The 241,084-nt window shown below is 41.0% G+C and overlaps 10 protein-coding genes and 2 long non-coding RNA genes across 25 annotated transcripts; 10 read left to right on the top strand and 2 right to left on the bottom strand.

Moving 5' to 3' along the window:
- Positions 1–31,772: 31,772 nt before the first annotated feature.
- On the bottom strand, positions 31,773–35,611 carry cdk9 (cyclin-dependent kinase 9 (CDC2-related kinase)). Its single transcript, XM_040000749.1, has 8 exons — positions 35,478–35,611; positions 35,226–35,339; positions 33,716–33,797; positions 33,537–33,627; positions 33,287–33,453; positions 33,026–33,197; positions 32,748–32,896; positions 31,773–32,661 (listed from the first exon to the last, which is right to left on the bottom strand). The coding sequence occupies exons 1-8, from the start codon at positions 35,516–35,518 to the stop codon at positions 32,296–32,298; spliced, it is 1,182 nt and encodes a 393-aa protein (XP_039856683.1). The 5' UTR covers positions 35,519–35,611; the 3' UTR covers positions 31,773–32,295.
- A 4,155-nt stretch (positions 35,612–39,766) lies between these two features.
- On the top strand, positions 39,767–55,438 carry LOC120747408 (folylpolyglutamate synthase, mitochondrial-like). 2 transcript variants are annotated; one of them, XM_040053240.1, is made up of 15 exons: positions 39,767–39,941; positions 44,654–44,782; positions 44,884–44,937; positions 46,169–46,233; positions 46,697–46,811; positions 47,469–47,546; positions 47,720–47,781; positions 49,099–49,201; positions 49,278–49,355; positions 49,434–49,581; positions 52,849–52,935; positions 53,015–53,165; positions 53,299–53,374; positions 53,474–53,540; positions 54,244–55,438. In XM_040053240.1, the coding sequence occupies exons 1-15, from the start codon at positions 39,792–39,794 to the stop codon at positions 54,618–54,620; spliced, it is 1,740 nt and encodes a 579-aa protein (XP_039909174.1). In that variant the 5' UTR covers positions 39,767–39,791; the 3' UTR covers positions 54,621–55,438. The 2 variants fall into 2 exon arrangements, with proteins under 2 accessions (XP_039909174.1, XP_039909175.1); XM_040053241.1 differs by having other exon boundaries at positions 52,852–52,935.
- A 2,459-nt stretch (positions 55,439–57,897) lies between these two features.
- On the top strand, positions 57,898–65,406 carry LOC120747409 (folylpolyglutamate synthase, mitochondrial-like). The gene is made up of 15 exons (XM_040053242.1): positions 57,898–58,012; positions 58,518–58,637; positions 58,745–58,798; positions 59,343–59,407; positions 59,892–60,006; positions 62,370–62,447; positions 62,727–62,788; positions 63,201–63,303; positions 63,385–63,462; positions 63,543–63,690; positions 63,814–63,897; positions 63,979–64,129; positions 64,311–64,386; positions 64,494–64,554; positions 64,812–65,406. Exons 1-15 carry the CDS (start codon positions 57,998–58,000, stop codon positions 65,189–65,191), a joined length of 1,590 nt encoding a protein of 529 aa, XP_039909176.1. The 5' UTR covers positions 57,898–57,997; the 3' UTR covers positions 65,192–65,406.
- A 3,116-nt stretch (positions 65,407–68,522) lies between these two features.
- Positions 68,523–71,967, top strand: naif1 (nuclear apoptosis inducing factor 1). Its single transcript, XM_040053246.1, has 3 exons — positions 68,523–69,139; positions 70,072–70,119; positions 70,547–71,967. Exons 1-3 carry the CDS (start codon positions 68,695–68,697, stop codon positions 71,113–71,115), a joined length of 1,062 nt encoding a protein of 353 aa, XP_039909180.1. The 5' UTR covers positions 68,523–68,694; the 3' UTR covers positions 71,116–71,967.
- Positions 71,968–73,762: 1,795 nt separating this feature from the next.
- Positions 73,763–98,359, top strand: LOC120747410 (protein FAM102A-like). 2 transcript variants are annotated; one of them, XM_040053245.1, is made up of 13 exons: positions 73,763–73,959; positions 74,237–74,493; positions 87,186–87,296; positions 87,697–87,817; positions 88,114–88,143; positions 89,675–89,791; positions 89,925–89,971; positions 90,049–90,209; positions 90,320–90,421; positions 90,712–90,925; positions 91,471–91,589; positions 92,916–92,985; positions 93,063–98,359. In XM_040053245.1, the coding sequence occupies exons 4-13, from the start codon at positions 87,755–87,757 to the stop codon at positions 93,106–93,108; spliced, it is 969 nt and encodes a 322-aa protein (XP_039909179.1). In that variant the 5' UTR covers positions 73,763–73,959; positions 74,237–74,493; positions 87,186–87,296; positions 87,697–87,754; the 3' UTR covers positions 93,109–98,359. The 2 variants fall into 2 exon arrangements, with proteins under 2 accessions (XP_039909179.1, XP_039909177.1); XM_040053243.1 differs by lacking the exon at positions 87,186–87,296.
- A 2,050-nt stretch (positions 98,360–100,409) lies between these two features.
- Positions 100,410–110,976, top strand: dpm2 (dolichyl-phosphate mannosyltransferase subunit 2, regulatory). Of its 2 annotated transcripts, none has more exons than XM_040053247.1 (4): positions 100,410–100,532; positions 108,591–108,680; positions 109,503–109,605; positions 109,688–110,976. In XM_040053247.1, exons 1-4 carry the CDS (start codon positions 100,530–100,532, stop codon positions 109,741–109,743), a joined length of 252 nt encoding a protein of 83 aa, XP_039909181.1. In that variant the 5' UTR covers positions 100,410–100,529; the 3' UTR covers positions 109,744–110,976. The 2 variants fall into 2 exon arrangements, with proteins under 2 accessions (XP_039909181.1, XP_039909182.1); XM_040053248.1 differs by lacking the exon at positions 100,410–100,532 and adding an exon at positions 102,126–102,167.
- Positions 110,977–114,316: 3,340 nt separating this feature from the next.
- On the top strand, positions 114,317–185,606 carry pip5kl1 (phosphatidylinositol-4-phosphate 5-kinase-like 1). Of its 9 annotated transcripts, none has more exons than XM_040000272.1 (12): positions 114,317–116,763; positions 120,942–120,983; positions 122,811–123,195; positions 135,327–135,530; positions 165,322–165,372; positions 165,457–165,611; positions 169,315–169,439; positions 172,681–172,715; positions 172,809–172,864; positions 173,214–173,326; positions 173,507–173,669; positions 182,899–185,606. In XM_040000272.1, the coding sequence occupies exons 4-12, from the start codon at positions 135,327–135,329 to the stop codon at positions 183,338–183,340; spliced, it is 1,344 nt and encodes a 447-aa protein (XP_039856206.1). In that variant the 5' UTR covers positions 114,317–116,763; positions 120,942–120,983; positions 122,811–123,195; the 3' UTR covers positions 183,341–185,606. The 9 variants fall into 9 exon arrangements, with proteins under 9 accessions (XP_039856206.1, XP_039856205.1, XP_039856204.1 ...); XM_040000271.1 differs by having other exon boundaries at positions 114,317–115,532; positions 116,697–116,763; positions 120,942–123,195; XM_040000270.1 differs by having other exon boundaries at positions 114,317–120,983.
- Positions 139,220–148,675, top strand: LOC120714187. Its single transcript, XR_005691365.1, has 2 exons — positions 139,220–140,435; positions 148,232–148,675. It is a non-coding gene; the product is annotated as an uncharacterized LOC120714187 (long non-coding RNA).
- LOC120714186 lies at positions 159,207–161,707 on the top strand. Of its 3 annotated transcripts, none has more exons than XR_005691362.1 (4): positions 159,207–160,325; positions 160,663–160,907; positions 161,024–161,132; positions 161,252–161,704. XR_005691362.1 is itself a non-coding variant. In XM_040000275.1 (3 exons), the coding sequence occupies exons 1-3, from the start codon at positions 160,157–160,159 to the stop codon at positions 161,474–161,476; spliced, it is 864 nt and encodes a 287-aa protein (XP_039856209.1). In that variant the 5' UTR covers positions 159,207–160,156; the 3' UTR covers positions 161,477–161,707. The 3 variants fall into 3 exon arrangements, 1 of the variants encoding a protein (XP_039856209.1); XR_005691364.1 differs by having other exon boundaries at positions 160,663–160,895; XM_040000275.1 differs by having other exon boundaries at positions 160,663–161,132; positions 161,252–161,707.
- Positions 185,607–202,090: 16,484 nt separating the features above from the next.
- On the top strand, positions 202,091–204,812 carry LOC120714516 (E3 SUMO-protein ligase ZBED1-like). The gene is made up of 3 exons (XM_040000778.1): positions 202,091–203,443; positions 203,620–203,872; positions 204,036–204,812. The coding sequence occupies exons 1-3, from the start codon at positions 202,326–202,328 to the stop codon at positions 204,450–204,452; spliced, it is 1,788 nt and encodes a 595-aa protein (XP_039856712.1). The 5' UTR covers positions 202,091–202,325; the 3' UTR covers positions 204,453–204,812.
- A 17,507-nt stretch (positions 204,813–222,319) lies between these two features.
- LOC120714512 lies at positions 222,320–225,550 on the top strand. The gene is made up of 4 exons (XM_040000773.1): positions 222,320–222,713; positions 223,412–223,466; positions 223,683–223,736; positions 224,204–225,550. The coding sequence occupies exons 1-4, from the start codon at positions 222,471–222,473 to the stop codon at positions 224,587–224,589; spliced, it is 738 nt and encodes a 245-aa protein (XP_039856707.1). The 5' UTR covers positions 222,320–222,470; the 3' UTR covers positions 224,590–225,550.
- Positions 225,551–236,837: 11,287 nt separating this feature from the next.
- Positions 236,838–237,394, bottom strand: LOC120714254. The gene is made up of 2 exons (XR_005691387.1): positions 237,064–237,394; positions 236,838–236,973 (listed from the first exon to the last, which is right to left on the bottom strand). It is a non-coding gene; the product is annotated as an uncharacterized LOC120714254 (long non-coding RNA).
- Between the last annotated feature and the right edge of the window lie 3,690 nt (positions 237,395–241,084).

A 241,084-nucleotide genomic window follows, 5' to 3' on the forward strand; every position in this document is an offset into this window, starting at 1 on the left:
TCTTTATACTGACGTGTTTTCATTGTGCTGACATTCTCTCTGCTGCAGTACAAACCATCATTTCTCTGTTGATTCTTGAGTATTTGGAGTTCTTTCAGAAGAACTAATAATAATAATAATAATTCAGTCATTCGACTCACATGTGACAAGTGTGTGATTGGGCTAAAGAGCTAGCTCTGGCTGCCTGAGACTGAGGGGTAAGTAGGGGAGAAACGCTTGTGGTTCTCAGACAAACATGGCTGATTACCCACAGGAATGGGATTTCAAAGGCCTGAGCTGAGGCCATTACAGAAGCAATTAAAGTGGGATGCGCTGGAGGCCTACGCGGGCTTTAGCTGCACTCCAGTGTTGCAGCCTAATGAGGCCTAATCTGGTGAGCTGGTCTAATTAAAAGGGAGGGTTGTTTTTTCCTGTGGGCTCCAGGCAGCCAGCAGTTTGTGGTCTCCATAGTTGTCTGAAACAAAATAAAAAAATAAAATACAAGAGCGAAGATTTACATTGTTTTCAGCCATAAAAACGTTCGGATTCCTCTTTTCTGTGTCCCTTCAAATTAAAACTTTTTTTACATGCTCTCTGATCCTTCCAGGCTCTCGGCTCTGATTGCTTTCTGGCATGAAAAGTGCCTTTAAATTAGCCTTTTTAAATCTTTTTGGCATGGAAACTACAAGATCATCTCTTCCACGCTAATTTTGGGATCTCTCGTCCCCCTTTTTTTCCCCCTGTATTGTTTTATGCAGCTTTCTGTGGAGCTAAATTAAAGGCTGGAAGTGAGGCACACAGAACGGGCAGAGGCACACATGAGTAGCCAGCTGCGACTCCTCAAATTAACGGGGCCCGGAGAAGTCGGCAGCTCCCTCTCACAGGGTTAGTCCAATTAGCTTCACATTCACAGCAACAATGAGGCTTTTAATGGTGGTGATTCAGAGAGCTCTTTCATAATGATGGAGGGCGAGTGCATTCCTCTGGTTTTTCACTCATGACTCTGCTGTAAGCCCGGAGTCTCACCAGTTTCTCCCAATTCAACCTCAGTCCTGTTTAAGCTAGTCAGGCTGTAGCTTCTTATCACAAAAAATACAAAATACAGCCTGTGCGATTGTGTTTTTTTTCTCTCATCCTTTTTCAGTTATGTATGTTCCCAATAAAGATGGCTAATGTTTCAAATAACAAGGTCAGTGTGTGAACAAATAATCCACTTGAGCCAAAAGCTCAGGCTTTAATTTAATAAACACACAGTTTATTAAATTTTTTTCTCCTCTTGGATCTTAATGATGTCAGTGAGAGGAACACACAAGTCCCACCCACTTTCAATTACAAGGGAGGCTGGCTTTATGTGGAGGTGAAAAAGCTTATTTTGGACAGGCTCAAAAAAAAGAGGTCGTAGAGGCGAAATAAAAGTTTCTAACAAGAGAAGCCTCTTTTTCTTATGTCAAAACTGAATTTAAGATTTAGTGGTATCTTCATATTTTATCCAGACTCCAACCTTTCGGGCTGAAGATAAAGCCGCAGTTCCTAAGTGACTCGGTCCCCATAGACTATGATGTTAAAATGTTTAGCTTTAACTAGGAATAAACATGTTTACAGCCTACTATATATGGAGGATAAACATGTTTATAAGACACCTGTTTAAACAATACGAAGCATTAACATTTGCAAATAACAGGGAGGGGATCTTTTTAATATGGTCCTCACAGGCAGAAAGAAGTCCCACCCACTTTTATGTTACGAGTGGTAGCCAATAAGAAGAAAGTTGGCTTAAAAGGAGAGGGGGGAGGGAGCTAAAACAGTAATGCAAAGTTGTTCTCGTACAGTAACGTGTGCGCCCAGTATTGTGTATATAGAGACAAGAGGAAAGAAAGCAGTTCATTAAGTTTACAGATGGGAATCAGCACTTTCAAGTCTGAGTCAGAAAACGGTGGAGTGCCCACTCCAGGTTAAAGTTAAGGACTTCAAGTATCTCACGGTATTTTTCTCGAACGAGGGGAGCACTGAACGGGAGACTGACAGAAGGATTGGTGTGACATGGGAGCATGATTTCAGTGGTGAAGAGTGTAAAAGGGAATCTGTTTCATTACATTCCCGCTGCCAACATGAACATGAGCTTTGTGTCATTACCAGAAGAATGACATCACAATAAAAGCAACCAAAATGAGGCCTGGGAGGTTGGTCATTCAGGAGGGGTTTAGAGTAGAGCCCCTACAGCTCCACATTGAAACCAGGACCAGGTGAAGTGTTTCAGGGACTTCCAGCTGAGAGAATTCTCCAGGGCAGACCCAGAAGACAATAAGGAGATTACATCTCTCAGCTGGCCTGGAAACACCTTAGTGTCCTCGGAGCGAGTGGATGGATGAATGGATGGTATTTATTATAAAAATTCATGTTAGTATTAAATCATTTATTGATTCAGCTTTGATTGTGTGACAGTGACTGGTGGAAAAGTGAATTATTTTGATACAAAGATATGCTGTATATCAAAGATGTCAGTTTCCTTAAACATGCATTCTTTTCTGGAAAATAAAGACTCATACATCAGGGTACTTTTTGTTGGTTACACCTCCGTTCTCAATATTGTCATCCCACACAAACTCACTCACAAGCTGGCAACACTCGACCTGCACCCCACCCTATGTGAACGGCTACAGGACTTTTTGACTGGCAGGCCCCAGTCCGTCAGGATCAGCAACAGGACTTCAGCCATCATTGTAAACACTAGCGTCCCACAAGGTTGCGTCCTCAGCCCCATCCTCTACACCCTGTACACCCACAACTGTGTCGCCTCCAACAAAGACAACATCATTTTGAAGTTCGCGGACGACACTGCAGTGATCGGTCGCATCACTGGAGGGAAGTGGCTTATAGGAGAGAGGTGGCCGGTCTGGTGTCATGGTGTGAGGACAACAACCTCACCCTCAACACTGACAAGACAAAGGAGATGATAGTGGACATGAGGAAGAAGAGGAGGCCTCACCCACCGCTGTCTATCCAGGGCCTTGACGTGGAGAGGGTGAGCAGCTTTAGGTACCTGGGCATCTACATCACGGAGGACCTCACCTGGTCACTGAACACCACACAGCTGGTCAAGAAGGCCCAGCAGCGGCTGTAATTCCTGAGGAGGCTGAGGAAATTTGGTATGTCGGCCAAGATCCTCGGCAGGTTCTACAGCTGCATTGTGGAGAGCACCCTGACCAGCTGCATCTCTGCATGGTACGGCAGCACTACTGCTATGGACCACAAACGCCTGCAGAGAGTGATAACAACTGCGGAGAAGATCATCAGAACTCCGCTGGCCTCTCTGCAGAGTATCTACCATCGCAGAGTCCAGAGGAGAGCTGCCTCCATCCTCAAAGACCCCACGCACCCCCAACACGGACTGTTCACACTTCTGCCCTCGAGACGAAGGCTCAAAAGTGTGAAATCCAGAACGTCCAGACTCACTAACTCCTTCTTCCCCATCAGACTCTTGAACAGCTGACCCATTTTGAACAGTAATAATAATTTTTTTTTTTGCACATCTGGTCATCTTACATATTAAGCCAGCATATTAAGCTATAGCTCTTTTGCACACATCAGTTTCAAACCTCCATATTTTGTCTCCTTTTCTGTCTTCAGCTATTTATTTGTACTATTTGCATTTATATGTTCCATTTCTATTGTATATATTAATCGGCATCTGTGGGTGGACAGCAAAGAAAGAATTTCATTGCACAAAGAAATGCCTTTTCTCTTGTGACACATGACAATAAACACTTTGAATCTTTTGAATCTTGAATCTTTCAGTGGCCAGCAGGGAGCAACTCCCTTGAAGGCTGTGCAAAAATGACCTTCCTCCTCTCTTGATCTATGACTTCAGTGAACACTGATGTGTCCATGGTCTCAGTTGTTAGTTTCAATAATCCGTGATGAACCAGGATATGTTCAAGGGCTGGTTTCAGAACACCAAGATGGCGACAAAGAAGCCTGCAGATTGAAGCTTCTCAGAAGGACTTCACTGTGTTGTGGTGGCTTCGTTCATCTTTTATATGCAGTCTGTGAGAAGAGTCCAAGAATAAAAACAGGAGAGGTGGATGCAGAGCAGGTTCCTTTTAATTCCTCCAAATCTCACTCTCCAGCATGCTTCTAGTGTTATTCAGCAGCACATTTTTCTTACTGGGGCTAATCTGGGTGGTGGGCAGAAGTAGGCGTAGCGCTGATTACTGCGGTGCCTCACTGGCAATCCTGTATCTGTGGACAAAGATCCCATTGTTTCTCCATTTTCCCCAAGAAATCTGCCCAGGAGATACATGAAACGTGGCCATATGTTGAGAATAGAAACATTTAACTTTAAAATAAAGTTAAAATGTAAACTAAAACACGGCCTGATCAAATCTAATTCTGCTCGGTGCAAAGAAATCACCAAAACTTTGTGTTTTGTTTAATCAACAAAAAAACAAAAAAAACAACACAATTTCTGCCAAAGCCTTTGGTGATTTGTGCCCATAATATGATGAAGTGTCTGTTCCCTAAAGTGTAACAGAAGCATAAGGAGAGGAGGATTAAAGAAACATAAAATCGCTTCACAGTACTGGAACATGCTTCGTTCTTCATGTGTGGTGTAATACGAGGACAAATGTAAGTCATACCCTCTGAAAACTTTCATTCTCCTCGTCTCACATCTTTGCAGTGCTGCTAATTGGTTCTTGAATTCGTCTGGCTAATTAGCGAGATGCAGATGAGGCTTGATTGGCTCGAGGCCGGCATGGAACTCGCACTATGGAGGGAGGTTGGGAGACCCCCCTCTTTCCTTATCAAGATATGGAGATAATTGCAATTAAACTCATTTGCATGCATTAATGAATTTGTCTTATGCTTTTCAAGATCACAGACGTGGAGTAAATAATTGATTTCCTATCAGCACAGACAGGCTGAGCACATCAGGCTGCCTTCATCACAACCGTGTGAAGTCACCAAACTGAAAGCTGCCCGTGCTGTTACACGACTCTCCTCCTAGGCTTTATATTCACCCACACGGAGTTTATTCATATTCACTATAAACACAGAAATATGAAAAGGAGACATATTAAAAGGCTGGATTAACATAAATACATGAAATCGGTGTCCAGTCCTGTGGTGTAACAAGCCTATCGTATAGCTCAGTGAGCCACTTCAAGATGAAATATTAGAGAAACTTGTTGAATAATTTCATAAGTTGTAGGATGAATTTCCACAGCAGGAACTTTTTCTGTGGAAAAGAAACTGTTTGAAGGACTCAAGGTCTCAATAAAGTGATGGTAGTTGTTTGAAGGAGAACTGAAGTCAAAATTAGGACCTACTCATCTGGCACTAAACTAAACATTTTTATATCTTCTTCTATCATAAACAGTCTTGGTCTCTGCCAGCTCTTCTCTTTTAATATTGTTAACACTTAAGGTTTTCATTATTAGGGGTGTGGTCTCTTTGACTGGCAGGTGGATGGTGCTGTTGCCTTTCCACAGCACCTGTTGTCACTTTGATTTCCACCAAAGGTGACACTGATCTTCTGGATGACGGATATCATTGAAATTTAACTGACTTTGTATTGTACCCATGATGATGATAATTATTATTATTATTAGCAGTGTAGAATAACAACATGCCAAACTTTACTCCAACCAAGAGAGACATTAAAGAAAATCATCCTAGAGACTTTGAAGTTATCACAGCATACATGTTTACTCACACACTGAAATACTCAATCTTTTTTTATTGGCAATAAAACTAATACTGGACTGTAAAATAAAACTGGAATATTGTCAGATTGACCCTTTAAGACCTGATCAGTAATGGGAGATAATGTGAACAATGATTATGTTGAAATGAGGGCTCATGTCAAAGTCTGGAATCCATTAAAGTCAGTCGCACAAGGAAGAAAAGGTTCAAAGACACGAGTGTCTTTGACAAGGTCCTATAATTACAACCAGAAGACTGCAGCTCCAAACTTAAATGGCACTTCGTCTTGCTAAGGTCAGTGTCCCATTTTGAAGATTTAAAGATAATGGATTTAAAGGTTCCTTCTTTGCTCACCTTTTCACAGAGTTTGGCAGTTTTTGGTAAATCTGGCTGATGAATAAACAAACAGTGTTGACAATAATCTCACAGTGAGCTCCAGAAGTTAACTCACAAACCGTTGAGCTGTCTGAATCATCCGCTGAGAGTCCATTCAAGCACCAACAAGCAAGCAGTGATGGTTAATAAATAAGGAAATGAAGATAATTTGATGTTTGAACATTCAATTTAGAGCATGAACACCTGTTCTAAACTGAATCAGGTGAGTGCTGACAGACTGTAACAGAAGTGAAGAGCATCAGTGTTTTGGTGCCATATGCGGAACTTCCTGCATCAGTGAGAAGTGCCACCCTCAGGAGGTTTCCACACATATTGTACACAGAGTTTAGAGCCATGTGATGAGTACACCAAACATGGACTCAGCAGTAGGTCTCCACTGATGTCACAGCCACTCAAGCTAATTGTATCTTTGCCACTAAAGCAGAGTGACACTGTGGATTCGCTGGTTAGTCAGTCAGAAATGTCTCAAGGAAACTGAACGGATCACCGTGAAGTTCAACGCTGCTTGAGCTCTTAGCATCCACCAGGTCAACAGCGACTCACCTAGGGTGTGTGGTCAGATTAAAGTCTATCCCTCTTTTGTAGACTTTTAATGTATTTGAAACAACCAAAAACAAAACTTAACATAAAATCTGAAAGCAACTAAACACTGAGGTACCACTGATGGTTAAAACATGAAATCCACACCTTCCTGTCTCGTGTTTCTCTACCGAGGATGAATGGTTCAATCCCTGCTACCTGGAGTTCATTGAGGATGCAAAGCAGAACAAGGAGTGTCAGTTGATGCCAAAATGTTGGAGTTGTATCTAAAATAGTTTGGGTGCTCCGGTTTTACAGCTTTTGTCGATGTTTTTTTGAAAGTACTTTGAAAGTAATGGCGAACAAAGTGATGCTAAAACAATTATGAAAGGATGCAAAACAACCACAAAAAGATATGTTGGCTACAGAAGACGATAAATGACCACTAAGGGGTGCAAAACATCTTCAACAGAGTTATAAAAAAAACACTACAAAGGGATGCAAAATGAGCACACACAAATACTAACTAACTAACTAACTAACTAGAGCAGGAAAGAGAGACATAATGCAACCACAAAATCAAAGAGATGTGCTGGAAACAAAAGATACTGACTGTGAAGGGATGCAAAACACCCACAAAAAACACAAAATAAGCACAAAGGAAGGGAAAGCAAAAATCAGGAGACACAACAGAAGTAGAATTGGATGGAAACTACATAGGGACTCAAAATGAGGGTTAAAATGTTCTCAGGAAAAGTTGATGCTGAGGGTCCTCTATGGGCAGAGGCAGACCTCTAAGATAATCCAACCACATCGTGAGGTTGGTCATTAATGCGTTGCAAATGGTTTGGATTACTCGATATGGATATTTGGTGTTCAGGATACCGTGAGTCCATGAACTTGTGAGTTTTTAAAGACTTGAAGACATCCTGCACTTGAATCATGATGATAAATTTACAGCCACAGCTCTAACAGTTGGTATGATATGAAATGGATATGATGTGAATTTGAGTCTGAAGCAGACATGTTTTGGTAGGTGACAGAGGGAGGGGGGATGGGACCGTAATTCCATCCAATCAGAGTACTTTGAATAATTAAACTGATCAACTTAATTAGCTCAATTAAGTTGATTTGACCACAGAACATTGCCATATGGTGCAAGGAAACAAAAGAGGGGGGAACTAATTAAAAGTAAAATAATGAGGATTTTAATTAACTGGTTCCCCAGACGTCAGCAAGCAGGGATGTGGAGTTGTAATTAAAAAGTCCTGTAGTGCTGGCAACATCCTCTCCCTCCCTGTTTTAATAACGGCAAGGGCTCCATCCATCTAATTAAATCTGTAAATGAATTAGTAACATTGAGGGTCCCTGCTTGAGTTTTACACCCAACCTCCCAGAGCAAACCTTCCAGATACTTCTCATAATAAAAAGGAAGGAAATGAGGATAAATAGAGGCTTCCCCTGGACAAAAAAAGGAAAGAGAAGCAAGTTCAAACATTACACTTAAGTATAATGTGTGCGCATGGCTTCTTCTGACTTAAACCCAAACACATAAAGCTTGGAGTGAGGCAGCGGGCTCAGGTGACCTTGTGTAAAGGAGATATTGATAGCTAAACACCATATGCAGATTACGATCAAGAGCCTGATAACATAGAAAAATATACGGCTGTACCATCTGCTGCAGCCACGTCGTATAGGTACTCTTTAAAATGTGACCTTCAGGCAGATCTCGAACTTAAAGAAACACTTGAAAAGAGAAAGAAGCCTTACTGAAATGTAAAGTAAACCAGAAATTATTAGAAGTGACAGGAATGAGTGACGACTTCTCTTCTCGGGAGGAGACAATATATCACCCTACCTTCCTCTGAAGAAAGTCCTAACACCTTATGTAGTGTTATGTGCAAATACGAACAGGTTAGATTTAGCTGAGAGAAGTGCTTCATTACATAGAGTCGTCATGAACAGCATGGATGGTCTACTGAACAGGAATAAGGAGAGAAAACATCGCGGTCCAAGAGGTCATGAAGCCAGAGTGTCTCACAGAAGTAACTGTTAAAATACAAAGGGGCAATAAACATCCACAATGTAATTCAAAATAACTACATATGGATGCAAAACAACCATAACTGGATTCAAAATTATTGCCAAGGGATGCAAAAGGACAAAATAAAGATTAAAATAAATCAAAAAGTCCCCAAACTGACCTCAAAGAGATGCAAAACAACCACAGGGAGATATCGGATATGTACAAAAAGATCACATTGACAACGAAAAGACTCAAAATGATTACAAAGAGATGCAAAATGATTCTGAAGGGATGCAAAACAAATGCAAAGCAATCTACAAAAGACTACGATTGGAAGAAAAGCTTAAATAAACAAAACATAACAACAACAAAACAAACAAGCACAATACAACTTCAACAGGACAAGAGGCAATAATAAAGGGACACAGCATTACCTTAAAGAGATTCAACAAAAAAATCTGTAACAGACTTCAAATGGAAGCAAAATGACACCAGACAGCTGTACTGCAAACCCAGATTAAACTCAGACTTACTGATGTATGTCAAGCTTAAAACCCGAGTTTTCAGTCACAAAAGTCGTCCTTTTCATACCTGGCTAAACCACCATGGTAACTTATGCTGGGGCATCTCCTGGTTGGGAGCAGGTAATGCTCCAAATTCAGTTTGAAATCAGCTGGAAGTGCCATCATCATCATCTGATAACATCTCTGATTGGAGTAGATGGTGTTCATAGGGATCGTCCTGTGTGAAAACAGAGTAACCACAAAAGGGCACAAAATGACTACAAAGAGTTTCAAAATAACCACGAAAATACTTAAAATCCAAAGAACTTCAAAAGTTATAACATTTCATAAAATAAAGCAAAAAGAGCACAAGTGACACAAAAATGTGTTACATGTGATGGAAAGCAAAAGAAAACGTCCACAAAACAAACCACAAAACAAAGAAATTTAAAAATAAAGCACAAAATGATGAAAAAATGAGAACAAACAAGCACAAAATACCTTCAAAAACGCACAGAACACAAAAATATGCACAAAGAAAATGATAAAAGATGCAAAACAAGAATAAAAGTTTAAAAAAAAGAGACAAAACCCACATAATAAGAGAAAAAGCCCAAAGAAAGATGACAAAACAACCACAAAACAGGGTTTCCTGTTTCACATCATTCTGTTTTCAATCAAACCAAAAGTTGTCAACGTCGTCTCTAACGTTGATGAATAGGTTTGAAAAGCTTTAAACTAGTTTAGCAGCTTGAGTTATGGCTGCTGTCAGCTGCAGTCAGAACACTAATCTAATCTGGACTTATTATAGAGATCTGCCGGAGATGACGAAGACGAGCTACACAGCGACAACCAGAGGAGGACGGCATCTGTCCTTCAACAATCAGCCCGTCACATTTGCGTCTTCATCAGTCTTCGGCACCCACTGTATGTTCTTCGCTTTGTTTACGACTGCATGTGCCTCCCTCCTTGGAGGGGCGGAGGCGAGGTGCCAAGCCGGTCCTCAGTAGGCCCACCAGGAGTACAGGCTTTCATTAGCACTCTGTAATTAGGAACAGATGCAATTTGCAGCACGGCACTCGGCTCTCACAGTGACTCAGAAACCTGCACACATGGAGGCAAACTTAGAGGTAACGTACCTCCTCCACTTACACAGACCTGTGCCCTGTTTCACCTCCAGCAACCTCACAGGTCAAAGTGTGCAGATGACCTGCAGGAGGACATCGTCCCATCTGTTTGAAGTCTGTTTCTTTATAAAATACAGTTATTTAAACCTACAATAACCCATGTTTTACAGTTTTTCTGAGCCCTTTAGTGTCTTTAGCTCAGTGTTTTGGACTTTTTGGCTCATTTATGGCTTGGCTCAATTTCATCACCCTCATCAACACAGATGTCATTAAAGAACAACGGAAAAATAAAACAGGTCAAAAAGGAGAGCATAAACTGGTCACAAAGTATAAAAGACAGGAGCAGCCTCAGTTGAAACATATTGAAACCTCAGCATTCTCATTTTGGGGTTTATTGTCAGCCAGATGTGACCACATTTGGACAAGAGACGATTGCTGCTTGCCGCACAACTAAGGATTTTACATTGCCACATTGCATCACGCTCCATTACCTCCAACCCTCAACTAAATCTAGTGACCATTTGTAGTGAGCGGTAAAAGGATCACAGAGACCAGAAGCATTATTTGTAACAGTTACAAACATGTAACATGGGAACAGGTTCTCTTTATTTCTTGATGATGACTTAAAACTCTGGTAACAGTTTCAATGTTCAAACATTGCCACAAATGTCAATGTGCGAAAAAAGGAAAATTGACTAACAGACCATTTATTAAAGAAAACATATACTGAGAAGTATATTTGATATATGAAGCTAAAATTTCCTTTTTTTTACAACCGGAAATGTAAAGATTGGTGGATTTGAGATAGAATGATCTTAATACAGTTTAATCTGATCCATGTTTAAGCCCCTCATGAATTTTTCCTTACCACCTAGTGGCCAGAAAAATGGCTAATGTAGCTTGAATATATGCAGCTATTCATAGTATAGATATACATGAAAAAACATGAATATCAAAAAATATGAATATCAGACATTCGTGAATATTATTAGCTTATTAAAATAGTATATTCAATGATTTTAAAGTTTTAAAAAATGAGGCCAGTGCATGTACATGTGATCCCTGTCAGATAGAGGTTCAGCATACTGCTCTAAACAGTCAGTTTATGTCATTTTTTTAAAATCCCTGGGACCATATGATGTCAGCAAGAGGGGGATGTTCCTAATAAGCCCCACCCACTTCTGAAGCCATTCAGAAGCAAGTTGGCTTAAATGGGAGGATGCATTTTGACCTGTGAAGGATTAATTTGAACAGTGAGTTATGCAAAGCTACTGAAATAGAGTCCATGAATAAAAATATGTATCTAGAAATGAACACAAGAGCTCCCGTTTAAGATGGCAGAAGCTCTTTGTTATAGCCTGTTCATTACATACTGTTATGAAGCACTTAAAAGGAAAAAGGTCAAATCAGAAGTCCCTGTGAACCATTTAAAGCCTGAGATTTGCAGTAGCGACTGTACTTTGCACATAATTATCCACAGAAGCTCCATGAACCAGTGTTTCCCTCTTAAACTTTTCTTTAATTAACTTTTTCTTCTTTTTCCAGTGGGTCATTGCTGGAGCCTGCACCAACACGCCTGCAACTCTACACCTCTGTCCTCCCACTGCCCCCACAGCCTGCACTACACTTCCCAGTTCCCCTCAAATCTCTGGTCCAGATACAATATCTCTAATATCCCTAATTGCCTCATTAAACTGACACACAAGCCAGGACCACGGCTGAGGCAAGGACCCTAATTAGACACCTAAACACGAAGCCAAGGGCGTTTTAACGGAGGGGCACTTTGGGGAATGTTTTAATGAGGACACGGTGCTGAGAATAGCTTTAGAGTCATTTGTTGACGCAGGAGCTGCACCCGGTGGCCGGCACTCCCTAACCTTGTTCACACACACTTACACGCACACATCGACGATAAAGACAAAATAGACCAGGCTAGAACCCCGCTGGTGCCCCCTGTAGGTGGCACTGCTTCTTACACATGAAAACATCAAAGGGCTTTTTTTCTTTTTTTGGTTTTTAGTGGGTGTGAAGTCATAAAGGTTCATCCTCTGAGAAGCCTGAATGTTTAAAGATTCACTCCACTCACTGTTTCAGTGTTAACTTTTAATTAAGTTCGGTAAATGGACGGATGCCTCCTCACACCGACGCATCCGTTTCATTTCCATATACAGTTTCATGTGTAAATGTTAGCATGTTATATTTAGCCAAGGGCAGCGCCTCATTATAGACTCACAGAGCCATCACAGGCAAGCAACATGGCTGTACTACTGAGCAGATGTAAAGAGCAAAAACACAAAATCCAAGTGTTCAAGAGGCCAAAACTTAACTTCTCTTCTTGACATGAAACACAAAATAACAAAAAATAACTGCTGAAAGATCAAAAAGCAATCCAAAATAACTGCACATGGGTTCAAAACAATCACAACTTAAAATGATTGTGAGTTGATGCAAAATGACAACAAAACAATTTAAAAATTAATACAAACAGATGTAAATAAAGCACAGAGAAAGGCAAGAGTACTATGAAGGGATGCAAAACAACTGCAAAGTGGTAGAAATACCAAAATGTAATTCAGAACATCTTCAAGAAAGCCAAAAAAGGAAGCAAAATGAGTAGTAGCAGGCACGAAACTATAAAAGGACGGAAAACAATAACAAAGGCATACAATAAAACAGCCAAAATAACTACAAAAAGAACTAAAAATTGCCACAGAGACATGCAAAATAAACACAGAGATTCAAAACAACATCAAGTGATCTACAAAAGACTACAAAGGGAAGCAAAATGAGCACAAGTGAACAAAACATAACAACAGGATGGACAACACAAACTAAGGTAAACAAAACAGCTGTAAAATAATTACATATAGATGTAAAACAACTCATGATAACAACAAAATTACGCAAAATAAATTTACCGCCAATGAAAGTATACAAAATGAATGTCAGTAGATGCAAAACTATCGAAATGGTCACAAACGTGGCCACAAAGCTCTCCAAGAAGTCTACAATAGACTAATAAAGGGACACAAAATGAGCACATACAAATGAAAACTGACTATAACAGGACGGGAAGCAGAAACAAAGAGGCACGTTAGAACCATAAAAGGATGAGGAACTACATATGTAGTATGTAGTATGTGCTATATAGCACGTATATAGCTATTGTTTTTAATTATTTTTAAATTTTCTAATATAGCTCTAATTCATTTTTCTCGCTGGCTCTTGTGCTACTGTAACAATGTGGGATTAATGAAGTCTATGTGTTACAGTGGCAGAAAATTACTACAAAGAGATGTAAAATATTTTTAAAGGACTACAAAGGGAGGCAAAATAGAAACAAAATAATTACGAAAGGATGGAAAGTAAAAGGACTGGGTTACACAATGTTTTTCATCCATTAAACATTATATTTGTTACCAATAAATTAGTTTTGGGTGTTGAAATTCCCTCCAAATTCTTTAGGCAAAACAAAGTGGCCATCAAAGGAAATTCTAGTTTTTAGCACCAGAGGTTGCCTCAGTTTGATCAGAACAATTTCAATGCCGAATTTTTGTGCCATAATAAGGTGTATCTTTTAAGTGAGGCCTAGCAGACAACTAGTAGCCACACCTCTAACTATAACCCCTAACAAAAGTCAAAACGATGCTTTGAACAAAGTGGAGTTGTTCCGAAAGGGGAAATTAGCTGAGACCAAAACCATTCTTTGCAGGAGGCTTTAAACATGTTTATTTCTGCTGTAAAATGGGACGTTTTAAAAACGGGGTCTGTGGGGATGGACTCACTTTTGGAAGCAACCTTAACTGGACACTAGAGGAATTGCAATTATGAACTTGCAGGATTAATTTTTCAGCTCTGGAAGTTGAAACTTGGTGAAAACTGATTTAAAAATGTCACATTAATTTCCCAGAGACTTACCCCAGCCCTTACTCTAAAGCTAAACTCCATTAAACTAGGTCTTCATGATTAAATGTAATGATTTACATCATAGGGACTCACTTCCTGACCTCAGAAGCAAGGACAGGTCTCCTTAATGAGACTGTTTAAACAGCAAATTTAAAATTTCCCTGTAACTTCGGCTAATGTCAGAAGGTAAAATGTAGTTTTAATGAAAACCTCTCATGTCACTGTAGCTCTTCCTGCCCTGCACAGCTGCTCCATACATCTCTGCTGTGCCTAACGAAGGAGCCAGCGGGCTAAAGAGCAGATAATAAGGCGATAATAAGGAGGTCATTATTTCCATTTCCCTCCTTGGCACCAGCCACCTCTGTCCTTATCTGCTCCGGCAGTGTCGGCAGCCTCTCAGACAGAGTCCAGGTCTCGGCTCGGGATACCTCAGAGACGCGTTCAGTGCGACTGCAGCCGAGCAGAGGGAACAAAGAGCCCATTCACAGGAGGAAAACAGGAAACAGCCATGCATCATGCTTCCTCGCAGACTGTGTTTTTCTGCAACACATTCCCACTCACTGAATCTCAGTTTTCCCACACAGATCAGCTCATATACCAGGTGGAGTTTACTCACAGTTTATTTAAAACCCAGCTTAAATGTTTATGAATTATTAGATTAAGCTCTCATGCTGTTTCCAGAAAGCAAACACTGCAATAAATTTTCTTCTTGTTTAAACCAAAACCAAATTAGTGAAGATCAACATCCTGCTTTGATTTCTATGTGTCAACCTGTAGCCATGTGAGCTGGCCTGACTCTTAATTCATAAATAAAGCCATTAAAAATGAGCAAACCTGCAGGATCCAAAGAGGCACGTTTCATATTTCCCCAGGATGAGGCCGCCATCTGTTGAGTAAATAAACCTCTGCGCTGGGTGTGAGGTAATGCAATTTAATTTGATGTAATGTGATAGTCATCTGTAGGAAATTGCTTGTGAGCATCAAAAGCCACCGAGGCATTATGAGAGAAAGCAGCTGGGTGACCAGATGAGTCTGCAGCTCAGGAGCAGGGTTCAGTTTCTGTAACATTTCCTGTCCAAGTTCTTCACCCATCAGCATGGTGTGAAATAATCACGGCTTGAAAATACTGAGATGGAATTCAAGCGTCCTTCTGTTGACTTTATCCAACAATTCAGGAGTCAGTCTGTTTGAAATGCAATGACTTTACTGACAAGAGGGACACTGGATAGCCTACATACTCACAAATCAGATCTTTCTGTAGAAATTTACCATCAAGGAAGAGCTAACTAGAAGTTCATGCTATTGCTTGGGCCACAATCTAGAAATGTTATTCTATATATGTTTTGTTAATACAAGCAATTCATTTATGTAGTACTTCAAAGAGATACAGAGTGCTTAAAAATTTAGACAAAATTCACTAAATTAAGTCAAGTTAATAAATGTGTAAACCACAGACTGTATATAAAGGATGGACATAGCTACCCATCGCCATATTGGTGTCTTGAAATGTGGTGTTTTGGATGTGATAAGAGAGAGATGGATCTGACTATGAAATTTTATCAAACCACATGCTTATTGGCTTATAACTTGTCAATCAAAGGTTACTAGCCAATGAATGTACCATGGATAATTCTCTATTCTGAATCTTAGAATGACCAAACTTGACTAGCTTTTCCACAGGACTAAATTAAACACAGTAAAAGAATAGAGTCAAGTTATCAAAATTACACCAGAAGCATTGCACAAGCACAAATACCTGACCTGCTTCTGACCACAATAAACAGTTTGCTCCTGACCATGGTGGTCACAAGCATTTATTAGCAGGCCTAGTTATTGGGCAGGTATTACTAAATATATGGTTTGTGGGGTCACTCCTCAGACTGGGCAGGATTCACTAAAAACAAATGAACAAACACAGACTAAACACAAAAAGATAAAAATAACTTAACTGGCTCAGTTTGTTAACAAGGCTGACTGATGTTGGCTAATGAGTGTTTGCAGACATTCCTTGGAGAGAACTGGAGAGGAAGTCGGGAAGTTTTGGTTTTGCTCTTGTGGGTTTTATGAATATAAAATGCAGCTTCCTCTTTTAAACTTATGAATCATGTACAGGATCATTCATCATTATTACAGCCGAAGACAGCTGAATAACTCATTGAGTGCTGCAGTTGCTGTTTTTGTTTTCAGTTCCTCTAGAGTCACAGCCTGGAGTAAGTGCTGTGGCTCTAAATAGAGCCAATAAAGTTTTGCTCACGTACCAAAGCAACATAAATGAGAAAAGCATACCTAAATGTTGCTGTGTCCACACTGGTTGCATTTTTTCTCAGCCCACTGCTGAGACAGGCTTAATTGACTCTCAATACCAAGACCTTCCAAAGCCTCCCCCTCCTTTCAGCGCTGACATTAAATTTAACGTGTTTATTATTAGGATTAAATGGGCCCCGTGTTGGCTCGGCCTGTGGGTTTGTGCAGCTTTCATCCTGAAGGCCACTGAGAACATTTAAGCCCACATATGTGAGCAGCTGGGAGTTTGGTTTGGCTGCGCTTGTAACACTTGTGTTAGCAGTAAGCAGCAGTAAGCTGTTTGCAGAGACGGCTGCAGGAAGACTCGTCTCATAGAGGCACAAGGAAGAGAACCTATTGGTCTATCAGGAGCTAAATCAGTCACTGACTTTGACATGGACGTGATCTCCTCCACCTCTCAGTAATCTTATTTTTGTCACCCAGATGCCTGCACCTCTGAAATGTGCCAAGGAAGAAGTGCAGTTGCTGGTTAGTAAAAACTAAACTGAGAAGATTCTTAAATATTTAAATGAATTAAATGGTAATTTTTGCCTTCCAGTTATATTTTCTTTGTGAAAATTATAGATACTATAATTTATCCTAGAGGTCAAGTCTTATAAGAGTTCTTCCCTTATAAACTTTTAAGCCAAGCAGGCGAAAAGCCCATAAAGGAGGTGGTTGTTAACCTAGCAGTAACCCTAAAGGGGTCAAAAATATGGCCAAACTTCTTTTGTTCTGCTCTAAGGACAAAAGAAAAGGTCAAAACATAGACTGTATTTCAAAGATGGGTGTAACTACCACCAAGCTATTTATTTGTTTTCTGCATTTCGGTTGTCCTGTTTTTTGGAGCCGCAGTAACCACATTTAGATGAGAGGATGGAGCGCTCACATAAACTCCACAGGTGCATCACACAGGCACAGATACGTGCCAGTTAATGTATCCAAATAAAACCCTAGAACTTCACCCAGCCTGGAGGTTTGAAGTTCTTGGATGGTCTGTTGGTAAAATTAATTTCAGACTTTCTAAAAAAAAATTTTTTTGAGCCACCATCTGATGACCTTCGGTGTGACTGCAGGGGTTTTTATATTGGGGTTTCATACAGTGTCATTTTGTCAGGCCCTGCTTGTGCATGTAATTAATATCAGCCACTGATCACAAATACAGCTGCTTTTCTGAAGAAAGCAGTCAGGTTGTAATGATTACATTCACACATGGATAAGACTTGTCTCAGAAGTGCTCATTTACACCCTGACTGGTTGTGTATCCAGAGAGAACATCCAGATATAGATTTAAAAAAAATGTTTTCCAGCTTTAACGGGTGAATGTGCCCCTTAATCACTAAAGAGGAAAACATTTAGACCACTGAAGACTGATACGGACCTCCTGTTGTATCTGCCCTCACCCTGCACTGATCGACTGAAAGTGAAGAAAAGAAGTTTACTTTTCCACTTTGGCAACAAGTAAATGTTGATGTACAAACAAGACTTTTTGTTTTGTGGCCTCTGGTCTTTTCCCTGAGGGGCAAACATGTGCACGCTGAATGTTAAAAAGCTTTTCCAAATCCTGGCAAAAGGGTCTAAAAACACCAGCAATAAAGGGCAGTTGTCCTGTTGGCAGGCACAGCTGGCCACCGAGAGGGCACTCTTTACTGACTTGGCTGATAGAAATCTGCACTGACATTTCCCTCTCCTTTCTATCTGAAAGAGGCCAGGACTGACATTACAGCTAAATGTTTCAAAGGCCCCAGTCAAATTGCTCTTTTTTGATATGCAGTCAAGGCCAGCGCCCTCGAGACCCGCAGCGTGGGGAATCATATAAAAAGAAGAGATGACAAGGAGTATCTAAGATGGAGACACTTTTCAACAAAAGCAGGGGAGGAGTGACCAGACCTCTGTGAACTTTATGAACCCAAATAAATACTAATATAAACCTGTGATGGCTTTGAAAGACAAACACTTTTGTTTCTGCTTTCTACTTACATTTTCGTATTGTCCCATACATTCTGAAGAACTCTGACACACAACCATATCAGGTGTTTTTGATTTATCTGTTTAAATATAGACATCAGCACCACAAAGATGGATAACATATCCAGTTCAGTGGCTGTAGTGACCTCTGTAAAGTCCAAACTTTAAGCTGTAATAAAACCTAAACAAGCGTGTACAGCAGGCTGTAAACATCTTTATTTCTGCTGTAAAGTTTGACACGTTAATATGTGATTATGAAGGACTCACTCGCTTTTGGAATCTCTAGGGGCCAATAGAGGAACTGGACTTTTGTTGTTTCCAATGTAGTTAGTACTAAAGCATTTTGAAGCTGCCATTCAGTTGTTCTTACTTCTGTTTCGGGTGTAACGATACAGAATTCAATTTGCATTGACCAGAGACGACCATGAAATCACTGCTGATGGATCCTAAACTAAACTTCTCTCAACTTTCAGGTGAGTAACTGAAGCAACTAGTGAAGAGTGAAGAATAACCTTTATTGACATATGTCACTTCCTGTGTGAATGTTTCTTTATTCCCTATGGGTGACGCTTAGCCATGACGGGAAGGAACAACTTTTTGAAACAAAATGGATCTGGGACGGGCAGCCATTGGAAAGAGAATAGAATGCTTTTGGTCATGGTCCAAACCCTACCCTGCCAGGACCCTGTCAGAGCATCTTGTTCAGGTGTATCTCGTGTTCTTGTTATTTTACTTTTGACATGAAGTGGTTTGGCTGGTCAGTAGGAGCAGGAACATCATCCTTTAACCCAAGGGTGGGGGAACTCCAGGCTTCAAGGGCCGGTGTCCTGCAGGTTTTAGATACCAACCTGGGTCAACATGCCTGAATCAAATGATTGGTTCATTATCTAGCCTCTGGAGAACTTTAAGACGTCTTAAGGAAATAATTTAGCCATTTAAATCAGCTGCATCGGATCAAGGACACATCTAAAACCTGGAGGACACCGGCCTTTGAGGCCTGGAGTTCCCCATCCCTGCTTTAGCTCATCCATGTGCGTGCGTCTGTGCTACGATGCTGGTTCAACTTGACATGAAGTACCTCTACCTGGATGTCCAGTGTCCCAGCAGGACACTGGACATCATAATCCTGTAGGAGTTCGAGTTTGATGACTATCTAAGGCTCTGAGGATTTTATTTAACAGCTGTGGACCTCTGATAAATGCACTCTCCTAAAAACTGTGTGTTCCTGTTTAAGAAAAGATGGTGGTTTGGGTTGAAATGAGACTGTTCAGAGCAGAGAAATGAAGAGTTTGTAGTGACAGGCTTGTCTGACAAATAGCAGAACCTGATATGCTGCTAAAGGACACCTTGGCAGCTTTGGCAAAACAATATTATTGGATGGGGATGATAACAGGCTGGTTATGTAGATCCTGTCTCAGCAGATACTCGACATTATGAGTGTGGGATTTGGATCTGAAGCAAAAGACATCAGGCTGTGCCTTTTGTCTGGGCTCTTTGACTTTCAGACAAGAAGTGCCACCTCCTGCAGACTCTCTGGCTTTGAGGCTGCCTGATCTCTTGAGCCCAGAGGCTGTGCCAGCTGTTTGCTAATCCACCTGGATGTTTGATCACATCTAAAGCATGGCAGGGATATTTAAGCTGCTGTTTCTAACCTATCCCATGACATCCACACTGACGTGCTGTCTGCGGTCAGCTGCTCCACACTGCTCTCTGCTGGTCGGTGATTATTAAGGCGATCCAGTCTGTTCACACTGAGAGGACCCTTAAAAATCACGTTGCATCCTCCTGACTATTAGCATATTATCATATTATGAAAGTGTTACATCATCATACCATCCAGTGAGAGATGATGCACAGTTTTTACACCACAGAAAGACCTTAAGTCCAAGTCTGTGAGCACTCTGTGAATTAACACACATTTCCCACTTCCCTTTCATCCTTTTCAGATCTCCCACTTTAAAACCCATAAATCATAATCTTTCTCCACCTTGCTGACAGATTGCGTCATGCACTACTGCTCCATCTTTTCATTTGCTCTGCTTCTCCCAAATGTTCTTCTTTTTGACCCAAACACCTCTGGATCTCTCTGTCCATAACACTCTTTTTCTCCCCTCCATGCTTCCTCTGTCCATGTTCTCTCACCGGTCTTATTATTTTCCTTTTATTGGTCAGCTCTGTGTTCTTCTTCGCAGCTCTGCCTAAAAGGCTGACATCCCAGAGTCGCCTCTTCACTGTTCATGTCAGGACTGGTGTTTTGCAGGTACCATTTAATGAAGCTGGCAGTTGAGGACCTGTGAAGCGTCTCTCTCTCAAACTAGAGACTCAAACTCGGATGTACTTGTCCTCTTATTCCTTCTTCTTTCTCTATTCTGGTCAGAGCCGGCATGCACTGCTCTGTGAAGGGAGTACACACCATTTGTATGAAATCTTCAGGTGTTTTGGCAGCTGGATAGCCATCATCTGCCAGAACAAGACGGCGGGATTGGTGAAGATGCAGCAGCGTCTTTGAGGATTGTGTAGAAGAGCCACCTTACTCTTTGCATGACTTTTACGAGTGAAAAGATGTTTGTTCTGCAAAACAGGAGTATACTTAAGTGTTTCCTCCACGTTTCAATCCATAAACATGATAAGGTGGATATGTGGAGTGGGCTGGTTGGCTGTGCTGTCATATCTTATTTACAATATAGAAAACATATCAGATGTTTAACCGACACATTTTACAATTTCATTTTGAACTTGATCATAGCAATGAGTCTCAACAAGGATAACAGTAGACTGAAAAAGGAAAGCAAAGAAGTCAAGAAACATTTTGCAACTAACAGAGTGACCGGGCATAAAAAGTAGCATCTTAGACAGTTTCTCATAAGTAAAGATGGGTAACTGGTAAAGTGTGCAAAAAAAACTGCACCTACATGTTATGAAACAACTTCAAAATAATGATCCTGATCTAAGTAGATATTATCCATCGATCCATCCTCCCTCTACCACTTATCCAGGCAGTAGCCTAAGCAGAGAAGCCCAGACCTCAGTCTTCCCCGCCACTTCCACCAACTCATCTGGGGTCTGTCCCAGGGCCTCCTCCCAGCAGGCCATGCCCAAAACACCTCACACAGAAGGTGTCCTAATCAGATGCCTGAACCACCTCAGCTGGCTCATTTAATGTGAAGGGGTAGCGGCTCTACTCTAAACCCCATCAAATGACTGAACTTCTCACCCTCTCTCTCAGGCTGAGCCAAACCACCTTTCAGAGGAAGCACATTTCCACTGCTTGTGTCCAAGACCTCATTCTCATTCTTATTTCTCTTTATCCAGAGCTCATGAGCACAGGTGAGCGTGGGAATATAGACCAGGACAGCATCCACACTACTCTGTACAATGCACCAACCCCTGTATCAATCTCACCCTCCCCTCACTCATAAACAAGACGCCGAAGTTCTTTAGCTCCCTCACTTGGGGCAGCAATTCGTCTCTGATGCGGTACACAATATCACAAGATTTTGAGAATCTGGAGAAATCTTAGTGCACAAGGCATAAAGCCAAAAATCAACATTGGATCCCAGTGATCTTCATGCCCTCAGGCAGCACTCTTTTAAAAACAGAAATGATCCTGAAATTGAAATCACTGAATAGGTTCAGAAACACTGCTTGCTCATAGGGGGTCATATGATTGTTGGGTTTTTCTCTGTATCTATGAAGCGCCTTGAGGCGACTTTTGTTGTGATTTGGCGCTATATAAATAAAATTGAAATTGAAATTGAAACACTTCAAGGCATCATTGTGAACACAGCTCACTGTACTGTCCGCAGTGAAGGTCAAAGCTCTGTTGTCCAAAGAAGACGCCGTTTGTGAAAGTGATCTAGAAACAGTTTTTCTTCTAACTCTTGCTAAACCTCTTATTTCCTGTTTTTCATTAATGCCTGAAAACTAAACTTCATTGTAACACTTAGACGAGCAAACACACTGATCATTTTATTGGAAATGAAAGAATGTGGACAAGTTTTCACTGTTTAAAAGAAAAAACAAAACAGAAAAACAGAGGAAAATCTGGAGTGTTTGATTGGGACCTGCAGGAGCATTTGGATCTGTAAGTGGTTAATGACGCAAGACTTAACAAGCAAATCGCTTATCCAGATTTTATGCAGGAAACAAAGCACCCTAAAAATCCATGCACACAAATATGTTGACACCGTGGATGTGTGGTGTGGTCACCGGTGTAGAAACAGGTTTGTGGTTGTCCAGGTGCTCCTCTGTCCTCAGGGGGGGAAATGCATCATTAAAGTTATTGAATAAAAAGAGAAAAACAGAGTTTCTCCTTTTATAACACCAATTGCTTTGAGCAGTGTAACACACACAGCGCACGCCGGGATTTTGACAGCTCCTGTGTGTGTGCCCTTTGATTGATGAGCCCGATTCCAAATGTTTTTTCATCCAAATCAGTGGGAGTTTAAGTGCCTTGTGCATGTTAATATCAAACAAAACATTAGCCCGAGCGGCAGTCCCGGTGTGAACTCCCTCTCTGCTGATTTCATCACTCATCTCTGCGAGGCGCCACATGACTTCAGGACACGCTGGGACGAAGGGAAGAAAGAAAGGCAGTCAGCAGTAGAGGTCGGTAATTTTGCACACATGCTGTTTGGAGATTTCTGCAACTGTCTGTGGAAGCTGTCAGCCTGCACGTGTGACCTAGGTGAAAGGGTAACCAATCGAGTCCATCCAAGAAGAACCAAGGAGCAGAAAGGTTTACAAATTTGGCAAATGGGAGGTCAGTTATAACCTTACAAATTAAAGACAAAAGTCATAAAGATGCCCAGCAGCCACAGATGTGAAGGTCACAGAGCTCTCAGATGACTGACAAGCTGGCAATTAAACAGAAGACAAAGGACCTTTGCATTACAACAATAACGATGTCCGCTGCTAACCCTATAGCACCAAGTGCATCACATACATACATAATGTCATTTATTGCGAATAAGGTGCAAAAAAAGTCAAACTCTCCTACATCAAAGAAAACAATGACTTTCACTTCTCTCACTGCTTCTCTTCTGTTTTGCCCTCTGTGAAACGGAGGATCTGTCGGCTATAGCTGTGGGAAACTGAAGCACTCCACTGGACTCTGTGCAGTCCAGTCACAAACTAACTAAACCCTGATGAACAATGATTCAGTAGCTTGTAGAACCACCTTCAGCAGCAATAACTGCATTTTTCTCATCAATCTCTTATATGACTGGTGCCTCTTCTTTACACTGATGCTTCAGCTCCTTGAGGTTTATGGATATTTGTTTCTGCATAGCTCTCTTAAGATCCCACTCCCACTACAGCATTTCAAGCAACTCAAGATCTGGACTCTGACTGGACCATTGCAGCAGCTCCATTCTTTTCTTTTTCTTGCTTGGGTTCCCAGTCCTTTGGCTACAAGAAGAAAGCCCAAGTCATCAGGCCTCCACCGTGCTGACTGTTGGTATGAAGTGTTATGTTTGGACAAATATCTCCACTTTGATTTTGTCTGTTTTTTCTATCCAAAGGCCATGGTTCCAGAGGTCTTCTGATTCATTCAGATTCAAATTTGCAAACCTGAGCTGTTCTCCCTTCTAAACAAGCCATATTTCAGTCTTTTTCCAACTGTATTCTCATGAACTTCAACATTTAACATGCTGGCTGAGGCCTGCAGAGTCTGAGCTGTAGCTCTTGGGTTTTTTGTGCTGTCTCAGAGCATTGTACAGTCTGAGCTTGAAGTGAATTTGCTGAGAAGATTGTGGTATTGTATGAGGTAACATAAAGGCTGGATCTTTGTGATCTAAGAAATTCCAAACTATTAAAGCATCAAGATGCACAGAGCAGATGACAAAGGCAGGAAGTCAGACATGATAATGTAAAAAAATCTGGCCAATTTTCAAAATAAGAAATCCCGTAAAGACCTAGTGACACATATCCGGTGTTTTCCCAGATAACAAGGGAACAGTTACTCCTTTCCCTGCTTCACATGAATTAATGACAACTTCAAACCCCAGTAAGATTTAAATGGTGAGTTTATTTAAAGTTCACACCTTGTATAGTTGTACACATGTTTGTTTCTGCTGATTTGTCCTCAGACTCCCATGACGGGAGGCTGGATTCACTTTTAGATCCATCCATGAGTGGCCAATAGAGGAACTGCATTTTTTTTTCTTTCTTTCAAAAGTCTTTTTATTAGACAAAGGTTTCAGTGCAATGTATAATACAAAGTACTACCAGATTGTCTGGGGGGAATTGTGCTGACATAGTCTGCACATAGTGTCTGATCTGTAATGTAAAAATGTAGCAGCAATGCAAAATTTGTTCGATAACTAAGAAAAAATTGCAAATTGTCCTACTACATATAAGTCTGCAAAAGATTTTAGACCCTTTCTGTGCCAGATGTGAAAAACACTGTCATTGAAGGAACAAATGGGTGGTTTTCTGCAATTGGGCTTTGAAGTTAGAAAGCCTGGAGACCAAGACTCTTCCTAAACTGAGACCAGATTCTGAGAGACTGCTGGACTACTCTATTATTACTACTGGCAAGGCCAGAGGGAATGATGAGCCTAAAGTTGCGGGTAGAGAAATTTTCCTGCTCGAATAAGATTCCATGGTGACCCAAACTGGTGATGCCGGGTCAAGGTGGTAGTGTCTCGAATACAACATACACATGATATTGGCGGCCCAATAGTAATATTGGAAATTAGGGTGGACTGAACCTCCCACCGACTTGGGTCTTTGAAGAATAGCTTTTTTCAATTTTGGATGTTTACATTTCAAATAAATGAAGTGATTAAGGAATCCAGAGATTTAAAAAAAAAAAAAGATTTGGGAATCAGGATGGGAAGGCATTGAAATACATATAGGGATTTTGGAAGTAGCATCATTGCTACTTTCACTTACATGACTGTAAATGGAAGTAAAACTCCAATTTAATCCCAGACAGCACTCAGAGACTTGCTGCACCAGTATTTTTTGCACAGTTTGTATTTAACACCATGTGTTTGATAGAATTTAGATACCACAAATATCATTCTTTGCAGTCGAGGTTTTGTGTTAAAAACTCCTCTGAGGTCAGCTTTGAAGAGGCAGCCTCTTGTCTTTTACCAGAAAAACATCCAGCCACTCAGTGTGGATAAGCAACTGGGAGCTGCCATTAACTCCCCACAGCTCCACGAAAGAAAAGCCGCATCTGAAATCCGTCTCTGAGTAGAAGCAGAGGGCTGGAGAGCTACTAATGGCTTGATGTGGCCCCCTTGCTGTGTTCATTTCAGAGCAACCCAAGCTCATCCTATCCCTACTGGGCAGATAATGCAATTACACCCTCGCATCTGCAGGGGGCTCCCTCTGCCTCCATCTCCACCTCTCCTCTGTCACTGAGTGTGTGCGGTGTGTGTGAGCAGAGAGGTAGGAGCTGCGACTGGTAGGTCTCATGCTCGAGATTTAAGTTAATCAATCATCGTGCCGCCTTAATGACACCCTGCTGCTTCCCTAATGTCTTCTGGCAGAGGCAGCCCGCCGCTGGCATGGAGCTCATGCCGGCACACATATGGTCGCCTCGAGTGAGTGACAGGACCCCTTTCATGTGTGCTGCCCTGCACGCCGGATGCCATCAGCCACATACAGCCGCAGGACTGAAATGGTGTTAGAGGAAGGGGGGCAAAGGAAAGAGAAGGAAGAAAGCAATGAAAACAGTGGAAGAGTACACGGAGGCCTCCCTGAATTTGAAATGTGAAAGTGAAACTCACAGCTTCTATGCTGTGAAACCAACACTTGAAGTAGGCTGGAATGAAATTAGAGAACCGGAATATTTCCAAGCTTTTACAGACAGGAAACAATCAAATCAAGAAAGAGAAAGTTCAATTAGAGTTAAACACATGAGCCAGAAAGCTGAAAAAGAAAAATCAGGAGGAGCTTTCTGATGAATGTCTTAAAGCAGCTCCAGAAACCATTACATGAACATGTTTCCCAAAACAATGATGAAACGTACGAGTTTATTGGACCACCTTTAGCTTTGATTCATTTAAATAACCTCATCCAATATCAACAGTGATTTCCATCTAGAGTCGCATTAAGTTGTCACTAAGATCCTGCATCGATGATGGGAGAGTCACACCGTTGTGTAAAATTTTCTCCAGCACAGACTCTCAGTGGGGTTTGCGTCTGGACTCCATGGTGGCCAGTCCAAGTGTGAAAATGATATCTCGTGCTCCCTCAACCACTCTTTCACAATCCAAGCCTAATGAATCCTGGAATTGTCTTCATGTCCCTGCCATCAGGGAAGAAAAACAATCCACTGATGGGAAAATCTGGTCACTCACTGATCTGATCAACTGAAGCAAACCCAGATCCCAACACTGCCCCCCCCCAAGGGATCTCAGAACTTTGTTGCAGGTGGCTGATGGCTTGTGCTGTAAGCCACCACTTCAGTTCACAGATGGTCATTCACTCCTTAATCCATTTGCCTTCTCAATCCAGAATGTGAACACTGGCATCATTTACCCTTTAGCTCCAGAAAGCTGATTCTGTTCTTCAGGACAATGATTGACTTCTTCACTAAAGAAGTTTCTTGGATGAGTTGGGAAACGTTTCTTCCACTGAAAACGTCCAGATCAACAGAATTAACTTTCTGGGATTTCCTTAGCTGGATGATTGAGCCCGTTACCTGTTAGGTTCAGGTGTAAGGCCGGTCTTGTCCTGTTGAGGTGGCTGTTCTGTGTTGTGCCATTTGTGTAGCGGCTTGTGTAGTGGTTTCGCCAATGCACTCCTCACCGCACTGCACTATGTTGTTCAGCTTCTGTTTTGATGTTTTGTCTTTCAGATAAATCAGAATCACCTAAAGACAATGATCTGAATGACTGAGAGCCACACCCTTAGTTGTTTTCTGTGTTTGATGGAGCAAATAAATTGAACCTTTTATTCTGGGACCCAAGACTTTAAAAGTTTTTTCTTCCTTTTCTTTTAGAGCATTGTCTGTGTTCTTTTCTCCTTTTTAAAATTAGGTTGCCAGTATTGTTTATATTTGTGTTTTTTAATGTGTTGTACTTTATTCAAGTCTTGCATTTTAGGTCATCTTTGATCTGGGGTTGTGTGTGTTTGGGTTAGTGTTCAGCCTGCTATTGATATAACTTGCTGTTTTTTCATTTTGTTCCTTCCACCTCGGTGTGTTGTGTTTTGTCTGTCACTGTTCCCCGTTTTCCTCTGAATTCCCTTTGCTAGGTTAATCTTATTTCCTGTTTTATTTTGGTGGCGGTTTGTTCTCCTGTATCTTGTGTAGTTTAACTTCCCCTTGTTCACTTTCTAGATTTTTTTCAGCTGTGTTTAGTTCCCCAACTATTTCATCTTTCCTCGTTACCTCTGGTGCATTTATCTTTTCAGTCTTCCTTTGTCCCTTGTTGTGTTGTCTGCACACCCATGTGCCTCCTCTCTGTGTTTTTTGGGGACTTTGTAATTCCTTCAAATGTTCAAAGATGGTGTTGCCACATCCAGACCGCTCCGCACAGACTGTGCTCTTTTTTAGGTTTTCAAATTTATTTATTGTTTGTTTCATATTTCAGAGTCAGCTTTTTCCACAGTCAACAAGCCTTTCAGGACACATTTCACTGTGTGTTGTACTTGCATGATAATGCATAAAGAATCTTGGAAAGCTTGGTTTAAATTCTCTCTTGTTTCCTACAGCCTGCATTTGAGTCTCGCAAAGTAATCACAGGCTTTTCTGACAGAATGGACCCAGCGAATGCACACAAAGTTATGCAAACAGACATTCTGAAAATGAACAAAGTAGGACAAGGCTATAAATATACACATGAGGTAATCAAGGGAAGTCTTGATAAATTCTATACAGTAAGTACTAAAAGAGAATACAAACAGCACCGAAAACACAGAATACGAATAAAAAACATGAACCCAGATTTACACAATAACAACACTTAAAAAACAAAAACTTTGAAGAATGAATAGAAATCAAAATATACACAAATCCAAAACTTTAATAAAAAACAACAACAACAACAACAAAACAAAAAAAACCACGACAACTTGGATGGCTCATCTTTTATTTTGTAGTTATGGTTTGACTTTCAGCATTATGAGCCTTTCATCTTGTTTACATTGTAGTTCTAGTTACTGCTTTTGTTTATATTTTATATTTTGTTTATTAGTCCCCCCAGAGTTTCCCCCTATTTGGTTCATTCATGTTTCTCTGTTCCCTGCTTTCAGTTATTCATTTTCTCCTTTACTTTGGTAATTATGTGTCTCTGGTCTGTTTAGTTTTGCTTCCTACCCGGTAAGCCTTTATTGTCTACATCCTGATTATCCTTCTGTGTGTATAAATAGTCCCGTCTCCTGCCAAACTTTGTCTTAGTCAGTTGTACTCACCAGCTTTCTTCCATGTTTATTCTTTGTACTGAGTTTATGGTTTCCCTCTTGGCTTTTTTCTTTGTTTTGCTTTTGGATTGAGCAAATAAAAGGTAGATTTTGGTTACTCAGTCTGTATTTGGCTTATTATTCAACAAGCCATCTTTGAGATTCAATCCAGAATTCTTTGATCATGATGTCTCTGCTGCTACTTATATCTAACCTGTGCAGTGAACCTCTGAACATGAGATTAAATACAATTAAAATAAACTTAACCGTTAAATTTAATCTTTCCAGTTTATCAAATATTGAAAGTAAGGTGTTTTCTTCCTCTCTTTCTCTGATATTACCACACATTAATCTTTTTTGTCACTCTTTGAGTGGGCAGTTTGTGTACTTGCTGATATGTTTTAGCTTTTTCAAACATTGCATTTGAAATTATCTGCCACTTATAAAAAGTTACTGAGCTAGCCCCATATTGAAGTACCGTGTTGGTCTGGACACATCAGCACATGAATGGGATGATAAGGGTTAAAGTGTGTAGGCATGACTGCACGATGACTCACCTGCCTCTGTCTCGTCACCTGGAAGGACTGCCGGGCTGCAGTGCTATTAAGAATGAACTTGGTTGACATCATTTTGTATTAAATTGCCCGTCAGATTTAATCACACATTAAATGAAGGTGCCGGAAGACCATATGGGATCATTTCGGCAACAACTTTAACACCTGAGAGCGTATATACGGGGCAGTGTGACTAGATAAGTGAACAGAGGTGAGACTGAGGAGAGCAATTAAAAAGGAAATGTGGAACCGGAAGTGTGATAAAAGCAGGAAGTGAACCTTACAAGGGTGTAAAGTGAGCCAGCGTGGGCATGTGGTGGTCTGTACCACCCTGTTAAGTCACCTGTTTTACTCTAAATGGGACCACATTTTACAAAATAAGAATCATGTTTTATTCAGTAAGACTTAGCCGGGACAGTGTTTACTGAGGTCAGATAATTTCCTTAATAGACAATCAGATTTTGGCTGAAACCAGAGTACTCGCCCCCTGCTGGCTGTTAGAGAATGGAGCTTCTTCTGGGATTTTGCAGAAGATAAAACAGGAGAAGGGTTTTCTTAATGCATATGATGATGAGCTCCTGACCTGGAGACTGTGAGAAAACAGAGCATGCATCAGTATTTCCACATTAAATGAACTCCACAGAGCACAGCCACACCAAAAAACAGCAGCACTGTCACATAGAGGATTCCATGTGAGGTGACATTTATCCCAGTCTGACATGGCAGTTGCCCCTAAACACCTCCTGAACCCAGAATATCATCACATCAGTGTGAAGAGCCTTTGGAAACAGTTCACAGTCAGTTCTGATGAGGCCTAAACCTGGCACAACTCAGACCATCCACCTCTCATCCATACAGATCATCACCATCAGCAGCAGCGGCAGGAGCAGAGCCGGGAGTCCATTTGCATGCAGCCGGTTGCAGGAGTCGGAGGCCCATCTGTCCACTGGAGCGCTTTCTAATTTATGTTAGTTGTTGTTGTCAGCGTTGTCTTCACACCCTCCTCTTCAGGAGAAGTGACGGGGAATGAGCTCTGGAACTAAAAGAGCAATCCATCATCTGTAAAGCTCTGCTCTGACAGCACACACAGACTGCTGTTAGGCTGAGGGGAGGGAAACTACCAGCCCAGAGTGGGTTCACACAAACACACACAGCAGATACATGCATATTAATAAACCCTTCCTCTGTTGGCCTCATGTAGAACATCCATAAAACAAATCAACCACAGTTTCAGATGAATTTTTTTTAGTTAAGATATAAGAATATACATTTAGCACTTCTTAAATTATATTTCATTTTCAAATTAAATTACAAAATATATATTATATAAATTATTATATTATAAAATTATGTTATATAAACCCACTTTCTGCCACCAGGCTTCTGACTCGCTGGACTGAAGTAGGTCACTGAAGTGAAGAAGACGTGTCTTATTTTATATTTTGCTTGGAAAATGGGGAATTGATGCAACGATTTATTGTAGCCTGTTTGTACAATTCTTGTTAGCTTGAAAGTGAATGAGCACCTTTATTCTTTGACACGGCCTGATCTCTGGGGCAGCTTCTGTAATTTCTTTAAGTAGTATCAGGAATAGCTCCCCAGCCTTCTTTAAGGATATTCAAAGCTCTCAAAGCTTGGACATTTCTGCCTTTTCTTCTGTTCTCTGTCAGGATCGTTTCACGCTGCTTCAGTAACGCTGAGACTCGTCTCTGGTGCGTTTTTACACTGACAGTGTGTGTCGGATCACTGTCATGCTGAAGAATGAAGCTGTTGTCAATCAGACGCTTTCCAGATGGTTCTGCAATATCTGTTGGTACTTTTCTGCATTTATAATTCAGAAACACAAATTATGTTTTTCCTGTGACAGGCTGCTATTATCCAAGTACCTAAAGATTTTGTAACTTTAGGGTTTCTTATAAGTTTGGACAAAAAACAGGTTCATCCCTCGAGTTAAGATGCCCGGCTTGGTGAAAGAGCAACCAATGAAAGAAGTTTAGAAAGCCGGGACAACTATTGCAAGAGCACTTTTGAGGAAAGTTTCATTAAAGTCTAACTGAACAAAAAATATAAAGAAATGACTTGAGACTTTTGCACACAACTTTTTAAATTTCCAGAAAGCTTATTAATCTAAGAGAAAATCATGTAATAAAGGAGATCTCCACATAAATGTGTTGTTTCCCTGAAAAAGTTAATATATTTTTAAAAATAATGAAATAGTAATGATCCTGGATCCATGTAACACACTATCAGTTTCAAACCTGGTTGACAACATTAGTTATTTATAAAAAATAAAAACCTCCTGGTCCGGACCAAAAACCAGATGTGGTATTCTGTGAGTGTGTATAAAACAGAAGACAACATCTGGTTTTTCATCCAGACTAAAACAGCTACAGCTGTTAAACAGAAACATTTTTATTTTTATTTTTTTTAATAAAGGTCAGGAATCAGATAGTGTTTAAAATGTTTTATTGACCCCAAATTTCACATTACAGGCACAGGCCCAGCCCACAGTTCAAAAACACTTTTGTTCAGCGATGCTGGAGTATAAAACGTTATGTACATGTGCTGTATAAAGATATACAGCAATATGATGCTGCCCCCTGCTGGAGGTACTGCAGTCTTTCAGTCACTTCACATCCTGAAGGTAAAGTCAGGCCGCACATGTGTCGGACCACATGCTGCCAGGTACATTTAAGGAAGACGAGAAAAAAAAAAGAAAAAAACCCAACAACTTTATTTTAGGTATGCACGTCCCTTTGTGTCAGAAGAATAAGTGTCCTTGTAAGTGTGTCTTAAATAAAACTTTAACACTGTCTTCATAAATAACTCTGTAACACAGAGAAATGAGTAGCTGTAAGAAAAAAGAAGTTTTGCCTCAAACATGCAGTGAAGACAAGGAGAAAACGTTTGCTCCCAGTTAATCCACAGACGTCTGGAAGGAAAATTGGACTGCCAAGCGTCAAGAACCTGGTTTAAAACACGCGGTCGAACTCTGTCTGGCTCGTGGTCGCCGGATTCCGGTTCTGATTGGGCTGCTGCTGGGGCATGTGTCCTCTCCGCCGAGGCGGGGCCAGGTACTCAAACATGGATGTGTTGTGGGTGGAGAGCATGTTCTTGAGGTCTGACGGCATCGGGTCTGACCAGAAGAAGTCGTGATTGAGGGCATCGTCACTGTCGATTCGCTGTGCCGGGTCCAGGACCAGCAGCTTGTCGATGAGGTCCAGGGCGTACGGGTCTTTGACGTAAGCTTTGAGGCGGTCCTTCACCTTCCTTTTCTGACCTTTGGGCAGCTCCATCTTCTGGTACAGCTCATACTTCTTGTCTACACCGGGCCACACCTGATGGGAGAACCGAGTGTTAGTTAAGTTAACACAGAGCTGAGAAACAGAACAAACAGAGTCTGAGAGGAAGAACGAAGGCTCACCTCTGCCGTGATGGAGCCGCAGAGCTGGCTGATGAGGGTCAACTGGTGCTGCTCCGTGTTCCCCTGCATGATTGGACTCCGTGTCCACATCTCGGCCATGATGCAGCCGGCGCCCCACAGGTCGATTGGAGGCCCGTAGTCTCGCTCCCCTGCAAAAACAAAGATGACACAGAAATTAAAAAACTGCACCAGGAGTACATTTGAAATTTACTTGTACTACTTTTTCCTGATTATACCTGTGACTATGTTTGAGTAGAAGTCTTTTGTTTCTTTCTTACCCAACAGCAGCTCTGGAGGTCGGTACCACAGCGTCACCACGCGGTTAGTGTAGCGGTTCCCCTGGCTGTTCTTGGCCAGGCTGAAGGCTCGAGCCAAACCAAAGTCGGCCAGCTTCAGGACGCCGTCTCTGGTTATGAGCACATTGGCTGCCTTCATGTCTCTGTGAAGGATCTGAGCAAAGAACAACAGATCCCCATGAATATTCTGACAGTGGAATTTCCTTTGGTTTAAAGTACCCACTGTGTCTCTGAGAGTCTAACCTTGTTCCTGTGGATGTAGTACAGCCCATTGAGCAGCATCTGCATCACCTTCTTGATCTCTGCCAGCGTGAACTTCACGTTGGCGTTGCTCAGCAGCCCAGCCAGGTCATGCTCACAGAAGTCAAACACCAAGTAGATGCTGCCTTTGTACCTGTTAAACTGAGTAGCTGAAAAGGAGAACAGCAAATTAAAAACAACCCCCAACAAACTGAAATAAATCCACACAAAGATGCACTCGTGTCACACGAACCTTTGGTCCTGCAGATCTCGATCAGATTGACAACGTTCTCGTGTTTGAGCAGTTGAAGGATTTTGATCTCTCTCAGAGCTGTGATTGGGAACTAAAGGGGAGGAAAACCAGTTATATTTCATCCACACCAACTTTCAGGACACTGGATTTTAAATGACGCCAATGCTCTGGTTTCTTACCCCTTCTTTCTCGTTTTCCATCAGCACTTTCTTCAGTGCAACTTTCTTCCCTGTCTGCCGGTGCTTCGCTTTGAACACCTCCCTGTACAAAAGACAAATTTTAGAACAGTCGGCTTTTTAAACTACTCAACTCAAACGGTATATAGCCTAATGTATAGTAGGCTAGAGAAACAACACTGCTGGCATTTGTGTGGTAGACATGATCTCAGTCCACTTCAGACAAAGACTGCTTCATCCCAAAGACAAAGGTGAACAACATCAGGAGTACTTAGACCTTTACAGACTAAACACTAGGGGTGGTTTTTGATTATCGATTTTACGATTAAAATAAATTCTGTTTTCTGCGTTATTTGCTTCCTTATTATGCACAAGTCTACCGTTATGTGCAGCGCTGTCAGCCGCTGTGTTTTTTGCTTGTTTGGTTTTTTTTATTCAACTGACTTCCAAAAAGAAAGCCTCATTTCTGCTGTTTAATACTGAAGAAATTTAAACTTTTTAAAATTATGCAAAATGCTTAGCTGTTTCTCTAACTAAACCTCTGTAACTTTGCTCTGCTTCACTTCAGCAGCATCAGGTAATGTTCATATGTTGATTCATGGTTTTCTGTTTTTGTTCTACTGCAGAATATTTTAAGGTGGTTATCTGCTATAAAAAGACAGGCCAGGAAAATCTCCTTCATGTGTTTCTGTGTTTTATGCTCTGTTACTTTGACACAAAGTCATCTGCTGTGATGGTTACACCTCTGATAAAGTCTCACAGGTGTCAGCTTTCTTTTTATAGATATAAAAATATGTACATGTACTGATAAATAATCAGAATTATAATATTTCTGACTGTCTGAGACAAAATTTCCCAGACTCAAATGGAATCGAATCGTGGATCTAATCAAATAGACCCTGTGCACGAGAAAATGCTAACTTCCTGTTTTAAGACCGGGCTTAGGGTTGTACATTTCCGGTAGTAGCATATGCTAAGGTGCAATGAAACCGATTCTAGAAATCAGTGACGATACTCAGCCCTAGAATAAACACCCACTTCACAGAAGCATGGCACAGCATGGGAGAATCAGCTCATCGGGACAGAGGTCAAGCTGCCTCTCTTCCACATCAGGGGAGAAGAGATGTCACTCATTGAGAATACAACGCAAAGCCTTTTTTGGTGCTCTATGAGTGAGCCTGGTTTTCAGCATGTGGCTCATTTAGCCAGTCACAAATTATTCCGGTGCCATATCTTGGTGCCCTGTTGTTTCAATTGATCGTAGAAGACCATAGCCCATGAAAGCTTTGCAACTTTACAAACCAAATACCTTTTTAAAAACATGTCGAAACAGCCTTCCTTAATAAGCAGCCGGACTAATACAGGAAGGAAACTTCCGTTGTTTACCTGCTCTTCATTCACTCCGTGCGGCTAGCAGTTAGCACAGCTAGCCTTAACACAGCTGGCGTTTATACGGAATTCGCAAAGCAGCTAAAGATTCATTAAGACAACCAGCCTGCTTTGTACTACTCACCCAAAGGTTCCTTGTCCTATCTTGGCCATTTTCTCATACTTGGAGAACTCGTCACAGAAAGGGAACTCCACTCCGTCGTAGTACTTCGACATGATGGCGGCCTCCCGGTCGGGCCTGGACAAAAGGAAAATTCACGAGACTTTATAGTGGTAACATCAAACAAGGCTTACACAGAACGTGCCTCAAATGTATCTGAAACAAACTAAAGCAAACCCGTTTGTTAAATTGAAAAATAAATAGATTTAATCTTACTTTTCAGCCCCGGTGGCATTGCTCGTCTTATCCCGCTGCATCCTGTCCGTGTCCGCGACGTAGTTACGTATGGAGCGTCTGCGCAGTGCGCACGGCGTCACCTCTAGAGCTCAGCGACGCCCCGCATGCTGATGTGGGGGCGGGCTTGGCAAAAAGTAAAAATAACCCCAAAAGAAGCGACAATAAAGAAAAACAAATGAAAAATAAGCAGTAAAAGAATAATAAATATTAAGAAAATAAATAAAAAATAAAAAAAACAATCTCGTAAGGCCGGGTTCGTCTGTAGCGTCTCATTCAGAAAGGTCAATTCTGTCGGGGTGGGGGGCATAGAGGAGTGGAGGGGGCATAGAGGAGTGGAGTGGCCTCTCCGAAACTGTTATCATGCCATAATGCATGCCCTCATACAGGGTGGAAATTCCAGTTCTCCTGATCCTCCTGAGTGCATCAAACATGAAACCATGTCACAAAAATAATATATTTGTAAGCTTTGAAACTTGCACAGTGGTTTATTTTCATAACTGTAAACAAAGGAACTCACTGTTAGCCTATTTACTTCCGCCAACATGTATTTATTCATAATGTTATAACTTTTACTTAGAAGCTGTAGTGATTGCCGTTTCCATTCGTTAAAATTAAACATGTTGTCGATCTGTTAATTCACCATTAAATGCTGTGCTTCTGTGTGGCGGTTGTATTAATACATTATTATTATTATTATTACAGGGTAGCCACATACCCTCAGCATGCTGATGGAGGTCTCTGCACATTAAAACCATCAGACCTCTCTGTTTTCAGCCGGTTTCAAGTGCTTTTCCTGATTTCCTGCGAGCTCCCTGCCACCCCCTCAGCAGCCATTTTCTTGCCTCTGCAGTTATTTTAAAGCATGCATCGAAACTAAACTTGACTGGGAAATAAAAGAGCTATTATCATTATTCAAATCTATCTGAAAGAAAAGAAACAACAAGCTAATTTATGATTCACGTGTTTTTTTTTTATACTTAAAACAGCAACAACAAACACTGAAGTTTGTCTGTGAAGGTTCTCAGTCATCTAGGTCATTGTAGTCTAAGGAGCTTGGAATTAAAAGCATCTAAATTTCTTTAAGTTTTCTTGAAGACGTTTCACCTCTCATCTGAGAACCTTCTTCAGTTCTAAGAGCAACTGGTGGAGAGTCCCAGATTTCAAGCCCTATGGGAGTGTACCCAAGAGGGTCATGGACCCCTATTGATTCTCTACCTAATCACATGAGCCAAGGTGTGAAAACGGGTGTGGTCACAATCAGCCAAGGTTTCGGGTGAGCTCATTTTGAAACCTAGCCCCATCCTATCAAGTGATTTCCTGAGGTCAAATGGCTGTATGTGAGTGGGCGTTAAGGCATCTGGGAAGGGATCTCAAAACTGGATTACAGATGGCAGACAGTTGGTGTCGTAAACCACCGCCTCTGTTCAAAGATGGTCGCTCACAGTGGACATAGATGGCTTCTTTCACTCCTCTTTCAAACCATCTGTCCTCTCTGTCCAAAACGTGAACATTGGCATCCTCAAGTGACCTTTGTCCTTTAGATGCAAATGGACAGCCGTGTCTTGTCCCGTGGAGGTGGCTCTTCTTTGTTGTGCAATGCGTTTATGAAGTGGCTGTTTGGTCTCTCCAATGTAGAGGTCTAAGCACTCCTCACTACATTGTACAGTCTATACTACATTATTAAATTTGTGTTTAGGAGTTTTGTCTTTGGGATCAACCAGTTTTTGTCTGAGTGTGTGTTGAAATTTATGTTTTTATCCACAAATCAAAACCAACAAAGTAGAATCCTTCACTGTTCACATCAACTCTGTGGATAAAAACAAAGTTCACCAGGGAAGACACAAAAGACAACAGTTTGCCATTTCTGGACTGCACTGTGCACATTGAGGAGAATGGAAACCTCAACATGTTTGTTCTAAAACATTTGTTTTAGAACAAAAATGGAAGCCACCTTCTTCCCCTTCTCCCACCACCAGTCATCAGATTTGAAAAACTAAATAATTCGTTTTTTTAGTCTTCACTGTCAGATCAGTCATTTAGGTCAGAATCTTAGTATATTTCTGTCTCACCTCGCAGGGGAAACAGCATCATGTATATATTTTCATATATTGTAGTCCCAAACTCCTGAATTTTATTACAAAACGATGGCATATGTACATAAGACTTATACAGCAGTATTATATATAATCTGTATGGTGTCCAATAAAAGCAATGCGCAATCTTAAAGTGAAGAAATTGTATCCCTTGCATCATGGGAAAGTATTTGAATGTTTCTAAATATCCTTTCCCACTCTTTTATTATCCCATTTCAAACTTAAATGACAGTCCCAGGTCTTCTTGAGAGCTAAAAGCTTCATTACCCAGTTTCTGAATCGCCAGAGAAATACACAAAGTACTTTATCAAAGAGACTGTGCATGGGTGATAATGGAGGCAAATGAGGCTGTTAAGTGCACAGTCGTTAAGTGCAGGCCGTACTGAAGCAGAGCTGGAGGTTAACTGCATAATAATAAACAGGATTTTAGGTTCTCCCGACCCCACCCACCATCAACCAGCCTCTGCAGTATGTAAACAAGATTATTTTGTAATCCCATCACACCTCCCAAATAAGAAAGGGGGATCCTTAGGAGTGATGTAATGACTGGTACCTATTTTTAAGATGTTAACAATCTCAGCCACTGATGAGTTTAGTGCTGCCCAGCAAAAAGAAAATGTGTGTAGTAATGGATCAGTGTTTGTGCTTCTAACAAGATCCAAAACAAATGCTTTACCCCAAAATGATCTAAAGTTGTTTTTAAAGCTTTTATGACCTGAAAGTTACTTCTAGCAGACACATTTTAACAGAGACAAATTATTCAAAGGATCCCCACTGAAAACGTGTTTTTGACCTTTCGATTCCTTTTTAAAGAAAGGCGGTGAATAACTGTTCACCAGGGTTTAGCCCTAAATTTAAGGGTAAATTCTTAGAAAACAGACATAACTGTAAACGTTTGATCAAAACTATGATTTACCACCACATGGGGGCGCACTCCGCACCAAACCGGACTGTTTGATAAATTAATAAACGTGAAAATACAAACCAAGACATTCTGACGACCGCAAAGCTGCAAAAATGCTCATGTAAATTAATAAATAATGATTATGTGTTATAATGTAAACATATCTCAAATTAATTTAAGGGGAAAATAACTCCAGTGTGTTTTTCAGAAGGTTAAATTTGTTCAGCCATCCATGGTTGGTTTACTGTTAGAATACCTGCACTTATGTTTTCGTCTTCATTATTTACAGGAAAGTATTTGAAAGCCTCCGATTCTGATTCTGAACAAACCTTAGAGAAGTAATAAAAGGTAATAATTCTGCTATCTTGGATTAAAGCTGCACATATTATTCCAGAGATAAACAGTTTGCATTCAAATTAAAGCTCAGTCCTGAGAATTCATGGCGTCAAAGGTAAATCTCATTCAGGATTGTGAAGTTTTCCTCTTTCACTTTATAGGAGGGAAGGGAAGAAATGTGCTCTTAAACCCCTAACCTTAATCTTCCACATAATGCTTTTCAGTTATAGGTTAGATTTCCCCGCAGGACATTTCTGTTTCTGGTAAAGTTCTGCTAAAGTTTGGACATTTAGTGGCACAAAAATCTGTTATTAGGGGCGATCGTGGCTCAAGAGTTGGCAGTTCATCTTGTAATCGGAAGGTTGCCGGTTCGAGCCCCGGCTTGGACAGTCTCGGTCGTTGTGTCCTTGGGCAAGACACTTCACCCGTTGCCTACTGGTGGTGGTCAGAGGGCCCGGTGGCGCCAGTGTCCGGCAGCCTCGCCTCTGTCAGTGCGCCCCAGGGTGGCTGTGGCTACAATGTAGCTTGCCATCACCAGTGTGTGAATGGGTGGATGACTAAAGCGCTTTGGGGTCCTTAGGGACTAGTAAAGCGCTATTTAAATACAGGCCATTTACCATTTATTGCTGTTTTCAGTGAGTCTCAGGTCCCGACAAATTATGGAGCTGGGATGGCTATTATTATTCTTTTTTATATTGGAGACACTGAAAAACATCCACCAACTTTCACTGTTGCAGGATTGTTTTAGATACTGATCTAATCTCAGGTTCTGAAAATGTATTGTTTTTTTATTGTTCGATCTTTGTCGGAGTATTTGTGTGTTTTATTTCTTTGCGTTTTCATGTTTTTTTAAAAAAATAATAAATGAGTAAAAATGACGGGGCGTGTTCTGACGTCATTACGCTTGAAAAACGAGCCTTCCATATTTGGTGTCGCCTTCCTGGGACACCTCCACGCTTCATGATGCTGTGCATGTCGCGCATGCTACGGCGGGGCTCGGCCTTCGCCGCGCGGCTTGCACGGCGGGATCGGGCACTCAGTTTGGCGGGTCTTTCGTGCCGGCACTACAGCACCGAGACGGCTCCTCACATCCCGGGAATGGAGTACCAGGTATGCTGCGTGACCGCCGCCGTTCGTGCTCCAGCCGGCTAACGAGCTAGCTAACTGAGCAGCGAGACTGTTTCCCAAAGTTTGGAGGTAGTTTTCGGGCTGATTGGAGTTTGATGGAATCATGGCTGACAGGCTGCCCAGTCTCGGCTGTTACACGCTTGCTTGGACAGCTATTAACAGCTCGCGTATGTCAGTAGTGTGTCAGTGGCTAAAAGTCTGCGCTGGCACGTGCTGTGGTATTTCTGTGTAGCCATGTTATTTCTGTTAGTTTGACTCGTGCCATGCTCACCTCACTTTTTCCTGGATGAACTCAGGTATTTTTGATGTTTCCTGTAATATTAATGGGAATTTTCCGCAGTTTCAGAACTGGGTCTGTCAGAGCCGTCCGCAGTCTACTTTATGCAAAATTGGGGAGGCAAGACCCTTTTATCTCCTCGTGCTACTGCTTTCACGAGCATTTGGCACATAAAATTTTACACATGGCGTCCATCATGGGTTTCCTGCGGCCAGATATTAAAGAGACTCAATGAATGAGTTCATTGTCACTGCAACAAAATTACCTTTAAGGATTTTCTGAGTCTGTTTCAACTGTAGACTGTATGTGAAAGATGGAAGTAGTTGTCCATTGACCTCTTGGTGTTGTTATGAAACTCGGCAGGCTCAGGGTGGATCAGACTGCCTGCTCTTTGGTTTATGATCGACGAGGCGCATATCCTGTTTTAGGCTCCACTGTGACTGTAATAATGAGCATAATTCATAAAATAAACACGTTTTCTTCTGTAAGACTTTAGACTCCTGATTGGCCCAGTAAACTGATCAGGAATGTGTTCACTGCCGTCACAAATCAATTAATGCTGGTTTATACACAACCAGAGGAGTCGGCACCTGGTGGTGATCAAACAAGGTTTAAGGCACTTCTGTATTGGTCTCACTTTCTAGATTGATTTTAGACACGATCTGTCATAATTCTACAGAAATAATTGCTTAAAAATCGATTTTTATTAAGCAAATAAACTTAAATATACTTTTTGTAGTTGCCCTCTGGAGGTTTAAATAATTTGGACAGTTCAGATGTTTCCAGATGTGTGCTGCTATAAATTAAAACCCTCTATAAATTTTTTTACAAAAGAATTTAACAGAATATGAAGAAATGGCTGCTATGACTTCATATCTTTTTTTTTTTTTCTGCCTAAATGAGTGGACCAAACCACTCTGATTCATACAAGGGTGGAGTTCATTTTAAGTAATTAAGTGTTTTGTTTTCCATCTGTCACCTTTGACCCAGAAGCCTGTAACCACTGAGATTACACCCATGCCTGCAGCTAAACAAAAGATTTCTCTTTACATTTCTGATCCACTGCTGGGCTCGGCTCCCTGGGATTCACACCTATTTTTTGTTTTGTTTTTTGTTTTTTCAGAAAACAACAACACACCTGAGTTATAGGAGACACCACCTGGTGGTGGTATGGAAGGGTGTCTGGTAGCTGTTTTTTGAAAGGCTCGAATGCTGTTAACTGTCTCCTGTGGCAGTTTTGAAACATTCACACGTTCTTCTTCATCTGTCTTTACCTCTTGTTGCTTTAAGCTGTCAGAACTCCTCCACACCTACTTTTCACAACGCCTGTGCTTTGGACTCTGGCCAGGAGAACAGTTCATTTGCATGCAGAAGTGAAAAAGAAATGTGGCGTCTGTGAGACAGGGAAATGACACGGAGTGAAAGCTTTTCGAAGAAAGCAATGGTTGGAGTCATAAACGTGTTTGTGTTGGTGGTGGATGGGAGCATACCTAGGGCTGGGCTATATCATACCGTTCACGGTAATACCGATGTAATGTTGGGCAACGATAGGAAAATGAAATATCGCGATAGAACATAGGTAAAACGCGCGTGCGCAGTGCCTTTGTTTACATAAGCACATGGCAGCGACGCAGAATGAGAAGAGCGAAAGTGGATCGTTGAATGAAACGGATGAACCAGAATTGGTTTGTAAAAATGCTGCAACTTCAGTGGTGTGGAACTGGTTTGGCTTTCGTCCCAGATACACAACAAAGCACTATTTTTGGTAGAGCATGCCAGCGGGGCGTCGTTATTGCCGTATTTATTTTTTTTTTTTTGGAAAATATGGCACACTTAAAATCAATCCTTTGATTTTTCTCAAACTCAGTGCCCCTTATAATCCCGTGTGCCTTATGCATGAATTCTGGTTGTGTTTACTGACCTCGAAACGATTTTATGTCGTACACGGCGCTCGAAAATCTGTCAAATGTTTCAGTATGACTTTGCTTGATGGATTGTCGGAGCATTACGGCTATTGTAGGCAGGAGCCTCGCGGAGTGATACGTACCGTGCTTCAACATAATATTATGTTGAAGCAGCAATATTACATAATATTACATAATATTACATAATATTGTGTGTGTTTTTAAGTTTTTTAGATATTGTACATGGTTATGCTGAGGATATGTCGGCCAGTTTCCACTGGAAATGCCTTTTGGTTAAACTGTCAGCAAGGAATTTGCATTTGCACTGTTAATTTTTTTTTATATAACTTTAATGCACTTTAAAAAAGCTGCTTGTTTAAGTGAAAATACATTGATGGTTGTTTTCTTTTGTTTTCTTTTGCACTAATAAAGTTCAGGAGTTGTAAAGCATTTTGTCTAGTGTCAATTATATCGTCAGTTATATCGTTATCGCAAATTTTCAAATGTATGTTGTGATAAATATTTTTGGTCATATCGCCCTGCTCTGAGCATACCTGCTACAAAAGGTGATCAAACGTTATCAAACTGGAGCCAGTGATCTAACCATGGATATAGACAGGACAGCATAAGAGCAATCGTGAGCTGTAAGACTTCATTCTGCTTAATTTCCAGCATTTCTGCTATTTCTGTGTCTGATTTATATTTATTGGTTTTAAAGTGGAAGGCGTGAGATGTCAGATGCTGTGAATCACTGTCTTTTAAAAGTACTGGCTTTTATCTTATTTTTATTTTTAATTGAGTGTTTGAACTCTCATACAGAGGAATTGGGTAAATGGGATTGCGGATACATGCTGAAGTTTCGCCGTGTTTATATGACGTTTCAGTTGTAAATTGAGAAATCTGTGGTTGTTTTTATTTGCATATCTCAATAACAGTTCATCCGATCTGCCTTAAACTTGGCTGTTTAGTTTTCAGGGTCTCGGCAAACTCGGCGCTGAGATTGAAGTCATTGAGCTCTCATAATCTAAGGAGCTTGGAAAGAAAGTTCTGATGGCTTTATTTTTATTTTTTTATCATTAGGGTGGCTGCTGCCTGCTCCACTCTGTGTGTAGGGGGAGGGACTCACCTGTTAGGACTCAAACTGACATTAATCCATTCCTGAAATTTTAACTCCCAAAGTTTAACTGATAAGATTTGGATACTGAAGCTGTCATTAATTCTGCTTACAGGTCTGACTATTTCATAGATTCCTGCATTGATTCCTGATCAAAGCAAACATTTATCTCTAAAGGCAAAGAGATTTGAAATGATGTCAGAACACTCTCCAGCTCTGATTAAAGGAATGAGTTGTTAGACATGTGAATCTGATGGAGTGGACAGTTTGAAGCTGACTCTTCATTCCCATCCCATCTTCTAAATCCAGTCAGATCACAGCTCAGAAAATATCGTCACGTTGAATATTTGCTTTTGTAACAAATTATTTATGAACAGAATTCTTGTCATTGCTCCCGTGAGTCTCATGGGCTTTTTTTGGGTTTTTTAAAACAAACTCAGTCTGGTCTGAGTAATCAGAATCAGACTGAGCTTTCCAGATTTTCATGAGCCTGCCAGTTGTTTAGCTAGATTAAATTGATTTCAAAGAACTTGAGAACAGGAATAACTGCTGGCTGCTTGAATAATCACTTATAAAAGAAAGCTTATATTGACCTGCTGCAGCTTCTTCTGGTGCAAACAGTTGTTACATGAACGTACCTGAAAGTACAGCTGGACCCTGGTTCAACTTTAGTTGATATCACTTCAACACAAAACGTAAACATTTTGCACATAAACTGAATGAGAAGAAACAGCAGCTCTGACTTTAACTTCAGTTCATTTTGAATATGTGAGATATTTTTCGTTTTCATATATGAGACTGCTGAAACCTGTAAGATGGATCTGGCATGAGAAGAGGCTTAACATGTTGCCCAGATGAAGACGGGTGGCTGATGTAATATAGAATAAATAATACTGTGGCCATGTTTTGATTCTTGTAATTTCCATGTTCACGAGTCCACTTGGGCCAGAGTGATGCAAATTTCATCATCAGACATCAACCATGTGGACTTATTTGTGAAGAAGCAGCTTTACACTGCGCCAGCTACTGCCAGTGTCCACGGTGAAGCATGAGCTAAGCATTAGACCCCGCCCACACCCCCACATGCCGCAGGTATCTCTGTTACAGAGTGACAGAAGAGCTGCTGTTGTGCTGCTCATCAGTGGTTAGCTGGTCTCAGCCGGTTTGCTTCACAGGTGTTGTTGGGCTGGTGGTTACACCTCTGACTCTCACTGACCGTCTCAGCATGAAAGATTTCTTGGCTCTGCTCGTGTGAAAGTGTCATTTTTACCTTCTGACATGTGCAGAGGAAACAAAGCATCTGTCACTCTCTAAGTCAGACTGATCCTCATCCTTTCATTCAGAAACTCTTTCCTGCAGATTATTGATTCCATCCTCAAACATTTTTCTTTCACCTCAGGACGCCATTTGCACTCTGAACACGCTGCAGACAAATGCCAGCGCCTTGGAGCAGGTACGACGAGAGCGCAGCAACCCTCAGCTGCAGCTGAACGCCATGAGAGGCTTCCTGGAGCGAGCCGGCCTCACGGTGAGCCAATCAGGGCGGAGAAAACATTTAGAATTACAAACAGTGTCATAGTAGATATGGCCTTCAGTGTTATCTGACGTGTGTGTCTGTGTGTGTCAAAGGTGGACGAACTCGACCATCTCAATATCATTCACGTGACTGGAACAAAGGGCAAGGTGAGCTGATGTGTGTTACATAACTGTATGAAGATGAGTATTTCTTTAGCGCTATGTTTTATTGTTCTTGTATATCAGTCTCCCTCAATACTCAATCATATCTTGAAATCAGATTTAGGTCTGAGATAAAGAGGCAGCCTTGTACAAACACACCCTGTAATTGGACTTATCTTAAAAATAACTCTATAAAATATGTATAACAGTGGGGGGAAATAACCCTCAAGGGGGAAAAAAAGACAAATTTAAATGGATGAAGTAAGATCCAGGAGCTCAATAATATAAAATGCTATGGAAAAAAAAAAAAAATAGAATTTATGCATAAAGATCATGTCGCTATTTATCAGTTATGGAAAAAATGGAACAACTTACAATGTTAAACTTTAAAAATAAATGCAATAAAATATATGTAAATACAATAATAAAGTCATGTAAATGGGGGGGAAAGTGCAATAAAAAATAATTTAATATGATTAAGTTGCAAAAATTATTTAAGAATTATTTTTCCCCTGTAAAACATAATGGGTACAGTCAGACAAAAGGATGTAGCAAAAAGTATACAAGTTATAATTTATGTATGCAATTTTTTTTTTATTTTATTTTTTTTATTTTGAATTTGTTCATTTTTTTTAATGGTTTAAACAGGTTTAATTTAATTAGTATAAAACTAAGTAAAAAGTTTGATTTTTAGCAGGAAAACATAGTAAAAGTGATGAGTTTGTAACATTTTGATATTTCCTGACTCACAGAGATGGTGAGGGACACAATTTCATACATTTCCTGGATTGCTTTCTCCGTTCAGTTAAATTTGCTCAGTCATTCAGATGTTTCTGTTGTTTTTGGTACGTTTCCTGACTCTAAAACTCTGAATTCATGAGCATAAGCAGGCCTCATCTGTCTGCACACACCAACAGGATGTGATGCCAAAGGTTTACTGACAGTGCGAGTCCCATCAAGCCCTGCAGATCTTTGTCGGGCTTGTAGTGATGTGTGGGACTCTGTTTAACCTCGCTGTCGTCTGTCCCGTCAGCGCCGAGCTCTCGTTATGCAACTTGAGAGCAGAAGGTCAAACAAACATGTTGGCAAATGTGTATTCATTAACCAGCTTGGTCGAGGGTGCTTTCAGACTTCACTTTTTATTTATAAATTTATTTATTTATTTTAGAGGACATTTTCAACAAAGTGCTGTTCTGTCCCGATGGAAAAACCCAGTGATGACTGTTTTGTCTTTCAGGGCTCGACATGCGCGTTCACTGAGCAGATTTTAAGAAATTATGGCTTCCGCACAGGATTTTACAGGTAAACTCAAATCTAACTTTTATTCTTATTTTTTGACTTGAAGCATCCACCATGTAAGATTAAAGATGTGTTGCAGCTTTTTGGGATGTACACACAAGATTTAATAAGAAATAAAATCCATAATCAGCCATGAAGGATCACTGCCCTTTCCCTCCCAAACTGCAGAGCTGGTCCAGATCGTAAAGTGTGAACAACATCCACATGTTTTTTTTTTTTTTTTGGTTTTTTTTTTTTTGGTTTTTTTTGTTTTTGTTTTTTTGGAGAGACATACACACCTCTCCAAAAAAAAAAAAAACAAAAAGAGAAAATGGAAAGGAAAATGAAGTTGGTGACCATTTGTGAGCTCCTCTGAAGCTCTTTAAAATGTGATCATATTGATGATGCGGGGGGGTGCAGGTGTGTAATGTAGGTTCGACTGGTTGTGTTGAAGTGTTTGTGTCTGAAGCTGCGCGTTTGTGTGCAGCTCTCCACATCTGGTGCAGGTCAGGGAGAGGATTCGGATCAACGGACAGCCAATCGGGAAAGACCTCTTCACTAAATATTTCTGGCAGGTTTACGGGCGACTCGATGAAACAAAGGTGGGTCTGAAAACGGGAGCGCAGACAGTCACTGACCATAGTGTGTGTGTGTGTGTGTGTGTGTGTGTGTGTGTGTGTATAATCTGTGTCACAGGTTGTAATTGAGTTGGTTTTAAAATGAGGCTCCTCGCGTCAGGATGAGCGTGAGCCTCATGTGACGGGCAGCACGTGTCGGTCACGTTACCGCCCCTCAGTTCAACCCTTTAATGCACGCAGCTGCAGGTTTCCCACAGAATCAGAAAAGCAGTTTTATTTATTTCATTTAATTTTGTCCTTTTAATTTTTGCTTTTTTAAAAACTCCTAGTTCTTATTTCAGATAAGTGTTTTTCTCCATCTGCTGGTCCCTGCCAAGGTTATTATAGATGATGATGATGATGATGATGATTATTATTCATTCTGATTATTATAGGTTGTGTTCTGTGTTAAATAGCCAAGATTTTCCATAATACGACCTGTCTCCCCATGTGATGTCTGTGCTGTGTATGTAAGGTCGGGGGGGGGGGGGGGGGGGTCCCATTTCGCTGCAGGGCAACTTGCATGTGACAAAGGCTTTCTTGACTTGACTTGAAGATTAGAATTATGGATCAGAAAGTTCATTATTTTATCTTTTGGCTGTAATCAGGCAGTCTTGGTCTTTCTCTCTTCGATCCCCTCAGGATGCCCACGGAGGGACGATGCCGGCGTATTTCCGCTTCCTCACAATCTTGGCCTTCCATGTCTTCCTCCAAGAGAAGGTAACTCCAGAGACAGCCAATAAACACACTTAAAAAAAATTATTCCTCACTTAAGTGGTATTAATGTGCCTTAAATACAGACACCTGTGCAGTTTCCTTTGTCAGTGAAGTTTAAAGCTCAGATTTACTCCTGGTGTTTTCTTTGGATCTAAACAGCTCTTGTCTTTGCTCAGGTGGATTTAGCTGTGATTGAAGTTGGTATAGGCGGCGCGTACGACTGCACCAACATCATAAGGTGAGATTCTTCATTGAAACTTGAGTTTCAGTGAAACTCATACAAGAGTATAATACAGGCCACAGGGAGTTTTTGTTTCTAGCACAAACTGAGCACTTGTAAAATGGGCCCACTGCCAGGCTCATGGTGAATAAACATTAGCATGTGGTGCTATGGCTCTGATTGTGCACACTGGTGTGTACCTTTTGATAGAAAGGAATATGTGTGATACAGCGGTCCCTCGTTTATCGCGGGAGTTACGTTCTAAAAATAACCTGTGACAGGTAAAATCCAAGTAGTCAGCTTTATGTTTTACAATTATTATATATGTTTAAAGGCTGTAACACGCCTCACTACATACTTTATACACTGTTCTCAGACAGGCATCAACATTTTCACACGTTTCTCTCTTCTTTAAACTCTCTTAAAGTTCAAACCTTTGTAGAAAAATAAGGCCAGTATTATAAAACTAAAACGTTTCATCGACATAGTTGTGTTTGTTGGGGAGAAAACGTGCAAACATACAGTGCAGCACTTTGGGGTCACACTTCTAGCGATCGAAGATTTATGTAAATTTGACAAGCTGAACACATTCTGTACTGTACAGGAGACACGGCACGAGATTGACAATGGTCCACAAAAATCCGCAAAACAGCGAGGCTGCGAAAGGTGAACCGCGTTATAGCGAGGGACCACTGTATTTTGGATTTATGAAAGGTGGACATGGCTGCATTATCATGGTCTCATCTCTGCTTTGCAAAGTCCCTTTTTGAGATCTGTGTGGCTCTAACCAGAATCCCTGAGCACCGTGGTTGTGCTGTTTATGCCTTTTGGATTTTAATGCAGTTATCTAACAAAGAACATGGCTACCATGGAGTTAATTATGTCATCAGAAAATGAATGCCAAAATATTCCACCATCAGGAAGCCTCTGCAGCACACACATCTCTTGGTTTAACTATAGGAGTGTGTGCAGTCATGCAGGTAATATGCTTCTGACAAGAAATGCAAACGTGCAGCATTTTGTGCACTTGGTTTATTAGAACTGAACAACAGTGCAGTGAGCCTGAAGGTGAAATTAACACGTGATCGTGTGCAGTTTGAGTCCTAATCTAAAGGCAGTGAGTGCCACAGACCTTAAAGAGACTTGGAGCAAAAATTGGGGGCAAAAAGTAGACTAGTCTTCATTTATATGGTTAGACTTCTTTTTCATGTGTTTATTATTAGCATTACTTTTACAATTCGTCTTTCATGAGGTAGAATAAAAAACACTTTATAGTCGCTTGAAAAACTTTGAGGCGCTTTTAACCAGCGTTTCTCGCCCTGTGCGGTTCCACAGGAGGCCGTGGGTGTGTGGCATCTCCTCTCTGGGCATAGATCACACTCAGATTCTCGGAGACACCGTCGAGAAGATCGCCTGGCAGAAAGGAGGCATCTTCAAGGTGTGTCTGTGGTTCAGCTTGAACCCGTTATTTCTTTTTAGTTCCTGTTTGTAACTCTGCATTATTGTGTTTGCAGCCTGGAGTCCCCGCCTTCACCGTCAGACAGCCAGAGGGCGCCACGCCCGTGCTCAAGGAGCGGGCCAAAGAGATCGGAGTAGGAGTCCACTTTCAGTCACATCACATACAAATGAAGCTTCAGTTTTATCTAACATGCTCTAACCTGTTGTCGCAGTGCCCACTGTGGGTGTGTCCACAGCTGGAGGACTACCAGGCAGAATGCGGACCTTTGCACCTGGGCCTTGCAGGGCAGCACCAGCGCTCCAACGCCTCCCTCGCCCTCCAGCTGAGTCACACCTGGCTTCAGAGGAGGTGCCTACCAGGTGTGATTAACGTTTATACATAAATCCTAAATATCCCAAATGTACATAAATTGAATACTGCCTGAGCCTCGAAACCATGTAGCTGAACCGTGATTTTCTTTTTTTTTTTTCTTCTTTTTTTTTTTTAAATTTTTTAAATGTAAAATCGGTGAGAGGAGTTGGTCTACATTGATGTCTGCTGCCTCACAGTAAACAGATCGTGCTGCTGTCACTCACTGAAGAGAGCACAAACAAAGAGCAGTGCTTCTGTGGCTGAGAGTAGCTAATGTCTGTTGTGCTTTCAAAAAAGTTGCTAAAGAAGTCAGAAAAATCTAAATAAAACTGACAAGGGTGAAGGGGGAACTTGAGGTTCACAGGGTGAGGACAGGTTTGCATGATGAGATCCACAGTATATAACTTACAGGGCTCGGATGTAAAGATCCTGCCTAAATCCCTGCCTGTATTTTAGCTCCATCTATCTATGACACTGCGTCCATCATGCTTCAGAGGAGATGGTGTGTTCAGGTTCACATGCAGTGTTATGTACCCACCACACACAGCGTTTGGAAGTGGGTCAAAAAATTCCTGCTTCCATGTGTTTGCTGTGCTCCCTTCATGGCTTGTTGCAAACGGGACTTTCTTTAGGGGTGTGAGTGAAGGGGTTAAGTGACGAGTGTTAATAGAAACCTGGCAGCTCAGTGCGCACTCGCAGAGCAGATACTGCACATGGAGCGGACATTCCCGGACTCTCTCATCATTGCTCTTGGGGACTTTAACAAAGCCAATCTGAGCCATGAGCTTCCCAAATACAAGCAGTATATTAAATGCCTGACCAGAGAGGAGAGGACATTAGACCACTGTTACAGCACGATCAGCGGGGCCTATCGCGCGGTGCCCCGCGCTTCACTCGGACTTTCTGACCACGTCATGATCCACCTGATCCCCGCGTACAGACAGAGGCTGAAGCTCTCCAAACCTGTCGTGAGGACTAAAAAACTGTGGAGCAACGAGGCTGTGGAGGAGCTTCGCACGTGTTTGGAGACCACAGACTGGGACACAATGAAGGCTGCTTCTAACAGCTTGGACGAGTTTACGGACACTGTCACCTCCTATATCCACTTCTGTGAGGACAGCATTGTGCCATCACGCACCAGGTTGAGTTATAACAATGACAAACCCTGGTTTACTCCTAAACTCAAAAAGCTGTGGCTGGAAAAGAGAAAGGCGTTCAGAAGCGGAGACAGGGACTGCTACAGAGAGGCCAAGTACAGGTTCACTAAAGAAGTGGACGTTGCTAAACATCAGCACTCTGAGAAGATGCAGCAGCAGATCTCAGAGAATGACTCGGCCTCTGTGTGGAAAGGTTTTAGGAATATCACCAACTACAAGCCTAAAACCCCCCACTCCACTGACGACTTGCTCTTGGCCAACACCCTTAACGACTTTTACTGCCGTTTTGACGAGCCATCAGGCAGCCTTCACACCTCCAACGGCCCCAACAATAGAGACACTTTGGACACTCATTCCCCCACCTCTCCCCCCTCCATAGAGCCATCACCACCATCAAACACTTCACCTACAACACCCCCCTCCTCACCCCACACAAAAGAGGATTTCACACCACCTCCTCCCACCACAACTCTTCATATTCATGAAGCAGATGTGAGGAAGCAGTTTAAGAGTCTGAATGCTCGAAAAGCTCCCGGCCCCAGACGGTGTGTCTCCTGCCACCCTCAGACACTGTGCAAACAAGCTGGCCCCAGTGTTTTCTGGCATTTTCAACTCCTCACTGCAGGCATGTCATGTGCCTGCCTGCTTCAAGTCCTCTACCATAATCCCTATCCACAAGAAACCTAGGATCACTGGACTAAATGACTACAGACCCGTGGCTCTGACATCTGTGGTCATGAAGTCATTTGAGCGCCTGGTTCTCTCCTATCTCAAGACCCTCACGGCCCCCCTCCTGGACCCCCTGCAGTTTGCATACAGAGCCAACAGGTCTGTAGATGACGCCATCAACATGGCCCTACACTTCATCCTGCAGCATCTGGACTCCCCAGGAACCTACGCCAGGATCCTGTTTGTGGACTTCAGCTCTGCCTTCAACACCATCCTTCCAGACCATCTCCGAGGCAAGCTTTCCCAGATGAATGTGCCTGATCCCATCTGCCGGTGGATCACTGACTTCCTGACGGACAGGAAGCAGCACGTGAGGCTGGGAAAGAATGTCTCGGACTCCCGGACCATCAGCACCGGCTCCCCTCAGGGCTGTGTTCTTTCTCCTCTGCTCTTCTCTCTGTACACCAACTGCTGCACCTCCACCCACCAGTCTGTCAAGCTAATCAAGTTTGCAGATGACACCACCGTTATTGGACTCATCTCGGACGGGGATGAGTCTGCCTACAGGAGGGAGGTTGAACGTCTGGTGTCCTGGTGCAGCCACAACAACCTGGTGCTGAATGCCCAGAAGACAGTGGAGATTATTGTGGACTTCAGGAAGCACACAGCTCCACTCCCCCCCCATCATCCTGACTGACACCCCCATCACCTCTGTGGACTCATTCCGCTTCCTGGGTACCACCATCACCCAGGACCTGAAGTGGGAGCCCACCATCACCTCCGTCATTAAGAAAGCCCAGCAGAGGATGTACTTCCTGAGGCAGCTGAAGAAATTCAACCTGCCAACACGGACAATGATGCAATTCTACACTGCAATCATCGAGTCCATCCTCACCTCCTCCATCACCGTGTGGTACGCTGGAGCCACTATCAGGGACAAACAGACTGCAGCGTGTTGTGCGCTCTGCTGAGAAGGTGATTGGCTGCAGACTCCCATCTCTGCAGGACCTGTACACCTCCAGGACACTGGGGCGTGCAGCTCGGATCTCAGCTGACCCTTCTCACCCTGGACACAGTCTGTTTGACCTGCTCCCCTCAGGCAGGAGGCTCCGGTCCATTCGCACCAGAACCTCTCGCCATAAGAACAGTTTCTTCCCCTCTGCTGTTGGACACATGAACAATAACCGTATGACTGTTCCCACCACTAACACATGACCCTACGCTGTGTTCACTGCATCATTCCATGTTTGCACTGATCACCACCTGCACTCATGTATATATCTATCTACGTAGCACTTTAATTCTTATTCTTATTTTTATTTTTTTCATGTCTATTTAAGCGTAATTTATGACAGTATGTTTGCACTGAAGCACCGCAGCAATTTCCTAATGTTGTAAACCTGCTCAACATTTGGCAATAAAACCCTTTCTGATTCTGTCCTCTCTCAGCAGATCACAGCTTTCCCGTCACCACTGTTGAAAACAACGGTACACTTCAGGCGCCTGCGTTCAGTCCCAGCCCCATCATGGTTAAAGGTGAGTCCTGCTGAGCCAGTCAGCTGCCATTACAACCAGATTGTCATTCAGTGAGGTAACTGTGTGTGTTTGCTCTCAGGGCTGGCAGATGCTAAGTGGCCCGGCAGGACCCAGACCCTGAAGCATGAAGAGGTGACTTACTTCCTGGATGGAGCTCACACCATGCGCAGCATGCAGGCCTGCGTTCAGTGGTTCAGAGAGACTGCAGCTGAGCACGAGAGGAGCGCCAGGTGAGCAAGACTTGTTAAACTGTGTGTCAAAGACCACCTCAGACAGCCACGCTCTCTTTAAATCCTAGAAGTGTTTCTACAGGAAGGTTTGTACTTCACATGCTGATTTGATGCCTCGACATGTTTGTTTTAGTGGAGCTGTGGCCAGAGTGCTGCTGTTCAACGCGACAGGAGAGAGAGACTCTGCTGCCATGCTGAAACTGCTGGTGGTGAGTACAGCTACTTTAATACGCACACATTCATGTAGAGAGGAACTGACCCCTATAAATAATTCTTCTGCCCCTTGTTTCTTTTTTTTTTTCTCTCAGACGTGTCACTTTGACTTTGCTGTCTTTTGCCCAAACATCACTGAAGCCATTGCTTCCTGTAACGCAGGTGAGTACTCTGAATGGGATGGAGTTTCTGAAAGGAGAATAAAGAAACTTCTCTCTCTCGATAGAGATACGTTCAGTCATTTTGTTCATAAGCAGCTTGAAACCACTCTGTTCAGGAAAGGGCTTCAAGGTTACTCCTAGTTGGCTTTCAAGGGGGAAAGTGTTAATGTTCACCTGCACAGTGGGAGTGAAACCTAACATGGCGCGTTCAGGAGTGACAGCCTGTGCATGCAGTTTGTTAATGATAAACATAATGATCGAGCATCAAGGTGTCCAAAAGAACACCAGGACTCACTAATCCGACTCTCGATCAGACCTCACATGTCTAGAACAGTCGGGTGAAAACGGGAGCTGATCTGGTGGTGCTGTTAGATCAGGTAGTGGGACATGATGCTGGACAGGCCTGGTGTAATCACATGGTATAGTGAGGATGCACTAGGAGTGTCTCAGTCCAGGAAACTGACTGGGACATAGGTGTGGAACATGGTCCACTCTATTGCCAGATGCCAGCGATAAAAGAAGCTGTTGAGGATAGTCTTAGTTGGCTTGTTGGACTCCGGAGGCTGCTGACAGCTAACGAGGGCCAAAAACAAAACTCAGGTGCAGGAAGTGTTCAGTAAGGTCATGGAGCAAGAATTTAGTCTTAACCTCTTCCTGCAGAGTTCTATACACAGGATTTATCGGACTTGTTGTTTCCTTCTCAGACCAGCAGAACTTCAACGTGTCAGTGGAGAACATGCTGACTCGCTGCTTGGACAACGAGAGGAGCTGGCGCCTTCATAACCGGCTGGGTGATGACGAAGGCACCCAGCTGCTGATCCAGGACAGTCTTCCTCGTTTACCTGAGCACAGAGGGGACACCTTGGTGTTCCCGTGCATCCTCAGCGCCCTCCAGTGGATCACGCAAGGCAGGGACTCTGTGCTGGCCGACCCGGCCAAGTCGACATTGCCGGTTAAACAGAGTGTCACGGCCAAAGCCGCTCCCCTCCGTGAGGCCGCCGAGATCCACGTCCTCATCACCGGAAGCCTCCACCTGGTGGGAGGAGCACTCAAACACCTGGACCCAGCTTCCTCTAAGTGACCATTTGCACATGTTTACACTACTGTGGGAAACTTACCTGGACAGAGGAAGGTTTTTCATGCTTTTAACATTTCAGACTTGGGGATTTGTTTCTCTGAGAGCTAATTATGAGGACTGAGGCAGCTCCAGCTTCACCCTGAGCCTTACAGCGCAGACGCTCCAGAGTGTCTTCAGTCTTACTTGAAGCCAGATGTGTTTACATGAGCTGTAGACGCTACAAACAGCTGAGCTGGTCAAACGGAATGATTTAAACTGCATTAATTGTTTCTGACCCTGTTGGGAATGTTTAATTATCACATTTCAGAGATCTTTAAAAATTGAGAAATATTTGCACATTTTCCTTTGTGTCACTTTGGTTGCACAGTGTGCTTCGTACATGTGGCCTCCTTTGTAAATGTGTGAATCCACCAGATTTATACATTTACAAAGGAGGCCACGAGTTTAAAATCAGTGTTGCGTTTCTACGTCTTATTTAAATGGGCCTTAATTTAACTTCATGGTCAGACTGTGACACATGCAGTTGGTGTATTTAAAGCTAAAAGGTTAAGACCTTCAGCCATATCCGTTCAGACTCTGACTTTTATGAGCACAAAATGAACATCGCTCTTTTAAGTTTCACCTGAAATTCACTTCTGTGGAAGCTCTACGATGGAATCCGCTCACATCTTTAAAAACTGAGCCGGTTAGTTTATGGAGACGTTGTGCCAACCATGGTTTAAAACTTTAGTGTCCTTCTTGGTCCTGCTGATGGGAAATGTTTTACAGACACAGTCCACGTCTCCGCAGTGTGATCCACAATAAAAATGGTTACAAAACAACACCTGTGAGCTGTCTCCTATTATTAATACAGACACACAATTAACTGATCTGAAATCAGCAGGTAGCTCATTCCAAAGAACAGGACCACTTGATACCGTATGCAAGGTTTGTGAATATACAACCTGTACATCAGTGATGTGCAGTGACTTTAACAGAAAAGTTAAGAGAGTAAGCCCCCCCCCACTACAGTTTAACAGGATGAACTAGACCATCTTGCTGCACTGAGCAGAAACATCTTTACCTTCACTGAAGAATTAGCGCAATTCTTAGAATTGGAGTACTAGAGGGTTTTGTTGTTTTTCTTTTTTCAAACACCATTCTGTCAGTCTGCCCCAGGGCAGCTGTGGCTACAACTGTAGCTGCCTCCACCAGTGTGTGAATGGGTGGATGACTGGGTGTGCAAAGCGCTTTGGGGTCCTTAGGGGGGACTAGTAAAAGCGCTATACAAATACAGGTCATTTACCATTTACTGAAAGAAAGAAATCACCATGAAAACACACACGTGTGTGTATATATGTATGTGTATATATGTATGTGTGTATGTGTATATATTATGACGCATTTGAAAAATGTCATAAAACCATATTCAACAAGAAGAAATGGGAGTGACACCAATTTTTTTTTTTTTTTTTTTTTTTTTTTTTTTGAGCATGCAATCAACTGAAACAAGCTTTTTACAGCTGATCAAAAGTTTAGGACCACACTTCCAAAAAAAAAACCCATAACCCCCCGCCCCCCCAAAAAACAGAAATCAAAGTTCCAAACATGAACTCAGGAATGAGTTGTCCATTTTTGTAAACTTATGCCATCCATCCCCAAAGGTTCTCGATTGGATTTAGATCAGGGGAACATGTAGGATGGTCCAAAAGAGTGATGTTATTCAGACTCAGAAGGGTAAATTAAATCAAACAGAAATAAATTACTAAAAACAACAAAGAAACTTCTTGGGGAGGTTTTTTTTCCCCCCCCAGGATTCATCCAGTTTGTCGGGTTAGAAATATGCCACATAGAGTAGAGATCTGTCAGTCACTATATGCCTCCACACCTTAAACACTATAACACACACATTCTTTACTGTGAAGTGAAGATATGTGTTTAAAAAAAAATGTCCTGGTGAAAGTCAACTTCTTTTCTCAACTAAAAGTGAAAAAGTACCGGCTCTGAAATGTACTCAAAGTAATTAAGTAAAAAGTAGCTGTTTAAAGGACAATGCTATCAGATATTATTATGCAAAGCTAACTGAACCTCATGCTGTATTAATGTAATAATAAAATAATATTAATGCATGGAAGTATAAGTGGGGTTCAGAAGGTGGAGGAACCCCAAGTTCAGTTGTAGTAGCTCAGTGTGGGGACAAGAATTGCTGCTCAATCATTTCTACTGTGAGCTCCAGCAGATGGTCTTAGTGCACAGCCTGTGATCACAGTTAAATTCAAAAATATTTCACAAGCTATCTGGGCTGATGTCCTTCCCCTACACTCACAGCATACAGTTAAATTCAGTGAGTGAATCTCATCATCAGCTTAAGTTTGAATTCATCTCTGCTGTGTAACCGAACTCTGACCAGGAGCTCAGAGCTTTATGCGAATCCATCACAATAGTGCAAACTACTGTTTATCCAGCACTAAACTGCACAGCATTTTCACACAACCTTTGAATAAAACAAAGCTGTAGATCTCAGCTTGTTTTGCAGGACGTTTTACAAAATGAAACGGTATAAAACTTCACCCCATACAGACCCGATATCTGATTTAATAATTAGGACTAACATGCAATCTTTAAATTTGCAGATTATCAAATGTCACTGAGCAGCCCTTACCTTTAAATCTAACCCATCTTCTTCCTCTCCTGTCCTGTCTTTCTTACGTCTTTCTCCATCTCTGAGGGAAGCTCTCATTTTGTGAAATCCAGCAGCTGGACCTTTACCTCGCAGACACGGTGTGACTAACAGTTTGTGTGCTTGCTGATTTTTGTTGAGCTGATAGAAACGTTTAAAATTACCTGCCGCTAGAAAACGTTACTCCCTTTATGATTGCTCCTCTTCAACGCTGTACTGCAAACACAGCTTATCAACATGCACCAAAAGTGCCGTTCAGGATCATCCCAACCTAATTCAAACCCCGAGTTTATGGTGCTATGATAATGCATAAGTGATGTGGGTTTTTTTTGCCTCTTTCATCTTTTTGAATGTGAGACGCCTCGCTGATGGATAAACTAATAAATGTATCTATTTGTTATTGTTACCTTCTTTTAACCTCACATCAGTTTGAAGACTCACAATAAAAACTTCCCTCAAATGAAGCTAAAGTAATGAGCCTGATTTGAAAATGTAAAGAGTAAAAATAAAAGGTTGACAAAAAAATAAATCCTCAAGTAGAGATACCTGAAAATATTCTTACATCCTTTTACTACATGCCTCGGGCAAAAATGATGCTTTTCTAAGGTGATAAATATCTGAAAGCCCCAAAGACAGAGGCGGGGTTTTAAAGCGGACGGATAAGTGCATACCTGCTGTAACAGAAACTGACACAACGGTGTCAGACTGAAGCAGAGCTGCCATGGATACAGAAACGGTAAGCTGAGGTTTTCTTCTGTTTTAGTGTTTTATAGCAGCTGTTCTATTATTGTGACTGTGGAGCTGCTGCTTCAAGGCAAAGGCTGGTGCTGTCCAGGGGTTTTTGTTATTGGAGAGGGACACGGCTCTCCAAAAGTCTGAAATCTGTGGGGGAATTCTGCACTGGCAAGTATTCTGGAACCTCCAGAGAAGAAAATCTTGTTTTAAAAAAATATATCATTATTTTTTTTTTTTCTTTTTTCACAATTTTGCTTTTTCAACTTGCTGATCATGAAGCATGAATCATTCCTTGGTTCTCTTTTTGGAAAGGTTCCCTTTCCCCTCCTATAATCTAGTAGGAAAACAGAGACTCTTTCACTTTCTATCACCGTTTGATTTACATTTCAATCAGACTGTCCTGACATCCTGATTCTCATCATTTCATGCAGACATTTTTCTGTACAGATGACACATTTTTGTTACTTTTGAACTTTTCTGTCCTTCCTTTTGTACGTTTACCACAGGACGCCATCTCCACCCTAAACACGTTGCAGCCCTATGCTACCGCCCTGAAGGAGCTAAAGAGCAAATGTCACCTGCAGCTAAAGACCATGAGAGGCTTCCTGGAACGAGCGGGCCTCACGGTGAGCCAATCAAAGCAGCAGTGACATTAGAGATTACACACAGTTACAGTAATTATCACCTTCAGTCTTAACTGAACTAGATGTCTGTGCTTGTATGCATATCAAAGGTGGATGAACTTGACCATCTCAATATCATTCATGTGACCGGAACAAAGGGCAAGGTGAGCTGACATTTAGGTGTTCTTTATATCAGAAAGGCCCGTTCTGTGGATTAATTAGAATTAAGTTCAGTTCAATTTGATTTATATAACACCAAATCACACCACAGGGGGCTTTATACTGCAAGGTAAAACCCTACAATAATACAGAGAAACCCCAACAATCAGACAACCCTCTTTGAGGAAGCACTGGGCAACAGTGGGAAGGAAAAACTCCCTTTCAACAGGAAGAAACGTCCGGCAGAACCAGGTTCAGGGAGGAGCAGCCATCTGCCTCAACCGGTTGGGGGTGAGGGGAGGAAGACAGGACAAAGGGCACACATAAGAATGGCCTCATGTTAACACACAGAAATCTCACATTTGTCTTACACAAAAAATAAATAAACAAATAAATAAAAATCTCTGAAACAAATAATGTGCTGTGTGAAAATCAGAATATAAAACCTATGTGAGATGAGTGTGTGGTATATAAGATCCTGGCTTTAATTAAATTATGTATAACACACATTTACATCATGAATCCAGATGATGACTGTTTGTCTTTCAGGGCTCGACGTGTGCGTTCACTGAGCAGATTTTAAGAAATTATGGCTTCCGCACAGGATTTTTCAGGTAAACCATGGTGTTTACTGAATCAGGTGTTTACTGAATCAGGTGGTTACTGAATCAGGTGGTTACTGAATCAGGTGGTTACTGAATCAGGTGGTTACTGAATCAGGTGGTTACTGAATCAGGTGGTTACTGAATCAGGTGGTTACTGCAGTGTTATTGCATAAAAACGTGGTTTGTTTCAGATTTCTGTGCAGTCCTTGGAAAGGTTTAAATAAGCTATAAAACACAAATACACACCCATGCTCAGCTATAAAGTCTTTTGTTATTTCTACATTTGAATGTAACAGCTGTCCAGATGTTGGGGTTGTGCTCTTCTCTCGAGTAGTCTGAACAGTAAAATGGGTTGTTTAGTTTTTGTAATCAGATTACTCTGATATTACTCTGATATTTTGAGCAGTTTGAACATAAACACACACACACAGGAGGAATTAGATGGAGAGACTGACAGGTAATAACAGGCTTCAATTATTTTTCTTGGGTGCAGCTCTCCACATTTGGTCCAAGTCACAGAGAGGATTCGGATCAACGGGCAGCCAATCGGAAAAGAGCTCTTCACCACATACTTCTGGCAGATATATAGACGGCTCGAGGAAACTAAGGTAGGTGTGAAAAGAGAAAAACAGAAAACTAAAATGCCACTTGACACTGCCCCATCCACTGGACCAGATGTGACACACCCTATGGTGATCTGGTTCTGGTAATAACCTGCCAACCCGAGAACCCGAGTCGTGTCATAGAAATAATATCTCTAAAACTGGGCAAATTGCACCAAACCTTTCTAAATTGAAGAGGGAAATGATGTAACTTAACTTTTGGGGATGAACTGACCTTCTAATGTGGATTCAAAGCTGTTAAAGGTACTTTCTCTAATTACCCTCCACAAATTTTCACCAGAGCTTTGACCACCAGGGGGCAGGCTTGTATCATTGGGTTTGTTGAAAAGTTTTCAGTCATGTTCTGCTGTTTTGTTTTGTTTTGTTTTGTTTTGTGGGGTTTTTTTTTTCACTTTTTAATTTGTCTTTACTCCTTTAGGGCAGTGGTTCTAAAACTTTTCACAATGAGTACCACCTCATAAAATATATGGCTCCTGAAGTACCACCCTTATGACCAACATTAAAGTGCAGTAGTATAGGCCTGTTTAACACTACATACAGTTTACACAGACAATTTTATTTCTTATATGAATGTTATTTATTTTAACTGTCATAAATAAGATGTGACGAGTGATAATAATAACAACAACTGTACTGCATTAAAACATGGTGGGATATCCAATCTTTAAGTGATGACCTGATGAACCCTGCTTCTGGGTCCAAACTACTCTGCTTTTATTAAGGCTGTTGTGTTTTTAACATGTTTTAATGCTTTGTATTGTGTTCTTTAATCTGAACAAGCCCCTAAAAAAAGTCAGTGATCACTGTCGGCCTCTCTCTGGTTTTAGCATCACTATTCATTTTAAAGCTCAGTTTTTAAAACCTTACAATGTAACTACAGCCCAGCCCATGCAGCAGTATATTAACGACTAACCTTACATTGCAGTTGTTCTCCTGACTGAAGTTCGATCCGTTTACAGCATCCTCACATGCAATTGCATTTGTCCCTAACCATCAGGAACCCTCACGTTAAAAGTTAGCGTTCAGCCCCCAGCTTCACTGTGTTCATATTATGCTAACCATAGCTGTGTAGCTAGCTACCACGTAGCACATCATTATATACCAGCTAGCCCAACTTCAGTAACCCTACAAATGTCACAGCTGTTTAGTTTTCTGTCTTCATTTATGTCGGAAGTGATAGCAAAACTGTACGTTTTAATTTTCGCCGTATGATGACCCTCCTCCGGGATCCCACCACACAAGGGAAATACACCGCTCTCAAGCCACTGCTGCTACGGCGCTACTCCCTCTCCAATGCAGGCCGAGAAACTCCTCTCTCTCTCAGACCTTGGTGATGGTACCGCTCTCGAGCTCATGGAGAGCACGCTGTCCTTGCTAGGAATGGATGACAGCGGATTCCTCGTCACTCACGTCTTCCTCCGACAGATGCCGGTGCTGCTGCGGTCCGCGAAGGATTACTGCTCACTCGCAGAAGAAGCGGATTGCATCCAGGCAGTAGTTCCTGACTCATTGACGGCATCTCCCACACCCCCACACCAATTCTCCTGGGGGCCTCCGAAAGGCTGCTCTTCATAGAGGACTCACACTCTGGGAGGCGTTTTCTGGTTGACTCCGGCTCCCAGAAGAGCCTCGGGAACTGTCGTGTCGTCTTTGCATACCGCTTTAGGGCAATTTCTTCGCGGGGTTTTGTCTTTTCCCAGGCTTGATTTGCCTTTTTTAGTAAAGGTTACAATGACTCTTTCCGCCATCTTGTGGTATAACTCGGTGTTGCTTCAAAATACAGTTTTTATTTCTTTAACATAATACAGACATGCTTTAGATATGGAAATTAGACCAGCCCCTTCTTCACTTCTGTTACTTCTGGAAGATTTAAAACTATATTAAACTCTGGAATTTAAGATAAGAAACTTTAAATGATGTTAAGATCTACCTAAAAGTGAGCAGGATAGAAAATGTCATCAGAGGGACAGCGTAGGATATATTGGACAAAGGATGATTAAATGGACCTGCCAGGCAGGAGGAGAAGAGGAAGACCACTGGGAAGATTCATGGGTGAAGTGAAGGAGGACATGAAGAGGAAGATGCTGGGATAGGGTGAGATAGAGGCAGATGACCCATTGTGGTGAACCATGAAAAAATCAGCTGAAAAGAGAAGTAGAAGAAGCCATCACTTTTAATAAATTTGAGACCATATTTGAAAGGTAACATCTTAAAATTAATTCAATTAAAACCCTCAGACTTATGACCTGATGTGATCATTTAGAAAAAATTAGATAAAATATATCATCTTTGGTGTATAAACAAGCAGATTGAAGAGTCATAATGTTTTTTCCCTTTAACCTCCTCAGGACGCTCACGGAGGGACGATGCCGACATATTTTGGTATCCTCACCATCTTGGCCTTCCATATCTTCCTTCAGGAGAAGGTACATTGTCAAAAGCAGCCAGAAAATGTTTATATGGAATTTATTCCTGACACATGTTATGTATGCATGTATCTGCCTTACAGGCAGTGGTGCAGTTAACATTAGATTTCAAAAGTGTCTTCAGAAATGAGCCCCTCTGGATGTGTATAAGAAAAGCTTGTGTGTAATTCTCAGAGCTCAGATTTACTTGAACGATAAGTCCTGTTTATTTCACCAACAGATGGTTCTTATTTACTATAAACACTCCTTGGATCTAAATGGCTCTTTCTCTTTGCTCAGGTGGATTTAGCTGTGATTGAAGTTGGTATCGGCGGAGCGTACGACAACACCAACATAATACGGTGAGATGTAAACTTAGCAGAGCATAAGTCTTTGGCATAACATGCAAAATATCACAAACAATGGAAAAGCTTCCAAATCAAAACATAAACTAAAATGGTACCAAGTGGACACATTTAAAAAGCCTTTGTCATAAGAGTCACTGGAGTCTGTCTTCTTACACTTTTTGCTGAAATACAAAATTATTTTTAATGTTCTCAAAATTACGTCTGTTTAAAAATTGTTTTTTACACTAATTACATTTCTCATTTATATAGGATTCGATTTTTCTTATTGTTGTGTGGGTGGGATGGGGGGGGGGGTGTAGTTGATTTTTCCATCTTGCCATCTTGTGGTACTTCTTGCTGTTTATGTCTGCTGCCATGCTCAGTGTACAGCCTCGGTCGTCACTATGACCCCTGCGTGTTTCAACAGGAGGCCGTGGGTGTGTGGCATCTCCTTCCTGGACATAGACCACACTGATATTCTGGGAGACACCATCAAACAGATTGCCTGGCACAAAGCGGGCATCTACAAGGTCTGTTCACATTAGGAGTGAGTAACTGTTTCAGTCTGAATGCGTGATTCTTTTAGTAATGCTGCATTTTTGTGTTTGCAGCCTGGAGTCCCCGCCTTCACCATCAGACAGCCAGAGGACGCCATGCCCGTGCTCGAGGAGCGGGCCAAAGAGATCGGAGTAGGAGTCCACTTTCAGTCACATCACACAGGAAAGTGAAGCTTCAGCTTTCTATAACTCTCTCTAACCTGTTGTTGCAGTGTCCACTGTGGGTGTGTCCACAGCTGGAGGACTACCAGGCAGAATGTGGACCTTTGCACCTGGGCCTTGCAGGGCAGCACCAGCGCTCCAACGCCTCCCTCGCGCTCCAGCTGAGTCACACCTGGCTTCAGATGAGGGGTCTACCAGGTTGGGCTGATGTTTAAACATATATCCAGAAATAAATAAATAAATGATTAGTACAAAATAATGCAAATAATAGCTGCAAGCTTTGGTTAGTGTACCTTCAATGTACCTGTCCTCTCTGAACAGATAATCACTTCCCCTGTAGCACTGTTAACAATGGCGGGATGCTTCAGGCAACTGCGTTCAGTCCCAGCCCCGTGATGGTGAAAGGTGAGTCCCGCAGAGCCAATGAGATAACAACAGGACCCACCCAAGGCCAGCTGATGTAACAGTGAATGCGTTTGCTCTCAGGGTTGGCAGATACCGAGTGGCCCGGCAGGAGCCAGACCCTAAAACATGGAGCGGTCACCTACTTCCTGGATGGAGCTCACACCCTGCACAGCATCCAGGCCTGTTCTGAATGGTTTAGAGAGACTGCAGCTGAGCACGAGAGGAACGCCAGGTAAGCTAAAAAAAAGAAAAGAAAAAAAAGATGTGCTAGAATTTTTAATTTAAACATTTAGTCCGGTCTCTGTTGTTAACAAAATGGACCAGAGTGTGTGTTCCAATTGTAGGTGGATCTACAGAAATATTTTTACATCAAATGCTATGTGATGTGACACTTTGATGTGTTTGTGTTTCAGTGGCCCTGTGGCCAGAGTTTTACTGTTCAACGTTACAGGAGAGAGAGACGCAGCTGCTTTCCTTAAACTCCTGGTGGTGAGTAGTTCTTCGAACCTGAATGCATTTGTAGGTATGTTGGCAAGGACGTGACAGTACGTATAGAGTTGAAAACTTTTTTTTTTGCATGTCTTGTTTCTTTGCAGCCGTGCCACTTTGACTTTGCTGTGTTCTGCCCATGCATTGCCGAAGTCAGCACCTCCAGTAGTGAGTTTGCTGAACCTGTTTGCACCTGTACAGATCGTTCTATATAAAATCAGTCTGGACACAGTATCGGTGTCCAGAAGTGTGCAGTTGTAATCTAATCTTATCTGAAGCACATTTTTATAGTTTACTTGTGTGGAGTTTGTGTTGGAGTCTGTGTTTCCAGATGCAGATTATGCAAGAAGAGACGATTTTATCCAGTGAATAATTCTGAGTCAAAAACTTTGAACTTGTTCTTTCACCTTCTTCTTCCCCCTCAGTTCAGGAGAAGAAGTTGGACATGTCTGTGGAGGAAATGCTGACTCGCTGCTGGGACAATGAGAGGATCTGGCGCCTCCATAACCACCTAGATGACAATGGAGATAATCCATTGCTGATTGAGGACAGGCTTCCTAATTTACCTGAGCACAGAGGGGACACCTTGGTGTTCCCGTGTATCTTTAGCGCCCTCCAGTGGATCACACAAGGCAGGGACTCTGTGCTGGCCGATCAGGCCAAGATGACGCTGCTGGTTAAACCGAGTGTCACAGCCAAAGCTGCTCCTCTCCGCGAAGCTAGTGAGATCCACGTCCTCATCACTGGAAGCCTTTACCTGGTGGGAGGAGCTCTCAAACACCTGGACACAGCTTCTTCCAAGTGAACAGAAGTGTTTTTTATTTGCACAACTGGGAGGGATTTGCTTCTAGGGAAGAGGGTTGGGTGTGGTGTTAGTTTTTCTAGACTTATTTTCCTGAATCTGATTATTTTCTCTGTATGGTATGAAGGTAACTTTTGCGTATATTTTTGTAACAGTGGCCAAAACTCAAGTTTCTAAGTGTGACTGGATTGCAAATAAATGATCTTTTAAAATGTAAAGTTTTTGATCACAGACTGGGTAATGTTGCCTTCAACACTTTTCTCTTATTTGCATCACTAAATGCATCGGCTTCCTCGTTGGTTCCAAGTCACAGAGTTTTGCAAGCTGGAGTCTATGGGTCATTTTGACCTTGAATCCCAGTATTTGATCAGAGTAAACATGAAACTGGACTATATGCTGTGATACACGAATGTAAGATGACATTCTGCTGATCGGCAAACATTTTCATTCACCCATCCAAATGATTGAATTCAGGTGTTCCAATTACTTCCATGACCACAGGTGTATAAATTCAAGCACCAAGGCATGCAGACTGCATGTTCTCTGCAGTGATGAGTCAAGCTTCTCTTTTTGGAAATCCGATGGGTGAACCTGAAATGCTGAGCTGGTTCAAAAAGTGTTTACAGTATGAACTCGAACATTTAAGAAAGGACAGAGCTTCATCTCCATCAAGGAGTTGTACCTCAGCCTCCTATTTGCAAGGTCTTTAAACACTCCACTATACTAGATACCATGCTGTGCTTGTGGTTAACTTCCTGAAATTAGACAATTCTGCTCTACATCTGAACCACAGTGGACTCTCAAACACATACTCACATTAAACGTTTGTGCAAAACAGTCATATGAATGCTTAGTTCTGAAACTCTTCTTAACTCACTCTAAACTGAACCTCATTAAATATTAAACCCTGTTTGTCGGCAGCGCTGAAGACAGAAAAGTGTAAAAGGACCCCGAGTAACAACTGGGTAACAATGGATCAAATCTGGGTGCTGGGTTACTGGCAAAAATGCACAACACAAACACACATGCTTCCAAAAACACACACACTAGAAAAGAATCTGAAATAATCAACTGATTAAAAAAACAAGTGGTTCAAAAGTACAAAACACTAAAAAACAAATCAACACAGGGAACAAACCTAAAGCAAAAAATGCAATGGGAAAATTAAAAGGTACCAAACAGGTGCAAAAAAAGAAGAAAGAAAACATGGTGTTCCACACATGATGTGGGGTAATACTGAGGTGGTACATTAAAAGTAGTGATGGGGGAAAACAAAAAGGTTGAAGCTTCTAAACCAAAGCAACCACGACAAAACGGCACAATATAGAACAAGGTAAAAGAAAAAACAAAAACAAAACAGAAATCAAGTCCTGAAGGTAAGTCCAAACTTTTCATGTAGTGTAGAAACAAATAGTTTTCTTTACCCTGAGACATAAAAGCAGCTTCAGAGCTCAGCCCTGCACTCTGAAGCTAGCTCCACATATCCAGGATCTATTTTCTTGGTCCAGGTTTTCTTATCCTAACATCAGCAGCCACGTGAAGTTCGTCACGAATGGGATAAGTCAACCCAGGGTTTGTTAACCTCACTGCAAGAGTGCTGACATGAAAGAGATGATGCTGGCAGCATCTGACCAATCAGAAACAAGGACAGAGGCTCATTTTACAAAGGAAACTGTAATACCAGGACAGTGTGGGACACTGATTTATTTATTACGACAGTCAAATTTGATGTGTAACAGTGCTACACTGTGGTCAGAGAGGGTATTAAATTCTTACTGAAGAGAATTACCATTGATGATCAGTGGGAAAGATTGAAACAGTTGAAGTGCCTGGAAGTATCCACATGATGAGGGTTCAATCTCTGCATGGGAAGACAGTTATTCAGATGTGTTAACCACTAGACCCACAAACAAAAAACAAACTGTTCCAGTTAAAGTTCCAGCTAATTCTGGTTACTTAACCCCAAATATCTGGGGTTTTTTGGTCATTTTTCAGCACATCACTAAATCTTTGTGATCTTCTTTCCACCTTAAACACTGAAAATGTTGAGTGTGACCTTGAAGAGCACAGAGCTGACAGAACTTTTGTTTCCTTCTGGTGGGGAGCTTTATCTTCACCATCTTTTATCCACCATCCCATCCCAATCTACCATTTTTGGTCAATTTGTGTCAGTTTCATGATAATTGTGAAATTATTATTTTTTGCTTCTTGTCTTCCTTTTTTCTTAATGCACCTTGTCTTCTACCTTTTTTTGTATTTGCACTTTGTTTTCTTGCTTTATTTAGTCTTTTATGCCCCATTGACAGATGGTTTTTCCTTTTGCTTTCAATCACCTTTCTATGTTAGGGTATTGGTGACATAAACATGAAACAGAGAGAAACATGGAGCACCAGACTCTGTTAGCTTTTTCCTCCTTTATTCTTATAGGGCAAACTGTTTCTGTTGTGTAGCTGTCATTGCGGTTATCACACATGGAAAACATTCTTTGTTCAAACGCAGATCGAAACAAGGTTGTTGGGTAGCTCATGAACCAGCTCAGTTTTCAGTGGTTTCTTTCAGAGTCTTAAGAACAGATTTTGTTCCGAGGAACAGGAAGCAGAGTCCCATTGAACAGACTGAGTGAGCTTAACATGTCAGAGGTATTTAATAATAATAATAATAATAATAATAATAATAATAACTGATTGCATTTATATAGCGCTTTTGGAGACCCTCAAAGCACTTTTACAATTCCACTATTCATTCACTCTCACATTCACACACTGGTGGAGGCAAGCTACAGTTGTAGCCACAGCTGCCCTTCTTTTAACAAAGAAGAGAATAAAAAATGTGAGTTTCACCTACAACAATCAGAAGGAAAGAAGGATCCTCTTCCAGAGGGGAGAAAAACCATCATCGAGAAAACATAACTCTGACCGACCACAAGCAAGACACTTGCCTTTCACTATTAAATCCCTCATTCAAGACACTGAAAATTATTCACGGTGTCATGGTGTCTTGGAAATTTGTAAATAATGAGAGGTTACAATAATTATAATATTGATTATTAGTAGTATTCAGTTTAAAGACGTCTTTAGAATTGTTACCTTTTAGCAGCAGTATTAAAACCATGCTGTTGATGAAGCAGTCATATCCCAGCTGACATGTTCCCCTTACGTTTTCTTTTTTACGCTTTAAACGTTGTTTTCACTCAAGTGTAACTTGGAAAAAAAGCGAGATAACGGTAACATTTCTTTTTTTTAACTTCGTCTTTTTGTTTGGCTTGTTGAGTTGATTGGCTTTTGTTTGGTCCAATAGTAAGAGAGAATGTCGCATTACCGCGAGATCCTCAACCAATGGAAGCGTCGGTGGGCGGGGCTACGTCCTCCATCTAACGTAAGCGTCGTTAGTAGGAAGAAGAAGCCGATTCTGGAAGCCATTACGTTGCGCACATTACCGGAGTAAATCCTACTATTTTTGCGTACAATACGCACAATTACCTGCCGTAAAGACGCTTTTCTGCACTTATGGCATCGGTGGCCAAAAAGAGAAAAATGAATTTCTCGGAGAGGGAGGTGGAAATTATAGTGGAAGAAATAGAGAAACAAAAGCACACACTGGTTAACCACTTCAATGCCGGAGTCACACACATGGCTAAGAATAACGCGTGGATGGACATCCTGAAAAAGGTGAACCAGGTCACCACCTGTCCGCGCGAGCTGCCCGAGGTGAAGAAGAAGTGGTCCGACATGAAGACAGAGGTCCGGCGGAAGGTGGCCCAAGCGCGGGCTGCCATCGAGGGGACGTCCGCGGACTGCACTCCAGTTCCCGTCATCCTCACCGCCATGCAGCAGCGGATCTGTAACTTGCTGGGAGAGGCCACCATCATCAGCCTACCTGCCGGAGACTCGGATGCGGAGATCACCTTACCTGTGACCGTCAACGCCGCCGCAACCGTCACTCTGACGGAGGGTGAGTGCCGCACGGTGAAGTACGGAAAGTGAAGCGTGCCGAAAATAACTGTGCGTGTAACACTGTAAAAAAAAAATGAAGTGTGAAGTTTAAGTATTTTCTGAAATAACTGAAAACTCAGACAGAAAAAGTGAATGAAAGTGTTATTAAATGTCACAGTAAACATTATAGTTTAGTTACATTTATGTTTATACCTGAACAATAAATGTAAAGTTAAAAATTGGTCTGTAGGTTAAATGTTTACAAGTATGGTTTAATATTGCATTCTAATCCAAAATACTACATGAAATGCAAAATAACTAAAACTACGTAATAACGACACAGGCTTAATATTTTATGTATTTTTAAATGTATTATTACATGTAAACAAAAAGCTAATAGCTTATTAAATTTACATTTAAAAGTTAATAGGTTAATGAAATATTTTTAATTAAATCTGTGAGGACCATACTAAAAAGTAGGAATTACATTCCAACTGCATTCAACCACAAATGTACTAAATTCTAAATATTAAATTTAAATTATTATCTATTATTATAAGATACTTTTAAACATAATATATAGTGTATAATGTATGATTATAAAATCATTTAAATATAAATGCAAAATGTTAAATCTAAATATTAAAGACACAGACTGGATACTACCATAGTTAGCTATTGAAAGCCAAGAGGGCAACATTTGACACCAAAAATTTAAAAATAATGTAGTAAATGTTAAATCCTAATATTACATTTTAATATTTTAATTAAATACTAATTTGGATTATAAATATGAAATCTGATCATATGACTATGATAATAAATTACAAAAATGTAACCCTAAATGTAACATTTAAATTTAGAGTTACATTTTTAAAATAAAAAATACATATTAAAGATTTGCTGATAGTTTCATTGAGGTTTTAGCTTCTTCCTCTGTTTGTCTTTCAGCTCTTCCAGCCGGTGCCGGGACAATCTGTGATGACTCAAAGCTGAATGGTACGTTTCATTTCTTTGCAAATGTTCAAACTTTAGCCGTGACACTTGCAGAGCCATCAGAGTTTCTAATCACAACTCTACTGGACTGTCTGGTGTTGAACTGCTGTGCTTTAAAAGGTGCATTTTGTAATTATCCTACAGATTTAATCACTACCAGGGGTCGACATTTTAACTTTTAGCTCTCTTACCATTAAATACCATTTTTTCTTTTTGCCTGGTTAAAGGAATAAAGGTTACACTGATTCACTGCGCCATCTTCTGCTGCTTATTGGTATTACATGACAGTACAGCCAAGCCCTAATTCAGCTTCAGTCTATATTTCTTCAGCACAATAGAAAGATGTTTCAGACATGAAATCAGAGCAGTTGTTTCTTCACGTTCTCTGTGAGGCTTTTAATAAACATCTGAAACTGATTCCTGCTTCCAGCTGAGACGACGTACCACACTCTGGAGGATGGTGGCGTGGTGGAGTACTGCACCACCACTGAGGGCGACTCTGCCCCGACTGTGGTGGCCGCGGTCGAGGCTCCCATGGAGATGCTGGCCTCGTCTTCCGTTTCCCCGCCGCCACCTCAGAGTCAGGCCAAACCGCAGGAGCTGAAGAGCCGCATTGCTCTGAACTCCGCCCGCCTGCTGCAGGAGCAGCGAGTCACCAACGTGCACATCCGCCAGATCGCCCAGCACCTGGAGGGCCAGAACGAGCTGCTGCAGATGATGCGGCGCTCCCAGGAGGCTCAGGCCTTTGCCCAGGAGAGGCAAGCTCAGGCACTGGAGGGCACGCAGGCCGCCCTGCTCGCGTTGGTGCAGATGCTCCGACCGGCTCTCAAAGACCTGAGGAAGTTTCTGCAGAGCGGGTCTGAGGCTGCGAACGCCAGCAGCTCTGTGGCGACACCGGCAACTGGAGCAACCATTGATGGAGCGGCAACGGAGGAGCAGAGCAGGCCCAAAACACCTCCGCCTCCTACTCCTACACAACAGGCTGAGGAGGCGCAATAGACTCTGTGCGTGGTTGTGTGTGTGTGTGTGTGTACGTGTGTGTGTGTGTACGTGTGTGAACCATGATTACACTTATGCCTTATGAAGAACATGTACAGAACCAATGGAGAACTGTTATTTTTATTTTTTGCCACGAGTTGATGTTATTTAATACCCTGAATCTGGTTTTCTGATCTTTTTTTATGCAAATATTTCATCAGCCTGATGGAAAATTAACGGGTTGGTTTTTTTAGACCGTGGTGAGCCGGGTTTGTGTGTGAGCTGCACTTTAACCAGCATGTGTTCAGACCGGAATAAAGTGAAAAAGAGGCCAAACTCTTTATTTCCTGTCACATCTCTCCTGTCCCAGGGGCAGATGTTCATGTTAAACATGGTAAAAGAAGTCAGTGAGTGAACGAATGATCCCCATGAGTCAAAAGTTTTAAACACTTAGTTTCACACAGTTTTTTCTACTCTTGGATCTGTATCATGTCATAGAGAGCAGGCTTTCTATAAAATACTTGAAACACGTCCAAAGTTCCACTCTTCTCTTGGTATCGTCTTCTTGTGCATCTCTAAATTGTTTTCGGAGCTTCCATCCGCTGTGATGCTGTTATGTTCCTCCCGTACTCTGCTCTGCAGTGTGTGATGGATCTTTTCCAGTGTATCCAAATGTTTCAGGGAGGCGATTGTGATGGCGTGCACCACCGTTCATTTCCTCTGATTGTTCACTATCAGATGCCTCAGAGGACTTCACAGCAGACCTCAGCAATGATGATCTCACCCTGGGGATGATTTCATGGTGCAAAACTTGTTGAATGTTCAATAAAATGACGTGCTCTTGAAGGCGTGCCTTCAGGCTGGAAAACTGGATTCTGGGTGTATGATTCGATATATACTAAATAAAGTTAACTATGAAACATAAATCATGAAAGCCTACTCTAAAAAGCCAACAGTTGGAAAGATGGAGATGGAAATATGCAGAGCAGGTTGTTTTTTCTGCTGGCTGTAGTGCTTGCAACCAGCCAGCAGAGGTCAGTGTAAGTCAGAGTTTCATTACAGGTGTGTGAGCACAGCAGTGACGTTTGAGGTCCTGAGAGGGTGAGAGGAAGGAAATCCGTTTGTTAATATCAGTATCAGATTAAATTTCACAAATGAGGACACTTCAGTACTGCAGGGTGTACTGGAGTTTAATTTGATGTTTTCATTTAAAAACCCTTAACAAATCAGTTATTCCTGAAATAATTAAAGTATTATTACTTCACAGTTCATCATTTCTACTTCAGGTTGTTTGCTGAACCTCTTTTTCCTTTTCCAGTCATGTGACCTGTCCCTAACAAAGAACGGTATCTAAAAAAGCTCAGTAAAGCACCTTTCACTATGAGTATTCCTGAGTTCAGAGCAAACATTGGCAATAGCTCCTTGACCCTGTTGGCTGCTGTCACCATAAGATGAGATTCATTGATGTTAGTTGCTGATATTTATCAGTCTTTAATCAATTTTTTTAAGAAGGCATCTTCATTTCCTGAAGCAAAGAGAGCACGAGGCAAACTTATCACCACAGTTTTGTATTTAGTTTAATTAGTTTCTCTGTTAGTCTTAGTATTATTCCATGGAGGGCATATGTCAGAGGGAAGATTTAGGAAAGTTTGTACAGGTATTACAATAAAAACAGTTTTTAAAAGCAGTGACTCACAGTCTTGCATCTCAGTAAACACGTCTATCAATGTCTCATCAGGGAAGTTTTTATCAAACTACTGATGTACTAAAACTAACAGTATTTCCTCTGTAGCTCTATTTTATTTCAGATCAGTTAGTTTACATTTTTCAAAAGTGTAGTTTTTATTTTTATTTTAGTCAAAATATTTTTTCACATCTGGTTTTAATAACCTTGCTTATTACATAGCCAGATGGACGATGTTTTCTGCGTTAAATCTGGTCAACGAGTTGTTAAGTTTGATAAAACTTTAAATCTTTATATGTCTAAATGTACTTTTCTAAATCAAACCTAGCTGTTTATTAAAAATGCAAACACATTTTCCTTTAAATATAACACTTATGACAAATACAAAAAAATGGGAGATGGGCTCTGAACCAGTTGCATGTGACACCCCTAACAATGCAAGCTTTGTCCCTGATGTAATTTAAACAGGTGAGTTTTTAATAAATTCACCCCTCTACAGATGTTATGATCATAAGTTCCTACAGACTGAAATAGTTTGTGTATCAGGCTGTAAAAATGTTTATTCCTACTGTAATGCGACACATTTTAACATGGGAGTCTACGGAGGAGCAACTCACTCACTCAAGTAGGACATTAGAGGAACTGCAGGGTGTTTTTTTTGGTGTTTTACATGTTTATAGAGTCAGGTCTGTCCACAGTTAAAGCGATTAGATCTAACAGAATTTTAGGATTTATTCTTTTATTTAGGATTAGAGATCTTTTGGAAATTTCTTTCTAGAATTTTGAGGAAAAAATCTGAATTCTGACTGTGCTTTTATACTATATATTTTTTCTATTTTTCTAAACATTTAAAATAAATAAGTAAAATTAAAATTCAAAAGAGCCCCCATTCCCTTCCAGTGGCCTTCCTCTTCATGTTTGTTTTTAATGCAGTTCTTGGCCCCTCCTCCTCTTCACATGCGCCTCTGCCCAGACTTTGCGGACGGTCCCTGACTTCCCAGTGAGGCGTTCAGGGAGCCGCTCAGACTCACCGCCTGTCGAAGTGTGAGCAGCAGGAGGGGAAAGTTGGTGTGTTGGAAGAAACCACCCAGACCCCAGTCCTCTGCAGCGGTGTCCAGCTGTGCTGTTGTGGGCTTTTTATTTTTTTAACCATGCATGTGGAGCAGCTGATCGTCGGAGCGGTAAGCTTGTGTGTGTGCGGAGTGGTGTGGGTGTTTGCGTGGCAGCTGTTTTCACCGCGAGAGTCTGATAATGTTAGAGAAAAGGCACAAAAATAAAAAGTCCACGCATCTGAAAGTGTTTAAAATCACATAGTCGTCAGTTAGGAGTGCGTTAAGTTGTATTTAAGGGATATTTTTGTGTTGTGGAGAAGGAAAAAAAATCATTAAACTTGATATTTCCAGTTCTAAAAACCTGCAAATGAAAGCGAGAGACTTTCTTCTTCTCTTTCTGTTTCAGAAATGATTAACCTTAAAGCAAAGAAGGTTGTTCCTCCTCCTCTTTAAAGCCCGAGTGTTTGTTGTTGTTCATTCATCTTCAACTATGAGCACCCTCCAGCAGCTGGGCACCATGGCCTTCCTCATGAAGAAGAAGAAGTTCAAGTTTCAGGTGCACTTCACTCTGGAGGAGCTGACAGCGGTGCCTTTTGTGAACGGAGTGCTTTTCTGTAAGATCCGCCTGATTGATGGTGGGGACTTTGCCATCTTATCGTCCAGGTATGTAGGACACCTTCCTCGTTGTAAACCACTGAAAGCTGCACTGCATGAACTGACTGCTGTAAATGTAATCCCTCTTCGAGTCTGAGTGGATGTCTCCGCTCTGCCTCTGTTTCTGCCGGGTTTTCCACCTCAGATGAGCCTTAACAGACCTTAAACTGGCAGCCATGTGTTACTTCACCCTTGGCTGTGCTGGGAAAGTCTCCCAACTCCACCTTTCACTACACTCACACTGGGATTTACCCAGAAGTAACACACCCTTTGGTCCTTTTGGCTCATCTCTGGGGTGGTGCAGTGGTGTGTTGTTAGTTTGCTGAAGGGCTCCTGGGCAAAGGGGACTGAGGAGCGATAACATCAGAGGCTGGAAAATGATGCCAGTGTAGTGGATTCCTATAACGGCCACTTCAGGTTCCAAAAATGAGTCACTCCCCCATAGACTATATATTTAAACGATGGCTGTAAATAAATTCTCCTCCCGCACATTTGTTATTAAGTTGGAAATCTTTACATTTTTTTTTATTTCTGCCCCCAACATCTGTCACAGCAGATGGTTGGTTCTGCCGGAGGTTTCTTCCTGTTAAATAGGATTTTTTCCTTCCCACTGTCGATATGTGCTTTGTCATAGGGAGTTGTTTGATTGTTGGGGTTTTCTCTGTATTATTATAGGTAGGGTCTTTACCTTACAGTATAAAGCATCTTGTGGTGACTGTTGTCGTGATTTGGCACGATATAAATCAAACTGAATTAAATTGCTGTAAATTTGGACATTTTAACATGGGAGTGTATGGGGACTGATTCACCGCTGGAGCCAGCCTCAGGTGGGCATTAGAGGAGTTGGAGTTTGTGGGTCTTCCAGGTTTACATCAGTTTTGAGCAGCTGAGGTTGCTATTGAAAGATTTGAGATAGTTGAGTAGAACATTTCACCTCATGTTTACATATAAAAGGTGAGACTGTATAGTGGACAGGTGATAGCAGAAAAGCTTGTCTGTCCAACAGCCTGGCAACCTGAAATGATCCAAACTGGTTTGGTCAGGAATTAAATCCGCCAAAAACTCTCCATCAAACCACACCCCTTCTTTATTATTCTGCTTCTCTGTGTGGGTTAAACAAATGAAATAAAACACTGTAGTGGATACACAATGTGTTGTATCCAAGATGTAGCCTCTGGGGCTGAAAAAGTGAGACAGTCTCTGTAGACTCCTGTGTTACAGTGTCCAGCAGAAATAAACATGATACAAAAACTGATTTGGCCTCTGTGGATAATTTCCCCCTTCATAAAAACTCTATGAGGGTGAATCATTTTCTAACTCTTCTGATTGGATACTGAAAGTGGAAAAAAAAGATTAGAGGTCAGGGGCAGTAAAAGCACAGGTTTAATCCAGTCTTGATTTATAGCAGAGCTGGAAAAGACAGAAGAAGACAGTGACATGCTAAAAATACACCGAGTTGAGGGGGAGATGGACAGAATGAAATAAAGAAACACAGAGGAAAGACTTTAACACTGAGACTTTGAACCTTTGACCTGGAAACAGAGAGTGAGCATCAAGAGGTTCAGACAGATATCTGGGCCAGGTGGATAAAAACCCTTTAAAGTGATCTGTAAAATCTGCAGGCCAGTGCTGCAGTGAACTGAGAGAACGCCGAGTCAGCATGTTTACTGCATGCAAATAACTGTTACTCTGAGTTCCAGGTATTCATGTATGACAGTTACCTAACTTCCCTGTGAATGTAAATGGGTGGTGCATTAAGACTGCAAGACAAACAACAGAGCAACAGGGCAGAAATGTTATTGTACAAATATATTCATACAAATATTTGGATTGGAGGCTTTTATTTTAAAGCACTGTTTGACTGTAGTTTCAAAAGTCAGACTTTCCTTTTGAGTCCCTGATTGTATGTATGGGCAAAAAACCAATTTATTCTGAACTTACAGAATGAAATAATCAGAACCTGCAATGAAGCGTGCACTAGTGTTAGTTTTTTTGAGGTTTTCGTAGCACATCTTCCCGCTGTAGCCCTTATCAAACCACTATCAGGACCCAGCCTATGAGGTGACGGAAAACATGTCAGATAAACAATAATAATCTGACATATTCTGTTCCTGCTGCCAAAAGCCCAAAGAAAGAGGGCTTGTTTATCCTACCACATATAAATGTCATGCATATATACTGTGCATCAGTAACACATTAATGTAGGTCAGTAAAATCAAAACACTGCAAACAGTAAACAAAGGAGCATACGTGGCCTAAGTATGTAGCATTATTAACATGGATATCTTATCTTTGGGTTAATTTAAGCATGTAAATAGACTGCATTGGTCTGGCCCTTGATGTGTATCCTGCAAACATGGCAGAATCAGCGATGTTATCACTGACGTCAAAACTGGTCATAATGTGATGGTAAAAGCTGCACGGCTGCTGCCGGTGTTTCCATGCAGAATAGAGGTCAAGAAATGAATGTCAATCAATCCTTTCAACAGCCAAAACAAATGGAAATGTCTTTGTTCTTGAAATCAAATTCACTGGCATCCACAAGCTTGTATTGCCGGACTTTTACGCTACTTACTTATACCAGCGTGTAAGCTTTGAATCATTGTGTTTTTCATGGGAAACTTACTTATCTGGCCTTTCGCAGCCATCACCTCTCAGCCTTCGTCAGTGACATAAACACCATGATGCCCCCGGGGTCAGTGTCTTTATCGGCAAGCTCAGGAGGAAAGGTCAGAGTCTCCAGAGAAAGAGGTCAAGAGTTTCTTACTCTTCACTCAGTGGTGGAGAGTGTTTTGTTTGTTTCATTTCATTCTAACTGATAAAAGGACAGCACAACAACATTCCTGTACATAATTTTGCATTTGACTCGACTAGGAGAGAGATCTTATTAACTGCTTGACCAACTTAGAGTAATAGAGTGACTCGGCCCTGTCCTGGTGAGGTGAGGTAGACACCGGACAGGCCAGTAAAGCCATTAAATGTACACCTAACACCTGCCCACTAAAAGAAAATGGTGAAGAAAATGACTGCTCTTGGAGTCCTGCCACGGGATTCTTGCATGCATTTTCACCTTAAAGTTTTTTCATGATAACCTTTGGGTGTAACAAATACGTAAAAATTGCATATAAAAAGTAGTAGATGTGGATCTGAGCCTAACCCTGAGCAGGTGAAGGCCAACCTGGTGCGTGCGAGGAGCTCAAGGAAGCCTCCAACATTCATTTCCAAAGAATAGGCTGAGTAATATCAACCACCGTCCAACAATCACATAATCCACTCATCATGAATCAGAGTAGCCATGAATGGGCCATTTTATCGCACATTTGTACATGTGTGGAGCGTATTTGTATTTTGGCATTATATCAAGTCCATTGCTCACCAAGTAAATACCTCTGGAGGTGTACTTGAAGGAGGGAGAGCGTCAGTCCAGTCCGATCCGTGCTTTTGTCCTTTTGTGAGGCATGTTTTTGCTCGCATAACTTTTCTTTCTTTCTGTGTTTGCTGGTTTTTGAATGCATCCTCTCTCACAGAGGTGTGCCTCTGTGCTCAGAAGCTAAAAATCCTACACTGTTATTGATTCTTTGAACTCCTTACCAATTATACAGGGACGTCTTGTACTTGAAGGCCATTAGGGATGCACTGTGCGTGATAATCAGTTACTCTTTGTTCTTTGTTCTTTGACTGGAAATTAAACGGTTATCTGTTTGTGCTGTTTATCAGCTGCCAAGAACCAAGTCAAGCTCACATTTAAAGAAATTCCTCTCTTGTACTTTAAACAATGGAAAACAGGCGTCACCCGAGACTTCAGCCAGTGTTGCACAATCGACAAACAACTGATTTATTGAAGACCTCCAGCTCCACAGCACAACAAGTGGCTGATTTTATCAGCAGGGTCCTTCAGTGTTGTTCAGGCATTCCTCTGTAGCCTACAAGGTTAATACTCCAACACCGAGACATACCTTTATATTCACAGATTTGTTTTTCATACAATCTGCAAAGGCACCAAATCTTTTGGCACTTTCAGCTTCACTGAGATAAAACAGCCATGCTGTCTACTGCTGATAAGAAAGTGAATTAGACCTCTTTATCTTTTGAGGCCTGTTATGCACCTGACCACATATTCATTTTTTTACACTGCAGCAGCCTCCAAATATCTCCACACCATTGACCTGGAGTGGTACTCCCAATACACTGTATTTCATTTAAAATGCCCTAAAGTATCTTTAAGATTTGCCGCTATGTGAATAGACCTAAATTGAATTGAACTGAATTGAATTGTTGCCTAAAAGCTGGTAGGCACTTCCTCAGCATGAAAGCCAAAAGCATGGTGAATGCTTAAAAAAAGCATAGTTATACCTAGAAGCACCATGAAAGCTCCTAAATATAACTACAGACTGTATATAAGAACAGCACCTGCTGATTTGTGGACTTAAGGTTTGAAGTTTCTGTGACATCCATAGAGATGAATTAGGATGTTTACTGTAGTTATTAGCTATTAGCAGGTAATCCTACTTTGGTTCAGCAAGCTGCATGTGTAAACTTTCCATAAAGTTTCTGTCACCCTGAGCACAGATTTATCAAAGGGGAAGATTATCTATAGAGACTAAACTATTTTATTTTATATCAGGATGCAAACATGCTGATTTCTGCTGTAAATTTGGACATTTAAACTTTGGAGTCTATGTGGACTGACTCACTTTTGGAGTAAGCCTCAAGTGGACATTAGAGGAACTGCAGATTTTGCCACTTCTGTGTTGGCTGCCTTTTGTTATAACTATTTTATCATGTCTCGTTTGCTTTATCTATACAAACAGATAAATGTAAAGTGAGGTGTTTCATGTTGGATTCATCTATTGACAGGATTAGTTCCAGGTCTTTTCAGGTCACTTGGCAAAAAGTTCCCACTCCCTTTCAACATGTAAATTAATCAGAACGTTTTTTTGTATGTATTTTGTATAGTATTTTTTTCTCTCTTATTTTCATTTCTAAATGTACCTGTATATTGTTCAAACGTTGAAATAAAAATTACCAAAAAATTACCAAAAAGTCATGACTTGGACAGACAAACTTTCTTCTGTTTCCAGTCTTTAGCTAAGCTCAGTGCTTGCTGGTTAGAGCCTTGCCTTTTGCATATAAACATGAGGATAAATGGTTTATCTAGAAAAGTGACCAAGTGGAAGTTCATGTGTCGTTGGTTGTCTTGGAATGGGATTACAGTGCGATCAACCCAAGTAAAGAAGACCAAAATGCTGACAAAACAGAGAAGGGCTAGCAGAAAGGTAAACAAGAAAACGCTTCTCTTAAACATGTCACATGAAAACATATCAGCTTCTTTAAGGCTCAGTTTGATATGAATTTAATTAATTAATAAATCTTGAATTTATTGTCCCACAGCTACTTTTTAGCCTGTTGTGTCCAGCATACAGTGCTGTGAGGAAACCTCAGGAGGCACGGTTTCTAGTAGAAGTACTCCTTAAAAAAGGGAAGTGTGAGCTGTCTGGTCTGCTGTCTGGCTTCACTAGAAATAGTCGTTTTTCTGTTTGACTGCTCAGCGTCAGGTGTGTTTCAAACTGCTGGAATACAACAAACTTTAAAGTTCCTACAAATACGGCTGGAATTGGGAAGTTTGTTTAAATAGAGACATACACGGAAACATGTAATGGTAAAAAAAAAATGTACTGGAAAAAGGAACTAAACTCAGTGAGTTTAGCATTCTGGGGCCAAGCTTAGTCATTTATCATGACTGCTGTTCGTAGATGATATATGCGTTGTGTGCTGTAAAACAGGTACCTTTTATAATTAACATGGTTTTTGAAGGATGTGGTTAACAAACCTCTGCCTTTAGATTGTTTCTTCAGTTCCTCTTTTCTGTTTTAAGATCTGGAAGTCTCTTTAGATTCTCAGAAAACCCAGAGTACTCCCTGCATCACTGCACTGATACCATAAGATGTATAATCAGGTTGTGCCAATCTCGCACTTGTGCACGGCCTGTTAAACAGTGAAAATGCATGAAATACCGCGGGCCTGGATGAGGCTTTGTTTAATGTTTTATAGAGCACTGTAAATACACCCATGTGTTGGTTTATTACTTTCAGAGCAGAAATATGGCTGAAACCATGCATCAAGTTCATCACATGGGATTTTTCTTTAAAATTATTATTCCTGTAAGTGTTCTCAGAATATTCCTGGTTGACTGTCTGTTGGTTGGTTTGTTTGGAGATAATGATAGCTGTTATGGAGAAAAATGTCTAGTTTGATTACTAGAAAAGGTGGGACATAGACTACTGTCTACATCCCACCTTAGGACACACCTGCATTGTTCCCTTGATCTGCTGACATTGGCTTCCAATGTCTTACAAACCCATATTATGAGGCTAGAGAGGTGGTGCTGGTATTTGCAAGGATATAGTTTAATAGCCAAGAAACATCTAGACTTTTTGTTTGGTTTTTGCACTTCCCTTTCCGGATGATGATGATGGAAACCTGCACGTGGAAAAAATACGTTGATAACTCATTAATTTCCAGCTCCATATTCTTGTGATGGAATGTGTCAGAGTAGCTATGCATGATTCACAATTCGTAATAAGACCATGTTTGTTCTTAGGCTGACGCTCAGTTTATCTGCTGTCTAAAATCTGCTCTCTAGCTCCTCCCTCTTTAAGACAATTTTTATCCATCCATCCATCCATCTTTTCAGCTACTTGACCATTTCCTGCCAGTTATCTGAATTCGGGTCACAGGTATGGCAGCCTAAGCAGAGCCAAACAGCAGCCCAAACTTCACCCTGGCTACCTTCTCCAGCTAATTTAGATGAAGACCAAGTTGTTTCCAAGCCAGACAAATATAATCTCTGCAGTGAGTCCTGGGTCTGCCCCAATGCCTCCTCCTCAAAAGACACCCGCATCACCTCAACTGGCTTCTTTCAATGTGGAGAAGCAGTGGCTTTGCTCTGAACCCCTTTCTAATGACTAAACTCTTCACTCTGTCTCCAAGTGAGAGTCCTACCACACTTTGTGTATACAAGAGTTTCTTTCTCATTCCTTAAGTCAGTACCCAGAACTCGTATGCATGGGTAAGGGTAGGAATGTTGATTGACCGATAAAGCTGCAGCTTTGCTCTTATACTGAGCTCTCTCTTCACCACAACAGCCCCTATCCATCATCAAGTTCACACTCTACTCTCCTGTTACTGTGAAAAAGACCTCAACGTACTTAAACTCTTCCACCTGGGGTAGTAACTCATTCCGGACTTGGACTAGGCACTCTACCTTATCCCTGAGAACAATAGTCTTGGTCTTGGAGGTGCTAAATCTAAACCCCCGATGAAGTCAACAGAACCACATCATCTGTAAAGAGCACAGATGAAATCCTGAGGCCACCAAAGTGGACACTCTCCAACACCGGGCTAAACTTGGATATTCACCTAGATACACCTAGATAATCAGTGACACAGGAAGGTGGTGGTGGTAGCCTGACTGCCTCCCGGAAAAAGAAAAAAAAATGAACAGAAGGTGGGTGTGGCCTGGGGTGACCATATTAGGGATTATCCTCTCACTGTGACATCATACATGACCAACGGACCAAAACTGAGGTTTTGGCTCACAGGGATTACTTTTACGTACACTGAACTCACGATTAAAAACTTCATTAACATGAAAATAGATAGTGTGCTGAAGCAGTGTCACGATAGTTCGAATCCACTGACTGGTTAGGGGCCTCTTTGTGGTAGTGGTACTCTGGCCTCCCACAGTCCAAACACATGCTTGTAAGGTTAACTGGTGGTTCTGAATGTTTGTCTCTCTCTGTGTTAGTCTTTTGATGGATTAGTCACCTGCTGAAGTCTACCCTGCCTCTTAAACCATACCAGCTGGGATTACTGAATAGGATGGATGGATGACATGAACATCCACCAGTGGAACAGCATATGTGTGACAGAAAAAAAGGGAAGGGAGAATAGATGTGTTTTAAAACCCCATCCATTGTTTACCTCAGTGCTGGGATGGGCTCCACAGGTTAATACCGGCTCACTTTGTTACTCTACCCTTTTTGTTGTGCTTTACATTCCCTAACACAAAGTTGAGGTACAGACTTGCACATTTGGGAGCAGCTCAATATATCACCGCCTGTGTCTATCCCACTTTAAAGCTGCCACCACCCTCGACATACATCTGCTAACCACAGCCTGCTGTTATATAACAACTTATACATCACACTCTGCCAGGTCATGCAAACACACTCCCAAACACACACATACACAACCTGTCACGCTGTCTTTAAATGATTAAAAAAAAAGTTATGGCAGGGCAGAAGGTCAGGGTTTGTGTGTGTGTGTGTGTGTGTGTGTGTTGCGCTCATTTGTAACTCAGCCTCATTCCTCAGATTCTTTCTCCAGAAAACAACGACAGAGAGTAATCAGGGAGAGCTGGTTAAGTAAAGGTTTTGAACCCAAACACAGTTGTAGCAGCACTTCCTGCAGTTTGTAACCAAACAAGCTGCAGTGGAGACAAGGCCTTACCGGGCTATCTGTAATGCCTCATTTGCCTCATTGTACACAGAAACTGTCTCATAGTAAAAACCACACAAAGAAATGATTTACATGCAGCACAACAGTTAGAGTAAAATCTAGATTTATATACTTATCCATGTGTATTTCACCACTGACATCAAATCTTTTTTTTTTTTGAGGTAGACCTAGTGAACACACATAGAAACTCAAACCAATGTCACAAATTTGATGTCAAAAATCAAGAAAAACAAAATATATGCAATTAATCCTACTCATAGCCTCTCATTCAGACATGACAAATGCACTGAAGATGTGAGAGAGATTTTAGTGCATTTTTGTATTTTCACTTGAGCCATAAATACTTTATTTGTTTTTATATGATAAGTGTCAGAGCAGCCATAGATTTGTCCTTAAATGTGTCAATGACTCTGTAATTATGAATTTTGTGCAGGGTGTGGAGAGTGGCCTGGTCCCCGATGAATCTGTTAACGTCTTTCCTCAAATAAACATGGCTAAAACTTAGACATGTTGACTGATTGCTTCCAGTCTCTGCACTAAGTGTGATTCAAGATGACTTTAAAGCATCAAAAGGACTGCAGCGTAATTTTGATTTGAATTCAGATGCTGCATGGATGCAGATATAATGCACTGAAATGTGTCATTCTAAGTGTTTGTATTTTCTGAACTTACTTAGATTTTGTTGCTCCACTCTCCATAGTTGTCACAAAGTGACCATGTGACCTGTGCTTGTATCTACCTGTCGTACAAAGGTGCATTTGTGAGGGCGGACGGGCTGTAAGAATAGAAGCTGCAGAACCAGTCTGACCGTTTCCTGCCTCCGTCAGGCAGCCGGCCGCCTCCGAGAGTTTCATGAGTTGCACATTTCAGGTCACCCTTCAGATAAGTGAAGTAGGAAAAGTTCCAGCGATAAAGCTAACGTGGGAAAAGAATGCCTCAGATACTGAGTCATGTACTTATCATGGATTGCATTAAAGCAAACAAAAAAGTAAAAGTTATGTAACACAGTGTGTGTTTCTCTCTGGGGCTGTTACTCAGAATTATTAGCAAGAAAATAGAGGACAGAAACGGCATAAAATACCAAAGAAATTAGTAATGACATGTCCCAGCATGCAGTGTTATCTGTTTTTCATTTCCTGTTTGTCTAAAGTTGGAGTGACGTTTTAAACAGTTTAGCTTTTGTATCACACGTAGTCGATGTATAGGGATTTTAAACCTCAGCAGGCCTTAATAATAGATAAAATGCTACTGTGCGTCTCTTAGCTACATTTTTTTCATGTATAAAACTCTTATCATTACCAATATCTGAACAATAACATAACTTAAAAAGATAAGACTGTTTCCAGCTCCCTCCGTTTGCGCTAAAGGCCAACAAACTGATTCTAAGACTTAAAAATCTAAAGGGTACAAGGATTTTGATGCAAGTCAGTGCAGTTAGATTATTTTTTGCCTCTGCTCACGGCCACAGGGGATACATGAACCAAACAATCAAGATGTGATTGAAGTGCAAACCTTTATTTCTAAGGGTTCAACACAAGTATTAACTGACAGAGGATCAAAATTAGTGTGGAACCCATGGATGTCATGAAATGCTGTGTTTCCTCACTTCAGATGCTCTGCCAGGCCTTTATTGTGGCCACCTTCCGTTGCTGCTTGTTTGTGTCTCTCTGTAGTTTTGCATATAATAACTGAAAACTGCTCTGTTAGACTGAGATCAGGCGACTGGCTTGTTCCTTGTCTGTGCCTTGAGAATCTCTAGAGTTGCTTTTGCAGTTTTTGTGTTTGTTAGCAGTCTAGCCTGCACAGTTTTCATGATATGATTTTCCAATTTTGTGTGATGGTAGATACCAATAACAGCTCAAAAGCTGGGTCAAGGTCACATCAAATATGTCAATAAATCAGTAAAAACTCAACATGAGTACTTTGGTTGGCTTGACACTGACTTTCATTGTTAGCGCCCAAGGTCAAAGATGACCATAAAAAACAATTTCACTAGCCGGGCCCACGTCCTCATTTTAGGTTTGACAGCGTTTTAGTAGGTAAAGGTGAATGCTTGGACATGAATAGAGCTGCGGTTTGGGGAAGGCCTCGAAGGGGACTGGCGATGGCTCCCGGGCCTGACAGATCCTCATGTACTAAATAGGAGTGAAGAAGTTAAAGAATTGAGAACAAGGAGGGAGGGAGGGCGGGGCACATAAACGAGAATGAACAGCTTGCGGAACTGGGGGAACCTATATAGATGACAACAATGAGCGCGTTTGGAGGCGTGGTCCCGCTCCTGAAATTCCGATACATAATCTCCAATTCAGTTATAGCACTTGCCTTTCGGGTGTACCTATGCTCTTGTTTGCACTGTGAAGCTCTATGTGGAGAGTTTTGCAGAGTCTTAGTATTAATTCATCCTGCTGCTTCATCAGTAAAACCAGTGACCTGGGTCCACTGGCATAACGCTCCCTCCACCATGTTTGACAGATGATGTGGTGTACTTCAGATCATAATCATGTTTTTCTCCTTTTCCAAACTTTTCAAGTTAATCTTGGTTTCATCAATATAATAAAATAAAAAAATATATTTTCCAGATCCATTATGACTCGTTTAGATTTTTTCCACCAGAGTCTAATCTGATTGTCCTGTTCTTGAGTGTAACCAGTGGTTTGCACCTTCTGGTAAACCTTGTGCATTTCCATACTAACCAGGCTAGCTAGCTGATAACTCCACCCCCTCCAAATATGGCCACTTCTGTATTGTGGCTAAAAGGTTACATTTGTGGTGGCTATGTCCATCTTTGAAACAACTCAGAGAGCTGCAATTCAGATATGTTAGAGATGTGTGTTGGTGTACATAAAATATAGGGAAGGATCGGCTGGAGCTGCATGGTTTGCATGTTCCAAAGGGCAAAATTACAGGACTATCTGTTCTCAGCAGTGCAGCCGGCTGAGTCTGCATATGTGTATGTTGTGTAAGTGGACAAATCATGCGGCGTTTCCTTTGACATGAGCGATGCAGGGAGAGATAACAGCAGAGTTTAACTTTCAGGTTGAGACAAGCCCGGCATGCAGACGGATGGACTGCGTGCAGAAAAGTGAGCTCAATTCATTGACTGCTTTAGTGTTAGTTTACACTGCTGCAGATTCTTCCTCTTTGTAGGTTGACAGCGTGTCTGCACAGGAGGGGCAGTGTGGGCAGCAGTGGCTTCACTTCACAGGTGCAAAGCTAAACTACTGTAGTTAAACACAAAAAATAGAGGTGGGCTTTGTTTTTGTAGACTCTCAGACATGCAGCTGCAGCAAAAGTGCATTTCTGTCCCAGCAGGTTCATTCTACAATAATGTGTCCCCTTAAGCCTAATTTTTGGAAACCATGTAAAGGTCCCCAAGCTGTAAAATGTACATATTTGCACTGTTAATTAACCAGATCAACGGTGGCCCTTCCAGGTTATCCATGTGAGAATCATATCACTAAACCCTATGTCATGCACTCACCAAACCCTGCAGCACAGATATCGAAGACTGTCTTTTCTTACAGGATTTCTTTGTGTTGCATCAGAGTTTGTACAGTTTGTCCAACCCTGTTTTCGCCCCTTCGCTTTGGCTTATATTTTAAGTTATTTATGACACCTATAGTGCTGTTCGACTGGAAAGCGTGAGGGCAAGAAATAAAAACAATATGCAGATAAACACCAAATCTGTTTCCAATCAGAGCAAGTGGAAACCCCCTCAGCAGAGTCTGACGTGCCACGTCCCGGGATGAGATCATCTGGGCCATCAGCTGCTCGGTCTCGAGGACGTTCTCTAGAAAAACAGCCAAAGAAAACAGTCCGTGTCGTCCTATTGATCCTGAAGATAATAACACTTCTAATATAAACACATTTGCTCTTTCACATGCTCAGCCTCCAGCATATTTCCCCAGCTGTTACAATACCCACAGTTCACTTTGTGCTAATGGGCCAATAAATCCGCTGCAGCCTTGTTTGTTTTCCCCTGCATGATGAAGGCTGGGGTTACATTATTCTGTCTGACAAACCGAATAATGCTGGAATGCTTTTTAATCAGAGTAAAGCATCACATTAGTTAAACCTCTGGGATATCGATTTGGAGGGTGGAATGGTTTTACATGTGGGGGCCACTGATGCTTTTTCCCTCCTCATCTTTTCTGGCTGTTTTTCACTCGTTTTGCATTCAGTGAGCATCAGTGTCACTGCTGGTAGCACGAGGCGATACCTGGACTCTACAGAGGTTTCACAGGTAGTCCAGCTCCTCCAGGAAGGCACAGCAATACATGCCACTGCCACAGGTTTGCTGTGTTTCCCACAGTCTCTAACACTTTGATTTTATCTGTAGATTTGATCCTCAGAACCATTCAAATGAAGGTCTCCAAAGATAAAATCATAAAGATGATAATATTTGAGCTGCTTTTTAATAGATGTGTGGTAAAGCGAGGACCCAAAAACAGGGCTGGCTGATACATAGGCCATAAACAAAGTCCAAGCAGGTGAAGTGAAGCACAACTATGTGTATATTAAGAAGTCCAATTAAAGCCTTAATTCTCTGCAGTTTGGCTTGTGGGGGGGGGATTGAGGTAAAGGTGCAAACATTTATAGTATAAATTCCAGGATTTACTCTTTATACCTGTTTACACTGTAAACTGTGTGACAGTCTAACTACAGTAGGTACATCTGTGTGTGTGTTTGCAGGGAGGAGGTGCAGCAAAACTCCGTCCGATGGAGGAAGAAGTTCTCCTTTGTGTGCAAGATGAGCGCCAATCCGATCAGTGGAGTGTTGGACCCCTGCATCTGCAGAGTGTCTGTACGCAAGGTAAACTACAACTCCCATGCTCTTCTGGGACATAGAGTGCCTGATTACCTCAACACAAAGCCAAACAATTTTTTTTAGATTATTGCAGAAAATTAGCTCTGTGGGAACATTTAGCTGACACTAAATTTTTAAATGAACTGCTTCATCAAGCTTTTCAGGCGAGCAGCATCCTCCTTAATTCAAAGGTGACGCCTGCACCTGTCCCACTTTCAGCTCCATACTGGAACCATGTGACGCGTTATGAGATGGTCAGCAGGGTGAATCACCAGTGTTTCTGTGTTTCTGTGTCTCTACAGGAGCTCAAAGGAGGAAAGGCCTTCTCAAAGGTGAGTTTATAACCTGTTTATGTCCTAAAACTGTTGGATGAACTGTTGGACTCATAAACGTTATAGTGCACAGATTTACTGTGCATTAAACACAGTAAAGTCTTCATCTCACAGAGACATGTGACGGGACAGTCAGAGGGTGATGACCATGAGCAGTAGCCAGTAAAACACTGTGTTTACTGTCTGCTCATGTAGGTTACAGTCAGCTGTTTGAGCTACAGTAGCTGCGATGAATGACGGGAATATTGTCACCTCACTGCAGAGCCATTTTATATCCGCATGTTGATTGCAGGGCTCCCTCTATGCTGAGTAATATGTGTGTTTATCTGTTTGGGGTCCTTTACTCCCTCTTTACATGGTTTAATGTTTCCCTGGGGTTGTTTTATGGGTCTTCGCCATTATTTCTTGCCTTTATTTGATTCTTTCGTGCAGTTTTGGTTTTGATTCAGTTACACTTTGAAGTGTTTTGGCAGCTTTGAGGTTATTTGGTGTTGTTTTGGATGGTTTTCTGTCTCCTTGAGGTGGTTTTATGCACATTTGAGGTTTTCTTGTACTTCTTTTGGGTTGTTTGGTGTCTCTTTGGGGTCATTGTTTGCCTCTTTGGTGGTTTAATGGTCTATTTGGGGTAGTTTGTGTGTCTATGTTTTGTGCCTCCTTAAGGTTCCTTTGTGTACCTTTGGGTTCATTTAGTGGCTCTGAAAGGTTTAGTGTTTCCTTTGGGTTGTTTTATGCCTCTTTGGGTTTTTTTATGTACTTTTAAGTCTTTTAATTACTTTTTGGATGTTGTTGTGCATCTTTAGGGTTGTTTTGTGCATCTCTGTAGCTTCATGCACCTCTTAAACGACAAGCAAGGGTTTTTATTTGATTACTGTTGGTTTGCATCCAGTTTTTTTGCACCTCATAGTTGTTTTACATATTTTTGTTTTGCTCTTCTTTGTAATTATTCAGTTCCTCCTTTACTGATTGAAACCTCTTTGTAGTTTTGGGCTTTTGTGTCTCTTTTTGTTTGTTTCCTGTGACAAACTGTGGGAAAGACAGACCAATCAGATAAAAGCATGCTTGTAGGCTGAGTGAAGGAACAACTATTTATTTGGTCTGGGACAAATATTGATGATATTTTCAGATTCAGTCCAAGCAGAAATTAGACTGTGCGGCAGCACTTTTGCTGTTTGTGTAAACTCACACACATGCAATCCACCACCACGAGCTGTGGCCCGTCCAGTAGGAAGTAGAGCTGAGTGGGCAGAAAACAGTGAGTGAGGAGGTTAAAGGAGGTCATTGACTTGCACATTAAGTCACTCTCTCCTATTTTCCTTCATTGACTTCCTTACATGAGGGCATGGATTGTCAGCGGCAGACAAAAACAAATATTTTTAACCAAGTGGTAGAAGAAGAAGAAGTCCTGCTGCTTCAGATCTGTGAGGGGAACAAATTAAAAGCCCATGAGCCACACCTGATGGAGACCGTGGTCGTTACAACATGGCTTTTTCATTTTCTGTTGCTTTCTGTCTGTCTGTCTGTCTGTCTCCAGCTGGGTTTTGCTGATCTCAACATTTCCGAGTTTGCTGGTTCAGGCTCGACTGTCCGCTGCTGCATCCTGGAGGGCTATGACACCAAAAACACTCGGCAAGACAACTCTATTCTCAAGGCAGGAAAACACACACACACACACACACACACACACACACACACACACACACACACACACACACACACACACACACACACTGACCTGATTAGTGCTCAGGTCTAGTAACACATCTGTTTTGTTTTTTTTATAGGTAACAATTGGGATGACCCTTCTGTCGGGGGATCCCTGCTTTAAAACGTGAGCTCCTTCAATTTGTCTGAGCAACACATGTAACAATTAAAGCTTTCTTTGTAACACATAAATTATATTTCCAGGCCTCCCAGTACGGCCAAATCCATTTCTATCGGGGATGAGGACCCCAACCTGCAGCTGGACTGTAAGGGGGAGAGCACTGACGCCACTTTGCAGCCACCAGGGGGCATCGTGGAGGGACCTCGGTCCTTCAAACCCCGACAGTCATCAGTGCGCAGCTCAGGTAAGTCGTTGGTGTAGATGTACCTTGATTAATGTAGCGTATTTTTAGGGATCCTAAGGATGTTTTCACGGTTCGAGGTGTTAATGCCGGAGCTATGTTTGTGTGTGCAGGGCTGCCCGAGGAGGGAGGGAATGTCTCCAGTCCGGACGAAGTCTTTCAGATCGGTCATTTTCGCAGCTCCAGCTACGCCAGCCAGCACAGCAAGATATCAGGTCAGAGAGCTTTAACTTCCTCGTGCTGCAGGAAACGTGCAAAACATGAAGGAAATAAACACAAATAAACATCTGTTTCCATTCTATCCTTTCTATCTCATCCACCCTGTTCACTTTACTTATTTTTTTGTTCCTCTCCTCATCCCCTTCCTCTCATTTTTATTCCTTTCCGCTTCCCATTCCTTTCCTCTTTCTTCTCTTCCTATCAATCTTCCTTTCCTTTCCTTTCCTTTCCTTTCCTTTCCTTTCCTTTCCTTTCCTTTCCACTTCCTTTCCTTTCCTTTCCTCAGGTTACAGCACCGGTCACTCTCGCTGCTCCAGCTTGAACGATCTCAACCACCACAGGAACACCTCCCCCAGCAGCGGCACCTCCTGCGGGCTCGGCCACCCCTCTCAGCCGCTTCCCTCCACCCCCACTGAGCCGCACCGCCAAGCGACCCCCACCAAGCCAGAGAGACCTCCTCCTCCCTCTGCTGTGGCCATCTTGTCCAACAGATCCTCCAGGTAGATAGACTCACACACAGCTGCACCTCAGAGGAAACCCACCTGCCGCTGCATGTTCTCAGCCTCGCTGATGTCATGGCGAGGCATGTCAGGACTCCGTGGCGTCGATAAAAGGCCGGAGATGATTCTCAGGCATGTGTGAACCTACATGCCTGAGATTCTCTGGAAGAGTGTGAAGCATTTGGCTGGAATTCTCACACGCCGATACATCTGCTACTCGGAGACCTGCAGTTTTCAGCTTCATCTTGCTTGCACACATTTGCATATATCAGTTAAAAGGTTAACAAGGAACCAACCAGCTCCTAGCAGCCAAACCCTTTCCCCTCCCCACTGATTAAAAATATTAATATGTTGATTTTATTTTTTTATTAGTAAGATATCAGTAGATGATTCATGAAGGTGAAACGACAGGTGGGGCAGGTGTCACTACAGAAGAATTGCAACCCACAGAGCTCCAGAATGAATTTGTCAGCGCTTCACTGTGAAGCTGTGTTTGTGTTTCAGACGTGACTTTTTCTCTGGTTTGTGTTCGGTCCAACAAACAGGAGGAAGAAGGAACCCGTGGAGAAGCAGCCCAGCTGTGTGGACGACACCCGCATCGATGCAGACGCTATCGTGGACACGATCGTAAAGAGCCAGGACTTTGACAGCAGCAACAACGAAGGTCGGCCAGAGTCCCGATTATTTGGACTTAGTTTCAGCCACAGGACAAATATCAAAGGCAGTATCAGCTTCTGGCTCTGAAACGTGTCAAACTTGCATTAAATCCTCCTGTTGGCCACCAGAGGGCGACTCCTGCAGCAGCATAAAGATGTCAGATAGCACAGAACTCATCACTTTCCTGATGAAGTCCTGATGAGAATCAGGTTGAACTGGCTTCAATATGATGCTCATTTTATAATTTGATGTCCTCATGAACGTCCAGGATGACAATTAATCTGTCTGCTGCAAAGCTCACAGGATGATTTTGGTTAAGAAGTGTCTGAGACTTTTACACTTTCCATTGTTACAGTGTACACCTGTAGTTGAGTCAGAGCAAAGTTGGGTTAACCGCTCATCGTACGAGAAACACCAAAGTTTGGAACTAGCTCAAGGCTTGCTCCTCCAAAGGGTTTGGAGGAGTTGGTTCACCTGCACAAGTGAGCCACACTAAGGGTGGAAAAGACCCAGAGTTTGATTTAAACTGACTAAACAGCGCAGGTGTGAAAACAGACTTTAACCTCTTATAAAGAAAGTGGAAATAATTCCAGTTTTGAACCCAGTTTAACATAAACGGATGTTTTTTTGAAGACTAACGAGTGGCCAATCAGATTTAACTCAGAAATCAGTGTTGAGGGACCAGCAGCACGAGGACTGATGGCAGTGATGGTATGTGTGGGCTCAGTTTCACTTCACAGCAAATAAATTCTTTGTGTATTGTGACCTCAGTCTTCTTGAGTACTCATTACTGGACGTTCCACACTCTAGGATATCGCCCCCTGGTGACTATACACAGCTACGACATCTAGATACCCGTTCACATGAATCAAAACTTGTAAAAAAAAACGTAAAAAGTAGAAAAAAGTAGAGTATTGTTTTGGAAAAAACCCTTTAACTTTAGCCTTTGTGTCATTGTGGGCAAAGGTGTGGAAATATTTACTGATACGGGGATGAGTTTTACTGTAATATCGTTTTGGAACTTTTTAAGTCTTGTTTTATTAAAATGAAGTTTCCACCTTCATTTTAATAAAAACATGCAAACTAAACCCAACAGATTGAGTAAAACTAAACTGAAACAAGAAAACTCACTCTGGAAACCAGGTGTGACTAAAAGGAATTTAAAAAAGCTCAAAATTTAAGTTATAACACGTCTGAACTCCACACAGACACGATGGTCCCTGTAGCAAAATAATGGGCTACTGTATGTCCATCTTTTATATGCAGTCTGTGGTTTTGGGACAACATGTGAGCGTCACCACAGTAACATCTCCTCTGGGCTCATTTTTTTCAGACAGCAACTTGAGACTGTTTATCAGCAAAGACGGGACCACAGCCCTCAGCGGGACGCATCTCGCCAACAGGTATCATCTCACTCGCCGTATCTTTCTCTCGACGATCATCTTTCATAAAAACTCACCTGTTTCTGTTCTTTTCCCAGAGTAACTCCTGGCATCTTTGAGCCGGTGGTCATCGAGACTCACTGATACCCACGCTCCTCTCGCCTCATTGCCGTCTCTCTGACGTCCGATTGTCTCTGTGCGTGCAAACATGTGCACAAAACTTCATGTGTGATCACCGTGGTGCAGATGTTGAGCCTTCTAGTGTTTTTAATCAGGTGGTGGGACGGGTGTAACACACGGGTACAGTGTTTTCTCAGACAGTAGACTGATTTTAACCTGTTTTTAACCTCTAACAAAGGTCATCATTTCTAATTTTACTGGTTTTAAGCACTTTTAAAACTGCTCCAGCCTGCTTCTGTGTGTCGCGTTATGTTACAGCTCTTTTGGTTAGACTGTGCCCTCTGTTTTAAAGTAAAACTCTTCCTCGTGGAGTAGCCTGTCTTTTAGCGGCGGAAGCCTCTATTTTGCGTTTTCTGCAGGAAGTGTTGATCAGGTTTAAATGTGATGTTGAAGAGCCTGATGAGTACCAGGGGGAAGCATGCACAGAAATCAGTAATTCATGCTCTCAAAGAAACTAAGTTAAGGGTCTAAATCTACAATTTAACCTGTAAACCCAGCAGTCAAACTGTAACAAAAGTGGCAGTGAGGCAGATATAAAATAACTAAAAGCAGATCCAGAAAACAGCTTCCAAATGACAACAGTCGGACGTAAAACATGAAATGAGATCCAAGCAACCCCAAAGAGATTTGAAATAAAACATAAAGAGGAATAAAATGACCATACTAAGCAAAAATTCAAAAATTAATAACAACGCTAAAGGGTCTGAAACTGCTATAATCAGCTGCACAGTTACATAAAACAGCCTGAGAGACACAAAGACGTATCCTGATTCCTACGTCAGGCTTGTGCTCAGAGGCGCGTTTTCTCATAATCCGTCCATGAGTGCAGTGCAGCAGCAAGGGAGACCTAACATATACGAGGCCATGGAAAATCTCAAAGTGAGCCACTTGCATTCAGACAGAATTCACCTGTTAAATAATAATCAGTGACGCTGACATTCAAGAAAACCTGTTTATGTTTTCTTCACTAACCTGGGAGCATCAATTACTCATTTGTGTGTTCAGGTTAGTTTTTAATTTTTCCTTCTGTGACTTCAGGACTTTTTCAGTTTTTCACTCTGTTGTTCGGCTTTTCTTCTTTTCACTACACTGGGTGTGTTTCAGACGAGTCCCCGAGGACGTCTGCAAAAGTTGCTGACTCTGTGACATAATCAGTCACTGAACACTGGTACCAGTGAGAAGCACACCCAGTCAACCTCTGACCAGGGCTTCGTGCACACATTACTTGAACAACACCTTGGGAACCACTGCATTCTGGGAACTGTAGTGCGACACTGAAACAAGGGTGCTTCTGTCAGCTGGTTGGGACTTTAGAGTTTCTGAGAAAATACAGGACAGAAGATAAAGTCAGACTGTGAAAGCTTCCCTTTAACCAGTGGACAGATTTATGGTTTAGTGTTAGGTTGTATTTTAGCCACATGCTAAATAGATATATTTTCAACTTTCAGATAAAGTGTCATACTTGAAAGGACGTATTAGGGCTATTGGAGATGTGGAAAAAGTATGAGGCTGCGTGAGGTTTGTCAGGGGTAAAATTCAGAGGTAAAAACTGACAAATGTATGAGACCAAACTGAAAAATTTACAGGACAAAAATGGCAAATTTGAGAAAGAAAAAGAAGGATAGATTAACAACAAACTGTCCAATTTACAAGAATTAATCTGGGAAATTTTGGAGAAAAAGCAGGCAAAAACTAGAGCAATCTTGTCAAATGTGATAGGATAAACGGGCAGATTTATGGGGAAAAAATTAACAAACTTCTGACAGATTTAAAGAGAAACACATATCAAATTTATTGAGAAAAGCAAAAAAATGGTGATCTTTAGTCAAGGATACATTTTGCTCCATTTTTCAAGGTTAAGTTTGAAAAATTCACCAACAGCATCACATATTAATATAAAAGCAAATCGATCTACACGTTTGTTTTGATGGAAACGCTCCCCGAGCGCTTGTCCTGCAGGTTTTTCCTCTGAATTTTACACCCCTTACGTTTTTGTCCCTTCAGTGCTTTCAATACGTCCCATTTCATTTCTGTGTGAGAAGAAATCGATGCTAACTTAACCCTGGATAGATTTGGTAGAGTAAATTTGAAGGAAGTCATGAACAACATGTAGAGGCAGTAAACAGGAGCTGAAGCATCACTTTCACCCCTGTTATGACGCTATCTCGTCAATATTTCTGCCTTTGGATTTGATGAGGACCCAAAAGTCCCCGAGAGACGCTCTTCGTTCAGGCGGAGCAAAAATCAGCCTGGAACTGAAACTAAAGCTTTTATCCTTTTATTTTATTTTAATGTTATTTGATCACTGTGTTTTTACTTATTTACATTGTTTTGCACATGTGAACTCTCCGAGGCGAATTAGAAACCACTAAAAGGAAACAGAGGTGGCACAGTTGTCCGAAACAACGTGAAATCTTCTGTTTTTAAATTTCTTATTTCATCTCTGTTGGCTTAATGCCCACAGAGCCTTTGTTCATATGGCTGGCCATATGTAACCATCCATCCTCTGCACTTACTAAGTACTTATTAACTTTTTAAATTCCAATGATCTCATAAACCTGTCATAAATGTGAGGTTTTGTGGGGGCTTTACTTCCTTTCTCAGCCACATTTTATTTCCAACGTTGGCCTTTCTCTGATATTAAGTACACACAAATAGGCTGAATCCAGAATGTGTGCATTTTAAGGCAGGAGATCTTTATTGAGGGCCTGCTCTGCTCCACTGCTCCACACTTTTAATGGTACTAGCCCCTCAGTTCATCCACTCTCTAAGCGAAATAGTTTAAGCACCTGTCTCTTTATAAGAACCCTCTTGTTATAAGCCAACTTTCCAATGACTGGTCAGCTTCTGGAAGCCTGCAGAGGAGCAAATCAGGGTTTCTGAGCTGTATTGTCTATTTCATGCAAAACTGACATCAGCACATCATGAGAGCAGAATGTTTTTTGCTCACAGGAACTACTCTTATCAGTGTTTACCTCATTTTTGTAAAATATGTAACGTTATAATATTATATATTTAACAGAAAGTAAGAAATAAACCCTTTTTAACAACAAGTGACATCACAACAAGCTAAGAAATTGACGTTAGCAGGCAAAATGACTATAATCACAATATTAGCATTGCCTATTTTTGCATCCATCCATTTAGGTGCTCATTCACCTTTGGAACCATAATCAATGTCGTTTTACTTGCTCATTGCCTGCCATCGTTCTGGCTTCACACTGACAAACAAAGCAGTGTTTTTACCAAAAAGATTAACTTCAGTCAGAACTCTGCATTTTGTAGCTTTGGGCAGTTTAGGTTTTGTGCATGTGCTGCAACAAGGAAAATAAAATTCCTTTTTCCTCATTGCTTTTGCAAGGCTTGTGCAGACTTAGCGTGTTGAGCTAGCAGTGATACTGTGGGCTGGTGTTGGCTGTAGTGAGGTCAGTCCCACAGCTGCAGCAGCACAAAGCCTCTGTTGTGCGAGTACTGACAGTATACAATAGATCTTCACCCCCCCACGGGACTCATTTGTGCATTTGTGATTATGTTCATGCTGCAAGATGTGCATGCGGGCCATGCATCTCTGACTGATATGAAAGGATGTACTGTATAATAGACAGTTTTTTAAGCTTTCTGGTGCATCAAGTCATGCAAGTTGTAAGCAAGTACTGGATACTTGGGACATCTAGAGTTTTGTTAGGTTCACTACTCCTCAAAAGTTTAGGATTGCTTAGAAAAGTCCTTCTTTGCTGAAAATAAAGTAGATTTCTTTTTTATTTAATATAACATTAAATTCATGTTAACTATTTTAAATAAAAATTTGTGATTAATGAAACTGTTAATTATAAATCCTCCGATGCTGTGTTAACCATTGGAAGTTTATCATATTAAAAAGCCTGCTAATCATTATATAAAGTCGTTAGGCTCTGGATGTTATCCACAGCTTTCATAATTTGTAGAATATGGAAGCTTGTTTCTGCCACTGAAAGAATAAGTTCTTTTCTCAGATGTTTGAGCTAGGAACTTAGATTTTTTTAGATAATAACCTGAAATTTTCACTTAATCTGGCAAAAACTGTTTTTGTTTTTGTGTTTATTTTCAATAATGGGACAGGCAGAGCTACAAGCAGACATTTTCATGCAGCCATGCGTACTACTCCCTCCACAGAACACAGTAACTGGCTGTCACCAGAAAAGAAAGAGGTTCACAACTGACAAAGTCCATAAGGTGTTCAGATTGCAGCTTCATTAGACGGTAACCATAACAGTCAGACTGGGTTTATTAATGAAGGGAGTAGTACACACTGTTGCATTAGGTAACAGTCTGTCATAGATACATGTATGTATGATACATTAATTTTTTGAAGCACTTTTCTAAGTGATCCCTAACTTTAACCTGTACTATTTAATAATTATGCACCTACCTTTATCGCCATATTTTCCATTAACAGTCCATGTTTGTCATTGTTGTGTGTATGTATGTATGAAATGTGTGATGTGGTAACCATATAGTCTATTTTCCTTTTATTTCCAGACCAGCAGGCTGGTCTGCAGCACAGATCTGTGTGTAAAAGCTTATACTTTATGGTAAGATGTGACTAAACAGTAATTATTTACAGTGCAGCCTGGAGTTACTGGGGAAAGTGTGCAGTAAAGGGATCTGTCTGCTACTGTGATTTCTTCTAGAAATACTTACTCTTTCTTTGTACTTGACCATATGTAACCTTGTGATCTTATTAAGTAATTTCTGCGTGTGGTGAAATGTTTTTTATTATTATTATTATCATTTCTGATGATTTGAAATGAAATTGTTGGGGCCAGGGTTATGTTGCAGTGGTAGCTGTGGTACTGATTTAACAAGATGGGGTTTGGTAAAGAGAATATACTGTATACTTCACAAAACATTTTCCACCATATTTTAAAATGTATTTATATTAAAGGTAAAATCACTAAATGTGTAGAAATATAATAAATGCATATAAAATATCTAATATAAGCATTAATGTTGGGTGAAAATAATTTTGTTGAATAAATTGGTGCATTTCTGGGTTTTTGAGAATAAAAAATCAAATACTTTCTAACTCCGTGCACACATATTTTTACTCCTTGTGTTAAAATATTGGGAAATGTTCCAAGAATAACTACAATGTTAATAAATGTTAATAACTACATGTGAACGGAGGAGTTGTGATGAACATGAAAACCAAATAAACTGTCAAAGTCTGGATTTATCTTCTTTCTTTAACTGCCTCATCTCTTTGTTTGCACATGTCACATGATACTACACCTTAACACAAGTGTTATTATATACAGTCACGCCGGAAAAGTTTGTAAGTACATGCAATGAAAATATGGAGACAAACAAAAGTTGAAACGATGCCTTCAGGAGACGGTGGTATATTTGATCAAGAAGAGGGAAACCTGACTTTCTGATCATCATCAAAACTATTATCGTTTTAAGTGAAATTATTCTATAGAAAAGAATAACTACACCTCTGGTATCAGAAGTCACTTCTTCTTTAGTAGAAATTACTTTTTGGCGTTTTGCATGATTGTCCACCAGTCTCTGATGCTAACCTGCCAAAATCTTTCATCCACTTTTCAAAAAAAAAAGGAAAAATTATCTTTACTTCTAGATCTGTGCTTTGAATAAGGCCTTATTATCCAGGGTGCCACAAACTCACCGTACATATCAACCCTGCAGCCAGGGAGCTGTGGACCTGATTGGAGCTGATTGGACCTTCTTGATTTGCACTTGGACTCTCTTTTCTCACCTACTGACCTCCTTTTATGCCATTCACTAGGTAGGTTTAGGCCCTGAGAATTGTTTGGTTTAGGCACGACAGCACCAAAGGACACCTTTTGCATACCTGAAACACACAAGCAGCAATGCCAAAACGCTGTTATCTGATGCTCCAGGAATGAAAGGAATCTGGTTCTCATTCCTTTCTTTTTTTGAGTCCTCCTTTGGTGGATTTGTCGTACTAAGGATCATTGGTACTGTTGAAAAGTCCAGTTCTAATTCAACTTTGAACTTTCAGATGGATGGCCTCACATTATCCTGTGTCACTGTTTACAGAATTCACAGAGTGGTTCTTCCTCTTAAAAGCTGTCTTTGCTCTGCAATAAAACATGTCAGCTGTTACTGTGATGATCCATCAGGACATCAAAGGCCTGGTCTTGACTTCTAGATTTACTGTCAAACTCCAGATATGGAACAAGAAGGGGGAAAAATCATCTTATAAAAAGTATCTCGAAGAAAATCAGGGGCACTTCAACTTAATGAAATATGTAAATGACCTGAAACCAAACAGCTTGAATTTTCTGAAGGACAATGAGAATTTCATTTGCCCCTTACTATTTTCCACTTCAGTGCAGGTATAAAATGATTATCTAATTATTTTGCTTTTATTCACATTAAAATAAAGCAAAAAATGATTTTTATGTCTGTCAACAGTATTTTATGGTTTGTGGGGTGATTATAAAATATTTTTTAAGATTCTGAATACAATGTGTCAACGTCAATTTTTTCGTTTGTTTTGTTTTTATGTTTATTTGCCTCAAACATGCATATGTGATGCTGTGATCTATGAAGCTGCAGTAGCAGGTAAACCACGAAGGGGCTTTACAAGGACATGGTCAAGATCATCCAACAAAAACTATTTTTCATGCTGGGAAAAAGACAAAAGAGAATTGAAGAACCTTGGGTTGACAGGAAGCAGCTGAATTTAACCTGGACAAGATCAACATAAGTCAAACAGTACAGTTGCCTACAATACCACCTTGGATACTCCCTGATCCAGTAGTATGTTTCACACTATTAAACAAAAAGAATAAGGATAGGGGTTTTATCCTTATTCTATATTATTTGCATACAGTGCAAGAATATATTACTCAGCATTACAGTTCTGTCTGAATCTACACAGATCGGTGATATCTCGACTTAGATTCGGACACACTGGTTTGAATAGCACCTTGCTTTTATTAATAGGGAAACACTGCACAGGGGAGTGTGATTGCAGTAGAGAACATGTTCTATTGGATTGTTAGAAATTTGATGCTGAAAGAAGACAACTGATGAAAAAGCTTGACGATATAAAAGTGAAACTGGACTTGGTTGATTTATTTCGCAAGAACTGTAAAAGTGAAAGTTATCAAGCCATATTTTGGTCTTTAAGGAAGACTCATTTGTTTCGGAGAATTTGAATGTTTTTATGTTGGGGGGTCATTTCGGTCCACACTCCATACCAGTTGGTGACGGTAGTGCGGTACTGCTGTAAGAAGAACCACGAGAGGGCATCAGAGACCATTAGATGAATTGTATCAACCGGATTACTCAACAGGAAGAAGAGCACCAGGATACGTCAGCAAATAACAACATTACCTGTGTGTGGGTGAGAAATGGTAAGAAAGCTGCTGTGATTACTTTTAAACAGCTGATAAACGAGCAGAGACAAATTAATACTTTAATGAAATTTTATCAGTTTAAGCGTAATTAGCTTCAGAGCTAATCTTTGCTGTTTGGCTGTGACATTTGTTTCTTTTAGCTTCATGCTAGCAGTTAGCTTCATGGTTGGGGATTATAAATTAACCGACCTGGTAACATTTTTCAGCGCCGAATTTACTGGCAGTGTTTTTTTATTCGTATGCTGCATGTTTATGAAGTTAGGAGATCAAATATCTTTGATAATTATCAAATTGACTAAAACGGTGAAGGTTTGAATGAAGTTTGGTGCGGCTGCGCAGTGCAGTTGCAGCTTAAAGGGGATTCCCAAGATTGTCTCCTTTTAATGCATCTTATTGTGGAAATGGGGGAACACCTGGTGGCTGCAGATGCTTCTGTTGGTTTAGTTGTCAGAGTCGCCGTGCTGCGGTGCAGGTAGCGTTGTAGCTCGAGCTGTTAGTTTAATTGGCAGGTGCTGATGGAGTTAGTGTGATGATGCAAAATGCATACACGCGTCAATATTATCCTAAGACAACAATTAAGTTATTTAAATTTAAACAAATAAATAAACCATGAAGTCTTCCGTCTGGTCTCCTAGCTCTGTCTTTCTTTCTAAACACCCTCGAGTTTACCTGCGTAGATCCTGTTCACCTGTCAGCTGTTTAGCGCCTGCTGATTCAGGAAACACGCCCCCGTTATCTGGTGAAAGTCACAGTTTAACGTGGGCAATACAACGTGACGTCATCACAATATTGTGCACAAAATAAGTAAATGTAGTTTGTTTTTTCAGCGCAGAGCTGCTGGAACTTCTTCCCCCTCAGAGTGACCGATCTGGATGACAGATGACAAACAGGATTTAAACGGATGGAGCGATGGACATATCGCAAACCCGTTGCTTTAATAAGAATTTGGGCTGTTTGGATATGGAATAAATAGAATTAATGACCCACACTGTTTGGATTAGTACCCGTGTACGTCAGTAATATAGCTGCCACTGATCTGCTGAAACGACTAAAAATCATTGTGGTGGAATTAAGGCTCGGCGGGACCACATATCGCACTTATGAGCCGTTTATTTAGATCACACCACAACGCACACCAACCCCTGAGTCCCCGGCTGTATCCCAATTCAGGGTCTGCAGCCTTAAAGTACGCAGCCTCAACGGTCCTCAAGGGCCGCGTACTCAAAGACCGCTAAGGCCGGAAGTGTGAGGCAGGCACGTGCAGAGGAGGGGGGGGGGCTAAAGGGGCTTGAGCACCCGCCCCTTTCCTGATGGGTGCCCAAAGTGCCCTTTTGTTGAGGCAACTTTTTAAAAAAAATTATTTTATTTTTTTATGTGTGTGTGCGTGCGTGCGGAGTCCTGTCTGTGCCCCTCAACAATAATATTTAACTATTAATCACAGTTTTGCTAAATAAAAGGATCTGGCTTGCATCAGTCACATGATCACATTTAACCAATGATCGCCCTTGACGGCAGAACGCGCTGGTTACGAGCCGAGAACGAGCTCACAAAGAGCACGCGCATTTTTTCCGGTCCGGAGCTGTAGGAGAAACACAAGTTAACTCAGAGACACGGACTGATGCGACAAAACCAGTAAGTAGGTGTACAGCGTGCACTGTAGTGTATAGCACACAGGAGTATTAGCTTATTACGTACACGTTGGTAAGTTGTCTTGTGGCAACTGACGAACTGAAACAAACGAGCGTGCTGTGTGTGCAACAGCGCGACAAACATTACCTGTCCTTTTATTAACTGCACAAGTAGTGCTGGTCATAGCTGCTGGCTACCTGTGTAAGGCTGTCATGGGTCTGTAGTTCTGTCCACCGTTTTAGGGAACATATTTAGTTTTAAAGCAAGTTACCGGGCTTTTCCTGCCTTTCTGGAGGGATTATATTTCAGTAAAAAACGATCTAATATGCATGTCCACATAATTATGCATTATTATAATTATAATATATTAAAAACACACGCTGTATTTTAAAGAACATACATTAAGAAGCAGATTATATTAGATTTATATTTTAAATAAGACAAAATTTGGATTTTACAGCAGTAAAATTATTGTATCTCTACAGTTTAAAAATGTAATAAGCTTTGCCCCTGCACAGAGTGGATAGTGAAACAAATGGAATCATCATAAATACATTATTTCATATTTATTACTTCCCCCTCCTCATTGCTTTATTATTGTAGCTCTAGTAATAAATAATAATGTAAGGATTCTGGATCAGCACCATGATGCCCACAGTATATACAATATTCTGAAGGTCTAAAATGTCCCTGTGTGTGCGTGCATGTGTGTGTTTTATTTAGATGGATTTTAAAAAAAAATATTACTCATGATATAACATTGTCCAGACATGGCTGGTAAGGACATGAGGAGGAAACAGTAGGAGCTGTGTGAGGCTACTAAAGTCAGTGCTATGACATTTTTCTGTCATCATTTTATTATAGATTAAGTGCAAGAGTTGTTAGGTGTGGATAATTAGATTATAGTTTATTGCAATACCAAGTTGTGCCTTGTTCTCACATAGCAAGTGGAGAGTGATATATGAAATGATGGGATGGAAGGAAGAAGAGAAGCAAAGAGTGATTCACAGGCAGAGCCTAATTTACAGGGAGTGCAGAATTATTAGGCAAATGAGTATTTTGTCCACATCATCCTCTTCATGCATGTTGTCTTACTCCAAGCTGTATAGGCTCGAAAGCCTACTACCAACTAAGCATATTAGGTGATGTGCATCTCTGTTATGAGAAGGGGTGTGGTCTAATGACATCAACACCCTATATCAGGTGTGCATAATTATTAGGCAACGTCCTTTCCTTTGGCAAAATGGGTCAAAAGGAGGACTTGACAGGCTCAGAAAAGTCAAAAATAGTGAGATATCTTGCAGAGGGATGCAGCAGTCTCAAAATTGCAAAGCTTCTGAAGCGTGATCATCGAACAATCAAGCGTTTCATTCAAAATAGTCAACAGGGTCGCAAGAAGCGTGTGGAAAAACCAAGGAGCAAAATAACTGCCCATGAACTGAGAAAAGTCAAGCGTGCAGCTGCCAAGATGCCACTTGCCACCAGTTTGGCCATATTTCAGAGCTGCAACATCACTGGAGTGCCCAAAAGCACAAGGTGTGCAATACTCAGAGACATGTCCAAGGTAAGAAAGGCTGAAAGACGACCACCACTGAACAAGACACACAAGCTGAAACGTCAAGACTGGGCCAAGAAATATCTCAAGACTGGTTTTTCTAAGGTTCTATGGACTGATGAAATGAGAGTGAGTCTTGATGGGCCAGATGGATGGGCCCGTGGCTGGATTGGTAAAGGGCAGAGAGCTCCAGTCCGACTCAGACGCCAGCAAGGTGGAGGTGGAGTACTGGTTTGGGCTGGTATCATCAAAGATGAGCTTGTGGGGCCTTTTCGGGTTGAGGATGGAGTCAAGCTCAACTCCCAGTCCTACTGCCAGTTTCTGGAAGACACCTTCTTCAAGCAGTGGTACAGGAAGAAGTCTGCATCCTTCAAGAAAAACATGATTGTCATGCAGGACAATGCTCCATCACACGCGTCCAAGTACTCCACAGCGTGGCTGGCAAGAAAGGGTATAAAAGAAGAAAAACTAATGACATGGCCACCTTGTTCACCTGATCTGAACCCCATTGAGAACCTGTGGTCCATCATCAAATGTGAGATTTACAAGGAGGGAAAACAGTACACCTCTCTGAACAGTGTCTGGGAGGCTGTGGTTGCTGCTGCACGCAATGTTGATGGTGAACAGATCAAAACACTGACAGAATCCATGGATGGCAGGCTTTTGAGTGTCCTTGCAAAGAAAGGTGGCTATATTGGTCGCTGATTTGTTTTTGAATGTCAGAAATGTATATTTGTGAATGTGGAGATGTTATATTGGTTTCACTTGTAAAAATAAATAATTGAAATGGGTATATATTTGTTTTTTGTTAAGTTGCCTAATAATTATGCACAGTAATAGTCACCTGCACACACAGATATCCCCCTAAAATAGCTAAAACTAAAAACAAACTAAAAACTACTTTCAAAAACATTCAGCTTTGATATTAATGAGTTTTTTGGGTTCATTGAGAACATGGTTGTTGTTCAATAATAAAATGATTCCTCAAAAATACAACTTGCCTAATAATTCTGCACTCCCTGTATTTCTCACAGTTTTTTGTTGCCTTATGGTTCCAAGCGCTGTCAGCAATCTTTGCATTTTGTTATTATCTCATGACACTTGTTTAATCAGCTACCATCTCTCCTATGGACTTTTTAATGTCTACAGTCTCAGATCAACACAGCCCTGCCCTTCCCATATTAGATTCTTGATGAATGTGTGTTGTTGTTATTCAGCCTGGTTCAATGTGCCCCTTTTTAACTTTGAGCACCCGCCCCTTTAAACCTCTCTGCACGGCCCTGGTGTGAGGCTTGTGAAATGGGACGGTCTAGCCTCCGTCGCGCTGCCCAGGTTGCCTAGCAACCATGATAGCTGGAAACGTGTGGTTGACAGAAATGAAGGAGAACATAGTTTGTTCGTTTGTTTGTTTCTACATGAGCTTTGTGTGATTTAATAAGTATCTGAGGCTGAGACCACAGGACTGTAAAACATGATTGTTGGGCTTCATATCTGTACTGAACAGTCATATAAGATTAGCCAGTAAATAACAAATAGTTAATGTTGTTCATGAGACTGAAGTCAGTGTAAATATGATATGGCCAATATTATAGTTATTATACTAATCATTATCAGTTATTACAGCAGTGAGTTTGAACTCTCAAATCAAATCACTTCTATTGTCACATCACATGTGCAGGTACACTGGTACAGCACATGTGAGTGAACTCTGTGTCAAATACTGAGCTTCAGTACACATTCAAGTTATTTATGTCCTATCGCCTTAAATCTTCACTCAAAGACACTCAAGTATCTTTGACAGTGTATATATAGATGTATTATACATAAGAGACAAATGTTGTTCCTTCAGTATGTTGGCATTACTAAATGTGGCTCAATGCTTACATATATGTGTAAAAAGCAAATGTACGAGCTGTGATAACTGTTTCTGATTAAATGAAGAGTAGACTGATATATTAAATAGTCCTTTATTGGGTGAGAAAATCAGACCCTGTCATAACTGCTTTAAGTCATACAGAATAGATATCAGAGCCTTATACAGGCTGACTTCTGCTAAATGGGTCAAACTGGGCAGAAAGTATACAAACGCATAACATCCTTATAGAATATGATGTAACACTATAGATCAACTTACCTCAGAATATATAAAGCATATAAACAATTACAGCAATATGATGCAACAAACACAGCAGTGCTACTAATCCAAAATACTCAAAGCTTCATAGAACTGAAACAAACATTTATTTTTAGCTCCATTCTGCTGCTGATACTTACTTTAGGTTTCTGAACATTACACTTGTTGCTGCCTTTCATAGTGTGTAACTTGAAGGCCCTGAGTACTTTCTCCCACACTGAAAACACTGGAATGATAAAATTATTTGAATATTACCTAATAAGACTGATTCAGGACAGACAATTAGTTATTTAAACTTTCCTAGCAGTCCTTCACAAACAGGGAACAGTCTGTCTATTCTCTCCATCTGTCAGCTGCTGCTGGCTCTTCCTCCTCCTCTTCCTCACACACTGCTGAGTTTGTCCTGGTGGATCATCAGGGGTGCAAAGCCTCACAGATGATGTGCAGCAGTGGGTCCCTCAGTCTGTTGTCACTCTGGACACTTGCAGTTGTCACACATGGAAATCAAATGTTTGATAAGCTGCAGGATTCAAACACAAGTGTAACTTATAAATACATGTTCATACTTTTATTACACAATCAGAGAGAAAGAAACAGAGAGAGAGTGCAGGACAGACAGACCGGTGAGAGTCTCAGGTGTACACACTGCTACAAACAGGAGGATTTAGTGTTTGTGTTATTACGAGTGCTAAACAAGAAGAGTTCCCAGATGGTGCAGTGGACACATGTGTGACTGCTGTGATTAAAGCATCTTTCTTTCAGCTTAACGAGTGAACCGTCAGCTCGTTCAAACACACGTTAAAGTCCGTTTGGCTCGACACCACCGAACAGAGGCAGCAATATAACATAGCTAACATTAACAGTGCAGTGAATCCTGCTTGTGCCGTGATATTCAGGACTGCAAACCGAGCAGCATCACTGACTTTCAGCTTGTTGTGTTTGTGGATATATGACTGACTTTAATTATCCACAAAATCATCACAATCTCTGTAAGATTAAGGTCGACTATTGTATTATTATATTTTAAAGGCTTTAAAAGCAAGTAAAAGCTGAAAGTACAAACATCGCTAATGGCAAATAACTTTGCCGACATGTGGCCAACAGTAATGTTTTAATGTTCCTCATTATTAAACATTTGCACATAAATAAGTGACATAATATTCAGTACTTACTTTTCACAGTTTACTCTTCGGCCGCTCCGCTTCTGCCGTCTGCGGCAAAATTGTCCACACCGACTGCCGCGCTATGAATTGTGGGATATATGGGACCACAAAGTCTACACTGCCACAGCCTTAAAATTCAGGGAAATGAAGGACGCATTTGAGGGCCGCATTTCGAGCAGCCTTTGAATTGGGACAGCCTTCGGCGCGCCACTGTGACGTAATCGGCCTTAAAATGCAGCCTTTAAGGCTGCAGACCCTGAATTGGGATACAGCCCCCGTGTTTTAACTCGGCGGGCGTGATTAAGGATGCAGTGCAGGTGCGTCCGCCCTCCCTGCACGGCACCGCAGACCACGCCCCACCACAGTCATCCTCTCAAGATGCAAGTATCTTCAGAAAACTCACCGAACTCACAGCTGAATTATAAAGCACTTAGCAGCTTATCAGTCAGGTAAGAAACAGGACGTAGGTTTAAGTGTGTGTTTTTGAGCTGGTGCTCAGCATCCATCGCTCCTCCTTTAAATCCTGTTTGTCATCTTTAACCCAGATTAGTCACTAGGAGGCGAAAGTGGAGGTCAGCTGAGCTGATCGGTGGTGTCCTGAGAAAATGTCAGCTTGCTATTTATGTTAAAGAAAGACAGGGGTACGAGACCAGGCAGAAGACTTTATGATTTATTTATTTTTTATCCAAATAATTTATTTGTTGTCTGAAGATAATTTTGATGTGTGTATGCATTTGCACAAGCTGCAGATGGAGACTTTTTTTCCCCAAGGTCTTTAATCTTGTCAAGCTGCAGACACACTGACAGACAGAGGATCCAAAATCTGGAACACGGAGAGTAGAACATGTAAACAAATCTAACCAGTTAACCTGGAGCACTGGGGTTAGTTGCAGGTATAGTTGCAATGGTGAATTTAGATGATGAGTTGGTTTAGAGGTTGATTTAGTTGCAGATGAATGATGAAGTTGAAGTTGCTGTAGTGTCAGTGGTTGTTTTAGCTGCAAAGGTTGTCATGTTTAGTTGCAATTGACCTTGTAGATGGAGCCGTTGTTTTCGTGACCTCGTACTGGAGATCTTTTGATTTGAGATCTATTGAATCAACGTCTTGTTGAGTTTTCATTTATTTGTTGATTGTTGCTCGTTATTTTGACTACATGACTTCCTTTGAAATGCGGGTTTATAAAAGTGCCTGTAAATAAAGATAACTATTTATATTGATCCAAATTTTTTTTACTAAAAGTTTACCTGCAAGTTTTGTTGTTATTTACTCTTGTTGCTGTTTGACATTTATTTAAAAAAGGTAGAATCACAGTTTATTGGTCAGGATGTGATCTAAAGTCTTAATGAGTATTTTTAATTTGGCTAAAACTGACAATTACAAAGCTAATGTTTGCCAGGGGAGGATGGTGCCATGAAGTGTGCTCAATATCCAAGTAACAACAAGGAGGATCTCCTTTCCAGTTGCTTTATGGGAAATTTACTGTCTCACCTCTGACGACAGCTTCAAACGACCACCAGTGCCATGCTTAACACCGACGTCCTCGTGCTCAGTTTTTCTGTGGATGTGTTTTCAGGCTACTGGAGTGGATCAAGCGGCTGGCATGAGTCTTGTTGTCTTCAGCCTCGTGCTGTTCACGTACTACTCTGTCTGGGTCATCATCCTGGTAAGTTCTCTTCAGTTCACTGAAATCACATCAGTCACATGGACATATGGAAGCTGGTGTTTTTTTGGGGGGGTTAAATTGTTGTTTTAACTGTGATTGATGTTAACTAGCCTGTGGCACAACAAAGCAAATTACCGAGCTGGCACTACATAAACTACACCGGCACATGCTACAAGTCAAGCACCCAGCTCATGTAACTGATTATGTCACCCCAGTCTTTTTATTTATTAGAGACTTCCGTGTATTCTTTGAATTAATTTAGTCCAGGTTCCAGCCAAAAGCTTTTATCTGGCGAGTTTGTTGGTTTGTGCATTGTGGAAGCTGTGAGATACAGTCTGTTAGAACAATCTCATTGTAGAGTTTATGTAATGTCCTGACTTTGCCGTGTTCCTCTCACCATCCTTTTCTTTGTTTAACATGGCTCCAGCCCAGATGTAGTATAAAGGTCACCAGAGGAAACAGGAGAGACTGAAAAAGAACTTCGAATAACAAGCACATTAAACTAAAGTACACCAGTCTGTTGCCTTTGATAGCATTGTGATTCACTTCCATCCTATTCCACCTTCCCCTTTTTTTTGATTTGCTTTTTCCATTCACATAAAAAATACTGAACTAGATCTCCGTCTTGAGGGAATGGAGGAAAAAAAAATCCTGTCCAGAAACTAACCAGATTTTTTTTCATAGAGTAGCCTTGTATCTGCCTTTTAGTGCACCATTCCTCGTGTTGCTTTTTGTAGTCTAGGTGTGGAACTGCGTCATGTGACTCGCAGACAGTAATTTTGACACCACACATTAACATGGTTGTTTTGGTCGTTTTTCCAGCCTTTCGTGGACAGCGATCACTTCCTGCACAAGTATTTTCTTCCTCGGGAGTACTCAGTCATTCTGCCTGGAATCGCAGCAGTAATACTGCTCATCTGTATAGGTCGGTCCACCATGAGAACTGCAGGCCAAGTTATCTGCTTATCTAATTCAATGAACGCTAATGCCTGTTATCCTCTCTGCAGGAGCCTTCACTGTTGTCATCATGTGGAAGAATCGCAAGCCAAAAAACGTGGACTAATGTCGTAAAACATCAGCTTCTTGCACCTTACAACTAAAATCCAGCCCTATTTTGTAATAAATACTCCTCATCATCACTTTTACAAGTATTTTTGTTCAGAGGAAAGTTTGCCGGTCTTAATTCTGCATTTTAAAAAATCAGCTTTGGTGGCCCCAAGTGGCATCATTGAATGCACTGAAAGAAACTCATTGAAGAAGGGAAGAAAATGCGACCTAATCTTCAGCTAATTCACAGTTATACTCATTGTATAACACTCATAGTTCTTTGTGTTATTGAGAAGCTTTTGTACTAACAACTTCTCTCAAGACCATTTGGAAGTTTCTCGCCATTTTTAAGGTATTGCTGCGTGGACAAATGAGACAAGAAATTATGTTTGGAGGGAAAAAGGCACTAAAACTGCATCATGACTGTGAAGCAAGTTGGAGGGTGGAGCCACCTTGAGGTCCTGGACACCTTTACACTCAGTGAGAGATCAATGATTATAAAACTTTACAAAGACATTTTCAAGTGAACATCAAAGCAGGAGTTCATGAGCAAAAGCTTTTGAGAGGTGGGGTGATGCAACCCAGCAATAACTCAAAGACGCCACTGAATAAAGTCCAAGGATGTTGTGGTAGGACCTGAAAGGGGCTGTTTGGTAGGAGGAATTATTCAGAAATCCTCTTCATCATTGTGCAAGTCTCATACGAAGTTACAGGAAATGCCAAAGTCCTTATAGAAGCAATTCTGACCCCTCAGCAGCTCCCCCGAAACACCTTCGAGCACTTACTTGGGCAAAAATTGAAATAAAGTTTAAAAAGACGACCCTCTAATCTGTTGATTTGTATTTCTGTGCACAGTTTTCCATTGTTTTTGTCATGTTCCTGAACACAGTTTTTCATCTGTCTACTAGTATATGTATTTGTACATACAAAATTATTATTTTCACTTAGAAGTTGGAAAAGTCTGCATGTGGAGGCTGGAGCAGTAGGTGGTGGAGCTGCTCACACACACTCAAGTTTGAGTCCCACATGTCACAGATTTTACAATGAATTTTAAATATTTGAATGATTTAAATGCATTAATTATCATTTGAAACCACTTGGTTTCAGTTAGAAAAAAGGTCACCGCGTCCATTTCTTTGAGGTTAATTTACATTTGCCACGAGACCGTGCTGCTCTGTCGTAATGAGAAACGTGATGGAGGATGTTGCTAAACAAGTAGTTACTGTGTTTAATAAAAATGTGAACAACACAGCTGTTTTTTTTTCTGTTGTGTGATCAGTTTTGTCAGGTTGTGTTTGTTTACAATTCTGGATCAGATTGAAATCAAGGCACATTTTATGCAGAAATCCTGATCATCTCAGAGACTGCTTAGAAAGTATGGACGTAGCCAGCAGGACCCCCTGGTGTGTTAAGCTCCGCCCTGAAACCTCATGCTGAATGTTTTCACATGTCAGATATATCAGATGTAACGGGACACACACCTTCCAAAAAGTTCAGCTTTTGTTTTGTCAGTCTAAAGATTATTTGCCCAGAAGTCTTGGGGATCATCAAGATGCTTTTTGGCAAACTTGAAGATGAGCCTTTGTGATCCTTTTGGTCAGCAGTGGTTTTCTTGAACCCAGTTTTGCATTGTTGAATCATGAACTCTGATCTTACTGAGACACGTGAAGCCTGCAGTTCTTTAATGTTGTTTTAAGTTCTTTAGTGACCTTCTGGATGGGTTGTTGATGTGCTCTTGGAGTAATTTCAGTCGGCTAGTCATTTCTGGGAAGCTTCCCCTATTCCCAGGAATGTCTTTGTAACCCTTTACAGACTGATAGATGATTCAGCAGGTCTGCGAGTAATCAGGCCTGAGTGTGTTCAGTAAAACTGAACTCGACTTTCCAAAAAATGTGATTAATAACAGTTAATTCATGATTCAACAAGAGGAGCACTTACTTTTTCACAGAGAACCACGTAGGTTTGGATACATCTTCTTGGTTAATCAATGAAATCATCATTTAAAAACTGCATGTTCTATTTACTTGTATAATATTAAAATTCGGATAATGACCTGAAACATGTATGTGTGACAAATATGCAAAACACTAGGAAATCAGGAAAGGGACTAAACACTTTCTCCCACTACTGTAGTTGGAGGGTCAAAAGCACAAAAAACTTCCTTGCAACTGCAAAGGAAGTTTTTTGGTTTTTTTTGCTGAAGGCAGCATTGCGGTTTGGATTGGGTCGAAGCAGCGTGGTGAAAATTCCCAAGCTGATGCTACCTACGTGCCGCTCTTATCCATCAGCACCACATCTTACAGGTTTAAGACCTGCTCGTTCAACAATATGTAACCGCCATGCTTTTGCTACCATTCATTTGTTTTGCTCTTCCCACTATCTTTTTCTTTGTTTACTTCCTGTGTTGCTGTACAGTTTTACCCGTGCTGACGTGTCATTAGGGATCCATCACCTTTATTTAAAGGGCAACAATACATTTGGTAAATTGCGCAAACCAAACACAGTGGGCACTGTTTCATAATCATTTTAAACATCTTACAAACAGAGTCAAGACTCTTTGGAGCTGATTTCAAACTTAAGACTTGATTTTTATCTTTTATTGTGTTGCACTCCTCTCTTCCCCAAATCACATTAACTCTACTGGAAAAGATAACATGGTTTTAACCCAACGAGTATAAAAGTCACCAGAGGAAACAGGAAGGACTACATATCAGCGTATTTAAATCGAAATACCAGCTTGCTGTCTTTGTTAGTGTTGTGATTCACTCCATCCTGTTCCACTGAACATTGTTTTAATGTCCTTTTCCCATTAACATGAAAAAATACTGAAGACTTCTCTCATGAAAGGATGTTTAAAAAATTTCTTTTTAGAATCTGAGAAATTTTTAGCCTTAGAGGAAATTCAGATGTATCCGCTCGTTTGTTCTGCAGTCCTCGTGTTATTTTTGTAGTATTAGGCATCACACGTGAAATCCTGAGTCACAGGAAATCCACTCTTCTAACACCACATACAAAGTTGCTTATTTTGGTCCTTTTATAGCCTTTTATTTCCTCCCTTGGAATTTACTCATCCACATGTGGCAGAGCACAAACAAATACACATTTTGATATAAGACCAGACTGCCAGAATTTCAGGATATGTTATAGTTTGGTCAGATTGTGTTTGCAGATAACTGATTTCGATTAAAGATTTTTTGACGATGCAGAAATCCTGACAAAACAGACTGTTTAGAAAGAATGGGCCTAACCACCTTGACCCACCTGTGTGTGAAGAGCGGTCCTGAAGCCTCATGCTGAAATATCTGGCCAATTCACTTGACTGAGGTACTAAAAGAATTTGCATCTTAACAGACCCGCTAATGGTCTTTCCAGAAATCTGGTCATCTTTCACTTTTCAGAAAGAATGCAAGTTTATGAGACTTCGGGTTGAGCTGTCACACCTGGGGGCGGCCTCAGTAACTGAAAACTGAATCCAAGGCCAAAGTCCAACATCTGAAGTTCCTTTGATCTCAGAAGTGAGTCAGGCTCCACAGACTCCAATGTTGAAATAAACTTTAATCATTCTCTGACTCATTCATCTGGATGGCAGAATTAGGAATGTCTGCAACACCTCATCTACTACCCAGACATTAAACTGGGTTTTTTCACTGTGTGTGATGTTTTTGAATCTTTGTGGTGTTTTTAAAGGATTTTCCAAATAATATGATGGTGTTTGTGACACAGACCAGAAGAAGTTTGTGCTTCAGTACTGATGAGTGAAATTATTAGTTTGATTAGTTTAGCCCTTCTTGGCTGATTTGTTTCAGCGCTCAGACGGTTTATGAATGCAGCTTCAGCGGTCCCCAACCTCTTTTGCAACACGGACCGGTTTATGTCTGACAATATTTTCACGGACTGGCCTTTAAGGTGTTGCGGAGAAATACAACAAAATAAAACCAGTACCGGTACAAAAAAAGAAGATTTATTCATAACGCACGGGAAAAGACCAAGGGAAACAGAGTTAATGATAAAAACAATAAAAAAATAAAAATAAAACAATAAAAACCCTGAAAACCTTGAATTTCACACCAGAGCCTCAACTCTCATGGCCCGGTACCGGTGGTCCATGGCCCGGGGGTTGCGGATCGCTGGTCTATACCATATGTATACATGGATATAACTATCCACATGAGGCAACTTCTGGCTTCAGAAAACCGTACAGATGGCGAAGGTTCGTAGCATAAACCTATTCGCTGGAACGTTCAACACAATTCTACTACACAGCAAAAGCAAGACACAAGTCACCAAAGTTCTTTGTGTTTCTCATGCATGAGGGAGAGAACCAGACGAGCGCCGTTCCTTCGCTTGACCTTGGTCGCTCTTGTCCGCTCCCTTGTAACACTGCTCTTTTATTGAGGTTACATGAATATGCATAGGCTCATTAACATAGTTACACATGTGAACAAAGAGTACCGTCTGTGTGCGTGTGTGTAGGGGTGGGGGGGTCCCAAAAAAACTTCCCTAAACCTGCTGGTCTGGAAGTCCAGCAGTTCATCTAAACAAAAGGCACTTAGACTAAAACAGATATAGATGTGTTTGCCATACCAGCAAGAGAAGATACGACCTCTCTCATGTCATGACCCCAGGATGTGAGTGTGTATGCCAGAACGTTCTGGAATGCACACAAAGTCTTTGCAGACTACTAAGGATCAGACCCCTATTCGATTATAAACTCTAAGCATATATGAGTAAATATTTCTAAGCATAAATGACAATCAACCATATAAACCTGACAGATGGTCTCACATTTGACTCTAGAATAATCTGTGGTCGACTCAGTGACTGTGAGGTGCCAAGGTGTTTGGTTTTCGCCAAATGTAGCTGCTGAGTTAAAACACAGACAAATAAATGAAACCTCAGTTTTGATCACCCCTAGAAAATCAGCTCTGTAGTTCTGGAAGGAGGAAGGGAAAGAAGCTCTTTAGGTAAAGTCAGATCAGCTGTGTGGTTACAAAAGAGTGTCACACAATCCTTGGAGAAGAGAAGGTCATGGTTCAGCTCATGGCATGCCAAAACATAAAAACATACATCTACATGTCTGCTAGTCCTCATTGACCTTCTGAACCATTAGAGATCCAATTTAATGGATCTTTCTTTAAAGGTGATCAACTTAACTAATAAACTACTGCCATATATGTGTCTGGGAATAAAAAGGCCAGACAGAGGAAAGAGATCTCTTGTCCATCCTTTCATGTTTACAGGCTATTTTCAAATTTGTGTACGAGCTGCATAAACAATCCTAAAGCTGACTAGGCTTTCCATTGGAAACCCTTCTACACAAGCCAGACCTGTTCCCTATTTTTCAAATTTCGCTGTCATGAACTTTAACCTTTGACATGTTACCTGAGTCCTTTAGAGTATGAGGTGTACCCTTATGAAAGTGCTCACACCTGCTTATAATTGAGTAACCAACACATTTGATTATCAGCACTTGGCTCCTGCTTATTTCCTTTGGAAGCAGTAAGGGTGAGTAAGGTAATGCATCAGTTCTTTATCTGTTTTTGTTATCTTTGACGCACGTCGATGATTCAGATTTTTTATAAATATAGCCGTGACATAGACAATACAATTTTCAGGGGAAAAAAATTCCAAACATTTTGATTTGTGTGTTTGATTTTGTAGTTTCATTTTGCTCTTATCAGTCTGACATATGATTCAGCCCATGGCTTTCCCCTCCTTTCCCTTTTTGTTGGTTATGCTTTTTTATACAGAAGCTGACAAGGAAAATGATTCACAAACTTTTCAAGACACCACTGGAAAAGGCCAGTAAGTTAAAAATTTAGTAAATTTAGTAAATTGTTTTAAATTCATGCCAGCATTTCACCTGCGTCCTGCTGACATGCTAAGGGCTTATGCACAGGAAATAGAGCAGATTTACAACAGTATAAAAGAAACACTTTTTTTCCTCCCACTTATTCACAGCTCAGGTGTGGAATTTCCACTGTGCTACATTTATCCAAAACATTTCTAAAATATAAGTTTTGGTTGACAATTTAAAAAAAAATTGCATTTGACAAAAAATTAAGTTATGTGGGATTATTCTGAAGTGGTTCAGGCTTTACAGGGTTAAGCTGGGATTTAGGCTCCAGTTACATCAGGTTTACATCTTTCTTTTTCCAAGACACAGCCAAAAAGTTTACAACATAACAGGTTACTGCAGGCACATCACACCACAAACATAACTAAACTAAACTTCCTACCAAAACATGATCTGGCATCTTGACATCCATCAGGAAAACAAAAAAGTCACAACCTGTACTCTCCTTCAAGATAGCATCTCAACCTGAAGGGTGTCACCTCAGTTAGAGATCCAGCTTTTAAAAACCATGCAATATAGGCCCTATGCATGATTCAGCTGTGATGGTTATGCAAATAATAAGTAAGGAGTGTAAGTGAGAAAGATTGAACTGGCCCAGGAACCAACATGACCCGGATTCCGGTGCTCCTGCTTGATGAGATTTCGTCATACAAATTCCCTAAGCCATGATTATTCATTATTAGAAAGGATGAGGTCGGAAAAAATAATGACAACAATCGTGAAAATGTTTCTTAAGATGTGATTTTGGAGAACTTGTCTCCTCTGGAAAGTCATCCTAAAGTCGAGGACAGAAGCACAGTTCTTTACAATAAAGCTTGAACCCAGCAAAGGGTTGAACGTTTTAAAGTCAGTTCTAAAATGTAAAAGGAGTCACGGGAGAGAAACCAAGATTGTAGGACGTGAACATTTTTAACCAGTTGGACTCTCAGATTATATCAGATAGGAGGAGAGTTGCAGTAATCGTGCCTGTAGATGAAATGAAAGCAGGACTGCATGGCCTTGTCCCACTGCTCAGCATCCTGCTGCTGGATCAATGTGAACACTGTCAGAATGAGTAAACACACAGAGAAAAGTAACCACAGTTATGTAAGCACTTATATCTGTCCTTGCAGGGACAAAGATCAACGAGCTCACCACACAGGGCTCAGGTGGTAGAGCAGATCAGCTACTGATTGGAAGGTTGGTGGTTCAATACTTGGCTTCCCCAGTCTGCATGCCAAATATCCTTGGGCAAGATTCTAGCCCCATGTTGCCCTCCGATGCATTCATCGGAGTGTGAATGTGTTTGAATGTTGGTTAGTTTGCACTTGAGTTTAGAAGCGCTTGTATGAGTGTGTGTGAGTGGGTGAATGAGGCATGTTGTATACAGCGCTTTGAGTACTCCGGGAGAGTAGAAAAGCGCTATAGAAGAATCAGTCCATTACACTCAGACATCTGAATGTGAGTGCACAGTAATCTCAGCACGTTCCATTTGTTTGGCAGTTCTGAAGGCTCGTCCTTTAAAACTAACATCACAGGCTTATTGTGTTGTGATTGGCTGCGCTTTGAGAGTCACCACCATTGCTAAGCAGTCATTACATTCATGCACATTACTTGCATGCTGTGTGGTCAAATGTTTCCTGCTGTTGGGGTATTTCTATTTGCTGTGATCAGTGTCAGGGTTGTTATTTAAAAAATAAATTCTTACACAGAACAATTTTCTGAAAAGTCATGCACCACGTTACTTAATTACACCTAGGAGAAAGACATTTTTTATACTCCTCCTACACAACTTTCAAATTACTCTGTAAAATGACCTGAAACTGATAATCACCATTTAATATAAACCTGAAGCTACAGCCCTACATAGCAACCCAAATATCTGTCCTAATGAGGCATTAGGACAGGGGCACATAAGATCATCCTCTTAATATTTAGGTATAAACACAAAGCCGACAGCACAAAGCAAACATGAAAACTGATGAGCCTGATTGATGAGACTGAAGTTCAGGGCGTGGCTGCTGGGCTGGGTGTTAAAGTTTTTCATGCCCAAACTGTATGAATTGGTACTTAAAATTCAGCTGAGGGAGCACAGTGACTGTTCTGGGCAGGCCCGGACCCTCCAAGCTCGGACTAACTCCCCATAATTTGCAGTGTAGAGCGCTAAGCTGGCTACTACTGGTGATCTGCCTGTAGGCTGAAACCAGGTTGTGGTTACTGCTGGGAACTGTCGTCTATGACTCATGACATGTAACAATGAATTGTGGCCGGTGGTTTTATCAGATCTGACAGATGCGTTAAGTGTCAGCTTACAAGCATATTTCCTGTGGGTAGATTTCCTTGGAGATTGTATCATTGCTTGGCTTTTGTTAGAAAAGGATTTTCCACTTCAGTAAATCGTTCAATTCCAGTGATTAATATAACCTTCTATTTGGTCTAGACATCATAATGTGGCTCCATTATGTTCCACCACTGTTAGCAGTTGGCAACACGGTGGCAGGTGCACCTTTCTTAAGAGTAAAGCAATGCACACAAACTGAAATCAGCCATAAAAAACTGAGTATGGAAACCAGATATTCAGGGATTTATTGTTTAAAAAAAACTTTGGTAAGGGATGACAGCACAACCAGCACTGATACAGACATGAAAGAACAACGGCTCCTTTATACTCATGGGGATAATCTTTGTTTGATCAGTTGTCAGGCGTTTTCTTTTCACAGTCATGCAGGGATTTGCCTGATAATGAAGAAAGTCCATCAGACCTTCAGCAAATAGTTTGTTTTTCTTTCATCTCAAGAAAGTTACACATGTCTGTGTCCTCTGGAAAAGCTGGAGGAGGTGGCCAGAGAGAAGTTTAGAAGATAATATGTATTGTGTAGACTGAGTTTTCAGCTATTGACATATCAATTAACTTCGCTCATCACCACTCTATTAGAAGAAATATAAAATGCATTAAAATGAATGTTAAATGTAAAGAAATATTGTACAGCTCTACAAAGATTTACACCCCCACCTTTTTATTGTAACTGGCTGGAAATGGCTAACTGCCTCGATCCATACTCACTGAAAACGCTAAATCCAGATGAACAGAATCAACTTTTTGGGAAGCACTAACTGTGATTAGGTTAAAGGTGGATGCTCGTTAAATCCACTATCCAGGTTAAGTGGCAGTGTACCATCTTTAGTCTGTTATAAATATGTTACTCTTGATTCTCATTGTACTGTCTCTCTGAGGTACAGTGAGGTTATTGTGAGGAGATTTGACCTCCTGGCAAATCACTGCCCTCACTATAATAAAGCAGAATTTTTCCCATGCTTCTTCTCAGCTGACTAAATCAAATGAAGTAACAATAGCAGTCACTGTGCCAACAGCCGATCTAAAAGCTTGACTGCTGTGGCTAAAGTACAGTATTATCCTCCAGGAAGCCATGTAGTGGTGAATTGGCCAGGCATTTAATTAGTATAGATTTTGATATTACTTTCATTTTTATGTTACTAAAAGACAAAAGTGTGATGGGTGCAAAGTGCAAACTAAAGGACAGAAACTAATCACTGCTGCCAGTATGACATTGGCTATTTGCAGACATCTGCATAGACAGTGAAGGTTCAGTAAGGAATTTGTCTGTCAAACCCAAACAAGCAGCCAGAGCCTGCACCGTCGCAGCAATTGTTTCTAACCATTCCAGTTTCTGCATTGTATCATTGCTTGGCTTTTGTTAGAAAAGGATTTTCCACTTCAGTAAATTGTCCAATTCCAGTGATTAATATAACCTTCTATTTGGTCTAGACATCATAATGTGGCTCCATTATGTTCCACCACTGTTAGCAGTTGGCAGCACGGTGGCACAGTGGTTAGGACCGTTGCCTCACTGCAAGTTTGGCTCCACTACCTGGTCAGGGTCTTTCTGTGTGGAGTTTACATGTTCTCCCTGTGCCTGCGTGGGTTCTCTCTGGGTACTCCGCCTTCCTCTCACAGACATGCAGTTAGTGGAGTTTGACTAACTGGTGTTTCTAAATTGCTGTGGGTGTGAGTGTGAATGGTTGTCTTTCTCTCTGTGTTAGCCCTGCGTCAGGCTGGTGACCTGTCCAGGGTGTACCCTGCCTCTCACCCAAAGGTAGCAGGGGTACCCTGATAAGCATAAATGGAAGAGAATGGATGGACTGTTATCAGTGTTGGAGTTGTTAAACAAATAAAGGGATGATAAAGGACTTTAATATCACCATCCATTCCCATTTTATTATGGTGTATCCATATAAATGGCCCATCCTGTACAATGAGATTCAGAGGAACTGCTACCAGGTTCAGAGATGTAGAAAAAAGGGGGATAAGGTCATGTGCACCTTTCTTAAGAATAAAGCAATGCACACAAACTGAAATCAGCCATACAAAACTGAGTATGGAAACCAGATATTCAGGGATTTATTGTTTAAAAAAAACTTTGGTAAGGGATGACAGCACAACCATCACTGATACAGACATGAAAGAACAACGGCTCCTTTATACTCATGGGGATAATCTTTGTTTGATCAGTTGTCAGGCGTTTTCTTTTCACAGTCATGCAGGGATTTGCCTGATAATGAAGAAAGTCCATCAGACCTTCAGCAAATAGTTTGTTTTTCTTTCATCTCAAGAAAGTTACACTAACATACCAACAGTACAGAGAGGAGAAATGAGATGAAACACAATTTTCCCTCCTTTTGATTTGAATTAATTCCTCATAGCATAAAATCTAAAACCATCAGTGCTTGCACACCTGGGGGTTTAAGCACCCTAAACTGGAAAGTGAAATGACCTTCCTGATGGTCACAAACTGTACAGAGATTTAAATGTTTACACATGTTACTTTTTTTTTGCTTCATCTTTACAATTATGATAGGGAGGTATCCAGTCAGGTGCATGTCAGGTTGTTCATTCATGAGGCTGTTTGGTGTGAGACAGATTCATCAGGCCTCACAGATGCCTCATACATGACGCACAGTGTGACTAATGAAATTTCCCATATTCTCAAAAATCTGTCAAACTGCTTAAACACTGAACTTTTTTTGTGATTACATTTGGATGGGCTTTTGTAAACAAACCATCAGCTGAAGTATTGTTAGCTATAAATGTAGAACATGTATCACCAAACATTGTGCACACACCTCCTTTCCCACCTAAGAACATAATAGAGAAAGAGTTAAAACACTTCTCCTTGAATCACTCAGACAAGCTTTTTCTGTATCTGTGATGTTTGTCATGTGGATGTTTTGTCAAAAGGTCAAGTTGGCCGGAGCAAAGAGGCAGACCCAAAAGCTGACTCATCAGAAAGAATATTTCACAAGAAAAGCAAGGGGTTTATTTTTTGGGGTTTTTTTTGTTTTTTTTTATCTTTTCACAGGAGACTTGACCACAGGGGCTGGAGGGCAAACTAGAGACACTGGTGAGTTCACTGAAAAATGTTTTCCTTACTTTGTTCTGCAGAGTTGAGAGGCAATTAAATAGGGGGTGAAATATCTTCATTTCATTTGTACTAAGCTCGTATTTAGTATGTAGTTGTGTGGTTCACCATCTGCTTCTGTGGGAGGAGTGAAGCACCACAGTGCGGTGGCTTAACAAATGAGCAGGCACATTTGTACTTTTGGATTTGGAGTGACACAGAATGTGGTACCTAAAGAGTTAAATCTGAGGAGCCCACAAAGATACCTGAAGCTATAACAGCTCTTGCTAACTTGGATGATGAACATTGGCGTTTGTCATTCCCCACCATCCTGCAACAACACTGTCCGAGTGACTGATTTGTCAGGATTTTGTTTCCAGTCCACTGATTGCACATGTAGTTTATCATGTGTTGTCAGTCTCCTCCCAGGTGTCATGAATAACGACACTTCTCAGATAGTTGGGTATTAACAGACAGCAAAATAACATCAAAAACTTTGAATTTGTTTCTTTGTAATTCAGAATGGATTTAATCACTGCGACTCTTTTTGGAGAGAGAGATTTACCGTCTAACGTGATTACAAATTCATGACAATGTTTTTCAAACATGAAGTGTAGTTTTGATCTTCTTTTGCTGTTGGTTCAGTGAATTTTGGTCAGAGAGTGATGAAACCTGCAGCTTCAGAATCTGTGAGATGTCAGCTTTCAGCACTTGACGGTGTGTCCAGGTCTTTAATCGTTTGCTGTTTTAGCTGTTTGATGGTTGTAGAAATAGTTTTGTGAGCTTTAACCTGAGATGCTGGCGTGTCTGGCAAAATGCATTTATATTTAAAAATAGATTCAGGATTTAATGAATTGATATCGCCTTGTTCAAACTAAAATTGTTTTGAATCTGGAAATTGATTTTTTAAACCCAAAGCTTGCAGTTTGTTTTTATTCCCGTCATCGCTCTTTGTACAAGAAAGTTACACTCACATACTAAAAGTACAGAAGATTCTTTGTAACACAAGTAAGTGTAACATAACTGCAACTCTAATGTGTGTGATGTGATTGTTACTGTTTCAATGAAAAATGTAATGTGATTACAGTTACACACAGTATATGGCTGTTAATACAAGTACCCACACAGCGAGCCTGAATATTCACCAGATGATTGCATTAAAAAAAAGAATGAAGGTCTCAAACAGCACAGAGTCCAAGGTCAGCTTGTGGCTCCTGTTACCAGGAGTGTGGCTCTAAAGCTACAGCCACCTGGATCAGACTAGTCAAAGTGGCAATAAGCCTTTAATTTAGTTTATAGATGCTTGTTATAGAAAAATAATCCGTGTGCAATTTTATATCTATTTTTATCTCTAAACAATTCATATTGTTTAGAAACACGTTTATATGTGCTGTATAGCTGGACATGAGACTCTGCGGGCACTGCCTCACTTTTGAGACGCTGTTTAAAGAAATGCAGTTTTGGTTATATTGTCCAGTCCCATTAGTCACTCCTTTGCTGTCAGATTAGAGAAAAAAAAATCTTTCCCTGAGTGAGATTGGGTGATTTAAGCCACACATAATTTGAGCCTATGACGCTTTTTTAAAATCAGATATAATAAATGTGTTGAACATCAGCTCGCCACAGCCATTTCAGCTCACTGAACTTCATATTTTTTCTACAAGTTGGGACAGCATTTCTCCAATCCATGGATGCTTTGTTGATAAAATGGGTTATGAAACATTTTGTCCTCTGTTCTCTGTTCACAATCACTCCCTCTTCTTCAGTTAAAGCTGTAATACGCAGCTATTTTAATTAGAATTGGATAAATGGCACTCTTTTATTCCCCAGCCCAACATCTCCAAGCTTGTTCTGGCAGTTTGTCATGCGGGCGAGTGGCTACGATCTCCGAGGAAAAAGTGCATTCCCAAGGACACATTCCCTAGAATGCGTTCCCAAGGATGCATTGTCAAGGACGCCGTGAGCAGAGCTCTGGAGATGTGAAGCCCGGCAGCAGGGGAATGGAGGAAGCTGCACAGAGTCAGGAGGAAGAGGTGCAAGCTCAAGGCTAACATAACCGGCAAAACCAATAAGATGAAGAGCTGCTGGGTTTCCTCCTGACTGAACTGTGGCTCAGTAACAGCTTATCAGATTCATTTAAACTGGATACATCCTCTCTGAGCGGATCAAGAATCCTGGCTACACACGAGAGGACTCTGAGCCCACAGACCATTAGGTTGGTACACTTACTACTCTGTTATTAACCAGTATTGTTCAAAATTGTTTGGTATTTGGCTTTTTGCAAAGGTGTTGGCTCACTAATTGTTGATCCAAAGTCAAATCAGTCTATTTCAGAGGATTTTTAACTGCTAGACAGACATCAGAGTGGCAGACAGAAATACTGGAAAACTTGCAGATTATACCTGCAGGAGCTTTCAAGGCTTCCACTCTTCTGCAAAGGCTTCCTACAGGATTTTTGTGTCTGTGGTAATGTTGTCCATTCATCCAGATGAGCATTTGTAAGTTCAGACACTGATTGCACGCTTGCACACTCCCTTCTGGTATGATCAAAGTGTTTGATGGGGTTGAGATCAGGGCTCTGTGCAAACCAGTCAAGTTCTGCCACATCTAACTCTGCCAGTCATGCCTGTTTGGACCTTTCTTTGTGCAGAAATCATTTTTTCAACCAGTTTCCACAAAGCTGAAAGTTCCAAAATGTCTTGCTGAGCATGATTTACAGGTGCGGTCTAATGCTTTTGTCTATAGCGTGCCTCTTCTTCATTCGGCCGGTAATAAAACATCTAACACTTTCTTCTACTGCATTTTATGAACAGGGTTTGATACAGGAATGACATTTTTCCTTCACCGCTCTGACTCAGTATCCTAAAGTTTCGATTGTTCATTGTGAAAATTCAACTAATGAGTTGCAGTTTTTCCCCTCGAAGTGAAGGAGAACTGGTTCTGTTTGTTTCCAGTCTACAGTTTTCAAGTATAATTTTCAAATGTTGTGCGATAGTAAATATCAATAACGAACTCGAGCTGATTTAATTTGGTTGAAAATCAGTTCATAGTTAAGATCAAGGTCACAGGAAATGTGCAAGTCAGTATTCAAATATCAGATATCAGTAAATCTGTAATATGACCTTCATTGTAAGCACCCAAAGTCAATATAATTGAGTATAACATCATATGAAAGAGCATGGTGAGAGCTACGACATCACAATGACACCACAAGTTTCACAATCTGCAGGATCTAGGACTGAGCAGCTCCCTCTGCAGCTGGATCCTTAGCTTCCTGTCTGACAGACGCCAAGTGGTCAGACTGGGCAGCATCACCTCATCCCCCGTCACACTGAACACTGGTGCTCCACAGGGGTGTGTACTGAGCCCTCTCCTATGCTCACTCTACACCTACGACTGCACAGCCACTAACAACTCCAACATCATTGTGAAGTTTGCGGACGACACTACAGTGGTGGGTCTTATCACCAACGGTGATGAGACGGCTTACAGGGAGGAGGTCAGCGCCCTGACCCACTGGTGTCAAGACAACCATCTCACCCTCAACGTCGCAAAGACAAAGGAGTTGATAGTGGACTTCCGGAGGTGCAGAGAAGTACACACCCCCATCACCATCAGCGGCGCTGCTGTGGAGAGAGTGAGCAGCTTCCGGTTCCTTGGCGTACATCTGGCTGAGGATCTTACGTGGTCAGTACACACAAACAAAACAGTGAAGAAGGCGCAGCAGCGCCTCTTCTTTCTCAGGAGACTGAAAAGATTCGGCATGAGTCCCGGCATCCTCAGGACCTTCTATCACTGTGCCATTGAGAGCATCCTCACTGGATGCATCACCACCTGGTATGGCAACAGCACCGCCTACAACTGCAAAGCTCTCCAGAGAGTAGTGCGGTGCTCTGAACGGATAATTGGAGGTGAGCTTCCCTCCCTCCAAGACATCTACAGGAAGCGGTGCCTGAGGAAAGCGGGGAGGATCATCAAGGACTCCAGTCACCCCAGCCATAAACTGTTCAGACTACTTCCATCAGGAAGGAGGTTCTGCAGCATCCGGTCCCGTACCAGCAGACTGAGAGACAGCTTTTTCCATCAGGCCATCAGACTGCTGAACACTTCATAGACACCTCAGCTTCACTACTGGAACTTTAACATTATGCACTCCATACTGTACAGTAACGCCACTGTTTTGCACATGTCTCACTCTGTATATTTTATTTTATATATTTTATTTATTGTTTACTCTATTTAATTTGTAAAATATGTGTACACACACACACACACACACACACACGTAGAAAAATATTTAGTATACACATCCAGAAATGCATATACTATTATATATTGTACATATATTTATTAGTTTCAGATGTAGCCATTCTTGTATTTTGCTTGTTTACATTATTGTATTTTGCACAACTCTGTTGCTTGTGAAGCTCGCACACAAGAATTTCACTCACATGTGCTGTACCAATGTACCTGCACATGTGATGTGACAATAAAAGTGATTTGATTTGATTTGATTTGATCTCACACACACGATATGTAGTATCTTACAATACTGGACATTAGGAGACTTTTTTACAGCTTGTAGAAGCCAACAATTCAGTCCGTTCTGCTCCAGTTATCTTGGTAAAGGCCATTATTTTCTGGTATTTGTTCTCTTAATGTCTTTGTATTATCTGAGATCCCACTCTCAGTGAGACAAAACGGGTAAAAGCCCACATCCGAGACTTATTTGTTTTTTCGCGCCCTGAAATCTGAGGCAACGTTTGAACGTGAATATCTCAAAGACTTTTAAAGAAAAGGCTGAAAATTTCACTTGTCTTTCTTACCATCAAAATAAATCAGAATCTATAATTTGGGACAGAAAAAAGACCACTTACTTTCATGTTAATACTTTTATCATGAAATCCTTTGTCACAAAAATGACGAAAGACCCATTTTATTCAACATTCACTGCATCCTTGAACCTCCTCCAAGGTCAACTTCTTTTCCTCCTACCTGGCAACACCATCTTCATCATCCTTTGTCCAATATATCCACTCTCTCTCCTCTATACATGTCCAAATCATCACATCCTTCCTTCTCTAACTTTGTCTCCAAATTGTTCATCTGAGCTGTCACCCTGATATTTAACTTGCATCCAAATTAGACTACTATAATTCCCTCTACTTGGGCCTCCCATCTTCCTCTATCCACCGCCTCCAGTTTTAGCCAACCTACATTGGCTTCCTGTTGAATATCGCATCAATTTCAAAATTCTCTTGCTTATTTTAAACAATTTGGCTCCCAGCTATCTATGCAAACTCCTCCATTTGTATATCCCTAATAAGGCACTTAGATCTTCTAATCAAATGCTCCTGATGCAACCGAGGTCTTGTCTGAAGTTCAGAGGTGGTCAGGCCTTTGCTGCCGTAGCTCCCAGACTCTGGAATAACCTTTTGATTCAAACTAATATGCTATTTCGTGGCTAGTTATGTGTTGTTGTTTTTTTTTTTTTACTCATATTGTTCATATTGTTTCCTGCCCTCCTTTTACCTGTTTCTTTTATGCTGTCTTATGCTATTTCTCTGACCGACTGTGAAGCACTTTGGTCAGCTTTGTTGTATTATTATGTGCTATAGAAATACATTTTGATTTGATTTGATCCTAAAGAATTTGCAAAAAAAGAAAAAAAATGGAGAAAAAGCAAATTAAAATCCAATAACTCTGGTGTCTCCAAGTGAAAATCTACGTTGAAGGTATTGTATATGTTTGTATATCGTCTGAGAGGAGTTGGGGTTTCTTGTCTGTGGAGTGTTGGGTGTGTTTTCAGATGGATGAAGACTCGAGTCCAGTTGGCTGGAAAACCTCCAGCAGTGAGTCAGCAGAGTTTGCGCTGCAGTTGCATTCCCACTTTGCCAACAAACCTTTTATTTCTGCACCTCTGCTTGCCTCATATTGACTGCAGTATCAGAGCTGCAGCTGCCGGCAGTCGTGTCTGCCTCAGACAGTCAGTGCCAGTGTGGGTGTGACCGCTGGGTGAGCCGGGCTATGCTCCGATGACATCACACGGTCATTCTGCAGGCTGACATGTGACACACATGCACTCAGTGAGTGACACACACTGGGAGAGACACGGACATGCCGACCATCAGCTGCTGTACAGAGGCAAGTGAAACGCTTTGAATCTGATTGCTTCCATAATGCGTGCAGTCACTGCTAGAGATCAACTGTGTGAGGGGTTTCACCCAAGCTGCTGATGTGTAGTCACCTCCCCGGGCTGCTGTGTGCAGTTATTAGACACTGTCAGCTTTGTTTTTGTTACAATCATCAGATTCTCATTTAAAGATGAAATGTCCTCAATTCATTTTGAGTTGGCTGTCTGCTCACAGCCGTATAGTGACCAAATCAGTTGTTGCAACTTTGCTGTCCATAAAAACAGCATCAACTTCTGTTTGTTTGGAGGTTTCACCATCACACTGTGACTGCTTTTGACTGCAAAGATGCCTCTGTGGCCATTAAGTGCCATAAATGTTGACCATGCATTGACCGCGTTAATGGCTTCCATCATGACATTAGTGAGCGGTTACTTCCCCATCACATTAGTCAGCTAATCAATCCACGGCCGGATTTACTGGGGTTGGGATTGTATTCTGAAAATTGCATAAATCAACAAATGTAAGATAATGTGCACGCAGGATTATGGGCGTCAGTGTGAAGGTTGTTGTTTCGGTCTTTGGTTTGAATGAAGTTAAGTTCTTAATGTCATGGTCCTGGATGACTGGGTCTGTGACCCAGTGTTTTGTGTTGTTTATTATTAATAATCTTCTCTTTTGTGTTATTTAGAGTTCTTAGTCTATTGGTTTCTCTCTGTGTTCCATGTTTGCGCTGTAACCCCTTGTCAAGTCCGCGTCTGTATTATATTTCCTGTTTTACTTTGACAGTCTGCATCTTATGTTAATATTTCTAGTTTTGCTTCCCTTGTCTCGTCCTGCCTAATTACTCTCAGCTGTGCTCTCCTCCTGTGTCTCATTCCCCTCGTTATCCCTCAGTGTAGCCCCGTGTTTCTCTTCATCAGTGTCACGATCTCCCTCATATATGTCTGTGTGTTCTGTTTGCCAAGCCTGCCAAGTTTAATTTAGTTTTTTCCCAGTGTTCAGCAATAAAGCTAACATTTTGAGTTTTAGCTTGGCCTCTGCATTTGAGTCTGAATTTTGGGACCTTTCATGCCTCCCTGCACACAAACCATGGCACTTAACAGGGTTGTGCTTTATTTTGGCCACATGTTAACTAGGCACGCTTTCATAACTGGAAGATGTTCCCTCTCATATTGGCGTCACAGATTTTCTGCAAAAATAAATAAAACTTTTTTTAATAGACTAATTATTTATTAGAAGGGTTGGAAGAAAGGTTAGACGCTAACTGTACCAAAACCCTAATCCTTGATCATTGCCAGTGTCATGGTAGATGTTAGGAGTTTAAAACCCTGCAACACAAGAATTCATACAGGAAAACAGGGAAAAGCCCAAACTAAGCTGTGCCCTGCTTCTCTGCAGGTTTTAGACTTTTTAAAGCCATCCAGTGGGGTGGACTGGGTCTTTCAGTGAGCGAGTTCAGGCCCTAGGGCCACGTATTTGACTCACCTGTCTTAGCAGTGGGACATGATTCTGTGCTAATAAGCAAACTCTGTGGTAAGTGCACCTGACCAGTTTGGACTGACAAGAGGGTAGAAAAAAATGCAAATCAGAGTTCAGTGAGTGTATTAGTCGGCAGGTAGGCATCTATTATGATGGGTTTATTCTTGTTGTTGCACCAAAGAAATCTTAAAATATCCACTAAAATCTTGGCCTGATCAGTAACACTGCATACTTACACTGTTCATATGAAAGATAATCAAAACATTTTAATGTTGATAATTAGAGCAGGGCGATATGACCAAAAATATTTATCACGATATACATTTGAAAATTTGTGATAACGATATAACTGACGATATAATTGACACTAGACAAAATACTTTACAACTCCTCTACTTTATTGGTGCAAAAAAAAAAAAACCCATCAATGTATTTTCACTTACACAAGCAGCTTTTTAAGTGCATTAAAGTTATATAAAAAAATTTGCAGTGCAAATGCAAATTCCTTGCTGACAGTTTAACCAAAAGGCATTTCCAGTGTAAACTGGCCGACAGATCCTCAGCATAACCATGTATAATATCCACAAAACTTAAAAAGAGGTTATACACACACAATACGGTAATATTATGTTGAAGCACAGTACGTATCCCTCCGCGAGGCTCCTGCCTACGATAGCAGTAACGCTCCGACAATCCATCAAGCGGTGCGGCTTCGTAGCTTAGCAAAGTCGTACTGAAACATTTGACAGATTTTCGAGCGCCGTGTACATAAAATCATTTCGAGGTCAGTAAACACAACCAGAATTCATGCATAAGGCACACGGGATTATAAGGGGCACTGTCGATTTTCAGAAAAATCAAAGGATTGATTTTAAGTGTGCCGTATTTAACAAACAATACGGTAATAATGACGGTCCGCTAGCATGCTCTACCAAAAATAGTGCTTTGTTGTGTATCTGATGGACGAAAGCTAAACCAGTTCCACACCACTGAAGTTGCAGCATTTTTACAAACCAATTCTGGTTCATCCGTTTCATTCAACGATCCGCTTTCGCTCTTCTCATTCTGCGTCGTAGCCATGTGCGTATGTAAACATAGGCACTGCGCATGCGCCTTTTACCCATATTCTATCGCGATATTTCATTTTCTTATCATTGCCCAACATTACACCGGTATTACCGTGAACGGTATGATATAGCCCAGCCCTATTGATAATGATGGTTTTCACACATTTTTATATCCTGACTCATCTCCATCAGTTTAGCTGTTTTCATTGTCATGCTGTGCATTACTCTGCAAAACATCACAAGACCAGGGAAATTACAACTGACTCAAATCCTATGCTAGTGTTACATTTTTTTTATTTGTTTCCTGGGTTCCCACACAACCTTCCACCTATCATCTTTACCACAGCAATGGGCCTGGAAGCCTGGAATGGGTGGACTTCAAAAATCACCAAAACGTGTATTAGTTAGTATTTTTTTTTATTGAAAAAGATTCTATGTACCATAAATGTTTTATGGTACATAAAAAAAACAACAGCTGGGGTCAAAAAAAATGATCTGACGGTTAAAATCTTTTCTATACTTGGGTTTATAAAAAGGGCAGTATGTTTGCCATATCCAATCTCTGTCTGTAACGTTATTATTTTATTTAATATTTAATTCCTTTCATTTGTTTTATATTTTTTTGGCCTGTAATTGGCATGCAATTCTGGGTTTTATCCTTTCTATTGTTATCATATTGCTGATGTTTTGCTCACTTGCGTTGCTTTGACACACTTTTATTTTCATTGGTGAAAGTGAAACTCTCTGGAAGGGAAAGCTACTATGAATTCCACTGGAACCCGTGTTTGTCACAAACAGCAGCCACCAACGTACGGAGCAAGTCCTAGCATGATCTAATAATAATTTATGGCAGGCTGGTGTGCACATCAGCTGCTGTGCTACTGAATTCACATGAGAAAGCCAGCGGGTGTTTAACAGTCTTACAGTCTTAGTTGGATGTGGTGTGCCGACAGCTGGCAAGCATCAGAGAGTTGGCAGAAAGGCAAGAGAGCAGGTAAGTCTTTCCTGTGACATGTTACAGGTAATTGGGTTCAGAGCTGGTAAGTACAGCTATAAATTTCTTCAAGCAACAGGTAGACAAGTTTCCAGATAAGCAAGTTTCCAGATGAACCTTCTCCTTCTGTGGAAGTTTGGAGCAGCTAGCTTGGAGACGTGAAAGCACACTGCGTTACCACAAAAGCGGCAGGTAACAGAGGTGGCCTAATTCTCACCATATAATGGTGCAGAGAACTGCTGTACTCTACACTTGATTACCAGATAGAGCGCAGGTGTTGGAAGGACTGTTTCAATGGAGAAATTCCAGGCAGGGGGTGGAGCAGGAGATAGAAGCCATCACTGCATCTCCGCCTGAGGCTCCAAAGCAAGGAAAAGGTTAAGAAACAAAAGAAAAGACTTCCAGCCACCTGCCTCGTAAATCAAATAATGCACTCCCTGTTAGGTGTGGCTGTGTGCAGACAGGAATAGGACCCAAGGTGCAGACTCCGGAGACAGAACTTAAACCAAAACAGCTTTAATGCTGAACTCAAACATAACATAACTGAGAAAAAAGGTCAAAAATAAACTAACACCGGCGGATTGACAAAACACACAGCAAAATAAACGGTAGATCGCAACACAGACACAGAGAAACACAGGGCTTAAATACACAGAGGGAGCAATCAGGGAATGGGTAACAGGAGGGAAACACAGCTGGGGCAAATCAGGCCTAACGAGACAAGGGGAAGCAAAACCAGACACATTAACATCAGACATGGACTTTCAAAGTAAAACAGGAAACACATAACACAAACTGAACAAAGACACAGACTCGCACGCACTGCAACAGAGGGAACAGAGACGTGGGACCAGGGCAGACACAGACACTGACTGGACACGGGGATATAGCCACTAAGGACACACAGAGACGCAAACTAGACAAGGGGATACAGCTGACAGGGGAGACAGAGCAGCTAGAGAAGACAGAGACATAAACTATAAGACAGAACTCAAAGAAACCAAAGACTAGAAAGTATAAATAATATCATAAACTCAAAAACCCTGGGTCAACGACCCAGGCATCCTAACACTCCCTCTCTACTAGCTTTCCTCTTTGGTGTAGATTCACACTTCCTACAAGTTTATCCAGATCCAAGTTTTAGGCTTCACTGGAGTTTTTGAAATCGCTCTAGGTCTAATTAATCTCCTCGGACCAGTTTGCCTTGGGAGACTTTACCTGGGTTATACAGTTCATCAGTTTGGGGGGTTTGTGGTGGCTTATCAGTTATTTAGAGTTTACACTTGATTGTAATGGATGTTTGAAGGCTTCCAGTCTTGCTGTAATCAAGACTGAAACTTAGTTAATGGTTCTTTTAATTAATTGAATAGAGCACTGTTTCAGTTACAGTTAAATAAAGGTATAAAGGTTAGATTTCAGGAGGTCGAATGTAAAGTAACAGTTTATTGCCGGCACATCCAGCTGCCAGTAATTATTGTGCTTTAACTTCCAGAAGTTGCTCAAAAAAAATGGATCGCCCGTGATTTATCTCCCAAGAGATAGAGACCAGCTCTACCAGCTCTGCAGCTTTAATGAGCTCAACACATAAACCAGTTCTCCACGTGATGCGCTAAATACTTTTTATAATGTTAGAAAACCCAGTCTACCCAACAGACAAAGTCTCTCCAGCATGTCCTGGGTCGGGCCTGAGGACTCATACCAAGACACTTAGAAGGCACCCTGATCAAACCACCTTAAGTCTTGCGTTTTGATGTGGAGGAGGAACTGCTCTGGTCTTATCTCTGAAGCTGAGCCCATCCTGCCTTCAGGGGAGGCTCATGTCTAGCACACGTACCTCACCCTCATGCTTTCAGTCTGTACCCACAGCACAGATGTGGAATGTAGATCAACCAGTAAATCTAAAGCTTTGCTTCAACGCTCAGCTCTCCACCACAGCAGAACGGGTTCGGCAGATGCTGCATCAATCAGTCACTCTTCCACTCAATCCTTCCCCGGACTGTGAACAAGACCTCTTGTGTCTCGTGCTGCTGTTCTGCAGCCTCGATGAGCCTCGATAAGGTTTCAAAATAAGAGCGGCAGATTGTCCGCAAGTAAAATCACAAGACGTCGTTGTCCTCTTAAACAGATTAAAGATACGTTCTAAACTTATTTGCAGAATACAGCTGTTAACATACCTGGGTGACTAACAGACATGGGCAGTAATGTGTAATCCGATTACTTTTTTCAAGTAATGAGTAAAGTAAGAGATTACTAAAGCAAAAAAGTAATTACATTACTGTTAGTTTCCCCTAAGCAGGCGCCGTTACTACGTTATTAAGTCGTGATTTTGTTTGTGAGAGTGTCTCATGACAATGACATACGAGTGTGCAACATCCATGGCAACAACAGATGTGTGTAGATCAACAACGGACAAATGGAGTGCTGGAGAGAGTGCAACCATGCAGTGTTTAAAGCGTGGAAGGTCAGACATTACTTTGAGTTTGATTCCGTAAAAAGTGACAAAAAGATTAGTGTAGGGGGCGCTTTGAGTGTACTGGGTATCAGGCCCATTGTTATGGGTCATCTGGTCCCTGTAGTTAGAGCCTGGTTTGCAGTCCCAGCAGTAAATCCGATTCGTTGAGGGTGGGCGTTGGACTCCAGCAGGCCTGTCCTGTCGCTGTACTTTATTATGTATTTGTTTACAGAAAGTTAAAGCAAAAAAAAACAAAAAACAGGAAACTTAATGAAGCAGGACACCTGTCCATTTTTACACCCTGTGAAATAGTTATATGTCAGTTTCAGCATTATAAGAGCCAAGTAAGGTTGAATGATGAATAGATTTGCAACGTTCTATAAACATCAGTTGCAACTTTACCAGATGATGTTCTACTAATCAATTATGTGCCAGTTATTAAACATTATTAAATATAATTTACTGCAATTTATTTTATTTTTTTTACCAGTTATTTACAATGGTTATTACAGTTTGTCACCATTGTTAAAGACGTGCTGAAGCCGAACACTCAGACCATCAAACAGCATCAGGAGAGGCTGTGATCAGACAGGAAGCTTTTGTTTCTCAGTCAAAGTGAAGAACAGAGAGAGGAGCTCAAAAGGTCCAAGGAGCGCAGCGTCATGCATGTTGCTATGGACGCGTCCAATGGCATGGCAGGCTAATTTACAAAAGGAAGGTAACGCTGTGACGCGAGTGCTGAGGCACTGTTTTCCCTATAAAGCACCAGCTGATAAAAATGGTAATCTCAGACGGGTTTAAATTGCAGGATAAAGACTCTGTAATAACAGATCTTAATGTTGTTTCTAAAATGAAGGTTTTATTACTGATGAAGTGACTCTGTTTATTTGAAGCCAAATACAAGTATTTTTTTTTATTTGTTTCTTTAGTTTCTTTGCAACACTGAGACTGCTCAGACTGACACCTCCTCACATGTAATCACATCATCAGGACCCACTGTGCTTCATTGGTCACTGAGCAGATATGAAGTTTTCCAGGAGTGAATTATAACCCAAACCACCATCTTCATAAAATAAAACCAAGTGGTTTTAGTGTCTATTTTCATTCATGAGTCACTTTATTAGATACACCTGTTCAGCTGAATGTTAATGCAAATATATAATCAGTCAATCACATGGCAGCAACTCATCATATAAAAAATGGTGAAGATGAACTGCTGACGTTCAAATTGAGCATCAGAATGGGGAAGAAATGTGATTTAAAGGTTTTTGGATATTGTTGGTCAGCTGGTCTGAGTATTTCAGAAACAGCTGAGATCTCTAGGGTTACAGAAAATGGTCAGAAAGAAAAATAGAAAGCCTTGTTGATGTTAGAGATCAGCTGAGAATGGCCACACAGCATGCAGAAGAGCTTCTCTGAAAGCAAAGTAGCACTGCAGATGGGCTACAACAGGAGAAGACCACCCAATGCACCATTTCGTTTAGCTAAAAACAGGAAACTAGGACTACAATTCCCATTATGCTTATCAAACTGGACAACTAAAGCCTGGAAGAACTTATGAGTCTCAGTTTGTGCTGTGACATTTGGATAGTAGGGTCAAAATTTGGTGGAAACAACAACAAGAAAGGGCGGAGCCATCCTGCCTCTATCAAAAAAGCTGCTGCTGACTATGTCCACCAGTCAACCTTTCTACCTATCTTTTGGCGGTTGTTTCCAGCAGGATAAGGTAGTTTTTTCTACTCTCAACGGTCTTTCTTGCTACAAGTACCTCATTCACTCAGTCACACATTTATACAAGTGCTTTTTATGCCTAAACGCTGATGAACGCATCATTCACCATCAAAAACTATCAGTTACTATTTATTCCATAGGAGTCTTTTTGTTTCTCTGGCTTAGTACTGAGTGGCTCGGGTGTGTAGAGCTCACAGGGTCAAACATTTACTGTAAAACACATGACATGACCACGCAATTAAAATGTTTTTCTGTGGCATTCAGAGGAGCAGCATTATGGCATTATCCACAGCACAGCCCATGAAGCTTTTATCCCTTTGTGTTGGTTTCCATGGTTACTCTGTTAAAGACTCAACTGACAGTCAGCTGTCTTTTGTGTTAGTCACTGGCCTCTCTGGCCTCCACTCACACTCTGATTTCTTTTCTCCTCTGCGTCCACAGTGGAGCAGTCACATTTTTTCCTCATCGGGCTGTTTTTCTCTATCTCAGATGGAGATGTCGACAGCCGGTCCAGGGATGTTGAGTCACCAGCAGCGCTCCATGAAGAGAAGGCGGTGGGGAGGTCTGAGGCAGCAGTGGAAACTTCTGGGCCTGTTTGAGATTGACCAACAGCATGAGTTCTACAGCCTGACCTGCATGATGAAGGAGGGCTTGGCTGCAGCCATCCAGAACACCATCGATGACCCACCCGCAGTGAGTAGCTGTCAGGAAACAGTGCAGCCACTTACACATGGCGGCTTCACACAAAGCCGCCTACTTTGTAGTGAAGTGGAGGCAGTTAGCAAAATAAGCTGAAAGGTGTCACTACCACATATACTAACAGTTACCATGGAGTAGTTGTGGGTGTTTTGAAAGGAGCCCATTTAAGTCGTGGACACATGAATTTTACCTGTCATAAGTTTATGTTTTTGAAAGTAGAGATCATAAAAAAAGAGGGTTTGAGCTGACTGATAAATGGAAAATACTACATTCTCAAACAACTTCAGTAGTCCTTTTATCCTCTAAGTGGGACATTCAATTATAAACTCATTAGGAAAGTGATACTGGGGTCATAAATCAAGTGACTTCAATACAATCAGACTTTAAAAAAAAAACTTGGGGTCTCTCCCCATTAAAAATAATACACTCTTACGTACTAAAACATTAGCTTTACTTTTGTATATGAAAGATGAACAATCAAGCCTTTATGGCTGTTGTCATGTTGGGCTTTAGGAGCCCAAAGTAACCAAAATTAGATGGTGTGTGGAGTGTAACCATATGGCTACATCACACAGACAAAGATACCTGTTAACTGGTGCTGAGTAAAATCCAAATAAAGATAAATTTTGCCTTATTATTTGTTGGATAAGACAAAGTGGTCCAGTTCTAGGATTTCAATTAAGTAAGGTGAAGCCTAGCAGCTACAGTCACCTTTGTCACATCCACCTCTCAGTCAAAGAGGCTGCACCTCTAAAATTGTAAACTTAATATAATTCTTAATAGCATTTGGACTGGTGGGTTGTTGTACAGTTCTTATAAGGGAAAAAATGAGCTACAGGGACCAAAATCGTTCTTTATAACAGGTTGTAACATCTTTATTTCTGCTCTAAAGCTGCAAAGGTTTATATTTTAACAGTTTTTCTTTTTGAAGCCTCTAGTGGACATCAGAGGAACTGCAGTTTGTGGTACATCCATATTAGCTCAGATTTCTGCTTGGTTTTGTGTTAGTAGCAGTAGTAGCAGAGTCAGTGAATCCTTGACAGTATATTACTTTTGTTTACCTTCCATGAATTAAAAAATAAAAGCAGATTACCAAACTGAAAATTCTCTTGTTATATTGCATTAATAAGGCCTGATTATCCTTGTTGTCTTGTCTTGTCTGTTTAGTTTCATGTGAATGAGCAATAACCTACCCTCCAACCACCAAAAAAACCTTATTATCCATTTATAATATGCAGTTCTTCCAAAAAAAAATGTGCTGCTTGTGTAAATGTATTGTATTACAAGTTGGTATTACATTAAAGTACCACTGAGCTGTGACATTGGACTGCTGACACAATCTTCAGAGTGCCAACAAAAAGTCATGAGAGAGTGAATGAAAGCTGTTGCATAATATTTCTACATCATCAACTATAATGTGTCACATGGCGTAATCAGACTACAAAGGTCGTCTGTAATGGCATCTACAGCGACACCACAGCTGTGAAGGCATTGATTATTGGATTACTGCACAGAACCTGTGAGCTGCAAAAATCACAGCTTCACGCTCATTCCAAAGTGAGAAATGAGGGCTGAGGAATTTCACTGTGCAGATTCACACAAAGAACTAGTTCAGAAAAAAATAATGAACAGTTTAAAGAAAATATTTATGTGTAGCTCAGTGGGTGGTGCAATGGTGTAATGGTGTTCTTGGTAATAGCCGAAACAAGGCCAGGCATTGTTGTTAATGTAGGGACACCAGAGCTACAGTGACTGAACAGCTTGTCTAAACCGAGAGACAGATGAAACCACTCACGAAAATATAAAATATAATATGATGAATGCTTACATAGCTGAGAAATATAAATGAATATTTTGTTGAAGTTTAGCTGATTAACATGGGCTAAAAACGGTTAGACTTTGAATATAAAAGGTCATTTTTGTAATTACCCTCTGCAAACCTGTACTATAACTTCTACCACAGGAGGGCAGTATTGTAAAACCGAGATCTGAAATCTAAGAAAATGTAATATTGTTGAGACTGAGGTGATGAAATGTTACCTGAAAGCAAGAGGGTTAATGGTTTGACTGTCCTGCTTGGTACATGTGTTCTTTTGGTTTTCCAGCTTATCAAAGAATTGCTCAATAATTCACAGAAAGTTCAAGAAAATCTAAAACTTGTTTCCACTCTGAGGTTGAGTGAGAGAAGCTGACACTTACACTGACACTTACATAGTGTGTGACCAATTCTGGGAAAAGGCAGATTTTGGAAACAAGCAAAAGGTTAAATACAAGGGAGGTTTAAATAAGTAGAAGAAAGAGGATCTAACTGATTCTAAATAAGCAGAAAGAAAGACAGGGAGTGTGGATGATGAAATCCTCTTTTCTCTGATTCTTAGAATGACCAAAGTTTTAAAAATGAATCATGTTTTAATCAGTTTGACTCGAAATGAATGAGTCAGACCGTAAAGTTGTAAGAAAGTGTTTACAGAGGTCAGGGCTGATGGTTCCTTGGACTTTTATAGGACAGGAAGTCGTTTTTTGAATTTGTGCCTGGTGGCCTTCAAAAAGAATGCAAGCTTAAAGCATTTCTGCATTTCCTTTACTTTCAGACCTAGAAGCTAGGTCCATCCTTTATATTGTTTATAATTCCAGTGAGTATTTCCTCACTGACACACTCAAACTGAGACTGGCAGAGTGGATGCTGTCATGAGTCACTGGGCCTTCTTACTGTATGAAGTCATGTTGCTTGTTTCTTTGCATTTTGTTGATCAATTTAGTCATTCTGAAAGGTTCTTTACTATGTGTACACACTACATTTTCCAATGGCTACCTTTTATTAAATGCACTGGAAGGTCAGTTTCCTAAATAATAATTCAACAGAGTTCGTTTTTCATGTGCTGCAGTTTGAGGCCACAGAGAAACGCTTACAAATTATAAAGTAATATTTTCCTATGTTCCTGCTCCCTCACTCAACAATCCTTTTTTTCTTTTTTTCATTCCCTTCATGTTGAAGTCAAAGTCATGGTTGCAATACTATCATCAGCATATAGCTGATTAGATTATATCACTTTTGAAAAAAAAAAAAAAAACTTCAGACATTACTTAAAAAGTAAAAACTCGATTAAAAATTTTATGTAATAATAAGAGGCGTTGTAAATAAGTAATCTCTAAAATCTAATTAAATTAAAATCAAAAATGTTTTTTTTTTTTAATTTTTAAAAGGGTTTTAGTATGCGACAGAATAAATAATAGTCATGGACATGAATATAGTAAACTCAAGCTCTTTTAATTTCTGGGGGGAAACTAAATAAAAAGCATTTAAACTGCATTTCAATTCAAAACAGAGAAACAAAAATAATATCCCTGGCCAAAGTTGGGCAGACTTAAAAATAAAGTCCTGTTTTAAGTACCTTAACCTCCTAGGACCTGGCGTCCACATATGTGGACATCACATTTTGGGTTATTTAGACCAAAATACTCAATTTGGGCCTGATATCCACTTACGAGGACACTATGCTGCTACTGTTCTATCAAAATTTTAAATGAATATCCTCATATGTGGCTCTTATTTTTCTTTAAAAAAAAAAAAAAGGCAAAAAAAAATAAATCTGGTAATTCTTTTTTTTTTACATTCATCAAGCCCCAATCAGCCCAAATATCAAAAAGAAATTAAAAATGCATGCCGTGGAAGAGTTCGGGTCTTAGGAGGTTAAGTACATTTTCAAAATGGCATTGTCTTTAAATAATAATAATAAAAATATCATCATAAAGTGCAGTTTTTCTTCTTTAAAAGACTAAGGCAGAAACATAAACGTTTATTTAACTCTCTGAGTAACCTTAGCCAAAAATTATTTTGTACATTAGGGCTAAAACAATGTGATCATCGAACGTTTTAGTGCAAAAAATAACAAACCCATTGGACTCACAATACCTGCATGCTTATTTATTGGCCATCTCTTTCAGCCAGTTACTTAGACAAACTAGCCTGTTCGCATAGATAGAAGTGGCAGGACTCATCAAATACTTGCAGGCCAGGACAGACAGTTGCTGGTGGGTCCCTGCTCGACCCTGTTACACAGGGCTTCATCATCTGAATCAGGGTCCGAGGACAATGAAGAGAATCAGAATCAGAATACTTTATTGATCCCTGGGGGAAATTATTTAAGAGAAGAGGCTCTTTGTCTTTGCTGGCTCCTTTGTGGTGGCATCTTTACACTGTTCCTGCAGCAGGGCCTCAAGGCTGGTCCAAACCTCTTCTCACTCTCCCCTTGCAAGACACAAATCCTTAAAGTGTGTATCAAGCACAGTAGCTATCTTGAACAACTGATGGTTGAGTGTAGCTACACGTTGGGATAGGTCCTTTGTGAAGGCAGTCTTAAATTTCACCATGTAGTTTGAGTCATCATCAGAGACCTCCATGGTGTGATGCAGGAGGCAGAAAGCAGGTAAAACCACTGAACATGAGACATATGTTTCACCTCCACGAAGCTCAGTCACAAACCTGTAGTAGACTGTTCAAGAAAGTAATTATTAACCTACACAATAAATGAACTATAAAGCTTTTTGAAGAAACAGTAACAATAAGTTAAAAAATTGTTTTATTTACCTGTGTAACGCTAAGTTATTTAAGGACTAGTTTATGTCAATGGATGAATTTACTGACTGACGCGCAGAAGAAATAGTTCTTTATGGAGCCTAGATGGCGTGAATGATGAGACCAAAAACTGCAATGTCTTGTACCAAAAATATATTGAATAAATAGGGGAAAGGGGAAATGGAACAAAATAATTAACACAACACACAACGTAAATGTCCACAATTAAATAATAAATCAATGCTGTGATTTTTCTGTGCAAGAGTCCTTTTGCTAAGAGTCCTTTTTTTTTGGTCCTTTTCTTTTTAAAGTTCACTTTTAAGGTATTCCTCCTTAGGGTCCAGCTTCATACAATGGGGAAATATGTCCGTAATCCAAAGACGGCTAAGTGGGGGGAAAAGAGGGGAAAACAAAGGATGGTCCTACCGGCTCGCCACTTCAATATGAAGAAGATCAATTCAAAGGGGGAAAAAAAAAACCTGACCTGTAGGTCAGAAAAATGTCCATTAGCACATCTAATTCAGTTTACCGGTAAACAAGTATATTCTTCTGCAAGTCTAGGTAACAATGCAAATCATAAATTATCATCAATCAATGTACAACAGTTAAATCATTAATCATTTTGGCTACGTAGCTTAATCTATACATTCCAGTAGCGTTCGCTACAAACAATACAAAAACAACAATAAAGAAAAACAACTGTCTAACAGACAGCATAGCCGAATTCAAGGCAACACATAACAATAATCATTCAATCGCACTTTGTTTCAAAGTAAGCCCATAAAAATGCTTAAGTACCGTATTTTCACGACCATAAGGCGCACTGTGCTAAAAGGCGCAGTCTCAGTTATGTGTGCCCTTACTGTATTTAACACACACATAAGGCGCACTGGATCATAGGGCGCATACAAGTACCGTATGCGTATTTAAAAATAAAGCGGGAGCAAACCTGAATTTGGTACCTTACTCACATTTCTATTGCCGGTAATCGTCATCATCAACAACACACAAGCATACAAGTGTGCATATTTAAAAATAAAGCAGGAGCAAAACTGAGTTTGGTACTCACATTTTTATTACCAATAATCGTCATCATCAACAACACACAAGCATACAAGTGTGCGTATTTAAAAATAAAGCAGGAGCAAAACAAAGTTTGGTACTCACATTTTTATCATCAATCAAACCCATCGAAGTCCTCATCCTCTGTGTCTGAATTGAACAGCTGCGCTAAATCTCCATCAAACATGCCAGGTTCACTGTCTTCACCGTCAGAGTCACTTTCCGTGCCGTGCGGCTCCTCGGAAACGATGCCGGCTTTTGCGAAAGCTCGAACAACAGTGCCAGCAGACATGTTAGCCCAAGCATCTACAATCCATTGGCAAATTGTGGCGTAACTCGCCCGGCGCTGCCTTCCACTCTTAGTGAAACTGTGGTCTCCACCGGTCATCCATCGCTCCCAGGCCGCTCGCAGCCTTACTTTGAACGGGCGGTTCACACCGATGTCCAGCGGTTGGAGTTCCTTTGTCAGGCCTCCCGGAATGACAGCAAGCTCACAGTTCATTTGCTTCACAAGTTTTTTCACATCGGCTGTGAGATGGGCACGCATAGAGTCACAGATCAACAGCGATGGTGATGCGTGGAAAAAAACCACCTAGTCTCCTTACATACACCTCCCTCAGCCAGTCTTTCATCATTTCCTCATCCATCCAGCCCTTTTCATTTGCCTTAATGATGATTTCTGCTGGAAACTTCTCTTTAGGCAAAGTCTTTCGCTTAAAAATCACCATAGGCGGCAGTTTCTGTCCATTAGCATGGCAGCCAAGCACAACAGTAAAAGAAGACTTTTCATACCCCGTTGTGCGTATCGCTACCGTGCTGGTCCCCTGCTTCTCCACATTGTGACTCACCGGGATGTCAAAAGTGAGCGGGACCTCGTCCATGTTTGTGATGTGGCTGGGCTGGATGTTTTTGTCGCCGATGTGTTTGCTGCAGTAGGAGCGGAAGATGGCCAGCTTTTCCTTATAATCCGCTGGAAGTTGCTGCGCTACCGTAGTCCTGGTCCGGATGGAAAAATGGCACCGTTTCATAAAATGAAAGCACCAAGACGGACCTCCTTGGAAATGTTCAATGTTCATCTCTTCAGCTAGTGAAACTGCTTTTAGCCGAATGGTGACCGTCGAAACGCTTCTCCCACTCGCTCTTTGCTCGATGATCCACCGCTCGAGTCTTTCCTCCAACTCGAGCCACCTCGCCTTATGTCCGCGGAAACTCAGCTGCGTTTTCTTGACCTGCCGGAGCTTGTTTTCCAGCTTCCTCCATTTGCGAACCATCGATTCGTTAATCTTAAATTCTCTCGCCGCTGCTCGATTTCCATGTTCCTCCGCGTAGCTGATGGCCTTCAGTTTAAACTGTGCTTCGTAAGCATGTCTCTTTGCCATTTTCAGGGTTGTTAAAACAACGATGTCCTGTATAATGCACATACCTGTTCTTTTATACAGGTATGTGCGATTGTCCCGGTATATACGATCAACGCCCACACTTCACCCTTTAACGTTCTCATGGTGTTCTCTACTACGTCCTCCTTACAACACATAGGGCGCACCGCGCTATAGGGCGCGCTGCACTTTTTGAAGAAACTCTAAGACTTTTAAGTGCGCCTTATGGTCGTGAAAATACGGTAAACAAAGTGTTCAAAAACAGCGTTTTTTGAACCGAAGTTCTGCTCGCGGTGGGAACGCTGCCGCACAGTCATTTTTTAATCGCGAAAACGATCGGCTGGTTACTGACAACCAAAGGTTGAAAGATATTAAGGACACTTACCGCTGAGTTTAAAGTTTAAAGATGAATTGAGGAGAGAAAACGCTTTGTTTTCCAATACCGCTCTAAATGCCATAAGCTCACAGCCACAGCAGGAGTCGAACCCGGAAGTATCCCTCCACAGCCGGTTTTCAGAGTTGCCGCGACGTGAAAGGAGCCAATCAGAAGAGGGACCTCAAATCAGCTGACGTGGGTCATGTGACAGGGAGTAGTTGATATGGGTTACAGGTTCCCCCCTCGATCTCATGTACGTCCCTGTACATGATGGTTGGGTCCGGATAACAGGTTGTTCAGTGGCAGTAAGCAGATGGTCCTCTTCATCCTCCATTGCATGAGTAAAGGCAGTGGTTAAGCCATGGACTAGTGCCTGAATACTCTTCAAGATGGGCTGACCAAGCTTAGAGTATTGTAACCGGTCCGGAGGTTTCCTGGTCCGAGTTGATGTTCTCAGAGGTTCTAGTTCAGAGCTGGAGGTGTCAGAGTTAGATGGTAGATCAGCAGCAGAGGACATACTGGACTCAGTCGGCAATTCAACATTGGTAGGTTCAGCAGAGGACAGTCTGTCCTCTGATTCCACAGTATCAGGAGCTTCCTCCTCGACAGAGGTTTCTGAGTCAGGGGTCTCGCTCTCTGCTGGCTCAACAGGAGGCAAAGGGAGCATAGCAGGTTCACAGAATGACGTATCAGATGGTAAAGTTTCAATGGCTGGAACGGCGGATGACGGTTTTGGCAGATTGTGGACAGTGGTGAATTGCAAAGGCTCTGAGACAGGATCAAACCATTGATGCAGTATCATTTCATCCTCATCGTCTGACTGAGGTTGTGCACAGTCCTCATCAGAAAGGTTGAATGACTGCTTCCTGGTTGGTTTTACAGTTGTTCGGTTGGTTCTAGTGGAATGCGGCAAAAATCCACATGGTAATAGGAGATCTCTATGTAGAGTACGAATCGGTTTGGATTTGTTCTCTGGTCGGACAGTGTACACTGGAAGATTTTCTGATCTTTTTACCACCACATAGATGTCTGGTTCCCATTTGTCTGCAATTTTGTGTTTGCCTCGGAGTTTCACGTTACGTACCAGCACCCTGTCACCAACGTCCAGTTCAGAGGGGGTGATATGTTGGTCGAAACGGCTCTTGTTTCTTTCCATGAGCTTCTCCGCATTGCCAATGGCAATTTTGTAGCTCTTTTTTAGATTTGACTTCAGGTTCTGCACATATTGCGAATGAGTGGGTTGATTGCCATCCACAGGCAGTCCAAAGACCAGGTCAATCGGGAGGGGAGGTTGTCGACCAAACATGAGCTCATAGGGTGAGTAGCCAGTAACATCACTCCGGGTGCAGTTGTATGCGTGGACCAAGGGCTTAACAAATTCTTTCCAGTGAGTTTTCTCTTCTGTGGTGAGTGTTCCGAGCATATTCAGGAGTGTTCTGTTAAAGCGCTCGACTGGATTTCCTCGTGGATGGTATGGTGTAGTTCTTATTTTGTGAATTCCAGCCATTTTGCAGAGTTCTTTTATTGTGCGTGACTCAAAGTCTGGTCCTTGATCACTATGGAGCTTTTCTGGGATACCATAATGAACCAGAAAATTGTCCCAGAGACATTTGGCGACAGTCTTTGCTTTTTGGTTTGGAGTGGGGACAGCGACAGCGTACTTGGTAAAGTGATCTGTTATTACCAGGATGTCTTTGGTTCTGCTCCTGTCGGGTTCCAGTGATAAAAAGTCCATGCAAACCAGTTCCAGAGGTCGATAACTTCGAATGTTCACCAGGGGTGCCGCTCTTTCAGGTAAGGCTTTTCGTTTGGTACATCTCTCACATGTCTTCACTTTATTCCACACATCATTGGCCATTTTCGGCCAGTAGAATCTTCGACGCACGAGGTCAAGAGTACGTTCGATGCCCAAATGACCCATTTTGTCATGCAGTTCTGACAGTACTTCAGCCCGAAATTTCTGAGGTAACACTAACTGGTGATAGAGCTGGTCCCCAACTTGCCTCCTCCTCACGAGAATGGCGTTTTGGAGCTCCAAACGATGTTGGTCTCGGAGTAGAAGGGGCAGTTCTGGGAGTTCATCCCGCAAGACGGGAGGTGGGCTTTCCCCAGTCTCTAGCAGCAATATGACATGCCTCAGGGTCTGGTCTTCCCTCTGTCTCTCAGCGATTTCAGCATTCGTCAGCTGAGGAACAACAGGAGGTGCAAACTGAGTGTCGTTGACGAAGCTGTCAGGCAAACTGTCGGCATGGGCAGTTAGTGACTGGATGAGTGCGGTGGTGGACATCTTTTCAGCCATACTATTAACGAGCTGCCGGTCACAAAGGGCCTTGACTGTGTGTTGATCGATGGAAATTGAGGAAGACTGATCCAGATGATGTTGGGCAAATCGGAGAATTCTCTCCCTCTCCTTTTGGGACATCTGGTCATTGGAGAGTTCTCCATGTGGCCTGCGAGAGAGAGCATCAGCATCTGGATTTTGCCTACCAGATCTATACATGATTTTGAATGAAAATGTGGAAAGAGCAGAGAGCCAACGGTAACTGGTCGCATCTAATTTAGCAGAGGTAAGTAGATAGGTGAGTGGGTTGCTGTCAGTAATGACAGTGAAGTTGGTGCCGTAGAGGTAGTCATGAAACTTCTCCGTCACAGCCCACTTGAGAGCCAGAAATTCCAGTTTGTGAGCTGGATATTTTGACTCACTCCTCGACAGACCACGACTTGCATAGGCAATCACCTGGTTTTGTCCTTGTTGCTCCTGGTACAGAATAGCTCCTAGCCCGGTAGAACTAGCATCTGTATGGAGAAGGTAAGGCTTCTGGGGATCGGCGAAAACAAGTACCGGTGCTGTCGTGAGTTTTTTGATAATGGTGTCAAAGGCTTGTTGACATGCAGGAGTCCAGCGACTGGCAAGTGGTTCCTTAGGATCCAAATATTGCTCTCGCTTGAAGGTGGCTCTGAGTTTCCGCTGTGATGGAGGATATCCAGCAGTAAGGTCATGCAAAGGTTTAACGATGTTGGAGTAGCCTTGGATGAACCTACGGTAATATCCTGCGAAACCCAGGAAAGAGCGAAGTTCTTTAAGATTCTTTGGAACCGGCCAGGACTTAAGTGTCTCGATTTTATCTGGATCTGTCTGTACACCATCCTTTGACACAACATGCCCCAGGTATTTAACGGATTTCTGGAAAAACATGCACTTTTCAACTGAGAGCTTGAGTCCAAATTCCTTCAAACGGTGAAGGACTTTCAGTAGTCTCCTCTCATGCTCTTCAAGTGTTGGTGCAAAAATAATCAAGTCGTCAATGAAGACCAAGACTTCTTTCAAGTTCATCTCTCCCATGCACTTTTCCATTAGTCGCTGGAAGGTACTGGGTGCGTTTGTGACTCCCTGGGGCATTCTGTTGAACTCATAGAATCCAAGTGGACATACAAATGCTGTTTTGCTCTTGTCTTCCTCCTCCATTTCAATCTGATAATAACCAGATTTAAGGTCAAGGACTGAAAACCATTCTGATCCAGAGAGAGCTGTAAAAGTATCCTCCAACTTTGGCAATGCATATGCATCTTTGATGGTCTGCAGATTTAGTTTCCGGTAATCAATGCAGAGCCGCACACTCCCATTCTTCTTTCGCACCACGACAATGGGTGATGCAAAAGGTGACTCTGACTCTCTGATGACCCCAGAGTCAACCAGCTCCTTCAGGTGTTGGCGCACAGCATCCAAATCTTGAGGATGGATTGGTCTTGGGCGCTGTTTGAAGGGAGTAGGGTCAGAGAGCTTGATCTGATGTTTCACTTTGTCGGTTTTCCCGAAGTCAAGGTCGTGTTTTGCAAAGACATCATGGAGGGCGTTTAACTTCTCAGTAATACGACTCTTGCATTCCGGTGTTAAACAAACTACAGTTGGAGAACTTGAGGAGCGATCCCCCATATTTTGCAGAGCTCCTCCTACTGCTTCGAACTGAGGAGGGTAGACAGCTGGCCAAGGAGAATCTCATGAAGAAGCACCTAACTGCATCCAAGCCTCGTGCCGCTGTTCATTCCCAGAGCACATGTGCTTGTAGCCATTCAGACACCAAGGCTATTAATGAGCTGAAGCAACAGATGCAGAAACTGCAGAGTCAAATGGCTGCTCTTCTCTCACAGAAATCTCAATTCTCCAAGCCAGCACCACCTCAACTCAGACCAGCACAACCAAGACCCAGCAGCAGTGCAACCAGTTCCCGGCCTAGAGCAGGCTACTGCTTTAAATGTGGAGAGGATGGGCACATGTCAGCGGGATGCGCCAACCCTCCGAACCCGACACTGGTTCTGAAAAAGAAGAAACAACTTGAAAAAAGACAGCAGACTTGGGACAGCAATAACAAATCGTCAAACTAGAGGCAGTCTCTGTGGAGGGACAGACGGAGGCTGCAATCAACCCATGTCCCAGTTACAAGCAGGATGGACGTTCCATCACATTGCCTAAAGGACTCATTGGAACCAGAAGCACAGCACAGGTCACGATTGGAGGAACTGTATTCAACTGCCTGTTAGACACTGGGTCTCAGGTAACCACCATCTCTCACTCCTTCCACCATGATTATCTTTCTGACCATGAGATACAACCTCTGAAAAATCTACTGGAGATAGAAGGAGCAAATGGCCAAGCTGTTCCATACCTTGGTTATGTGGAGCTGAATGTCACTTTCCCTCCCGACTTCTTGGGTTCCACCACAGCTGTTGACACACTTGCCCTGGTAGTTCCTGATGTCCAATCAGCTCAACAGCCGTCAATACTGATTGGTACAAACACTCTGGACTTGGCATATGAGAGAGCATTCTCAGACCAACAACCCTCCATTCCAGCCCCACATGGATACAGAACGGTGCTGAAAATCCTTGAGCAACGATACAGACTGGCCAACAGTAACCATCATGGAATCATCAAGCTGCACACTGACGGACCACAGACCATCCCAGCTGGAAAAACTGTTGCCTTGGAGGGTTTAATTTGCGGACGCTGCCTCCAGGCCGAGAAGGCTGTGTTGGTGGAACATCCAACTTCGTCGCCTCTGCCAGGTGGCTTAATGGTCCCGTCTTGTGTCATGGATTTCCCTTCTCACCAGCCATACCACTTACCTGTGGTAATCTGCAACCAGTCTGATCATGATGTAACCCTCCCAGCCAAAGCCATCATTGCGGAGATCAGTGCCATTCAGTCTATTCAGTGTCAGGAGAGGAGTCATGACAGTATGCCTCCTAACCCTGTGACTCCTGGGTTCAACTTCAACTTTGGTAACTCCCCCTTAACACTTTTAAGGTATTCCTCCTTAGGGTCCAGCTTCATACAATGGGGAAATATGTCCGTAATCCAAAGACGGCTAAGTGGGGGAAAAGAGGGGAAAACAAAGGATGGTCCTACCGGCTCACCACTTCAATATGAAGAAGATCAATTCAAAGGGGGAAAAAAAAACCCTGACCTGTAGGTCAGAAAAATGTCCATTAGCACATCTAATTCAGTTTACCGGTAAACAAGTATATTCTTCTTCAAGTCTAGGTAACAATGCAAATCATAAATTATCATCAATCAATGTACAACAGTTAAATCATTAATCGTTTTGGCTACGTAGCTTAATCTATACATTCCAGTAGCGTTCGCTACAAACAATACAAAAACAACAATAAAGAAAAACAACTGTCTAACAGACAGCATAGCCGAATTCAAGGCAACACATAACAATAATCATTCAATCGCACTTTGTTTCAAAGTAAGCCCATAAAAATGCTTAAGTAAATAAAGTGTTCAAAAACAGCGGTTTTTGAACCGAAGTTCTGCTCGCGGTGGGAACGCCGCCGCACAGTCATTTTTTAATCGCGAAAACGATCGGCTGGTTACTGACAACCAAAGGTTGAAAGATATTAAGGACACTTACCGCTGAGTTTAAAGTTTAAAGATGAATTGAGGAGAGAAAACGCTTTGTTTTCCAATACCGCTCTAAATGCCATAAGCTCACAGCCACAGCAGGAGTCGAACCCGGAAGTATCCCTCCACAGCCGGTTTTCAGAGTTGCCGCGACGTGAAAGGAGCCAATCAGAAGAGGGACCTCAAATCAGCTGACGTGGGTCATGTGACAGGGAGTAGTTGATATGGGTTACACCTGCATGGCTCAAGGACAGTTGCCAGCTTTGGAGTTTTACCAGCTCTGATGGAGTTAAAATGACTAGCTTGTGCTTTTGTTTGTCTAGCACAGCAAAAACAGCCTCTTGATTCTTTAGTAGATGTGAAACCATATCCGGCGTTGAATTCCACTGTGTGGAAACATCCTGTATGAGTGGCTTTTTCTGTTGCCCAGGCTTGTTTGCTCATGTGTAGTTCCTCCATACTAGCAGGGCTGTCTGTAAGGCATCTAAAACAGAAATAAAGAATTTTACTGGAAATAGTCTTTCGGCACAGCATTTCGAAAGTTGGATCACCTGACGCTAACTGTAGCACATTTTCTCACCCCCTATCTTCTACCACTGATAGTGGTCTACAGTCCAGAGCAATTAATTTTGCAAGAGAATCTGTAAGTTTGTCCGATGTTGACTTACTAATTTTGGTCCTGAAGCCAGTCATTTCATCAAGTTTGGGCTACCGACACCTTTTGTTACTACAAATTTGTTTAGGACAAATTAGCTGCTAACTACCACCAACAGCTTTCACAATTTCTGTGCTCGCTGCATCATGTTTTGCATTTAGATGCTGCCATAAGGTTGAAGTGCTTCGGTGGTATGCAAACTCCTTTTTGCACAATTTGCACAAAACCTCGCTTTTATCAAATCTTCCATCGGGTAGTCTTTTGAAATGAAATTTGCCTCTGATCAGTCCTAGCAACGCACTTTCTTCTGATTCTTTGTAGATCTGATTTGTGCATCAGTGTAACTGGTATAGCAGGAGATCATACAATGACAAACTTTCCCTTTTGCTTGGAATGCAAAGTGTGATTAGATGCATTATTATTTTTAACGTGCTATTTTTTTCAATTAATTAATCGCAAACAAAGCATTAAATTCCCACCCCCATTAAAAAGCCTTTCCTTGACCCACCTGTCTTAGGTAATTATAGACGAATCTTAAAATTTGTAATTGTAGTTGTAAAACAGCAGGCTGGTCATCTGCAGAGGAATGGCTGTTCTAGACAAATGTATTAAAATTACAAAAATAAAAGAAACAATAAAATAAGTAAATTTGTCTAATGTACATAGTCATACCAAAGACAAAAACAAGTTCCCAGTGATGATTTCACAAAACCATTTGTACGTCTTTTGAAGTCAATTGAAATCAACTGAATGAGCTTCAAATCCTTCTTTAATGTCTTCTTTCCAAGCTCAGTACGAACTGATGGAACGGGGAATGTCCTGAGACCGCAGTCTATGAATAAAATGTTTGTGTAACATGTACTCTGATGAATAAGAGGGCATTGAAGTTATTTTACTCAGCCCTGAAAATCTTATCTTAATGACCTTACTGTATCACCCCATTAGAGCACTTTGCTCCCAGACTGCAGGCTTACTTGTGCAATATGAATACATTTAATTGAATTGAACTGAGTTTACAGGTTGCAGAGCAACCATGTTACAGATGTGTTTAGTTAGTCTTCATCTGTTATTGTGTTTTATTTTTAGCTCACTTTCAGTATTTCAAGTCATTTCATGGAAACAGTAGACACAGAAACATATGATCTCTGAAATTATAGAAATTTCCATCTACAGTCAACAATTCTTTAGCAGTTCCTGTAAGTTCCAGTCTTTGTGGGTCATGGTTTCTGCTAGCTGTCCTCTTACAGGGAGTGCAGAATTATTAGGCAAGTTGTATTTTTGAGGAATAATGTTATTATTGAACAACAACCATGTTCTCAATGAACCCAAAAAACTCATTAATATCAAAGCTGAATGTTTTTGGAAGTAGTTTTTAGTTTGTTTTTAGTTTTAGCTATTTTAGGGGGATATCTGTGTGTGCAGGTGACTATTACTGTGCATAATTATTAGGCAACTTAACAAAAAACAAATATATACCCATTTCAATTATTTATTTTTACCAGTGACACCAATATAACATCTCCACATTCACAAATATACATTTCTGACATTCAAAAACAAAACAAAAACAAATCAGCGACCAATATAGCCACCTTTCTTTGCAAGGACACTCAAAAGCCTGCCATCCATGGATTCTGTCAGTGTTTTGATCTGTTCACCATCAACATTGCGTGCAGCAGCAACCACAGCCTCCCAGACACTGTTCAGAGAGGTGTACTGTTTTCCCTCCTTGTAAATCTCACATTTGATGATGGACCACAGGTTCTCAATGGGGTTCAGATCAGGTGAACAAGGTGGCCATGTCATTAGTTTTTCTTCTTTTATACCCTTTCTTGCCAGCCACGCTGTGGAGTACTTGGACGCGTGTGATGGAGCATTGTCCTGCATGAAAATCATGTTTTTCTTGAAGGATGCAGACTTCTTCCTGTACCACTGCTTGAAGAAGGTGTCTTCCAGAAACTGGCAGTAGGACTGGGAGTTGAGCTTGACTCCGTCCTCAACCCGAAAAGGCCCCACAAGCTCATCTTTGATGATACCAGCCCAAACCAGTACTCCACCTCCACCTTGCTGGCGTCTGAGTCGGACTGGAGCTCTCTGCCCTTTACCAATCCAGCCACGGGCCCATCCATCTGGCCCATCAAGACTCACTCTCATTTCATCAGTCCATAAAACCTTAGAAAAACCAGTCTTGAGATATTTCTTGGCCCAGTCTTGACGTTTCAGCTTGTGTGTCTTGTTCAGTGGTGGTCGTATTTCAGCCTTTCTTACCTTGGCCATGTCTCTGAGTATTGCACACCTTGTGCTTTTGGGCACTGATGTTGCAGCTCTGAAATATGGCCAAACTGGTGGCAAGTGGCATCTTGGCAGCTGCACGCTTGACTTTTCTCAGTTCATGGGCAAGTATTTTGCTTCTTGGTTTTTCCACACACTTCTTGCGACCCTGTTGACTATTTTGAATGAAACGCTTGATTGTTCGATGATCACGCTTCAGAAGCTTTGCAATTTTGAGACTGCTGCATCCCTCTGCAAGATATCTCACTATTTTTGACTTTTCTGAGCCTGTCAAGTCCTTCTTTTGACCCATTTTGCCAAAGGAAAGGAAGTTGCCTAATAATTATGCACACCTGATATAGGGTGTTGATGTCATTAGACCACATCCCTTCTCATTACAGAGATGCACATCACCTAATATGCTTAATTGGTAGTAGGCTTTCGAGCCTATATAGCTTGGAGTAAGACAACATGCATGAAGAGGATGATGTGGACAAAATACTCATTTGCCTAATAATTCTGCACTCCCTGTATGTTAGTCAATGACTCAAAGAAGGAAAGGACCTTCCCACCGTATCCGATTAGCTTACAGTAGGTGCCTACTCATCTCAGTTGTAGTGCCTCACCAAAATAAGTCTGTCCATCTAATGATGTTTTCGGTTGCGGTTGATTTAACACAGCAACCGCAAACTGGTCTCCCAGTTAGGAGCCCGGTTTGAGTACAGGGAGTGCAGAATTATAATCTGACAGAGCCAGATTAGTCAAGATTTTGCGTATGAGGAAAAGGATTTTCTGTGCACCACAAACTGAAAGAATGTCCTGCAATTTGAGCACTTTGGGCCAGACAGGGTAGATTGGAGTTAGTAGGACTGACTGAAAAACTAAGTGAATGACTTTTAAGTGTGCGGTTGTACGTCAATATATGGTTCTACAAAAATGTTTGAATAAACATGGTAAACATGGTGTTTAGCAGTGTTGGGGAGTAGCAGAATACATGTACCAGCATTAAGTATTTAAAATACAAAATATGAGTAACTGTATTCCGTTACAGTTACCGTTTAAAAAGGTGGCATTCAGGATACAGTTACTTTGTTGAAGCCGGTGGAAACCCAAACAAAACACGCATTAAGAGGCTCTAATGTCTGTGTCTCAATCTCGCAGCTCATGTCACCTCTACTTGCAGCCCGCATAATGACATGAAGAAATTTTTTTAAAAATGATTGTTCAAAAAATTATTTAATATGAAGGCAATAGGCAGTGTTACAGGCATAGCCCTAAAGAATGTAGCCTCATGGGCAGTGTAGCCCAGTTGTAAGTAAGCTATTAAGACTCGACTGTACACTGTGTTTGTGTTTTCCTCCGAAACAATAAGTTCCCTTGGAGCAGCCTTTCAACGCCTCTCTCTGTCTCTCGCTAGCAAAGTTGACCCAGACAACAAAGTAAAGCTAGTTTTCGGCTACGAGCCCGACACGGAACCCGACTACGGTGTACATTTTAGGACATCCAATTGAATTTAGGATTCATTTTAAACTCCTTTTATTGGTTTTTAAACCCTTAAATGATCTGGCACCTGCATATTTGTCTGATTTGCTGAAGCCCTATGTCCCCACTCGTTCGCTCCGGTCAACTGAGCAGCTGTTGCTCCCAGTCCCCAAATCATGGCTGACACTGAGAGGAGACTAAGCGTTCTCTATTGTGGCTCCAAAGCTTTGGAATAATCTTCCTCTTCACAAATGGCAATCAACATGAGTGCTGGTTTTTAAATCCAGATTAAAAACGCATTTTTATTCGCTGGCCTTTGACTCAGTGGTTAACTCACTTGTATTAGCCAGAGGTCCCTTTACTACAGTTCGGAGCCGCGGACCTGTTTTATATACGCGCGGAATATTTTTACGAGATTGCTGCAAAAAGTGCAGCCTTACCTAATATCCACCCTACTGTTACTCATTCTATATTAAGATTTAAAAATGTAGTTGGTATTGGTATGGCGAGTAACCTTCTGTAATAGTAATAAATCACACAGCAATAGTACATTCATGTAGTTGTAAAAAACACAATAATATAATAGGTAATCCAAAGTATTCAGAATACGTTACTCTCATTGAGTAACGTAACGGAATACGTTAAAAAATACATTTTGGGACATGTATCCTGTAATCTGTAGTGGAGTACATTTTAAAAGTAACCTTCCCAACACTGGTGTTTAGAAGCCACAGTCATGACTTGTGGTCATATCTGTTGGTTGAGAAAATACACTTTAAGTGGGAATTGCTATATTTAAAGTGTAGGAGTGGGAACTACTGAGTGTATTTCTCCAATCCAATCTTTTGAAGCTAATTTATACAATAAAATAAAAGCTACTCCAAAAAGTCTTACACACAAGCCTAAATGCTTTGATGTCTAAATGGTCAGAAAAATGTAATAGATCATGCAACCTAAATACCTACAATTCTTTCTATGACTATGGTGGTGCAAACCCATTAAAGGATTTAAAAACATACAGGAAAGCCTTAAAATCAATCCTAAATGGGTTGAGCTCAAATAAAAGCAGGTATAACACTCTCAAAATTATTAAAATATAAGGTTTGACCTTAGAAATAAGCTTTAGTTGGTAAAAAAAAAAACATGATTTTACAACAGAATGAATCTGTTAAATTCAAGAATGGAAAATGTGAACATAAATATCAGAATATTTACATGATGATATTCATGTAAATGTAATAACTTTCATCACTGGATACCCTGCACTCATACTGAATTTCAGTATGTTTTTTAAAGCAGCAGGGCAGGCTGGTCAGACTGACGGTTTATGGAAAGAAGGACTGTGACTGTGAGAGTAACTAGGATATTAAAAAAGGAATAAATGGAAAATGTGAAATGAGAAGAGTAAAACTTGTCCTGTTCCTCATAGTTTTGAATTTCCAGTGAATATATTTGAGTTTGGACTTCTGTGAGGGTTTTATTATGACTCTGAATGTTTAAAGTTTTGAACTTCTGGTTTCTGGGTTCCTATGGTGATTGATGTTGATTATGTATGGAAGCCCGTTTCCGCCACTAAAAAAAAAAAAAAAGGATCCATAACTCAAAATTTCGAGTTATTATCTTGAAATTTCGAGTTATTTTCTCGAAATTTCGAGTTATTTTCTCGAAATTTTGACATATTAACTCAAAATTTTGAGAAAAGCAACTCGAAATTTCGAGTTAGCGCTGCCAATCAGTAATCTACGTGAATGACGTCATTTCCATGTTACCCGGAAGCTGAAGCCCTCAGCTACAAATGCTACAGCTAAGCTACCGGTATTACATCCAGTCGTGAATGCACAGATTGCTGAGTGTTTTCAGCCTGGCTTCACAAATGATGAAATCCCTGTGTTATTAGCTGAATCACATGGTGTTACTATCAGCAAACATACTTTAATTTGTTGGGATCCGTTTTTGAGTGCGCGGTCCTGCGCCATATGCTTCCGGGTAACAAGAAAGCGACCTCATTCACGTATATTTTTGATTGGCAGAGCTAACTCGAAATTTTGAGAAAAGTAACTCGAAATTTCGAGTTATGGATACTAGCTTTTTTTTTTTTTTTAGTGGCGGAAACGGGCTTCCATAATTATGAGTGCTTTATTTCCAGTGAAATTTTTGAGACTTTGATTCCTATTTTTACTTTATGATTAGTCTAATGGTGAGTATTATTTTTGTTTCCTGTCTTTTTTTCTATTAAACTGTAAAAAAAAAAATCCTAAAAAAACAGTAATATTCCAGCAGCTGGGGCGCCAAAATAACACCGTAAAATAACAGAAAATAACTTTCTCATGAAAATACAGTTATTTTCAGTAATGACAATGCAGTTTGTTGCCCTAATTTTACATGGGATTTTGCCTTTTTCAAGTGCTATTACACATTAAATTAGGGACATTTTAATGTGATTAAACAATGAAATTACCTATAAACAAGGTCAATGAATGCAGCAATATGAATAATACTACTTAAATGTACAGAAATATGCAGTTAACAGTTGGTTTAAATGATAATGGATTTCATTTATATAGTGCTTTTTGAGACCCTCAAAGCACTTTACAATCCATTCACTCTCACATTGGTGGAGGCAGCTACAGTTGTAGCCACAGCTGCCCTGGGGCAGACTGACAGAAGCGAGGCTGTCATATCGTGCCATCGGCCCCTCTGGCCATCACCAGTAGGCAGTAGGTGAAATGTCTTGCCCAAGGACACAACGACCGAGACTGTCCGAGCCGGGGCTCGAACCGGCAACCTTCTGATTACAAGACGAACTGCCAACTCTTGAGCCACAATTGCCCTAAATAACATTACTTGATGTAAAAAAAGTTTATTAGAATCATTTTATATATTTTTCCATAGTATTACATTTGAATTTAACAGTTCAATCTGTCAAATAACGGACCAACATTTGTGAAATTATGATACATTTGTGAATGTATTTTAACAATCTAAATATGCATATGTACAGACAAATATATTTAAAAAACAAGAAAATTATGTTTTATTACATTTACAGTGATTTTATGTTATTTTACATTTGAAATCTAAAATCACAGTCTATTTATGTGAATTTAAGGATATTCTAGAAAAACTGTACAAAACTGTAAAATACAGCGTAAAATACTTTTATTTTACTTTTTTTTTTACGGTGTAGATGGATTCTTTGTTTCTTCAATGTATTCTGGTGTGTCAACATCTCTTCCTCCCTCTGTCTCATCTTTCTGTGAAAGTGCTAACTCTTACTTTCACCACTTCAAATTCAAGCTTGATTTAGACTTCTGCAAGAAATCTACATCCTAACTTATGACATAAACTGAACCCCTCTTAACCCTCCATGCCTTTCAGTCATTGTAAGCTATGTTGACCCGAGGTGTAATTATATTTCTCGGGAGCTGCCGTTACATGGAAGCCTATGTTGTGGGGTTAAAAGCCGTTCCTTGCTACATCTTAAGTTATGACGAACTGGAGGCCACTGCCTGATGAAGCCCACAGACCACATTGTCCATGAAAAGCAGAGATGAGATTCTGTAGCCACCAAAGTAGAACCCTTCCTCCACTTGGCTCTGCTTGTAAATTATGTCCATAAAAATTATTGACAGTCAGTGACAAAGGAAAGCCCTGGTGGTGTCCACCACCCACTGGGAGCAAGTCCAATTTATTACTGGCAATGTGACCAAGCTCTAGCAACAGTTTTACACTGTTGAAAGGGCCAGACACCCATTACTGCTAAAGCACCTTCCACAGGATACCCCGAGGGACACGATCAAGTCCAAAAAAACACATACAGACTAGCTGGACAAACTCCCAAGCATACTTGAACATTCTCAAGAGGATGAAGAGCAGGTCCAGTGTTCCTCAACCAGGACCAAAACCACATTATTTCTTCTGCATCCAAGCTTTGACCAATACACAAACTCTCCTTTCCAGTAGCCTGGAACAGACTTTCCCTGAGCAGACTCTTGTGTCCCCCTTTTTAACGATGGGCTAATCCAGAGGTGCATCCCCAGATCGCTGAGCAATGCTGCAGAGGAATGGCAACCAAGTCAGCCCTATAACATCCAGGGGTTTAAGAAGTTCAGGGCAAATCTTGATTGCATTTTTTCTGGTAGTGTTAGTGTTTCTGCTTTATTTCATGAGACATTTTTTGAGCCTTTCGTTTCTGTTTTTACTTTATGATTACCCAGCCCTGTTGCACCCCTTATCCACCCCTGTTGCTTGTCACGTGCTTCATGATGTTGTGATGTGGACATTTACGTGCTCTTTGTGCAGAGGAGGTGTTTTGTTTTCTGTTCTGACTAGAGGTCTCTTTTTTTCCCCCTCCTCATCTTGCCCATTTTTGGATTTCTGTTTGTCGTTTTGTGCTTTGTCACCTAAAAAAAAACACGGTCCATTGTTTGTTCTACATTCTGCTCCCCAAATTTTCAGAAATAAGTGAGATCAGGGAAGTGAAGAGTCTGCTGCTAATGTGTTACCCAAGTACACTTTTATATACTGATCGACAAGACTGGAGAGAACACATTTTGACTGGCTCAGGTTAGAGTAATGGTTGAAGTTGGGTGCATGACCAATGACTATTTAGATCGCTTAGAGTGTTTTTGTGAAACTGCAAGTCGATGACTTTCAGATGAAGTGTTGTACATTTATTTTTCATTTACAGGTTTATCTTAAAGGTTTTTCCATTTGGTTGTTCGGTAATGTCCGTAAAAAGTATGAATGTTACTGAACTCTTACCTAGGATGAGTAGCCAATGAGCTGCAGATGCTCCACGGGCAAAGTTACAAAACTTTATGATCACACATTGTGTATGTTTGATGTGGAACATTCGCCCTGTTATTCATTTCTTTTTAGGCCAGAACAAGTCCAGTAAGTAAAATACACACAAATCAAGCTCTGACAGTGATGACAGGAGTTTTGCACACAAAGAAAATCTCATCAAAGCAAAAATATTAATCCAGAGGTGCTGGAGGGTTGTCCTGGTTTGTAGACACAAACCAGGTGTGGAATACTGCCTCCAGTACATATTTGGCACAAAAATGTAAAAACACTGGTCCAGCCTGCTGAATATAAAGTGCTCTTTTTTTCAGATTTTGAAAGGCTTGTGTTTAGTTTTGTTTTTGGTTTTGTGGTGAGTGCCTGCCTCATACTCTTAAAGCCTGTAAGTGAGATCTAAAATGGTAGGTTAAAGAAATGGCAGTGATTTTCCTTCCTCGTGTGAAAGTGTGTAAATAACACACCCAAAACTCAACAAGACCTTAAACCACAGAGAGCTCTGCAGTGCCTGCTGTGATGCAGCCATTTGCTGCTGCTTCACCCTAATCCTGTTTAAACACAGTATGCTGGCTCAGCAGGTAGAAGTGTGGCAGCTCTGTTTGTGTTTCATCCACAGGGTCTCATGACAGCATTTTGTTTTTGTAGCCCTTTGGTACACACAAGTCTCACAGGATACAGGTGTAAATGTGAGCTAAAACAGGCCAGTGTTTAGTTATTGTCATTGGTGATCTGCTGGTGGTATTACAAGAATTTGTAATACAGACATTCTAAATAAACACAAAACTAGTAGATTTTCCTTTCAAATAGACTCGCTAAAACAAACAGGCTAGTAGGGGGACAGACAGCAGGGTTTGTGGTGCATAGTCCATTTAAAGCTGTGTTAGTACGATTAATTGCATCCTGACAATAACTGAATGAGATTATCGAAGGAGTACAAATACCAAGGCTCTTGTCAATGTTAGTGTATGCAATAAGAATTTTCCTTCAACCACAGTTTGACAGCTCCGAGCTGTTCCCAGACCGAGAAGGGTCTGGCTGCAGCCACTGTGGAGCTCCACACTAACCGGAAACACGTGACCTCCACACTAACCGGAAACACGTGACCTCCACAGTAGCCGGAAGCACGTGACCTCCACAGTACGAGCCGTCATACCTACGCATGGATACCGTGGAAGTCTTGCAAGTTGATCGCAAAGGTTGGTTAAGTCTTTCTTAAATAAATTTGCCGTTAGTGATTTCATAATTCTAGGAATCGTCTAGTTTTCTTACAATGATCATGTTGCCACTTTTTTTGCGTTACAACAACATTCCTCCTTATTTTAATGTTTTTTCATCGTGCTCCATGGCAGAGAAACACACAGATATGCTTTTTCCTGGGCCTGGTTTCAGTAAGAGAGCTGGATTAACGGCTTCTGTGGGCGAGAAGAAGCAAAAAACACATTTTGCATTAGAGTATGATTTATTGTTGGCGTCAGAGATGCGAAATAACGAATACTTCAATACTGTACTTAAGTAGAATTTTCTGGTATCTTTACTTTACTGCTGTACTTTTTTGTGCCTACTGTATACTTCTTTATACTTCTACTTCTCACATTTTAGCACGCGTATCTGTACTTTGTAATCCGTACATTTGTAAATCAGCCCCCCGCACGCGTGCTTTGGACGCAAGATTACTTCAATATTTTGTACATAAATTATATTTTAGACCCTGTACTTCTTACTTCCACTTGACTAAAAAGTCGAGTCGGTGCTTTTTAAACAGAGGTATCTAAACTGTAGTAAGGAACGTGTGTACTTGTGACACCTTTGGTTAGCGTCAACACTGTAAATTTCGTCACAAACAGATTTAGATATTTATCAATACTTCTATTCGTCATTCTATTCTGTACAGCTTTTTTTATTGCCCAGATTTTAGTTAGCCCCTGTTCAATTGACTGTTATATGTCAATAGAAACATGTCTCACAAATTAAAGTGTCTTGTAAAATATTTGTGTTTTTTTTCAAGAATTTTCTTCCCAAATCTATTACATGCCAACTGTAAATTGTTATTTCTGCTAAAACCTTAACTTAAATGTATATATGGTGTTTATCTGTTTCTCTCTCTGTTTTAGATGCACATATCAATCTGGAATTCGGGCTTAAAGCCAGAATTGCAGGAATGCAACACGTGTTGCAGAGGACTCTTTCACTGCCCTCTGTGCCCCACTTTCAGCCCTACTGTCAGGGCAAAGATTGAGGAGCATCTAAGTGTGCATATAAAAAATGCTTTGCCTTTCAAAGGTATGTTTGTATTAAATATACTTTATAGTTATAAATATGCACTTTTTTAAGCACTTCTGCAGTATCTTTGTTGACTTAAAAGTTGCTGTTGATATTGTACAGTTCAGTGCATTCATCTGCAACAAAAATAGTGTTTTTATAAAATATATTTTTATTTACTTTTCACCACTTTCCTAGACATAACTTTTGTGATCCATACCATTTTGCTTTCATTATTGAGGTTGGCTTGGATGTTTTTGTTAACATGTACAATCTGATTGTTAGACAAATTGATTGCATTCTATACAACTACATTTAAATTACATCTGTTTGTTTGTTTGTTTTTTTTCTCTTACAGATAAAATGATATGCCGGTGCAGGCTGCCTTGTAGGACAACAGGACACTTTCACCGCCCTGTCTGTAAGATTACAATCATACGGCGTGGGGATATGGCAAGGCATTTATTGTCTTGTCAGCATTCTTCAATGCCAAGTCAGCCACCATTATCAGGACTGCTCCCCGCTGAACTCTCCGAGGAGACCCGCATTCCTCCGGCAGTACTCTTCGAGGAGCCCCGTCTCCCCCCCAAGGTTTTGTCTTCGGTTTCTGAGTCTTTGTTAGAACATTCATATGCTCTACCCTCTGTGTTCAATAAAACTGCAGCTGATGGAAAGTCCATGAAAATGACATGCTCTCACTGTGGCCTTACTCTTCGTAGCTCTGGCAAGCTATTTGCACACTGGAGAGAGGAAGCCAAAGCTGTGCTTGAAGGACAACACGTGCCCATTTTCAGACTGAAAAAGCACAAGTTCCAGGAAGTCAGTCAGGTCAGTATTCACTTTAAACAGTAGTGTAATTACATGGTTAGTGACATTTGAATAACTGTTAAAAAACTGTTCTGCAACAGAGAAATAACTATGTTTTCATCCCCATTTGCCTGACACAGGAGCCAGCAGTTGTTGAAGATCTGCGTCCTGCTGTGCACTGGGTTGTCCAAAATAAGGCACTTTTCCGTGGACACGTAACAATGCCCAAATATCTGTCCTTAAATCAAGGGGACCAGCAGAGGGTCTTAAGAGACATGTCAGAGGAAGAAGACACTGGAGCAAGGGACTTGTTCCTCTTTGTTTTTCAGTTTGCAGAGGACATGGAGCTGATGAGCAGGGGCTAAGGGTCAGTGCTATGTTTGACATGTAATGGACAAATGAAGGCACTGGCTGTGTTTGTTTGTTTGTTTAATATGTTGTTGTTTTTTTGTTTTGTTTTTGCATAGTACAAAATTCCAATTAAACTTATTTCAAAATGTTGTTCACTTTATTCTGTGTCCATACTTATAATAAAGGATTACAGTGTAACAGCATTAAATGTAAATGTAACAGCATTTTTTTTTAACTTGTAATTTCAAAATAAAAAGCTTATTGTTGATATTAACAGTAAAGAATTGTAATCAATAATATTTTTATACATTTTAAACATTAACACTCTGGGCTCTATCCTGGCCATTTGTGGACACTTCACTTATTCTTTTTTTTGACTACTGCACTGCAGTGGACCAAAACAATGACACGGGTTTGATCTTAAGGATCTAATAGTTGTGTGTGTTGTGCATGACATTGCCACACAAATATGTATTTGCAAGATAGAGTAGAATAAATTATGACGCATGAAATATTACATAGGCTGCAGTGAATTTCTGTTGATACAGACTATTGAGCTTTGAGTTTCCCAGTCAAACTTAGCTTTGAAGCACCTGCTAAAAACACTTTTACTCTTGTACATTTCATAACAAGACACCATAGCCAAAATATTAACAAAATATATATTATTAAAAAATTCAAAGCTGCAGCACATACAGCAACAAACACCGTTTGGAGGTGCAGAAAGTGCTGCTGCTGTAAGTCAGCCTAACAGCTTCCAGATCAATTATTTTTCTGGAAAGATGGTAGGAAGGCCATCACTGCTCATTTCTACAGTCTCCCAGATCTTGGAATACAATCCCTTTGTACCATGAAACCACTTCGCAGTACTAGGATTCCACTAAAACCTATAAAGAGAGTGATCCTGGAAGAAATGGGGCACACACTAGTGACCTCAACAATTGCAAGACAGCCTTTTCCCCGATGCTCAGATGGGGAAAAAAAGGAAATTTCATGAAAACATTAGGACTTTATCACCGTTTTATCTGAAAAGTTAATGGTAATATATAACCTAACTGGCTATAAAGAGTAAAAAATTTAGATACAATTTTGATTTTGATGAAAAGGACTGGTGCTATTTTAAAGAGTCACGTCGGTAAAAGTAGAAAAATGTTTTAAGAAATATACATTTTATAGCATTTTGTGAACATACACAAAAAGTGGCCATTTTTGGCAACAAACAAGCTGAGAGAGAGTTTTATATTTTTGGCTCTCCTTGAACAAAAATAATAGTGCATAATAATCAATGTCGATGTTAATCAATTAGATGTCCCAGACTCTACTATTAATAATACAGCAGTCCCTCGTTTATCGCTGGTGTTACGTTCTAAAAATAACCCGCGGTAGGTGAAATCCATGAAGTAGCCAACTTTATTTTTTACAATTATTATAGAAGTTAAGACTGTAAAACCCCTCACTACATGCTTTATACACTTTTCTCAGACAGGCATGAACATTTTCACACTTTTCTCTTTTGTTTAAACACTCTTAGAGTTCAAACCTTCTTAGAAACATAAGTCCAGTATTATGGAATGAAACCTAAAGGTGCATTTGAGGGTGCAAAACGTTTCGTCGGCATTGTTGTGTTTGTTTGGGAGAAAACTTACAAACATACAGTACAGCACTTCAGAGTTACACTGCTAGCGATCGAAGATTTATGTAAATTCGACAAGCTAAACGCATTCTGTACTGTACAGCAGGAGTCCCCAACCTTTTTGCGCCACAGACCACTTTAATGTCAGACAATATTTTCAGGGAACGAGCTTTAAGGTGTCGCGGATAAATACAACAAAAGAATAAAAAAAAGAAACTGTGGTATTTTGTAAATATAATAATAAATGTGACTTGAGCTGTGCGCCAACAACAATGACAGTGACATCCTCCTCTCTGCTTTTTAATGCTCTCTGGTCGCTATGGTAACGCGTAAATAGTTCTTTCAAAATAAGACACACAACTACAACCATACATTTCACACTGGAGGATCAACTCTCGCGGAACGGTACCAAAAGACTCACGGACCGGGGCCGGTCCGTGGGCCTATTAGGGACCGCTCCTGTACAGGAGACACTGGACTAGATTGATTGACAATGGTCTACAGCAATCAGAACGCACAACGCGATGTACTGTAAAAAAAAAAAATTAATCAGCGAAACAGCAAGTGTCACTTTTGGCCACGAACAATTTAGGGGATGGTGAATTTTTTTGAACAAACCCAGAGTGTTAAAAAAAACCCACTTAAAACCATTTTTTTCTCAGCAGCATCAATAGTAACAAAAACGCAATTTAGTTTTCGCTGTCACAGTCGATTTAACCAAAGTTACGTGTTTACGGCAAGTGTGGAGGTCACATGTTTCCGGTTACTGTGGAGGTCACGTGTTTCCGGTTACTGTGGAGGTCACGTGTTTACGGCCACTGTGGAGCTCCACAGTGGCTGCAGCCAGATGCTCTTGCCCAGACCTGATCAGAGGATGCTGGCTCACGGCATGACTGCCATGAAAGCAGCCTGCAGAACCTGAGGTGGGGGGCTGTTTAAATGATAGTCAGCATGTCCAAAAACCAACACATACAAATGTAACATAAATAAATAAAAATAGTAATAATGATATCTAAGCCACTTGAATATTTTAACTTTAAGCTAATATATACTAACTAACTTATATTTTATCCATCTTTAACAGTTGCCATACAAAGAAGGATTATAAAAGTAAAAAGAAGAATCTAAATACTGACTGCACGAGTCTGAAATCACAGTTTTGTTAGGGCCTTATCATTACTACTGTACACCAGTGTTGGTCCCCAAAAAAGTAATCCCGTTACTTTACTGATTACTTATTTTCAAAAGTAATTAATTACTTAGTTACTTTTTAAAAACACAAATTACAACCTGAATAGGTGATAAAGCGATAGATCTTTCAGCCCAATTCTACTTTTTCTACATAATCCATCAAAATGTAAACAAAACAAAATGTAATCAAATGGAAAAGTCTCTTTTTAAAACTTGTTTTATTAGTTTTAATCTTTTAACTTTATGCATCAAACAAAAATTTAATTATATGCAACATTCTCTGACTGGAAGAAATTTGTTTAATATTTAAACCTATTTTCTGCACATTCCAGCAAATAATTTTTTTTTTTTTTTGTGTTTACACTCAGTCTTTCAAATAGGTGCAAGTAAAACACAGCAGAAAATAGATAAAATCAAAGACTATCAGTCCTTTTGCTCTATTTTCACCTGTAAAGCAGGAGTGGGGTAGGCGGAGGTTCACCCTGGTGCAGGTGTGCCGCGGCGGTCAGTGGAAGAATCCGCGAGTTTCTCTGTGAATTTCCCATTACGTCGTTGCGCACTCGGTGCTTGCTCGGAAGTTTAGGGGTTTTTTCGCTGTAAAAAGAAGTTTTCTTCCCACGCACAACGGACACTAATGTTTTTGTCACTTTTTATGGAATCAAACTTAAAATAAGGTCAGTGCTTCCACACTTTAAACGCTGCACGCTCATACTCTCTCCCGCACTCGATATATTATCCATTGTTGATCTGCAGCTGTTGTCACGAACCTCGCACTTGCTTAGGTCACTGTCGTGAGACATTCTCGCAAAAAACTCACGGTTTTAGTAACGCAGTAACGCAGCGTTCCTATGGGAAAGTAACGGGAATCTAATTACCGTTTTTACAATAGTAATCCCTTACTTTACTCGTTACTTGAAAAAAGTAATCGGATTACAGTGCCCATCTCTGCTGTACACACATAACTTTTAATAAGTCTATTTTGTCAGTTGTCCTGTTTTTCTGTGTGACTTGCTTTTGTTTCTTTTTATGCTTTAGAATGAACTGACAGATGAAGATTTCAGGTTGGAGGTCACTCAGATCCATAAGGTAGGATCCTCTGTGTTTCTCTGACAGCACTCAGATGTATTACTGTGCAGAAGGCTTCCCTGTTTGATTTCTGTTTGTGTGTAGGACTTCACAATGAAGACGTTTGCAGGGCCTGTGTTTGCCACGCTGCGTGGATCTTTAGGAATGACTGAGCAGGAGTATCAGCAGTATCTCTGCTCTGAAAATTGCTACCTCCAGTTCATCAGCAACTCCAAGAGCAAAGCAGACTTCTTCCTCACGTGAGTTACAACAAATTGGCTGATCATCTGCCAAAATGTACAAGTCTGATAAAGACAGATAAATCTAGCAGGGCCTGCAATAATGAACCCGAGTAATAAACTTTACACACAGATGTGCCCAGTTAAGTAAATGCTGCTTAAAGGGGACTGATTATGCTTTTCATCAGTCAGTTATTTAAGTTTTCCAATTACTTTTGAGTCTATGAAATTGTAGTAAAAATGCTTTAGTTCCGCACATTTTTACCTTTTTGGAAATAAGTGTTTCAGTGCTTAAGTATGAAAGCTGAAAGTCTGCATTTGAACTGCATCGGTGTTGTTCTGTTTGAAATTCACTGTGGTGATGTCTCTGTCCAAATATTTATGGACCTAACTGTATATAAGCAGCAGTCTAAGAGTAGCTGTGTATCATAATCATCATCATCATCATCATAGTTTATTTATATAGCACTTTAAAAACACACAAGGCTGACCAAAGTGCTGAACAACAGAAATATAAGAGACACAATAAGAATAATAAATATAATAAAATAATAAACATAGTAATAACAATAAAATATAATTAAATTCAAGTCAGTTAACCACTGAGCCAAAGGCCAGGATTTAAAAATCTGGATTTAAAAACCAGCACTGATGTCGATTGCCATTTGTGAAGAGGAAGATTATTCCAAAGCTTTGGAGCCACAATAGAGAATGCTCGGTCTCCTCAGTTTCAGCCGTGATTTGGGGACTGAGAGCAACAGCTGCTCAGCTGACCGAAGCGAACGAGTGGGGAGATAGGGCTTCAGCAAATAAGACTAATATGCAGATGCCAGACCATTTAAGGATTTAAAAACTAATAGAAGGAGTTTAAAATAAATCCTAAATTCAATTGGAAGCCAGTGCAGGGAGGCCAGAACTGGAGTAATGTGCTCAAATTTCCTTCTACCAGTTTAAATCCGTGCCGCAGCATTCTGTGCTAGTTGCAGGCAGCATGGATAACAGTCTCCAAATCACACTTTGAAAGAAAAGGTTTGACCTTCAACAGATGCCTGAGATGATAGAATGATGATTTCACCACCCATTCATGTGTAATTGAGCTCTTCAGGTGAGGGGCCAGAGCAGCAAGGTCGACATCAGGGGTATCAGAGGTACAATTCGGGCTGAACAGAATTGCTTCCGTTTTACGTTCATTAAAATTTAAAAAGTTTAGAGCCATCCATGACTTAACATCACTAAGGCAATCAAGCAGGAGTCTAATTGGGGAGCTATCAGAATGACTGAAAGGAAAATAAAGCTGGCAATCATCAGCATATAGATGAAATGAGACTTTGTGTTTTCGAAAGATCGCTCCCAGTGGCAGGAGATACAACGAAAACAGTTATGGCCCAAGAATAGATCCCTGTGGTACACCCCACGACAGAGGGGCCACAGAGGACGATGACGAGCCCAACTTAACACAGAAGCTCCTGTTTGAGAGATATGATTTTATTCACAGGAGAGCCAAGCCAGAAATGCCCACACAATGCTGGAATTAAGAGATCAGCAGGTCGTGGTCCACTGTGTTGAATGCAGCAGTCATATCCAGTAATATAAGCACTGCATGTTTACCACAGTCCATCGCTACCAGAGTGTCGTTCATAACCTTTATGAGAGCTGTCTCTGTGTTGTGAAATGGCTTAAAGAAAAATGTCAAACATTTGAGAGTTATTTAGATAATCCATCAGCTGAGCGTGAACAATCTTTTCCAAGATCTTACTCAGAAAAGGAAGTTTAGAGATGGGTCTGAAGTTTGACATAACTGAAATATCTGAGCCTGGCTTCTTAAGGGATGAATAACTGCATGCTTAAACTCGCTTGGTACTTGATCTGACAAGAGGCTGGTATTAATTATGTTCAGAATATGTGGTCCAACAGTAGGAAACACCTTTTTGAGAAAACGGGGATGAACAACATCATTCGGAGAACCACGCGGTTTAGCATTTAACACAACCTCCTCTAGTTAAGGTAGAACAATTGGTTGGAAAGCAATACACAAATTTGAACAGGGAACATCCACAGCCGGGTCACCAGAAGATAAAGTGGAGGGTCTGAAACTGGCAACCTTATCCACAAAGAAATTAAGAAACTTATTACACATAACCTCAGAAGACTGCAAAAGAACATGATCCTCTGTATTCAATACATAATTTATGGTATTATACAAAGCACGAGGGTTATGTGAATTAACAGCAATAAGGTGAGAAAAAAAGGAGTTTTTGGCGGTCTTTACTGCCCTCTGGTAAGCTTTCCAGCTCATCTTAAGAGCTTCCAGAGAGATGTACAGCCATTATTATCATATTAACAATATGATAATACCGTAAATAATAGTGCAAATGTTCTTGTTGGTTACAGACTCTCGCATCACCTTCATAACTTGTATTTGGATTTCATTATTTTAAATTATATAAGCAAAGTTAGATGAATTAGATTGTTAAAATTCTTATTCTTTTCAAATTCTGATAGATGTTCAACTCAACTCAAAAAAACATTGTGATAATATCATATTGTTTTTTGAGTCCACGTGTGTCACTGACAGTGTTGGTCAAGTTACTTGAAAAAAGTAATCAGTAACTAATTACTGATTACTTCCCCAAAAAAGTAATCCCGTTACTTTACTGATTACTTATTTTCAAAGGTAATTAATTACTTAATTACTTAGTTACTTTTTAAAAACACGATTTACAACCTGAATAGGTGATAAAGCGATAGATCTTTCAGCCCAATTCTACTTTTTCTGCATAATCCATCATACAAAATCAAATGGAAAAGTCTCTTTTAAAAACTTGTTTTATTAGTTTTAATCTTTTAACTTTATGCATCAAGCAAAAATGTAATTATATGCAACATTCTCTGACTGGAAGAAAATTGTTTAATATTTAAACTTATTTTCTGCACATTCCAGCACATAAAATAAATTTTTTGTGTGTTTACACTCACTCTTTCAAATAGGTGCAAGTAAAACACAGCTGAAAATAAATAACATCAAAGACTAGCGGTCCTGTTGCTCTATTTTCACCTGTAAAGCAGGAGTGGGGTAGGCGGAGGTTCACCCTGGTGCAGGTGTGCCGCAGCGGTCAGTGGAAGAATCCGCGAGTTTCTCTGTGAGTTTCCCATTACGTCGTTGTGCACTCGGTGCTTGCTCGGAAGTATAGGGGTTTTTTCGCTGTAAAAAGAAGTTTTCTTCCCACGCACAACGGACGCTAATGTTTTTGTCACTTTTTATGGAATCAAACTTAAAGTAAGGTCAGTACTTCCACGCTTTAAACGCTGCACGCTCATACTCTCTCCCGCACTCGATATATTATCCACTGTTGATCTGCACACAGCTGTTGTCACGAACCTCGCACTTGCTTAGGTCACTGTCATGAGACATTCTCGCAAAAAAATCACAGTTTTAGTAACGCAGTAACGCAGCGTTCCTATGGGAAAGTAACGGTAATCTAATTACCGTTTTTGTAATAGTAATCCCTTACTTTACTTGTTACTTGAAAAAAGTAATCGGATTACAGTAACACGTTACAAGTAACGCATTACTGTAATCCGATTTACTTGCATCTATTTGAAAGAGTGAGTGTAAACACACAAAAAAAATTATTTTGTGTTCTGTTACAAGTAATGTGTTACTGCCCATCTCTGGTCACTGATAAGAGAGAGATATACTGACACCGTGTTTTTCAACTTTTAGGAATGATAAACGCTTCTTCTTAAAGACTCAGAACAAAAGGGAAATTAAGTTCCTTCTGGGCAACCTGAAGATCTACATGGAGCACCTGAGGAAATACCCACATTCACTGCTGGTCAAGTTTTTAGGTACCACACACACAGACTGAGAAATATCTCTGTACATCACTCAGGCACACAGGTACAATTCCCAGCGCCCGGTCAAACCTCCACATTAGACTGGATGCTTCTGTTCACAGTGTTACAGTATAGTGGGCACATTTTAAGAGTCCAAGAGTCCAGAGTCTGGCTGGCTCAGATGCTGGCAGTTCTCACTGCAGTCTACCGGTAGCGTCTCCTTTTAGGCCAGGATAGACGAATGTCACCGAGCAGTGACTAAGTTTGTGGTAAAAGGCTTGCCCCCGATTTTCGGTAAGTGAATGTGTTTAATTGTAGGCAGGGACATTACTGGATATTCTTGTATAATTGCTACAGAATAATTTATGTTATACTTTGTTATTGCTACAGAAGAATATTTATTTTATTATTTTACATTTACAATTTTTTTCCTGTGACACCCCATTGAAGAGCCGTAGGCTGTGGATCTCTTAAGATCTCACTGTTGGGTTTGTAAGGCCATGTTACTCCTAAATTTCTATCTTGTTCAAAGAGAAGATATAAAACAAAGTTCTAAGCTATTCGACCTTAGTGTTCTCCTTTTTTTAAAAAGAATCGATAAGAGAATCGATAAAGAATCGAATCGTTAAACAGAATCGAAAATGGAATCGGAATTGTGAAAATCTTATCAATACTCATCCCTATATGTCATGACCTAATATTTTTAATACAGTGTATAATTCTTTCTTATGAATTGAATTTTTAGTTCTGCAAATATTTAGTGAGTCATTTACACTCCACTGAATAAAATAAATAGCAGTGGTTATTGGGCTTCTCTTATTTTTGCTGTTTTTTGGTTGTGGGACCTGAGTTGATAAAAAAAAAAATGGTTTGAGTTTATAGCTCTGTGTGTGTGTGTGTGTGTGTGTGTGTGTGTGTGTGTGTGTGTGTGTGTGTGTTGGGGGGGGGCGGTTTGGGATCAAAAATAAACCTGCCCCGGGGCCTACCACAGCACTTTCACACCTGTGCCATGATACACAAATAATAAAATGCCACCTTGGATGACATTTACCCTGCACCCGTCCTTTGTATATCTTGGCACAGGCATAATATCTCTGTGGTAGTCCTATCAGAGCAGAAAACACTTGCAGCACACCTACAGCTTTCTGATGAATGATCCCTTTTTTTCAGTGCAATGTTAAACAAACTCTGCAGGGGAAATTCCACCAAAAGCCTTTTACCTTCACAATGACACATTTTTCTTTGTTGCAGTTCGATTTTTACCTCATTGAAATTGCAGCAACAATTAAACAACAGAAATTAGCTCCCTATTATAAATATACCAAACAGTGGGCGAGTGAAAAGCAGAGGCCCGTGCTATGCAGAAGGCGTGTGTAGGAAGTCACTTCAGGTTTAAACTTGGCTGGTTTCGATCACTGGTTCCCGTCTTATCTTGCTGCTGATGCATGGCTAACGTGCTCTGGAGCAGATTACATTCGAGACAACAGATCAGCACGAACAAAACCAAAACCAACCCAGCAACTCCACAGAAAGTGGTGTGGCGTATTGCAAGGGGCGTAAAATCCCTTCAGCATGCAGACAGTAAGAAGGTGTGAAGTCTGTCTGTAGTGAATGAAAATGAGTACAAATATGAATTAGTAGAATCAACTTTATTGATTTTTCCCCTGTTAGCTTCAATTTGAAAAGTACTTTATTACTGAACATTGTGATTACTGGAACTGTCAGCTTAAACAGCTGTGATTTTTGCTGCCCTTCTTTTCTGGTTAAAAAAAGGTTTATTAATATAGAAGTTTGTTTTCCAGTGTTATGGAGCAAAGCTCTTAAAGTTTACACAAAGTCCTGTGAATCCTTTTCCTTTCACTCGTACTGTGCTGCTTTGTCTGCAGTAGCTGTCACTTTCAGCGTATCATGTGTTTGACCTCTTCTGATTTTTCTAATATTAGTTTTATCCTCTTTTGTCCATGTATCTGATTGCACACGTGTTAAAAATTTGTATCTTATCTTAGGTTTGTGATTAATTGGCTTCATAAATACGATATTTATCATCTGTTGAGCCCACTAGTTTCCATTATTGTGCTGCTTTTAACTTGTATTAACAAAAGAGGTCAGCTAGCTTCTTATTGTTTTAGGATCTCATGAGAAATGAAAGGAACTTCGTTTTTGGGTAGGACCTCTTTGTTCATAATTTTAAATATCAAGCACTTTTCTATGCAAACATAGCCAGTAAGAAGTGCCTGGAAAATAACATAATGAAAGCAATTTCAAAATAAAAGAGAAAGTGATTAAAAATGGAACTTAAAAAAAAAACAACCAATTTTTGTAACTAGTGAAAACACCAAAACTGAGAGAAATGTCTGCCTTCAATGATCGACCTAGACTGAACGCTCAGAGGGGAAATGTATGGAGCCCTGAAAGGCGAATGAGAAGAACAATCCATGTGTTATTACTCGTGTAACATTGGCTCTTTTTACTTGTATGAGTAACTTAAACTTTGATAATACTGCAGTACAGAACTTCAGTGAATAATTGAAGAACAGATTATGACAAACACATTTTTATGAACAATCCCTCGGATGAATGCGACTTGTCACCAATTCCATGCACCAACACAAAACATGGAAAACAAGGACAGTGCCCTCGGATTGGCAGACTAAGGTGGTGAACCAAGGGATCATAAACCTCAGCCTCCATAGGGAAGCTACACCACTGTCCTGGTTTGTCTAAGTATCACAAGTATTGGATGTTATCGTACGTGTATTTCTGGTGGACTCTCTTTCTGTTTTACCTAGAGTTGTGATTTGCATCTCATGGTGGTTTTGTCTTTATCTCCTGTTACTTCTGGCTCTCTTCCACTGCATGTCTTTCCTCCTCTCACCCCACCCGGTCACCACAGATGGCCGCCCCTCCCTGAGCCTGGTTCTGCTGGAGGTTTCTTCCTGTTAAAATGATGTTTTTTGTTCCCACTGTCGCCAAACTGCTTGCTCATAGGGGAGCAAGGATAATCCATATGATTGTTGGGTTTTTCTCTGTATGTATTATTGTAGGGTCTACCTTACAAAATAAAGCACCTTGTTGTGATTTGGGGCTGTATAAATAAAACTGAATTAAACTGAATTGAACAGGTGACAGTGAGTTCTCATTTGCAATAATCCTTAGAGTAGGTTTTAGAGTAAGAGGTTTTATGTTGCAAATCCCACATCCTGCTTAAAATAAATCCCACTTAAAATAAATGTCTCAATTGGCTTGTTTTTAGGTGTTCACAGGATCCAAATCCCACAAAGACGAAAGGTACAGATACATTTTACGCCTGTTCAGTTCTGTTGAGAATTACAATGTGAAACAAAGGATTATAAAGTACTTTTTCCCATTTATCTGTTCCAGAAGTTCTTCATTGTCATGCAAAGTGTGTTTTATCCAGATGATCGCATCAACGCCAGGTAAGCTTGGAAGGATGTCCTTTACAAGCATCCATATGCGACAAGTTGAAGTTGACTATTGCTCAGGAACTGCAAACCTTCCGATCTCTTACAAACAGACTAGCACGTGCTTGCATGGCTTTGGATGCTGATGCGACAGGTGCTGTCCGTGACTCTCTTGTGACTTTTTTTTCACGCTTGCACTTTTTAGACATTTACTTTGTAGTGCCTTCTATGCATTATATACCAGGGATTGGGTTCACCTATACCAGGTGAACCTTGTTCCTGGAACTTTTGGGTCACGTTTCGATGGTCCAAGCCTCTAGCAGAACCTTGAAAACATCCAGTTATGCCTTTTTTGTGTTGTCAGGTATGACATTAAGGGCTGTGAGGTGAGTCGCTGGACAGAGCCTGCACCAGAGGGAAGCCACATCATCGTGGTTCTCAAAGACCTCAACTTCGAGGGCCAGTTCATCACTCTGGGTAAGAGCATTTATGTATTCTGGGTATAAGTTCAAAAGGTAGCATTATTGCACCTTCTTCCAGGCCTGTCACTGCAGTATCTCACTGCAAATGTCATGTCCATGTGCCGGAGTAACAATTAAATACCAGTTTTTGTGTCAGTATTGTGTTTTTCGAGCTGTGCGTTGTTTAATTGTTTAGGCCAGCAGCGTTCCTGGCTCCTGCGACAGGTGGAAATTGACACACACTTCCTTCGCCAGCTCAACGTGTTGGACTACAGCCTTCTCCTGGCTCATCAGCCCCTACACCATGACGAGCGCCACCAGGGCCTCTCCTTTGCTACGCTCATCGTAAGAGCAAAAAAGTACGTTTTAGTACCCTGGTTTTCATTTTTGTTGCATTTAGAGAGTTCTGATTGCGTATTAATTTTGGGAGGATTCCAGCAATTTTAAAACACTGAAAAGTGATGAACTGCTTCAATTCTTCATGATTCAACAAGGTGTTAGAAACATTCCTCTGAGACTTTGGTCCATATTGACATCACACATCACACAGTTGCTGCAGCTTCAATCCAAATGTCACAGCAGAAATCAAACTTCATCGAACCACGCAACGTTTTTCTATCCAAGCATGAAACCTGGTGTGCTCTCCTGCTGCTGCATCTGCTTCAAGATTCAACATGTGTGTTCAGAGAGGGGTTTTTTTTTTTTGTTTATTTGGGTTTTTGTTTTTGTTTTTTGTTGCCTTCCTATCAGGTCAAAGCAGTCTGGCAATTCTCTTTTGTCAGCCTCATTAACAGGACATGTTTATCCAGAGAACTGCCTGGCACTTGATATTTTCTCTCTCTTCTCAGACTATTCTCTGTAAACTCTAGATATGGTTGTACGGGAAAATCTCAGCAGCTAAGCAGTTTCTGAAACTCTCAGATCAGCCGGTCTGGCACTAATGGCACTGCCTCATTCAAATTCCCTATCCTGATGCTCGGTTTAATCTTCAAAAGGTTTACGTGCCTAAATGCACAGAATTTCTGCCATGTGAGTCGCAAATTAAACATTTTTTAAACATGGCTGTTAAAATGTTGGGTAACGCCTCGTGAGAATTGCACTGCATCACTGTTTTAGGAAACCTGAGACTTCTGTCTCAGCCAGTGCTCTTTGAACTAACAACCACAGAAAGTACAGAGAGCCTCACCAGCAGACTGGGTTTGGTTTGTTTCTTTGCTGACATTACAATAAATATAGATAAATCTCTTAACACCAGATTTATCCATACAATAACAAATACCTGCAGTCATGACAACATGCAAGCATGGAGAAAGTGAAAGCACAGCATGACATCATTATGATCTTTAAGGTGTATGAAACAAAAGCTCCAAATGAACACGAAAACAATCAAACGTGTTTTAAAATCCAGCTGCTGTATTAACAAGGTTAACTCAGCAGATGGAGCACTACAGACAAAATAAGAGAAAACAATCAGAAACAACTCGCTGGCCGAATGTTTTTTTTCATTCCTAAAATAAAAGTGGAACATCGGGAGCATCAGACACCTCGTCCTAAGCCAGAAATTGTAATTTCCATTAGTGTGTGACGCATGCTGCTTCATCACTCACTCACATCCAGAGCAGTGGGCTGGGCTCCCAGACTACGCTTCCTGCATAGGGTCCTGTTGCAGGATTCCTGCACTTAAGTTTGTTTTTTTTTCACTCTGCTTTAAATTAGAAGAAAACTGAGTCATTACTGGTTTTGCTCAGTTACAGACTGTAGACACAGCTTCAGACGAATATAAAATTCAGACACTGAGTCATGGCTGCTTTTTTGTTTTTGGCCCACGATATGCTTGATATCTGGCTTCAATTCAAGCACAAGCCCTGAATCACAGAATAATATAATGCATGTGGAGCTCAAATATTTACACTGAATATTTTGTATTTGAATTGCATGCAAACCATTTAGCTACCCCTTGATATGTATCTAACTGTTATATTTCATTTATTTGGGTTTATTAGAGTTGTTATTTGCATATTTAGGTTTCTCAAATCAATGTGCGTGCCTAATAAGAATTATAATAAATATTTTGATGTCCATTAGTAGAAATGGGCCTTCATGGTCAGTGTCTGAGGTCTTCTTCCCCAAGCTATAAAGCCTGCTTCATTTAGCCCTGTAAAGTCTGACTGATATGCCTCTAAGCTCTTTGTTGCTTTTCTCTTGAACATATGTTTGCATGATGATATAGAGCCAATGGTCTAACTAATAATTAAACTTTTTGTAATTAAAATAAACAAGGGTTAGTTAGATTTAATTCCTGGTTGAATTTATAACTTTACTCGCTTAGAAAGAAATTAACAGATTCTAACTTTTATGGTACTTTAATTTTAATGGAGAGAGACAGGATATCAAAAATACCAAAAAGCCAGAAAAAAAACCTATTACATAAACATTATACATTGATTTGCATGTCATTGAGTGGCTCATCCAAATTTCAATTCGTCATGTTCCTAAAGCACCCCTGTCATTCCAACCTCTCCAACACTGTGATAAAGACCAAAGAGCTGACAAAGGGAGTCAGGGACAAGACTGTAGACATGCTTAAGGCTGGAAGGGGGGAAAGGGCCATCAGCAAGAAGCTTGGTGCCGAGGTGATGAGTGTTGATCCAATTATACGGTAATGGAAGAAATATGAAATGACCATCAGTGGCCCTGGGTCTGGAATGTCATGCAAGATTTTGCCTCATGAAGGGAAGATGATCTTTAAAAGGTGGTGGATGACCCAAAACCTAATGACAGGAACTTGTTAATGATCAGGTGACCACCTACACTAAATGCCTTACCTCTGTGCTTGTCAACAAGGGTTTCTGCACTACTTCTGTGGTGAATCTTTGTAGACCTTGCAACGTAACTGAGATTAATAGCTGACACCATTACCAGGATTCATGCTTTTCTGTGATGTTTTATGTGTTAATTACTTTGTGGTTGTGTCCCACAGCTTCATCTGTCCTTATACTAAAGTGATGATTCTTATTCTCTCACTGATAAAATTAAAAGCTGCAATGAAAAAGTAGCCTGAAATCCACAGCAGCAATCGACAGTACTGAAAAGCAGTTATATTTCCACAGCAATGCACGTCAGCTTTAGTGTATGTTAAGTGACAGGATTACAGAGGCCTCTGTGTTTTTGATGTACCTGTGGTCTGTAAGTCCTCAGTGGTGGACTCTGCTCTTCAGGTGATTTGTTTGCATTTATAAAATGTTTTTTAGTGACTTAGCAATCAAAAATATAATCATTCTACCTAAAATACATTAGAAACATGACGTTTTGGTTTACCATGTGAGTGGTAAACCAAATGCCTTACCACCCCCAACCCTAAATCCAAATCAATATTAAAAAGCATTTTTAGTAACTAATTAGGTATGTAATCTCTGCACACCAGCCCGAACAGTAGTTTCTAAATCTGTTGGAAACTCCGTCATCAGTCTCTCCTGACATTTTTTCCAAAGCTGGTAGGGTTTGGTGTGTTTTACCGCAGCTGTTTAAGCCCTGACTACAAAGCACCATAAAAGATTTGATAAAGCCAACTTTTAGTGAAGGTGAATATCAAGACCTCAACTATAAAAACATAAATTAGCATAGCTTCCAAAGAAACCGTGAATGCATAAATGTCTTACAGTTAAATCAAAACCAACAGGTCATTAGCAGCTCATTTGCAGTTAAAGTTAGAGCTAGGGTTAGGTTCACAGTTTTTTCTTTTCAGTTTCTGAAATTGGCACCAGTGCCCAATTTTTGAATTATAAATAGCTGCAAGTGCACATTCAGGACTGTGTGTCTCATTTAGACACTCAGACACTGAGCCATGTGCTAATTGCACACATTTCTGCATCTCTGCCATTCAAAGACACTGTGTATATAGTTTATTGTGTGAATGCCGTGAGGCCCGGGTTCAAATCCTGCTTATGGCAACAATTTTTTCAGTTAACAGTTCAACCTTTTTAACTCTTTTCAACATAAATTTCAGCTTCTTCACCCCTTTGTAGCACAAATTCCAGATTCTTCAGCTGTTTTCAGCAAAAACCTCAGCTTCTTTACCTCTTTTCAGCACAAAGTTCTGCTTCTTTACACCTTTTCAGAAGAAACTTTTGCTTCTTTACCTCTTTTCAGCAGAAGTTTCAGCTTCTTGGCCTGTTTTCAGTAGAATTTTCAGTATCTTCATCTCTTTTTAGCAGAACGTTCAATAGGTTCACCTCTTTTCAGCAGACAGTTCAGCTTTTCCCACCTCTTTTCAGCACAAATCTAAGCCTCTTCTGCTCTTTTCAGCAGAATTTTCAGTTTCTCCATCTCTTTTTTGCTGAACATTCAGCTTTTTCACCTCTTTTCAGCACAAATTTCAGTTTCTTCACTGCTGTTGAGCACAAAGTTCTGCTTCTTCACCTCTTTTCAGCACAATTCAGCTTCTTCTGCACAGTGCACATTTTTTCTCTCATCATATCGTTGCTTGGGAGTAGAACTGGTTTGGCTTAGTGGGATGAGCAGCCGCTGTGAGACCCGGTGGCGAAGGTTCGAATCCTACCTGTGGCGGTTGCCGCACATCTTCCCTGCTTGCATGCACACTGCTTTCTTATCACTCTGCAGTATACCCTTTCAAATACAGCCATCTTCAGCAAGCACTTCAGCTTCTACACCTCTGTTCAGCAGATAATTCTGCTTCTTCAGCTGTTTAGCAGATTCCACTACATGGCATTCACACTTTCGCAGGAAATGCAACTGTTTCTAGTTTTATGTAATATTCAGTACTGAACTTAAAACTTTTCAAGGAATCAATTTATCATTCAGTGTTTTCATAAAAGCCTTATTTTTACACAAACGAGGTTTAAGGCCTGGAGAAGTTTGAAGCTTTTTGTCCTCCACAATGGAAAATGGCTAAAAATAAAAAGCCACTTTAGCCACCTCCTAATTTTATTAATTCTGTGCTCAGCTTTGAGTCTCTAACATCATTAAAACATAGCCGCTACTGCTCATTTTACATTTTTCGCTTGTGTTTTCACTCTTTCCCAACATGCTCAAATCTCTAGATTCATATATGTCCAAATTCCTTTGGAAAAATAAGCCCCCACGTATAAGCTTAAAAACACTACAAAAGACCAAGGATAAAGGAGGACCAGAACTGCCTAACTTTCAGCACTACTTCTTAGCCAACAGGCTTCAGTTTATCTCAGGATGGCTAAAACATACCCTCTTAGATGAACCTTGGCTAGATGTAGAACAAGCACTTTGCAATAATCTAGAGATCTCAGATCTACCATTTATCAGCTCAAACATCCAACGACATGAATGCTTCAAAAGCGTCAACATTGGCTCTTCTCTGACAGCATGGTGGGAGTTTCTGAAGTTGACAGAGTCTTCATTAATCCCATGCAAACGTACACCTATCTGGAACAACCCTGACATATTACAAAACAATAATATGATAAACTTTTCAGATTGGAGTGGTAAAAGAATCAAATATGTAGAACATATACTAGAAGGAACAGAATTTATTTCATTTGACAGACTAGTTACACAATATGGGATCAACAAGAAAAGATTTTTAGAATATCAACAAATTAAATCCTAATAAACTACAAACAGCACCAAGTGTGGTTCAATTTCTTACTCTTAAAACCCCCAAATTACTATCCAAAATATACAGAATGCTTTCTAAAACAGATGAATCAATATCACTTCCTATTGCAAAATGGGAAGCGGATTTATCAGTTAACTTAGACCAAAACTTCTGGTCTCAGATTTGCTTAAAAACCTTTCATCTAATCAGAAATCCCAGTCTTCAATTAATTCAATATGCACTATACAGCTCATCGGATATTCAAGATGGGCTTTACGTCTACCACGAACTGCTCACACTGCCAAACCAATTCACCGGACAGTTATATCCACGCTCTTTGGTTCTGTCCACCAGTTCAGAAGTTTTGGCGCAAGATATGTGAAGACTTATCAAAGTGTCTGAAATGTAACATTCCAAACTTAGTGTGTTTGTTGGGCAGCTTAGATAATGTCACTTCAGAAAAGAATATAGCCCATATGGTTTTCACTGCCCTATGCATAGCCAAGAAAACAGTCCTCATGAACTGGAAAAATAAAAATAATCTTGATTCTAACCAATATAGAAATTATCTATTAGATTACATTAGTCTTGATACAGCCTCTGCCACCACATCAGATCAATTGCTCTGGGCTCCTTTGATCAGCTCCATCACCTAGTGGGGGTGGGGGGTCATAGTTTGGTCCCGCCTTCACTGTTGTGATTGGTGTGGGGGTAGGGACAGGCTTAGGGTGTCGGGGGGTTCCCCAGGAGCATCTTCCATGGGGGGCTCAACCCGGGGTAGCGGTCATGGCCAATTAGGGGCTCTGTTGGCTCTTAGGTGACGGTTTCCTCGTGGCTGCGTGCAGCGGGGCTAGGGGAGGGTCTGTGCTGACGGACGTGGGTTACTGACCTGGTAGCCTGGCTGCCCCTGGGTGGGTCCGGAAGAGGCGTGAGGTTCTGGGGGCGCTCCGGCTCTGGACTGGGGCCCTGGCCGGGCTTTGGGGACTTGGGTCCTGGTTGGTGTGTTGCCGGGGTAGTGGGCGGGTGGGTGCATGGGGGCCCGGCCCTGGCGCAGGGTGCCGCCGGTGCGTCGAGCCACCTGGGGGGCTCTTCAACTGGTGGGGGGGGGGGGGGGGTCACATCTCGCAGGCGCTTTCCTCTCTTCAGGAACTCTCTCTGCAGGAGGGGGAGATACAGGAGAGTTGGAGGAAGATCTCAGCCTGGGCGTCTATCGTCTTGATGACTGGATGATGGGGTGGGTGCAGTTTTCTCTGTGGTGGGGTTGGGTGGACTGTCCCGGGCTCTGTGGGGCCAGGCGACGCTCCTGCACTGGGCCCCGGTCTGGATGGGCCTGGGCCCACTTTCCCTGGCGGGTCGCGGAGTATGGGGGTGCCTACTGGGGTCAGCGGGGGAGCTGGCCCCAGGGAGGGGTCACTTGCCCCTCCCTTCCTTCCCTCCCCATCTCCAGCTGCCTCCCTCTTCCCGCTCCACCACAACCACTGACACATGCAGGGCCTTGGAGTAGGGGTGTGTCACCAGGGTGCAGAGGAGGCATCCCCCCCCCTCTGTCCCCTTCTGGCTGCCTCTGCCTCAATTTTATCCCACAACTCAGACATTCACATTACTCACACTCTCATTACACATACATATAGGATCTTGGGGGTGGGCACGCTACACGGAATCCAAATTACCATCAGGGTGTACACCTCACCCCTGGCGTCGTTGCCCACCTCTCAATTTTAAATACACGTAGACATTGAGGGTTAGCAGGAGGGACTATGCGCTTACCTGCTGCTCTCTGGCAGGTAGCTCCATGCCCTCCTGGGTTTTAAACGCACCTTAGAACACACATGCATCAACACTACAATGAGCGGGTGGAGGGAGGTTTGGAGTCTTCTCTCACCCCCGTTCTCTGCGGCCTGCTGGAGCGGGGGGGCTAGGAGAAGGAGTTGGCCGTCCAACTGGGGTCTGGAATGTGGGGCCTCCCTGCTGCTGCGGAGTCGGGGCGGTCTGCTTCTCCCCACCGCAGGGAAAAGGGTAACACTACCTGGGTCTGGGTGCAGTTCCCCCCTCCAGGGGCAAGGGTACCTAGACTCGGTTCGTAGAGTACGCTTGGGGAGTGTGATCGTGTGTGCAGCGTCTCTTTATGTTTGTCTCCACGTTGGTTGAGTGTGGAGTAAGTGCATATGAGAGCATGAGGGTGGGAATGGATGTTTTTATCTGTGTGTGCCTGTATGTCTGTGTCTATATGTCAGGTTGGGTATCAGACGCCACCTCTCTGGGGACATCTCAGGCCCTCCAAGGTTTGGAGGCCTATCTCCCCCCACCACTTCCCCTGCCGGTGGCGGACCCCCTCAGACATCGGTGCGTTGGTGGTTCTTTGTGTCCGGGGATGGGCGTCCGGGTACACACCGGCTCACTCCTTGGTGGCTGCTTATCGGGGCCTGGAGCCTGGGGCTCGCTTGGGCCACTTCGGAGGTGGGGTGCCCCCGGCCTCTCGGCCTGGGGCTCGGTCACTCAGGCACAGCTGGCTGCCGTCGGAGCTCACGGGCACGTCACTGCAACCCCCCCTGGCTTCTGCTCCGCGGCTGCTGAGTGAGCCCTCATCTGGGACTCTCCTCAGTTCTTACTGGGACAGTGGCGCGGTTGCCCCTCTGTTGGTCTTCCTTGGTCTCTTGTGTTCTGAGGGCCTCTGGATGTCTGGAGTTTTGATCTCCTCCATACCTGCTTCATGCCCTGGAGGACGGGGCTGTGGCCCCCCCACACCCTCTAGCAGATCATTACGTGAAGGAACCTTTTAAAAAAACAAGCGCGTCCATGCTCACAAGTGTACACACGGGTGATCACACCCACAAACTACACCCTTTTTGGCTCCTACCTCAAAGCACACTGTGTTCTGTTGATCTTATGTGCTGCGCAATAATGTTTAATATTTAGTATTTACTGTCATATTCCCATTTATCATTGTGATGTTGTTTATTCTATTACTCTTGTTCTCTTCTGCTTGTTTTCTTTTTTCTTTCTCAACAGGTGATCCAGGTGATCGATATATGTATTTTTTTTCCTGCTTATTCTGTTGGTTTTTGTTTTTTGCCCTTCTCCCCCGTCCCTCTTCTCAGCTGTTTTTCTTTCCCTCTTTCTTTCTCCCCTTCTTTCCCCCAGTCAAGTCTGTCCCGTATTCAGCAAGTGAAAATAAAATAAACAATAAAAGGTGAATCAAATGGACCATTACGACAAGGCTGGGATGGTCAATTTGGTAAAGTAAATCCGTTGGGCATCTTTCTTCGCCTTTAGACAATAATTCTGATGGCAAAAGAGCCAAACGGGACAGGCAAAAAAAAAAAAAAAACATGCTCAAATTTAATTCGGTTCCCTGTCTCTCTGTGCACCTTGCCATTTTGTGTGAAAATCCCATTAGATCAGGATTTCTGACTCAGACTATCCTGTCTGGCACCACCAACCACACCAAGTTCCAAGTCAATTTAATAAGCCCTTTTTTCCATTCTGATGTTCAGCCAGCAGTCGTTTCAACCATGTCCACATGCCTTAGTGCATTCTTCTATAGGAGTGGTGGATGAAATATTTGCCTTTACCATCTTGACACCCATTAGGCCAGCAATAACCAGTGTGGAATTTTAGGGTTGCTCTGGGTTGCTTTTATTTAGGCACATTTCTCAGAAACCAAAAGATATTACCTTTCAGATTTTTGACTATATATTCTCTTAACATATTTTCTTTTTAACTGTTTCAAATATGAATAAATATTATAAAAAATGGTAGACTGTAACCTAACCCAAGCCCCAGGCTTAACCCTAAATGAGTCATCAGTTACCTGGTGTTCAGAAATTAATGCATGAGTATAATGGCGTGAGAATTCAATGTGTATATTCAGTCTGGATTCACTTGGTGCCCTAAACTCTGTTGCAATCTGTCTAGACCGGACTGAAAGGATTACAAAAGGGTCAATTAGGGTGTCCGTTTCAGTGACTCATTCTCATCTGTATGGCTTTTCTTTTCAGGTCTGTGAATCCAGGCTCCAGTCCAATCCATATGAATGCAGCCACAGTTCCCGGAGCAGTCGTGGACGAGGACCCTGCCCTGTCCTTATCTGAAACAGACAGCGGCTTAAAGACACCACACTCTCAAGCTGCATCAAGGAGCAGCTCTCCTCGAACATGTGCAAAGGATGCTGGGCCAGCGAGCACCAAGGCTGAGCTGCAAGACTTCCAAGCCCAAAACCGACGTTTGCTGCCAAACTTAAAGAATCCTCTTCACATCATTGATGGCCCCGAGCAGCGCTACTTTGTCGGCATCATTGACATTTTCACAGTTTACAGTTTTAAGAAGAGGCTGGAGCATTTGTGGAAGAGGTTGAGGCACCCCGGTCGGTCCTTCTCAACCGTCAGTCCACAGACTTACTGCCTCAGGCTGTGTCAGTGGGTGCAAGACCACACCAAGTAGAGCCTGAACAAGAGGTGGAAACTCATTTCCACTTCTCACCTGCAAGTCCAAATAACCAAAGTTCAAACGCATGGCGTAAAGCACGTTTCCTCTCCAACCTTCTCATCATAAGAACTTCAGACATTAAATGTGGGCCTCACCTCTGAGCCTTTAGCAGATACCAAAATGATTTTTGCACACACATAAATTAGATTTTGTAGAAAATGGATGGATGGCTGATTACGAAACAATGCAATGAAACAGGCTGTACGCAAATAGGAATTTCATTATTTATTTGAACATTTTTTTGGATTGGATTACTTCTTTATACTTCCTTAACCTGCCAAATAGTTTTAAGACAAGTATGCGTTTCAGCCCACTGTGTTCAAATTTTAGAATTATATTCTGGATTTGACGCTTCAAGCTGAATGTTTGGGGTATCTTAGCTTGCTATGACCATGAATCTGAGCCGAAAACTCTGTACTTGGGCCCACCCTAAAGCATAAGCTGCTTTATTCTACATTTTGACTGAGTGGGACCATAAGTTACAGACTAAACACCAAGTTGTGTTCAAAATGGCTTAAATTGAGTGACTCTGACCACAAACACATCAAGAAAGTGATTAGAGAAGTCGTGAATCCAAAACAACACAGGGTTATTTTCTGATTTCTCTTCTATACATTCATACTTCTTTTTGCAACCAGAGGGTTTTAAAAGTAATGCAGGTGTAATGCCTTTAATACACAGAGACTGTGATGTCCTCTATCCAGCTGTTATTGTTTCTATCCACTTCTTCTTCTGTTACTGCTAATGCTACCTCAGAAAGACTAATTTAAATACATGGGTGCATTAAAGGGTTAAATAAATACTTGTTTTGTGTTTTGCAAACCAGTGAGTTTGTGAAGCAAATATATTTGCAGCACAGGGAGCCTCATTCCTCAAGATCACATACATGTTCTAGCATCATGGAATAAAGCTGACTTGCAATCTTTTTTCTTTTTAATATATTTTCATTCTCATTGACTTCTGTAATGTACAGGGTGGACCTACAGCCATGGACCTTCTGTTTTTCCCCATCTACAGGGTGGGCCATTTATATTATATATAATAAAATGGGCCGCCTTCTAAATGGCCACCATGGTCACCACCCATCTTTTTTTTGTGATCAACATTTTATTGATTTAAAACGGGGTTGGGGGGGGTAGGTACAGACATATACAGCACAACTGTAAACTGCAGTAGCAAAGCAAACATTAGCAAACAAGGCATAGGGACAGCAAAGAAAAGACACAAAAACACAAAGTTAAAACCAATTATTGCCTCTTCCAGGAGATAACTCTGGATGAGAAGATTTTCCAAGCGTCAACAGTCGTGGGTCGAGCTTTATTTAATTTTGCTGTGGTATGTTCAAAACCAATAACACGGATAAGACATCGTCTCCAGAATGATTCCATACAAATGTCAGGACAGAACCATTGCTTTGTAATAGTCTTCTTTGCGGATGTGAATCCAGCGAACAACATTTTGCATTGCATTTGTTTTAAGGAGATTTCAGGGTCACCACCCATCTTGAGGAGTTTGCCCCCTCACATATATTAATGTGCCACAAACAGGACTTTAATATCACCAACCATTCCCATTTTATTATATATAATATAAATGGTTCACCCTGTAGATGGGGGAAAAACAGAAGGTCCATGGCTGTAGGTTCATGTCATCTTACCCTTAGATTTGAAAAAAACATTTGAGAGAAACAAATTAAAAACAGGTAATTGAATTTTCTCTATAAATTATATTGTTCATGAGTGTGCTTGCATTTCTCAGCAAAACATTTTTTTTCTCCTAACTCAGCTACGCCTATGCAGGGCCAACCCAAATACGCAGGGCAAAGCTGCTCTGCAATCAAAGTCCACTCGAAAATCATTCCCCATGTGCCTTGAAAACCTCTGTACTGACGTCTTTGAGTAAACTGAATCCAAATTTCCATTTTGGAACAACGACACCCGAATAAATGAAAGCATAGGGTGATGTTAGAGAGCTAATAGTAAAAGAGCTTAGTGTAACTTCCAGAAAACCACTGCTGTTATTAACATCCATTAAATTAACTGCAGTTAATAATCTGGTGTTTCCAACCAATGCCAATGACTTGAACAAACCATTGTTTGATAAAGTGGAAGTAAAAGTGCTGCAGGAATCTGATAAACTGACTGGAAGTTTCTGGCACTGAAAGCAAAGTGAAAATGCCTTAAAAATAAATAGATGGAGGAAAAAAAGTAATAAAAAGATTAAAAAAAAATAGTTAAATAATTTAATAGATGGGTTTATTAAACCCTTGTGGGGATAGGTTAATTGGAAAATCCAAATTGCCATTCAGTGTGAATGTGCGAGTGAATGTGAGCGCGAATGGTTGTCTGTCCCTGAGTGTTGGCCCTGCGACAGACTGGTGACCTGTCCAGGGTGTACCCCGCCTCTCGCCCTATGACAGCTGGGATAGGCTCCAGCGCCCCCCGCGACCCTGAAAAGGAGAAGCGTAAGCGAATGGATGAATGATGGGTTTATTAAACAGCTAAATTAATTGAAAGTGCAGCAAGCAGTAAAAAAATGAGGCAAATTAATATTTTATGTAATCACCTTGTAATCACCTTGACACCTATTTAGGGCTCTGTGCTTTTAATCTTCTCTTGGCTGCACATTCTCTTTGTATGGCTCTGTTTGCATTTAGTGTTGTGATGTTGAATACATTCGTGATTCTTTCTCTGACAATACAAAGATCTCACAAATGCATGAAGGATTTAATGTGTGCAAATAAAATTAAATAAAAATGAAGACATGGGCAGCAGTAATTCACCCAATGCAAACATACAAAACAAAAAACAATAATTTCCTTTCCCACAGAAAGAAGTAAAGTGTGCCCACTGAGTAGATGGGGAAGAGCAAAAAAAATAAATACAGGAAGAAGAAACTTGACTGGATCACAATTTCACCATAAATTAACTGTTCCGGAGTTCAACTGTAACCAGATCAAGACCACCTACTCCGAAGGCTTTCAATGTGGTTGTTTTAGTCCACACCCAAGTTTGATTAGCATGTTGGTATCTGCACAAACTAACTGCACCATGGGACAAAATGGTTGAGAGTTTGAAGTAAACAGTGCAATGCCTCATTAAAGGTGGAGAAACACCACCCTTACTTCAAAATGCTTCTCACCAAAGTCACTGACAAAAAAAACCCCTAAACAGTTATTTTGGCTACGTTCTTTCTGTGCATCTTTGCCAAAGTAAACCAGCTTCTGTTTCTGACCATGTAGCGTTGCAGAGCAGTCACAGACTCAGGGGTTTAAAATGTGGCCGTATCTATTGAGAGGTCACCTGCGAGTTTGCGAAATCCTGGGTGACACTTTATAATATGACCCGACAGTAAGGGCATTATTCCCCTATAATTAAACAGACTTTAGTTATCTTATTTTGATTATTTATGCGTTTTATTTGAATTTCAATGTAGGTTGTGCCTAAATATTTTACAGGGAAGGAAATACAAGGTATAGCGTGAGTTATTTGAAGTACAGGGTGGGCCATTTATATGGATACACCGTAATAACATGGGAATGGTTGGTGATATTAAAGTCCTGATTGTGGCACATTAGTATATGTGAGGGGGCAAACTCCTCAAGATGGGTGGTGACCATGGTGGCCATTTAGAAGTCGGCCATCTTGGATACAACTTTTGTTTTTTCAAAAGGAAGAGGGCCATGTGACACATCAAACTTATTGGTAATGTCACAAGAAAAACAATGGTGTGCTTAGTTTCAATGTAAATGCGCCCGACGTCAGGGGTGAGCCATGGCTTCCAGTGGAGTTCCTCCTCCAGCTGGACAAAGGCTGCTTGGCGTTGCTCCTGAAGTTCGATGTCTGCTGGGTCCATAATATGGTCGTGATCTTCTGTCAAGTGAAGGCTGTGTGCAGGCAGGAAAAAGACCCAAAATGCAGACTCACGGAAACAAAAGGTGAACTTAAATAAGGCTTTAATGCTGGACGGCAAAACAGAAAACTGGCTGAACTAGCATACAAAATAAACTAACGCGGCGGGCTGGCAGGCTGGCAGACAGACAGACAGACAGAACACACAGTACAATATGATGGTCCGTGTCACCCCAACAGATATTTAGCGAGGAAAATTTAAAAACAAACAGCAATTAATTAATTAAAAAAACAATTTAAGATTGGGAATGTTTTGTGTTTTATTTTGGTTTTTCTAAAAATAATTACCATGATACCAATTACACTACTTAAAATTACTTAAGCTGTACTTAAATGTAATCAAGGTTTAATTATTGCTTTGTTTCCTGTAAAATCCGGTTTAATAAATCTGGAGCTGAGGATTTCCACTATGGCTGAGCCAGGTGGTGAAGAATGAGCCAAGATCCAAGGACACCAATCACAGCACACAACTGATAAGTCCTTAGCCGACAAGCATACCTAGAATAACTTGAATTCTGCCTGTTATTATGACCATAATTTACAAATTAACTTGATATTTCATGGGGAAATATTAAGTTATGGGTCATGGGTGAAGGTCATGGGGAAGATTATAGATATAGATTATAGATTAATGGAGCTGAGGGCCATTTTCTCATAGACCTCTATACAGCTAGGAGTGTATCTCTAGCTGGAGGAGTCTACCAGTCTTTGCCTTCACTTACCAGACTTGGAGACTACGTCAGTTTTTTCTGCATGTGTGGAATGATACAATGGAAGTTTCTTTCTGTTTTTGAAAGGAAAAATAGAAAAATCCAGAATCAGAAGCTGTCCTTGCAAAATTCCTGTTTAGTCTATGTGATGCTGTCTGACAAACTGTTGTAACAGCAGTCTGGCGAGGAAGGAGCGGCTAGCAGGTCCGGCGGGCATGAGGTGTGGAGGTTAGCCGGATAACTCAAAGCCAGTCAGTTGAATCAAACAACAGACCTTTATTAGCTGTCAGCAAAATAAGACCACACTAGCCAGGTCTCCACGGCTCTACTCGGTCCATACATACAGTGGGGCAAAAAAGTATTTAGTCAGCCACCGATTGTGCAAGTTCCCCCACCTAAAATGATGACAGAGGTCAGTAATTTGCACCAGAGGTACACGTCAACTGTGAGAGACAGAATGTGAAAAAAAAATCCATGAATTCACATGGTAGGATTTGTAAAGAATTTATTCGTAAATCAGGGTGGAAAATAAGTATTTGGTCACCTCAAACAAGGACAATCTCTGGCTCTCACAGACCTGTAACGTCTTCTGTAAGAAGCTTTTCTGTCCCCCACTCGTTACCTGTATGAATGGCACCTGTTTGAACTCATCATCTGTATAAAAGACACCTGTCCACAGCCTCAAACAGTCAGACTCCAAACTCCGCCATGGCCAAGACCAAAGAGCTTTCGAAGGACACCAAGAAAAGTATTGTAGACCTGCACCAGACTGGGAAGAGTGAATCTACAATAGGCAAGCAGCTTTGTGTGAAAAAATCAACTGTGGGAGCAATCATCAGAAAATGGAAGACATACAAGACCACTGATAATCTCCCTCGATCTGGGGCTCCACGCAAGATCTCATCCCGTGGGGTCAAAATGATCATGAGAACGGTGAGCAAAGATCCCAGAACCACACGGGGGGACCTGGTGAATGACCTGCAGAGAGCTGGGACCAAAGTAACAAAGGTCACCATCAGTAACACACTACAACGGCAGGGAATCAAATCCCGCAGTGCCAGACGTGTTCCGCTGCTGAAGCCAGTGCATGTCCAGGCCCGTCTGAAGTTTGCCAGAGAGCACATGGATGATACAGCAGAGGATTGGGAGAATGTCATGTGGTCAGATGAAACCAAAGTAGAACTTTTTGGTATAAACTCAACTCGTCGTGTTTGGAGGAAGAAGAATACTGAGTTGCATCCCAAGAACACCATACCTACTGTGAAGCATGGGGGTGGAAACATCATGCTATGGGGCTGTTTTTCTGCCAAGGGGACAGGACGACTGATCCGTGTTAAGGACAGAATGAATGGGGCCATGTATCGTGAGATTTTGAGCCAAAACCTCCTTCCATCAGTGAGAACTTTGAAGATGAAACGAGGCTGGGTCTTCCAACATGACAATGATCCAAAACACACCGCCTGGGCAACAAAGGAGTGGCTCCGTAAGAAGCATTTGAAAGTCCTGGAGTGGCCTAGCCAGTCTCCAGACCTCAACCCCATAGAAAATCTGTGGCGGGAGTTGAAAGTCCGTGTTGCTCGGCGACAGCCCCAAAACATCACTGCTCTCGAGAAGATCTGCATGGAGGAATGGGCCAAAATACCAGCTACTGTGTGTGCAAACCTGGTAAAGACCTATAGTAAACGTTTGACCTCTGTTATTGCCAACAAAGGTTATGTTACAAAGTATTGAGTTGTATTTTTGTTATTGACCAAATACTTATTTTCCACCCTGATTTACGAATAAATTCTTTACAAATCCTACCATGTGGATTCATGGATTTTTATTTCACATTCTGTCTCTCACAGTTGAAGTGTACCTCTGGTGCAAATTACTGACCTCTGTCATCATTTTAAGTGGGGGAACTTGCACAATCGGTGGCTGACTAAATACTTTTTTGCCCCACTGTACATGTGCAGAGATCGGTAGTCGCCGGCACCAGGCTGTTAAAACGGTAAGGTTTCTCCAGAACAGACACACGAGCAGCATGTAATGGCTGCCGCTATACTGATTTTTATTGATTTAAACCTTTCTGTGTGTGATGACACAGTTTGATTGCACTCGTGTTGTGATCCATGTTAGGCTGGTTGGCTTTGTTGTCATGTCCTCTGATTTCTGTGTTTCCCTTTTATTGTTTTTATGTTCAGTATTTCAGGTTTGGATGTTGTCATGTTTTAGTATTATTTGACTTCCTGTTGTAGTTTGACCATTTGTTTTCTCATGTGTTATGTTCGCTTTTACTTCCTTTCTTCTTTCATCTCCTATGCTTACAGTTTTTGTAGTTTGTGTTTTTGCCTTTTTTTTTGTTTGGCTCTGGAATTTGGCTTATCAGCATTTCAATAAACCTTTTTTTGTTTTTCTTTGTTGTTGTTGTTTTTTTATTCTTATTTTGGTCTGTATGTAAGTGTAGCTCTTTATGATACCTTTACACTTGCGCTTAAAAGTCTCACTTTCTGGATTACAGAGATTGTAATTGGTTCTGTGGGGTTTTGTTTTGTTTTTGTTTTTTTGTTTGTTTTTTGTCATAGTCTCTGAAACTATTTTGGGTTCAGCAGTGCAATTTTAAAATCTCATAGCTAACATTAATTCACTAACAATAATACAGTTTACATGCCTGAGCATATCAAATTAAAATGGACCTACTAATTACGTCAAGCCAACAAATGCACCATCAGCAACTTCAGGAACTCTTTTTTTTTTTCTCACCTTTTCGTACAATTTTCAAAGGTTCAAAGCGTTTATTGTCATATGTACAAAGAATAAAAAGGCCCGGTTAGGTTAATGTACAATTTTGTACAACATCAGCTGATTGCACATACATTTTGAAATCAGAACATATTGCACTGATTACTGTGAAATCAGCACAATATGTGCAATTTTTTGGTGATTCATTATTAATCACGTCTATGCAAACAAAAGCACCGTCAGCAGCTTCAGGAACTCATTATTTCCTCCCCTTTTTGTTCAGTATGTAGATGATTTTGTATGACATCAGCTGTTTGCACAATATGTGCAGTTAGCTGATGTCTACATATTGGGTGATTTGGACACTGCGTCATTTTCAAAAAAGGTTCCATTGTTCTTTCCATTGTTCTTATGGGGTGGCTGTAGCTCAGGTGGCAGAGCAGGTCAGCCACTAACCAGAAGGTCGGTGGTTTGATCCCAGGCTGCCTCCTGGCTGCATGCCAAATATCCTTGGGCAAGATACTAACCCCATGTTTGCCTACTGGTGGTGGTCAGAGGGCCCGGTGGCGCCAGTGTCCGGCAGCCTCGCCTCTGTCAGTGCGCCCCAGGGCAGCTGTGGCTACAATATAGCTTGCTGTCACCAGTGTGTGAATGTGTGTATGAATGACTGAATGTAGTGTAAAGCACTTTGGGGTCCTTAGGGACTGAGTAAAGCGCTATACAAATGCAGGCCATTTACCATTTTTCACATCAGAATCGCATCCTCGAGCAGATGATTTGATGTCTCATTTAAAGGCCACCGTGCTCAGCGGACTTTAAATGAGCGACTAGTGTGCTAATCTCAACACTGACAGTGAGATTATGCAACTTGATTTATTTTTTGTTCATGACTTTAAAGGAGGCTGTGCTGTCATAGCTGTAAACTGTCAACTGCATGATGTGATGTGAATAAAACTCTTAGCAGCGGTGAGATCCCACTCCTAAATCCCCTGTGCCGTTTTGAATACATAACAGGTCTTTCTACTTTGAAAAAATAATTGCAGGCAATATCTTTATTATTGCTTTCATTTATTTACTAATTTTAGTTTTTGCAAAAACAGAGCATAATGGCAACCCAACACATGGAAATACAATAAAGAAAACGACACAATAAAACAAAGAGGACTGATGTCATTTGAGTTTCTTTGAAGAGTTGTGAGGATCATTGGTGTTTGAGTTTTGCTCCCTCGTCTGCCTTCACATACATATAAACTTTAGTGACAGCATATTCTTAATCCACGGGGTTTAATAAGATGCACAAGCAACGCTATTGAGAACTATAGGCATGCTGTGTGGTTTAGTGGTCTTAGCAGAGGCGGACCCACCCACAGGTTTAAGGTGTAGCTGTAGCACAACCTCACATAAGTGAATTAGATATGAATGCAAATAATCGCGTACCTACTGCCCTGCGCATCGCTAAGAAAACTATCCTAATGAACTAGAAATCAAAAAAGTTTGTGTATTACTCATTATAAAAATTTTCTTCCAAAATAACATTAGTTTGGAAAAAATGTCAGCCTCTTAAAAAAAAACCCTACTGGATCAATCGCAATGATTTGTATGGATATATAAGATAATATAGCATTGTTTGTATTATTTGTAGTTTTCCTGTGCATCTGTTGAGTAGTATTCAGTTTAGTAACAATTTTGTTTTCCATTCTGGTCTCATTTCTGTTAGCCTCTCTGCTTTCACTTGTGTTTGTCTTCCTGTTTAATATTGGCAATTACTGCTGCCTGTGTCTCACATGAAGTTTCACTTCCTTTGTTTCATTTTTGTCCTCCCACCTTTGTTGCCCGTACAACTGAGTCAGTTGTCATTCCTCTTGGTCATGTGCTCCCTTCCTTTCTCTTTTGGTTTTGAAAAGTTCATCTCCATCTCTCGCTCTCTCTCTACTGTAGCTTTCTCCTTATAAAAACATTTTTATTAAGCTTGGCATGTTTTGAGATAAAAAACCCTCCTAAATTTGCATAATAAAAATTATTTCCTTTCAGTTATTGATTCATTTTCTTTCATTTTATTGAAATTTAGGATTCGATCACAACACCTCTGTTCTGTAACTGAGGGTTAGTGGGGAGTGTTATGGTCTAGTTTCATGTACTTTATATACATCAGTACATAAGTTCACATGCCTGTTTAAAAACAATAAAAGTTCCTCTCAGTAACTGAGAGCTGTCTCACTGTGTTTTAATGAAGCCTTGTCTTCATTTTTGATGACCTAGGCAAGAGTAAACCAAGCTAAAAGTATTTATTAAAGTGTCTCGGATGTAATTTGGTTTTTTTTTTGTTTGTAAAAAAAGAGTAGGTCTCAATAAATGTTGTGATATTTTCTGTAATATTTTTAAGCCAGCAGTTTTTATTGCCTAAACTTAACTAAACAACAAGTTTTGTTATTAGCAACATATTTAAAAATAATTTAAATCATATGTAGAAAAACAGACAGGTTTGAGTCAAACTTCAAGACAAAAATACCTTTCAACCAGTGTATTTGAGAGTGGACTGGTCAGCATTCATGTTCAGAACAGAATAGCTCTTTAATGTCATTGTAAATGTACAAAGAAATTAAGGCCGCACCACGCCAACTGTGCATGGAATAAAATATAAAAAGTAAGACAGCAAGAATAAATAAACAACAGGAGAAGTATACAATCAAGAGAAAGGCACACATTGAAGAGCAAAATGCTTGGAAGTGGTGCAAAAGGACTTGGTCTGAGTGCAGAGTCCATGTACGAGTGGCCTGACTGATGAGGGTTACTCAGACCATGGCTCAGATTGGTGAGGTGGTGGACAGGGGTGGGGTGTGGAGGTATAGTGTTTGTTAACAGTCAGAATGGCCCAGGGGAAAAAGCTGTTAGTGAGTATGGAGGTGTGCGACCTGAGGCACCAACCAGAGGGCAGTGGGTGCTATGTTGGCAGTAATTTTAATAAACGAGAGTGCAATCGAGAGAAACGTGCCCTACAATGAGTTGTTTATTGAGTTATTTATTCCTGCCTTTACAATTTTTGTCACTCGTGTTGTGACATTTGTCTGTCCCTCACAATTTATGAAAAAATTCTGGAGGCACCCCTGTTCTCAGTAGTTGCCCCCGTGTACCAAACACCCAGGGATACAAACTAATGCTCAATTCAGTATTATTTATACAGAATTACAACTGCATTCACGTCTAGGTGCTCTGTAACCCACATAGCAAAATTGGTAAGGCCCAGATCTGGCCCACACAATGTGCTTACACATGGCCCACATACCGGAAAGAATGACGGCCCTTTGGTGGCCCAGATCTGGTTTGCCAGATGTGGCCCACACATGGGCCAGCACATGTTCCAGTTGCAGAAGCACTGCTGGCCCTGTGCTGGCCCAGAACAGTTTCAGCTCTGGCCCCAGATGTCAGCCTAATGTGTACTTTAATCAAGCCATGTAATAACAACATGTGCTGGAACATAATAGTACAAAGTAACATGATGAAACTCTGTTCAGACATTAAATGGACTGATTCTTATATAGCGCTTTTCTACTCTCCCGGATTACTCAAAGTTAGGGATGAGTATTGATAAGATTTTCACGATTCCGATTCCATTTTCGATTCTGTTTAACGATTCGATTTTTTATCGATTCTTCTTTTTTTTTTTTAAAAAAGCAGAACACTAAGGTCAATTAGCTTAGAACTTTGTTTTATGTCTTCTCTTTGAACAAGATAGAAATTTAGGAGTAACATGGCCTTACAAACCCAACAGTGAGATCTTAAGAGATCCAGCCTACGGCTCTTCAATGGGGTGTCACAGGGTCCCCAGGAAAAAAAATTGTAAATGTAAAATAATAAAATAAATATTCTTCTGTAGCAATAACAAAGTATAACATAAATTATTCAGTAGCAATTACACAAGAATATCCAGTAATGTCCCTGCCTACAATTAAACACATTCACTTACTGAAAATCGGGGCATCTGCTGTGGCAAATAGGTGCAAGGCAAGCCTTTGACCACAAACTTAGTCACTGCTCGGTGACATTCGTCTATCCTGGCCTGAAGGGAGACGCTACCGGTAGACTGCAGCGAGAACTGCCAGCATCTGAGCCAGCCAGACTCTGTCTGTCTCTCTCATCATGGTCACCTAAATGCATAGTAATGGCAGGTTTTGTAATAAGGCAGATCGCACTAACATAATATGCACTGTTAGTTGATTATTTACCTGCCGCTTTAACGGGAGAGGACGTGCAAACGTTACCGCTGCTGCTGGGTTGAGATTCACGAGTCCGGAGCAGAATTAAAAACACGACATTCATTTAAGGTTATTGTGTGTTTTGTGAGCAAATGCTTTTGCATATTCATAATGTTTCCTCCCTTAAATGAAATATCTACTTTGCAAGTTGCCCTGTTGTCATCCGTTCTTGACTTTTGAGCGTTTGAGCCGCCATGTTTCCTGCCAGGTAAATGACGCTCCACAACGTGGTGACGTCATTCGGGGCGACTGGAATCAATAAGGGAATCGTTTGTAAAAATGGCAAACAATTCCAAGGAATCGAAACAGTGGGAACCGGTTCTCAACAAGAACCGGTTTTCGATACCCATCCCTACTCAAAGTGCTCTATACAACATGCCACATCCACCCACTTTCTTTACACTGAGTGCTTCCTAACTACATTCATACACATTCACAATCTTGACACACAGACTGGAGGAGCGAGGGATCGAGCCACTAACCGTCCAATCAGTAAGTGACCTGCTCTACCTCCTGAGCTACAGCCACCTGGTAGTAAACATGAGTAGACTAGGTTTTAGATAAAATGTACACTCACAAACCTGTCAAACCTGCATTTGAAATGTTGGCTACTATAGCAGTATAGTATTGCAACATGGCATTTGGGTGTTCTAACTAAAATAGGAAAACAAGAACATAAATAGTGCCATTATTGCCAGACCTTGCCCACATCTGGTTGACATACACCCTGCCATGCCAGAAATCAGCCAGCAGTGTCGATTAAACATTGTGACTACATGACAATCTGATAACCAGCTTAATTTAGTTAAACTGCTTCAGTAAGCTGTATTTGAAACCATATTTTTCACTTCTCTTCAAAGCTTTTCCCGCATCTCTTCTCCTCACAGTCATTATTATTCATCACGATGTCTGAGGGATTTCCCTCTGATGTTGTCACAGTGATTCTGCTCTTTTCTTCCACAGAGGAATAGGGTGTTCATTTTGTTTCTGCCAAAGTAAGTTAAAAGCAGTAAAAGAATTTCTTATTCTTATTATGAAAAAAACTCAATTATATTTAGATGCAAGTGATAACACATGTTTAAAAAGGGACATCTAAAAAAGTCCTATAGGACAAGGCAAAGAAAAACTGAATTTCTAGAAATGCAAATCACTAAAAGCTTCTACGTCAAGAGCCTCTACAAACACATTTTTTGTTTACAATTCATGCCATAAAAAAAAAAAAGATTAATCCCACAGCATGTGTTCCCGTGGATGACGCTGTTCAGGAGACGTTAAAGATAAGAAAAGATAAAGCTTTATTAGTCCCACATGTGGAAAATTTATTTGGTCATGGCAGAAAGTAGACAGTACAAAGTTAAGAGCAGCAAAATTAAGAAAAAAACAACAGAATAGAAGAAGTTATAACAGAATATCACGCTAAATGAGAAATTGCACTTGGTAATATTGCACATCAGGGAGATAAATATGGTCTCTCTGTAACTGTGACTTAGAAACAAGCAGGTGTGCATTTTTAAACAAAACTCACTCGTGTGGAGCTGCAGGGGCTTCCTATAATTCTCTTAATATAGTGCAGGTGAATATTGGGTTATATATCTGATAAAACACTGAGGGGAGGACGTGCAAAAATTACAAGGCTTGTTTGAGGTTTCTCAGCCATAAGCAGATAGACCATTCACTGCACTGTCTGGAAAGCCTTGGGTACTGCCAGTCATGTCTGTATTACCTCATCATAATCTGAACACTAACAAACAAATCAGTATAATATACTGCAGTGTCTCTCGCCAATGGCAGCAACCTCCCTTGACAGGAATAATGCATTCTCATCACAATTCTTGATGTTGCTGCAGCTGTTCTTATTTAAAAAGACCAGAGTCTAAGTTTGGAGGGTGGAGATGGTGGTGGTGGTGGTGGAGTATGTCCAGGAAACTTTTGTATTTCTTCCCCTCACATTCATTATTATTCATCACAGTGTCAGAGGGATTTTCCTAACTCACCAATCCTTTTCCCCCCACAGAGGATTACTGTTGTAATTTTTTCAATCAAAATGTGGAAAAAGAAATAAAAGAAGGTCCTAATTGCAGGATAAAGTATCTCTTATTATTACCATAAAATGATTAAATTATCTTTAGAGACAGTTTTGCTTCCGTTCACATTTGACTTTCACTTCAGTCTGTGGTTGTTTTAAAAATACTTTTGAGTGATTAGCACACAAAAGATTGCACAGATGATTGCACAAAGGATGACTCCAGAAATTCCATCTCTATGCAAGTGTTTTTGCTGACATCAAAGTACTGAAGCTATTGTTTGCTGTCCTAGCCAAAGAGGGCTTGGCCTTACTGTGACATGACAGTTTCTAGCATAACCGTTAGGGAGTGTTAGGAATACCTTCCCTTTTCTGTTGAGTATCTGATTAAAAATAAAAAGGAAGAAAAACAAGCTCAGATAAAATCCCAATCTGCTACGCTGCCAGCAACAGACAGAGCACACAGCAGGGGATGAAGTCAGTCACCAACAGAGCCACATAAACCAGAGCTGGTGGAAAGGAAACTCATCTAGTAGCTCAGTGGTGGTGACCCATGCTAACTTTAGACACCTTGTAAGCTTAGCAGCTAAACCCATGCAACACCACAAGAGTCTTGCAGTGCAAGGCCAAGTACGAACCCTGAGTAAATATATGCAAACACTGTATGATAGCTCATCTACAGGCCTGCACTGCCCACCAAACCCTTCTCAAAGACCTTCAAGGCACCACACTATGCAACAAGAGCTTTCGCAAAGCCAAATACTATCTGCACTACTGCAAACTGAGATAAACAGCACAGGGTAAACACACACAATGCTGTGACAACATCCTACAAAACTCAGTGTCACCTGATTAGCTTACTGAGCTCTCAGTTTTGCCCATCTAGCAGAGGGGAGATGTAGCTAGAATCAGAATTAAGTTTATTCTCAGTTTATACACAAATGAGGATTCATCTTATTGGCGTGGTGCACAATGTATTTAAATATATATAATATATACATATCTAAGTAAATATTAATATAAATGCAGTACAAGAATAATGTCTAACAACCCACAGATATTAGGATATTAGAGTTTGGTCCACTACCAGGATAACCACCAATCACAACAAGAACAAAGCTTTATGGGAAAGGCTGAGCCAGCAAAAGAAGAGAAGAAAGTACCTCTAAAACCAAAATCACAATGTTTGAGTACAACTTATTGCAAACAAAAAGCACATATGAAATGTCATTGTGATATGACAGTTTTTTAGTTGGCTGGGAGTATCTTCTCTTTTTTTCTTTTGGTTGGTGGTAGGAAGAAAAATACAAGTTCTGTTAAATCCACTGTCTGCTACTCTGCTACTTTCCCAGCAGCAAACAGCACAGCGAGGCAGTTCGGGAATAAGAGAGAGACAGAGCTGCAGAGCTGGAAGAGAGTCAATTCTGGACAAGTTGACCATGTCTTGAAAATCATCCTGCTGACTATGAACAATTAACCGTGTGGAAGAAAGACGGTTCCAAATAAGTGCTGATATTACTGCACTTTTCCAAAAGAAAACATTTAAGTTCATGAGCCACATCAACCAAGCAAACAATTATTTCTGAAACCACAAATCAAAAAAACTTCATAGCACCTTATATGAATTAATATTGCAGTTTGTGTGCACTGTGTTTGAGATTGAGTTTAAAAACACTTTAAAGACGGTCCTATTTTTCCTGTTTTTGACTGCAAAGTCAAAGGATATCATCACACAGTTTTCTCTGTTGGAATCCGGGAAGTGGACTGGGTTTCTTTTTTTTATGTTCAGTTTCAAATAGAAAAAGAAATCTGTTTCCTCGCTGACAGACATAACAACACTGCTTAAACAGAGAAACATGCATAGCTGGAATTCGTCATTCTAAAATCACTGGGCCAAAGAGAAAACTCGAGAGGGAATAATCATCCAACTATGCTGTTCTCCTGTGGTTTTAACAAAGACATCCTCATAAGAAATACGCAGAATTAACAAGCAAACAATAACCACTTCAGCGCAGAAAATGGACCACCAGTGATGGTGCTGGATGAGGAACTGGTGCAATCTGGAGCAGACTGAGTAAATAAAATCCTGAAATAGGAAATGCTCTGATGTAACAGTTTTACACAAAAAACCATTTGATTAAAAGCTGGCTGGCTTGATGTAGACGTAGGCATCCATTCATTATTTGGACTCCTGTTACTCCAGGTCTGTGGCTGGGACTGAAAAATTTATACTATGCTAATATATACTTAGGATGGCATTTTACCTTCGTTTAATTCTGTGATATCTCCCACATAGACCTGTGTTTGTGTCCATATAAAGATCTCACAGCAGAGCTGGGTGCAGTACTTGTTTTTCTTGCATTAGAATCGGTACTCAAATATGCATTAGTCTCTGTTTTCCAGACTGACCACATTCTCACTTATGTAAACTATGATGAAGTCAAGCTATGTCTGTGACGATGTTGAATTGCACATGAATGTAAGCAGGAGGATGGGTAAAGGTTTGAGACGGTGGTAATCAGTCCAAGTCTATACATTCAGAGCAGCAGAGGTTGACAGGACTTCTCCATTAGCTATTCTATTTAAAAATTCATGAACTATCACAAACATACATCTGTACCTTTATGCTTTGAAAATACATACAGCTGATACTTCATTAGGTAACATGGTGCTGTGCTTTTGGCACAGATTCAACAACATGCTGGAAACACGCCACAGATGGTAGCATCATACAGTTGCCGCACAGCTCCCCTTCCACTGCGTTCCAGCAGTGCTTTATTGGATTAAGCTCTAGTGACATTGGAGGCCGTTTGACATAGGACTCATTGTCATATTCAAGAAATCAGCTTCAGATGGTTTCAGCTTTGTGACATGCTGCAATATCCTGGGAACAGCGATTAGAAGATGGGTAAACTGTGGTCATAAAGGGATGTATGTGGTTAGCAACAATACTCAGCTAGGCTCTGGTGTTTACATGATGCTCAACTGGTACTAAAGGGCCCAAAGTGTACCAGAAAATATCCCCTACACATTACACCTCCAGCAGCCTGAGCTGTTGATCCAAGGCAGGATGGATCTATACTTTCGTGTTGTTTACACCAAATTCTGACCTGGCAATCCAAGACTGTTGCAGCAGAAGTTGAGTCATATGAGACCAGGCCTTGTTTATTTCAGTTTTGGTGAGCTTGTGTGAACTGAATGGCACCTGCTAAGGTAGCCCATCATCTTCAACAAATGTTGGTTATAAATAATACTCGTGTTTCTTTCTGTTTCCTTTCTATCTGCTCAAAGTAGTGTGGCAGAGAAATGCTGCTCAGTGCTCACTATTTCCCCTTTTTAATGCCATTCTCTGTAAACCCTAGAGATGGTAATATGGGAAAATCCCACCAAATCAGCAGTTTCTGTAACTGTTCCAGCCAAGTCATTTATGTCTGCATTTAATCATTAATTATTATAAATGTATTGCTGTCTTCCACAGAATGTCTTTTGTCCTATCTTCCTCCTCTCCCACCAGCTGGTCACGTCAGATGGTTCTGAGCCTGGTTCTGCTGAAGGTTTATTTTTCCCACTGTCGCCAAAGCGCTTGCTCGTAGGGGATCATATGAATGTTGGTGTTTTCTCTGTTGTGTTCTTCTAGGGTCTAACTTACAACACAAAGCAGCTTGAGGCTTTTGTTGTGATTTGGCAGTGTATAAATAAAAATTAATTAAATTTAAAGTCACCTTGACCCTTTCTACATGATATCCATGTATATCTACATGAGATTTGTTCACGAGCAGTAGAAAAGGTGTAGTTAATCCAGAGTCAGATCTGAAGTTTGTATGATGCATTTAAAAATGAGCTTTACAATGACGGTGCAAATGTAGACAGATGTTGGCATAACATCCAACTTTAACTGCTAAATTAACGCCTAACTTTTCTGGGTACCTGTGTTAACAAACTAGCCACACCAGTGACATTGTATACACGGTGTCTGTTAGTTTGGAGTTTGTTAAAAATATTTAAGCTCGCAGCTACCATTAGATTGGAGTGAAAACAAAGTTGTGAAAAGTAGCAGGGTCTCATCGTAGCAGGGTGTGGCAGGTTTCACACCTGATCTGCATCTCCTCATCACCTGCTGGGGTTTAAGGACCATGACATTCCATCACTCCCTGTCAGATTTGTATGGTGCTATCCAAGCTTGTCTTCATTTTCTTCTTACCTCAAGACTAACCTCGAACTGCCGTCTTTCCTCATACTGTAGTTCCCTCCTATTCAAATCAAATCAAATCAAATCAAATCACTTTTATTGTCACATCACATGTGCAGGCACACTGGCACAGCACATGCGAGTGAAATTCTTGTGTGCGAGCCCCACAAGCAACAGAGATGTGCAAACACAACAACACAAACGAGCAAAATACAAGAATGGCCGACCTGAAACTAATAAATATATGTACAATATATAATAGTGTATGCATTTCTGACATTTGTGCCTGAACCTGGGGGAAAGCAGCAACACACTATACATAACAGTCACTAAATCAACAATAAACTTGGACTTGACTACACTAACATAAAAAAACAAACAAACAAACCAGAAAGTAAATAAGAATGTGTTTGCATAATAAATGCCAGTGTGCCCTGCTCATCCTAAGACCCGAACTCTTCCACGGCATGCATTTTTAATTTCTCTTTGATATTTGGTCACATTGGGGCCCGGTGAATGTAAAAACAAAGAATTACCAGATATTTTTTTTCCTTATCTTTGTTTTTAAGAAAAATAAGAGCCATATATGAGGATATTCGTTTAAAATTTCAATAGAACAGTAGCAGTATAATGTCCTCGTAAGTGGATATCAAGCCATTATGGAGCAAAATTGAGTATTTTGGTCTAAATAACCCAAAATGTGATGTCCATTTATGTGGACGCCAGGTCCTAGGAGGTTGAAATGATAGAGGGACCAGGCAGCTCTCACGTGAAAGGTAGGTTGCTCTAAAGTTTAGGAGGCACCACTGAAAAGGCTCCCCTCTGCTTTTAAGCTGGGATGTAGGAACACTCAATAGCAGTTGGTTCATACACCTCGTGTACATGTTTTTACTAGGGGTGTCAAATTATCGCGTTAATTGCGATTAATTAATTACAATGCTATTTAGCGCGTTATGTTTTTTAATCTCGTTAATCTAATTTTTAATCTCTTGACGTCATTGATTTTGTATGAGAGTTGCTATGTTATAAAATCCGTTTTTATGTGCTGGGCTCCTTGTGCTTGACTTGTTGGGGGTGGAGTCACGTCGTGAGGTCAAGGTGAGAAGTGGTGATTAGCTTACAGTGTGGATATGGAGGCGCATCTGAGAGTTGTTGGCCCAATGAACGGGAAATTTGTATTTCATAAACGCCCCGACGGCACCATTGACAAAGGTAAAGTGGTCTGCCTAGAGTGTAAGAAGGAGTTTGCTTACCACCGAAGCAGCTCAAGTTTGGCCTATCACCTCAACGCAAAGCACCCAGCCGCGAGTGCAGCAACAGCTAGCAGTGAAGACGTTAGCAATATAGCAAGCCAGAGCAAAGCTTTTCGCCAAACAAAACTAGAGAATACCCCTCGTATGAGCAAGTCTGCGACCGACAGGCTGACTAATGTTATTGCCAAGTGGATAGCGATGAACTGTAGGCCGATAAATATAGTAGAGGACGAAGGATTGACAGAGGTGTTGCAAATTGCGTCCAATGACCCGTCATACAAGCCGCCGTGCAGGACTACAGTAACGACCAAAATCAGCAAAATGTACGACGGCGAAAAGAAAAACAAACTTGAGATTTTGGCGGAGGATTCTCCCAACTGTGTTGCTATAACCGGAGATCACTGGACCTCAGCTGGCAACCACAGCTATTTTGGGGTGACTGGACACTTTATTGATAGTGAGTGGAACCTCAACTCATTTGCACTGACCGTCATGAGAACAGAAATCAGGCACTTTGCTGATAAATGCGCCGAACAGTTCCTCAAGGTAGCAAATGACTGGGGTATTGAAAACAAGATATCCACCATTGGCACAGACAGCGCAGCAAACATGCTGGCTGCTATGAGAGCACTTCCATATGAGCACATCGCCTGCAATGCTCACATTCTCCAGAGGACCATCACGGTATGTCTCGATAGCAGTGGTTTTGTCGGTGTACTGGCAAAGTGCCGCAAGATTGTTGGTCATTTTAAACAAAGCCCTGCGAGTACCACAGAACTTAACCAACAACAAGTAGCACTCGGAAAGAAGAGCGATCAACTTATACAGGATGTACCCACCAGGTGGAACTCGACTCTCGCAATGGTCTCACGCCTCCTATGTAACCGAGAGGCTGTCCAGGCTACGTTGGACCAACAGAACCACAGGTTGGTCTTGCCAACCGAAGCTGAGTGGGCGAAACTGCAGAGGCTGGAGCTCCTGCTTGAACCATGCAAGTAAGTTCAAATAAACACCTTCCCATTTTAATTATATAAACTACTGTTACATGTGTAAAATCAAAATTAATGAACATAACAAGGAACTTTTAAGGACAATTAAATTGGGAATCAGTTACACTTTGATTTAAATGAATCCAGCTAGGTTTATTTAGCAAACCTCTCCACCTCTGCAGGTATGTGACAGAGCTGCTGGGTGGTGAGGCCTACGTCTCTTGCTCTGTAGTGCTGCCTGCTTTTCGCCATCTGTACCGTGTCATGGACATTACTGATGATGATCCTGCCTACGTGGTGAAGTTCAAGAATGCCTTCCAGAAGGATCTGGCAGCACGACGAGCTAATGGCAACGAGATATGGTTCGAGGTGGCCACAGCATTGGATCCACGGTTTAAGGATTTGAAATGTCTTCCAAGAGAAAAGAGGGAACAGGTAGGACAATAAGGTTAAGCTGGACTAATGAGTCCAATTCATTATCAAATCAAACTTTTATTTATTATATGGAACACAAAGTTCTTTACAAGATTAAATAAAATAAAATAAAAAAGCACTTAGTTTTAATCACAATCATTCATTCATTCATTCATTCATTCAGGTGTGGACCATTCTGGAGAATATGCTCCAGGCAGCAGAGCCCAGAAGAGCAGATAGTCTCCAGCCCTCCACAGAGGATGATGGACCAGCTCAGAAGAAGAGGAGGAGCGAACTCCTTCTGGGGTCTGACTCTGACTCAGAAGATGGAATTGAGTCTGGAGAGCTGCAGCGCTACAGAGCAGAACCCAGCATCAGTATTGATGACTGTCCCCTGCAGTGGTGGTATGCTCACTCAGGAGTCTATGAAAAGCTGTCAGTCCTAGCACAAAAGTACCTGGCCTCCCCAGCTACCTCTGTACCCTGTGAGAGACTCTTTAGCCTTGCAGGCCACATAGTGCAAAAGAAAAGGGCAGCCTTGCTTCCAGAAAATGTTACCAGGCTGGTGTGTCTTAGCGACTGGCTGAGGAAGAAGAAATGAGACACATGTGGTCAGCATAGCTGCTGTGTCATTTGTAGCCTACTAGAATAGATTGCTTGATGTTCAGCACTTTTTTTTGTGATGGAAGAATACTTTGATGTGCTAACTTGCAGCACTGCAATGTCAGTTTTATTTTTCATTATCTGAAGCAGAGGAATTTCAGTGCTGTATTGCTCAGAAAAGAGCAACTCTGATGTGCTAACTTGCAGCACTTAATTTATTTGATTTTATTTGTATTTATTTTTCCACTTATTTTACAAAAGAATACAACAGTATGTAAATGGTTGCATCTGTTTAACGTTTGTTAAACAATAAATGACTTTATAAAGTCACTTTCTTTGTTATATATCAGTCTTTTGGTCTGCCACAATAAGTTGAGGGCTTTCCTCAGCTATTTTTAGGTGAGATTAAAAAAGAGATTAATTAGATCAATTAATTAAAAATCATAATTAATTAATCTCTATTTTTTTTTAATCTCTTGACAGCACTAGTTTTTACATGTTTTGGAGTTTTTACGTGTTTTTACGTGTTTTGGAGTTTGTACATGCTTCAGAGTTCGTACGTGATTTGAAGTTTGTATGCGCTTTGTCTCTAGGGGCCACCGTAAATATACTTTTATTGCTATGCAAGGATCTAGAGATTTCAGACCTACCATTTATTAGCTCAAACATCAAAAGACATGAATGCTTTAAAAGTATCAACATCAGCTTCTCTCTGACAGCATGGTGGGAGTTTCTAAAATTGACGGAGTTTTCATTAATCCCATGCAAACGTACACCTATCTGGAATAACCCTGACATATTACAAAACAATAATATGATTAATTTCCCAGAATGGAGTTGTAAAGGAATTAAATACTTAGAACATATATTAGAGGGAACAGAATTTATTCCATTTGACAGACTAGTTGCACAATATGGGATCAACAAGAAAAGATTTTTAGAATATCAACAAATTAAATCCATAGTAAAAAAGAAATTTAACCTCAGTCAAGTTGAATTACAAACACCACCAAGTGCGGCACATTTCCTTACTCTTAAATCCCCCAAATTATTATCTAAAATATACAGAACACTTTCTAAATTAGATGAATCAATATCCCTTCCTATTGCAAAGTGGGAAGCAGATTTATCAGTCAGCTTAGACCAAAACTTCTGGTCTCAGGTATGCTTAAAAACCTTTAAATTGATTAAAAATCCCAGTCTGCAATTAATACAATACAAAATACTACATAGAGTGCACTATACAGGTCATCGGATGTTCAAGATGGGCTTTACATCTTCCAACAACTGCTCACACTGTCAAGGCAATACACCAGACAATTACATTCACGCTCTTTGGTTCTGTCCACCAGTGCAGAAGTTTTGGCGCGAGATGTGTGAAGACTTATCAAAGTGTCTGAAATGTAACATTCCAACTTCCCCCTTAGTGTGTTTGTTGGGCAGCTTAGATAATGTCACTTCAGAAAAGAATATAGCCCATATGGTTTTCACTGCCCTATGCATAGCCAAGAAAACTGTCCTCATGAACTGGAAAAATAAAAACAATCTTAATTCTAACCAATATAGAAATTATCTATTAGATTACATTAGTCTTGATACAGCCTCTGCCACCACATCAGATCAATTGCTCTGGGCTCCTTTGATCAGCTCCATCACCTAGTGGGGGTGGGGGGTCATAGTTTGGTCCTGCCTTCACTGTTGTGATTGGTGTGGGGGTAGGGACAGGCTTAGGGCGTCGGGGGGTTCCCCGGAGGCATCTTCCTTGGGGGGCTCAACCCGGGGTAGCGGTCATGTCCGGTTGGGGGCTCTTTTGGCTCTCGGGTGACTGTTTCCTCGTGGCTGCGTGTAGCGGGGCTAGGGGAGGGTCTGTGCTGACGGACGTGGGTTACTGACCTGGTAGCCTGTCTGCCCCTGGGTGGGTCCGGGATGGGCGTGAGGTTCTGGGGCCCTATGCGCTTACCTGCTGCTCTCTGGCAGGTAGCTCCATGCCCTCCTGGGTTTTAATTGCACCTTAGAACACACATGCATCAACACTACAATGAGCAGGTGGAGGGAGGTTTGGAGTCTTCTCTCACCCCCATTCTCTGCGGCCTGCTGGAGCGGGGGGGCTAGGAGGAGTTGGCCGTCCGACTGCGGTCTGGAGTGTGGGGCCTCCCTGCTGCTGCGGAGTCGGGGCGGTCTGCCTCTCCCCACCGCAGGGAAAAGGGTAACACCACCTGGGTCTGGGTGCAGTTCCCCCCTCCAGGGGCAAGGGTACCTAGACCCGGTTCGTAGAGTACGCTTGGGGAGTGTGATCTTGTGTACAGCGTCTCTTTATGTCTGTCTCCACGTTGGCTGAGTGTGGAGTAAGTGCATATGAGAGCATGAGGGTGGGAATGGATGTTTGTGTCTGTGTGTGCCTGTATGTCTGTGTCTATATGTCAGGTTGGGTATCAGACGCCACCTCTCTGGGGACATCTCAGGCCCTCCAAGGTTTGGAGGCCTATCTCCACCCACCACCACTTCCCCTGCCAGTGGCGGACTCCCTCAGGTGTCAGTGCATTGGTGGTTCTTTGTGTCTGGGGGTGGGCGTCCGGGTACACACCGGCTCACTCCTTGGCGGCCGCTTATCGGGGCCTGGAGCCTGGGGCTCGCTCGGGCCACTTCGGAGGTGGGGTGCCCCCGGCCTCTCGGCCTGGGGCTCGGTCACTCAGGCACAGCTGGCTGCCGGCGGAGCTCACGGGCGCGTCACTGCAACTCCCCCTGGCTTCTGCTCCGCGGCTGCTGAGTGAGCCCTCATCTGGGACTCTCCTCAGCTCTTACTGGGACAGTGGCGCGGCTGCCCCTCTGTTGGTCTTCCTTGGTCTCTTGTGTTCTGGGGGCCTCTGGATGTCTGGAGTTTTGATCTCCTCCATACCTGCTTCATGCCCTGGAGGACGGGGCTGTGGCTCCCCACACTCCCTAGCAGATCGTTACATGGAGAAACCTTTGGAATGCAAGCATGCTGATCCACACAGGTATGCACACAGGTGTACACACGGGTATTCACAGACGCGGACTACACCTTTCTTGGCTGCTGCCTCAAAGCACATTGTGCGCTGTCTATCTTGCGTGCTGCACAATATCGTTTATTATTTAGTATCTACTGATATCTACTGCTAGCTAGTTTATTGTGATGGTGCCGTTTTTTTTATTATGTTGCTCTTTGTTGTTTGCTTTCTCTTCTTTTTTTTTTTCTCCATACAGGTGACCCAGGTGTTTTGTTTTTTTTGTTTGTTTGTTTTTCTTTCTTCCCCCCCCTTCTCACAGTCTCTTCTCCCCTTTGGTTTTCTCTCTCTCCCTCTCTTTCTTTCATTCTCTCTCCCTGTCCTATCCCCCAGTCATGTCTGTCCCGTTTGTAGCAACTGAAAATAAAATAAATTCATAATTATAATGAAGGTCAATCAAATGGACCAATATGGCAAGGCCATGATGATCCACTTGGTAAAATAAATCCGCTTGGCATCTTTCTTGGCCTTAAGACAACAATTCTGATGGCCAAAGATCCAAATGGGACACACAAAAAAAAAAAATATATATATATATATATATACTTTTATTTATTCACTCCACATAAAATGTAATAAATAAATCATATAATACAAAAATCAACTATTCACATTTCAACTTTTAACTATTTAAATTTTCAGCTTTTTCCTTTTACAAATTTAAAGTGAAAACAACACAAAACACTGCAAACCACAACACAATCAAATATAAATTATAATATGAAAACAAAAAGAACATGCATATTCTCTGTCATATGGACCTGCATGAATAAACTTTCTGAATCCTTTATCTTCCACTACTGAAAACAGTTGTGGATGATTACTATACCTTTCTAATGTGACGTTGTTGTCCCTGGCTCTCTTTCTCTCTCTCTCCTTCTGGCTCTGTTCCTGTGCTACTGAGTGTAACTACCGCCCCTCCCCCCTCTGCCCAGCGTAAAGCACAAGGCTCACGTGCAGAGTGAAGCGGAAAAAAAGTGCGAGAGAGAGAGAGAGAGAGGGTGAGAGAAGGGAGAAAAAAAAAACCCATGTGACGGCTCGCGATAAGGAGCCGGCTCGCATCGTTCACGTCAAAGAGCCGGCTCTAAGAGCCATTTCGTTCGCGAACGACCCATCACTAGTGTAGGGCTTCAAAAGTAAAGTGGGGCTTTAAGCTCTTGTGTCATTGTGATGGTTTGCATGCAGCTTCTGTGATATTAAAGGTCTCATATTAGCCTTTTTTGTGACACGTTAAAGCTTCAGAATTCGATGAGTGGGGTCTTTTCTAATGAGTGTTATGCTAACCACAGTCCTTATTTCAGAGGAGGAGATCAACTCAAATTCAGTTTACTCAAACTGCAAAAATACAAACAAATTTCAAGGTTTTAAAACTCAGCAAGTAAAACCTGCAACTAGGGATGGATATCGTTTAGGTTTTATCCGATACCGGTGCCAAACCAGTACTTTTGAAACGGTGCTTAAACGGTGCTCAAACCGGTGCTTAAAGAATGGAGAACACAAAATTGGTCCAAAAACCTCTCATGTTCACCTGTTTTTTTGTAAAAAGATTACGATGGTAGCCTTTTCTGCAGCTATGGGGCATATATGGTATCACTCTTGGCTGGAAGCAGTGCTTAAACAATGGAGAAAACACAAACTTTGTCCAAAAACCTCTCATGTTTAACTGTTTTCCACTTTTTCTTTGGTCATTTTAGCCTTTTTGGCCAGGGTGAAGGGAGTATCTGCCATCAAACAAGAAGACAGCCGCATGTAGCTATGATGATGTTTGCTAGTTCACCTTACATGCATTAATTTAATAACGTGGTTAGCCTACTCAACGTAAATTACACACGAACAACATTAAGCTACTCACCCAGAGAAGAACGGCTGCTGCTGCCATCATCATCCGTCATCATTTCTGCTACACTGGCAGGGCTAGGGGCCAGGACTCTCCTCTTCGGGTTTTTGGGGGATGTTGCTAACTCCGGGTCCGATAACAGGCAACCCACCCGCAGTAGATGTGCACGGTGTGAGGTCTCGCAGCAAGCTATCAAATACGGCGCATTTCTTGGCTTTTAAAAAAAAAACGCTATGCGTCGCCAGGTGTTTCATCAGATTTGAGGTGTTACCTCCTTTGACAGTATCACAGTATCAGCTTAAAGCACTTGTTGCAGGCTGCTGAGTTTGCATATTTTGCTGTGAAGTACAGCCAGACTTTTGACCGCTTCGCCTTGGGCATTTTTAATCTGTAGCTCTGCTCTAAAAGAACGTACGTACCTGGACCCGCCTACTATCCTCGGAAACGTAAAATGATTGGCTAGAATCTAAAGTGCATCACAGCTCAGGAAAAAAAAGCACCGAAATAAAGCACCGAAATGTGCGCTGCTTTTCGGTCTGGTTACTACCGTTTATGTCAGAACCCCGGTACCCATTCCTACCTGCAACTTTCCAAGTGATAAAGATTTAGTCTTGTGTGGGCCAAACAACCATTCATTGTACTGTGAAACTACAGTATGTGTAGTAATGAGTCATAACCTCTGTAAATAAAGTAATAAAGTGATAAGGTGATAGTGATAAAGTGATGATAAATGGGGGCAGAACCAAAGGAATTACCCTGCATTCTGAAGCTGCAGAACATCACGCTTTGTAAAAAAAAAGAGAAATAGCTTTGAAGGAGAAACAGATTAGTTCATTCAAATGAATGTAATACTTTATGTGACAGGCCATAAACATGTTTACGTGTATTTGATGATGATGACTTTTAAATGCAGACCTGACAATCAGGACATGATTATTAACTCCTATTGTTCCATGTTTTCATCAAGTGTTCTCATCCTAAGGATCTGTGAAATACTGGTGAGTCATTAATTCCAAGTAATGTTTTCTTTTTAGGTTTTCATTGACATAAGATCAGGTAGAGCTGGTTGCCTGCTTATTGGAAGGCTGGTGGTTCAAACCCCACCTTTTTCAGGTTGCATGCATAAGTGTCTTAGGGCACTAAACTTTTTCAAAATAGACTAGAAAGGGGGAGACTAAAAAGAAGTGTGTCTTAATTAGAAATATAAATTGGTGTAGAAAATTGGCACCAAAACACTGGAACTGTGGTGCTACACATGGCTGCACATGACTTTAAGCAGATTTGTAAATTAAATAAAAGGTATAATTCTTTTTAAGCAGTTTAATAGTAAACAACATGCAAAATTTAAATATAATTAAATAATTTTCTTTGTTTTGTTTTGTTTTTTTTCCTGTTTGGTTGTTTAGCAATCAGAATTTTTGTCTGAAGGCCAAGAAAGATGCCCAACGTTTACAACTATAAGGTGGCAATTCAGCCATTTGATTCATGTTACAGCAGCTCATGAGTGAATGAACATGTTGCAATAAAAGTACTTTTAGAAGTACATTTTTCCAAACACTTACATTTACTTAAGTTTACTTGAGTAGGGTTAGGGGTTACCACTTCAGCATGCAGTCAAGTTCTATACTCTTGCTGATGACCTACTAATTTTATACAGGTGTGCTGCAACAGGGATACATGCAAACGTTTCAGGATAGCGGCCCTCAAGGACTGGTAGAGGCAGTGGCGAGTGGGGTGGCTGTAGCTCAGGTGGTAGAGCAGGTCAGCCACTAACCAGAAGTTCGGTGGTTTGATCCTAGGTTCGATCCTAGGTTAGCTGCATGCTAAATATCCTTGGGCAAGACGCATCTCTGATGCATCCATCGGAGTATGAATGTGTGTGAATGGTAGACTACTTAGCACTTAGGTCAGAAAAAAGTGCTGGTGTGATTGGGTGAATGAATTAGGCTACGTACACGGGTATTTTTGAAAACTGAGATTTTCCGTTTTCGTTTTAAAAAATAATCCCGTCCACACGTAAAGGCAGAAATGAAGGAAAACGCTGCTAGGAACATACCAAAGCAACAGGTGGCGATATATTCCTAACCGTGCAGAAATGTTGGCCAATCAGAAGTCTAGAAGCCTCGGTGGGAAAAAGTAAACAAAGCTGGGGCATAGAAGCAGAACTGAGTCGTATGTGTGGAGGGACAGTAACTGTGTGTGTATATGTAAGCATTTAAACACTGCAGAGAGTACACTTAACAGTAACAGTATTGTAGAAATTCTCCGTTTTCAGTGACCGAAAACGCCGTTTACGTGTGGACGAAAGGTGCAAACGCATAGAAAAATCTGCGTTTTCAAAAATACCCGGGTACGTGTGGATGTAGCCTTAGTTGTATAAAGCGCTTTGAGTGCTCAGACAGAGTAGAAAAGCGCTATATAAGAACAAGTCCATTTACCATTTACCATAACCATGTCCTCCCGGGCATGAAGTAGGCATGAAGGAGATTCAGACCCCAGACATCCAGAGGCACCCAGAGTGCAAGAGCCAAAGGACGACCATCAGAGGAGCAGCTGCGCCACCCTCCTAGAAAGAGCTGAGGAGAGCCCCAGCTGTGGGGTCACCCAACAGCCATGATCAGTGTTGGGGAGTAATGGAATACATGTACCGCCGTTACGTATTTAAAATACTAAATATTCCGTTACAGTTACCATTTAAAAAGGTGGTATTTAGAATACAGTTACTTTGTTGAAATAAATGGATTACACGGCAGTATTTTCCTGTTTCATTTTGTCGTGGGTCAGGACTGTTTGGGTTTTGTTTGACAGCTATGTTCTGTTGTTCCAGGCGGCAGTGTTACGGTTGCCATGGTTACAGGGTGACGCTCTCTCTCTGTGACTGTGTGTTTCCTGGGTGAGAGAGCGCCTTTTTGTTGTTGTTGTTGTTGTGCTAAACTAATAGGCAGGATGCTACAGGCATAGCCCTAAAGTAGCCTCATGGGCAGTGTAGTCCGTGCTGCAGGGAGAATGGACTGCCATAGCCGTTATGTGTCTGTGAGCGTGAGGAGGGAGAAAAAGGAGAGTGGAAAAAGCATGTAAATATAAAAATAACCACTGCAGCCAAGACGAGTGCCTGACGAGCCCAGTTGTAAGTAAGCTATTAAGACCCAACTGTACACCGTGTTCGTGTTTTCCTCTGAAACAATAAGCTCTGTCTCAAACTTGACCCAGACAACAAAGTAAAGCTATTTTTCGGCTACGAACCCGACACGAAACCTGACGTATTAGCCAGAGGTTTCTTTACTATGGTTCGGACCTTCTCTAATAGTAATAAATCACACAGCAATAGTACATTCATGTAGTTGTAAAAAGCATGATAATATATTAAGTAATCCAAAGTATTCAGAATACGTTACTCTCACTGAGTAACATAACGTAATACGTTACAAAATACATTTTGGGGCATGTATTCTGTAATCTGTAGTGGAATACATTTTAAAATTAACCGTCCCAACACTGGCTATGATGCAGAAGCCACAGGGGACCCAAGGGGTCCAAGACCCAGGCCCAGGGGCCTGAGGCCCGAGGGCCCCCCACTCACCGGAAGGGGCTCGACCGAGGCCCTGGCAAGCAGCCACTGGGAATTAGCTGGTACATACCTGAGCGCCGAACCCCAGTGACTGAGAATATAAACATACATATAAACACAGACAAACAGACACACGCAGACACAAACATGCATTCCCAGCCTCATGCACACATATACAAATACTTGCCACTTACCCAACATGGAGACAAACAGAGATGGACACTGTACACACACTCACATGCCCCAAACATACTCTTTACCCCTGGTCCAGTTACCCTTTAATATAATTACATAATTAAATTATCTACAGATAGCATTCATGATTTGTTAATATGTACAGTCTCCCTCTATAATGTTTTAGCATTCGATATTTTTATATATATTTTGCTAGCTAGCTTGATCTATAAAAGGCAATTTATGTGCAAAATAATAAGAAAGTAAGGCTTTAAAATTACTAATGGAGTGCAAATTAAAATATTTGCATCCAAAATATGGTAGAGTAAAATGACAAAGTAAGACTACATAGAAATACTACGAAAATACATTATTGGAAAGTACATTAAATGTGTACATCGGTAAATGTACTCAAGTTACTTCCCTACTGGCCCTATCTTCCTTTTGGGTGCTGTTCGGAACTGTAAGATTCATGCCTATAGGTTGTTTACTGTCAGTTGATGAGTTTATAAACTTGTAGCTTTTCCCTGGGGTTTGGTTTCTTTTCGCAGAGAGAAGAAAAATCCAAGGAAAACGGAAATCCGACACTACAAGCCACGTGATAATATTCAGTCTGTGTGTGGGGCAGCAGCAACAAAAGGAAACACAGGAAGAAGGTGCTGTGTTCTGGACTGTTAGAGAAGTGAGTTTACGTTCATTGCACAGCTAGTTGCTAGCACTGCAGACCTTTGCACATCTATAGTACTTTACCGGCATCCAAGGGGAAAAAAAGCATACGTGGCCGCGGGATGTTGTTTAGCTTGAACTTGCAAAGCACACCTGGTAGTTGGTTCAGATCGGGCTCAGATCACATTCACACCATAAACAAAGCACTGTGGAGTTCATTTGGAAATGCACCAAGACTATCACCTCCAAAGGGTCTCAGGGCGGTTGTTTTGGTCTATAATTGAGTGAGAGTACTCTGTTCACACCTGCACTAACCAACTGCACCAAGACAGAAAACAATCCCGAGTTCAATTTCAACTGACTCATCACTGCAGGTATGAAAGCACCCTTAGAGTAATCTAGTTCAGTGCTTTTCTTAGGCAGGGAGGTATTTTGTGGGAGCTAGTGGCACTCTATCCTCTCCACTTGGTGTTCGCTCGCTCTGCGGTAGAGTATCACTTCCTGTTCCTGCTCAAACACAGTGGTGTTTCTGAGTAGCTTATCTGCTTAGCAATTTAATTAAAAACTAGAATAATAAAGATAGTATAATCTTCACATGCGTCATCCGAAGCACACTTTCTGTGTACTCACTACCTAATTTATAGCCAAAGTATTCACTCACTGTCGCTGTACTGTTTCGCTAGCTTAGCTTAGCTCGTAGCCGACTCGTTAGCACTATGGCTACTTCACCTGTCCCTCCTGCACTTTCCTGCTCATTGTGTCAGATGTTTAGCTACTCGGCCTCCTTTAGCAGTAATGATATCTGTAACAAATGTAGCATATTTGCAGCTCTGGAGGCCAGGATTACTGAATTGGAGACTCTGCTTCGCACCCTTCATTCACCTGTAGCTAGCCAGGCCCCTGTAGCTGGTGCAGCCGAAGATAGCGTAGGCCCCGCTAGCTGTTCCCCGGCAGACCCCAAGCAGCTGGGGAAAGAGGATGGCTGGGTGACGGTGAGGAGGAAGCATAGTCCTAAACAGAAGCCCCAGGTACACCGACCAACCTGTTCATGTGTCTAACCGTTTTTCCCCACTCGGCGACACACCCGCCGGGGGTCAAACTCTGGTAATTGGCGATTCTGTTCTCAGACATGTGAAGCTAGAGACGCCGGCAACCATAGTCAATTGTCTTCCAGACCAGGCGACATTGAAGGAAATTTAAAACTGCTGGCTAAGGGTAAACGTAAATTCAGTAAAATCATAATTCACGTCGGCAGTAATGACACCCGGTTACGCCAATCGGAGGTCACTAAAATCAATATTGAATCGGTGTGTAACTTTGCCAAAACAATGTTGGACTCTGTAGTTTTCTCTGGTCCCCTCCCCAATCAGACCAGGAGTGACATGTTTAGCCGCATGTTCTCCTTAAATTGCTGGCTGTCTGAGTGGTGTCCCAGAAATGATGTGGGCTTCATAGATAATTGGCAAACCTTCTGGAGGAAACCTGGTCTTGTTAGGAGAGACGGCATCCATCCCACTTTGGATGGAGCAGCTCTCATTTCTAGAAATATGGACAAATTTATTAAACCCCCCAAAATATGACTATCCAGAGTTGGGACCAGGAAGCAGAGTTCCAGTCTTACACGCCTCTCCGCAGCTTCTCTCCTCCTGCTACCCCCCAAAAAACCCATCTCCATTGAGACTGTGTCAGCTCCCAAACAGACAAAAAACAAACTAAAAACCAGCAATAAACAACTTAAACATAATAAATCACAAAGAAAGAACAATACAGTATCCGCATCTGAACCAAAGAGTAAAACAGTGAAATGTGGATTATTAAATATTAGGTCTCTCTCCTCCAAGTCTCTGTTAGTACATGACTTAATAATTGATCAACAAATCGATTTACTCTGCCTTACAGAAACCTGGTTGCAGCAGGATGATTATGTTAGTGTAAATGAATCAACACCCCCTAGTCATTCTAACTACCAGAAACCTCGAAGCGCAGGCCAAGGGGTGGTGTGGCAGCAATTTTTCACACCAGCCTATTAATTAATGAAAGACCAAGACAGACTTTTAATTCATTTGAAAGCCTGATGCTTAGCCTTGTCCACCCCAGCTGTAAAACTCAGAAACCAGTCTTACTTGTTATCATATATCGTCCACCTGGGCCTTACACAGAGTTTCTCTCTGATTTCTCAGACTTTTTATCTGATTTAGTGCTCAGCTCAGATAAAATAATTATTGTGGGTAATTTTAACATCCATGTAGATGCTAAAATGACAGCCTCAACATGGCATTTAATCTGTTATTAGACTCAATTGGCTTCTCTCAAAATGTAAAGAACCCACCCACCACTTTAATCACACTCTAGATCTTGTTTTAACATATGGCATAGAAACTGAACATTTAACAGTGTTTCCTGAAAACCCTCTCCTGTCTGATCATTTCCTGATAACATTTACATTTACAATAATTGATTACACAGCAGTGGAGAGTAGACTTTATCAAAGTAGATGTCTTTCTGAAAGCGCTGTAACTAAGTTTAAGAATATAATCCACCCACTGTTATCATCTTCAATGCCCTGTACCAACACAGAGCAGAGCAGCTATCTGAACGCTACCCCAACAGAGTAGTGATGGGATTTCCGGCTCTTTTTAGAGATCCGGCTCTTTCGGCTCGGCTCACTAAAAAGAGCCAGCTCTTTCGGCTCCGAACCGGCTCTTCAGGTTGTTTTGTTGCTTTAATTAATTTATCATTAACAATAACATAAAATTATGCACAAAAGGAATTACTAATGTAAAAAAAAGTGGTTTTATTTATATATGTTTATATATGGCCCCTAGAGACAAAGCACGTACAAACTCTAAAGCATATACAAACTCCAAAAAGCACGTACAAACTCCAAAACACATTTCTAGCGTTAACTGAACTTCCAAAACAGAGCTACTCACATCACTTAAATTACACAATTGAAAGCATGTGTGTATTGTTAGTGTATTTATAGACAAGCACTCATATTTATTCAAATAATTTTTAAAAAAAGTTCATTTACCTGTTACTACCACACACCAAATCCAGTTGTTGATACTTCCTGGCTTGTGTAGCCACTAGCTAACAAAAGCTCAACACTGCGCCCTAGCATCCTGGAGCACTTCTGTTGTCTTTTGTACGTGATTCTGAGTTTGTACGTGCTTCTGAGTTTTTACGTGTTTTGGAGTTTGTACGTGCTTTGTCTCTAAGGGCCACCATAAATATACTTTATTTATTCACTCCACATAAAATGTAATAAATAAATCATATAATACAAAAAACAACTATTTACATTTTAAACTCTTAACTACTTAAATTTTCAGCTTTTTCCTTTTAAACAAATTTAACGTGAAACAACACAAAACCCTGCAAACCACAACACAATTAAATATAAATTAAAATATTAAAACAAAAAGAAGATGCACATTCTCTGTCATATGGGCCTGCATGATTTCTGAATTCTTTATCATCTGCAACTGAAAATAGTAGATGATTACTATACCTTTCTAATGTGACGTTGTTGTCCCTGGCTCTTTTTCTCTCTGGCTCTGTTCCTGTGCTACTGCGAGTGTAACTAACGCTCCTCCCCCCTCTGCCCAGCGCAAAGTACAGGCCGCGCGTGCGGAGTTTAGCGGAAAAAGGGCGAGAGAGAGGGTGAGAGAAAGAAAAAAAAAACCTCACGGCTCCCAATAAGGAGCCGGCTCGCGTCGTTCACTTCAAAGAGTCGGCTCTAAGAGCCATTTCGTTCGCGAACGACCCATCACTACAACAGAGGTCGATTATCTTGTTAATAATTTTACCTCCTCACTACATATGACTCTGGATACTGTAGCTCCTGTGAAAACTAAGGTCTCAAATCAGAAGTACCTGACTCAGTGGTATAATTCTCAAACACGTAGCCTAAAGCAGATAACTCGTCGTAAGCTAGAGAGGAAATGGCGTGTCACAAATTTAGAGGATCATCATTTAGCCTGGAGAAATAGTTTGCTGCTTTATAAGAAAGCCCTCCGCAAAGCCAGAACATCTTACTATTTGTCACTGATTGAAGAAAATAAGAACAACCCCAGGTTTGTCTTCAGCACTGTAGCCAGGCTGACAAAAAGTCAGAGCACTGTTGAGCCAACCATCCCTTTAACGTTAACTAGTAATGACTTCATGAACTTCTTCACAAATAAAATTTTTATCATTAGAGACAAAATTACCAATAATCATCCCACAGATGTAATATTATCTACAGCTACTCTTAGTACCATTGATGTTAAGTTAGACTCTTTTTCTCCAATTGATCTTTCTGAGTTAACTTGAATAATTACTTCCTCCAAACCATCAACGTGTCTTTTAGACCCCATTCCTACAAAACTGCTCAAAGAAGTCCTGCCATTAATTAATTCTTCGATCTTAAATCTGATCAACCTATCTCTAATAATCGGCTATGTACCACAGGCCTTCAAGTTGGCTGTAGTTAAACCTCTACTCAAAAATCCATCTCTAGACCCAGCAGTCTTAGCTAATTATAGGCCAATCTCCAACCTTCCTTTCATATAAAAAAATCCTTGAAAGAGTAGTTGTCAAACAGCTAACAGATCATCTGCAGAGGAATGGCTTATTTGTTTCAGTCAGGTTTCAGAGCTCATCACAGCACAGAAACAGCTTTAGTGAAGGTTACAAATGATCTTCTTATGGCCTCTGATAGTGGACTCATCTCTGTGCTTGTCCTGCTAGACCTCAGTGCAGTGTTCGATACTGTCGATCATAATATCCCATTAGCGCGATTAGAACATGCTGTAGGTATTACAGGTACTGCACTGCAGTGGTTTGTATCATATCTATCTAATAGGCTCCAATTTGTACATGTAACTGGAGAGTCCTCTTCACACACTGAGGTTAATTATGGAGTTCCACAGGGTTCAGTGCTAGGACCAATTCTGTTTACATTATACATGCTTCCCCTAGGCAGCATCATTAGAAGACAGAGCATACATTTTCACTGCTATGCAGATGACACATCTATTCATGAAGCCACATAACACACCAATTAGTTAAACTGCAGGAATGTCTTAAAGACATAAAGACCTGGATGGCAGCTAACTTTCTGCTTCTTAATTCAGATAAAACTGAGGTTATTGTACTCGGCCCTGAAAATCTTGGTATCTAACCAGATTCTTACTCTGGATGGCATTACCTTGGCCTCCAGTAATGCTGTGAGGAACCTTGGAGTCATTTTTGACCAGGACGTGTCCGTCAACGCACATATTAAACAAATATGTAAGACTGCGTTCTTCCATTTGTGCAACATCTCTAAAGTTAGAAATATCCTGTCTCTTTAAAAGTAGAATGGGAGGGAGAGCCTTCAGTTTTCAGGCCCCTCTTCTGTGGAACCAGCTTCCAGTTTGGATTCAGGAGACAGACACTATCTCTACTTTTAAGATTAGGCTTAAAACTTTCCTTTTTGCTAAAGCTTATAGTTAGGGCTGGACCAGGTGACTCTGAATCCTCCCTTAGTTATGCTGCAATAGACGTAGGCTGCCGGGGATTCCCATGATGCATTGAGTTTTTCCTTTCCAGTCACCTTTCTCACTCACTATGTGTTAACAGACCTCTCTGCATTGAATCATATCTGTTATTAACCTCTGTCTCTCTTCCACAGCATGTCTTTTATCCTGTCTTCCTTCTCTCACCCCAACCGGTCACAGCAGATGGCCGCCCCTCCCTGAGCCTGGTTCTGCCGGAGGTTTCTTCCTGTTAAAAGGGAGTTTTTCCTTCCCACTGTCGCCAAAGTGCTTGCTCATAGGGGGTCATATGATTGTTGGGTTTTTCTCTGTACCTATGAAGCGCCTTGAGGCGACTTTTGTTGTGATTTGGCGCTATATAAATAAAATTGAATTGAATTGAATCCTTTCACAATAATACTGAACATTTTTTCTTAATCTTGTCCACATTTGAAGTTTCAAATTATGTCACCTGTAAGGTGAATCTTGATATATGACAGGCATATCATGACAGATGCTGCAACACAAGGTCTCATCTCTCCCAAACAGCCAAGACTAATAAATAAAAAAATTATAAAATATTAAACATATATATATATATATATATATATATATATATATATATATATATACACATATATATATATAACTAATAATTTCCCAAACTAACCCAGATTAGGTCCACAGAAAAACCTAATTTGAGTATTTTAACAGTCAGTTAATAGTAACACCTAACAAAAAAGACAAGTTCACATATTTACTCAAAGACATGCTTGTTTTAGAGAGTTTCTTAAAACAGAGGTAGCTTAGTCTCACAGCTGCACCACTAAACCATTAGATATTGTTTTGTGGTGAAAAAAAAAAACGCTTAAACTACCCAGGAGTCCCTGTACCATAGATATATTTAGTCTCTTAACACCTACCAGGCCATAAGCACATCTAGGGTTAGGCTTCTGTTAGTCATATATTAACTCAAGCATTAGCATTACAACAGTTACAACAAGCAGCAAAAGTCCCTTAGAGGTGCATAATAACTGAACACAAACACTACCCTCACAGTTTTTAAAACAAATAAATCCTAAAGAATTTTGGGGTGTGGCAGAACACAGTGTTTTCCAGGAGAGGCAGCTTCCTTCAGGCAATACCTGGGTAAATGTGTCATTACTCTGACTTCTAGATCAAACCACGCATGGGTGGAATGCAAAAGTACAGTTCATATGATTGCCGTGGGATACATATATAATATATATAACTAATCAACCGACCTGTTGGTGGTTTGATCTTTAGGCAGGTATGCACCAACCTGCAAATGAGATGTCTGAGATAATGACTTAGGAGGACTCATAGATAACTTTTGAATCAAACTGAAACCATTTTTAGCAAAGATGGTAAGGAGCCCTTTAGACCCCTGTTAGACATCTATTCAACAGGAAGCTTCTCAGTGGATGATCACAATGAATTCAAGTCTTATAGCCTGAAATAGCCTGAAAAGACAGCAAGAGAGCATTTGAAACGGATCCATATTATGACTGGCTTTTGTTGCATCATCTTTATGTTTTTTTTCTCAGTTTGCTTTTTCATTTTTCATTCTGTAAAGACATTTTCAGCTTGCTGTTCCAAAAATTTTATAAACAGCAGTGGACACTAACTAAATCCTAACCCTAAGAGGGTCACTAATGACAAAGCCGATGTTGAGAGCTTTGAAAAAGGCATTTTTTGCATTTCTGAAATAGTGTGGTCAGTGGACTGGTAGTTACAGCACGTTTCTAAATAATCACTCAAAGTGCTTTGTACTAACAGCCTCATTCACCAAACAACACACATATCAATGCAATGCTTTTTATTTAATGCCTGAGCACTTTGCATAACACACACACACAAACATATCTGGGAACCCAGGGCTCAGTATCTTAGGACATTCATGCTGACTGACTCATCACCCTTCCAATTAATAAACAACCTATTCTAGCTCCTGGGCTTTCCTCCACACTTGTTATGTGCACCAAAGTGAAACTCATTTTAGCATAGATAGTTATGAATCATTTGGACGTGTAATCAGGTTGTATTCAGTCTTTGCAGTAGCCTTAAAAAGCAGCTTATCAATTTTCAACCCAATGCGGATTTAACTGCGTGACAGCAGCTCATGGGCAAGACATGTAGGTTATTGTTTTCTTAGTAACATACTATGTTAATGTCATCTTACAAATGAATTCACTGGTATTAAACATTTTCTGATGAAACATTTCTAACTGGGCATTTCACTTTGGTTGAAAAAAAAAAAACTGCATAAAAAGGAGTGGATGCTATTGAAACCCAAACTCTACCCAGAACCAGTTAGGTTTGAATTTTTCTTTTTTTTAAAGTAAGGCAAAGGTCTGTGTGTGCAATTTCAAAATGGGGTGATCTAGACTTTGACATTTGAAATGTAAGCCTTTTTAATCTTGATGTCTCTGTGTTATTTATCTGTCTGATAACATAGAATGCATAAAGTCTTTGCAAAACCCTGAAAAAACAACTTATCATTTGTGAGTTTTTAACCACTTGTTGGGTTTATGGTTCGTTTTTTCATAGATTAGAAGGCATTACCTTTTCCATTAAATCATATAGATTTATTTTGGCATCATTTTCATGTTTCAATTAGGCAAGCAAGTATACACAAAGGAGCAACCCTACCCTGTACTGTAGATGAGATAAAACAAACAAACAAACAAACATCTGTTTTAGATGTGATGCAATAAACTTTCACTTTTTAATCCGGTTTAATCTCTTTAAGATCTGATAGTTATGTATCATTTAGACGTCTGTTAAACCACAGATAAACAGAAAACTTGAGTAGGTAAAGGACTGGAATGAATTCAAGCCTTTAAAAAAGCCATTGGCAGACTTTTTTCTTTTACGACTACATGTCTAGGTAAACAGAGACTCTTCTTTAGCACCACAGCCTGAGTCATAACTGTGAAAAAAATCTTTTGACTTGTTGGAATCAGATGAGGAAACAAGCTGAATGTAAAGAGCAACACATGACACATTATAACCGGACTCTAGTCTAGTGAACGTGGGTCAGTGTGGGAAGTGGTGTATGCTCCTCCTCACTCTCTCTCCTCTCCCTTCCTGTCTGCACGAAGGGACAGATGAGGTAATTCCAGTTTTTTTTGGTGTAGGCGTTTAGCTGCTATAAGAGTGTGTGCATGTATCAGTCAGAAGCAGCTTTATTCCCAGACCAGTCTCTCCTGTTGAAGACATTATGGGACAGAAAGTGATGGGACCCACCGTACCTGCTGGGGCTGCCTGTGGGGATGCTTTGATAAATGTGAGCTCAGACGAGTCTGTGCTGATCCTCATCAATCACTGCCGGGACATGAAGAGGCAGGAGGCGAGGCTCCGGCTAATCACTCTGCTCCTTCTGCTCGGCTGTACTGCACTGTTTGTTTACAGCACGTGTGCTAATTTAGGGCAGCATGGAAAATCTGGATCCAGCAGAGACGGGGTGAGTTGTTTTTTCCTTGGAGAGCTTTAGTCTGTCTGAAGCAGTGATGTGACAGACTTACCTTAGCAGGAATGTTGACTGCAATTCTATCAAACCTTTTTGCATTGCACTTAAATCATAAACGCATTTAGGACAGATTACGCTGTCTAACTTGTCTGATAAAGTCGACTCATACAGACACTGATAGATGTGCCCAGATTGTGGTATTGTATTTTGTGGTACTATATTATTGATTGCCGTGTGTGCGCACTTCATGACAGATTTTATTTTAATAGTAAGGAAACTGTACTGGCTGGTATCACTGAAAACACGAGAGCTGATTGTTTTGATTTGCGCCCGATCCCTCTGAGCAACATTCCTGTGATTCTTGTGCTCCCTGCATTTGAGTTTCTAGTATTTCAGCTTCTTAGCAGACAGTTACGCAGGTTTTGCTCCAACAACAGTGTGTTGCTGATTTTTATTACTGTTTTTAACTGTAGTGTTAAACACATGTCCGCCAGTTAAAGTTATTTTTACGAGCACAAGCCTGCTGTGGGCTCTTTTTCTTACAAGTCAACATAGTTTAATGAATTTTGTGTTGCTGGACATAAGTTTTCAAATTTTTGCGTGAATACAAATTTTTAAAAACAGACCATCAATGACTGCAAAGCTCTACACGACTCAAGGTTTTATTAAAGTTAATTCTCCTTTATTCACAGAGTGCAGAAGACCAAACTCCAGCCTACTCAAAGCAAGAGAGAGGGTGCCCTGAAGGTATGTCATGTCTTTTACTCTATTTTTAATTATATGTGTTGTTACTGGGAATACATGTATTTCAAGCTGCTCTGTTCTCCAGTCTTTTTGGCTAATCTCCCATACTGTACCTGAAAGAACACACTCACGCTTGTGTTTGCTTTATGCAAACACTTTCTCCAAGATATTTTAACAAGGGAAAACAACTCATTTCAGTTTCTCTCTTCTTCTGTCTAGTTCCACATGCAGAAACTGTTCAAAGGCAAGCGGAAACACAGAAAATTCATCTCCGTAAGTGTCTCATGTTAGTTTACACCATCTATGTTGTGCTTTCCATGTGTTTATATGTAACTGTGTGAGGTATTAAAGAGCTCTCAGAGGGATATGAACAAATCCTTAATTGCACACAGTTATAGATTATAGAATTATAGCTATAGATTGAGGGGGACAATCCAGCTGTGCATAAATACTTGAAAATCTGCAGCATGAAAAGCTGGAATGTACTTAAAGGTTAGACGAGCCTCCGGGCTCAGAGGCAGCTAAAACAAATAGAAACACAATAGAAAAGGTTGTGCTGTTTCGTCAGAATCAGAATCTTTATTGTCAAGAACAACGAAAATTGTATGCAAACCCTTTTAGCGCAAGCGAAAAGAGCACCCTTTTAAGAGAAACAAAAAGAATACATATACAATAAGTTAAAAAAGGATCTCAGGATGTGAGTGATCCAGTGACTCACAGGCTGATATCCTCTCTTGCAGAGTCTACCGGCAAGACTAATGGATCTTACATCACGTGGGCTCCTATACTGGGAAAAATGAACTACAACAAAGAGAAGAATGCCATTGTGATTCCCATGACTGGTATCTACTTCATCTACCTGAGGTTTACTTTAAGCTGTAATGATGATGTGAAAGGTTCTGAATTCCAGAAATTCCATATACAGCTGCACCGTTGGAGTGAAGCATACGGTAAAGTCACTACAGAACTGGATGCCTGGGAGAGTGTCAAGTGTCAGGCAAAAGACTACCAGACCTTGTTTGTGGGGCAGCTTTTTGACCGGTTAGATGGAGAATTTTTGAGCGTGAAAGTCATAGATGGCTACAACCTGATCAAGACATCCTTTTTTGGCGCTTTTCTCCAATAATTATTGTACGTGATCATGGTCTCATTCTTAATGCATTTACTTTTTAAGTTAATATAACTTGGTGTTCTATAGGGTTAGGGCTGTGTTTGGTTTGGTTTTAGCCACATGCTAAATAGGCTAATTTCCAGAAACAAGACAAATTTGCCTTTCAGATGTATTATCATATATTCAATGAGGCCCCGTAATTTGAAGGGCATGTTAATTGCATCCTAACCTTAGACGGGTCACTGGTAACCTGGTGAATGTTAAGGTTAAAATTTAAACAGTTGTATGCTTTATATTTTTAATCCTGGAACTTAAAGTGCCCTTATGCAAGCCCCTCAGTTCCTCCTGAACCATCCAGTTTGGGGTTTCAGTCTTTCGTTGTGGTTCAAGAGGCAGGTGCTCCACATAAGGGTAATTTCAGTTCATCAGCTTTAAAGACTGAGCATACAAAATGTGTGTGTGTGGTTCTTGTTTTTGAATTTGCACTGAAAAATGGTTTAAAATATTTAAAGAGAATTAATTTCTATTACATTAAATAGATGCAGACATATACCAATATTTTTGAGATATTTAATGAAACCATACCCTCTGCTGTTAAAATTGAAGACCATTATTTATTTTCAGATTACCCACTCATTTATCAATCTTACATGTTTATCCTGTTCCAGTTTGTTATCCCAGAGCTATCTTAGCATGAGATGCTACTGTTGTTTAGTTATTTTGTTAGCCTAGCACCAGCCTTTCAAATAAACCTCTTAGATTTTTCGTACATGCCAAATAACTTTTGTAAGTCTTTATGTGTGTGTGTGTGTGCGTGTGTGTGTGTGTGTGTGTGTGTTCAAAAGCCAAACAGAAATGTGTTAATGTTTAAAGAAACCACCACACCAGATATGAACAGACAGGTTTTTGTATTGCTTGTACTCAGGGACGCTTTGGGGAAAAAATGAAACTCTACTAATAAAAGCACAAAACTTACTGATGCTTGTCTCTTGCTTCTTATTTTATTCATATTTTATTGTTAGTCTCATGGTGGTGATTTTCACACTGCATTCGTTTGGATTAAATGACTTTAACCAGATATTTGTTGATTAAAACCTCTTGATTAAAATTTAAACTTTTTTTCCACATGACTGTTTGTGCTTTCTACAAGTATTACAGATCACAGCAGGAAATATATCAAATCTGATGCTGAATATCTGGATGCTTCTGGCAGGCTACACTACAAAGATTTTTTCTTATTATTACTGTTATTAGTAGACTGCCTGTATTAATCCTTGTGTCAGATTTGTGAATTTATTCACTGACTTTCAACTGCTTATGTAATAGTAAACTTGATGAAACTTGGAAGTGGGAGGAGGGGAAAGGGAATTGGAGAAAGCAGGAATAACAACAACATGTGTAATGCAAAGAGGTTAGTCACCTCAGCTTAAGAGCTAAAAATACATATTGAGTCAATAAATATAATGAACTGACGTGTGGGAGCTGATGACATGAAATGTTTTTCACGGCGAGCCTTTGAATCGTGAGCTAATGACACGATTCACTCACATAAACATGAAGCTACACTTCAAGCTGAGGAAATTCCTCTGTGTGAGTAATTCGTTTATCCACACCCTCTTGCATCACAACGTTTCTGCAGTAGCATAGAGGGTTTTGAACTTTACAGTGATAACTGACGGCAGCAATGATGCAGCTCTATTTCTTATTAGTAACTTTCCTGTCTGACCTGAGGAACAACAGAGTAAAAGCTTTAAAAGGCAACACTACCTTAACCTGGTCTTTTATAGAAACGCACATCCAACAACAAGAACAGATACAGCTTAGAGGGATTATCAATGTTATTTCTTTATAAAAAAAAATCAGCCAGATAAAAGGTTGGAATTAATTCCAAGTATTTTCCTGAAGGAAAGTGGATAAGGCCATCTTCAGGCTGCAAGAAAAGGCAGAGACCATCAGATTTTTGAACATCCTGAAAAGAAAAAAATGCATGTATGATCACTGGATCCTTTCAGTTCTATTCAAATTAATCTACAAAGTGCCACTTCAAGGAGCTTTACACTGACAGTAATACAGAGGGAAGCTCAACAAGCACTTAGCAACATTGGGATGGAAAAACTCACTTTAACAGGAATAAAACTTGCAGAACCACGCTCAGGGAGTGGTAGCTATCAGTCGTGACTATTGTAAAAGCACTTCACTCTCAGGAGGTTCTCTTCAGGTTTCAATCACTATGTGATTATACATTTAATCATTAGATATTATTGTAGGGTCTTTACCTTACAATAGTAGTGGCCTCAAGGTGCGTTATATTATGATTTGATGCTAAATAAATGAATCTGAACTGAATTGAGTTGAAACTGTAAAGTAGTTTTAAACTATGTTTTCAAAAAGTGCTCCAGGCTGAGTCATGTCCTGTTCCAACAGCTTGAGTAGCTGTGGCATTCTTACAGCTTCCTCTTTTTACTTTTTACTGAAAGTAGGGTTTGGCAATCATGCTCAGTCCATGTTCTATCAGAGGAAACATATAACCACAACCTGCTGTCCAAGACACCACATGTATTACTGTTATTAATTTCTGGATGGAGACAAGACGGAGTTCAGCAGATTTTGTGTTTGTGTCAGGATGATTTGCATAAATGCTTTCCCCTTTTTTTTTGGTTTATTGAGCCATTGGTATGAAGGCACTGTCTGCAAGATCAGGGGTGTGTTGGTCCATATGCGAGGTAATATGGCATAGAGCCACATGAGTGTACAGAATTTACCACAGAACCTTCCTATTTTGCGGTCACACGTGTTAATTACAGGGTTCCAAAAAAAGGATTGTCACCAGCATGGGCATCTGGTCAGCCAGTGTTTCAGGTTTATTTGACTTTTAGATCAAAATTACTTTAAATGAATAACGGAAAGACACCCATGGACTGTGAAACCCTCAAAAGGGACAAAATAGGGTTAGACTTTGAATCTAATCAGTATCTAATTTTCCATAATCAGTCATTTTTTTGCCATCCTCTTGCTAGTCATTATCTTATCTCCCAAACCTTAAGTCAGGACTCTAACACACAGCAATGTGCACAACCTATGGGCAGAAATCTGTGCCATCAGAAACTGAATATGAATAAGTTAAATTTGAATTTGAATTGCTCAGATTGAATCTGAATTGTAACTTGAATAAATGCTTTTAAAAACTGAATATGAATTATCCTAATTTGAAATTCAATTTATTGGTTTGAAAACGATCATCACTACATTGAAATTGAATTTTATAGTTTGAAAATGAATCCATTTGCTTTAAAACCGTGTTTTATCCTTTAAAAATTTAGCTCTCGAATAATTGCAGATTCACTTCTCACCATTCAGTTTCAGTTCTACAGTAGATTAAAATGCAGAGAGCATGCCAGACAGGCTGCCATCTGAGACAGCATTGGAAGTGAATAGTAATTTGCGTCAAGGTAAGTACAAATGGAAAGGTGATTTTAACTGTGGGGGTGATGCAGTTAAAGCATATGTAGGTTGGAGCACAGAGTTTTGCCGTTACTCAGATACCATAACTGAAAGTCCCTTCACTCTCGTTTGCTCCTGGACCTAATGAGAAATGAATGATTTTAACTGTCTGTGTTTATTTAGTCATTAATCATTGGGCCATTTTACAACTGCCCCCTCTACTGAACAACTGTTTCATACTGTGTTTGCTTTGCACTTAAGTCTTGAGTCTGAACTCATGTGCAAGGCTGTCTCCACCCAATTATTTCAACATTACACAACACTGACCTCTACTATTCCACTTGCTGTGTGCGTTTCACAACACAGTTGTTGCAAGAAGTTCAAGAAAACTCATGCATTCAGGACTTAATATCTGCATTTGGGCAGTTGCATTCGCTCATATGGGAACCTCAAATCACAGAACTGCAGTTTTAGGTAGTAAAAACCTACTTTTGTCTGTTCCCTTGTCCAGGAGAGGTCACCCAAGCAGGTAGCTGCACATGTTTGATTTGGCAGAGTTTTGCACCAAATACTCTTCCTGTTGTAACCCTGAAGGGATTTGTATCATTGGCTGGACCCAAACTAGCCCAGTGAATGTGTATATCACTACACTATGAAGCAACTTTGTAGCTGAGAGTAGTATAAAAATAATAATAAATACATAAGAGTTTGCAGCTCTCAGTATATTTGTGTAAATATGTGTGTTTTTGTGGGGGGGGGGTTCTACACACATTTATTCTACAAGTTTTGACATGGCATCTAGAAGCTTCTATTACCTTCTTACCTACCATCCTTTTCGTATCATAGGTCGCATCAGCTGATGAGTTTTCACAATGCAGTATGAAGCTGTACCATTTGTTTACCCTTTCACTTACCTCATTTCCTGCTCTGGCTTTCCCTATCACTCATTGGCTCCTGTGTTCCTTTGTTCCTTAACTGACCTCACCTCTTTTCATTTCTTCTATTCACTCTTTTCATTTGAATAGGAAATCGCTAAAGTGTCTATTTTGTTGTTGTCCAGAGCTAATTTCAAATTTCAATGTGTAAAGTTTTCACTGCCAGACATCTGTAATTTTCAGATTGCAAAAGGACCACCCTTGAGTTGTGTTGGCTATCGGTATACTGTTTACCTCAGCTGTCAATGCCGGATGAAAAACATCCAACTTTTATTCATCTGGAAGAGGCTATAAAACTTCGTGAAAGGAGTCTGATATGGTTCAAAGAGTCAGTGAAGCTCATTTCTGGCCAATGACAGCCATACTGAGGTGAGTTGTTAAAAAGTTCTGTCGGTAAGCACTTCTGTTTTTGCTGCCAATATCTGTGTTAGTTAAACTTTCTTTGAAGTGACATTGGATTTTGACGCTTGGTGAATGTGATGTGAGAATGCAATCAAAGGGTTTATCAGTGGGAAAGTGTGATTTTTAGGACACACACGCCTAAATTAGCTGGCTTCATGTTTGCTTTCTATTTAGATATCTCTTGTCAGATTTTCAGAGATAGGAACTTTACATGTCTAATCTGTTCTTAATATGTAACTATGGCAATATTGGGATGAAATAAGAATGCTTGTTATGGGCAGAAATCTGTGCCATCAGAAACTGAATATGAATAAGTTAAATTTGAATTTGAATGGCTCGGATTGAATCTGAATTGTAACTTGAATAAATGCTTTTAAAAACTGAATATGAATTATCCTAATTTGAAATTCAATTTATTGGTTTGAAAATGATCATCACTAAATTGAAATTGAATTTTATATTTTGAAAATGAATCCATTTGCTTTGAAACCGTATTTTATCCTTTAAAAATTTAGCTCTCGAATAATTTCAGATTCACTTCTCACCATTCAGTTTCAGTTCCAAAATTCAGTTTTTTGGGACTTACATCCGGTTCCGGTTCAAGAGTAATCGAGCTCAGATTAATAGAACTACGTTTTACTAGCGGACCGAAAGTGTTACTGACGGGAATCTACAGCATCTTGAGCTGAATAACACATTCTTATAATTTCACCCTCAGATGAGCCAAGCATACGACTGTCAGGGAAGGTGATGTAGGTACAGAGCATGTGAGAGTGGTTAAGTTAATGTCTCTTGTCTAGATGAAGGCTCAAGAGGGATCAATGGCAAGGTGTAGAGATTCAGTATCTTCAGTGGACACTCCATTTCTGGCACAAAACACCTGTAAAAGATGGTCGATTTAGGAGGTGACCCGACAACTTCAGTCTGTCAAACATAGCAATGGAGTAGTGTGTTTAAAAAAAACTAATTAAGCATGCACTCAGTACCATAAGAATTATTATGACAGTAATAGTTGTATATCACATTATATCACTTCAAACAGAGGTGATCCAGTAATGCTGCACTAATGAATTACACTAACTATTCACTTTAGCTAAAGTTATTAAGTTAGCTAAAGAGTTGGGATGCTGTGTAAGACATAAATAAAGCTAAAATACAAAGGTTTGGACACTGTTTTGCATGTTTCCCTACTGAAGGGGTCTCTGCGAGCATACAGAGCTCTGAGAGGGTCCAAGATGACAACTTTGGAATTCTACTAGAAACAGTCGATCATATTTGTTTGTCAAAGCTGAATCCAATGCAAACTACGCTAAATTAGCGTTTTGAGCTAACAGCTACAATAAGCATAAAAGTTACTGTATGGCTATCATTTGTTAACATGACGCTTGTTCTTATACATGTAATACATTTATTACCAACCTGAGAGTTTATCCGCTGCTCATTCGACATGACGAATGACTTCTGAAGTCTTAATTCAGCTCAAGACGCTGTAGATTCCCGTCGGTAACACTTTCAGTCCGCTAGTAAAACGTAGTTCTACTAATCTGCGCTCGATTACTCTTGAACCGGAACCGGATGTAAGTCCCAAAAAATTTAATTTTGGAACTGAAATTGAATTGTACAGGGTGGGCCATTTATATGGATACACCGTAATAACATGGGAATGGTTGGTGATATTAAAGTCCTGTTTGTGGCACATTAGTATATGTGAGGGGGCAAACTCCTCAAGATGAGTGATGACCATGGTGGCCATTTAGAAGTCGGCCATCTTGGATACAACTTTTGTTTTTTCAATAGGAAGAGGGCCATGTGACACATCAAACTTATTGGTAATGTCACAAGAAAAACAATGGTGTGCTTGGTTTCAATGTAACTTCATTCTTTCATGAGTTACTTACAGGTTTCTCCTTGTTCACATGTCGAAGAGGTTAACACGTGAGGAGCAGATCGAAATTGTGTTGATATCTGGTGAACGCAGTAACCGGGTCATTGCAGCAGATTTCAATGCAAGACACCCTACGAGACCACCCATCTCCCATGCTACAGTTAGCAAACTGCTTGCTAAGTTTCGTGAAACTGGTTCAGTGTTGGATTTGCCAAAATGTGGACACAAGAAAACGGTCACTAATGAAGAAACATCAGTGGCTGTCCTAGCTTCATTCAGCAAGAGCCCACAGCGTAGCACTTGCCGCATGTCACTGGAGAGTGGCATTAGTCGAACATCCCTTCAGCGGATATTAGCTACTCACAAATGGCACCCTTACAAACTCCAGCTACTGCAGCATCTCAACGAGGATGACCCAGATCGTCGCACAGAATTTGCAGAATGGGCAAAACAAAAATGGGAACAGGACCCTCAGTTCACGCAGAAGATTTTGTTCAGTGATGAGGCAAACTTTTATGTGAATGGTGAAGTTAACAAACAAAACCACCACTATTGGTCTGACACTAACCCACATTGGATGGGTCCCTCCAAGACTGTTGGAACAACAAAAGTGATGGTTTGGTGTGGTATATGGGGTACAACGATAGTGGGTCCATTCTTCATCAATGGAAACCTCAAGACTTAGACTTTTATCTTTGGGGTCATCTGAAGGCAATTGTCTATGGTGTGAAGATACGAGATGTGCAGCACCTGAAACTACCAATACTGGATGCCTGTGCTGGCATTTCTCCTGCGGTGTTGCTATCAGTGTGTGAAGAGTGGGAGAGGAGGGTTGCATTGACAATCCAACACAATGGGCAGCACATTGAACACATTTTATAAGTGGTCAGAAACTTGTAAATAACTCATGAAAGAATAAAGTTACATTGAAACCAAGCACACCATTGTTTTTCTTGTGACATTACCAATAAGTTTGATGTGTCACATGGCCCTCTTCCTATTGAAAAAACAAAAGTTGTATCCAAGATGGCCGACTTCTAAATGGCCACCATGGTCACCACCCATCTTGAGGAGTTTGCCCCCTCACATATACTAATGTGCCACAAACAGGACTTTAATATCACCAACCATTCCCATTTTATTACGGTGTATCCATATAAATGGCCCACCCTGTACATGTAGTGAAGCTGGATGTTTGATAGTAGTTTAAACACTGCTCTGTGGACTCATGGTTGTCAAGGATTAATTTTGTCGCAGTGGATCAACCAATAGTTTGATCAGCTTTAATGGTTCAGTTTCAGCTCATTCACAAATCAATTACAAAACAACACCATTATAAACATGAATATGTAGTCATTTGTGAAAGGAAGCTTATAAACAGGCACTAGATATCAAATAAGAACCATGAAATACATTTGTGATTTCCAAACTTCATTCTAATACTTGTTCTGTAAAAATCAAACATAATATATTTTTAAAGAGCTAGCATGCTCTGTTTCACCGTGTGTGTGCACTTTCAGGCGCTGTCTTGTTTTTTTGCTCGCAACTTTTTCAATTAGTTCTCTAAAATGTTTCCCAGACATCACTGATTTCACAATGTCCTAAACTATATTTTGTAAGATAGCAAAAAAAATGTGTTAGAATTTTGGAGAGAAATGAGGAGGTGGAGCAGAATTAGTCTATTGGTGTTTAAAACAACGAACAACATGAACGAAAACATTAGTTTTTTCTCACTGTGTAGAGCTGTGAGGCCCAATAACGCTACAATAATAACAATAACAATTACTGCAAGACTAGCTTCAGTCTATGTATTTGAAAGTTTGTATGGCTGAGATATCCCAAAATGTTACTTTTAAAGGTCAAATTACTTAATGGGAAAATGTTATCTTTACCAAAAAATGAACATGTTCACACCTTCCTCAACTGAAGGCATAATATATGCTCATTATTGGGGGAAAAATGACACGTTTATTACTCAGGAGCTTTCTCCTAAACTATAATCAGTGGCTCTGAGAATTCATCGACTGAGTCACTGCATTGTTACATGAATGCTGTAACGGTAAGTCGCCACATTTCCTGTCTCCCGTAAATCATGTGTGAGCCTGCTCTGTAGCCCCAACTATGGAGAAATAATTCTTCACATGGAGTATGGAACATGAAGAATAGCCTAGAGAACCAGCAGAACAAATCACAGAGCTCCAAATAACACTGATAATGAATGAAATACCTATTTTTTTTTAGAAACATTTAAATCTGAGTGTAATGTTTAACATGAATATCTCAAAAGAACATTAATGATAGAAGCCTGAAATTTTCACTGATCGGGATCTGTAATTTGAAAAAGACAGCTCAAAAATATTTGGAGTATTTGAGGTATAATTTAGTAATGTTTTTATTTTTGTGGTATAATTTGTCATGTTTGGTCACTCCAGCATGACAGTCAAAAGAAAATAGCATTTTCTTCATTTTTATGACTGAGAATTTCATGTTAAAAATTAATATACAGCTGTTATTTTAAAGTATTGTGAAATATGCCTACATAACTGTATACATTTTCTTTTTTGTTTCAGTGTTTAATTAGCCATTTATCAAACATTTTCTTAAAGAGCCTGTCCTACATTGCAGACCCTGATTCATTGTGATGCTAAGAAAAGACAGTGGAAATTTTAGGCTTTTTACTTTATTATTTTTTGATGCCCTGAGATGTGCCAAAAACCCCAAAACAAAACACAAAAAAGCCTGAAAGTGGGTCCACAGACAATATTTACAAAAATATATATGTATAGATGTTGGTTTTGGTTAGGTCATCCCATAAAATTGAATTACTATAGTCAGGGTCTGCACTGGAACCTACATAAGCCCAAAGTAAAGCAGTGAGAGGAGCATAGCCAAGGTTCTTTCTTCATAGAATAATTTAGCTGATGACATTTAAACTCAACTGAAAGGCAGAATTAATGGGACTCTCATGTAATAGCGTCTGAAAAGCATCTAATTAGGAATGACTTTCTTTCTCAGCATTATGATGATCTCAAAAACACTGCCAGTGAAACCACACAAACAGTCACACGTTTTAGGAACTGTTTCATGATCAGTAAAATGGCCTAAATCATGTGACTATTCACTTGTACCGCTTTAATTAATTTATGAAATTAAATATCGGACTGTAATTATAGGCCAAAAGGACAAAAGCACTTTTCTATGCTACCTAAGCATTCGAAGCCCTTTATACAACATATCTCATTCGCACATTCACAGATGCAGTTTTTTCTACGATTAAGTGCTTTCTTTTTAGCATTCACACTCGGCTGGATTCACCGGAGAGTAACTTGAGGTTAGTATCCTGTCCAGAGATAAAAATTAATTAATTAATTAAAAAAATTCAATTTTCTGATTACTACATGACCTGCCCTACGTCCTGAGCTACATAGAGGATTCTGAGGATCATAGATCAGAGGAAAATAAGTTAACTGGCAGCCCTAAAAAAAGCTATGTACAGCAGATGAACAGTATCTGAAAGCCATGTCCTTAAGAAACAGGAAAAATCCAGCAAAGACCTGAATCAGGACTGGAGAGGCACATCTGGACTTTCAGCTGATCCATCTATCATCCTCTTATCTGTTACCTTATCAGGGTTTGAGTTGGAGGGGCAGTAGTTTAAGCAGGCCAGTGCTTCCAGCAAATCATTCCCAATCATTAAAGGATACATAGAATCAAAGCAAAGCTATGTATATACATGTTTGAATGGAAAACAAACACAGTAACTGCATGTCCTTCCCATTTTCCACAGATATGAGTGGTGGCGGCAATGCAAAAGCATAAACTGAGTTTCAGTCTTCACTCTCTCTACCCTGTCATTTCCTTCCCATAATAATGACCTCGTCACAAACCCAACACTTAGTGGTTCAAAAAATTGTTATCTTCCCATACTCACTCTGCGGCTTCTCTAGCCCACCACACGTCTGAATACTGAACAAAGTGCAGCAAATTTTTGGAAAACTATGAGGCTGTTTGCAGCATACAAAATGATTCAACACAGGAGCTGAAGCTTTGTTGGTGCTATCCAGCTGTTCCACTTTCAGCTTCAGAGGATGCATGTGTGTCTCCAAAAGCGAGACAGCCGGGTGTCTTCCACAGTTGCATGAAATATTTACAAAATTTTTCCAGACACATGCTCAGAAGATCTAGATTCCCATATGGAAAAGATATATATAAATCTTATAAAGTTTGTATCTGTCTTGTGTGAAACTTGTATGAAAAGCATATAAGTGTGAAAACAGATATAAGATCCCTTGAAAATTTATATAATGAAACTTGTATGTTTTGGATACTTACTAAAACAATGTATGAAAGTAATGCGAAAGTGGCCACTTTCATGAGTAAATCATGTAAGCCTTATATGATTTACTCATGAAAGTGGCCACTTTCATGAGTAATCACATATAAGTTTTTACTATTTCTTTTCCGTATGGGTTAAGAAGCTTGGTCTCTGATTCTAATCATCTACAATCGTAGAGTCATGTTCTCTTGGCTCCTTGTGTCACATAAATCAAGTCAATACAGAGCAGACATGCTCTCCCAGAGTAATGACGGATAACCCGTCATTACTCTGGGAGACAAGTTCCTCTGTGAGGTAACCTGTGAATCCAAGATCGTACAGGATAGAAGGGTCAAAGTGCCAATGTCTATCCCGGGAGGGCGGATTCCTGACGTTGCAATGAATGAAAACCGCTTCCTTTATCCGTGTCTCGTGGTCCTCCAGCTGCTTTCCTTGCACTTGTAAAAGCAGAGAGACCGGTCCAAGTTTATCTTCAATGACTCTAGTGAGGTTCACAGTTACTTCCCGGATCACCTCGTGGACCGCTGGTTCCGATCTAATATCCAACTCTGCGTCGGCTCCCATGCTAGTCTCCTCATTAGCTTCTCTGCTCTGTAGGTTGGGGCCCTCCGTGGTGTCAGACACTACAACTTTCCTTTGCAGCATGTAGTCGGACTGTTTCAAAAAATAGTTGCTGATGCTCATCCCAGACTTACAAATAGTTAATATCCATGTTGTAGCTTTCATCAAATCAAATCAGCGAACTTGTGTGCTAGCACTCTCTGCTACAACCATACTTCAAGCCATCATCTTGAAAAACCCAGAAAAGCTGCATTTAATCACTTTTTTTTTTTTTATTTCATCATTCTTTCTCATCGAGACACAAGGTCTCATTTCTAAGAGTGACCGGTTTTAAATATCCATACAAAACTGCAGCATGTTAAAACATACTACAGTCAATTCTACAGTATTCCTAAGTACTCGATGAGTTGTTGCTGTGGTCACTGAAAATCTCTCTTCCTGCCCACCAAAGGTTAAGTGTAAGTTTGGCAAACAGAGGTCGAGATTATGAGCTTATGTGCTGCATCCTGCTTGTGGTCAAGCACCCACACGAGTGTAGTAATACTGAGGAAAGACTGTGGTTTAGAAAAAGCCCTTAGGAAGTTTACACATCCTGTAGCTGCTCAAACAGATCATCCAAATATAAAAATATTGCATGGAAACTGTCCACTTGGACAAGTTCCTAAAACACGCTTGGCACACAACCAGAGTGAAATCAGACGGCTTCAGCAGGAAAACATTTATTGTATTGCAACCGAGCAGCCCAAAGCAGGGAGTCATTCCAAGAAGAATCAGTTTGTGCCTTCCACTCCCAACACTTATAAAAATCTGCTGTGATTTGTATTCCTCAGCCAGGTACTCTGTGGAGGGTGGAAACAAGTGTCAGGTTTAATTTGTGACACAAGGACAGCAGCAAGAGTGAAAGAGAGGTTTAAAGATGGCAGTGAGACCTGCTGTCATGGTTTGGAGACGGTGACACTGAAACATAGACAGGAGGCCAAGCTGGAGGTGTTCTGATGTTCATTCGGAGTGAGCGGGACGGACGTGACTGCATGGAAGTTGTTCAGCTGTTTGAGTTGTGGCCTGTAAGTTGAATACACCCTCAGGTCTTCCATGCGTTGGCACGTACACCTGAGTATAAACACTTAAATGCAGCGGGGCAGCAGTCAAAGCAGTGTGTTAGGCTACGTCCACACGTACATGGGTATTTTTGTAAATGGACATTTTCTGTTTTCACTTTTTTTAAAAAACCCGTCCACACATGCAGTTTTGAAAAAATATCGCTGTCCACGTGTAAACACAAAAAACAAAGTCAAGAACATGCCAAAGCAACAGGTGGTGACATAATCCTAGTCATGTTGGCCAATCAGAAGTCGAGGAGCCTGCGATGAAAAGAGTAAAAAAGATGGCACATAGAAGCAGTCTTTCTAAATGGAGGGACAGTAACTGCGTGTGTATATGTAAGTGTGTAAAAACTGCAAATAAGATTAACAGCAACAGTATTTTGTCTCTATCCGCCACTGTAGAAATTCCTCTCATGTAAACAATAACGTGGGGCACAGCGTGACGTCAAAAAAGGCACACACCTTTGACGTTGCGTGACTAGTTCTACATTTTCCTCGACCACACATAAACACAAAAACTGAGTTTTTTAAAATCTCCATTTTCATTGATCCAAAACGCCGCTTACGTGTGGGCGAAAAGCCCAAAAGCATAGAAAAAGCTGCATTTTTAAAAAATACCCCACCCGATCTGTGGGTGTGTGACACCTCTAACAGTAAGTATCTGTGTATTTTCTAATATATGTATTGCTGGTGCTGTATGTTTATTGATGACTAATGCCGTTATAGGAGGTTATGGTGTGTTGCTACAGCTTAAATCTTTCCCAAGGCATCAACTTAGGCATTAGTGCCAGTGATCAGTTACAATATCCAGTACTGTGGGCTCACAGACACACAGGGTCACGAAAAACTAAAGAGAAAACCACAAATGAAAAGGTCACAGCTCTCAGTGATCTAGCCACTGCGCTTTGATGTGTTTACTGCTGTTCTCCAGACTTAAAGGTCACTCAGCTTGTCCTGTTGTGGAACAGATCTCAGCTCTTTGGACAAACTTGGCTCCAAACCCTGAACTGAATGAGCGGTTGAGTGGTTGACTAACGGTTGACTTGTACCCAGGGGAGTCGCGACTCCCCTGGGTACAAGAAGAAGTCAGACTGTATAAAAGTCTATGAGAAAATAACACTATTGGTCTAATGCTACAGTCACAATAAGGAAAACAGTGACTTCACTGCAGAACAATCAAAATGATAGCAAAAGTGATTGTGTGTGCACTGAGCTCTCCTTGTTGAAAGCTGAACTGGGGATGGGAACCAGACCTTTGACCACTCATAGCTAGTTACCATCTTCAAAATGACCTCATCGTAAAACAGGAATAAGAAGGACTCAGTCTGTGATTAGTTTGGACTGAATGGAGCCATGTTTGCAATCCATCAGCGATAAATCAGTGAAAATCCCAAATCTGTCTACAAAAGAAAACATACATACTTCAAGCAAGAACCTCAGATATGAAACAGAAATTTAAACAGTGACTTAGCTGCTGCAGGACAGCAATTTAAGTGCAAACATGAGTGCTCAGTAACTTTGGTTTGATATAGCAATGTAACCAAAACACAGGTTGCTGGAAACCAGCTGAGTCGAGTCCTGTACTGCAGAAAGAGAAGACGAGTCGAGCTCATCGGTTTAGACTGACTCTGACTGTAACATTTGGCAATCTGTGTTTAGAAATTAGTGACTGTGGTCGGTCTGAGTCGTGATAGTTTGCAGACTTTTTGATCAAGTGGTTTTGCACGCTCATACAATAACCAGTTGGTCACAGTAAACACTGTGCAAATACTTCTTTAATATTAAAAAAATAGTTCATTCTGTAAATGACGGTTATAATTAATGGAAATGGGATGATATAGATGGAGTGGTTTAGGGCTACTAAAAACTCTTTACTGTAAGCAGTGTTTCCAGTTCAAAACAAAAGATGGTGAAAAACAGTAAATGTGACGTTCTCTTAGTGTTGCTCACACTATTTCTGTTCATACGTTAACCATAGTGAGAGACGTTAGTGTTTATTGTGCTTAGGAAATTCTGTATTTTGAGTCAAGGGTCCATGTGCTTTCATTTAAGTTTCTGAGTGAATCTTTGGTTTCGTAATTTCCTCAGAAGAGCTAGAAACTGAGACAGTTGTTTAGCGTGCTCACTTTAAGTTCTCGTTTATTCATTGTGTTATTTTTTCATCTTGTGTAAATAAAGTCCCTTTCACTTCACACGTGCTTCTCCGCGTGCTGTCTGCATTAGACTACGTCCACACTAACCCAGATAGATTTGAAAACGCCGTTTTCATCTGAAAACGCTCCGCTTCCACACTAGTGTTTTCAGTCGTTTTCACAAAGTTATGCGTCCAGACTGAAACGGCCGAAAACGCTTATGTTCCAGTACTGTGCATGCGTGAAGCGCAAGAAGATTCGGCCTGCCTCATTTCTGTCTGCCGTTTATTTACTTTCTGGCTCTTTGAAACGTCGCAGCAAAAGGTTGAGGAAAAGCACCGAGTTTTTTAAATAGACTAACAATGAGGTGGAGTTGTTGCTGCGAGTAACACAAAAGTACAAAGTTGCAAAAGCAAGTGAGAATTAAAGAATTTGAAGAAAAGCTATCTGGAGCATGTACAGACTGATATTAATCTTTAATAGGGCTGTCCAAGTTGAGAGCAAACAAAACAACTGCTGTATAATGCCCTTTGTTTAATTGGTCACATGACTGCATCACATGACTAAAATGCGTCACCGTTTTACAAAGTCTGCGTTTTCACTGTCCACACTGCGATGCAAACACACCGTCTTCAAATGTATTCTTTTTCCAAGAGCGTTTTCAAAACGCGGCGTTTTCCTTGAGCAAAAACGTCGTCTCGGTGTGGACGGGAGGCCAAAACGGAGAGAAAACGATGCGTTTTCAAACGAAAACACATTAGTGTGGACGTAGCCTTAGAGTCCTCCCTTACCCCGCTCTCAGCCGTGAAAGCTTTGTTCTTCTAAAGCCAGCTACCCATATCAAGACAGGCCATCATTTCCTCACACCCAAAACATTAAAGATTTTTCTTCCTAGACCAGAACAGAACATCAAAAATGCTCAACCCCAAATCAGAAAAGACAGACAGAAATGGTGCTACATGGCTCAGTCCACGACATCTGCTGGAAAAATAACCAAAAATATGTCCAAGGTCACGGCGTGTCCAAGGGATTTTTAGGTTTTGGAAAGTTGTTCTCTCAAATCTTTGAAACATCAACATTTTTTCTTTAGGACTATTTCAGAAATATAGGGTTGTGGTTTGTGTGGCCTGAACTTTAGAAGTTAAACTACAAATGTCTGATCTGACATTAAACACTCTTTCAAGTTCCGTCTCTTTAGTGCAAACCCTGCGTGATAATAATGACTGCACTATTGCAATCGGGGGATTCACAGCCTGTCAGTAGATATCTTTTTAAAAGTTGAGAATCATGTCTCGACCTGACGTTGGGATTTTAGGCCAATGAGTTTTCAAAGGGATCACAAAAAAATGCTACACATGCCCATGCGCTCTTTCTATTCATACTCGTAGCCTTAGGCTCAGGAGTGTCTGAGACGAAGGCAGGTGAATACATACACTTCCTGCTGGTTTGTCTCACATGCCATTGAAACAAACACTAACAGTTTGCATTGTTTTGGACAGCTTATATCTGTATTTTGTGTGGGAACATTGAAAGCTGCAAAAAGATTCCAAAAAAAGGCGACCTATAGCAATAAGGCATTTGAAGAGCCACACTTCACTTACAAGTGAAGTGAAGTGAAGTGAAGTGTAGTGTGTGTGTGTGTGTGTGTGTGTGTGTGTGTGTGTGTGTGTGTGTGGTGACTCAGCTTGACTCTGCTGTACCTCATCAGCCAACAA

The sequence above is a fragment of the Simochromis diagramma genome, unplaced genomic scaffold (assembly GCF_900408965.1).
Source record: "Simochromis diagramma unplaced genomic scaffold, fSimDia1.1 OVJJ01000596.1, whole genome shotgun sequence".
Taxonomy (NCBI): Eukaryota; Metazoa; Chordata; class Actinopteri; order Cichliformes; family Cichlidae; genus Simochromis; species Simochromis diagramma.

Coding starts and splice junctions, on each gene's coding strand:
- LOC120714516 (XM_040000778.1), top strand. CDS start 202,326: ATGGAGGCGCATCTGAGAGTTGTTGGCCCAATGAACGGGAAATTTGTA. Junction 203,444..203,619: donor CTCCTGCTTGAACCATGCAA/GTAAGTTCAAAT, acceptor CCACCTCTGCAG/GTATGTGACAGAGCTGCTGG. Junction 203,873..204,035: donor CAAGAGAAAAGAGGGAACAG/GTAGGACAATAA, acceptor TCATTCATTCAG/GTGTGGACCATTCTGGAGAA.
- pip5kl1 (XM_040000266.1), top strand. CDS start 135,081: ATGTTTTTCTGTGGCATTCAGAGGAGCAGCATTATGGCATTATCCACA. Junction 135,531..165,321: donor CCATCGATGACCCACCCGCA/GTGAGTAGCTGT, acceptor TTTATGCTTTAG/AATGAACTGACAGATGAAGA. Junction 172,716..172,808: donor AAATCCCACAAAGACGAAAG/GTACAGATACAT, acceptor TATCTGTTCCAG/AAGTTCTTCATTGTCATGCA.
- naif1 (XM_040053246.1), top strand. CDS start 68,695: ATGGCATCGGTGGCCAAAAAGAGAAAAATGAATTTCTCGGAGAGGGAG. Junction 69,140..70,071: donor AACCGTCACTCTGACGGAGG/GTGAGTGCCGCA, acceptor TTTGTCTTTCAG/CTCTTCCAGCCGGTGCCGGG. Junction 70,120..70,546: donor TGATGACTCAAAGCTGAATG/GTACGTTTCATT, acceptor TCCTGCTTCCAG/CTGAGACGACGTACCACACT.
- LOC120747410 (XM_040053243.1), top strand. CDS start 74,321: ATGAGCACCCTCCAGCAGCTGGGCACCATGGCCTTCCTCATGAAGAAG. Junction 89,972..90,048: donor GGGGATCCCTGCTTTAAAAC/GTGAGCTCCTTC, acceptor TTATATTTCCAG/GCCTCCCAGTACGGCCAAAT. Junction 91,590..92,915: donor TGACAGCAGCAACAACGAAG/GTCGGCCAGAGT, acceptor CATTTTTTTCAG/ACAGCAACTTGAGACTGTTT.
- LOC120714512 (XM_040000773.1), top strand. CDS start 222,471: ATGGGACAGAAAGTGATGGGACCCACCGTACCTGCTGGGGCTGCCTGT. Junction 222,714..223,411: donor CTGGATCCAGCAGAGACGGG/GTGAGTTGTTTT, acceptor CTTTATTCACAG/AGTGCAGAAGACCAAACTCC. Junction 223,467..223,682: donor AGAGAGAGGGTGCCCTGAAG/GTATGTCATGTC, acceptor TCTTCTGTCTAG/TTCCACATGCAGAAACTGTT.
- LOC120714186 (XM_040000275.1), top strand. CDS start 160,157: ATGCACATATCAATCTGGAATTCGGGCTTAAAGCCAGAATTGCAGGAA. Junction 160,326..160,662: donor AAATGCTTTGCCTTTCAAAG/GTATGTTTGTAT, acceptor TTTCTCTTACAG/ATAAAATGATATGCCGGTGC. Junction 161,133..161,251: donor AGTTCCAGGAAGTCAGTCAG/GTCAGTATTCAC, acceptor TGCCTGACACAG/GAGCCAGCAGTTGTTGAAGA.
- dpm2 (XM_040053247.1), top strand. Junction 108,681..109,502: donor CTGTCTGGGTCATCATCCTG/GTAAGTTCTCTT, acceptor TCGTTTTTCCAG/CCTTTCGTGGACAGCGATCA. Junction 109,606..109,687: donor AATACTGCTCATCTGTATAG/GTCGGTCCACCA, acceptor TCCTCTCTGCAG/GAGCCTTCACTGTTGTCATC.
- LOC120747409 (XM_040053242.1), top strand. Junction 58,799..59,342: donor TGACCGGAACAAAGGGCAAG/GTGAGCTGACAT, acceptor TTTGTCTTTCAG/GGCTCGACGTGTGCGTTCAC. Junction 63,898..63,978: donor CAGCCCCGTGATGGTGAAAG/GTGAGTCCCGCA, acceptor GTTTGCTCTCAG/GGTTGGCAGATACCGAGTGG.
- LOC120747408 (XM_040053240.1), top strand. CDS start 39,792: ATGATGCTGTGCATGTCGCGCATGCTACGGCGGGGCTCGGCCTTCGCC. Junction 46,812..47,468: donor GGCGACTCGATGAAACAAAG/GTGGGTCTGAAA, acceptor CGATCCCCTCAG/GATGCCCACGGAGGGACGAT. Junction 53,541..54,243: donor CATTGCTTCCTGTAACGCAG/GTGAGTACTCTG, acceptor TTTCCTTCTCAG/ACCAGCAGAACTTCAACGTG.
- cdk9 (XM_040000749.1), bottom strand. CDS start 35,518: ATGCAGCGGGATAAGACGAGCAATGCCACCGGGGCTGAAAA. Junction 35,340..35,477: donor AATGCCACCGGGGCTGAAAA/GTAAGATTAAAT, acceptor CCTTTTGTCCAG/GCCCGACCGGGAGGCCGCCA. Junction 33,454..33,536: donor CGAGATCTGCAGGACCAAAG/GTTCGTGTGACA, acceptor TCTCCTTTTCAG/CTACTCAGTTTAACAGGTAC.